At 37.9% G+C, this 288,358-nt stretch overlaps 1 long non-coding RNA gene across 2 annotated transcripts; it reads left to right on the top strand.

Annotated features, from left to right (window-relative positions):
• Positions 1 to 107,357: 107,357 nt before the first annotated feature.
• LOC122180351 lies at positions 107,358 to 220,321 on the top strand. 2 transcript variants are annotated; one of them, XR_006179021.1, is made up of 3 exons: positions 107,358 to 107,434; positions 130,509 to 130,574; positions 220,058 to 220,321. It is a non-coding gene; the product is annotated as an uncharacterized LOC122180351 (long non-coding RNA). The 2 variants fall into 2 exon arrangements; XR_006179020.1 differs by lacking the exon at positions 220,058 to 220,321 and adding an exon at positions 126,498 to 126,622 and having other exon boundaries at positions 107,365 to 107,434; positions 130,509 to 130,540.
• The last annotated feature ends 68,037 nt before the right edge of the window (positions 220,322 to 288,358 follow it).

Genomic DNA, 288,358 nt, shown 5'->3' with positions numbered 1-288,358 from the left:
AAGATTCTACAGTAGGTGAGGAAATAAATAGAACAAAGCAGAGAATCCATGAAGAAGACAGACAACTGAGCTGAGATGTAACAGAAAACTATTCAGAAGATATAAACTACTAAAAGAGAGCTGTGTGACAAATAGGCATAAAAGCCCTCAATACTTCCTGTCTGTGATCTGTTGGAGATCTCTGTCATGAGCATTCATCATTCATGTATGTATAATTCAGTGAAGATTAAAGAAAGATCCAAAAGTGGCATAAAATATTTGTTGACCAGATGAGTTTACAACAGTATAAGCTCTTCAGTGTGCTTGTCAGTACTACAGCTCCCTAAACTAGGGGAGCAAAAAGCAGGCCTGGGGCAATTTGTGACTGAATGATAGAGGCTCATTCCACTGATTGACAAGCAAGGCTAGCACAAGGCTGAAAACCCCCACCAAGAAAAAGATCACACAGCTAAAAACTAATAATGAATTCCAAGATGAGAAAAAAAAAAGAAAAAAAGAAAAAAAGAAAAACAAAAACTGAAGAGAGTACCTTTGGCATCCCTGTAACCATAGGTTCCACAAATGCAGAGTTTGGTGGGGATGAGTTTCTATGTAGCGTGGTTGCTGTTATGCAACTTGCCATTGTGAGCTGTGGTGATGCAGCTCTGCTCATCCTCAGCACAGGGAGCAGCAGATCTCTGTACTCTGAATCCCATCAAACAGCCTAACCTGTAATAAGAATTGGCCTGGCTTTCACACCTTAGTTTATGTACCGAAGACAAGCTGCCAGTGATGCAGAATTGCGCACAGGCTGTTCTATAAATGCGTATTAGAACAATCAATTATTTTGTATTGACACTCATTTAAATGTGGACCTCATGCCAGACCAGTATATTAGTCACTGGCATGGTGCGGTTGAAAAACGCACATAAGCACATATTAGATTACCATGTGTATTTACTGCCAAGTCAATGTAAGACAAATTGTTTGAGAAGTCATAGAAAGCCATTTTACTTTGTAGTGAATACCAAGCTATAAAGGTGAAAACAAGGCCACAGCTATCTACTTTTTCTTAAGTACTGTTGAAGAGCAATAACTGGCTAGTAGTAGTTGTCACAGATAACTTGCTTATTTCCTTACTGACCTGTTTAGAAGTTTAGAGTTCCACATTGGAAGATTCTGTCCCCTCATTAGCTGTGGCAACACAAAGGTGATTTGAAATTCAATACATATGTGGGAATGTAAACCCCCAGTGGAAAAATTAAAGGATTTAACACCTTTGGTTTTGGCAATTCAGTTACAATGTGCACTTATGAAGCACAATTAACAGCCCTAAATGATAATAAACTGTATCAATGGGAAACAGAAATACAGACAAGCAATTGGGCTCTCAAGTCCATCCCTCTTTGAAGCTGCAGATACTGAATCCTTAAGTGTCCTTCCTGGAAAGCTTTGCAGCTGGTAATGCAAGGGAAAAAGCAGTTTTCCTAAAACGGCTTCTAGGTTTCTTTCATGGTGTGCTTCAACTGCAGATTTCATTCAGCCCTTTCATGATGAGCTGAATGCTTAGAGGATGAAATGTTTAATGGTGAAAGAGCAGATTTTTTTTCCATAAGGACGAATGAAGCCACAAAGAAATCAAACGTCACTTATTGGAAATGTTACAGTGTTGCAGAAACATCAACATCCCCAGGAATGATTGTTCTTGGTGTTACTGAGAGCACCTTGCAAATCACCTATAGGCCAGGACCTGCCTGTGTGCCATTACCCAATACATGCAGGGAGAAGAAGCATATTATGGAACAGCAACAGAATTTATCTCTTAGGTCCTACTGCTTGGCCATGTCCCACTGTGCTCACTTGGCACAGATTTTGGGAATCTGAAAGTGGTATAAATGTTGCTAGCAGCAGGATGAAGGCAAAAGTCCCTAAATACATTTTTTTGTACTGTGGAACCCAGCATATTTAAGTGACATATAAAATGACCGCGCACTGCAGTAGCAGTGTAGCACCTCTGCAAAAGTACTCAGAGATCAATCCAAGGAAGACTTCACCAGACTAGAAACCAACGCAAGTAAGCAGGCAATGAGTGGCACTGCCTGGGGATATTGGAACCAGGTGCGTGAGGCACTCATCTACATTCCTGTACAATGCTTAAGGCAGAAACACAAATGCTGAATGTTTTCGGACTTCAGAGAGAAGCAGTTTCTATGCTTACTGCTACCAAAGAAAACCTGACAGATTTTGCACTTAGGTACACCAGGATCCTGCTCTTCTTTTTTTTTCTTTTTTTCTTTTTTTTCTTTTTTTTTTCTTTTTTTTCTAGGATTAGGCTCTTTCTTTTGCTCAGGACTATTTTTAAAATAGTTATGTTTAGCTGTTGATCATTAAAAGTTCATTTTTATCCTAGCAAAGAAAAATATTGCTATGTGTAAGAAATCTACACAGCTGAATTTTATTTTTTCAACTTTTTCAAAGTTTCTTCTGCTTCCCATTGCACTGGCAGCCAAGCACACATTGCCTAAGGTGCTGTCTCTAGTACTCAGCATATATCAAAACAGAGAAACAATAAAGCAAGCTTTTAACTCTGCCATCCTGAGAAATGGACAAGGAGCAGTACAGTGAAAAACATTATCTGTTCACCACCTCCATAAGGGCACACCTTTCCAAGGATGAAAAATGTCCTCCGTTGTGAAGATGAGTCCTATTTACTCTTTTCCCCTGTTGTGCACTCAGCCTTCAATGTTCTGCTATCAGTCTGTTCTTTTAATTTAAAGCATATGCATAAGTAAAGAACGCTCCTTCCTCCAGGTTTATTAAAGTCCCACAGTATTTGGCAAGCCCTGAAGCAAGGATTAGATGACAAATACGCTTTTGTATCTGAGTTCTCTTAATTCATAAATAAATCAAGCTGAACTGGCCTCCAAAATTCTCTCTCCCCCCTCAGGTCAAAGCTGAGCTATTAACAATAGTGAAAAAGTTAAAGAGCCTTATTTTAGTGCTGATGGTATCTTCAGGTTACCTAGATTGCCTTCAAATCATCCCTTTCTTTACATAAACACTGTACAAGTTACCCCTGCTTGATAATAAGAAGGACTGAAGGAAGTTCAAAGAACTGCCAATACACTAGCAGTATTTGATTTCTACTGAGAGTGCATAACTTTCATATTGTTTATTGTTATTAAACTTGATTGCTCACTTCTTCAAAACTAATAATACTCCTTAATGCTTAAGAGGTTCATTTCACTGAATTGCAGGGATTGGAAGGGACCTCAACAGATCATCGAGTCCAGAACCCCTCTAAAGTAGGTTTCCTACAATAGGTTGTACAGGTAGATATCCACATGGGCCTTCAATATCTCTACAGAAGCAGACTCCTCAGCCTCTCTGGGAAACCTGCTCCAGTGCTCCATCACCCTTACTATAAAGAAGTTTTTCCAAGTTTGTATGGAATTTCCTATATTCAAGTTTTAGGCTGTCACTCCTGATCTTATCACTACACACCCTTGAGAAGAGCCTGGTCTCAACCATTTTCTTCTTTTCCCCAGGCTGAACAGACCCAGGTTATTCAGCCTTTCCTCATACGGGAGATGCTCCAGGTCCTTTATCATCAGTCATCCTCTGCTAGACTCCTCCTAAGAAATCTCTGTCTTTTTTGAAATGGGGAACCCAGAACTGGACACTGTATCTTAAATTTGTCCTCGCCAGAGCAGAGTAGAGGGATAGAATCACCTCTCTTGACTTGCTAGCCACATCCTTTTTAACACAGCCCAGGATATCACTGCCCTTCTTGGCCACGAGGATGCACTGTTGGCTCATAGCCAAATTGCTGTCCACCAGGACACCCAAGTCCTTCTCTGCAGAGCTCAATTAATCAGTGTTTGTAGCTGAAAAAATGCATACAATCTGCAGCTTATAGTTGGTCAAAACACATTCAGGACTCCCCAGTTTCTTATCTTCTCAGCTGATAAAGCTCTGGTTTACACGTTTTGTAAGAGTTCTGCTAAAATCACTCAAAGCAGACTATGTACAAAAACAACAAAAAACAACTACCATCCACCCACATGCTTTGCTCACCCCTCTGTAGTTGAATCTACTGCACAGGTCTCGCTTTTCACACAGGTGCACAGTCATGCCAGTATAATTGAGAAACGCAGGATAAAGCGTTAAATCACATAGATGCCAGGGAAGAGCAAGATCTTCTGGTTTGTCCATTACAACACGCAATAGGTGTGCACAGGTAACTGTCAACATTTATATTCTGATTTCCTTCACAAACTTGCAGGTCAGCATGTTCCAGGAGCTTACTGCTCTAAAAATATTATCTAACAAAACTGATTCATCCGCCCTCAGGCAATCTCCCTTGACAGAATGGGAATAATTCAAGGACTTTAAAAGTGTGTGTTTAGTCACTCCTCTAGGACCTGGTCTGAACCCATCATCAGACATTTTCGAGTCATTTCATCACCAGTTTATTTGATTCAAAAAAGAACTGATATTGCCAATGGTTTTAATCTTTTCATTCCCAGGCTGTCTTTTTATAACTGTTAATATTCAGGAGGTGCATTGCCAAATACGTATTTAATTTAGATCTGACATAATCAACATGAGTGTGACAGTGCTTTATCTACAGCACTATTCCAAGTATATGCTAAACTTAAATTAGCTGAAAAATAGAATTCAGTAGAGCATAAATAAGGAATGTAGAAAATCAATAGTGCATCTGATCAAATGTAGTAACAGCAAATTAACCTTTTACCATTTTGAGAGCAGTAAGTTTATCAGAGGTCAGCAATAGGTATTTTTTTTACAGAATTCTGGGAGATTTAGCTCAGATTAAACATGATCCCAATTTTACTCAGCATAGTAATCTCATGAAGAGCCTTTTTTCCCATCTCAATCCTTAACGCTGATAAGGACATAAAGAGCAGACAGAAAAGTAAACGTAATACCTTATTAACTGTTATTCCAAGCATAATGTCTTGATACAAGAAAAACACTCTTTCAGAAGGTTATGAATTTTTTTTTAATCCCTTTTAGGAACTCATAGAAGGCAAACACATCCATACATCTTAAGATTTTAATCTGCACTGCCAGAAAAACAAGACTTCTTGAAGCTTGTTATCATAGAAACATTAAGGTTGGAAAAAAACATTAAGATCACAAAGTCCAACCCCAACCCATCAACACCATGCCCACATAACCACGTCCCTCAGTGTCACATTCATCCTTTTCTTGAACTTTTCCAGGGACAGTGACTTTACCAGTTCTCTGAACAGTCTGTCATTGCCTCATCACTCTTTCTGAGAAGAAATTCTTTCTAATATCCAACGTGAACCTCCCCAGCTCAACTTGAGGCCACTACCTGTCATCCTATTGCTGCTACCTGGGAGAAAAGGCCAGCCCTCACCTCATCACAACCTCCTTTCAGGCAGTTGTAGAGAGCAATGTCTCCCCTGAGATTCCTCTTCTCCAGACTGAACAATTCCAGTTCCCACAGCAGCCTGTCAGAGGACTTGTGTTCCAAACTCTTCACAGCCCTTCATTATGCCTTAGAAGACCCCCAAACAGTCAGCTTTTCACAAGTTTAATATCTGAAATGCCACACAGACTCTCAGATTTTACCTTCCTTGATGTGTAAGGAGATGTGCGCCTGCAAGGTTGTGGCTATAATAAGTTGTGGGAAAGAGTAATCTCAGACTCTTCCCTTTTAAGGAAGTAGTGCCTTTCTCAGGATTTTTTTTTTGATAGCAAGAAGAACCCCTGTGACAGACATTAAGCACTGCATACCAAGGGAGTAACACTAAGTGCCAAAAAAGGTTCATTTACAATATAAATTGCTTATTTGTAAGCAAACAAGGCACATTCGCAGTTTAAGCAACTGCTTTGGAATACAAACTAAAGCGATATCATAAAGTTGTCGGCACCCTGTAAAATAGAGCTCCGTAATGCCGTTGAGCTGTGAGCATAAACCATGTAGGAACTTCAGCCCTGGAATGCATTACATATGCATATGAGTATCTGCCTTAAGGTACAACAGGAATTTAATGGCAAAGGTGAGTAGACAGCTATATATTTTTTGAGAAAAAACACTGAAGGTCAAAATGAAACACAACTGGAACAAAAGTGGGAAGAAAACAAGGAGATCGCAGTAGCAGAAAACAGTAGGTTAGAAGACAGCCTTAGAACATCAGGAACACAATATCTGAATGCAAATGAACCCATGGTTTATGAACTTCAAATTACACATCGAAGAATGGGTTTGCAGTGATTTCAATCTCTAAAAGACTGTAATTCTTCTCCTGCAGGAAGGATACACCTTGAATTGCAAGGTTGGTAAAAGACTGCGCACAGAATTTGAAACAGAACAGCCAGTGTGTGTTATAATCTCCTGCCTTCTTATTTCTGGTAGAGAAATTAAAGAAGCTCATTGGCTTTGCATTGTCAGGGTCATGATGACATCCATTCGCCAAAAGGGAAGAAGGGAGAAGACAAATCCAACATAGACATTCCCATACCAAGTGCTGACTCCTTACTCAGGTCTGACATTCAGAACTTGTGAAGGTTTATGTTCATTCCAAAACATTAGTGGCATCTAAAGGAAAAATCCTTTCTTTTAGGATACCAAGATACTTTTGATCTACCATGGTGAGAGGCAAGCTTAAGCACAAGAATTGAAGACTGTAAATTATTTCTGCAAGTAGGGAATGTCAATTCAGACTGGGCATGTGTTTTCCATGTTATGCTTGTAGTAGCAGAAATACCTCCACAAAGTTTTCTACACCATTTTGTAAAAAGTGCTCCAGTTTGAAGACAAATTTTATTTGGTCCATTCATATCACCAGGATGCTCAGGAGAAGAGTGCCATACAACACACAACAATTTAAACTTGGAACAAGGCATTAGCTCTAGGGATATATGTGCTCAGGGGCAGTGTTAAGGAAAATTCTGAGCTGTGCAGTAATCACCATCAAAATTAGACTCAGGAGGGGAACTTTAGCTTTTCTACCTGCAGAATTAGTAACAGAGGACCAAAGATTGACTTGGAGCATGAAATCTTGTCTCCTAACATTCAGAACAAGTAACACCACTTAACTCCTTTCCAAAACTCTTCTACTTTCATATCAGATCTGTACCAGGCTCTGGCAGATCCTGCTTCCACTTCTTTCTAAATGGATTGAGAATGGCTCTGAGATCCAGGAGTCCTTCTTAAGAACAAGAGGAAAGTGTAGCTTTGAAGCTAGACCTTAGAAAATGCCAGCATACTGAAACTACACAGCTGCAACAGAAGACGGTCAGTATGCCACCTTTTACAAAACCCCTTTATTTAAAGTGGTTATAAGACTCTTAATTCATGCTTCTGAAATAAAAAGAAATCATAAAGAAGCTACTCAGGACAGAATTGAAGACAATGTAGGAAAAGTTTGAACAATCTTTTCTTCAAGGCAAGCCGCTGGATCTTCAGTTCAGTGGGTGCTGAAAACAACCACTGCTCTCCTTCTGCACCTGCTCATCCAACTGTTTCTCAGTAACGTAAAAATCTCCTGACTGTGATGTTCTTGTCCCTAATGCATTTAAGAAAGTTTAATATAATTTGGTGACTTGTTCCTCATATTTCTCTTTGCCCTTTCTGCTTCCATTCTGAAGTATTATTGCATTAGAAAAAAAACAAAACAAAAAAAACCACAACTGTGAGATCTTCACCACAGGATGAAAAAAAGAACAGGAAGATAAAATATTGCTCATTAAAGAGAACATCAGATGTTTCTGCAGAGAACCTAGCTGATGTATTTTTTCCTTCTCACATATTTTTTCCCTGTTCTTTTTTTCTTCTTCTTTTTAAAGCTCCACTACTCATGCCATAGGTTTTTTTTTCTTCTCTTAAGATCACCTTTTTCTCATTTCTGCTTCCTACACCAAACACAACTAAAGCAGTCTGAACAGTAACCTAACTGCTGAAGAGCAAGGGGATCAGCAAGGTGAGATTTATCTTTCCTTCTTCAAAGATTTTTTCTTCCGAATGTTGCAGCCCAGGGGCATGGCATGTTTCACAGCCACCCTGTGGACTGTGCTGCGCTCAAAGTATCACTCCTCTGCACGGTATTTTGAGAAGCTCACCTTTTCAGATATAAGAAGCCCTCATTTCACGTCTTGTTGTTGTCTCAACTAAGGCATTTCCTACCAAAGTCTTAATTCTATTGCCTGAAAAATGTCTTCATGCATTTCAACCAAGTGGGAGTTTTTATGACGCCTCTGAGAACTCTGAAGATGCTCTAACTACAATGTAATCTCCTTCCATTACTAAAGAGCTTTTTAATAAAGAAAACTATTCCCATCTCAGACTGGTATTTAAAATCCTACCCAGGAAGTTTCAGTTACTAGGCTGTCATATTCTCTACATTCCTGTGACTGCATGAAAAACTTTCAAGACTAATGTCCACAAATAGTGGAACATCAGTCATGCAACATCCCATCAATATCCAGTAAGTGCTGCCTATTTGTTGTGGATAGCGGCAAGTTTTCTACAAAATTATTTCTCCAGCAATCCCACAAGATATTAGTATCTAATTTCAAGAGCAAATGCTACACATCTGACATTTTGTTCCAAGATGGAAATTTAAGGATTTTTTTTCTTCCCTTTTTATACTTTTCAAGGGGGGTGATAGTCACTTAAGTTTAATCAGTTATTCTTCTAGCTCTTAATTGCATACAGCTTCAGTAGTTTTTCCAAGATCACATTCTCCATGAGGCTTATGATGGTCTTGTAGAACAGATAATGACAACACTAAAAGCAAAGCAACAACCATATATGAACCAAAACCTCTCGCTGTTAACTGGGCCGGAACAATGCACCAGGAGGTGGTAAAGGCACAAAGGTTACCAGTGACTGAATGGCATTTCTTGGTATGTGATTAGCTTTACTTTGTTGCATAGGACTACGAGAACATTTCACTCCTCAGGTCCATTGGGAAAGCAGAGGTCAAGTAAAGTGACTGAGGTGGAATGAGGAATGCTTTATAATATTTTGTGTAATAAAAACATGGAAAATCCATGCAGGATACTAGCCTACCTATTTCTACTGCAATTTCATATTCCAGAAAAGTTCTCATCTTCATAAATATTTATTTTAGATCGTACAAAATTCACTTTGGTACAGAAGACAATCACTGACTGTGTGTGATTCATAAATCCTATGCATCCAACCCTTGAAACACCTATCCTGCAGGCTATACAAGAGCAAACTCCCTGCACAGGAAGAAGCTACACAGACCGCTGCTAAGTGAAAGGATGGCATTTGCTATTCATCCTCTTCAATCTCTTCAGTAGATCAGGCAAACAAACAAAAAGTAAATGTTTCAGAGAACTTTTTAATTATTCAGATTGTTCAGATCTCCTTGGGTGATGACAAAGACAATGTAAGAAGAATATTCATATTCTTGGTAATGTTTTTAGAGTCTGATCCTGCTGAGGATCTTGCAGCAAATACAGTCCCCCAGCAGAGGCAGTAAGTGACTGGAAGCCTATTCTCTGTGACTTTGCATCAAGTATCCTCAGTTGTGTTTTTACATGTGCAGCTCAGCAGGTCTTTTTACAACCAGGTGTGCACAGCCTCTCACTTAGTGCCGTGTAAAAATGCCCTCATATATACATATATACCTGTACTCCAAAGAGGAAGGAAATCACAGTCTACATTCAGTCTACATTTGTGTCAAAAAGCAGTGATGTCACTAACAATATTTTATTTACAATTATGGCAAAGACAAGATAATCACACAGTTGGTTACCAAGGCCCAGTCAGCAAGAAGACACTTTCTAAGTGACCATAACTGCATTATGTTCCATTGAGAAATCATACCCATATTTTCAGGAAAGTAGTTGTAAGGGAGATGAAAAAGAATATTTGTAATGAACAAGCCAGCCTTTCCAGCTAGAGATCAAAGCTAACAGTGAATCAGCACTCATTTCATCAGGTCCCTGGAGCAGATTTCCCCCTGCCCTGTTCACAGCATACCAAAACCTTCCATGTGAGCTGAAGCCATTTCTCCTTTCACCAACATGATTAGCAATCCAGGGTAGAAGCAAAATGAGTTGGATTTTACTTAATGAAGAGGGAATCTCTGAGATTGTCAGAATACAGGAAATACCTATTTCAACATCCTAGCATCAACGTTTACCCGAGGTATCTGAAAAACCTTTCAATTAGGGGAGTCTCATTAGCATGACAACTTAATTCTGCTTCAGGTAGAAGCTTTCACAGCTGAATTAGAAAACCTACAACATTTTTACCTCAACACTGTATCTGAGGGCATTCACTCTTTCAATGACATGAGCAACAATTCTACCCACTGAGAAAGAAACAGCTACTTAGTCCATATCTGAACCTTCCAGTAACATAAGTAACTTGCAGACACATACATACTAACGCACATGTATGCATACAGACCTCTTAGCTTTAACTGTTGTTCAAACTACATATTACAGGTGTGCACTGTTGTGATCGTGACATGGTTAAACCTGTAATAAGCAGCCTCTTAGGAAGTGTGGACATACATTCCTTTGCCATCTCTAAATGGCATTACAAGCTCCCTTTTTCTTTAAACAATGAAGACTCGATAGTCAGGTAATAAGATGAGAAGACAATCAATGAGAATTTTCCAGTGTAAGTGTAAGTCTCATAATATTGATCTCAACTGTGCTTGTTTCTACAGGAAAAAAAAAGGTACTATCAAGTAGACAGCATAACAACATATGCAGAGAAGTTTACACAAGTGTACTTCCTTTCCACATAAAAATAAAAATGGGAGGGGAAGGGACAAGTGGAAAAAACATAAGAAAATTTACAGGAGACATGAAATGTTAAGATACAAATATTCTGTTAATGCTATGGTTTTAGACGCTAGTTCATCCTGTGTCTATGGACACTGCAGCTTACAGGCCATGTATCTCCACTCTTCTTATGTTCTCTCTGCAGATGCTTCTAAAAAGAAAGACCATATTGAGAGACGTAGGATAATCTTAAAAAAAAAGAGCCTCAGGAGAAATGGTGCAAACCATCTAAACCAAGAACATTCACAGAAGTCTCCACAGCAAAGCTTCCCAGAATTCAGATGTCCTATAAGAAATTAATGAAAACAGAACCTTTGTCCTATCCAGGGCAGAGGAAAGGGAACAAAAGGTCCTCTTAAATTTTATTTTGTGGTATAGACACATAGACAAGCACAAGGAAGGGCAAGGCTGGCTCAAATCTGTCATTCTGCCTCCAGCAGAGGCACAAGAGGTATCAAACAGTGGCATGAATACTGATCACCTAAACTGAAGTAAAAGAGAGGACAAAGGAATGAACAACTTGGAGTAAAGACAGGGATAACAAACTCTGAGGCAGATGGGCATGTAGCACTCTGTGAAGAAGCAGAGTAACACTCACTCACTGAGCCCAATTCTTCCTGCATTTTTCGCCTGAACCCCAATGCAGCAGCACAGACATGCCAAGAGCATCCCTTACTTGAAGCACTTAACAACAAATCAAATAAAAACTATCAGTTATCAGAGACTTGTAACCCTGTTGGCTGATGCTTCATTGTTGTTTTCTTTTCCTCAAGACTTTAATTATTTGCTAATTCCTCCCGGGAAATCTGTGTCCTAGTTTTCTAAAGAAACGTAGGACTTCATAATTACATAAAACTGACTACTTCACAGTTAAAGAAACAAACCTTGCAAAACAAAGTCTGTGAGCTGAAAATGGTAAACAAGTAGAAGCTAACGGCATAAAGATTAAAAAGACGGATTTATTATTCAGAGCATTAATAAAAATGAATGCAAAATAAAATGTAAAATGCATTTACATCATGTTAGGTTCACTGTAATTTTACTTTGATTTAGAAATGTGCTGTACTCCTTGGATCAGAAGACAGCACATTTCTCCACGATGTGGGTTTTCATTTAAGTTGGTCTGCTTTCATATGCCCTTCTCTGCAAACTTAAAAAAAAAAAAATCTGATGAAAAGTTTGAGAACTACAATGTTTGCAAACTGCTTTAAAATGCAAGAATCTGCCCTCTGTTACAGAAATGTCCCTTTCCATTGCCCACTTTATGGTTGAAGTAACAGAAGGACATACTGCAAGCTCAAGAACTTAGCACCCTTGTTCACTTGCTGGCCAAGAACTCTAATGAACAGCAAAGCACTGGTTAAACTTATCTTCCAAGCAAAGTCCCCAGTATTATATCTTGGCCTCTAGTACCACTTTGTTACTTCACCAAGAGCAGGTGGAGGGAGAAGAACTCTGTTCCTGACTGTTTTACTACTGCATTTATTTTTTGAGGGCATTCTTCAACCAACATTTGCTTCAGGTTTACTCCAGATTCCCTACCATTGCCTGAAACCTGTAATTTTAGTATGGGAAAGATGACTTAGGATGTCATTCATCTTTAACATATTTCCTTGTCATCTCACATGACTCAAAGACACATGAAGAGGCGTGCAGTTCCAAAATGCAAATCTTCTTCTGTCCTAAATCAGGAAGAGACAAAACACTGGGCTAAGGTGGCTGATACTCAATGGCCAGTTGTAGTGTGTGTATAAGGAATCAGCTTGGCAGACTCCTTGTAAAACCACTAATTGGGATAGGACTCAGTCCAATGTATTATTCATTAAATGTCTTTGTTTTTAAGAATAAGCACGTGCTTAATTTACCTCAGACTATGCAATAAGAACTCCCCAACATATTTTTGTGCTTCAGAACAGCTGCATGATATCTTCAGCAAGATCATTCCAAAATGCCTCCCTAGCATCTAGACAGGTGCATATGAAACCAGCTTTACTTACACAAGGTAACTTCTACAGTGTCACCATAAGAGGGACTGAAAGTAGAAAGAAATTTTAAGGAAATTCAATTTTGATAGTGCTCTCTTACTTAAAGTGATGGGGCAGCTATAAAAAAGAAAAAAACAGCACAAACAATTAAGAACTAACTATTCACAGAGTTGGTTTAAAGAATGAACTCAAAAATAATCATAAAAGTTCATGCTGAATAAGACAGAACTACTTATTATAAGGAGAGTTTCATGAAGCACCATTCACCTTTCAAGCAAGTAGTGATTATTCAAAGTCTAAAGAAGCATTTTTTTGGCCTCACAACATACAAATTTACTTTCTGACACTGTAAAATTAACAGCTCAGAAGAGGACAGGCTACAGAATGGGTCACAGCCGTACTTCAAGCAGAAAACCAGAGGAAGCCCTGTTAGATATCGATCCAAATTAGTTAAATTAAACCGTAAAACAAAACCATTACCTAATAAAAGTCCTTTAGACAGGCTGCAGCTGAGCTTTCAGATATGTAACCATTCTCAGCATTAGATAAGAGGCACCAAAATGACTCTTACTGCTCTTGGATAAGAGCCACTTCATCAAGGTAGGAGAAGACATATGAAGGTGGACAGGACTGAAGACAAGTGACATTAAAAGTGCTGTGATTGTACTGTAAAGAAAACCACCCCACAGCCCCCAAATGCACAACCCTGAGAGTAACCTGGATCACACCGCAGGTAGCTCCAGCTGTATGTTTTAAAATGCACAGCATGGGTAGGATACAAGTTTGACCTTAGGACTTCTCAAATACAGCAGAGTAAGGAGCAGGATAATTATGCTTGTGTTAGGGTATACATTTCCCTTCAGTTTGGCATGGTCAGATTTAAGCCAGTCCAAGCACAAGATGAATACAGATTTATACAAAATTAAAGTTACAGGCCATAGAATATACAAAAGCAGCCCACATCAACACTGTAGTCAGGTTTGTCTCAGGCATTTAGCATCCTACATGTGAGTAGCCTTATAGCAAAACTGCCAGAACAACAAGAAAATACTATCATTTTGAAGAAAAAATGTGCAATTTTCTGCTCAGTTTACATGGAAAGAGGTAAGACAACATCAGGGATGCCTTAGCCCATTTCTTTTTGCTTAACCAATCATATAGACAGGATAACATCAGTACCTGTGGTAGATGTGAGTAAAGTACAGGAAAAAAAAAAAAACAAAAACAACCATATTTGCTGATTCATAATAGCAAAACCTGTCTTTGCTCTGCATTAATGGATAAAAGCCTCACTCCTGTTTACTTCTGACCTTCAGATTTCCATTACAGAATGACACCTAAAAGATCCAAATTCTGCCTAGGAGTAGTAAAAGGTGGACAAAACGAAGAGAATGCAGTGTAATACTTCAAAAAGAAAAAGGCGAAAACACAAACCATGACATTTATAATTCAATATGTTGGTAACATTCATTTTTGCAAGAAATGACAATATTCCATTCTGTGTTCCTCTGTTCTTGAGCCAGAAGAGTGCACAGGAGACCAAAGACAATAAACACCAGCAATTTTGATTTCTGAATGTTTTCCATCTTCTAAGAAGAAACACTACCTTTCAAGGTTTAGTCTAAGCATTCTCCAGATCTACAAAGTTACTAAAAAAAATCCCATGACTTATAGAGCACAAGATACCCATTTTCTTCCTATTTCTCCCATTATGCTCTGGTATAGTTGTGTCTACAGAGGATGCAGGGTGTCTGGATTTTCAGACTTAGGGGAGAGGAACACAAAATTCAAAGTATGTTACTGACCATTCACCTAAAGCGTAGGCCTACCCAGTCCATGTGAACAAAATCCTTTTCCTCTTACTCCCCACATCCTTGATTCCTCACCCCTCCTCTGGAGCTGGTCCTGGCATCTTTGCAGCGCACACAGCTTGTGAGTTTGCACGTACACAACAACCTCTAGTGATCCAACAGGTAACTACAGATTATACAGGCAACAGTGAATTAATAGCCAGAACATGGCATCTCTTCCTCATTACGAAAAAACACTGGGATAACATCTGTGAGAAAATCCAAAGCATTCATAACATCTAGAATGGGCAACAAGTACTGGCAACACTCACAGAAAAACTTTTGCAAACTGAGCACTTAAAAAAATATATTTATTGAATAAGAGAACGAAAAGCACATGTATTTTATGTATAGGTAGACAATTAAATGCATGACATCCTGTTTCTCGTGAAGGAACAAGAGCTGAAAACTCACTGTCCCCACCTAAAGAGATTTTGCTTTCCCCCAGCAGGACAATAGCAGAAGAGTTGAAAAGCAGTAAGGCCAGGAAGCACTTTATTACTTCTTAGGAGGCAGAATAACATGTGCAGATTTCTAAATAAATCTTTCCTGGATGCAGGGAACAAACAAGAACCCCAGCTCACTTCATTAAGTGCCTAGTGAGAAAATACACTGTCCAGGGAGCATGATTCCAAAGTTCTATCAAAGGTGATGCTAAGAACTTGTGACAGAACTCTTATTAACTGTTTATTAACAGAATAATCTCCAGATTAATAGACAAACCTTATTGTCTGTATCTCAGCTTTTGTACCAATTATTCCAATCCATTTACACAGACTGTAAGAAAAACAGCAAGTAATATTCATACATTTTCATAAAGTGTTTTTAGCTTTATGGATGAGAAAGGACTTTTTAAATAAAAAGCATTACTTCTGAACATATATTTCAAACAGACTCTCCCATTTCACTAGAACAACTTCCAATTATTGGCACAAGGCTCCTGTCACTGAACCTTCCTGTGCTCCCTAGAAAAGCATGCTTTATGGCACACTCAGGAGGAATTGCACTCTGGAAGAAACTTTTACTAATTCATCAAGTACACAGGCAATGAAATGCACAGCATTTCAGCCAGCTAAGTTTTGGGTTTTTAAGTTTTTAAGTCTGTCCTAAGAAGCTTTTGGAAGGTTCTACAGCCATCCTTAAGCTCAGCTGACCAAGTTCTCATAACAAGGATTAAGCAAAATGAGCCCCTCTTGTGGCCCCCAAATCAGAGAGGGTAGATGTGGCCCCCTACCCTCAAGAATAAAGAGCCTCCAGCTATGATTTTTGCACATGCCAGTACAAAGCCAACAGACAAAATGATCCCTACTGCCCATCAAAACAAACCCCACCCTTAAAATATTACACAACTAAAAAAGCTGTCAAGATTCTCTCTCTGAAACAGCAAAGATGTAAAGTACAAGTTCCTGTAAGAAATCTTTCTGGATTTTGACACAGCTTACATCTAACAAATTCCTGGGGAATAAGACCTTTCTCTACTTTCTGCCCATGTGTGCCCACAACACTACACTCCCTAGACAGCTCTCCTATTCCTTCATTGACATCTTAAAGAAAGTTTTTCAAGTTTTGTTAACTGCTTTTTGGGGAGGACTTCTTTCACGCCAGAAAACTGTTCTTTACTGTCCAAGCTGCTCACTTCATGTCATAGCTTACATGGAAGAATATTACTACTATTGTAATCATTTCCTATTTAATAAGTCAGATGCATCACCATTGCAAAGATCACTTTTTTTTCTATCTCTTTTCCTTCATGCTTGTATATCATTAGACAGTAAGGAAAGTTTGTGTGGCTTTTAGGAAGCAAGTACATATTAATAAAGTGTGCTTTAATATGTGTACTTGTCAGGGTGCTGCAATAGTAAAGTGATTTATAAAATGAAAAATCAATATAAACAATATAAACTCTAGTGAATACACATGATAGATTTATCTGTAGAAATGGATCATGAAAGACTGTCTTTTTGCTGTTTCCAGTATCTACAGAGTACAGTTCTTTTAACTTGGAAACACCATTTTGATTATTTCAAATCTAATACCACTGAAATTCGAATTCTTGTATCCATCAGCCAAAAAAAAAAAAAAAATTGCCCTTCTTTGCAAATCCAACATTCCTGTGACTTCACAAGGAACAGGGCTGCTACCAAATGAGCATCATGCTGACAAATTATACTCAGTCATTTAACATCCAAAGGTAATCCTCTGAAGAACAGATTTCAGCCAGCAGGCATATTTATGTCCTTTCACTCAAAATACCTTTGGAGGTCAGTGTATTCAATACATTGAAAAGCAAAACGTTCATTTACAGGAATATTCAAATACTAAATATCCACAGTACTAAGGAAATGTCTGAATCTGGAGTTTAACTGTAGATAGACCTCTGCTTAGAAAACCATTACTCTGATAGAAGAAGAATTACTCGCCTCCATGAAAACAAGCAGTCTTGAGAAATGCATTTCAAAGAGCACAAGGACATAAATTATCAACATAAAACAGGCAAAAAGAAAAAAAGTTTCAAATGCCGAAGTCAGAACAGTCTTAGAAAAGCTGAGTTTTTTTTTAATGAGTTTCCTCTCTTTTCTATCTCTGCAGGTTACCATCCTTATTGCACCAAAAAGCAAAAATTGAAAATTCCAAGAAAAGAAAATAAACCACCATGCCTACTCTTAATTACAGCTTCTGTCAGTATAAACTACAATCTGTGCTGTGGATGAATTCAAATCAAGGGAGAAGAGGAGCCTTAGGATTGTCAGTAAAGAAAATTAGCTGTAACTCATCTCTTTTTTTAACAGGAACACACCTAATGATACTCTGCTAGCATTTGAGCTATAGGTCAGTTGATTCGCCTAACTTCGTAGCGTCTGTTAATTGTTAGTGATAATAGTGATTTCTTCAACCTGACTGCTGCAGGTTCTTAGTCTTCATTTCAAGCCATATAGCTTTTAAGTATGCCAGTTCACTAGACCAAGAATGCTGCTATACATGGAGAGAAACATCGCAGGAGAAGAGGGAAAGATAAGATTGTCATACTCTCAAGGTGATCAATTTAAAGTAAAAAATAAGCATATGACCACCTCACCTAGCACAGTATCTGTCACAACTTTCCAGGTGCATTAAGCAAATTAATAATGCAAACATGTTGCAAGGGCAAGGACAATAGAACTCCCTAACTCACAACCCTTAAGCAGAGTATATCCAGTGCCTCTTCATCTACCATGAAAAAAAAAGTCTTGAGCACAACCTTGAAGTTAAAAGACCTGACAGACATTCAAATTGGTTTCAGAGTTCTCCAGGGAGAGCAGTGCTTATGCGCTGCTTTGCGTTGTACGCTTATGCTTTGGTCTCTCAAAGCGTTAATAGCTTGTTTCCCAGTTGGTGTCAGTAGTGGCAGACGAACATGGCTATTGAGATGGTGACCTGGTTTTTCTCCTTGCTGTATTTTTTGCCTGCCTTAAAATTTGTTCTCTCTGTAGCACTGAGAGGCTCTAATGTCAAGCAAGATTTCTGGGTGTTATTTTAAGATAAACAAACAACAGCACATATGAGAAATACCAAAGGCAGCTACAAATCCAAAATATAATCCCTAACTTAATAGTTTGCATATTTCTGCAAAGCATCCATTTTGCACTCTGCAAGCTGGGGCTGTCCTTTTGTTTATGTGTAGATCTCCTCTTGCATATCATATTGAAAATGACAGTTATGTTGTAGTTTCTGACTACCAGCCTTTAGCGTGGGTTCCGCATAGTCTAACCAGAGAACAGAGGTACTGCATCCCCTTTTCTCACTCCTTCTGTAAAGGAACCACCTCTGCCTCCTAGCTCTTGCCTCTAAAATGAAATACCTTCCTCCATCTAATACACAGGGGGAAACGAGTAGGCTGCATCCAACCAGCATCAATACATGGATCCCACTGTCAGCTCTTTTGGCTATGGAACATGACATTAGTTTTCCCAGATGCTGTCAATGAGCAAATGGTTCCCAATTGTTTAAAAGTCATATGCGATTTGCATAGCAATGCTTTTCCCTGCTTCCTTAACAAGTACTGCTCTGTAAGCAAGTGTGAAAATGCCACACTGATATATTAACATTTGTATTAGCAATTAAATTGAAAGATTTCCCTATGTAAATACATTATAGAGACATTATCATCTCAATACATGGTGACTCTTTCTGTAGCACTTCGGTTTACAAAATAAGCTTCCTGTTTACAAAAACATTTTGAGGTATGTAACTCAAGGCCAAGATTAGACAGTACCACAACAAATCATTCAGGCTGTCTAGACCAGAAGAAATCACACACAAGTTCACACTTCGCATAACTACAGGTTTGTTTCTGGCAAATACAGGTAAAAAGTAGAAACTTTTTGAAAGTTTATTCTTCATGCAGTGCTTGGAAAAATAAACAGCTTAGTTCCTATTGAAAAACAAAGGAGAGGAAAATAAGCCCAACAGCAACATCAAAGTGAAAATAGCTTTTTACTGAAAATAGGAAAATCAGCGAGCTATGGCTTTGTGACACTTAAACTGTGTGAGAGAGACTAATTTTAAAGACAGAAACTCTGAAGATTATGAAGTTTATTCCTTATGCTATATCTGCTGGAAGAAGATGCAGTAACTAAAAACACTATACATTGTTACAGCAAGAACACTTCTGACAACATTTTATTCAAAAATCAGTTTCCCGCTCCTTTAAGCTTTCCATCTTAGCCATGAGCACCAGGTATAATACCTAACTGTGCCAATCATTCTCAAAGAACATCCATCAGTTGCACTTTTCCAAATGAGTGCAGGAGGGTGCGTCTACATCCTAAACCCATGTCTCTTTCTGGAATTAAAGAGCCAGCAGAACTATGAAGAGATAACCGAAGTGTTTTATGTGGCAGCAAGGAACACAAAGGTCAGTTGAAGGAATTTCTACATCCTGAATCTCCCACTTCTATTACTGGAATCCATGCTGACTGATTTGACTTCTCTGAGGAGTGTAAGGATTATAATTCCTCTGAGCTGCGTGTAAGCAGCAGCAAAGACAGAAATACACATACACTTACAGTGCAAGAACTCCTATGCAGGATGTGGTGTTCACAACAGAACAGTAATATTTCAGAAGCAAGAACTGACAGCTGACAAGATCTATAGCTGCTTGACAGGTACAATGAGATTTGCTTTTTGAAATCCCAGCAGAAAATGTTGTTCTGAGAGTCTAATAGTTGGGATGATGTAGAGCAAGACATTAATGTAGTCAGACAAAACAGCAAAAGGTAAATTATGCTCTCCAGTGCTGGGGAAAGCCAGAACTCCGAACTCCAAACTCAATACTGATTTTAAAACTGGATCCAATACTGAACTTAAAACAAAAATGTTCAGAGAAGAACTTGCCACAGCTTCATGAAGTTCAGTGCATTACTCCCAGAACACACTGAAATACACAAGAAATACACTGAAATTCTGGTAAGAATGAGTGAAAGAGAAAGATAATTGAGATAATAAGATTACTTCAAGGTGAAATTGCATCAGTCTAGGAAGGATGTATTTCATTTCCAAATCTTTATCTATATATAGATGTCACGGAGGCAAAACTAAGACTAACAAGACTTTCTTGCACGTTTTGATGTGCAGTACATAGCATAGGCACTGGCAACAAGGGACAAGTTATATGAATGCAATCAGCCTCCCCAGCCTGTAACACATGCATGATCACTTCAAACTTCATCTATTCAAGTAACTTCACTATTGTTTTACCATCTCTTGTGACATCACTATAGTTGTCATGATGATGTAAAAACATGCACTGCAACTATCAAGAAGGTGCTACGTAAGATTCTTGGTGTCTGTCAAAATGCAGAAGTTCAAGAACTGTTACCCCTAAGGGTGACAGAGAAAAGCTCAAACCATGACTGCAGATCATTAAAAAAACACCAGAAAACCCAAGAACAGATTAAAAAATATCCCTACAACAGTGAAAATGCTTTAACACTTTAGTAGAATTGTTTTAAATTAATCTATTTTGAGCAGGGAAAGCTCATACTTTCTAAGAATACCTGTTATTGAGGTTACTATGCCCAACACAATTTAAAGCACAACTCCTTGCTCTAGTCCAGGCATGCTTCCACCAATCATGAGAAGAAAGTATACCTGTTTTTCAAGAGAGTGGAGAGTCTGAGATTATTAGTTTTACAGTAGCTGGGCCTCCTTCATAAAGTGCTACTGCGAATGAATTAATATAGTTATGAACAAATGAGTCATTTTCTGACACAATAAATTAAAACAAGGTCCAGATTTATGAGCTGTGCAGTGGCAGTCAGGATGACATGCACCTTCAAAAACAATTTCTGCTTCTTTTTAATGGAAAATTACAGACCTGGCATAAGCCTCCAAACATTGAGAATTTAATATCTATACACTGCATACTCTGGGTCCTAAAAGGACTCGTTGGCTAGTTTGAAAATTTTGGAGGAGAAACATTTTTCTGAAAGGAACATGGGAGCACAATGAAGGCAAATACAAATGCATTTGCTACATTTCTATTCTGACTCCAGAGCAGTTCAATTCATAGACTCTATTTAACATTCCATGGACAGAGAAAAAAGAAAAAATGGCAATACATACAATTTTGCATAAATTTCATTTTTTTTTCCTCTATTAATTGCTGAAAGACTAAACAAATTTTCACACCCTAACAGATGCAAGCCTACCCAAATATTTTTGGATTTAGGACGCCCAACCAGCTTTCGCAAATAATCAGTTATTTACTTTGTTACTCACTTCTGCTAGTTGTTTCATATGCAATTCTTTTAATGTGTGGCTGATTGCCATGCAATCAGCATGACACAAGTGGAAATTTAACAAACTCAACTTCAAAGCAAACTCTTTTTGGAGAATATTTAAGCATAGCAACCTTAATATTTGATATTTACCAATACTGTAATTATGTCAGCATAATTCCACTTGCACATTTACAGAACATGATCATCAAAAAGACTTCACTTCAGATTTTAATTAAACATCTGTGAGCAAATGTACCTGCTAGTAAATGACATCTCCTGCTTCTCAGAAGAACACTGCAGAAGTGGCTGAAAATTAAATGTTGTCATATCTACGCTTCCTCCCCAAGAAAAAATGATGAAAGATGAATGGCGTGCATCTGTAAGAAGAGAAGAACCAGTGAGTCACTTTTTTTGTGTGTTACATAGGAAGTTCCTTAGTTCTATGTAGAGAGAATTTTCTTTTTTGTCATGGTGTCGTTTCATAGGCACTGTAACTATCAAGAAGGTGCCACATAAGATTCTCATCTTCCATCAAAACTCAGAAGTTCAAGAACTGCTACCCCTAAGGGTGACGGAAAAAAACTCGAACCATGATCACAGGTCATTAAAACCGTAACTCCAGATCAGCTTAGCATCCTATTTCAAAACACTCAATTCAGTTCAGAATAGAACACACACATAAATATGTTTAAGATGCTGGAAGACGTATACATGGTGACCAGAGACATTCTAAGGAAAATAGTTTGAAACGTAACATATTTTTATTTTAAAGCTAGGAACAGTTATTGTGGTATCTTTTCTTTCCTGAAATTACAAGGAAGAGAAAATGCAACAAGATCACCTTATTTATTTCTCTCTACCATTCAGTCCAAAGAAAAGGAAGTGCAATAAATGCATATTAGAGATTAAACATCCTGGTTTCATGGGATTGCATGACAAGTACAAAGATGACTAGCTGGATGACTAGCAGTCGCTGTGCTTTTTCTCTATGCTTAACTTGAGCAGCTCTTTAATGTCTAGCTGTGAAGAATGTGTTACAGATGGCAAGGATAACTGGGCAGTTGAACTCCACTTTGATGCTTATTCCCTTAAAGATAAGGTTGTCCTTTACAATATCATCAGAAAAAAAATTAGAATAGAAGCTACAGAACAGACACAGATGAGTTTCTGTTTTGGCAACAGAGTACACACGAATCCACAGACAGTGTGAATTCATGCCTGCCATGTCTTCTGAATTCTGTAACTGAGACTCCAAAACAACAACAACAAACCAAAAAAACAAAAACCACTATGAAAAGCAAATTATTTTGACATTTCAGAACAGGAAAACCTGGCTTATAATCAAAGTTTCCTACAATATCACTGAGTTTCTGATTTTCTTATACTTTCTGATGTCTGCAAGTGTTGATGAACTCAGAAATCAAGGCATCCTCAGCTAAAGGGTAAGATATAACATATGCTACTTTGCTGCTCTCTCCTGAAAAGTAAAAGCTAAATAACACAGTTGACACTGTAGAGACAAAGAAGAAAAGAGAATAAAATGCACTTAATTATGAAAACAATTTTGGAAGACCTTCAGAGTGATAGAAATAAGTTTGTGTCAGCTGGCACGGCTCCACTGAATGGTGTTTTACTTCTCTAAAAATCTAATCCTACAATTCAGGGGAGAGTAGCCTGGACTCCACCTCATAGAAACAACTGGATGACAGCCAACCACATTGCAACTGTGCTGAATTGAATTGTTTAAAACATTGATTTTTTTGCAAGCTTTCAAATTTCTCCAGAAAACCTTCGGGAAAACCGTGCTGTGTTTGCTCAGTTGCAAGTAAAGAAAATATAAACATAACTTCTTTTTATATCTGATATTAAAAACATCTGCGTACTGTGTTGATGTTATGCTTTCCTAAATGTCAGACAACCTGTAACAACACGAGGAGTTCTGACTTGCTCCATTGCTGTGGTTTAACCCCAGCAGGCAACTCAGCAACACCCAGTTGTTCATTCATTCTCCCCAGGTGAGACGGAGAGAGAATCAGAGAAGTGAAAGCACAAAAAAATCATGAATTGATGTAAAGACACTTTACTTGGTAAAGCAGAAGTTGCACATGTAAGCAAAGCAAAACGAAGAATTCATTTGCTGCTTTACGCGCAGGCAGATGTTCAGCCCCTTCCAGGAAGGCAACATGCTGATCACACACAGTGGTTTCTCAGGAAGATGAATGTATTGCTCCTGTTTTCCTCCTTCTTTCCCCCGGTTTTATTGCTCAGCACAGTGCCATATAAACCAGGATATCCCTTTGGCCAGTCTAGGTCGCCTGTCCTGGTTCTGAGCCCTTGCAGCTTTTAGCATCTCTCCCCCCACAGGTACTTGCTGGCAGGATAGCATGAGAATCTGAAACACCCTCGGCTCTATGCAGCACTGATCAGTACCAAAAACCCACCAAAATACACATCTTCCAGAGTGCCATAAACTGTAGGAATTTTTCTATATATTCCACAGCAACGTTACACTTTCTGAATATACATCTGCACACACTACATACTGAAAAACAAAAAGCTGCAGTCCTTAATAAAAATATTATTAAATTACATTTAATGTAGCACATTGAATAAGATTGCTCTTATTATTAGTCTAGTTAAAAGTTCTCCTCTCTAGTTATTTGAGTGTACTGAATAGTTTCCAGTTTACCTGGGACACTGAAGGCAAGTCTGAAGATAGACTGAGTCAGATATCTGATAGTCATCACCTTTCTGGCACTTGAATGGCTTAGATTTCTTAAGGTACCCATCTATCATTTAAGTGGATCAACAAGAAGCCTAGAGACAATATGCATGACTTGATCTCAACATCTAAAAATCTTTGTTTACTTAAGTAGATCTAGGCTTTTGAAGTACCTGTGCAGTGCATAGCTTCAACGTTTGAAGCCTAGCTATCTTATGAAAAATTGCCTGCTGTGTGTATCTCAGATTTTCACAGCTTTTTTTCCATATGCTTTCACGACTGCTCATATCTTCCTAGGTCCAGTTGCTTCCCTCACAGGTTGTTTGCGGTCCAGCAAACTTCTCTCTTTAAAAGTGTCCCCAGCAAATACTGTGAAATGAAGCACTCAAGCAGGGTTATAAATCACTACCTCTCCTTCCAATTCTGTAAAGAATCTGATACTCTCAGGCCTGGGCTTTAGATCTTTTGCACGCACTCTGACACTTTAATGTTTAGACCAACCCTCCCAATCAACATTCACATTTTGCCTGCTCTATGTAAATAAAGGAGTTACTCCCACTCTGGCAACAAAAGACTATCAGTTATTTCCCACAAAACTTCCAGACAGATAAAACTAATAAAGAAATATCAAATATTTCCAGCTAACCAATAGACTCACTCATTATTATGTTTCCATGACTGAAACTCACCCAGCAACATCAATATGATAATTTATGACTGAAAATGTCACTTCAACTTCATACAGCTCCCTAATAAAAATGCTGTGAACACTGGAATCCCATCCTGCTACCTGGCTAAATTCACACCCTTTTCATGGAACTCTGAAATATGGCCCTGAAGTATGATGATTCTTGTTGCAAATAACAAAATAATGATAAATTACCAAATCATCTCCCATTTGTTGCATGTTCTTTTCATGATACTGAAACTACAAGTGACATAGATGAGCCACTTAATTCAATGAAACTAGCTGTGCTCGGCAAATGAATGATTCATGACAATATGCGTCTTCATTTTACCTAGCAAAATAGCTCTGTAAGGTAACAGTGTTTTTCCCATGCTGGACACAGGCACATTTATCTCTAAATATTGTGATGCAGGGCTGACATTTCATTTAATCATGCTACCTTGAAGCACCCTGTAATGTGCCGTAACAGAAGGATGAACTGGAGTGACAAGCTGTCACCTCTAATAAAAGTATATAGAAATAGATGTGCCTTCATTTGAGGAGGCAAACTGTTAGTTCATCCAGAGGTGTACAAGCAGAAGGCAGTGCTGCCGACATACCCTACATCATAGATGGGGAATTTGAGACCATGAGAGATGCAATGATTTGCAAAAGTTCATTTACCTGCTCAATACAGAGCTTAAGTCCCAAGACAGATCTTCCTACCTTTCCTCAGACTGAACCATTTAATAGGTTCTATATCTAGTCATGACAAAAAAAAAAAAAAAACCTACACCAAAACCTACAGAATTAAGCTTTGCTTGTGAATTAACTGCAGTTTGCTCAACTGTTTTCTTACCAAAATTAATCCAATTATTCCCTTTACAATCTGCCTATAACACTGCAATCAGATTGAAAAGGGTCTCAAACAGGGAGAGCTACGCTAGCAAGGCTTGAAAGAGGGGTCAGCCTGTCAGAAAGAATCACAGTGAATAGTGTCTTCCAAGTGATTTTCATGGACTTTCTACTTACGAAAGGAAAAATTTATTTTAACAACCAGGGAAGTACAGTAATCTCGTGCTAGGAATCTCATGCCATGTCTAAACGTAAAACATGCTTCTTACAGGAAGAAATCATTTTCTGCTTATAATCATGAGAGGCACTGATGTGATGGTGCAGCAAGGTCATGGCACAGCAGAATTCCAGGAAATCAGTAGCACTGTAGCTACAAGAGCGTGATGATTGTCCACGTTTGTGTGGCATACTGAATTGCAGTTTGTTTCCATGTTCCTTGTATGACAAGAAATCAAGACAAATGCTTGACACCTAGACACTGCAGCAGTGTCTCCTCTGAAAGCACAAGGTATGTCAGATAGACTTACTGTAACAGCATGAGGAGAAAAAAAGGGATATCAAGAGGGCTTTTATTCTTCCCTTAATGCTTATTGCTGCTTTCCACCTCCTATAATCAAGCCTACATCTCTCTCCACCCATGTTTGCCGACATACATAATTCCACTTTCACACATATCCCTTCTTAGACTTCATTGTCAGTTACTGGTTCTTTTGACCTTTAACTGTGCAGGCCTTGAGATTCACAACAGTGAAAATTCTATTTCTTTATTTCATTACTCACATGCAGTTAGATGTTTTTTCCTATGCTGAATTTTCTATCAAAAAATGACAGTTCAAAAAAGGAAAGTGTTTTGTGAAAATTATTTTTGAAACAAATTGAGAAAAATGTTTAAATACGTAAAAACATTTCATTCTGATCTTTGTGGAACAAAACAATTTAATCCTCTATTTTGAAATTACTTTCCATTTCAGGATTTTCTCTACTTGATATTTATAAATTCATTTAAAGAGAAGCTTCCCCAAAGTGCAATATATTAGTTTTTCAACCTTAATGTAGTACTTGAGGGACAGCTGAGTTAACAGAGAACTTAAAGAAGAAAAGGCATTTCCAAATGACGAAACAGCTGAAGACATGGCCTCCTATGCAGTGTTTATGAAAAATGAAAAGACACAGCAGTAATATTTGGTGAAGTGTGCTATCATTCTCTTAGCTAAAAACTTAAGGGTATTTAATATTGAATTTTCTAAAGGCTACCACACAGCAAGATAACCGTACATCCTTTCAAACACATTAATAAAATTCCAACAAATGCTCACATGCTGAAGCATATGGTTATTTTATGAAATGCTCATCTTTCTCTAAGTTTTGAAATTTTTCCTCAAGTAAAACAGAAACTATAAAAAGGACCTGAGAGAAGTTCACTCACTTTCACCATGAATCAAATACCATCCATGCAAAAAATTAACCAAGCACCCTGATTTTGAGAACGAATTAGCTAGATAAATACTAATAGATAAAAGCTTATATAAAACACTAACATAATGTTTGTAAAACTCCTCATCTTGATACTACATTCAAGATGTTTGAGTCCAAACCATATTCGGGAAGCAGTGAACTATGCTGTGAAAACCAGAGGAAAAGAGTTATAAAGAAAGACTAAAAATGTGGGGCATGAAAACATGTCTTATATCTGAATACGCTGAAAACAAATATTGAGCAAGTGCAACCTCCTCTACTGCATTTGAGGTTGAGAATTCAGAATTTGGTTAACGCAGAATTACTACTGTTTTCAAAATTGGAAACATTCATACTTCATATTTCAAAGAGTAACACAAATTAATTTCTAAAGAAGAATAATTCTAAAGAAATGAACAAGTGCAGAAAAAAGTCCAGACTTCAGAATACAGAATGCAAGAAATTGATACTTCTGTTTAAGATGAGATGTTGCCATGTGCCAACTGGACACAAATATTGGAAAGGCAGGAATTCTCTGAATTTCTGAGCAATGAGTGAAATGCACAGGGTTTTATGCTTCTTGGATCCCTGTAACTGAGCGTTCACGATTTCACTGCAATTCAATTCTCCTTTTTTTTTTTTTTTTAAATCAAGTTGAAACCATCAGGAAACTAGGAAAAAAACTGGCAGAAGAGTGGCTCCTACTTCCATGGAAACCTGCACATTTTCCCTCTTCCTACTCACAGTTTTCTGCTTCATTCTTTCTCTTCTTTCACTCTTCACCTTTCTTCTTTCTTTAATTTTTCTCTTTCTCACTTAGTGCTTCTCACTACTTTGATTTTCTAACCCCTACCCTCTTATTCTCTTCTCTTTATTCTTTCAGGGAATTCAATAATTACGTAAGGTTGTGAAAAAGAAACTTTTTTGAGACTTTATTCCCTGAGCCAGCATTAAATAGACGCCTGTGAACTCCGCAATATGCTCATGTCCTAAAGGTAGACTCTTGCACCAGACCCAGGTCGAACACTCACAGTCAGAATGAAAGACCCAATAAGGCTGACAGCAAGACAAGTGTTTCACTTCACTCAAAGACCCTGCTAATACTTCTCCAGCAAAGAAGTGGTAGACTTTGGCACAAGCCTCCCAGAAGTAAATATGCTGATAGGACATCAAAGACAAAGCAGCTGATTTCTCACAAATATTGATGTATTTTGTCGTAGGACATCCTGTGATGTGCTGAGACCTAATTCAATTCCATTATCTTTGAGAGTTCATCTTATTCTAAATGTGAAATTCATAGGCAGAATAATGCCAAATATCTCCAATTAAATAGGAATTCTGATAAATATTCAGCACTGCCTAATTATCTGATGCAGAATTACAGCTGTGACTGATGATGCTCCACAGCAGGCAGCAGAGAGCCCATATTATTACAGAAGTCAGAAGCAGAAGCCTGGACAACACTGTTCATAATTCATAACCACAGCCTAATATTTAGGATAAACCTTTCCTCTCTAAAGAAAAGATAATGACAAGTGCATTTAGCCATGGAGAGGGAAGACAGACTGCATAAGGAGTCCTCTTGGTCCAATTTATTTTTAAGAAAGAGTAAGAGCTGCATTTTTTAAATCAATTATTAAAATGAAATTACCATGAGGGAAAGAAACAGAATGAAATTCTGGTCCAAGTGAAGCCAGCGACTGTTGTGATAAATGGGACCAAGATTGATCTCCATAACCTCAATTTCTGCTTATTTCAGAGAAAGCCAGCTCTCACCTAGCTAGGAACATCTAGCTATTCCAACCCTGCTGTTTATTATCATTGTATCACTCTCCTATCAGCAGATCAACTTTTTTTCACCTTGATAGGCCTCTGCCTGTACAGAGATCATTTCATTTCCTCCTGCAAGCTAATTTCCAGTTAGTGATTTGTGTAGGATTGACAGACCTGTAAAACAGCATTCTGCCAATCAGAAGTAGATCATGCTGTCATAAAACATCTTAGTGCATGCTTACCTACAAGAAAACTCAGATGCACTTCTTCAAAGACAACAGTGCTGAGTTTTGTTGTGTGAAAGAAAAGAGGAAAACGAACTAAGAGAACATCTAACAGTCAGCTCTGTGCTCTCAATTTGCTGGTTAAAGAGACAAGTGATCACTTTCTTTCCAACTGCTCATTAGAAATAAGGTGAGATTGCAAGGGCTGGTCTTAAAAGCCTGATCTTAAGTCTGGGATTGAGCCAACTGACTGCTGGACAAACGGCCTAGGAACACAACAAAAGAGAAAGAACTTAGCATTTTTCCGTATCCCACTTACTGCTCTTGCAGTAAAACCTGCTGTGCACTGGGCTAAAAAGCAGGATTTGTTGGTTGGTTGGTTGTTTTTTTTTTTTTTTACGTTTTCTTTTACCCTGTTGAACTTCCCCAAGTGTCTCATATTTCAAGAGCTGTCACCCATGGTAGCCTTGTCCAGCTTTCCCAGTATTTCCCTTGCCTTTTTTTTTTCCTCTATTCTTTTGGAAAGTGACTGACATGAAAAACAAATAGAACCCATCACTGCTAAGGGATGAAGTTTCAGCGTGCCAACGAAATTCTACGGAAAATTAGTTACAGTCCCAGAATTTAAAGGACTTTGCACAATTCTTTTTTGTGCATACAGTTCATCAGTGTTTTTGTTGCATGCTGATTTCCTATTTGTCTTTGAATAGATAAAGAGGTTATGGCAGTGCAGCCAAAACTTCATGTAGTCCTCAGTTCAGGGACCATGTACCTCTCTCTTAAATCTCATCTCTTTGGGTAGAAAGAGGATGTCCCTTCTGCCCTTGTTAGTCTACATCATGATTATGTTCTGAAAGGGAAAAATGAAGAGCATCTTTTATCAGGTCCCTCTAGTAAAAATTAGGGCACATAAATGCTCCTCAAAACTTTTCCTTTTTTAACCACCAACCCTCACCAGGCGGCAGTGACATTACATACAATTCAGTCACTAAAATTAACAATGAATCTTAATGTTCAAAACAAACAATCTTAATGTTTTGTACCCTTTAGAGCAGGAAAAACTGGCCATCAAGCATTTCAAAGCAACCTTTCTGCTTGTATCTGCTTATGATTTTCAAAGTGTTAGCATTTATTTTTTGCTTGAAGCTTACATTAATCTTCCTTCATTTCATTTATAGAAAAATCTATGGCACAGCATATTACAATCAACATTATAGAAATTTCCCTTTAAGCTTGCAATATATACTTTCTATTAATAATCCTTACCTATATACAGTTATTCAATATATAAAACTTCAAATGGAAGTGCAATATTGTGACTAACTTCAGTTTACACCTTGTACAGAATCAAAGCCTTTAAAAAAACCATCAAATCAGCTCTTTCAAAGTCCATTAAAAAAGTATTATTTAATAGAGAATCTTCATTTTATGCCTCAGCAGGGCAATACCAATTTTCTTTATCTTGAACTGTGGAACGACAAACCTGTAAAATACAACTCCTTTTTTTTTTTTCTTATTGTTTTTCACAATTAACGGCATACTTTGGTCTACACTGAAAATTCTTTCTACTATGACTGGACTGCAAGCCCTCCTTCTGTCGGTGCCATTTACAGTTTCAGAGCATGGCTTCCCATAAGGTTTGTTCTCTAGATCCTTCACCAGCCACTGGCTTTCTCTTGGACACTCCAGAACCTAAATGACTTTCTCATAGTGAGGGAACAAAACTCATCACAGGAGTCAATGTGCAGCCTTATCAGAGCTAAGTTTAAGGAGACAATCGCTTTCCAAGTGTTGCTGGCCATGATATTTCTGAAACAAGCCAGGATACTGTTGGCCTTCTTGTTCACTTGGGTACACTGCTGACTCGCATTAAACCAGCTGTAGACCAATACCTCCAGGTTCTTTTCCTACAGGCAGTTTTCCTGCAAGTCTTCCGCCAGCCTGTAGGGGTGGGGTTGTCATGACTGAAGTGCACTTGGCCTTTTTGAACCCCACACAGCTGGCCTCAGCTGAGCCTATCCAGATCCCTCTGCAGAACCTTCCTCCTCTCACACAGATCAACACTCCCACATAAATTGGTGCCGCCTGCAAACTGACTGAAGATGCACTCCATCTCCTCATCCTGATCACTGATGAAGACGTTAAAGAACTGGCCCCAGCATGGAGATCAGAGGGACGCTACTTGTGACTAAACTCCAACCAGATTTGATTCCATTCACCACCACTCTTTGGGTCCAGACACCCAGCCGTTTTTCAAAGGAAAGCATTTAAGAACAGAAGACTTTTTGTTTGTTTGGCTTTTAGCAATTGGAGGACAGCTGCTGCTCTTTCTAACGAAAATCAGAACATTTTAATCAAACAGCCCCCCCACAATCCACGTTGAAAGAGAAAGCCATTATTCATTAAAAATAACTTTTTGAGTCACTGAAACACAGCTTGTTTCCGAGATATTTGCTTAACATACCAAAAACATCTGCAGGCCAGCCATTATGTTCATGTAAATCTACACTTCTGGCTTCACTGGAATGAAGCTGGCTGATGCCACTTGAGAAACTGGGGAACTTTTATTTGCTGGCATCTGCACTGTTGTCCAACTTCACTGGCAAAAAAAGAAAGAGAGAACAGCAGAAAGCGAGTACATTTAGCTCAGCCTAACGTACCCTCGCCAACAGCCTCAGTCATCAAAACAGCATAACTTGTGGTAACGTGGGGAAATGCACTTCCATCACGTCATTACAGAAGCTAACAGTAATAATAATCTCAAACCCATTGGCATTTCAGAACTACCATTTCCAACTCAACAGACAATTGATGCAAACAAGACTTGCTCATTTTTTGTATCGACAATTTTTCAATCCAGGACACAACAATTTAGTCCCAGCACTTCTGCTCAGCAATGAAGTTTGTGACACTTCCTCTCTACCAGTAACAGCTTCAAAATATGCTCTTTACATACACACATATGTACAACCCGGTCTCTAACCCAAGTCATTCTATTCAGTTCTCATACGTTCTCTTCTAATCCCAAACCTGCACTTTATTCAGTGGATTGCCCAACATCTGAAATTACGCTTTATTTCTCCGGTAACACAGTGAAGGAAGAAGCCTAAGTAAAATCCTTGCTTCTCTGTCTAACTCAATCCATGGTCACAGACTACAGAAACAGGCACTTCTACAAGGGTTGCCCTTGTTTTGCAGCTGCGCAATAAACTATATCATCCCACAAGATACCATGTGCTTTTGATCATCAGCATGTTAGCCTGTTTTCCCACTTTTTCTTGAACCAATGTTGTTTGATGAAAATGGATTTGTTATCTGACATGCTCAGTGAAAAAGAAGAAAGTATTTTCAAGCAAAGAAACCTTTTTTCAGGCTTAGCTTATCTAGGAGTTTGAATTAGGTTTCAGCCCTGGTGTTCACAGTGAAGTGATGACAGTTGTAGTCTGACTTTACTAACAATCACTTCATAGTGGTTTGCATGAATTAAATTTGTATCTGAAATAGCAGTTAGTGAAGATCATTAAAATGGGTCTAGAAACAAGATCCAAAGAGCAATTCTGAAATGTTCCCATCTATTTCTTCATTCTCATTACAATACGGAAAGAAAAAAAAACACCATTAGCTCAATCTCCACCTCCTGACTTCCCATCATCAGTATGTCCTCCAAAAATCAAAATTTAGACATTGCCCATTTGACCCTGCAAATTGGGTTTTAAATAAGGCTTTTCTTTATCATTGCTTTCAGGATTTTGTGCCTTGAGGAAGCACTTAGATTAAGCTTTAAAAGCTTTCTCTTCAGAACAAAATTAAAATATTGCTTGATTTAAAAATCAAATAAAAATAAATGCCATTTGCAAGAAATCATCTGACCCTGTTTCTGGACTTCATGTCCATGTGGTAGGGGGAAATAACTTTTCAGCATAACACACATGCAAATTATGACCAGGCATCCCTAGGTCAGAAGAATAAGTTTTTTGTGGTAAGCAAGAGCCTATTCACAATTACAGAAAATATAACATCAGAGTACATAAAACGTCTCCAGCCTGTGATCGTTGAGATGGATGCTGTGCATTAACCTGTCCCGGGGCTCTCTGAAGCAATCTGATACAGAAGACCCTTGGCCATCATGTGCAGCAGGGAAGGACTGGTCTGAAGGCACTTGTGCAAAGGTTTCTATCAACATCCAGGGCTTAATTCAGAAGCTAATGCAAGATGTTTTATTTTGTCATGAAACTCTGTTTTTTGAGATTTTGGTTTCAAAAAGCATTTTTCAACTGTAGATAATTTGATTTATTTTGTTGAGGTACTGAAAACCTTTTTGTTCAGATCAAATGAAACTTTCCAGACCTATACACAATTTTGTTATCGTTGGTTTTTCACTTCATTCCAAGTCCCCCAAGAATGGCTGTTTCAGTTCCAGTATAACTCCTCCCTCCTAGTTTTTCATTCCTCTGGTTAGCTTGTTTGTTTTTAATAATTATTATTCTGACATTGAACAACAACAACAAGGCCATTATTCATTGAGCTTGTCTGCATTTTTGCACTTCCACTTTCTCTTCATACCCTCAAATTCATTTGCCATGTCATCCTGTCTCCCACACGCTCTCTACATCAGCTGTAGCATGTGAATGGTCTGAGTGTTCATCTTTTCCCCCAAGGTTAAGAGTAAGAGGTGGTTTGAAAGGCAGGTTTACAATGTTGTGTTTTGTGAAAAACATAGCCATTTAATCTCCCTAATAGCTGCTCTAATTAAGGATGCAAATATTCAATTAATCTGGAATACACAGTAGGTTTCACAATTGAATGAAATAATGTGAATGAAGTAATTGGCCTGGGACTACAATTTATCTTTATATTCTTCCCACAAAAGCATTGCTTTGCTAAGAGTTATGTTTTATTTGTACGCTTGGGTGCCAAAGCCCTGGGGATCTGGGATATTTAATTATACCATATCCACACCCCACTAGCACACAAAATGTTGACAGTTCATAGGATACATTTTTGGTATTCCCAGCACTGCTAGTGTACTATCTGCCCATTGCTGTCCTGGGAAAGAGGTGCATGGAAGGACCTGGTTTTAAAGATGTATATTTACAAAGTGCTTAGAAGCTTGTATCTCAAAGTCATCTTTTGCATGTGCAAGACTGACAACTTATCATTACTGTAACTACACTTCGTATTAAAGAATTTCAAGTGTGCTTATAAAGAAGTAAATCAAGGAGCAGCCTTGCAACAGTGAGACGACTTCCAGCACCATGCAAAAGTCTCAGACCTATTGGCTCAGGTGGTGTGAATTTATGCTCCATTTCTGCCCCAGATCTTGCGTGATTTCTTGGATGAATCTTCTGTGCATCCTGAAACACTGCAGCCATTAAGTGATGGATACAGCATTTCCTTTTCCCACTCTAGCTCCTTTATGATTATAATAGGCTTTCTGAGATAAATACTACTCATCATACGGAGGTTTCTCAGGGGCCAAGATGAAGACATTATTCCAGATGTAATCATAAAAAACAGCCTGTTAACCAGAATAATTCATTCAACTCAACTCTATCCTGGACCCTGTCATAGAGAAAGGCCTCAGCAAGTAAGTCACTCTAGCAGGAAGGGATGCAGGGATGAGCCTACTGTCCTAGAAGCCTTTTGCTCAAACATAGCAGGGAGGCAACTTAACTGGGATACCAGGCTGAATTCTTTGCTGCTTAGTGATACGAGTTAAAGGGATGTCGTTTTTCACAGCAGCGGCTCAGATGAGGCAGTCTTTTTCCAAACAAAGGAAGGAACCATCTGAGGTATTCTCAGCCAGACGAACATTCTGCTCGGCTGGAGAACAAAACCAAAAACCTGTCTATAAAGCTCAGGAACAAGCACATTAAAATGAATGGTAATTGCTAAATATTAAGTTCGAGGGGATCTATCTGCTACTTAATGCCTTTCCATTTCCAGCAAACTGCAAAGCCTTCATATTTATAAATGATAATGCTGCATGCAAGCAGTCAGGTGATGTGTGCCCTCATTTTCTCTTGACAAGACACATACTGCATGTCAAGTTCCGCATCAGAAATCAAATCCTGCCATTCTCATCAACTGTATGCCAGAGAGCATACTGGAAAGTACGAGCAAGCATGTAAACAGAGTAACAACCATGGAGAAATGCAGCACATGTTGGATCCAAACAAGACTGATCTTACGGAGCAAAATTCAGTTGTGAAGAACAGCACAAAGCCCATGAAACAACGTCAGTTAGTGTGAGAATTCAAAACCACTATGGATCTGCGTTGTTTATTTGAATAAAAAAATTACTCCTGCTCATTTCTCAAATAAGACAACAGTGTAATATATTCTTAGCTAGCAAAATCACAGATAGGAGGCTTTTTTCTTCCAAGCCATTCTCTGAAGGCACCTTTTTAAATGTGCAGGATAACATCAGATGATGAGAGAAGTCCTTTCCAGCAGAACTTTGTACTTAAATGAACAGACAATGCACAGTTTCCCTTCTGCGCTTCACCAAATCCAATGTGACCTTATCAACATGCAGCACTGTAGGATGTGGCCCCATTTGTTTAAATAAAAATCATGAATGTGAACCCACAGCTGCGGTCATGAATTTCAGATTCACAGGACATCTGAACTCAGCTATTACACGCTGTCCCTTGAGCTATGCTGTGAGCACCAAACATTCATTACAAATTTTGAAGTTTTAAAAATCAATCTTATAAGAAATTCCCATTCTTTCAACAATATCAATTTTATGGTTCTAATCAGGTGACTGAAAAAAAATCTGCCTTATTGTTCTTGAAGATGCATCTTTTAAATTAATTACCTTCTTCCTAACATTATGCTTACAGTTGGGCTTTTTTCCTGAAAAAATTGTTCTCCCTAACTACCAGGAGGAAGGTAGAAAATGGATATTCTTTTCCAGACAAATACGAGGGATCTATATGACACTGACTGGATCAGAAATAAATGAAGATGACAGTACTGTAAACACAGAACAATGTCCTACAGGAGAGACGTAATAAAAGAAGGTAGAGTCTTCCTGACTGGACAAACAGTACTCTTTCATAAAGCTTATTTTTAAAATATTTTGGATAAAAATGGATTTTTTTTCGCCTACATATATTTTCTTCTTTTTTTTTTTTTTTTCCTAAAACAAATGAATAGCAAAACCAAAATCCATTTCAAAACTACCTTAGCTGCAGAACTAAGTTCAACTTTTATAAAACTTATCATAGGATTAGTATTTACCTTAAAGAAAGGTCCACTCCTTACTTAAGTTCTCGAAGCTGGCCTATTGCTTGCAAATATTTATGCTGTAGTTCCTTACAGCATCCCAAACACATTAATAGTAACTCCTTTTTGTGCCATTAAAAAAAAAAATAAAGCCAGTGGCTTGGCACTTTTCAAGAAATACAATAATAACAATCGAATGCACATACAGAAAGCTGAAGAGAAAATCCATTTCAATAATAAAACACGCTTCATTTCCAAGTTCCTGAGATATTATTAAGTGGGACAAATAGGCAAGGAAACAAAAGATATCCTGACACAGTTCTAGTAAACACTCAGCACAACATTCAAAGTTAAGACTGTGCTATGTTATGGCTGTTGTAATTGCATCCACCAAGGATGCTCCAGACAGGTTTTCATTACATCTAAAAAGCTTAATATTATAATAATCTTCATTTAGCATGTGCTCTCTCTGGCTGTAATACTTAGAATGTGAAATCTTATACAGTTACTGTTCTCTTAGCACCGTCTCAAACAATTTAACAAACAATACAAAGACTCGAAAAAACATCAAACTTGCAAAATCACGCAGCTGCAAGGCAAAAGTACCATAATTTATAACAACCATCCTCCAATTCTCTTATGTATGAGGCTACAAAAAAATAAACCATTTGATCTCCAGAGCTTGCTTTCTGCTTTAACCATTCTGTAGCTCCAATTCTCCATCTAAAAGAAGATTTCACTCCAAACTAACGGGAATGCTCTTGGTGAGGCACAATCAACCTCTGCCATAGAATGATTTGGGTTGGAACAGACCTTAAAGATCATCTAGTTCCCACCCACCCCCTCCACCTCTGCCACCTACCAGCTCACGCTGCCCAGTGTCCATCCAACCTGGCCCTTAACACCTCCAGAGATGGGACATCCACAGCTTCTCTGGGCAGCCTGTGCCAAGGCCTCACCACCCTCTGAGAATTTCTTCCTCTGATCTAATCTACCTTTGTCCCATCAGTACACTCCCTGATAAAGTCCCTCTCCACCTTTCTCACAGGCCCCCTCCCTTCATGTACTGAAAGGATGGTATAAGGCCTTCTCTTCTTGCATCAAACCAGTATGTAAACTAGCTTGCTCAAGCAGCTAGTTTAAGGAAGCATTAGGAAATGCCAGTGAGGAAAACTGTGGAACTCACCAACACTCCTAGCTGCACAGTAGATACACAGTCTCTATACCATAATTCATCACTGCCTTAGCTGATTTTTGTAGGCGCCCTGCTTTCCCTGTGCATACTTGTATCTCTGCCTTAGAAGCACACTTAAATCTATCTCACTTAACCCGTCAGCTTAAGAGAGCAAGACATTCTCTTCACTCATGGTGAGTGTCCCGCTATGAAAGACGTGGAGGCTCCGACTAACTGTAGCTCACTACATTCTGTACTGCAAAAGAAGAGTTAAGTGAACACAGGCTTTTTATTTCAAGTAGTCTGAAGAGGGCTGTAGAGGCAACTCTTCGGCTATTTAATTATATTTGATTCTGAACATGTTTTTTCCCCCCTCTGTAATTGCTTGTTTACTTTTAGTATCAATAATTCTATACCAGCATGGAGTCTGTACTCTCTATATAAATCAGGAATACTTAAAGATGCAAACATCAGCAGTTTAACAAGCCAAATAAGGGACAGCAAGCTATTTCTGTATAGGATTTCTAGGTGAGCTATCCTCAATGGACCACATAATCATTAAAACAAAGAGGTCTAAAAATTGAAATTAATAATGCACTTCGTCTTGTCAAAGAACAGTCTTTCTTGGCATTATGTATTTCTCTTAGCTCAGATGCTCTTACTTTCCTATGATTGTAATCACTTGGCTGTTATTTATTATTTGTGTAGATGTCAGGTGGAAGAGGGCAATGAATCACTTATGCCTTGGTAATCACTTAAGGATTTTGCTTTTGTGTTTTGGAGTAGTAGGGACTCTCAGGTAAAGTGTAATAAAGGTCAGAAAACTCAAAGAAAAAAAGACAGGAACAGTCATACTGGCAAATGTCTAAATATAATCTATAATGCCAGGAAGTCCACCTTCTGTAACTGAAAGATTAGTGGATTTTGCAACTTCATTTACCATGAGTAAGAGATGTATTTGGGTGGAACAGTGAAAGACACCTAGGGGAATTAGATACTTAAATCCCATTAAAAAGTTAGGTGTTCTTTAAAACGCTGTCGTTCAAGCATAAAAGAAATGTTCGTACCTGATTTTCTCCCTACAAAGGAAAAAAAAAAAAAAAAAAAGAACAGATAATTACTTACATCTTCTGGAAAGGACAAAGAGGCCAACCACATTCTGGCATAAAACCATTACAAAACATCCAAAGGATACAAAGATGGTTTAGGATCTGAAGGGAAAAAAACAGTGGTGGCTGAGGTCCCTTGGGTTTTCAGCCCACAGCAGAGGAGGGTGAGGGGGGCTTCATGGTATCCTACTGCTCCTCACAAGGAGCAGAGGAAAAGTGCTGAGCTCTGCACTCTGGTGACAGCAAAAGGACCCAAAGGAACAGCGTGGAGCTGCATCAGGGGAGAGCTGAGGGGTGGGATTAAGAAAAGGTTTTCCACCAGAGGGTGGTGGGCATGGCACAGGATACCCAAGACAGTAGTCACAGCACTGAGCCGCCAGATTTCGAGAAGCACTTCGACAATGCACTCAGTCGTACGCTTTGATTTTAGGGCAGACCTGTGTGGGGCCAGAGGTTGGACTCAGTGGTCCTGTGGGTCCCCTACAAACTGGAACATTCTGCGATTCTAAGAGAGGAGTGTCACTTGCATGGAGCTCTCGGCCTTCTCTGCTCAGTACAACTGCAGGCTGTCCTTTTACAGGTGAGATGAGTTTGCTTTCCACACAAAATGTAAAAGCCAAACAATGAGGTGAACAAGCTGAGGTTTGAGGACACTTGTTTCTGAGCCTTGGCTTAGGAAAGGGTAAGCAAAATTCTTTAATTTCAAAATTAAAACAAGAACAACATTCATCACGATCATAAGCTGTTTAACGAAGGAAAGAACGAGATTCAAATGCACCACATCTTTCATTGATGTGGGTGGCAACCCTGCCCACAGCAGGAGCATTGGAACTCTATGATATTCAAGGTCCCTTTCTGCCTAGCCCTGCAATTGTTCACCCAGCTAGCTCTCATGTAGAGATTGGCATCCAATGAACATCCTTAAAAAAAGGTAGTCACACTTTACGACATTTAATGTACTATGTCCCTGTTTACTGCCAGTGGTGGAGATGGGGATATTTCTCATTAAATCTTTTTACATTTATTACCAGCTTCTCAACAGTTACGGATGGCACAGGCCTGACTGAAAAAAAAGGACTTTTACTCTCCCAGTCTTCCCTTCTTAACATACACCTATGCTTTTTTTCATTACATGACAAAATAAAGAACAAGTGAGATTTCATTGCATACTTAAGTTTTGACAACTTCAGTCTGGCTACATTTTGCTTTGCCTTCTAAGCATGTTATTTCCTGAAACTTTTCAGCATCCTTACTGCTGTCTTTCTTCCAACTATATTCATTCTTTTCCTGACGTTTTTCTGCAACATGAGCCACGTGTTCCTTAATAGGAATAGACTAAAACTAGATGCAGCAGTCCCATTCTGTCACAAATTCATGCTTTCAAAAAGCCTTTGTAAAACACCACCCATTCACAACAGTAAGGACTTGACTCATTTCTCATTTCCTAAGAGAGATGGGAAAGGCTCTCTTTACTATGATGTGTGGTGACAGAACAAGGTGTAACATTTTAAACTAAAAGAGAGTGATTCAGTTTGGAAGTTAGGAGAAAATTCTTCACTCAGAGAGTGGTGAGATCCTGGCACAGACTGCCCAGAGATGCAGCTGAGTAAGGATGGGTGAATGAGGCCTGGCATGGGAATACAGGGGCTTCCACACCTTTTGGTTCAGATTTAAGAGGTCAAAAATGTTCATTAGCTGAGCAGGTTGACAACCAAAGCCTAGAGAATATGCAGAGACAGTTTCTGGAGCAGACTGCAAGCTTCGCAAGTGTAGCATGGACCAAAGGGGATTCTGAAGCAAGTTTGCATCATTCTCAAACTCCATTAGCTTCTCTAAACTCAATGTAGGCTTCTCTTTCAGGTAATTAATAAGCTCTCCAAGTTACTATGCAACACTTTTTCTCTGCTTGCAATATCTACAATTCGCATTTTTTTCTGCAAATCACTCTTAAGAAACCTGTATGTGCGGTTTTTTTTCCTGGTCTTCTAATGATCTGCAAAGTCCTTAATTATTAGATCATAAATATATATTGTTCTTATTTGCTGGCTGGTGTCTACTTGTCTGTTTTTCTAAGGAATTTAGAGGGGTCAAAAAAACCCATTCTGCTGTCCTCTCCAGCCTCAGAGAACAAATTCTACTGATACTTTTCTTGTCTTTGATTTCCAGACTTAGGTAGCACTGTTGCAAAGTTGAGTTTCTCTGAAATGCCTGCAGAACTACAGGAGTCCCTACATTGCAGGATGAACCTGACAGCCTGTTTGTGCCATCTCCACAGGCAGGAAAAGGAAGAGGGATGAGCTCCTTACTGCTCCTGTTCTCAATGGGTTGGCAGACATTAGCCCCTGGCATCAGGCAGGCAGTAAGAGCATGCTTGCAACTGGCCTTGCTTACTCTTCTGATACAGCGGGTGCTGGGGCTGGGATGCCAGATGACGGCTGGCTGCTTGCTACTCATATCTTCTGCCATCTGCACCGTGTGGTGAGACTGCCTTGGAATAAGCAGCATCTACTCACACTGGGTGGTGTACAATTGATGAGTACAGCATGCTGCCTATGTGCCAACTCTTTGACCTAGGCATCCCTTGAATTATTTGGGCTGATAGAAGCAACTGAAGCAACATTGCTTCATACAATAAATTCTGAAGGCTCATCATGTCTACTGACCATAGAGAGTAAAATTTAGCCTTACACAGGGCAAGGCTTTCCTTTATAAATTGTTGGTTTTCTTATATGAAATAAAGCTTTTTTTTTTTTTTTTTTTTTGGAAGCTATGTAAATGCAACTGCTTTAAGGTCTCATCCATTAGAATGCTCTTCATGTTTACTGCCATCTTGCCTCTTCTGTGTTCACTTGTTTTTCATTATGTTCTTAATCACTTCCTTCATATTGATAACTTATGAATACATTCCTTCCAAGTTCACTTCCACTGCACTTTCCCTGAGGGAGTCACCTACAATTACGATAGCGAATCTAAATGAACACTCAACACAACTGCCTTGTGGTGATTCTAGACACTCCGACTCCTATTAAATCTTGCCTTCTACACACGAGTTAAGAATAACCTTCTGGCCTACAGACAAAAAAAAAAACCACAAAACTTTCAAAAAATATTCAAGCCAATTTATTTACATTGGTTTTCTTTTTTTCTTTTTTTTTCTTTTCTTTTTTTTTTTTTTCAATTCCAGTCCCTCCCCCATGTCACCAGGTTTGACCAAAGCCTACCTAGCCCTAATTAGCTCTTACTAGCTTTGAAATACTCTGTCATTAAAACAAACAAACAAAAAAATCAGTTGTGCAGGTGGAGTGAACATCCTTATTTTTGCTAGCTCTAAAATACAATCAACTTTGAATGCAAAGGTAAAAGGGGGGAAAAATAAAATTCTGGATAAATCTGAGTGCAATTACTGAGATTTCAACATGCACAGAGATGTTATTTAAGGATTTGGAGCAGCAAAAAAGGAATACCCTTTGGAGAAAGGAAGAAAGGAGAAAGTATTGCTGCCAAAGAAAATGAATACTATCTCTGGCAAACACCTTCCTAGACGCTAAGATGCTCTGCTAACTAAACAGGAGGAAAGGAGAGGCAGCCAAGAGTCTGGCTGACCACGTGGCAGAAGTGCTCAGCCATACCAAGGAGAGCTATCAACCAGCTCTGAGAAGTTCACTAGCTGCAAGGAATGCTCCTGGTGGCTTTTTGTAATCGGTTAAGCAGGGCACCACCATACAAAGCACAGTGTCAACAACACCAAAAGACAAAGACATGAGATTGCTTATTTCCCAAACTTAACATATTGGGTCTTGCTCAGAAAAGCTTTCTTGGCTGCCAGTGGCTTAAAGTAAGAGCCACAAACTGAATCCGATCCAGATGTTCTCCAGGGCAAAACCAACGTGATGCCAGAAGGGTGAAGATCACTATTTGCTGCAATGATTTTTCCAATGCCATTCTTCTAGTTTCTCATTATGACCACTGTGTAGAGAAACACTCATCCCATAAGAGTACCAAAGGAAATCTTGGTGAAAGAATCATCCATCACAATGAAAATTGTCTAAACAGGCCTCAGATTTTCTTTTTCTAATTCAGAGGTTTACAAGCTAAGATGGGGGCACCTAAGTCCCACTAACAAACTCCATCCCCGTTATGTGGCTGCAGCTGTATCTGTTATCATATTGTTATTGATTTATAAATTCATTTGTCTACAGTTTCCCAATAAATGCATAAATTACTAATTCTCCTCTAAATATTTTACCTCTAGTAGTCAATCATTACTAGCAAAGAGAAAGCAAAGATAAGCCACAAATATGGTAAAATAATTTCAAAACTTGCAAAATCCACTTAGCACTGCTGTTAAGGTTGTTTGAAGGATGTATATAAGATTGTCTTTGCAAGTAAGATTCAGATTCAACAAAACAGAGGTGATTTAAAATCACATTCAACATTAACATAGATGAATATGTATATAAAATTCTTCCTTATAGAGGAAGTATACAGCACTTCCAGAACATTAACAAACTGGATGAAAAACCAAGGACCTCATTTCACCAGGTGCACTCACATCACAAATGAAATGTGAAAGCAGCTCTATAAAATGGGGTGCTAGATAGAGAAAAAAAGCAGACCAATAAAGAGAAAAATATCAAATTAAACTTCACATGTTTCACCACTCTGTGTTCTCCTTTTATATATATACACACATGCACACACACATACACAGAAATATGTATCTACAAATATTTTTAAAGAATTATAACCAAATGAAAACATTTCTAAAAAGGGCAAACAGTCATAAATCAAGATGAAACCTTTTTGTGAAAAAAATTCTCTGAAGAATAACTCCTTGTTATTCATTTCATGTCTGCAAGAGCACATCCCTCAGATTATCAGGTTTGGCTCAGGTTGACATAAAGATGGCAAAAATCAAGTCCTGAGGCTTTCTGTGCACTAACCCTTTTACAATATCTGTAGAATTCAATGCAGCCACACAGGATTATTTGTCTAGGTTTCTCATAGGCTCAGCTCATTAATGTTTACCATGGTCTCCTTGAGCCTACTTAAAGTTGCAGTGTAACCACACAAGCCCTACACAGTAAAGAGCGCGGAACAAATATCAAAGCCAGATCCTTTATGAGACAGCACTGGAAAGTTCATTTTTACCAGCAGAGCACAACACTTCTTTACTATTTTTTCTTTCCTGTTGGCTCAAAACATAACAGAGAAAACATTTGTGATACTTAAGGTATGCTGAGTTGCTACTGAACTCTTACAGAATCATAGAATCACCAAGGTTGGAAAAGACCTAAAAGATCATCCAGTCCAACCGTTCACCTATTCCCAGTAGCTAACACTAAACCATGTCCCTCAACACAACATCCAGCCTTTCCTTGAACACCCCCAGGGTCGGTGACTCCACCACCTCCCTGGGCAGTCCATTCCAGTGCCTGACCACACTTCCTGAAAAGTAATACTTCCTCATGTCCAGCCTGAATCTCCCCTGCCGTAGCTTGAAACCATTCCCCCTGGTCCTATCACTAATGACACGAGAGAAGAGGCCGACCCCCAGCTCACTACAACCTCCCTTCAGGAAGTTATAGAGAGCAATAAGGTCTCCCCTGAGCCTCCTCTTCTCCAGGCTGAACATCCCCAGCTCCTTCAGCCTCTCCTCATATGGCCTGCGTTCCAGACCCCTCACCAGCTTTGCTGCCCTCCTTTGAACACGTTCCAGGGCCTCAATGTCTTTCTTGCAGCGAGGGGAGACATTATGTTCATAGAGATCAGAATCCACAAGTCTTCCAATCATAGGGTTGCTTTGTTAGGCAGCACTCATTTGCCCTGGTTAGGTCTGCTCCCTAAAGCGTGGGTCTTGAATTTACTTGTGGATGGTGTTTGCACATTACTGAAGGTCTCAGTTAGGAAAGAGGATGTGATCAGATAGATAACTCCTCTGTGCTTAGAGAAGCAGGACAGGCGAAAAAGTGCCCAGACTCAAGGAAGACAACTGCAGATGAATCTGAACTGGCTATGCATAAATAGGAAGGATTGTAATGACAGCAATAAATACGTCTATTCACTCTTCATCTTCTAAGGATGTCTGTGGTACAGAGGTAAATAATTGTGTTAATCGTATCCAAACACTCTGCTCAAAGCAGCTAGAGATAGTATACTTCCTGCAGAACTCAACAAGTTGTGAGATGTCACGCAACAACTTCCATCATAGCTCATCGGGAAAGAAAAGGGATAAGGTGGTTGACTTCTTCACACCATGACAACTAAAAGACAGATAAAAAACAGTAGAGAGCAGTAAGGATGACCAGAGAACTTGGCACTAGAAAAAGCTCTGTGTTGTTCACTGCACTGGGGCTGTCCAGACACAGAACACAGGAACCAGACTCAAAGCTATCCTAAAGATAGATATGCCCCAATACAGAAAGGATTAACAACAAGGAGAGAAACATGCTTTAAAATATTTTTCTATATGGGTAAGCATACATATTATCAAATCAATGATAACATAATTATCATAAACTCAGATTTTTGAAGTAACTGTGAAAACGCGCATCCCTAAATGCCACCAAAGCATGTCAAGTAAGTCTGGGTAAAATTAAGACAGATTGGACGTGTTTGCCCTGAAACAGCCTCAGGATATTCTGCACAAGAAGTGCAGGCATACTTTACATCTGCAGTTTTAATCTTCTGGCTTGCTTGCTACAGATCTAAGGCACAAAGTGACAGCACTGCTTATGCATTACTGTATTCATGAACCAGTGTATTTAGCCAAGCTGAAAAAACATTCTAGTGATAGGTGTTTTTAAGGCAAGAAACATGAGAGGGAAAAGCAGAAAGAAACAAGAGATGGAATCAATTTTCCAGTGCTGGAAAAATCAACAGCGTTGTTGCTTGTTACAGCAATGTTTTCAGCTTAGTATTTTTTTCTGTCAAAGTCCTATATAAGAAAAAAAAGAGATAGATCCTCACCTTCACTAGTGCTCCTGTGAGCAGTGAGTGATGCTTTGACTTAGACCAGACAGCACCTCAAAGCAGGAAACTGCTGGGAAATCTGTCCAGAACGTCTGAACAGGCAGGCAGGAGGTAGAGGGGTGAGCAGAGAAGGAATGCCTCACAGTACGGCCCCATGTCTGGGTTACCACATGCTGGATCAACAAGCAACAATTGATTAACATTTTGGTCTGCAACTTTCTACTACAACTTGAAATATGTATAAGTAAATACATGTTTTAGAAGTTGATCTCAAAATGCAATTTGGCAGGGGAAGCAAATTGGCATTAAAAAATATGTGATGTTGTATTTTACTGAAACTTTGAATTACAACAAAAAATCACTTCCTGATCAGCTTGAGAATTTATCTGTTAGTCAGTGCACCCTTCCATGTATTTGTGCAATCCTGAACACATCCCCTAGGAGGCAAAACTGATTTCTCATTTAGTTACTTTCTTCTCATGCACTACTAATGCCAAAGAGGTACTGCTCCCACCTTTCCATGCGAAATACGCCCCAAAATAAAGAAGTTTGAGACTCTTTATATACCCAAGCCTCTCTTCCTACTCTGATAGTACAGCTACACCTTAGTGTGGGCTAAAATATTTGTCATACTCTAAGGAACCCCAACAATGCTGAAGAAGTGTAAAATTGCTCAGTGTAAGTAAGGATCAGACCTTCATGTGTTCAATATCAGTTATCTCTTCTACTCTCCTCATTAAAGAGGAACTCCATTAAAGATCCATTAGAAAGTCTATTTTTTAATCAAGGCTCAAATTATAGTGCATGTTGCAATCAGAAGAACCATTGTGCAGTAGCACGAACTGCAAAAGCTGTATATAAAGCAGCAAAACACTGAAATAAAAATACATTATTATTCTAGGCACAGTGTTAGGAGATAAATTTGCATAATATTTGGGTACCAACCAGAGCTACAGGCACATAAACTTTATGCTGTTGATTATTCACCAGCTTACATAACACATTTGTTTAATCTTCCACAATTTTGTCTAGCTGCTCTTTTCCTGATATAATGAATCAGACTCCTCATATGCATTATAGCATCAGACATTTGTTTTAAATTTGTAGGCGTGTAGTCTCTTGATATAAATTTGTATTTCCCATTGCAATTAATAGGAGATGCACATGCACACATCATCTTTTGAAATGCTGTCTGTCAAACCATTTTTCCTCACCTCATGCAAATCCCCTGCCTACTCACATGCACATACTGCACTACTGCTTAACTTTTGGCATTTAAAAAAACTTTAAACATTTTTAATCCTATTGATTGCAGGAAACAAAATCACACAAAAGAAGCCCTCAAATTGCTAACCTGCAGGTGACAAAGTAAAAAACTACCTCTTCTTTGTACTCAACATTCAATATTTTTAAATCAATCCTGACTTGTCAGTTTTTCATTCTGTTCCCCACTCAGTTCCCTTGGGGCTGACTTCTCCAACTGATCTCACCATCCTGCTGCTTCCTTCACAAACTTAAGTGCCCTGCCTTCTTTGGACTCAGCCTCAGCAGCTCCTTCGTGTCTTCAGTTCAGTTGGAACATTTCTTTTCTCCTGCAGCTGGCCTGTGTTACAGCCCAATTTTAGTACTGAGATGACATACTGTGATATGCTTAGCTATAGGAAACAATGCAAAAATAAAACTAGACCAAAGATTTAATATGTAGAACTGAACAACCATTAAAATGTATTAATAAATCCAGAACATGTCCAGACAAATATATTGTGTTGCTCTTTTCTGATCTAACTGAAGTCTAAGCTACCAAGATTTCACTGCCTTTGACATTTCCTAAAAATCGAGAAATGCAATAATCTCTCCGTGCTTCACTGATAAGCAGAGCAACTATTCATTTGTTCCTTCAAAGCAAAAAAGCTGGCTTACAGATGCTCAACACCCTACACACCTTCTCGCACAATCACTTCTTGAACTCCAGACTAAAATCCCAATTACATTTCCTTATCAGAAACTCTGATCTTATCCCTACCTCATGTAGAGCAATGAGCTCACCCTCATTGCACATCTGCTGAGATGGTGCTGTGCCCACTCACAAGCCTGCCCTAGGGCTTAGGTGCCAAGGAACCATAGACAAGCAAGTGACACAAAGCAACAGCTTCATCACTTCTCCAAAAGCAGTGAAACATTTCCACAACACTTCTTGATATTCAGTTCCAAAGGGCTAGTTCATTGCTAACATTAGTGTCATTTCTCCTTGTTTTTCACACTCTTGCTATGGAGATATTTGCTTACATATAACACACCTGCCAAAAAAAAAAAAAAATTGCTTATATTTTTTTTTCCCCTTTTAATGTCATTAACTGCATCTGCGCCTTCACACTAATTCAAACCACCTCTTTTCAAGATGTATTGCAGCCAAGTAGACTGCATGGCAAGCACGGACACTTTCACTGGCTCATCACCAGATGACATAAAATATCCCAAAACAAAACCCCCAGACATATTCAAGTTCATAAACACTTGTTTCTATTTCCCTCAGCAGCACCCTGCCAGCAGTGTTTTGCATTGCTGTCACTGAGATACACCCTCTGATGCTAAATTCCCACTTGCACCTCAAGTATAAAATGAACATGGAGAATCTGAAGGGACTTTCAAGCTTCTCAGGGAAACCTTGCAGATGTTGGTGAGCTTATCAAAACAGCAAGGACCACCTCACATCATCATTTCACACTTTTTCCTCAGCAATTAGCATCTCAGCCTGATGCCTCCCCTCAGTTCCTCTGTTGTGAACTCTGTAACAAGTACTGTGCAAGAAGGTTGTCCATTGTTCTTCAGCTGCTATTGTTAGTTAATAGAGAATTCTGTGTGTCACTAGTGCTAGGGCAAACAGGAGCCAGCAGCTGGAAGGGCCCTAGGGAAGAAGGCTATTCTTGAGTCAGGAGTTGCTCACCAAAAGAACTTGCTCTAGCTCTGCCTGCACCTCTTCCTTAAGGGCTTGCAGGCAAAAGGAAATGGCTGGAGGCTAACGCAGGAAATAGGAAAGCTTAAGAGCAAATCCAAATCAGGAATGAAAATCATCCGACTGCCTCCTGCTGCATACAAAATAGTCCTTCATGAGCTTAGGTGGGGATTTGGGGAATTACATCTCTTAGGTACTTTGTGCATCAGGACAAAGCCATAGCGTTTGAAGATGCCAAAATACATCCACTGAAGAAGAAAAGCATAAAGAATAGATCAAAAAGCAAGCACCCTAGGAGCTTCACAAGAATCAGCCCTATATGTGGCTTTTTCAGTGCCTTCCTTCCATTTTCTAGAAACTTTGGGTGTATTATTTTCCACGTGGCAGTTAACAGTTATTTTGCACTCTCAGCAAGGTTAACCACAGTTTTTCTTGGGCCTGTTTTGATTGAAAAGGGATTAATGACACCAGCAAGTCCTCTTATCACCAGTGCAACTTAGGCCAGTAAAGTTTGTCTGTGTAACATGTGTTTCTATAAACCAAGGAAGCTTCATTGCCAGAACATGTTCTCATAAGGCAGTAATTACAGCATTTTTATTAAGCTGTAGTGAGTACATAAGTCTAATTTAAAATATCCTCATCCCCAACAGACTTTTACAGCGCTAAGTGTATCTAAGACAGACCTCATGGTGAGTCCCTTCCTCTGTCACCGAGAGATGGCACAGAGAAATCTCTCCCTTTCCACATCAGCTAGCATAAAAATCAGCCCCTCTAATGAGCAACATTTACACCTTCAAGGTTTGCCTTAATATAACACTAATATTTACAGGAAAAGAAAGCAAAATCTGTAACAGATCTGGGCCAAACTAGCAAAAATACATTGCAGCCAATTTGTGCAAGTTGAAGCAACTCTGGTATTTTGAGAATGCAAGAAGCAGAAGACACATGAGATGACAGAATGAGCTGGGAATTATGGCAAACCATTAAGAATCATGAGACTTAAAAATTAAATTCCCCTCCAGAGCTCAAATCCTTAGCAAGCTGTATTCAAGCACAAGGCCCAGATGGGTAGGCTACATCACCTATCTGCCTTTGCTAAACTTAGCTCATGTTCCCCACAAACAGTATGCAGAAATGATCTTGTATTGAAGGAGAGCAAGAAAAATTGAAGGTACTAAGAAAAGTAACAATAAATCAACCCACAAGCTAACAAAAAAAAAAAAACCCACACACAGGTCTCTACTTTAGTGCAGGACTGAAACTGACCAGATGCTCCTAAGTAGTCAATCACATCCAATACTGATGAGAAGGAAACAGCTCAGCAGCACTTGTCAACTTGACCCAGAGAAAAACTCTTAACTCTATCTACAGGTGCACAGCTTTTATCTAAAGAGGGCAGGCTGCAATCAACATCCATTTCTGTGGGAGGCTGATTAGTACAGCCAATTGCCTGCAAATCTAATTACATATTGAGAAATGAATGAACGGGGGAAGTACACCAATAACTGTACAATAAAATTGCAGATAACATTCCTTATAAAGTGAAACAAGAAAAAACAGTCCCATTGTAAGGGTACAAAATCAGCTTCTGAACTGACTGTTACTGCTTAGGTAACTGCAGGACAGCAACACCTAATTGCATAGAAATCTCAGTACGTCATTCAGGAGTGGTCAAATAAAAAAATGAACAATAAAACAAAGCAAAGGTTCAGAATAATTAGGAAAGTAATAAACAATACATTATGGAATTAAGACGATGCAGCATCTGCATTTTCAGTGCTGTACAGAGCTCTGATCTTTCCAGAAATGACATGATAGAACTGCAACAAGGAGCAGAAGATGGTGTCAAGGTGACCAAAAGCCTCAGCAAAAGTTTATGAGTGAGCTTCTTCAGCCTGGAAAAAAAAATATACATCCCCCCACATGCCACCTGTTTAGAAGTATATCAGTTCTGTACCATCAGAGAGAAGTATACATGAAAGAAGAACAGAGATAGTTGTTTAAACCTTTGCAAATCTGAGATTACTAAAAGCTTGACTCAGAGGTAGAATGTGGAAATTTTGGATCTTGAGGCTCTTTCAAGACAGAACACTCTTTGGGGCTTAAACTCTATATTCTGGATCAGATCACAAGCAGTCTAAATATAATGATATTTTTAAATAGAATACTCACACTAGTAAGATGAATGTGCTAATTAGGTTTTAAACTTTTCTTCTCAAGTCCCTTGAAGAAACAACCTTATGCATGTTTAAGCACCATGGCTGTTTACTCTGCTATATATCCAGTAACAATGCTTACAGTAAATGAGTTAAATTTTCTTCAGTACACACGCAATGCTTTCAAAAGCCTCAATTTAACTACACATAATTGTCTTGACAGGATATAGGATTTTTAAAAATGCTTTCAAAGGGCCGTGACAGCAAAGGCCAAACACGCTTTGTAAGCAACTGTTTGCTCAAAACAGTTACAGACAAGACATTCAGAAGACTGCCAAGTCCCTAATATCTTTTCTGTCCCACTGAGCCTCCCATTCACAGCACCATTACAGCACCTGGCGTGAAAATGCTGCGATTAACAGCAACATCAGATATCCTAGAGAAGGGTATGAGGGTGCAAGATGGAATGGAAAGAGCGGTGGCATGCTCAAGTGTATTGCTTTCATGGGGCTTAAGTTTCCTCAGAGCACGCTCTGCTGTGCCTACATCTAAAACAATGAGGCTTAAGAGAGAAAAGCAGGAGGGGAAGTTCAGCTACTGAGGCTGCAAGTACAGAAAACTTTGTAAAGCAGCGGCAACATTTTCAGGTTGTAAATCAACTCTTTGCTCAGCTTACATAGTGATAACAAATACAAAGTTTGCCCTAGATCTCTTTTTTACCCCGTAAAACAAATTATTCACAAACGTTAACTGAATATTTATTTTGTTCAAATTGAAGAAAATTATCAAATTACAACTGTAGAACAAATAAAGCAAAAATCTCAGCTTTTTTTTTTTTTAACCAGGCAGCATGCATATGAAAGATGTCCACCAATTAGCTTACTATGAAGGAAATCTATTCATTGCATATTTATTCTCGTTTCTTGGAAACAATAGATGTATTTCAAATCCCAGACTTTGAAAGAAATCATTAATTTTTCATTTGCTGTAAACTGTACAAAACTGTCCTAGAGTTCCCCTTCTTCACACTATATGATATAATACATGACTTCAGGCACGGTCATCAGTGCCTTCAGATAGAACTCGCTGGCTGTTGGCAGCTAGTTTTGCAGCCTGATTAGTATGGATGAAATAGGTAAAATATTTTTCACATTAAATTTAGTGAAAATTACACTTGTTTACTTTGGGAAAAACCAGAATATGCTCTTTAGCAATGCAATATCCACCACAACTACTCAGGATTTTTTCAGTACTGAAATGTCTTCTCCAAACCAGATAAGTACTGATACCTGCAGATTTGTGCAAGTATTTGCTGCATTTTTATGTGTTAAATTCTTGAAAGTTTTTGCTTTAAAAAAAAGTGCTGTCACATTTTAATTCTGCTTCAGCAAACACTGAGATAATGAAGTATTTTTTTCGTAACATATTGCTGTTATTCATGTAGCTTAGCCAGTATCCTTAGTGGAATACTAAGGAAGCCACTATCCTTAAGTGATAGAAGTCAAACAAAGAGTGAAATTGTTCTTTTCGTTTACTGAAGAACTGTCCAATTCCTCTTCACCAATGTATAGCCATGAAGCTTATTTGTAACTGGTTTCTTTTGGGCAACAACAGTATCACAGTCTATTCTTTCATTATTTTGCTAACAGTAAATTTCAATGCATCGTGAAAGGTGGAAGTACACTACAACCCAATTCTGTTATTCAGTATCATGTACAATAATCTAACACTTATGTAGGCACATGTATGTTTTTACAATGTCTAGTGATGCAAAGTACATTAACAAATTGCATATTTTCTTAATTAAGAACAAACAATAATTCTACATATAAGCGCTTAAATCTTGTGAGTGAAACAAGCATGCCTATCTGCTGTGAATTTAAAAGAATTTCCTCTGCCTGTGGAATAGCAGAACACATACGCTACTACTTATCAGCATACTGGAGAGGAAACCTGAAGGATTATGTATCTAGGGCAAGTTGTTCTACAATTGGTTACAGTTTCTGTAGCTTCACACCCATTAGTTACACTTCATAAATGCATTTAAATAATGCTTAACTGCACACAGCCTTTTGCCCTTCCCAGACCACAGGGAGCATTTTATCTGAAGATCTGAATGCTTGGACTGAGAGTTGTAGAAAGGGAAAAATCTCTTTTGAAGTTTTTTGTTTTTTGTTTTTTAAATAAAATAGCTACATCCTTGAAAATTACACCATTAATAAATGGCCAAAATAAATTCATATCTAGATAGGCTTGAAGCTGAAGAAATTAAAAGGCTGAGCAAACTACACCCATAAATCATTAGCCTGTCTAACTTTTCATTCAGGGAGTGAAGTCGGCTTTCACTAATTTGCATAACTAGTGATGTAGTAATTCAGCTTCCATGCTTCCATCAAGCTTGGAAGAAACTCATTGGAACTCTTTACACATGGTTCAACAAGTTGCTAAGTAATTGATGCAAATGTCAAAGACTGTTAAAGAGGGTATGTGGAGCTTCATTAAATCTCCACAGAACCACGAGGAAGTATGGATGACCCTTCATATTCCTCCAACTCTACCCATTTAATAGAGTGATACTGTGCTGACTTCTCCAGTCCTACAACTCTACTCTGCTGACTAGCCATATCAAAGCCTATCATAAAGTTGAATTCCTTTAATAGCCGCATACCTAGCTTGTGCCAGACTTCTCTCAGAAATTATGCATTGGTTTTGGGTTTTTTTTTTGAGCAGGACTGTATTACTGGTCAGTACTACTTCTGCACATGTGCTTTGAAGAGATTGATATGGGTTGTTGTTTTTTTCCTTTGACTCTTCAGTGTTTATTTACAAACATGTTTATTATTTACAAATACCTGCTTTCACACATACACATCATCCTTCCTTGCTTTGGCAAAACTTGACAAGAGAAGAAACTACTACTATTGAACAGCAATAGGCCTGGCTGGGATCATCTTCAGTGCAGCTGTTGCTCCACAGAGCACTCTCCAGACATGTAGGTGAAACTAGCAGTCAGACTTACCAAAATGCCATTAAAATTATTTGGAGAACTTATCTAATCCAAGGACATCTAAAATTGTTAAATCGTGATATGTAGTCTACTAGCTTCAGCCCATCTGTTCCAGGAAAGGAACATACAGGTAAACAGACAAGGTCATTTCTGCACAGATGAGACTCTGGCTCTATGACACAAACTCAGGACAAATCATGATCTGTCCTCACTGGTCAGTTCAGTTAGAGAGCAGCAGATATTGCTCTGTCAACTTGTCAAGGCAAATGGCACTTCAACTAACAATTCTGAGATAGACATGAACTTATTAAACCCAGAATTCAGTAGACAGAGGCAGATGAGTTCAACATCCAAAGCACATACCTCCTTATGAAAAGCCTTCTTGCCCAAAGGGAGTTTCTCCTCAACACATCACTGCAGGCTTTTGATTAGATCAGCAGTATGTGTATGTAAGGAGACAACGCAATTCAATACCTAAAATATCATACTTTGATGATGCGTCCAGCTCCTCTTATCCCTCAACAAAATAAAAAGCTGGAAGAAATAAAGCCACATTACTGGTTCTGTTCCTTCTTTCCCAGAAGGATATACTGAGGCAACTTCTTCCTTATCAGTCAACAATCCCAACCTCTTTTATATCTAACAGGCATAATTATACTCACCCTGCTACATTTGAACGTCTCTTTTACTTGCTTCTCTGCAGTATGGCACCAACCAAATACAACAACATAATGTGACTTGATGAAAGTCCTGGCTTTCTTGTGTGGCTGAGGAGGATTTGTTCAGCCAAGCTTAACATGTACCGTGTATCCTCACCTCTAACACAGCATCCTCATAAAGTATCTAGTGCCTTCAGGATTCTAGAATAACTTAAATATTTGTATAAGGGATTATCTTTACGTAGTTGGTTTGACAACATTACATTTGTTTAAGTTTCTGTTTATAAATTTCTAATAACGTATTGCCATTTTGGTAAACTGAAAGCTGCAAAGCCAATTCATAGGAGAGGCTTTGCATGCCCTTCGTTTGAATCAACAGAAACTTTCACATTCATTTTCCTCGGGTTAGATGAAAGATGTCAGTTCGCTTAATGGCACCATCTGAAGAGGCTCCTTGAGCTCTGAGACAGCCCAAATACATCAGAGCAGTTTTTTCTTCCTAACTCCAAATTATCTTGGCCAAGATTCTAGGTTCTGACTGAATTTAATTTATATCTTTGAGTTAATGCCTTTGCTTTGTAACTCTGAGACAAAAGTATTTAATGAAATTAATTCTGTCAAATAACATGCATGGTAATATCAGAGTATGTAAGTGCAGCCCCAGCCTGCCCTCCACTGTTAAGGTGCGTTTTTTTTTCCCCCAACTACTGAGGGCACCTCCTATTCTCAAAATAGGTATAGGGTCTTAGATAAAACATCCAGAAGAGCCTCCAATAAAACCACACGTCTATTAGAGGATTGTAAGCCTGAGCTAAGCGCATTTAAAGACAAGGAAGATTTAAAAATAAAAAAGAAAGGAGATGAAACAGATCTCAAACACAACTGTTGGACCATCCATACCAGCAGTTAGCTCCTGCTGTATTGCAGAAGGGATTTTACTTCTCCTTTTATGCTTGCAGTGTAAGTGACCATGTAACCTACCTCCTTTCTAGCTCTAAGAAGCTTACAAACAACACAGGTTATGTAGTGACACTAAACAAATCCCAAGGCCCATCAGCAAAAATTGAAAGAAGCCTCTAAATATGGGCTGGCAAATTACGGTTCTGTTATTACAGTCACATTTATGTCTCTTTAAGAAATCCTTCTGAAACAGAAACTGAACTTGGAAAGGTACTTTCAATCCACATACACAGCCTCTCATGTATATGAAACAACATACAACAAAGGATACTGCTTGGGGCTGAGACATGGGAGACTAGCAGAGATGTGTACACAAGAGAAACTGATGTTGACACCAGCAACATCAGTTGGAGGCCCTGATTTGCAGAGAGGAGTCGGGAGAGAAGGGAATAAAAACATCCATCCTGCACCAGTCCTGAAATAATTGTGTAAAATAATAAAATGTCTAAGGCAATAATAAACTTAGAGGGCTAGCCAATCACCAACCACATGAAGACTAATAAGATCAAGCACTGAATTCTATACTTTGGCAGGGAAAATCCTGGATCTTTGTACAGGTTGGAGTAGAGGAGAGCAGCCCTGTGAAAAGGAATCGAGGAGGTTCTGGTTGACAGCAAGTTGAACACAGCAGCACAAAGAACCAACATTACCCTGGGGTGCAATTGGTCCAGTACAATTTCACTTTGCTGTGAGCTGGCATAGCCTCACTTAGAGCACTGTGTGCAGTTCTGGGCACCTAAATGCGAGGACAAGATGTTAGAGAGTGTCCAAAAGAGAGGCTATGGAGATGGTAACAGGTCTGGAGGGCAAGACATGTACAATGGAGGTTGTATTAAAATACAACAATTTGGAGCTGTGCAGTTTCCGTAGAAGAATTTGCAAAGGTGAAGCTGATGTAAAGAAAGAAAAAGAAGTCTGTTCCTTTTAAGATTGTAAGGCCTTACAGAAAACTCAAAAATCAAGATCAAGATGCATACCAACCACTGCAAATCTAAGACTAATTTTGATGTGGCTGTTAGGAAGACAAGACACAATTAAGCTAGCTCTTCATGATTTACATACTTAATACACTATTGCTATTTATATATTTGCAGCAGTTATAATTAGTAATGCTATTAGTGATACCTCATCACAGCATTAAATATAGTGCTTTTACTCCACAGAAATTATAGCATTAAGGTTGGCAATAAATCAGTTTTCTTGTCATCTTGTAAACTTAATTGGGAATGCTTCTCACTAAGAAAAACAGGTTGATTAAAAAGGTGTCCCAGTTAGATGAAGAACCAGCACAGTCAGGTTCAGTGGAAGTACCGAGATTGCAGTTTCCTTAAAGGTTGGAAGATGCAGATCACCTTGACATGTTTCACTATTCCTAAAGCCAGCAATCTTCCTAAAGCCAGCAATCTCAAGGTACCGCACAAAGCCTGAGAAGGGAGCAGATGCTGGGCACCCAAACCCAGCAACAGCAGTACCTATGTGATTCCTTATAGATCCAGTCCTTCGAAAGACATCAGCCAACCATGCCAAACTATAAAAGCCTTCTCTACTTAATTTTTAGGACCTTTTCTTTGATTCTATAACAGAACTGTCTGGGCCTCAGCTCAGGACAGGATTATCCTCTGGAAAGAGAGCTCCATTAATTTCAAAGTTTATCAGAGGAATTCACACTTGGAAGTAAAAATAGGAAAAGAAGGGCCGGGTCACTTTTATATGTGCATCAAACCTGAGTCTTCAGCAGAACTACTCTTGACTACAGTGCTTACAGGGCAGGGCAATATTTAGCCTAGAGAACCAGCAGACCTTAAACAACAGTAGCATTCATCTCTCATACTCAATCTGATCAGATTTTTGCCTGGTTGAAGGAGGTAATGTTTACAAACAAAAACAAAAATGTACAGAGATAGATGCAGAAAATTCTTTTCATAAGGCAATGGCTAATTACAGGAAAGGGACTGAGTGCTGTGGCAACGTGCCATGCCACTGTACCATTCCAAAAGCCATGCAGAGTAACAGGATGGGACCTGGTCTGACCTCCTTCAACTCAAAGCTTCGCACTCTGTCTCTCACTGAAGTGAACCAAGAAGCCTGCAGGTTATGGCAGTGTCATGTTTTTATTTTTACTCTCAAGTATCTTCACTTCCATCAGAATAAATCTAACAAATGCAATCAGACTTCATAACTTTTCCAGTTGCTGTATTGTATCAATCAAGCATTCTATATCTGCTCTCAAAGAAATAAGAGGCCTAAGCAAATTACACCCATGAGATGGAGTAACATGCAGTCTTTCCATAACCATTGCTCCTGCAATTCTGGTCCTTCTTCCATTCCCAGGCACCACAACTTGAGCTCCCTCACTGTTCCCCAAGAGGAAGAGCTGTCTTGACACCAGCTGTTGGCATTCTGATGTTTTCACAAACCAGAGTAGTACACTGTTCTGCTTCACAAAAGCAACAGTTGCCAAGAGGACCTGACACCTCCTGCAAAGAGGCATCTCCAGCACCCTGGCTACTTTACAGCCCGGGTTGAGCTGAACAGGGAACAACTTACAATAACTGAATCAAATATAATAAGTTGCTGTAGCAGCAAATGTTGTCAAGTACTCTTTAATTACTTAGAGGTGCTGTGAAAAATAGTATGACCGATCCTATCCCATAAAGTAACGAGGCAACATTCAGAGCCAGGCCGAAAAGAAATGTAAGAAGGTTTTTCAGTAAAGAGTCTTAAAAACACAAAACTTACCTAAATTCATACTACTTGTACAAATGAAGCATGACAAAGAAGCCAGCAATTAGTCTGCACAAATTATAGCACCAAAACTCAGTAACTTTCCTCTCTAATGAAAGGAGTCAGATTCATTCAGAGTTCACACAGACATATGGGCACTTCCACTACAATCAACAACGGTTTGCAAAAAGAAATGTGAATCCTGTATTCTTTCCCTTTGCAGTGAATAGGCTTTGTAGTGAGCAGCACACACGCAACTACCTAAAGCAGAACAGAAAGTGGTTTACTTAGCTATATTTGTTAACTGACAGTACTCATGAAGAAGCTCATGATCTTCACTGTTGCAAACAACACAGACTGTCATCAGGGTCTCGTGATGTCAACTAGCTTTATTAGTGTCAACTAGACAGTGATCCAAATTAAAAGCCCTGAACGGTTTAGCTGTACTTATAGCTTACTTTTGACATGATACAGTGCATAAGCATTTCTCAGGAAAAAGGTCAGACTATTCTCTGAAGGACAGTGCTTATAATGACTTGCAAATTACATCTTTCTTATTAGACATTTTATACTGTGCCAGGGGCCAACATTTTATTTCACCTGTGTTTTAATACCATTTGTCCTCGATTTACACCAGCAAATGCATGTTATTTTTCAAGTTGCCTTTAGAAACATGGAGTTCAGACAATCCAGAAGAAAACGTTTGTATATCTGCACAACTCACAACAAGTCATCCATAAGAAAAAAAATAAACTCCTTGCTCTGCAACAGATCTGGGTGACATAGCAACCCAGGCTCAGGAAAGCTCCAGTGTTGGTGCTGCCTTCAGTGCTTAATATTACTCTTATGCCATGTGACAGCCAATAAGAATCTCAGATGCAAGTAATAAATTGAAATTGCACTGCAATCCTATCCAAAGCCTGAACTCCAACCTAAGACTCTGACATTTACTATAATTGATAGGTAATGTCACAATTTCTAATAAAAACAGATTTTAATCCTCTAAGGAGCTGTCATAAGGAAAAGAAACACAGCCAGTAATTATGTGAGGATCAAGCAAGCAAATACTTCATCTTTTATTAATTTTACTACATATTTAACAATTGAGCAAAGGACTCTAGCATCCATGCCTTCAGATGTTGTTCAGATTTTTATCTTTGAAAAAGGGTGATGCCTTAAAATCTTACTCTTGGAGAAGTAGTAAAAATAAAGCAAGGAACCTAAATATTGAACAACAAACTACTGAACAATTTAGACACTCGATGTTGAAGAGTTCAGAGAACACTGAGAAGCATTATTTGCTAACTTTAGAGTCAGTGTTTTGCTTGTAGAATAGGAATTGCAAATTTCTGATGAAATTGATGCAGCATCTTGTGAAACACTTCATATTACTTTGCTATGATTTTTTTCTACATTATTCCAACTTACAGAAGTGCAACAAATTCAAAAATACAAAATTCTCCTTCTAAAGTTCGATCAATCTTTATGAAAGCATTTATCTTTTAAATGAAAAGGGAGAAAGAGCAAACCTTGTCTTTAAATTACAGCCCTATCACACATGCAAATTTCAGGACAAGCTCATGAACAAGGTCATTACACACACTACACACAGAGTTACCACAACACGTTATTACTTATTGCAATACAACTGATTCAGCACTCACAGCCTGAGTCCCTGGTATGCCTCCAAAGCCTGCAATGAAGGTTCCTGTAGAAGTGAATCCCAACACAATCTAGTATGTGATTACAAACAGAAAAGGCTACTTTAAATAAAAACATGCTCAAATAATAAAAGTTCAACTGCAATTTACATTAGTCCATACTTAGAGCACGACCACAGAGCGAACTCTCAGCCAATTAACCTGCAATGCTGCCTTCTAGCTCTTTAGTTTTATGTACAAGTGACATCATTGACAACAGGCATGCAGAGCTGCCATCAGAGACAATACTGTACACACCTGAAATCATCATTTCAGTGCAGAAGGTTGGATGAAAATAAATTAACACTGACCATGGAGGTCAGAGTAATTGCTCTAATTGCTTTCCCACTGCAAGAATCACTTTATATATCTAGCCTGTCACTTCAACTCCTGTCTATTGGTACTGTATTTAGGTACTCATATTAATTTAAATTTAAACTTTGATTAGAATTCCACAGAAGCTTCTTCATGTATGCCTGAGATGACATGCCACAGGTTACATGCCTTTTTACCATTGTGAAGTAAAGCCACAGCCCCTCATTTAACCCTTTCTACAAGTATTTTTCAGACCTGATTAAAAAAGACAGTCCCATTCAAATCTGTCAGTTTTGAATTTCAGAAGAGATGAACTGTATGTACGATGGAAAGAAACAAAGATATTCATATTGTGCGTATCCATTTGGGAAGCCACGGGAGGATACAAAGGGGACTCCCCCACATTGTCATCTTTCTTACTACTGAAGAGGCAAGGATTAAGGAAACAAGCAATCCTAGAGAATTCTACAGAAGATTGTAACCAACACCTTACACCTCGCATGGAGGCCCAGGCACGGTCAGTTCTGCCACTGAACCTATGGACTTCTGAACACATTCCTTCCTTATCAAGAAACACACTGTTATTCACTTGGGCTCCATAATGCAGTCCCATGTAGAGCTCCTTGTCACCAGCTTATCTAATAGTAATAATCTAATAATAAGCACAAGCCACAGAAAGAAGAGCAGTTTGGTTGTTTTTAGGCATTCTAAACCTTGCCAATTTCCCAAAATACAATTGAAAATATCAGATACTAGACTCCACACATAGCAACCTGAACCAACCAGAATGATTTGCAACATTAGCTTGGAAAGCATTCCAGCACTTTACACAAAAATTCTATTCCATGGTTGCTGATGTTCTCATGCTTGAGATGCACTGGACTCTGTGGGACAGCAATTTGAAAGAGAGATGAGTTTAGCAATCCACTGCTGAGTTTTACTTTACACTTTAGATTTGATTAAATATGAACACTGAAGAAAGCCACTGTTGGATGGCATTGTTAGGAAGTTAATGAGATCATGCATGGCTGTTACTTTCCAAGTTGCAGAAGCACACAATGAGGTCAAATGAATTAAGGGTTTTTTCTCCAGAACATTTGATGACACCATCTCACCACATAAAATAAAGGGAAGATCTAAAAGGGGATTTACCCTGCATCACATAGGACTAGCAGAGCACAATTATACTGTGCTTATAAGCACTTGCAAACATAATTTCATACACTCTAACAAGGTATGACAAAGATCGTTATTTCCAGATTCAGAGATAAGGATAGGATATAGATATTTCTATAGCACACAGAATGTTCAGCAGGATCTGCTGCAATAGGACAAGGAGAAATGGTTTCAAACAAAAAGGGGAGAGATCTAAATTGGTGATAAGGAAGATTGTTGGTTTCTGTTTTGTTTTTTAAATACAATAAAGGTGGTGATGCACTGGCATTGCTGCCCAGAGAGGTGGTGGATGCCCCATCTCTGGAGGCACTCAAGGTCAGGCTGGACAGGGCTCTGAGCAACCTGATTGAGCTGCACATGTCCCTTCTCATGGCAGGGGAGTTGGACTAGATGACCTATTAAAATCCCTTCACACTCAAATGATCCTATGAACCTATGCTGTTTCTCTGACTGTTAGACCCAGATTCATCAGGACCCTGTCATTTGAAAGGACAAGCTGACAAACTACTACCACAGAAGTTCAGGATCTGGCCCAACTCTATGCAGTACATAAGGTACATCTTTCTGCAAAATTAAACAAATTGAATAATACTTGATAAAGCTCAACTTCTTAACCCTTTAGAGTGTATTTTTTATTATACATCCTCTCTCCCTCATGTAATACAACATCGTGAAGCTTTCAACAAGCAGGATTTAAATCCTGATTGCTGATGGTAAGTCTTTAGCAAATACAGTTTAGAAGAAATTCCCTCCAAAACTTGTCAATTCACTATGAGAGTCGTTATAGGACTAGATTACCAATAGATCCAAAAGAAGAGGAAACAAGGTTGCCTTTTATACCTCAGAAAAATAATAAATAGTTAAGAAGAAAAAAAAAAACAAAAAAAAAAACAAGGAAAAAGTTTCAAAGGTGTCTCTGGTCTTTCTCCTCTTAACAAGTTCATCAAAATTATTGAGAAATTAGCTTTTTAGTGAAAAAAATGCACACCATTGAAAAGCAACCATAAAATTCTACCACTGCAATAAATCTTCAGGGTTGAAATGAATCCTCAACTCATAAATGGAGCCTGGGGTAAAAATAAATTAGTCAAAGATCAATACGAGCTGCAGGATAACCAGGGATAGAGAAATGCATCGCGAAACACAGGTTCAGAAGCACCTGATTTGTCCGAGCAGCCAAAGGTTTGACACATAACCTTCAGCAAGGCGGGCAGGGAACCACACTAATCTCTGGGTTTCTGGCACTCCAGAGAGATGCGCCTGCTTTTTGGCAGTGGCTGGTTCCCTTCTATAGACACACACAAGAGGGGAAAAAATCCCAACAATTATCTCACCTCAACTCCAGGTTTAATCCAGTCTTCTTTCTCACACTATTCTACACTAAAAGAACATCCGCACAGCAGTCCAGCATAATATATATCTCAGAACCTTAAATAACATGCCATAATATTACTACTTATGTTAAATTTACATAACCTAATAAGAAGCTTGCAACAACTTATGAGTTATTTTTGCCAATATCACAGCATAAATTTCTTATTTGTCTAGACATACCACTCCACCATTTGTAAGGCAGATTTAACTGATGGCTTGATAGCATTTCTTTTAGGAGACACTGATATTTACGCGGGTAGGAATTGAGTTTCACTTCTACTTTACCAGCTCAGGAAGAGCTCTTACACCACTACTGTCTGTAATAAGTCAGCTGAATTCCAAAACAATACTTTAGGATATTTAGAGCAAACAGTCACTACAATTAAAACATACGTTGTTTAAATGCTTCACAGGAGTCCATTTAGCTTTTGCTGCCATGGGGTACCTGCCTGTTCCTTCTGAAACAATGGAGTATCTTTAACCACAGAACATTTGCTGACAACTCTGACTACCACAGAACCTGTAGGTTAACAAGTTCCTAATTGCTTTCAAGTAAAATAAATCAGCTGTTTCTGGCTCCAACCCCACAAACATACCTCCCACCAGACCATCTATTTTCTTGTTAGCTGGCACTCTAATTTGTTACTATCACCATGTGTACCCAAAAATCTCCCCATCCCTGTGAGGAGGCAGCAATCAATTCTAGCTCTCTTTTCGCTGCATGAAGGATTCAGACTAGCAATTCATAAACTGTAGCCCAATTCATAATTTCTCAGAGACAGTGATGAAACTTTTCCTTGAAAACTATTCTCAGAACTTCTCTACTGTTGCATTCTGAGGAGGCAAAAGACAGAATAAATCATAAAGTCTGTAGAACTTTCAGTTTGAGCATTCACTCCACAGTGACTGCTTTCCTGTATATGAGAAGCACTGTGAGCCACCTCCCATAGGAAAGTCTTCCAAAGCATTCAGAGTCTCTTAGCCTCAATGCCAGAAAAATCAACACAAAACAACAGTCTCTATTCCGGCAGCTTATTTGCTGGATATTAGGATGGTAACTGATCAACCTAAGAGGAAAAAAATAAAACCACAAAACACCACACTTGTAATCAGGATGCCAGGAAGTTTTCTTGAATAGCAAAACTGCTTGTAGCTATACTTGAATGTGACACTCCATGAAACAACTGAATTTCAGAAACATTCCAGTTGGGCCTCTTTTTCTTTATGCATAGAACTTGCCAGTAAATTCTGGTGCTTCTTGGAGTGTTTCAGCCTCTAGCTCCTGATTATAGAGCATCACATTACAACACAGGTTATTAACATCTTGCACTATTTGCTATGTGTCTTGCCCAAACGAGAATTGCATGCAACATCTCAAAACTCAACTTGTAACTACAGCCAGAAGTCCATCCTCTGCAGACAGTGACAGGAAGTACACTATAATCAACATTTTAAGATAGGCTTTAATTAGGTAAGCCTCAGGATACATTTGCCTTTATGGCTAGTAGCAATCACTATCTATGCTAGATTACAACAACCAATAATGAATTAAATCACAGTAGAAAAAGGCAATTCAAATATTTTTCATTTCAATGTTATGTGCTCCATTTGCACAGTTTTCTATTTACTTTCCTTGTAAAAAGCAATTGTACTGCTGTGTGACAAAACATATTGAATGGAAATATTGTTTATTGGAACAATCTTTAGTACATAGAATTTTAGCTTTGATGCCCTGGGGGGTTCAATACCCTCCTGATAACAAAAATGAGTATCTAACATTGAGCTGATTCAGAGAAATCCCTGAGTTTTTCTGAACTCTAAACTCTGCAGACATATTGCACTTCTAGAGCTCAGCCAAGTCTCTCCCAAGAACTCTCCAGCCAATGCGTGCTCTCCACACAGTTTAGCACACGCTATTTGCTGTTAGTCTCCAGAATTGTTTCAATCAAGGGGGTATAAATGCAAAACAACAGGAGTGTTGAAGTATGCCTTTTAAGGTATTCCCTGGTCATCTTGCAAAGCTGCTGACAGCAGCACGGCTTATCTCGAGCACTGTTTATGATCCCCTTTCTCCCAACAGACAGTTTTACCCAGTGTATGGACTCTGAGCACTGTCTCAGCACCCTTGCTGCCAGTCCCCACAAGCACACCTAAGTAGTTCTTGTATGTCTTTCACATTGTATGCACCTCACTGCACTGATGTAACAGACAGCAGCTCCTGTTTTTAAGTCATTGGACATCAATGATAAACGGTTGCCAACTTCATTTGTCATCTCAGAAGCTCAAACACTGTCCAACTTGACAATGCTTTATTAGTTTTCTTAAATAAAGGACAATTAGAAGCCATTTCTTTTTCTGCACTTCATTTAAAATAGGGGGCTTTCCAAGGCTTTAGGCAGCAGAGCAGTTCTCTACAATTTCAGCAAATGTTTTTTTTCTCTTTAAGAGCAGTTGGATTACACAGCACATTACACATTTTTGCCACAGCCTCCTGCCCTATTATGTTTAATTACAACAGCAGCCTTTCTCACCACTTAATAACTAACAGCATTTGAAGCCTCACTGCATAGGTTACTCACAGAGGATGGACCCACAAGCAAGCCCATCTGCCACTAAGTATACAGACATTTAATCCTGTTTTTTGTTTTTTGTTACTGAAATAAGCAATTGCCTTGCAGTCCCAGCATCTAGAGGCAGCAGTTCCCTGTTCTTCAGATCACTCTATCTTTTTTTCAGCTCCCATTATTTTGTTAAACACTATAAAAGACTCAAACAAGTGTTAATTAAATGTATAAAGATCCTCTCTCGATATTTCATGCGATACAGTAAACAGTACAACCAGGCTTAAGCTATAAGAATACTACCTTACACCTATACATTGCAATCCATAAAATATTTAACCTACAAAACTGGTGTTGTAAGCAAGACAAACTACAAACAGCACAAAATGCATGAAAACTTTGCAGTTCTCATGCAGTAGATGAACAATATGAAGAGATGCACAAGAACAAAGCTAGCAAACAGTACACAACTGGAGTTGGCAGAAACTGTTCACATAATTTAAGCCATTGCATATCGCGTATACATTTGCCAGATGAGCAGATTGACACATCAAAATCAAAATATGAGTGACATTTAACTGGAATAGATGCAAATACTGCAGATATTGTATTTATTCTCACAGTCCAGTAACATGGAAGTATGTTATGATAGCAGAGGATCCGGACCTGGAAATAATTACGTGTGTGTTTTATTTCATTCATTTCTTGTGGTCCCAGTGATACTGAGGTCAGTTCCATTTGCAGGTGATCCTCTCCAGAATCAAAGATTTCCTTCATTAACTTCCCATCAATATTGAAAATAAACAGAGTTCATCATCTTTTTATTGCACTACAGAGTTGATCTATGTTTCTTTATACAGTTATAAAGAACTTCAACAGAAATCCAAATCAATTACACACATGCTATCAAAATGCTCACATTTTTAATTCAGCACATGTTTAATATTTGATCCTATATGTGCAATAAATGTCTTTATCACATGCAGTAATTAATTTCTATTCACAGATATTTATGTGTGAAATTAAATATTTCATACATTCATTAATTTTATAATTTTAGAAGCTAGTCACTGTGAGGTGCACTAATCAACTTCTCCATTTTATGTGAAAGCTAATTCTTTAATGGGTAGTAATAATTTTCTCTGCATAATAAGTCACAAAACGTGTTCCGAATCCTGATCTCTTTAAATATAGACCCATCTTTATCAACCTCAGCAATATTGTCTTGCATTTTTATTCACTGAAATTGATTAATCCCTTCACCATCCTCCCCTTACTTCAATCTTTCTAGATTAATCAGGCCCTAAAATCGTTTTGTGCTAATAAGTTTCTTGGTTTTTTTATGCATCCATCCCAAAGTGCACCTGTCCATCCACACTGCAATGACATTTTTAAGCACTAGCAGAAGGTATCTCTCCATCAGGACAAGAGCAAGACTAATCTGAAACACCCAGCCAGGAGGTCTTCAGTAAAAGGATACTTCCTCTCCTCCTCTCATTTGACCTTCGGCAAAAAGCTTCAGTTTTGCTCAGCTCCTTTAACTTTATCCAACAACAAATCCATATAATCACAGCTTGCTTATTTTACTCTCAGATGTAAAACACTGACTAGAGTAACATGACTTTCCTCTGAAGCTCTATTTCACTGGCCAAGGTTTCTTGAGTGGAATGGTTTCAAATTAGTTATTTTCTATCCCATAAGACAAAGGGAACTGTCATACCACAAAAATACCTACCTGCACTGGCCTGAATTGGCCGGCCCTCCAGGCTACTCGCTTATTCCCACTCCTCAGTAAAAGGAGAGAAGAAAATAAAATGAAAAAATCTCACAGGTTGATAGAATGACAGGGAGATAATTTGCCACTACCACCACGGGCAAAACAGACTCAGTTTAGAGATAGTTTTATTTATTGTCAATTAATAATGGAGTAAAGCAGTGAGTACTTAAAGCAAACTTAAGGCCCATTACCCTCATGCCAATTCTCCCCAGCTTCTAATTCATTCTCAATTCTTCCATCTCTTGTCCATACCAAGTAGCACAGGGGGATGGGGAACTGGGCTTGCAGTCAGTTTATAACTCTTCATCTCTGCTGCTCCTTCACCCTCACACAGCAGTAGCTTTACTGGCACTAAACATTCTGTGCTGTGCAATTAGCAACCAATTCAAATCCAGGTTTGTTACTGTTCACTTCTTCATAGACGGAACTAATCCATACATGACCCAGAACTAAGATAAAGCAAAGTTTCCATACTTCAGCTGCAGAAGTTTGGGATGAACTGAGCATTGAAGTCAGTGAACATTATTAATCATGTACCCATCAGTTTTCCCTTTGTAGTTTTTACTCTGAGTTTCTTTTACTGAATCATCAATAAAAAATACACCAAATCCCATTTTCTCTACGATTCACTCCTCTACAATACATCAATGTAAAGCTCCTTAAAACCTCTAGCCTTCAGCACGTCTGAGGTTTCTCCTCCAATTAGAATCTGAATACTTCTCACAACCTGAAAAACATGCAAAAGCCTGATCCAGTTTGCCATGTTACAAGGATCTTAAAAACTGAATTCTCCGATCAATGTTTCTTCTGTGACAATGAAACTGAATAAAAAATATTTCTCAATAATTAATAAAGTGTTAGAACTCGAGACAGAGGAGAATATGCAGGAAATCAGTTCCAAGCACTACTTAAACTTAAAATACAGAGGCAGGTTTTGCCTGGAAGGAAGATCTCAAAACAATTACCCTATTAACAGTGAGCCTAGATAGTAATGTCATCTTCTGGAAAAGGAGGTAACTTTACCTACAAGATTAGGTCCAAAGACAGTTGCTCCCATTCCGCACCATGACTTCCTATTATCTCTTTAGCAACTCCAGAAAAATAACCCAAATGACAGGTGCCAATTGCAATTCTTCATTCCTCAGTTTCACTGAGACACCCGTTCAGTTCTGCTGGAAGCCCCACTTTTCTGTTCACCTCTTCTGTGCACTAAGTATAACCAAGCACACCACCAGGGTGTGTTTAGGTGGTGTGCTATACTGGTAAGCACATAAAATGCGGTGATGTAACAGAAACTGTACAGTACTGGAAACTAATGGTGATTTTTTATATAGTTCTTGAGTTGTTCTCACTACACATCATTAAGAGCAGCATAAGCAAGTTGTTCCAGTGGAAATGATTGGCCTGAGTTCTCCTTTCAGCAGGCTCCCTAGCAGCATGTTCACTCATGATGAGTTCCTAGACCTGTAAGAACCATCAACACACTGGACATACGTTTTTCTCTGGCTTCTGACAGCCATTCTTTTTAAGAGCAGGCTATCAGGGAGTTCTCTGGAGCTCTCATGTACATTAACACTGAAGTGAATATCCTGCTTTAACTGGCCCCTAATTCCACAGAAGCCTGACTTCAGCCAGGTTGCCAGTTGGATACCAGTTACAAAAACAGTGCCAAAGAGCAAACAGCTCAGCCTTTATATTGACTTTGAATCAGTGGATCCCACACAGTGGCTCAGTGGCTAGATTCAACCAATAAAGGTCATGTAACATCATGAACCTTCCTCCTGTGAACTGAAGATAGTTCTAAATGCCCACTGTGGAAAAAGGAGGTCCTTCCCCAGGCTTCATCTGCCAAAGCTCACAATCCAATGTGCAAAGAAAGGCCAGCACTGCTCTGTTCTGCTCCTGGTAGGGAATGAATGGCTCCAGAGCACACAGCAGCTACTTATGCCTGCCCTTAACTGCAGTTTCATAGCATTTTGTAACATTCCACTTGAAAGAAACACTCACTGTAAAAGGTGTTGATAACAATTGATAAATGAGATGAGTCTTTAATTAATAGACCCATATCTTTGTTTCCCTCCAATGTATCTCCACAAAACCTGCTCAGTGGAGTCAGCTGTGCCTACTGCAGGCAGAGCAGGTATCATCACTTACTGCAATTGCCTGATGTTTTAAAACTTAAACCCTACTATCTACTTATGCTTGCTAACTTGATTCTTACCCTGCTACGCACCAATTACATATTCACTTCAAAAATAAAATTAAAAAAAAAAAGCTTAGTTTACAACACAATGCAGTCACAGATTGGTGAAATCACAAACTACAGAGGTCCAGTTTTTCCATGACACACAGGCATCCAAACATGCAGTAGTCTCTGCTATGATAACATCCTCTAAAATCACAGAACAAGAAAGTTACTTGGTTTCTGACCCCATGCCTGGGTATGTACGCTTCCTACTAACGTACTTCATGTTTATTTTGTAGTTTTTCTCTACCTTTTTTAATATTTTTTTTTGTCATTTAAACCTATAGAAGATCAAAGAAAATTCACATTAAAAATTCAGAAAAGTAAACTGGATGGTGGATCTGAACAGACTATAAGAGAACAAAGACAAGAGAAAGACTGGCAGCGTTAATCCTAAAATCACTTCAGCACCCTGTCCCATCGTTATAAGTAAAGAGGGTAACACTTCAAATTACAGCTTCTATATTCAATCATCTTTCATTTAATTTAATGTTGTGGCATTTATTCTCCTCCAGTGCACTAAAATACACAGCGCAATATATTTCCTGTAGATTCTTTTCAGTATCAAATGTCAGGGTTTCACTCTGAACATCTCACAAGATTAATGTCTGGGAACATGCAGATCAAATATTCTTTATCATTTCAATTTCTCAACTGAGACACTTTTGAGACAGCATCTCTCTTTAGATATCTGCAAACCCAAACCAGCAAGAGCATGCTGAAGAGATTAGAACTCTCTCCTATGCTAAAGCTAAGCACAATATAGATGAAATATCTGAAGCATACATGGAGAGCAGCTCCATGTAGTGCTACTTTCCCAGCTACCTGCTGGATTTTCCAAGTAACTCCAATTACTCCTTTTAGAAAGGTAAGAAAATCCAGAAGATACCTCTCCTGAAAAGAAAACAAGTGCCATCCTTAACAATGTACAGACTGCATATCTTTCTTAGCCCTCCTACTCTCTACAAATCTTGAAAAACCAGGTGAACCAATAGAAATCACACTTATCTAGGGAATTGGGGAAATGTCTTGAAATGAAGGGGAGAAAAGAAAATGTTGTTTTCACCACATGCATGGACACTTACTGCTACCCTAGCCACAAAAATCTTCATTTCTCCGATTAAGAGTGGCTAAAAAAGAGTTAACATTAACCAGTTATGTGATAGTAGAACTTCGGGTAGTTCGTTATTTGTTTGTAGTTATTTGTTCCAGTAGCAATACCAGAGTTAAACTGGGTCAAGTTTTACAGTGCTTACATGCTAGGCAGAACTAAAAATCCTTGGTCTGTTTCAATACCACTGATACAAATCATAAGAGACTGATAAGCACATCAGCCATAAGAAGATACTTGTCATAATTATATTGCCATGGCTAAAGAACTGCAACAGGAAAAAAAATCATCTAAATTAGTGGCGTCACAATGTTTCCAGTCATTGACGTGTATAAATTAATCATTGTATGTCCTGCCTGAATGGTGTCACTTATCCACTTAAACAAAAAGAGTTTAAATTGCTAGTGTCAAAGTCATACACTAAATGAATTAGTTGCTGAGTTTACTAGAGTCAGACTGCTAATAAATAGGTTCTCTGGACAACATTTGTTAATTAAATGTGCCTAACAGTGCCAGTGATTAAGTTTGAGACTTGCTTTATGACTGAAAACAAAAGGAGAAAAATACAACATAGAAATAATGAAATAGTGTAAGGAAGCTCTCTAGGGTTCTTCTTATGATTACGGATGAAGATTTTCCATCCACCCCTGTTTAGATGCCTACTGCCAGAAGCACCTCATTTGCTGATATGAACATCTTCCTGTAGGACATCCTATGCCACGTTTTCAACAATTCTCAGCTCTGCATTAAACCTGGTCTCACCTCACACTGCTGGATCACTATTTCATTGTGATTCGATGTGGACGAAATCAGCAATAACACAGGAGTGAAAAAATAGGAAGTAACTAATCTGTTCTGCAGCTTTCACAAGTCCCAGTTTGTCACCTGGCACACTCCAGCTATTCAAAGAATAGAAGTTTTAAGCTCACATTTCTACAGCTTTAAATATATATTTATTTATTTATTTATTTTTCCCCAACAGCACTGCTTCTCTTGCTCATTAGAAGAAGATCGTAAAGTACTGCATCAACTAGCAGCAGGACACAGGGAAAACCAGAGAGCATCTGGCAATCCTAGCCAAACACAAACCAGCATGAGGTTTAGAAGCAAGTCAGTCAGGAATTTGATTCCCACTGGGCAAACATACACGACACCTCTGTTCACGTACCATCCCGGCAAGACCATGCTTTTCAGAGAGGTAATTCTTAGTACAAGGGAAAAGACCTCATCTCTTGACTCAGAAGCATGTAAGTATGTTGCCTTTCTTGTAGTGAGGGGCCCAAAACTGAACACAGTACACAAGGTGCAGCTTCACCAGAGCTGAATACAGAAGGATGATCACCTCCCCTGCTCCTGCTGACTGCAGTATTTCAGATACAAGTCAGGATGATGCCTGGCCTTCTTCAAGTGCCCTCTGCAGGACCTTCCTATCCCCAGGCAGACCAACACTTCCTTCCAATTTGGCGCCAATACCAAACTTAACAAGGATGCACTCAATCCCCTCATCCAAGCCATCAGTGAAGATATTAAACACAACAGGCCTCAGTACCCATCCCTAGGGAACACCACTCATAACCAGTCATCAGTTGGATTTAACTATATTCATCACCACTCCCTGGGCCTGGCCCTGCAGCCCGTTTTTTACCCAGCAGAGTGCACCTGTCAGCTGACTGGAAGCAAGAACAGTATCCAGTCACTGTAGCATCTTAACCCCTGTCCTGTCCTTTACACCTAAGCGCAACCCAATACAGCAACAGAAACAAATTCTGAGAAAGAAATACAATGTTGAAACTGTGTATCAACAAAGGCGATGAACAGCTCAACAGATTCATTCGAACCTGCAGCAAAATCATTCACTCAACCTCCGTTAAACACTAATAAATTAAAGCCCATTCTTCCTTCCTTGTTGCATATTTGCATTTTTAATATGGAGCACTGAGACACAATCAGGATGATATCAAATGACTTCGATCTACCTTTAAAATTATTCAGTGCTTACAATTAGACTATTATATCCTCTATCTAAATGAATACCAAAAGAATTCACTATGATTAATGTTTGTACAATCAATGAAGTGCAAGTAATTTGCTACTTGTTGCATAGTGTTGCCAAATTATCGCTCTATAATGTTTTTGATCATGTATATTTCCATTACATTCTGCATCATCAGTATAAATGGAGCGATAAAATCCAAGAGGCAAGAATGAACAAAGACAACTTCTCATTATTTTTTTTTTTTTTAATTAATTCAGTTCTTTAAAAACTCATTCCTTAAGCTATTTTCCTTAGATTTCTTTTTAAAGTGATGCCTTGTATTCAGCCTTCCTACTTACACACTCACTGATGGGGCAGGGATTTACAGGTGGACATATTCAGGACTCGCTCCCAGGACAGGCTGTTAAACACTAATTCCACAGAGGCACCTGAGGAATCATCCAACAAACAATTCTGCCCACAGCCTGGACCTACACCACACAAGCATGAGGAAGGCAAAAGGTCATTAGTTTCTTGCTCTCTTTTCTCCCTACCCCCTGCTGTCGAAAGAAGGAAAAATTTGCACACAAAGGTATCCAGGTATCATGGGACACCAGTGGAAGTAAGACATTTATCACCCATAATTGCTGTCCCATTCATGACACGAACAATCCTGCTGCTAGCACAACCTTCCTGAAAGGCAAAAAAAAAAAGGAGCAAGTCACAATCTGTAGTGTAAGAAACGTGGCTTTCTTTCACTTAATTTAGATGCCTTTCAGAGATGGAGAAGTGCACATGCAGGCAAAAGGCTTTGAAGCTAACACCAAGACACAAGTGGCCGAAGTAAAGAGAGGAAAGAAAGCTAACTCAACTAAAAGAGATTAGGAAAAGAGCATGAAAACAGGTCAAAACAAAACATATTGGGAGAATATGCCAGCAAAGGAATAAGTTTCATGCAAGCAGAGAGTTTCTGAGCCAAGCTTACATCCAAGACCACTGTGCAATGATCACCTGTGAACTGAATTCTCATTGCACTTCATGCATACTCTTTATCCTCTTTTCAATGCTCCCCCATCCTCGCCTCTTTTCTATCCCTTCTCTTCTGATGTCCAATGACACCTTGACTGGTTACATCGCCTACACATCTTTTATAGCACAGGTAAGAATCCATGAACGTATCTGGAGGCATGCCCTAACAGCTACCTGGAGCTCAGACCACAGGGTGAACAGGAAGACCTCCTGCAAACCTTTCCACCCGCAGCAACTCTTTAAGGAAAACAAAAAAACCCCACCATATAACACATTTGATTTTGCTGTGTTTTATTTTTCCTCCATCTTTTATTCTGCCACTAATGGCAGGCATTGGAACACTTCCAGGCCATCATTTCTTCCTTTCTTTCATAAAAAGTCCCTACATCTAAAGAGAAAGGGATTAAGTCAAAATAGAAAAATAATCAAAACAAAAAATATATTTGGTATTCCTAGTGTTTTAATATGTTTACCGCTCATATCAAGACAAGATTAAAAAGGTCTTAATGGAAGCTGTTAACTGCCAGCCAAACAACCATCAGCCTGTGCTGCTTTGTGCCCTTCCTTGCCTAATTACATAGACCAGCCTTTTCTTATTCCTACCTTTCAACGCAGCAGGGACCAGATTTCCAAAGGGCACAACTCCCATGCAGCAAATGAAAATGAAGCAGCCAAATGGCAGCATCAGATGTGCCACTTACTCTTAATAGGAGACGTTGGATGCTGAGACTTTCCAAGTCTCTAACAGGAGTAATTTTCATTTCAGTAAGTTTCCATAAGCCTTTGCCTGAGGGTTGCCAGAGGCAATGTGCCCTCTTGTTCAGGCTGCAGCAAGCAGCTTGACCATGCTGCTGAGCATTGACAAGCCAAAGTAGAAAACCCAGAAAGAGAGAAAACTAAGAAATTCAAGCATGTTATAATATATATGCATTTTGGAGTCTCAGGAAGAGAAAAGGTCACAGTCTTGAGATACTTCCATAGCATTAATATGAGACTTTAACCATCTGAATGCACTTCAAAAATATCAGCGCCACAGATTCTATTAAATATATATTGCAGACAGATTTTCACTTGAGCGTTGCTGCCAGAAGAGCAAATCAAGTGAGGAACCAGCTATGAAGCTCACTATGCCAAGATGGACAATATATTGAAAATACACGTTTATCACATTCTTCACGTGTTCTTATAAAAAATGACAGTGAAGATAGGTGCATGTGACTAATAACTCTGTGGCTCTGAAGAGGGATTTTTTCCAAAGTCCTTAACCAGTTCAAAAGCACAAGTCTCAAGGGTATTCCATTAACCACCTGATACCACACAGCTTTCTATGAGGAGGTTTTGTGCGTTGTACTCTAAATACTCTGCTACTGAATGCTGCCAGGCAGAGGATCAGAGCAACAGTGTGCTCCCAGTGATCATGTGGGTATGTGAAATGAAGATCTTTAAGGTCAGTGGAACAATCCTGCTGTCAGTGGGAGCTCTACAGCAAGAACATCAATCAGGTTCCAGATGCCCCATTAGGACATGTCCCAGGGGATGTAAAACCAGCATAATATAGTTCTGAAAAACCAAACAGCTAGATACCCCAGTGTTGCATTAGTGCTCTTCAGCTGCAGCTCAGCACCCATTTTGACACACAAGAGTTCAGAAAAGGAGTCCACATCCCCAAGTGAAACTCTTTCAAGCAAGCTAGGATTCAAGTTGAAGCAGGTGCACATTCATAAGCAGGCCCACAAACCTGCAGTTAATACAATATTAGCCACAACACTTCCACTTTGACAGGCAGTGCTGCTCAGCTTTCTAAATGGTGCTTAATGAGATCTAGTCCTGCCATAGATCAGAAAACATAGTAAGGACAGCTCTACTACCTCCTTCAGAGCCATGCAAAAGCACACGTCAAGAAATTCCTGTTATCAAACTGTTATAAATCATCATGTTGCTTAAGAGAACCCAGTCTCCCATTATCCTCAGCTATTTCACCAATGCACCCATTCAGTTGAGTAAAATAAGAGTAGTATCCCATTCGCCGGCACCAGATTTAGGGCTTCAGAACATCTTTTCCCAGCATGACTGAGAGAATTCTGTCATCATGCTGAATAGCTTATCCAGACATTTTCACTGTAATTATTTGCTAACCCTTCAGCACAGCTATATTCTGCATTTTACATAGTAATGATTTCAGAGCCTTCCAGTGAAAGGCAGTTATACAAAATGTTAACTCCTTCCATACACAAAAACATTTTGAAAAAGTCCTAGCAGCTGGAAAAGAAAAAAAATGAAAACATTCAATCAATTTGCCTACTTGTTAAAATTAACTTTGACATTAATAACTAATAGACATATTATTCAGACCTTTATATACATAATTAAGTAGGAAGTGATGGTAATATATTTTTAAAAAAGTAACATATATAATAAAATGCTGTCATTATAGAATAGCAATAAAGTTGCAAATATATAGCGCTGTCCTTAGTAGGAAGCCAGCTTTCCTGCTTTTTAAGGTTAGATTTGTTGGAGAGTTGACTAGTAGAAGAAAATCCTACCTCCGACCCATGAAAAACACAAGTTTTAATTCCAGGAAATGACTCGCTCGTCAGGAGTTTGTGTTCTTTTCATCAAATCGGTGAAGACTCACAGACAGCACAAAGGAGAGAACTTGGAACACATCAGCCATACCCCATAAGTAGGAGACATCAAATGATAACCCTTGCAAATAACTGGTGAAATTTCATCTTAGTATTTCCTGGGTTTCATAGAATCATAGAATGGTTTTGTTTGGAAGGGACTGTTAAGATCATCTAGTTCCAGCCTCCTGCTGTAGGCAGGGACACCTCCCTCTAGACCAGGTTACTCAAAGCCACATCCAGCCTGGCCTTGGATGCTTCCAGGGAGGGGCATCCACAGCTGCACTGGGCAACCTGTTCCAGTGTCTCACTACCCTCACAGTAAAGAATTTCTTCTTGCTACCTAGTCTAAACCCTTCCTCTTCCAGTTTAAAATCATTTCCCCTTATCCTCTCTCCAGTTGAAGATTTTTTTTTCTTTTTGACTGCTTGCTGTCCAGCGACAATCTTTGATCAATACACCCTATATCTACACAGATAAACTTTTGGCAGTTCTTGTCCCTTCCTTTAAAATTTCTCTTCACCCTTTTCCAGGTACTGCCTCACTCTCCATCTCTCATACTAAGAAGATAACCCAGAACACCTCTACTGTTGATATTCATGCCAGAGTTTGGGCTCTAACTCTTTACTTCCCTATTTCTATATTGATAATAAAATGTGATCCTGATAGCCCAGCTCTATTCCCAGGTTTTCTGGTCTGGAAAATCACCTGATCTTCATACCCTCATTGCATGAGCAAGGTAGCAAGTCAACCAAGTAACAGTAAGATGGGAGTGTGAACTCTCACAACCGCACTGTAAAAACAGAAGTTATAAAGCTTAATAGTCCCAAAAATACAGGCACTGAGACCTGCTGAGGAAGATGACTCCAGGAAGATATACTAAGCCCTAGCCTAAGAAAATGATTTCATCATCTGAAGTCTCAAATAAATGAGCTATTCTTGATGGCATATATATTGGAAAAGGGAACAAGTAGCATGCCTGCAATCAATCTCTCACATCTGCTAAGTCTGCCATATGGTTATCAGCTTAAAACTTACATGGATTTGTGAGACTTCCTTCGCCTGTGCTCAAGTGCAGTTGCTCTGCCATCACTACCTGGGCCTGTTCTGGGATAAGGGTCTGCTCTCAAACATCCTTAGCAAAAACCACCTGCACCAGCAGAGAGCCATGGGAGGAGGCTGCAACTCTGCTGTGATTTAAACGCAACTTGGAGTTCTGTCTGCCAGCAAACGTTGAACTAGAGCAGATTTATTTACTAACATGCAATAGTTGTTAATATATAGTGCACACACAGGCTTTGCAAAACAACTTGTAGACACTGTAAGTGGTTGTTTTACACAGCACCATCTGAATGGCCTATATAGCTCACTCAGTGGCAGAAACAAGCCATCTTCAGTCTTTCTATATGCTTTGTAGCATTCTACCTGTCTCCATCTGGTCCACAGTCTTGCTCAAGTTGCAGTATATATATAGATAGATAGATATGGATTTCCTTCCAGGAATAATTGCTAGAGGCTCTGGTCTCATCAGTGTTTATTAATATTAAAAGCATGGAAGGGGACAGACACTCTTCAGTGGCATGCAGCAACAGAACAAAGGGCAAGGGACACAAACCAGAGCACAGAAATTCCACACAATCATGAGAAGGAACTTTCCTGGGTGACAGAGCACTGAAACATCTGGAGAGGTTGTGAAGTCTCCTTCTCTGGACATACTAAGACCTATGTGGATGCTTTCCTGGGTGACCTGTTGCAGGGAACTGCTTTAGCAAAGAAGTGGACTGGGGGGGGGATCTCCAGATATACCTGTGTTCAGCTGAATTTATTCTTCCCAGGAAGCTGCTGTGTTGGACTGTGGAGGAAAGTCTCCTCCCCCTGGCACACAGGCAAGGGACAAGTTTATTTCACAATGCACATCTGAATTTTCTCTATTTCTTATTCCAATAAAGCATCTATAGGAAGTTCTTTGTGCACACTAACAAAAAGGTGCACAGTCTGGACAACTTTGGGCTCCAATAAAGGCAATGTCTGTTCTTTTTCATCTTCCAGGCCATGGCCCCTGCCATTTAATCCCTTAGAATTTCTAAATTCTTTTAACTCATTTCACCATTTTCATGGTCTGTACCATCTAAGACTTACTTTTACCTATATCTAAGCAGTGTCCTTGATACCTCATTTTAGGAAGAGCGAGATCAGTAAGATGAACATGTCTGCCCTCCTGCAACACAGGCCCTTGTTTTCAAGTCATAGATTCTTCTTCCTACAGCAATTCTATAATCAGGTGCAGCCAGCTACAGATGTTGGTTGAACCAAGGGCCCAGTACCCACTCTTTATCAAGAGGAAGAGTAAGAACAGTTTGGACAGTATTTGGAAAGAGATTATGACAAATTTCAGAGGAAGGGACAAGAACTGCTACAAATTTACCTGTGCAGATACAGGATATATTGGTCAAAGATTGTCTCTGAACAACAGGCATTTTTCTAATTTGACAACCCTGCCAGGCCCAGCTGCAGAACAAGTGTCATTAGGAAATATTATGCAAGGCTTTCAGTAAAGAAGATGCACAGCATGCAACGCACAGCAGCAGTGATACAGAAAGGGTAGAAGAGAACTTTCACCCAGATCTCTGTGGCTTCTGGCTATGTCATTATCCTCCTTTCCTTCAGCAAAATAATAAATCCGCTTTCCTTTCACTGTCCCCTTCATCTTGCATCTTTGTTCTCCTCAGGCTACAGCTGTGGCTCAGAATCCTAATGAGTGACAGGAAGACCCTTCCCAAGGCAGACAGATTTAAGTAATTAGAATGGCTGCTCCACATGTCCCTTTTACTTGCTGAGTACTGAGCATATCATATAACGTGCAGGCATTTCCTAGTTTCTGGGAGTTATTAAGTATTAAAAACAACAATTTAGGTCTAATTATTTCTTCATTCATTTCGGTGAGGTGGAGGGAGATACATGTATTTTTAATAATTCTTATTATTACTTGGGACTGAGAAAGACTACAACACGGTAATTATTTTGATTACTGGTTACAATCATTTTATTACACAAGTCTATTACATATCTTCGAAACTCAATCCTGAAACATCAGCTGAATTTCTCCTTGTACTCTTCCAAAAGACTGATCATCTCCCTCAGCACATACAAACCCTCCTGTTGTCAATTTACTACAGAACCCATTGTCATACTGATTGTGGAACTGGCTTGAATTATGAGAAGATATACTTTGCTTCCTCAACAGGCATTTCCCATACCTTTTCCATGCCCAAACGCATTACAAGAAGGAAAAAGAAGTGCAGGCCAATTTGCTATGCCTAACATAGCACGGTATACTGACAATTGCACTCAAGTTTCAAGCCATGCACTTCCTTGTTCTGTGAACACATTCCTGAGCTGACAAGAAGCAGTAATGCATTGAGCTACAGGCTTTGGATCCTGTAAAAAAGCCTTTGCAGTTCCTTTTCTGTTCTGATGTTTCTATGCCACTGAGAAAGATGCAAGTGTATTTGGCACCAGAGCACCTAGCTTTGAGGCCTCAGACACAGCCTTTATAAAGGACACAGTATGATGTTTCAAATAAGAAATATATTAGCAGGTTCTGGGTAACTCTCCATTTGAGCAGAAGGCAGTGAGAATGGAGGTCAAACTCATTCCTCACATGCCCTCACCTCTTTTTTAGTCCACAAGTCTGAAACTTTTCCTGAAGGCAGGCACTTCTACTCTCTGTCCTCAGCTGAGCAGAAAAAAAAAAAAGAAATCACTGAACTATTACAGAAAGAGTATACATCTTCTGGAAAATTAATTATCAGAAAACTGATTTGAGAAACACAAAGATTAATTTCTTTTCTCATCTTCTAGGAGGTCACCATACCACTACTTAGTTTGGATCTTTCTGCAGAAAAAGACAATTCCCATGGTCAAGGGAACCATACTAGGCACCTCCTTCAGCAAATATTTCACCCTTCTGAGAGGTGAATCCTTAAACTCTGGCTAGTTTTCCTTCAACTTTTGCACAAAGCAGTCTTTCTAGAAAACCAACCAAACTAGGACAAGAGCCACTGATTCACCCCTCTCAAACAAGAGACACATTACTGTGGTTAGGGGCAGACTAGGAAAGAAGAGGACATTTCATGTTTCATTGTTTCAATGCCCTTGCTTCATCTAGAACCTTGTCAGACCTATCAAGGTAAGCTGCGACTGCACACAGAAACCCATCCTTAGGCTCCTTGCCTCACAGCACACATAAGGTCACCTATATTTAAAAAAAAAAAATAAATCAGCATACTAAAACAATTATTGAGAACATTCATAAGCTGAAGGACCACGTATGCACCTGAAGTGCAGAGAGCAGAATGGTCTGTATTTTGCTTAAGAAGGTCATAACACCACCCTCATGATGCTCTGTTCCAACTTAAACATCCACAGTTACTAACCATAGATATTAGAAAGCACATCCAAACCAGCAGGTCAAAAACCCTACTAACTAAAAAAGAAGGTTGCACTATAATTGCTATGGAGTATCTTAAGAGTCTTGGTACATTCTGTGGGGGAAAACATTGCTTTGGTGTCACCCACCAGAAGTTACTGAGATCTGCATACAGTGAGATTAACACAGACTATCAGCTTCACACAAACCTTGTAGCAAGATGAGTGAGCATTTCATATCATACTGCACTAGTTTTTTCTCTCAGTTGCTATTTTAAATCCAACTTGGTACTTAAATAATTTCAGATCACAAGTGCATAAAATGTTATGAAAACTTCTGATACAGCTTCCCAGCAGCTTTTTGGAGCTTTCTGCTATGAAGCTTAGGTTGAGAGAATTCATATCAGAGAACTCCGCAAGACACTTCAGAAGAAAGGAGCTGTGACTGTAGAGCAGAACACCTAAGTCTCAAGAAATGTGTCCGCAAGTACTTGCTTCACAGAAGGATACCTCAAAGAGCTGGTTCTAGCTGGAAATTGGTTCCCCAGCCCACTGTAGGCTCCCCTTGATTATAATTTCCACAGCAGCCTGAGTACTGTTCCAAAGAGCTTGTAAGCTCAGAGCACTTGAGCAGCCTGAAGACTGATAGGAAAGTAGACGCCTTGGGAAATAAGTAAACCTTCTAAGCATCATACTTGGTATCCAAGTGCCATTTTCTTTTAGAATCCTTATTTTAAAACTTCCCAGATTTCTTTAAATATAGTTTTGTGTTGTTTTCTGTTGTTGATGTTGTTGTTTTAAATTAAGACTAATTTTCACAGCAAAACATTATGGTTCCTTCAAGCCTTTTCCTGTAATTCATCACAAAGGAAGACTTTCCTCTGACCAGTGCTAGGGCCTGACAACATAGCAATTTTAATAGAAACAGGATCTCTTTTATATAAGGATCTCTTTCTCAGCAATAGCTTGAGAACTCTGAGCAATTCTCTGAGCAATTCCAGAAAGAAAGGCCTCTTTGTTTTGTGAATTTCTAAGAATCCAGCTCATGATTTGGCAACCTTAAATGCGTTTCTGATAAAATGGCCATCAGACAGTCACAAACAAAATGCAAAACGCAGTTTGTGCACAACAACAAGAAAGGCTAAGAGGAATTGAATATATTGGTATTGACAGAACAGCTCACTCATCTTTGTTCTGAGGATGGAAGAACATTTTGTCTGTTTTTGACTCACTTATTTTCTAAAGCTGTTAAGCTTTTAATCCACATCCCTGTGGAATGCAAGTATCTGGCTCAAACCAAACACTCCCCCGCTTCAGCTACCTTCTTCAGCCAGAGCCTTTTAACACAGAAATAACTGCAAGGTATGCAAATAATATTTTCACAGCACTGCAAAAAGAATGACTTTCTTGTTTTTTCTTTGTTCAGCATGCAACAAACAGTGTTGCCTGAAAACACCTGAGCAACATGCCACAGCTGGGCTTTAAGAAGCCTAGCAAAGTCACAAAATTGTCTCCTCAAGGTAAAACGTGCATGGCCTCAGGTGAAATCTGAGTCCTGCCTTTCGCTTACCAGTTACAATTAGTTTGTATTAACTGCTGCTAACCTCTCTCGCACCTGAGTACCATGGAGACTGACACAAAGCAGCTCTGCTCAACTTCTCCTCTTGCCCCACTCTTTTCTAGAAGGCTCAATCTGTCATCTTGGAAAAAATTCCCATTGCTATTAACTCAGTCTATTATTATCAACTGCATGGCATACCATATTCTGATCTTCCAGTTTTTGCCAAGATGACCAATTTATAGACTTGACCAACTCTAACTCAAATTGGAATATGAAGTTGAGACTGATCTCATCATTTTTCAAAGAGCCCAAAAAGGTTCTCTATGTATCAGTGTTGCAGATCGCGTTATATCCAAACTTTCTGAGAGTACCTGTTAAAGCTCCCCAGCTATCCCACAGCTCTGTTCAGTCAGGCTTGCTTGTCTGCTTAGCCACAGGAGGCCAAAGAAAAAGCCAAGAGGTATGCTTCAAATATCTGTATAAACACCAAAATAACTGATCTCATTAAAAAAAAAAAAAATCCTGTTGATCCTTCAGAAGCTCTAGGGGTAAGTCTTGGCTTTGTTTGAGTCCTATAGGACTCTCACTTAGCCTGTGGATAGCTTAGTTTCTTTTAGAATAATAATATATTCTCTCCAATAGAGAACATGAAGTGGATTCTCCCAGGAAATCTTTGCTAGGTTTTTCACCCCTTCAGTGTGACTCAGTAGATATATAATAGCAGCCAAAACACAGCTGATTGGCAGTTCTTTGTTTAAGCTCAAAGTTGCTCATTCTTTTCTTTATTGCACAATTCAAATGGTATCAGAAACTAGTGGAGCTATTGAAATCTAGAGCCACAAAGAGTGAATCAGGCCATTTAATTAGAAAGAATACTGCTATTCATTAAGTAAGTACTGTCTGCATTGTGGGCTTAGTATTTTCAGCTCAGTCAAGCTGGATGAAGAGCCCCCCTCGATCTTTGGAGTCTATTTCCTTTGCTTCCCAACTGAAAAATAATGCATGTTGCTGTAACCACCTATCTTCCCCCCCTTTTTTTCAAAAGAGGGAAGGTAAATAAGTCAGCTCAAACACCAGATCAAATTCACCTATGAAGTGGTATATTTAACATTCAAGGCAGACTACATACACAGATATTAATCCCTATGATCTAGCACTTGTATGTCTTTAAACAAGCAGAGAATGCTACATAGCTAAACACAGCACAAGCCAACTGTTAAGTGAGGTTAATCTTCATGAGTTTGCAAAGTTCTGCTCTTCTACTTCCTTCCAGTTCAGGGTCCACTGGTTCACAATCTCATCAGGTGTAAGGATCATGCTTCTTCAAAGCAGTACCCATAGCTTGTGCCCTACAATGTTTGTTCCCCATGATTGTCTCCCACTTTAAGAGTCTCTCCCATCAGATAACCCCACCGGAAACAATATCCCCACACTCTCTAATTAGCATGACTGACCAGATTCTGTGCCCATCCATTGCCTCCCTTTCTTATTTTGGAAAAGGACCCTTGATCAAGTACCCCAAAGGAGCAGACACTCTCCTCATACACACCCTTTCACTAAACACCTCTGAATTTTTTTTTGGCCCTACATCCAATCCTAGCAAGAGATCATTTGTAGACCAGGATTTAGTAGTAGCTTTGTAAGTAGATTACAGAAAGTTACTGACTGAATAATGAACATTCTCTGTACAATCCCAAATACACCTCAACACACAAACATATGTTCTTGTACAGAAGTGTACCTCAGCCGATCCTAAAATGCTGCCAGAATCCTTCCTGTTCCTTCTAAAAACTGTAACCCCTCAAGCTAGTTCCTCAATTCTCATAAGGCTCTACCCCCACCTGGCTGATAGGATATATCAAGGCTGCCTCATGTATGGAGAAAGAGCAGTCTTACCAGCAGCAGCAGTACAGTGCATAACACAGGTTCAGTAATGTTAACACTCCTTGGTGAGGGGATTCCCAGGTGTGTTATGTGCTTTCCTCCAAGACTGTTTCTCTTTTGTGTGGTCCAAAAAAATAAATTAATGCGGGGAGTAAGAATAGTATTTGAATTCCATCCATCTCTAATCAACTAAGAAGTATGCTTCTGAAGCCTTTCAAGTTTCTTTTCATTTTGAGAGCTGTTTTTATTGAAAAAAAAATAAATAAATAAAAATCAGACACGTCTCCTAGGCAACACCAGCAAACAAAGGAGGAAATAGTAGCAATCAATACAAGTAATAAGAGATATAGTCAATAGGCAGCTCCCATACAAAAGTAGACACAGTGCATGTGCAGAAGACATTTAATTTGCCTTCATACACTACTTCCAGTTTATTGAATAGGATTTTAGCACAACTCTCACTTAAAACAGTAGAAAAGGCACGATTAAAACCTCAATATGTGATATTTCTCTAGTAATTTTTCAATAAAACACCATTCCAGTATGTTCAGAATCCTAAACTATTTAAGGCAATGAATAATTTATTTTTCTTGTCCATATCCAGTGAAGCAGAGCCTTGATGCTTCTAGTCACAATTATTTCTAATTATTACTCCTAGTAGCAAGAAATGGCCAGGAAAAAATGCATATATATACTAGCTAAGTAAAGTGAGTATTAGAAGTACATTTTTATTACTCAATTATCATCGTTTTTTACAACAGTTAACAGGTACATCAAATTAGCACAAAAACAAAATACTCTGTGATGCACTTTAAGACGCTAATCTACAGTTAGTAGTCCTCTCTTGAGGACAATGCAAACCTAACAGTAAGCTGTTACTGAGCACAACCATTGTGGCATTTTTCCCTCAGTCACTGTGTAATTAAATCATTCATTTACAAAGTGCTTCCAGAGTCCATCACGTGCATGGCAACACGTAGCACTAAATTTTATTCAGTACTATTAGAGTACTGAAGAGTACTTCCACTATGGCTATGTGGGAAGCACACAATTTATATGCACATATTTGAAATCACTTCTGACAGCCTTATACATTTCCTATACCTTCTGTATGCACAAATGTCCCAATACACTGATGTGTATCAGCTTCAAGTCTGGCTGGGTTTCTTAAGTTTCATTCAAGAGGAAGAACTCTGCTGTATAACAGACACTGAGCAGCCAAGTTGTGTCTGAACAGAGCTGCCTGCTGACTCAAGAGCACAATCGGGAAGTGGAAATTGTAGAAGTTGGGCAGATGGTCTTTTCCCACAGGGAAGACAAAAACAAACCAGAAAACCCCAACAACTTACGCTCACAAAGAAGTCATGTACATTCCCCTTTAACTACCCAGTGGTTCCTGAAGAAATATGAGGAATCAATCTGATTATCATTATTTTCTGCCTCCCTGTTCCACATTCTGCAAATCTTTCTTTGAAACATTTGTGTTTTGACAATGGAGGCATTTGCATGCAAGCAGTATGTTTGCAACTTACTAATTTGTCTGCTCCTGCTGTTCATTCCTAACCTGAAGATATAATATGCTCTCCTTAACATTATAATCACCTACACAGCAACCCATGCTGATGTCACAAACAAAGGCTTATGACTTCAGCTGAGAGATCAGTGGGAACAGAAGGGCTCACATAAAGTGAGATACTGTCTGCATGCAAATGCATCTATTTAACAGGAAAAAAAACCATGAGTCATTAATTACCAAGAGATATTTTAGCTGAATTACATTCTCATGGAATATTTTTCAGACTCTACAAAGCATTCAGTGGATCTTAAAATAATTTAAAAAAAACAAAACAAAACACAAACTGGTTCCAATTTGCCCGTTATCAATTGGTACAGATCACTGGATTCTAGCCCACCTGCAGTCTGCAACAAATTGAGGTTTGCCTTTTACTTACTGTACGAGGAGGCTGTTGATTCATTATACCTTTTTATCAGCCAATCTCAGTTTCACTTCTGTTCTTTATCTGAAATCCCTTGTGCTCAAAGGCTGCTATATGCCAGAGAGTTGCACTAGAGCTTGGCATCAACTGTTATTAAATAAAATAGTTGAACAGCACATGGGCATTAGAGACCCTGCTCAAACAGAAGGTGCCAGTTGTATTTCAGTGCCACTAAGAATGCAAACAATCCATAGAGAAGTTAGTGGTCAGGCTGCTACCCTCACTGGTTTCACTCACAGGCAAGGAGCACAGAAGAGTGCCTATCCACTGGGGGACACAACTCTCCCTCCTCAGCCAGGAGATTTTCTGCACTGGACTCTGGTCCACTTTGTCAGCTTGTACCTTAGGGCTATTTGGATAATCTTTGAACAATGGAAGCCACAATTTAATGGCAGTTCTGAGATAAAAAGGGATTACTTCATACTCTTCTCAAGACTTTCCAGTCTAGCAACTAGATGGGGGTCTACCGGGAAGCTGTTAATTAAAACCACTCGACTTAAAGCTGAAATAGGGCATTATTTCACTCATTGTTTTCTGAAGCCCTGCCCAAACAAAAAAACAAACAAGAAAACTGATATTGAGAACATACAAGAGCAACACAAACTAGATACTTGTGTCAGGAGTCTCTTGAAAAACCCAAAGACCAAGAAGGTACCTAAGGTGCAGACTTCCCTCAAGTAGCCTTCTGCAGCTCATTAAACAAGCTCATTCTCAACTCCCAATAAATTCACTTAAGAGAGTCTACCATAGGCAAAGACCAAACAGAAACAAAAATATCATGGTCTGCCTGTGTTTATCTCATTCCATTGAATGAAGAAGCTCTGAATGACTGGTCTTCTGGCTTCAGCGTCTCAGTTTAGTGAATAAGGTCAGGGGATAAATTGAGATCTAAGACTAAGACCAATTCTGCATAAATACATACTTTTTTTTTTTTTTTTTTTACACATAATACAAAAATGTCGTTTTCATTCTCCATTAAAGAACTCTGAAGCATAAGATCCCAGTTTATGTAAACATAACAAAATAATTGTTCTGAAGCGTGATATTTTTCTATATAAGATTTCCGTTATTACCTTTATGATTTCATTTTATATAGATGCCTGTTACCTAGACTTTCTCATCTGATACAGAACTGAAATGTCTAATTTTTTTAACAACTGAAAAACACCAGTAAAAAGTTATACTTAATATCCTACTTAAGGAATCATCACTAATAACTACAATTTTTTTTATTTTATTATTATTTTTTTTTAATATGAACATTTTCTTGAAATTCAGCATGGGAAAAAAAAAATCAGGGGGAATATTTTAAGTCAGCATGAAAGTCTTTCTCTTAGTACCAGATGCACCCAGGTTGATTACTGAATTGTCTTCCTCGCTGCATAAGTTCACTGACCAATTACTATGTACATTACAGATTAAGCTGTGAACTCCAAATCAGAGATTATTTTGAAAAGGTTGCTTGTTGATAAACTACTCAGAGTCTAATAATCCCAAACCTAAGACTGCTGAGAATGCCAGCATTTTTACAGCTTCCCACCTGGTGAAAACTCTCAATCTCTTTTCAAGTGATACCTAAAGAAATAATGGCTGGTAGGCAGTAGAGCTGATAATAATGCTGTCATACAGAAAACTTACCTTGACAAAAATCACCTTGCTACAATAATGGAAGTTCTCTAAAACTTCAGTCTTACTGTGGAACTAAAGGAAAGCACTAAGGTCTTGATGCCTCTCCTCTATATACAGGATTAAATGACAGTGTAAGTTAGACTACTAAAAGCTTTGCCACCAGAACAGTAGTTTAGAAAGCCATGGGAGGTGCCATGGCATCAACACCTTTTCCTGCTTTCACTAGCATAAATATTACATATCATTCCGATTTCCTTTTTTCTTTTGGATTCCTCTCAGTCTTAGGTTACAGTAATCACTACTTCCTCCTAAATCTACCCCGCTTATGTTGCCCTTTGTGAGGCAGTGAGAGGGATGAAGAGACAAAAATTAACCCAAAATTTCCTTGATAAACAAGTTGGAACACTTTGTTCAAGTGTGATAATTTTAAACTTAATTGCAGAAAAAAAAAAGGGATATGAAAATATATTATTTTTGGACCAAGCCTACGCGCTGTCCTTTAGTGAAAGTAATACTTCAGAATGTCTTTTTTCCTTAAGTCACCATTCAAGGATGGTAGAGGTGTGTTTGACTGCATCACCTTAAGGTTCTTCTATAATACACAGTCCTACACTTCATGGCCTTTCAAACAAAGGAAAAACTGAACAACTGATGGATATCTGACTTTTATCCCCTGGATAAACAGAAGAAACAGCCCCTCATCCTTCCCTACACCTGCGATACTAGGAAATAAGTGCAGCACATGTTTCAGCAATGGATTCAGACTGCCAAACACACACTGTTTTTTATGTATTTCATGTCCAGTCCTTATAAAAGCATTTTGACTACAGCCAGGTAGTTGTTTTTCCTCTTATTGACATTACAGTATCCACACTAGTAACTGGGATAAAACTTACCACAACACCCTAGTTCTTTATATTCCAATAGAAAATGTTTTTAGCTTTTGAATTCCACACTTAGTACCAAAATACAGCAGTATGTACCAGCAGCTTCAGCAAAGATTGATGGTTCAATGGAAACAATTGCTGACAGTTTCACTCACAGCAATTTACATTATTATAGGCAGTGATGAAGATGCACAGCAATAGAACAAGGTTGAACTAAGTGATACGATCTTCAAGCCTGTTGAAATGTGTTTGTAGTAAAGGGGTCAGAAGATTTTCCATGGCAAGCAATTAACCCTAAGCCTGATTTTACACCTAACTTAGAGGCAGAATCTGTAATACCCTGTAAATCGCTCAAGTCATAATTGAACTTCAGGTTGGATATTAGGAAGAATTTTTTCTCCAAAAGAGTGGTGAGGCACTGGAGCAGGCTGCCCAGGGAGGCGGTGCAGTCATCATCCCTGGAGATGTATAAGGCTAGATGTAGTACTTCAGAACATGCGTTAGCAGGCAATACTGGTGGTAGGTAGATGGTTGGACATTGTGATTTACAGGTCTTTTCCAACCTCAATGATTCCATGAAATACCATTTCTACTCTCCTGCACCTTTCTGATGCTTGCAATTAGCCTGAATTATAAGGAAGTGTGAAATTAAAGCACAGCACCTGTTGCTGAAGTAATCTGTTGAAAGCAAATTGCTTAAACCTCATTGAAGAGAAGTATTTCAGAGTTTCCATACACTTCTTCAGAAAGACTGAATGCCCGTAAAGCTAAGAGGGTGACTGCTTCTGTACTGCTTTCTCTAGTATGTTCTATTCCTTCTTCTTTAGGAAAATTCAGTATGGACAAAGCAGTAAAAGCTGTGAAATCATTCAGGTTATACATCCAGTCTTGGACACAAAGCATAACTACTTCCAATAAATATTAAAGAATCTGTTTTCTTCAAGGACATCAAACATGCAAATGCTTAGCATCTTTAGTTCTTCACACACACCTAATTTTATATTTACTATTTCAGAAAATCCATGAAATCCAAACTGCCTTTCCTTGTTAACTGAAGTAATCGATACGACTGTGGGCTCTGGCCAAGGTTCACCATCAGAGAACTGTATCTTCAGCACACCCTGAACCAACACCACTCTCAATTCAGGTCCTAAAAACATAGAACCAAGTGTGCAGCGTAGCTTAACTGTAAAGGCTCAGAAAATACTACACAAGCTATCCAGACATTCTTCTCCAAGGCATAACATCTACAGTTCCCCTTGCAGGTGGTCTGGTGATACAGTCCTAACAGCAGTGATAAGTAGCTCAGCTCCCTTTCTCACATCACAAGAAGCAGCCAGATGCAAATGATTAATTTCCCTAGTTCAGTGTCACCACTCTGCCTGTCAGCTGACCAAATATATACATGCTACTAATACACAGATAGCAAGACTGGTGACAGGGAACCTCAGTCTAAGCACAGAGAGAGATGTCATACTGCAATTCACATTTTCAGTTCCTGCACATTTGGGTTGCAAGTATTTCTGATCTTAACATCCCACAAATTATTTCTAGTGCAGTGCAACAGTATTGCTATTTCATTGCTTCATCCCAACTTCCATTGTTATATTCTCGCTTATCCTTTCAGCTACCTCTCACAAGAACTGACTTAGAGTAAGAAAAACATGCTGAAAAAGAATATATCACTGGAAGTAGAAAAAAAACACAGTCCAAATAGCAGTACTATATAGCACAACAGTAGAGAGAAATAAGATGCAATATCCAGCAGTGTGCTCTTGCAGCTTGAAAGGCCAATGGTATCCTGATCTCTAACAGAAGAAAGGTGGCCAGCAGAGACAGGGAGGCAATTGTATCTCTCTACTCTGTCCTCATGAGGACACAGCTGCATACTGCACCCAGATCTGCACCCCCCAAATACAGGAAAGATGTGGAGCTGCTGGAGAGGGTCCAGAGGAGGGCCATGAAGATGAACAGAGAGCTGAAGCACCTCCCATACAAAAACAGGTTGAGGGAGCTAGGCTTATTCCATCTGGAGAAGAGAAGGCTGCAAGGAAACTTCATTGCAGCCTTCCAGTATTTAAAAGGGGATTATAAACAGGAGGATAATCAACTTTTTACAGTAATGAAAGATAAGACAAAGGGGAATTATTTTAAGCTCAAGGAGGAAAGGTTTAGATTGGATGTCAGGGAGAAGTTCTTCACAGAGAGAGTGGTGATGTGCTGGAACAGGCTGCCTTGTGAGGTTGTGGATGCTCCATCCCCAGAGGTGTTGAAGGCCAGGTTGGATGGGGCCATGTGCTACATAGTCTAACATCAAATCTGGAGGTTGGTGGTCCTGCCTGTGGAAGGGGTGTTGGAATTTGATGATCCTTGGGTCCCTTCCAACCCAAGTCATTCTATGATTCTATGATCTACAAAGCTGTATTCTAAATGAAATACATTGAGACAGTAAACATTAATCTATGTAATGTACACACAGAGGCAGTGCCCACAAAAGTAAGGAGTAAGGAAACTGTATGTGCACAGAAGAAATGTTAGACATAAGGCATATGGTTAGAAAATTACATGCATTTCAGGGCTGATATGCAGTATGCAAGGAAAATGCCTCAAAGGGCATAAAAAGTTTCCCTTGTGGTACATTATCTGGAAACTATTTTTAAACTAAAGGTGCATTATTCAAACCACCTCATGAGTACTATGTTTTAAGGCTACGTATTTTTGTACTTTCTAAAAGCAATAAAGATGTCCCTTTGGATTATCTTCAGATCCATTTAGAAGATATTGTTTAAAGAAAAGGGAGGTCTTGTCATGGCACACAGTATGTAAACAATCGTGGAGAGCTGGCATGCTACTGTCATCACATCCTCAGGAGAGAGACAGGCAGTGGAAGACAACTGGACTCCACTACTCGCTGCCCCCATTCAGAGCAGTCACAATCTTTAGCCTTTGGGTCTACAGTCCTCACTCCAAAAATCCTGCATTTGAACCAAGTACAAAAGAAATAGGATTTTTTAAGATCGAACCCTTCTGAAGCCTGAATTGGCTTATGTGGTGCCTGCCTTCCTGAGTTTTATCAGTAAAGAAAACTATGTGAGGACATTCTATTGTCTTGCCATACTTATGCTTTCCAGTTTGTCATTCCAGATCATCATTCCAAATCCAAAAACTCTCAGAAAATGGTGGGAGTTGAAACTCAAATGCATTATCAAGAAAGTCAGTTATATTTCAAAATTTAAAAAAAAAAGTCAACAATATTAATGGAGCATTCAAGGAACAAAACAATGGAGTTTGCCAATAAGTAAAAGATGAAATCAAAGTAAAACCAAAGAATGACCCTAAGAACAAATACTGTGTGTGCATGGTGAAAGCCATCTAAATGCACACATTTAAGCACAGAGCTAAATCAAGTGTTGCAATTTGGATCGACTCACGACAACATGTAAGCAAACTGAAAGCTACACTAGGGATCTATAAGGACACTCTTCATAACATTGGGGGATGAACTTGCCAATCTTCTCCCTCACTGTGTCATTTGCCACCTGTGAAATCCTATGCAGGACCCCACACTTTACCTACCAGAGGAGATGTGAATAAGCAATGGTTTTCCAATAACTGTAATGAGTGAAGGACCAGAAAAACCCACACTCTCACACTCCATGCTACTGTGCTCCCCTACACTTAGCCAAGCTCCAAAGATATTAGAGGCAGCATCGTCAGATATTTTGCACAGCCAGTAACTAGTAAGCAAGCATCTTTGCTTCCACAAATTAACTGTGATACTACTGGAGATCACAACAGCTAGCAATGAACCACTTTCGTCTCCAGCACAATGTAGGGAATAATGTTAACATCAGCTGACACTGCATTTCTTCAAGTCTTATTTGTATCACTACAGTAACTGTCCTGGTAGATTCATTATATTAAATTACATCCAATGGAAAACATTACAGAAAATTAATCAATCTACTTTCATGGAGTAAATCTTAAAGTGCTTGCATTCAATTTTCCTGGAAGACCTGACAACATTTTCAAAAAAAAAAATAGACTGGCTCCAGCATATGCAAAATGGCCTCCAAAAGGTCTTTAGAGGCCTGTGCCTGAGTAGTTAAAAGCCTAAATTTACCAGGAGATTTCCGAGTGCAGAAATACTCAAGTTTGGATTCATGGTTATTCATGTCTCTGGTAGATGCTGTGAGAAAACGTACGGCTGTCTTTCTCTCATGAAGTTTTCACAAGGTTCTTTCTTGGCTACTTGGCTACTACCACCGAGCCTGGGGGTGTTCAAGGAGAGGCTGGATGTTGTGTTGAGGGACATGGTTTAGTGGGAGCTATTGGGAATAGGTGAACGGTTGGACTGGATGATCTTTTAGGTCTTTTCCAACCTTGGTGATTCTATGATTCTACTTAGGTTTTTTAATGAAAGCAGTCAAACACATTTTTGACTCTCCATTCTGTCAAATTTGATTGAAGTAGGTTGTTTTAAAAGCGAATTTTCAAAACGAAGATATACATTCATGCAGCTCTGCTCACTTCATGATTGTTTTGACCACGTTTCTTATTTCAGACAAACAAATCTGTCCTACTGGAAACAGCTTCAGATTTTCAAGTCACTTGGGCTACACCCTTAGCACCTGCAAACAATTTAAGTAGTGCATCCAAACATATGAATTCTGACTGAAATTAACAGCAGTATTTTTCATATCCAACTTCTAGTGCTTTTAAGAGGAATTGCCACTTCATCCACATGGAGTATCAGTGCAGTAAAAACTCAGCTAATACAGAGAGAAAACTGAACTCAAGCTTAATCTCACGTGCCTTTAAAAACCCATTGTTAAGAGCCATAATCTCCCTACCTTTTAGTGAAGTCTGCAATTTTAAAAGTACCTGGTTCAGAGCAAGTTACAATTTACTCTTAGTTTCCTTGATCAGTCACCTCACATGCACAAGCATTATTTCTGTTGCCTCATTTTAGGAATGAGAATTAGACATTTCCTTTTTGCTTTCATAGTATCATTTGTCTATGTTGATCATCAGCTTAAGGAGATGACAGAACAAGGTGCTTTTGCATGATTTGCACACGACATTTTCCAGAGATTTGCAGGAGGCAGGAAGCACAACTCTGGGTCAGTTTTTCATCTGTTGAAAGCTGAAAGAACTGTGCTGATATCAGTGAGCCTTGAGAATCTACCCAAGACTCCAGGCTTTACAGCAATGAAGTGGTATTTCAGCAGTTACATGCACTCACACCTGCACAAACATTATCACATATGATGGCAGGAGAGCTCATTTGTAAAAGCTGGGGTGGATGGCAAATGAAGCTGAGAAGACTATGATCATCAGACATGCAGAAGAATGACAGCACATCCCAAATGCAAAGATAACTGATTTAATGGGAGGAAATATATTTAATTTAGAGTGACATTGAGACAGGAAACAAAGCCAGAGGGAGGAATACAGACAGACATGGAAAAAAAATTCATGGAGGAGACTAAAGCATTCTGGGCTGCTCACATTATCTGAAGGATGAATATGTTTAGGCACTTACATCTTTCCAAAGACAGGTTGCCAATGACTTGAGATCTCAAATGTTTTCAGCATATTGCTTTGCGTTGAGACTGAGACACTATGGAGTAACTTGGGATGAAAGTGAACAGGCAGTCCTAGGCGTGTTTTCAGCAACGAAACAGCAGATAGAAAGACAACAATAGTTTGTATGGGATTTTCCAATCCTTTTTCATCCTTGAATAGTTTAATGTCCCTCCACTCCTGTAATTCATCAGAAAGACAGAGATTCTTTCACATTAGTTGTAACAAGGCACAGCCAAGTTCAGTCTCAGCCTGAGATGCAACCCATTGCTCAAAAAAAAAAAAAAAAAAACCCACAACCAAACCACTAGACTGAATGAGGTGCCTCAGAAGCAAAAGAGGTGAAAAAACATGCTTAAGGTTCTTGTAGCAGTTTGATTAGAGCCCAATGCAAGCATACGATTGGACAGACTAATTTCAGATCCATCCCCACAAACAATCCAAAATATTGCTCAAGCACATGGAGCATAATACAATACAGTCTCAAGTTAAATGGCAACATACAGATAATGAGTGAGGATGTGACATGTTTAGGAAAAGTAGCCTTAGCAGTTTGTATCATGAGTTTTTTGGTGGGTTTTTTTTTTTTTTGTTACTGGGACAATAGTGCAGAAGTAAGACGCAAGACCCAGAGTCGCCCCTATTGCTTTCCATTTTATTCTGGCCCAAACCATTCTGTTAGAAAATAGGAGAAAACGCACATGTATAGAATGAGGAAGTATTTTCCAGGGAAGAAAAAGCATTTTATAAGCTTTTTTCTAATTCAGTACACAAGTGAATCCTCACGGATAAAAGGAGATAGAAATTAAATGATCTGAATCTACTGACAGCACAGTAAGTTCAACTCTTGAACTTGTCACTGCCACTACATAAATACAAAAAGCATTTTCTGTAAAGACGTTGTAACTTGTGTTGAGTTTTGTTTGTTTTGCTGTCATTTTTTATTCCTAGTTGCTGTTGTTGTTTTGGGGTGTTTTTTTTTTTTTGCTTAAGCTATGACAACTCCATATTCTCTATATAACTCCTCCTCTCAATAATGACAGTAAAAATATAGTAGCAAGAAAATAGAAAACCTTATCTTAGCAAACTCATCATTTTTCAAGCATTTGAAATCTAAATTAGCTCCACTTCATTGATTAAAAATATTGCTTACAACAATTTACCAAAAAAAAAAAAAAAAGTGTTCTGAAATTTAAATTAGTTGAAGTATTTTGTAGCAGACTGCCATAATGATTTTCTAAAGTAATAAAATCAGTTATCAGAATTAATGATTCATAAAATTCATTTTATGATTTTACTTACATTACCTTACATCCCTCCCTCATCTGTTTTCAAATCAAGTTGCATAGCTTCATAAAGCACTTTTACACATACTGTGACCCTTCTTGAAGCCAAAAAGAAAACACCATTTGGTACAACCCTATTAAGACTGCCTTGGTCGTCCAGAACAAAAAATGACAAGAAAATACAAAAAAAAAAAAAAAAGAAAAATATACAGTCTTATAGAACAGTCTTAACAACAATTGAAAAAACAAAAATGTGGCAGAAATGTAATCAAACTATGTCCTTTAACGTCATAAAAATAGTAAAGGACAGAAGTCCTGGATTTCCCAGTTTTTAAGCAGAGTGAATTAAGTAGATGCTACTACTAAGATACACTCAATACATAGCAACTCATAGGTACAGTCTCCCAAGCTACAGCTAAAGTTTTTCCTTCATCAGGACACAACTACTTTCCTAGCTCTGCAGAAAGCTTCTCTTCTTGACAGCCCATACAGTGAAACAGCTTCTTTACTACTTGTCAGTCTTGCTCTTGTATTTTACTTGTAAGACAGAAGCAATGAAACTACATTGTTTCTACAGAACTACAGAACTTACCTTGCATGTACAAAGTGAGAAATGAGAGCATAGTGGCTCATGAGTAAAGCTACCACTGACAAAAAAAAAAAAAAAAAATCTAAGAAGTGCTTTCTATGCACACTTGGCATAGCAAAAGAGACGAGATGATTCACAGGCAGATGCAGCGAATTGTCATACTTCCTACAAGCAGCAATAAGCTGCTGTACTTTTGCTAGCCATATTTTTAGTCTATCATCTCTGTGTGATGAGACAGACCTTGTAGAGCTGGGAAGCATAAGAGCTATTTTCCACCACAAAACATAAATAAAAAGCAGCTCTATTTATGAGCTCTGGGTAACTACTTGCTCAAAACAGCAGAAAGCTCTACCCAAAGCCCAGTTATTGAGATATGAGATGCATGACTCTGGGAAATAAGTCTGAAAGAAGAAGCAACAATGAGACCAAATATGAACATAGTTAAAGAGTTAAATAGTTAAAGATATAGTTAAAGATGCCAAATAAGAGGCAGCTGCAAACAAAGGAGTTAACTTCCTGGTATTCAGCTTCTTGCATCTTCAAGGAAACAAAAATATATATATGAAAAATACTACTTTTAAAACCTACTTTTTACCTTCTATAATTTTTTAGATCTGGTTTTAGCTGTTTTAAATGATCTAAATTATCAGCATGTTCTGAGTGCACACTGTCCAGAAAATAGGATTCCTACAGAACTCTTAAAACCAGACACCCAGCATCACTAACAGTGATTTCCTATATTTCCAGTGCTACAGAGATGAGAATAACGAAATCCCGATGGCCGAGTTGCTTCCCACTGGAAAAGTTTAAATAGTAAACACACAAGTAGGATCTCTCATGGGAAAGCAACATGCATGGGGCAGGAGTAGAGAAGCCCTGTAGAATATTTTTATAGCAGAAGCATCCAGAAAGGTCAGTTCAACAGTTTACATTGAAAGTCAACTTAATTCCAAGTTCAGATTTCAAACGTACCTTGAAAAAATTCACCACCATGTATTTAATAATTAGAAAATCTTACCTTGAGCACTGCTAATAACTTGCACATCTTGATTTGCAAGATCACACGGCATATTAGTATAGGTAGTTCAAACCTTTAACTGTGAAAAGGCCACAGCAAATCACATTTCTATGGACCTGGCAGTATATTTTAGAGGACAACCTGCACATTTTTTACCTTCAGCAGATGTTGAGGATGATTGTCTCCAAACAATTTTTTGCGAGTAGGTGGTAGATGGCCTCCTCTGAGTTCATATTCAAATATGTGAAATAAAACCACTATGGTAAATTGCTTCACCATTCCAGAACAGTGGGACTGTGAACATTTGATCTGAGCCATGAACACAAATATAACAGCAAATAACAGGTGGGATTCATAACCACCTGAACTCCCTACACCTTCCCACCACTATAAATACTTCAAAAAGGCTTTGCAACAGGAGAGCTGACCTAAATTTTTTTGCAGGTTTGACAGATTTTTATTTTTTTTTTTTTAAGTTAAAAGCAAGATGAGGTTGATGTCACCCTGCTAGATAATCTACACTACTGATATGTCAATACAACCACTTCTGCAAAGTAACTGGTATGACAACAAGGCTACAGCCTTAATAAATCATACTGTGAAGATCATGGTATAAGAAAAATAATATTTTCTTGTGAAAGAGAACTAAAGGATTGGTCTGGATGAGATAAGCAGATACGGAATCTGCAGTTCTGGCTACTTGGGACTGCCTCAGGCAAGCAAGGATTTACACATGCATTTTATATGATCTCACAAAGGGCTCATTGAGTTTGGTTGGAGTCAAGGTACAGTAGATCAAAGCCTACTCGTCTTTCTGATCTAGTTCTGTTTCCAATCAGAATATTTTTGAGCCCTTCCATTTCTTCCAGCCCCTAATGCACTCACATTTTGAACTAATGCAGAGCAGAAAAATACCATACATCATCCAGGAAAAACACATCCTTTGTATTTTTGTATTCATTTCTCAAACTACCTCTATTTCTTTTCACAATGTGAAGGCTTAATGGCTTCACCATGAATGCTTGTCCATTCACATGCAGATTTGGTATGTAGATAAAATGTGACAGAAATTTCCATAAAAAAGAGATTATATTTTATGCTATGACATTTCTATTCTTTTCCTCCAGGGATGTTAGAAGCTTTTTAAAAGATAGAATAGATAAATATAATATGAAAACTCTTGTTTCAGAGGGGAAATGTGATTGCCTTTTTAAAAGTGAAGGGAAAATGCTATGATAAGTAAGAAAACAATTAATAACACTGTTTGTAAACTGGCTTTCATCCAAGTGTCTGAAAAGCACATTACAAACACCAGCTAGGACTCACAACAACCCGTGGTGATCAGACAGCACTCTTTCTACATCAGGTAATCTCTACCCAAGGAAAGGGAAGCGCACTTTCTACAGCAGAGGGAAGGCCAATACCCAGAAGGGGCAAATACCCATTTTGGGGCAAACATAAGAGGTGGACACAATAGAAAAACTCAAAACTCAAGAGCTTGGAAGCCAGGAAGTGCCAAGGGGATGGACATCTGTAACAAGACTTGAATGGTTGATGCTGCCTTAACGGTGAAACAGTCAGATAACAAGTAGTCAAGAACACACTTTCGGCTGAATCCTGCTATCCCTTTCTTGTTGGGTTCTGCGGCATTCACAGAAATATTGTCTTCTAATAAACTGCTTACCACGCTAGCTTGTAGAAAAGCAAACTTAAGATCAAGGAACAGCAAGATGGAAGCTGTAGTCTTTGATATTAATTTTTTCCTTCTCAAACCCAAAGGTCTTTGAGCTGGCAGTTATTTGAATAACTTCCTGAAGAAGTCAAATCTGACTGAAAGTCTTGAGAATGAGAGTACTAGGAGGAAAATGCCTGTCATGCTTCTGGTCTTTTTTTCCCCGAATTCTGGGATATTACTGCAAACCCACTTTTGTTGTCCTTTAAAGCAAGAATGCTGGACTGTGAAAAGGAATGCTAATTCTGCAGTTGTCACTACAGAGAAGGAAATATCTAGTAAATGCAGAGGACTGCAAAGTTTTAGTTGCTATTGTTGGTAGGCCCAGTAGAGGCTTTCTGTGAAGCACCAGAGAAAACATCAGAAGTTTTTAAAAAGGAATAACTGATTTGTAATTCGTTTCAGTCTCTGGCACTGGACTGTGCTATCTTTTGTACATTCTGTTACTGGAGATACTTTGCACTCTAGTAGTTCAAAGACTTAAAAGGCCTTTAATATCTTTGTGCACTTGACCCATCTGTCAAATTTGTCTGAGGTTAACAGATGCATACAGAGATTATTGACAATAGCTTAAGGAGAGGAACAACAAACACAGCATGGACAGCAGACTAGAAGTGAAGTTGCCTGATGTCCTCTATGAGGATCTGCAGTCCTGAAGTAACCACAAGAGACCAGAAAGGCACAGCAATGCCCTGAGTACATGGAAATACATACTAAATGGTTTTCTGTTCTTTGTGCACATCACTGAAAATATGCAGCTAATTAGACTTGGCGGGAAAACGAACACCGGTGTATTTCCCAGCCTGCTTGTAATTACATGCTGTTATTATGAATAGATACACAATTATAATGTGTCTAATTATGGTTCTGCTACAGGGACAAAATGTATTTTTTCCTCTTGCCTTATGAACTTTCAATATTTTACAGGTTACCAACTAGTTTGTTCCCATTAAGCAAAGGGTCCAATTAACAGGTCATTGCAAATAGAGCTAATGGATGACAGTACAACTCCACCTATCATAAGGATGAAGAGTTGGTTCCATGCTAAAGCACAGAGCTTCAGTTCAGCTGATTGCATTTATTAGAGCGACAGTCCTCTGCAGCTTTGATGAGATTAAGTTCCATTAGAGGAGTTAGTTTTAAATAATGAATCTCAAACCCGTCATTCAGATGGTTTCTTGCTAGCAATAAGGTACAGTAATTACTGACATCCAATTCTGATTCTCATAGAATGTGTGTACTGGTGCAGAAGAAACTGTGACCACCTAGAAATTCTGGAGAACATCAGAAGTTGTTTATATGCAGCATCTTAGATGGCCAGAAGTTAAGAACACTGGTAGAACAAGGCTAGTGAATGGCTAACATCTATGGCCACTGACGTCGTGGGGTTATTAAAAACATATAATGTTTAGATCTAGTCAACAGGTATGTATACACATATGACCATAAAAGGTCACTGAAAACCTACTTCAAGAGCACTCCCCAATTGCTCTGAGTACATTCCTTTTGGCTCTGTTGCTTGATTGTGTTTTCAATAAAGCGAGAAAGCTGAAAAATCATATCCTCAACCAAATAGCATGCATATTTCAACTGCCAAATGCAAACAGAAACAATGCTGAACTATCACACAAATTCTTCTCTGTTTACAAAAGGACAAAGACAAAAGAAAAATGCAGAAAAGCATTATACTCAAGCATGGAAAAGGTTGGTAGTTCTAAGATGCTCTGAAATACAAGCATCCTTTTAGGCAATAAATGACCTTCCATTGTCAGGGAAAGCTCTCCTCTGGCTTTTAAATAAATGTTGACTTCATAAATTTTTGGTAAATAAACCGAAGCATATACAAGGAACATATTAACATGAACTGTTCCCTCTGATAGAGAATACCTGCAAAGTCCTAAGTGATGCAGATGTGTTCACATCAGAAATGATAGTGTTACACATTATTATTTTGGTTAAAAATTTCTACTACATTTCTATGATTATAAGAAAGCTTGTTCCTACTCTCTAGACACTCTTTTGCTTGATACCAAACATCAACAATCGAGTGCACAAAAATTAGTTCCATGTCTTGCTTCACTAAATCAGGAAGTTTCCATTTTGGAGTACATCTTTCATTGCAAGTAAAAAGCAGAAACTGCAATCTAAGTTGTTACAGAGATGTTAACTAAACTCTGACATTAACATAGAAATGTGTTATCTTAGCTCCTTCAGTACTGGGATGAAAGTACAGTGTGCTCAGAGACAAAAGCTGCTGTACGCGCATTTCTCAGCTGCTGCTAACAGCACAGCCTTTCTATTGCTCTGTGACACCTCCCATGAAACGTAGCTGGCTGGAAGGTCACAGATCAGCTCACAGAATTAAGCTACATCTAAGAAAGGTTCGGCAAGGCCAGCATCCCAAATTTCTGGAATAACTGCAGACTCCACTCTCACAAGCAGCGCAGCAACTGCTGGAATCACTGCACACCCATGCATCTCTCCCTATTCCACAGTCATGTAGAATTCCCTGTTTAAGTGTCGTTGTTTGGATATCTAGTCAGGCCATTGAAGGCTAATTCTAAACAAACTGATTTATCACCACATTAGATATCACAAGAACAAATTTGTTAGTCTAGGGAGACTAGGGATCCAGCAATTTCCCAGAGCCAACAGGGCTTGAAGGACAAATCAATCAGGATACTTTGGAGATATTGTCAACCTGGCAAAAAAAATAAAAGGTCAATGAATCCTTATAATTTTATGAAAATTGCTAACCAATCATCATGAGGAGAAAGACTGGAAAAATCTGTAACTTCCCTATATAAATATAGTGCAGCTAGTTTCAAGCATGTGTGCTTGATCTGTGGGAAAGCACTGAGCACCTAGGCCTGCGCGTTCTTGAAATAAATAAGCAATCTCTCTCCCAAGTGTGTGATGATTGACTTACTGCACCTCAGTCAATCTTCCCAGCCAACAAGACATACTCTTATGCTCAAGTCCAAGATAGAAAAAAAATGTCCATTAGAGCTCAACAGGGCTAGAGAAGTTGTTTATGCTCAACATCACGCTCACTGTCCTGAACAGGAATAGGCCCTCTCTAACTGCGCCCACACTTATCAGTCGTTCCAGCTGTTAAAGATGGGGTGAAATAAACACAAAACTCTGAATGATGGAGGAAAAAAGTAATTTTCTTCCAGATATGCTAAACTAGGGCATATTGGAGGTGAACTTCTACCTCTGTGTAATTCAAAAAGCCTTCAAAAGAGATGCTTCTTGAATAGAGCAGGGTATAACACACAGGAAATATCATCCAAAGGACTTCTATTACTCAGAAATTCACATTAAAGTAGCTGTTTCCAAGAAAACAAGTTTCCAATTAGTACCATAAACCTGCAACCAGGTCTCAAATGGCACTGCGCAGCCCCATCAAGTAATAAAAATCTGAACACGAAAACCAGAATACTGACAGATGATGGCTGAGTAAATTTCTTAGTAAATTATCAAATAATGGGAAAAAGATGAAGTCCACTGAATTTTACTGGATTCGGAACCCAGTTCAGTTGGAGGTAGGCTGTGAAGGACACCGTACAGTGAGCTCAACAACCAGAAGGACTCATGCTTAACTCCGTCAGCACTTCATCACAGAAGCCTTTCTCCCTGATGAAAGTCACAGGCTTAAACATACCTCCAGGAGAGCTGGACTACTGAGACAGGATCACACTATAGTCCATGCAAAGCTGAGAACTCCTTCACCTAGGCTACAAGTACTCCAAGCCTACATTGGAGTGATGAAGTGCAAAATAACCACAGCTTTAAGATTTGTGCAGAAGTATCACACCTAAGCTTACAAAGAACGTAAGAGAAATATTTCATCAAGACAGCAGCAAGACTCCTGCAGCTTCTCTCATTCCAAGAGAAGATCATGATGTATAAATGCTAGCTATGCTGCAGCCATTTTTTTGGTTCATTTGCCTACCAACTCATGTTTACACAAAGTGCATGTTCAATGCCCAGGGGAACTTTCTGACCTACTTACTGAAAGCAGCACTAAATGTCTGATTTTCTTAAATTAAACTAGACAACATCTCAGGTTAAATGCTCCTTGTTTAGTCTTACAGATAAAAAGATGAGGCAGAAAGTAGACCATGACAGTGTTTTTTTTTCCTTTTAAGGCATGACAGTTCAGAAATGGTCAGCAACACAAAGCACTGCTTCCACAGATATGCAAGCAGCACATCTCCCTTGGGCAACCGTATTTATACAAGATGTTTGTGTTCTTCTCCCTCATCATGATCTTTATGTCATGACATATTCATACAGTGCTAGAGCACCCTGACAGTAGCCAATCAACACTGCCCAAATGGCTTAGATGCCATCATAAAACTAACCTGTCAAGGAGCAGGAGTCACCTTCCTTTCCCTCCTTCACAAGAGCTATCTGTTCTTTTCTGAAAAGTAATTTAAGTCACACCGTGTTTTTGATTTGTACTGTCAAAGGACAGGGCAGAAAGGTGTTGCACTGCACTCTTAAAACAGTTACAGAGGTACTCTAGCTCCATTGCACTTTTCTAAGTGAGAACTGGATTCATGCCTTACTCCCATTTGCTTGTTATAAGTAATCATATACTCAAAAATTTATGTTTCAAAAAATCAAGTGATTCTTTAGTAGCAGCATACTTTTCACGCATGTTTTAATACTACAGCACAGCTTTTCCCTATTCACTTGGGAGAGACTTTTTGGAGAGCAGGAATAGGGAAGATAATTACATGCACACAAAAGTGGGAAAAAAACTGAATAGGTATTTGTTCAGTATTTGAACAGATGAGTCTTTTCTGTAAGAGCCTCATGAGCTTTCCCTCCCCACCATGTTGTGTAAGCAAAACCGCTTCTGACAGGTTGATTTTTGGCAATACCATGCAAAGAATTCACAGGTAGGCCAGTAATCATACACAGAAAGAAGAGTTGAACTCACCCAATTGGTCAAGAGGAATCTCTGGCTATGCAACACTCCTCAAAAAGTAGCTTAAGTCCAAAAGACATCCTCTCTTGAGTGGCTGGCTCTTATATGAGCTCTACTCTGGGTCCACCCCTTCTAGATAATGCAGAGCACTAGAGCCAACAATTTTCATGTGTTCCAGAGGCCAGCCACAACCCTTCACCAGGTGCTCACTCACCAATTCAAGCTATGACTTAGCAGTTGCCTTACAACAGCCCCCTAATTAGGCAGACATAGCTGCATTAGGACAAAAATGCTAGGTATCACTTGGGGAGGGGGGGAGTGAACACTAGGTATCATGGGGCACCTCAAAACTCTGTTTCCTCTTGTACCTACCTCTTCTGAAAAGGCATACTGTAAACATCCCTACTCTGCCACAGGGCTGCTTGACCTTTAGGAAGCCACTAAGCTTGCCTGTGCTACCAGCATCTTGTCAACCCAGTGGAGATAAGCTTTCCTGTTTCACAGAGCTGCATAGCAAACTCTAAGAGATGTGCAGACAACCACAACAACAGTAAAGAGAATCCCAGTGAAACCAACTGATGATTGGATGATGATCTCCTAGGTACCAATATTCACAAGTATGTAAATAAGAATGTATACACAAGCCCGATGAGTGTCAGAACACCTTTGTGAGGTCACAAATAGCATCACAGTATTTCCTGCCTCCTCTTATGCTTACGCCACATGAAGAGGCACAGCAAATGCTCTGTTTTGAGGTAATTAGCAATATATATAGGTCAATCATCTCCTTTCAACCAGACTTAGTGCATCTAAGAGGAGCTCTCCACGTAACTACTGCAGTGCAGAAATTTTGGATCCAATCCAGTCCATCAAACTGAACTCCTTCCCAATACATTACTGCTGTATTTATCTTCCCTCATCTCCTATACTCATACTCTCATATCCCTCAAGTCACATGTTTCCAGACAGCGTACTTTCAAAGAACAAAGTACTAATGTTTTGAGCTAGATTAGGTAGCAGACATTTGTTTTCCAGCTGGTGATTTCTTCTTCCTTGAACACAAGTATGAAAAACACACTTAAAAAAGTGCATCTTCTTAGCTTTAACATTTCTCTTGGCACAAGAGCTTGTGTTTGCTATAGTGCCAGGAGTGCAGCCAAGATGGTCTACTTTTAAATGCTTTTGTTCCTCCAAAATCATCCAAGCATCTGCAGATTATTATCATTTTTTTAAATCACAACAGCAATTTCAGTTATACGGCATAAACATGTCAAAGAGTAAAACTCTGAGCAGCAAGGGACAACGAAGAAAGTGAAAAATAGTAGCAGAGGGAAGCAAAAAGCATAAGGAAGAAGTGCAGAGGGAAGGCAACCTGTATCGTGTTTATCTAACTAAAAAAAAACCCTTACAGAGTGATGGGTGAGCACCGGAGCCGCAGAATTGTGAGAATAGGAGAGAAGGACATATTTGTGTGCTCCAAAAGCTTGTATCTAGTAAACGATGAAGAAAAGAATGAAGTAGAGGGAATATGGATGAGCTACAGACAAAAGCATTTACTAACAAGATTAAACAACAAGAGAACTGTACTTTGCAACACCAAACTTTAGAAGAAAAAAGTTGCAAAACGCACTGGGGGAAGGTGAGAACTGCTAAGTAGAGAAGCTTAAGCTAAGGGTTGAGGATTGGCAGACTGATAAAGGAAATGTCTGAGAACAGGCTCAGCTGTTAGCCAGGACATGTTGGTCTAAAATATCATGGCCTCTAAACAGAGAACCTTCAATAGCCGAGGCAGCATCGAGGTGTGCAGACAGCAAACCAGACTAAACGCTTCTGGAAAAGTCAGATGTCTATATCCCAGGATTCCTGAGAGAAGACTAGAGTAAACCAGAGAAGCATATGCAGGAGATGCAGCATCTGAGTGGCAGTACTCTACTCTCAGAATATGGTGGAGGAAAAAAAAAGGATCGTTGCTGTTCTGTAGCTAGAAATGCTCTGAACTAAATAACCCTTAGTAACAGCAACTGAGCCTTTCAGCACGTGCTTGTGCCTCTCAATATACTACATATCTGTATGAAGCACTTTTTGCATCAGTTCTTGTACTTTTAACATGCAAGCCAAGCTTCAGCAAGTATGAAGCCTAACACTGCTGATCCCAGTATTATTCCAGCATTAAGTCCACAGTATTGCCCACTCACCAAGACATTGTGCGCACTTATCACCTATTCCCTTCTAGTCCCTCTGGTGCCCAGCAAGCCACTGATAGCTGACAGCAAATCAGGAATGGAAAATGGCATGTGCAGACTTAATATAGATGCCTGGAATAATATTAGAAGACTGCATCGATTTTGTTTTTTCCCCTCCCTCTTTGTATGTTTCCGTGCTTTGTACTCTGTTGCAAAGAGATAATGGGTTTTCAGGTTGATGTCAGAATTACATTCATATGCTTGGCCAAATGATAGCTGTGAGTCAACGAAGCAGAGAACCGTTCTGAGGCAGTCTCCTAGATGCTCAGAAATCCTGTAAACTCCAGTGAGAACAGCTGCATTTCAGAGTGGCTATTATCAGAGCTATAACAATTTATACCAAATACTGGGCTAAACTATTACACATTCTGAGTACGTCTGCGAATTGGACTGAGTCTGGTCTGAGGAATAATCCACATCAGGACCCTTCACTCCTTAGCGTGGGATCTGAGACTCAGAGCTTATGTATTTTGTGCTTACTGAACCGCTGACATTCTCTGAGGCTTACATTGCCAAGGCTTCACAACAATGAAAGCATTAATGAGCAAGAAAATACTTGTAACCTGTATTACCTCTAATTTTAAGCAATTCATATAAAACCAGAATGCCGTATTAGCTTAATGTTTAAACCCAACACAAAGCTCGAAACTTAACTAGATTCCATGTATGCTTCAGACAGTCATTAAGAAAAAAAACTTTCAGTTTTAGTTGAGCTTCAGAACTTTTGTTGACTACCAGTCAGTTCTATTTTCTCCAGGATTAAACTTCTTTAGCACCACTTAATGGAAGAACTTAACTTTCCTTACTGTTTCAGCATTGCAGGTCCCTTGGGAATCAGCCACAATACTGTACCAAAGAGATCCATTTCATTGGACTGTTCTTTGCTGTTGGGAGCAACAAAGGAAAAACATCCAAGCAATTTTTCCTGCCTAACCACAACTCAGCAGACATACGTTCTCATACCAGAAAGGATTTTTGTTTTATGACCCTGTTTGTAACCCTAGGAAGCATGATATGCTTCAAGGAGAAAGAACCTGTGGTAAAGCATTAATTTCATGCTTCCTCTATAGAAAAAATTGGGTCTGCATATGCAGGTACTCACACACACACATTATTGAAAATAGGAACATAGGCTTTGAGCTGAAATGCATATAGCATCAAAACTTTGTCTGCTATAGAACTGCCTCGTGTATTTGATACTTTTCTACAGGGCTCCTTGTGGAGCACGGCAAGAAGCTCTGCAGGTTCTAAAAACAACATTAGTTGCAGTTTGTAGTAGGCCCAAGTCTTTTTTCTTCTACATTTCCATAGAAAGGCAGTAAAGCAGGAGACATTTCAAAAACAAGGACATTAGACCTACCTTGACAGATGAGCTGCTCCGTTGGCCTTCACCTGGTGCTTCTGCAGGCAGACCCCTCCGAATGCTGGCCCGCTGCTCCCGCCCGGAAGCGGCCGCTCCCCGATGGAGCTCGCGCATCACGCAGCTGTTAGCACCTCGCAATTACCTCTCTGTAACTCTGCTACTGAGAAGAGCAGCAGCTGCTGCTGTTTTTGTAACCACGCCTCAATTTGGGCTCGTTAACCTCCCGCAGACAATGCAGTTATTTAGGTGGATCCATGGTCAGAGCTCTTGAAAGCTAGGCTTTGGAGCTCAGTTGTATGTGGGCCTTGCGTAGGGGAGTGAAACTGAAGAGAAACTACTGCAGAATTCTCTCAGAAGGTATGGAGCAAAATATTAGGGAAGTTTTGGTTGTGTCCTTTGTGTAGTGTAGGGGTTTAGTTCCTTAGTAAGCTCTTTTGTTAGGCGTGCTGTCTGATCTGAAGCCTGCTAGACATGTGGTCAGTTTTTGGTCGGGTAACTGTCTTCCTCAAGTTCCTACAGCAGACGAGACTGAAGTGAGTGGATGTTGTAGTGTTTGTACTTCGTTTCTATTGAGACGTAAATTGACTTTTAAAACCTGAAAGTACTTTTGTCATGCAGGCTGGTGCTGTTACGCAGCTCTGCGGTGTGCGCCATTTTATGTAATGCAGAAATCTCTCATCTTGGATTCAAAAATGAGTGTGGTATACTCAGTCGAAAGCAGGATGGACTTTGGCTAACAAATTAACAGCAGATAAGGTACCCTGTTTTCTTATGTCGGCAGGTGAGATATAGATGAGGCATACCAAGTAAATGAGAGAAATTTGGAAATAAAAACATCCAGATTTTTCTTAATGCTCACTATTGCTACACTTTACTATTAAAGAAGATAAGCTGTGAGTATGCTAACACAAATTTAGGATGGGTTAGGGTGAATACACAGGTTTGCAGCAAACTTGTTTGAAATACAATTTGAGTGTTCTTTCTTGCTCAAGATATTTAGGTTGGATGAGAGACCTTCTGGAGATCATTCAGACTATCCTCTGTTCAAAGCAGGGCTTTCATATTGGTTTTAATCAAATAACATTCAAATACTTGTTTTAAGTTGTAGTGACAAACAGTAGTATCTCACTGACTACAGTTTTACCTGTTTCGATAACTTAATGCTCTCGCTTTTCTGAACATTTTATTTGGAGTTTTTTTTTTGACCAATGACAATTGTAACGTGAACACTGAGGAAGTCGATATTTTAATTTTTTTGATTACAGGTTCAGTATTAACTCAATTGTGGAATAAAATGTAAGTTGTGAACTTGTTCTAGAATCAGAATTACACTGAATGCTCCTTACGTTTAGTTATGCTTATTTCACTTGTTTTATTTTTCCATAATGTGAGATTTTAGATTTTTATATATATGTGAAGAAAATAGGCATGCATATTCTTTATCTAAGTATTTTGCTATATTCCTGAAAGGAGCCTATTTCCCAGTTAGCTAAGATGCAGTCTAAATAATAGAAAGCATTCTACTCTTAGCAGAGAAATGGATATTTTAAGAGAAACTTAAGATATTAAAATTGAGCTCACATATATGTAAAGATCCCAGATTTGGGCTTGATTTGCCTAAGAGTAAAAACATCAGAAAGATTAAAGAAAAGCTGTGGATAACAGCATCTTTCCTGCCTGTCTTCAATTTGCAATGTTTTGGTAAAATGTCTTCTTTTAGGAAAGAGTTTTGGTTATCGTACTGTTTCTTATTTTCTTGGTCACAGTTAATGGAGCTAAAACATATCTAGTTACTGTGAAAAAGTAAATTAAATGGCTTAGAAAAGTTGGGTTTCTCTAATTTTTTCAGTGTGTGGTGACTCTCACTGAGGTGGTATTTGCTTTTCTATATGCACACCAGGACATGTCACGTGTTCTTGCAAAAGCTTTCAATTTCAAAGTAGCTATCAACCAGAGAAGTCACTTACCTGTACAACTTCTGTGTAAACAAGAAATATCCTGAAACCTGAAGTTGAGTGTAGATGGCTGCTAATAATTGAGGGTTGAAAGTGGAAAGCTTTAGAGTAACTGTGTCTGGTGACATTGTCACAATACTTCCTCTTTAATGTGCATTCCCTAATGAAGTTTTCTTGCAAAAATGCTTATCGCTGGAAGATGAGTTGTGTCATATTTCTGTCCAGGTCATGTCAGAAGACTTTGTGCTGATCTATGTGGGCCCATTCCAAAAGAATGAGAGTCAGCATGGCAATGACTCACTGAATTTACTATAGACACAAGATACTGGTGTGAAGTTGCACTCATTTTGGCTGAGATAGAGCTTATTTTCTGCGTAGCTTACTAGTACAAGTCTGTTAGTTGTTTGGTACGCTGAGTAATTGCCAGGGCTGTGGAGTGTTTTATGTTGAGGATCAAGCAAGTGTGACACAATTATTTTGTTATGACTTTGTGTTAGAAATAGAATAGTTCAGATGTGAAGAATCAGGTGTTAGCCTAGTAATTGCGTCACTGGCTTGCAGCAAGTACCAAAGATGCACAGTGTCTGTGGACTGAGCTGCTTTTGAGTATCTGTGAAATACCTAAATGAGGCATAGTTCTAGGGAAAAAAAAAGGCTGAATATGAAAGTGCTAGTTAAGTATGCTCTCCATGTACATTTATGCGTAAGATAGTATGGAAATACTTTTTATGTCATGAAACTGATTCTTTCTACTGTGTGGAAGAGGGATGTGGAGTGAGATAGTGAGGCTGTCACCTAGTAACTGTCATCATTTGCAGCCTGACTTATCACCAAATTAAGGCTTTAAAAAGATCTTTCTGTTGGATTCATGTGAAAGTGAGACTGTGATTTATTTGATCTTACTGCATGCTCACCAAACCTTGAAGGTGAGCAATAGTAGGAAAGTTGTATCAACTGCAGCAGCAGGTGCTAAACCTTGCTTAGAAGTCTAATTCACACATAAACCACTTATTTATAGCTTTTGATTTATTTATATGTGGCCCTCTTATAACATACCAGCAACAGCCAGGGTTTGTTAGGTTGCTTTGCTTTGTTATGCTCCAGTTCTTACAGAGCATAAAGATAGTTTGCATAGAAGTCTGCAATTTAGTATGACCCATGACTGTTGTTTTATTTTGTTACAAGATATTTTTATTAGTATTAATATTAGTAATATTAGTAAATAAATGAAGGGTAAAAACAGGCAGAGAACAAACTTCCCTTCCTCCACCTTATATTTAATTGCAGTGACATGGGAAGACTTCAAGTGAAATTTTCCTTTTGAATGGCACTGAAATTCTCTGGATTTAGAATACCTCTGAAAGAATGGCAAAGTCACTGTCTGAACAACATACATGGTGAAATTCCAATGAACCCTATTTCTTACTTCAGTGTTCATGTGTCCCAGAAATTTTCTTCTGTTATCTTAAAAGATGCTGGCTTTTTTTAATAATTAGCCCAAGTTTCCAGAACCTTCACTTTTATGGCTGAAAAACAAACCATGCAGCTATTTACCTAGATAAGAGAGTAGAGTTGTGCTTCTCTGCAATGTCCCTTAATGTCCAAACAGCAGAGTTGTTTGGCTGCAGTGATCACATAAGTGCCTAATACACATTCAGGTGTAACACAGCTTTGTGTCCAGCTACATGTTTAGGTTTGCTTTTGTACAGTAGATATTCAGCTGGAGAAATTATTAGTCTTCTCTAACCTCTAGTTTTGTTGTGTAAAACTTTCTCAGAAAGAGAAGATCGTAGTAAAAGTGTTCCTGGAACATGGCCTACTGCCTTCAAGTGAATTTGGAAGATAAAAAGACATGTAAATCAGAATCAGGGTGCAGAAGGAAGGCTTAAGCATCCCACTTGAGAAAATATCATGCCTTTAAGCCCAGCCTCTCCCAGATGTTCACTCATAATTCCTGATGAGGTTCTCTTTAGACCTGATGTAAGGATGGTTTCTACCTTCAGATATAGTGAGTTTTTGCTTGCAATCTCTTGCTTCTTCCAGTTGTAGGGCTTGTGAGAGCAAGCCAGGGATTAATCCAGGTTAATGATCCAAGGGTGCATTTAATTTTGATGTTATCTTTCACAATGTCTGTATTTTAGTATCTTTTCTCCCAACAGGAGTAGGTTTACAGGGTTGTGGAATATTTTATTGAGGAAATCGTGCATGTCTTTTGGCTTGTTTTCTATTTTGGTATAGTGTTCAATCTGTTTTATAAGCCTTATAGAAAAGGTCAGCAGCAAAAAAAAAAAAAAAGGAATGTAAATGTGCACGAGTGCTGCTGAGACTTGAAAAATTTGTCCTATGTGCCATAGTGCTGCTTTTCTGAACCAAATTCAGTCAGAGGAGAATGAGAGAAAGAAGAATTGCTTAGGTAATCATAAGCATTCTTTATGCTTCCTCTATGCTACTGAATAGCTATGCATAAGACTGCTTTACTTCTGGTGTTTGGAAATAATAGTATTGCCACAAAAATCAAAATCCTGAGTGTCTGTGCTTATTCATAGCATCTCCTGAGAAGCACTATGTGCCTGCATGATGCTGTCAACACAGTCCTTGCTTCCCCTTTTATTTCCAAGCAGAATTCAAGTAGTGCAGGGGAGAGGGATTTGTTTTACCTTAGAGGCAACTCCATTTGAATGCTAGTTGGGAGTTTTTGAGAAAACAACTTATCTTCCTGCTGGAAATGTAGTAGTGTCCTGAAGAACCTGAGTAAGCAATGTGTCAGTGCCTACACTTTGGGTGCAGGACAAAAAACCTTTTTTTCTGATATCTTTCTCCTAAGTTAAATTCCAGCAGATGTCTGATTTTTTCAGTTCTGTATCCTTTTATCAAAATTGCTTTGATCAAGTGTAACCTTACCTTTAAATCTGCTGCTCCCCTTCTGTGTTCAGATTTTCCCATCTCCCTCTTCAGTAGTCCCTCCCTGAATCAGATGCTGTTTTGAAGGTCATTGGGCTAGAAGCATTCTTTTTTTTTTTTCTTTGGGTTATTGGGATTATGAATAAAGGCAGACCTTCTTCTGTAAGTGGGAGTTACAGCTTGTCCTAAGAGGTAATTGTATAGAAATGTTACCATTTACATGAAGGTTTTTAACCCTGCAGAATACAAAGCATTTCACCTTCTTTAAAATGTTATGTTTTGTTCATAAAGCTGAAGGGCTCCTTCAGCTTAAAGTAGCAATCCTGAAGAATTCACCATTGCCCAACCAATAAGCTCAGTATCCAGACCTGGTGCAACTGTCCATTCTACTGAGTCAATGAGTCAGCCCACCTAAACTGTCTTCCACAGAGATTTGGAGAAGAGCTAAACCAATGCCATGATGGTAACGTGTAGTTTTCCTTGCTGGTATCTTCACCCCATTGAATGGGCTCAGAACTATCTTGTTACAGATTTGGAGGCTTACCACAGGGATGTTAAGAAGTTCGTTCTTCTTCAGATGTGTGTTTCACAGGAAGAATAAGAGGAAAAATTGTCACTGTTTGAGGTTGAGAGTTGAAAGACTTCACTCAGCAGTAGGAGCTCAAGGCTTACGAAGATGTGTATGCTTCATTTCTTTGCCCTGAATCCATTTCTAAACAAATGGGAGTACATACTTTATATTATCAAAAGGAACCTACAGCTTAATTTTTGGAAGCTCCATTGCCTTAAAGACTGGAATGAATAATATATTTAAGTTCACTCTGGACTTTACTTGAGACATCTTTGATCACCTTGTAAGAAATATCTCCTAAACTTTTTGTGCTGCCTAGTATCAGAAAGTAGTAACTGGAAGTATTAAAGTTTTGGAAAGCATAGCGTAAGTATTGTTAAAAGAAATTGAAGAAAGGTGCTACGTGAGAGTTAACAGCATGAGTAGTAAGGCATAGACAACAACACCAGAGTGATTGCTGCTTGGTGCAATGGAAAATACATAGAGCTATATATATCTTGTGCCCCAGATGTGGATGGGGTGGAGATAGGATGGCCAGTCAGAGGTAAACGTTTTATAAAGTCAGCATTTCATGCAGTGCTACATCATTTTTTTCCTGACATTTACCTAGTTAGTTTTAAGTCACAGAATCACAAAATTGCAGGGGTTGGAAGGGACCTCCAGAGATCATCGAGTCCAACCCCCCTGCCAAAGCAGGTTCCCTACAGCAGGTCGCACAGGTCGGCATCCAGGCAGGTCTTGAACATCTCCAGAGAAGGAGACTCCACCACCTCCCTGGGCAGCCTGTTCCAGTGCTCCGTCACCCTCACTGTAAAGAAGTTCTTGCACACATTTGTGCAGAACTTCCTATGCTGCAATTTCCAGCTGTTTCCCCTTGTCCTGTCTCCACTCACCACTGAAAAGAGTCCGGCCTCGCCATTCTGCCCCCCACACCTTAGATATTTATAGACCTGGATCAGGTCCCCTCTCAGTCTTCTTTTTTCGAGGCTGAACAGACCCAGTTCACTCAGCCTTTCCTCATGAGATGCTCCAGGCCCCTCACAAGTCATTAGTTCCAGTGTGCACTCTACATGGTTTTCAGCAGAGGTGCTTTACCTTGTTGGGGGTGAGAATTTCTCCAGCAGATAACTGTAAATGAATCAGAAATAGAAAACTGTAGTAAAAAAAAAAAAAAATGTACGTAACATCATATGGGAGAATGTGACAGTAAAAGAATCTTGATTTTTTCTTTCAAAAAAATGTTTTTGTAGAAAAATATATCTGGGATGCCAAGTACTATTGAATAATAACTTTGCAACTTACTGGAGCTGCTTCCCATTTCTATTATAGTTCCCTGCTGTTCACATGTACATATCCCAATGTGTCTGTTTGCCCATTCCTGTGCAACAGCACTGGTGATGAATTGAAATGATAGAAATTCTTGCTTTGTGAGCTTGCAAAATGCCAGTCTACATTCAGTGACAAGCAGGAAACATCTACCAGCCCTGCAAGGATAATGATTTACTGTGTTTTCATCCTATTTATGTTAATTGACAGTTGTGCAGTGTTTTTGTTGCGGTGGTTTTTCTTGTAGACAAGAGGCTTGTTAAGCAGATGGAGCACTGGGCATTAGAAACACGCATGTTAAATGACCTTTTATTGTACAACTAGTTCACGTCAGAAAAATATGAGGCCTCTGACAGAATTCTAGGCAAATACATAGTTCTTCAGTTGTGATGATCACTAATGTTCTCCCAGACACCTTTTTACTGTAACGCTTGTTCTCTAACAGTGTTTTCTTTTAGGACTCCTTTGGAACAGATCATGCAAATCATCTTAGTTTTGCTTTTTTCATTATATTTGTACTCCATTCACAGCTTTCCCCTCCTCAAAATAACAAAAGCTTAAACAATTGTACCATCTTTGTTTTTCTGCATTGGTCCCCACCTAATGGCTTTTAAAGTTGTTTAACAAGTCTCATAATATCAGAACTCAATTTACGTTGTACCAGGATTTGAGGGGGATAAAAATGGTTTCTCTAGCTACAGTCTGGTGTCCCCACTTACAGAATGACTTTGCCATGTGAAGTCCAATATTTGCTGTGCAAGGATCAGTAACTAAACCTCAGAACAGTCTTATATAAAAGCAGATTGCAGTAGGTAGCTGCTTATGGAACACAGTGGAAAACAAAGTTTTGCTTTTAACTACAGCTTTAAGAGGACTGTTTGGCTACCATCACTGTGGATGTTTGAGCACTGAACATTTACCAGTCTACCTGAGACTCTTAATGAGTAAAAAAAAAAAAAAAAAAGCTATTAGCTGACTGAGGCCAAGCCTAGGATGTATTTACTCACAAGTTCAGAATGTTGTTGTGCTTATGCTTGAGCCTTGTAGAGGTAAATCATAGATTTAAATTTTAGTCTGTGCCAATTCCTTTGCTGTTGTAGTTTTCCCCTCATATAGCAAATGTCTTTAAAGGTACTACTGGTTTGTATTGTATACAGAGGATAATAGTGGGCATATATAGCCAGGAAGGCTAAGGCAGGGCCTAGCTGAAACCACCAGGAAGAAGCAGATCCTGGAAGCCTGTGGTTTGCATCTGTTCCTGAATCTTTGCAGTCAGAAATCACTGAATATGTGACACTTCAGAATTCACACCTCCCTCCTTATCCTTTTTAAACCTCCCATTCCATCTCCCAGTTTTCCAGTAAGTCAGTAATCAGAGGTTCCCTTGGGGTTTTCAACTTGTGCTCATTTTCTGACAGGTACAATATTTTAATGCTGTGGAGCATTGTGAGATGGGCTTTTCTCAGTCACTCTCATTTGAATTCTCTTTCAGATATTAATTAGTGATTTCAGTAGGGATTAGGATGTAGATCTCCCTGGTGAGTTCTTTGTGCTGTAGACTTTGGGAGTCGATGGCTGATTAAACATGCTGTACAGTACAGAAAGTTCCTCAGAGACCTCCTCAACAATTTTGAAAGTGATAGCAGCCATGTCATTCATTTGGAATTTAAGAACTTTGAATTCAAATCCCACCATGTTGAGAAAGGATCTGAAATATGGACTGCCAGCTTTCTGTCTGCTGGGAAATATGTAGCAAGGTAAAAGCTGCCTTCACTTTTGCAGTGTTTTGTGTATCCCACGTTTTAGGAGTGTTTAAAACTATTATATTGGATGGGGTTTGGTCCTCTGTCTGGGAGAAATCCTGGCGCATGTGTTGCAGTGACAGTCACAGCGTTGCTTGGAAATTTAAGAGCAGTATGTAAGCACTTCTGGTCTTGCTTGGTAGGAGATACTCGTAGTGCCTCAGGAGTACCACTGGCACAAATAGAGTTGTTGCTTCTAAATCTCAGCATGAATGATTTCCTTCATGTCATAAAAAGGGACTCGGTGGCAGAGGAAGGAATTACCTCAATAGTCTTTAGAGCACATAAATTGTCCATCTCTCTTGTTTATTGTGAGCATTTTCTTTGTACCACCATGAATATTTTTCCTCCTATACTGCTACAATTGTTAGTTGGAAAGAAGCAGTTTCTTTGCCAGCTGAATGCTTCTTCACCTGTGCCTTCTTAACAAACAGTGGCAAGTTAGGATGGCATATTGCAGGGGAACTGTTAGGTCAGGGCTTAAACTGGTGATGGAGCAGCTGGTGAAAGGTATGGCTGGCATGGGGAGTACAGGCAAATTGCACATGTGCTCTTCATCTGACCACAAGGGAAGGACTAGGAGTAGAGCCACTCTGAGCTCATTTAAAGGCCAGCCACCAAAGGGAGGACATCTGTTGTACCTAGATTTCTTTCTGTGAAAAAGTGCAGTATGGTCAGAGATTCCCCTTCTTTTTGTTCCATTCCTTTTATATATGACTATTGGTTTACCTGTAAATAATTTATGTGGTATCACCAAGAGCCTGAAGTGATTTTGCTTCTTTGTAAGTGGAACAGATATCAAGGGATATTATCTCAACAAATAGGCAAATGATTGATTTTAATGCTTGCTTAAATCTGTACTAATTTGTAAATCAAACCCCAGAATTCAGTTACCAGCAGGAGTCATGGGGTGTGGGTCCTGATGTCAGTAGTTGGAGGGTCTTCTCTAGATCTAGGGCCTTTTGGGTGAGAATTGCCTGAGCAATGTATTTGGTGTGCTACCCCAGTTTGAACTGACTCAGCAAGGAAATAGCAAGTAAGAATATGTATAGCAAAGCTACTGATACTTGTTCCCAATCTAATTGTCACCTTTCAGAAAGATGTATTGCTTTTCTCTGAAGAATTGCAAAACTGAGTTGTTGTTTGGAGAACATGCCTACTGTAAAAACTAAAGAAATTGAATTGCTTTTCTGTCCAAGAGAAAGATAAGAGGTAACTCGATTATTGGCCTAAACAAGGCAATATGATGGAGATTTCTGATAATAGAAAGCTCTGTAATCTGAAAGAAAAAGCATAATGTGATCGTAGCCTGCTTTTGGTGTCCTGGTGCTTACTCTTCAAGGTCATAACTACTGCCATGTGGCAGTCAAGATCTCATAATAGCCTGAGCTGCCCTTTTTAGCAGTGTTCTTGAGAAACTATCCTTGGCAGAGTCTATGCAGTGCTTGGATGTCAGAATAACTTCATCCTAGGTCATATAGCTCTCTGTTATTGCTTTTGAAAATATTTCACCCTTATGTATAAGATATTATACTGTCTTTAATTGGTATGGAATAAGAGCATGATCTTGAACTGCCTCTGTCTTTTTAAATAATATATAAAGCTTCCTTTGGAAAGAAGAGGGAGTGAGACCCAGTGGTTTAGTGTCAGTCTGAAAATAGTCCCTCAGGTTGCTTTTTCCATACAACTGGAACAAAAGCACGTATTGGAGAGAGATGACTGTAGAAGTCCTACTTTTATTTCTCCCTGAAGGCATTTACTGGTCGCTTCAGAGAGAGGCTATGGAGCTACACCTACCCGAGTGTATTGTTTTGAATTAGGCTGTACAGAGGCTTGGCACTACTACATACGTAGAGAGTATGTCAAGATCAGGGTGGAGTAATTTGTTATTTATGCTGCTTTGATTGAACAACTGTCCCCCAGAAAGGCAAAGCAAACACTTTGCTTTGAGCTTGCATTCAGAGTTGGTTTAAAACACAGACAATTCTAGAAGCAAGAAACAATTACTTATTGAATTGGCTGTGATTTGTTATTAACCTCTGGTACTCTTGTGACATTATTCTGCTTAGTCATGTGTGCAACTGAAATTTTAATTTCATTTGTTTAATTTTGCGCTGTACACAGAAAGTATTCAGTAAATTTATTAGGATTCTTTTACTCTTTGCCCTCTTTATACTAAAACAAGTGATAGATTAATTAGTCATTTTGAAGAAGCAATTTGTCAAGGCTCTAAGCCATTTAAGACTAGGTACATAAATAATTTATCTACTGTAGTGGTAGAAATAATAGACATTTAGCAAATTGTAATTAAAAAAAATCAAGAGATGAATCATCTGATAAAGCTATTTATTAAATGGAATTAGTTCCCTTTAAGGTGTGTTTTAAATTTGGAGTACAAATGTATTTTTACCCAACACTTGATGAATTAGAGTTTTTTTCTTTTTTAATCAACAGCTTCATACAAGATTATGACAAATTAGTGGACAGAAAAATGTATTTTTAATACTTCATGTTTCTTGGGAAAGATCATTTAAGAGAAAAATTTTCGACAGAAATTACCAGCTTAATTTCTTGTACTGTGGGTAGGCTTCAAATTAAGACACATTTAATGAAACATTGTGCTTCTTAGTAAGTAACTTCATACAAAAATAAGTGTAGCATAACAGTTGAGCCAAGCTATTCATTACAAAATAGGATTAATCATTTGCCATGTGTACAAATATGCTAACGAAATAATTTTATTTGTATGCTTATAGACACACAATGTTAAACTCCAGAACACAATGAGCCAGATTCAGACCCAACATGACTTATGCAACATTATGCATTACTGAGAAAAGAGCTCCCTGTAACAGTAATCTGAAGGTGGATGATGAACTCAAATCTTGTAGTACTGCTCTTACATAAAGGTCTGTTGTGATCTTTGAAGGGCTGTAGAGCAATTTACCCACACCAAATATGTTACAGGATTATTTCTCTATTCTCTGTGCCTTGAACTGTACCTCTGTGACTGATCTTAATGGGAGAAGCATGGGAGGGAAGGGGAAAGAAGTTTTTGTACATACTGCCTGCTTGAAGGTAGGATGAACTAGTAGTAAAAAGGAAGCTCATTCAATAGCAAGCTTTAGTACTTCAGAAAAGTACTTGCAATGGTTGAAACATAACCACAGCCTGGTGTTCTGTGTTTGCTTTCAGGTAGCAATCACTTCTAATTACATTGTGGCAGTACCTGAAAGGGTTAAAATGTGCTACTAGAATGTTACTCTGCTCTGCTTATAAAGCAATACTCCATTCTGGTCACCACAGCATTTCCTACACTGATGGTCCAATCACAATGATGCAGCCACCTGCTATTTGGATATGGTTTCTTGTTTGTTGTTGTTTGCTGCAGTCAGCCCTGCAGACGTTTTCCTATGCAATCTGTCCAGATCTGTAGATGTCTATTTGATGTTCTCTTCAAATGTGAAGAGAGGTGAAGCAGGGGTAGTTATGTGGTTTTAGATTAAGGAGGAGACTAGATTAGTAACTTCTGTGACAGCTGGAATTGTAACAATATTTTCAGTTGTTTATGCATAGAAATAACTATAGAATTGACGTACTGGGTATATAGCATATGCAGCTTTTAGGCCATCTTGTGCTCTGTCCACATTTAAAAAATACTAGCTGATGCTTTTTGTCTGTGTGAGTGGAAACTGCATTCATGATGGTTTCTACAATTTTTAGGGAATATTGGTATGGCAAAGGAAGGTAGATGCTTGGGTTGAACTGCCTTCACAATGTATATATACAAGTTAAACTCTGGCAATGCTCTAACCCAAATGAAGAGAATGTAATGGATATGAACCACAGCAATCACTCTGGAATCTAAGAAACTGAGATGAGAACATTGCAAAACATGCAGCCACAATGATCTCTGAAGATTCTCTAGCCTAGAACAGCTTCATCTAGGCTAGGAAAGGTTCAGAAAAATACTCAAGTGGGTGAAGTTACCAATAAAGGAAGTAGATGAAAGATGCTAAAAAGAATGTTTGGAGAACTTGAGTTGTGACCTGCTTCTGATTATTCAAGCTGGATTGTGGATGAAGATCAGACAAATATACTGTTTTCATTAAAAAATGTTAAATCTTTTAACTACTTGGTTGAAAAGGTTTTTCTACTTTTAAATGAACTTTGATGTATAAAGACTTCAGCTCTGAGATGGAAATTGAGGTTGAGAGGGGATTTACTTAGCTAATGTTCAATAACTTGATTGTTAGAATGTTGGTCTACTGTATGGAAACCCTCTTAATCTTTGTTCTTCATTGATCTAAGCAGGCAATTCTGACTTTTTTGACTATTACAAGTGTACTGTGAAACTATGGAGATTGTCATGGGGTCAGAAATTATGTAATCTGTATCTCATGCTTTGTGATCTCTCTGGAAGGTTTTGGGTGCTAGTGGTCTTCCACAGCATATTTCTGCTGCCTGCTTATAAATAATAACATTAACTAATGTTTCACTTTGGTATGATATTTTTTTCAGTTAGAAACCTGAAGCAACTTTGTAGGAATGATGAAATACCCTTAATATTCCTGTGCTGTATTCTTTGGGGTTAAATTTGAATGGCAGATGATTGCACTTTGTTTCACTTTTTTTTTTCCTTAAAATCTTACAGTGAAAGTATGTACATTCAAAAAAAAAAAAATTGGAAAATTGTTATGGTTCATAGAGGGGTTTAGTCTTGTAGTTGGCTCATTTCAAAGATTGTAACTATTAGAGGTGAAGAAATAAAGCCGTGCAGGCTTAGGTGCAACAATACATATGTCAGTGACAGCTAAGAGTTGGAGCACTAGTTTTAAGTTGTATGTTTCATAAATACAGCCTTTTCAAAGAAAGACAGTTGCTAGAATTGCAATATCATTTTTTCATGAGGAGGATAAGTTATTCATGTTTGTCTTCTCTGGTGCTTTAACTACATTTCTGATAAGTTGGCAGGTACTTCATGTGTGCATGCTGTTATCTGTGAGATGGCCAGTTGTCTGTTTCTGCATCATTTTTCTTTCATTAAGCCTGAACTGACAAACAAGAGTATTAGATTATTTGATAGCGATCATGATGTTTACAGCAATTGAGTACTTGAGAGCCTCTTCCTCATAAGAAACAAGATGATAGTATCTTCATTTCCTCAGTTTTGAGAGCCTAGGTTGAGATGTTTTGAATTCCAGCCTCAGTGATTTTTGTCTCTGAAAACTTAAGTCCACATTACTTTCAGTTAGGTCTGTGTGAAGCAAAGCAGTAAGAATGGGAGGAGTCTAAGAACTACGTGTTACAGTCAGAAAGATTAGCACAGTGGAAAAGCAATACAGGAGTGGAATGGCAAAAGGGACAAATAGGAAAGGAACGCTCACCTGTCTCCAAAGATCTAGGAATCTAGGATCTCACAGGAAAAACTCCACAAGGGAGGGATCTCCAACCAGAGGTCCTTTCATAGTGGCAGTCAGCCCTTAAATGAGGTCAAAGAGAGGTGCAGACGCTCCACTCCTGGTTACACAGCTGAATTGCCTTCACCTGTGCTGCCAGAGCTGACTCTCTTTCCCCCAAGTGATCAACCAGTGGTTCAGGCTGTGACTCAACAGTACACATACACTAGAGCTGTATTTTCAGATAGGTTTATGACTGTGCAAACCAGGCACTCACTGAAGTATGATAAAACTCATCATTATCGCGTATTATGTAAATATTGTATGCTTATGAATAGCCCTTTATCATTCTGTGCAGTGTTTTGTCCTTTGTCAGAATGAGGATAACAGTGCTTGCCTTGAAAAGGATACATTAATTTATTCTCTCTTGCAGTTTCTTGGGTGAAAATCCCTGTAAGGTGTAATCCTGCACAATCTAAATAATAAAAAGATTGGGGACCCAGAGCCTTTACTTTCTATTCTTAGCGATCCTCTGGTGTTGAACTTTGTTCATAGAACTGTAGAATAGTTTGTGCTGAAAGGGACCTTAACAATCATCTAGTTCCAGCCCCCCAGCTGTGCGTGGCCTTGTGACTCACTTTGATCAGGTGTTGCCAATAGTTCGTTTCAGATCCACAGGTTAATTTCCATTGGAAAAAGCAAAGAAAAACAGGAAGAAAAAAAAATAAAAAGATGAAACCACACAGAATAACTTTCCATTGTACTATAACTGCTCATTTTTTTGTTAGGCTTTGAAGTTGAACTCTCCAGGTTTTGTTTATTTTTTATGCTCATTTTATTTGATTTACCTGTCTTGGCAACAATATTCTTGAAAATGTGAAGGCAGTAGTGAAGTATGACCTTTTCCTCTTCAGTCTTCTCTGTTGCTCAACCAATCATCTTTTCAGAAGTTCCACCTCCCAGTTTTTTTTCGTCCTGTAGTCTCCAAAGTAAAAAGTATTGTTTCACAAGTGAGCTGCTTAAGACTGTTACTCAGATATTTCTTGTGTACAAATTAGTTTTGAAACATGCAATTGCATATGCACCTATAGGTCTCACAGACTGTTAGGTTCTCCTTTAAGTATGTTCTCAAGCTTTTCTCACTTATGATTAGTTTGTATAAGCAGTGCTTTTCAGGCTAGGTTGAATTGCTGCAGCATGGTGGAAGTCAGCTTTTTTTGGCATGGGTGTCTTTTTGAATTGGCATGTTTAGCTCAAAATTGTTTAGGATTGAAGTATTTCAGAATCAGGTTAATGTTGACAAGGCTTTATTTCTGCTCATTTCACACAATTGCAATTAATTGGATCACTTCCATCTAGTCTTTGCTTTGAAGTTAGGGTTGTCCTAGGTTCGCTTGGTGGATTGATGCTGCTGCTTTTCTGGGAATTGTAACTGTGAGACCCACTTTAAGGCTGTTTTTATCACACTTATGTGGTCGAAATTATCTAACATAAGTTTCTAAACTTCAGGCATCACGTCCAGCGTTTATAAACTTGACTTATGGAACTTACTGCTGATTTCAGTAATAGCAGATCTGGTGTATGTGTGTGAAGGAGTCTTCCTTAAAGTGCATTTTTTTCTAAGAGCTAGAGAAAAAGATATGGCTTCTTTTAAAGTACAAACGGTGCGAGAAGGCGTTTTAAAGCCATACCTTATATGGCTAGTGAGACTTGTCCACCCCCCCTGAGACAGCTGCTGCCCCAGCTGAAGGCACTTAAGACTGCTATTAGTACTCCCAGATTGCAAGTTGCAACGTGTTCTCCGTTTCTGCACGACTGAGCTGCTGCTGCTATGGTTTAAGAGTGAGTAATCTTTTGAGGTGTTTTACTTAAGTTTAGGATATTGATGCAGTTCAGCGTTAATATTGCTGTATGTGAGACCCTGACCTCATGTTTTGCTATGGGTCCTTTTGAATTCTCAATGTATTTCTTGTTAACTGCCTGGGATCTACTTGTGTATTTCATAGAACATGGCTCTTCAGTCTCTTAGGTGGCTGAAGTTTGCTTCTTTGTGTGTAGGCAGGTTGCACAAATCTCTTTATAGTTTAGCACGAACTCTTTTTTTTTTTTTTTCCTCACATCTAGGGCTTTCTCAGTATTTAGCCGATAAGATTGTAAATCTTTCCTTTGAATCCTTGTGTTTTAAAGCTAATTACTCTTAATGAAAAGTACTGTTTTCTCCTAATGTTTCCTTACTATTCATGGATCTTCTAGATAACTTGATTTCAGTTAGCTATCACGGATAAACATGCTGCATTCAAAAGAGCAGTGTAGCTGATACAATTAAGCATTGTAAATTAAGGAAGATTGAATCCAAGGATTATGTGAGTGGCTTGATTGAAGGAACTGGAGTTAGAGCCTGCAGTAATGGTGTAATAAAAAGCTTTCCTCTGACACTTGATGAGACTGTAAAATGTATGTGGACTATCTGGTGATTACTGAATGGTTTTTAGCTGTGTATTTGAGGGCTTTGGTAACCTATGTTACTGAAGCACTTGTTCTTTGCAAAGTGGATCTTCTCCTTCATTTTGTCATCTTTCGTTAAATTTAATATCTGAAAGTTTGATGGAAGGTCTTGGTGACCATGACCATAATAACATGATAACTATTCTGCCTAGAAGTTACAAACCATTTTGCTTCTGTGCAGAGCTTGTAAATACTGGTACTTTCACAGGATGTACTAGAAGCCACAGACTGATTTTTATGATCAACTACACAGTCCTGTTTTGAGAACCTCTGCTCTGGAGAAGAGCAAGGTGTTGGGTAGTCAGAGGGATGAAGAGGACACAGACTTGACCTGCTGGATTTCAGGAAGTGTTTGGGGAATGTTCTTAGGCTTAAGATTCTATTTTTGAGTGGTCCTGTGTAGAAACATGAGTTGAATGTGATTCTTGCAGGGAATTTACAACTCAGGGTAATTTATGTTGTGCTCTTTCAAAGTGTAACCATCTTGGCTTTTACATGTGGGAGGAGAAACATGTTAATTAGTGGTGGAACCACTGGCAAGATGTGTTATAAACTGTGGAAGAAATGCTAAGTCATGGCCTGAAGCAGTGATTAAGCACCTGGGGGGAAGGCAGGGCCAACCCAGGAGGGCTCAGGTGTGTGCAATGAACCTGAATGACCAGGAGGGGTGATGCCAGGGTCCACCCCTTCCCAAATCTCATTTGAGGGTTGGCAGTGGAGGCAAGGGTGTCTTGCTGGAGATCTCTACCCACCGGGGGCCTTCCAAGGGTAAGCAGATTCTTTTCTTTGTTTCTGTGCCTGCTGTTACTGCATTTGAGCAAATCCTCACATACTGCGGTCTAGGACTTTGCTACTATACTGTTGCTGCTGCACTTTTCATTGTGTTACAGCATTGCGCTAACAAACAGGACAGATCACCAGATGCTGTTGCACTGTGTCTTCTGCTGAAGATGTGTCAACTTTTTTTATTATCTCCAAAAGAAATTGTGTGAAAAAATGATTTCAGTTATTTTTCTAAGGGAAAGACATCTTTCCAAAATAAGCTGAGTCACTAAGAAAATGTTCTCTATTTCTACAGAAGATGAAAGAACTTTGAATTTGTGAATTATTTAAGTCTTTTAAGGGAGATAAGGAGCAAATAGTTTAAGAGAATAATAAAATACTCTCTAGTTTTAATTTTACTGCAGTAGTACGTCACATTCTTAGAGTTAGATGCTTTCCTACGAAGACTGTAGTAGATATTTTTTAGCCAATTACTTATCCCTTTGTCCACTGGAAATGCTACTTTTTCCTTCTGAATGTTTATAAATAGTATGCATTAGTTCTGAAATGGGAACAGAAGTATGTTCACTTCTGAAATAGCTTAAGATCTTTGCTGTCTCTGAGAAAGCTTCTTGGCAGTATGTTTTACAGGTTTATGAAAACTAGTGAGAGTAATGATTGATTGTTGCTCTTGGCTCCTCTACTTCAGACCAGAAGGTAGAAATGTACCAAGAAACAGGTACTTACTAGTATTAAAGGCTGAGACCTTCAGAGCACTTGAAATGATGTCTGACAGGTTCTGTGAAGTTCATGTTCTCATCTTTTTGGGCTAGAATTTTCCAAGAGTTTGAGTTCTACTTATTACTTTGAAGGTGTTATTTTGCTTAGAGGGTTGTCTTTGGTATAGCTTCAAGAAGAAAGATATGATGACCAGAAGTCAGGAAGCAGTACTTGTAATTGTGTGTATTTCAGACAAGGCCTTCCTGAGCTGCTAGTTCCTATTAAGAGGTTGTCAGAACACCTTGGATGTTGTTTAAATGACTTTCAGCAGGTTTGTTTCAGCTGTTAAGACTTACTGAGTATGCCTTCATAGAAAACAACATAAATTTGTACTGATAAAGCATAAAACATGAAGGTGGAAGCTGAAATATATTCTCATAGTGTCTGTTGTCCAGCATATGGGTTTGCACGACATAACATTGTTATGACTAAATGACAAATGCAATATAGGGGTAAAAATAACATTGAAGGTGTTCCTAGCCTATACTTGTGAGGAGGAAAAAGGGGTTGCAGTGGATAGATGGTCTTAACACAAAATTGTATTAGTTGTGGAAGTTGGCTGTGCTTCTGACACTGACACATTTTCTGTGGTGAGGCCATATTACAGCCTCCGGTGGCCATGACAAGATAAGAAATGATACAGCAGTGGCTGTCCATTGAGTGCTCTCCTGGTTTTGTTGCATCTTCCTGAATTCTAGGATTTTAGTGTGACATCAGAATGTTTTGAAATACGTACTGTGTTTCCTGAAATAGAATTCAGGGAAGCTGTAGTATGCAAGAAGGCTACTTCCTGGCGCTGTCTGACAGATGCTGTCTGTGGTAACCTTTGTCATTGATGCTGGGCTCATTCAGGCCTTCCATTGCTCTAAATAACAGTGCTTAAGTTGAAGCTTGAACTTTTCCACATGACAATTTGGTTGGTATTTGATGTAGGGGAAGAAAAGAATATGCTAATTATTGATGTGGCAACTGGATAAATACTGGAAAAATAAATAAGGAAGCCTCCTGTATGAGTGCTCTAATGGGTAAATGGATTTTCTGGATTGAAGAAGACTGTGTTTGAGTTTGTCCCCAATACAAAGGGGAGGTAAGACAGGAAGGTTGTGTGCTGGGTTGTATACTCAAGGTGTGAGCTAGGAAAGGAGAAAGTGGAGAAGACATTTGATGTGGAAATAGAAAATGAGTCCTAATAGAAAATGTTACAGTTGTGGCAGAATTCTACCTAAGAAAAGTTACTAGGAAAGAACACTTCAGAGTACTGCTTTAGTAGAGGCAGTAATGTTTTTTTTCTTAAGTGGGAGCTTCCATCTGCCTCCAACAGATCCCCAGTGAAGGAACTGGTGTTAAAGTAGGATTTCTTTCCAGTAGTACACATCCATATACAGCATCTGAATGTTATCGCTCTGACAGTGTTGATAGGTGGATTTCTGCAGTACGAAAAAAGACATAGCACTGGGAGGAGTTCAGAGCTGAGTCTTGTAAGGCAGTACTCTGTTTTTGCACTTGAAGAATCCATGCAGGTGTTTTCAAAGGATGTTCCTCAGGTTGGGAAGCTTGCATTAAGTTGACTTCTGAAACCTCTTCCTATTGCATGTTGTGGTATACAAATAGTCTTTAGTGATTTGTTTGCTCTTTGAGTGATTAAGTGTTAATAATCAGAAGTCCTCCAAAACCTACTCTTAAAAATTCTAAAATGAAGAAGCAACTCTGTTGGTATGCTAAATGCTGTAAAAAGTACTTTTTGCATTGGAAAATAGTGTATGAAGTATGCTTGTGCTTTCTTAATTTAGTTATTCTTTGAAATTCAGATGTCTGTTTATTGGTTTCTTAAACCAAGATGACCATAGATCATGTTTTGCTATGTTTTTATCACACAGTTTTCATAATTCTATGGTTCTTTCTGTAGTCACATATTTAAGCAATGTCATATTCTAAATACAAGTTTATAATTGCTTCCATCATTAAAGAACAAGGAATTGATGTGCTGCAAATTGCTGAGGAAACACGTTCTGTCATTTTATCTGAATTTTCTTTGGACACATAGACTTCAGCCCTGCAAAATTATTGCTGATCCATAGTAGCTCTGGTCTTTCACCAGTGAGTTGTCAGACCACTCCCAAGGGCAGTGGCCACAGCACCAAGATGCTGGGGTTCAAGCAACACTTGGATTATGCTCTCAAACATAGGGATTGATTTTGGGTGGTCCTCTATGGAGCCAGGGGTTCAACTTGGTGATCTGTGTGGGTCTGTTTCAGTTTGAGATATTCTATGGTTTCGTGATTCTATCAACCCTCTGGCTCTAGTTTGCATTCATGATGTCTGCCTTCACATACCTTGCTGTTTATTGGTACTTATGTAGGGCCCTATTGTATTCTGACGACAAAAACTCTTGCAGGTATTCTGAACTTGGGGGTATTGCAAGTGGGGCAGTAAGGAGGAATAGGACAAGCAGTGGTGATGCTAAGGAGTTTGGTCCACTGCTGTGTTTACATTGTGTCTTTTTTTCCTAAGCAAATGTTGGTGAAAAGATGGAAATACTTTCTCCTGTTGTTTCAAATGTATGAACTCTGAAGCCTGTCATTAGGAAGGGTATTCTCAATCAACTTCAGAGTCAGCAATCAAGTCCCTAGCACAACAAATACCTACATCAATTAAGTATGTTTTCTATCTCAATTACAATCTTCTATAAACAGACATAAAATCACCCATAATTGCTACCAATGGAGGAGAGAAAATGCAAAGGGAAAGACAGTTTTCAATAGTTATCGTGAAAATGCAATCCTAAAATGAAGGACAGGGCCATTATATTCAGTATTTTTTCAAAGCTTTTCTACCTGTACACATTCAGTAATGAACAGTATATATTCAAACTGTAGTTGAGCATTGATTTGGTTCCTTTAAAGTGTCAGTGATTTACGATGACTGAGGATACAACCCCACATTCTTTCCAGTAGCTGTACTATAAGAGACTTGGCATGTCAACAAGATACAATTTTTGAAGAAATGTGTTTGTAGAATTGTTAACATTTATAACATGAAAACTAAAATTTGGTTGTTGTCTCGCATGGAGATTTGACTACAGGATAAATAATAATCCTACTTATAAAATGGTAAAAACTGGTAAAAAAAAAAAAGTTATCTAAATGCCTTAATTTAGCTGATCTGTCTCTGCTTAGGGTTGTGGCTTTGCAAAGCAGTTCAGAATGGTTTGATTTAGTAGGTACATTTTGACTGCTTTGCGTTTTTTGAAACAAAATAGTGTACTGCTTATTGTGTTATATCAATTAGCATTTTATCTTAAGAGTGAAATCTAATATATTTGGGGTGGAGAAGATCAGCAGAAGCCTTTCCTTTCTTATGTGTTGATTAAACCTTTTATGATACTTCAAAGTGGGTTTTTTGGACCCTCTTAAAAAGACATCTGTGGTGTCAAATGATGTACTGCTTTTAATATATTGTATCTGGAGCCAGAAAACCTTCTGTTTTCAGCAGGTGAATACCTGCTGAAAACAGAAGGTTTTCTGGCTCCAGATACACACAGATATTCACACAGATACTTTTCCACGTAGTAGCTCATTTCTAAACTGTTGCAAGATAATACACCAGTAAGTCAAAGCTCTCTGTCAGGGCAGTGCACTGCTGTATGCTGCACTGGCTGTATTCAAGCAGGTCAGGACATAATTCCTTGTAATTTTTTTGGGGGGGAGGGGGGGAAAGGAGTGAAAAGTTACATGCTGATTCATGTTTCTAGCTTTCTAGAGACCATTTGATTAACATTTTAGTTTATCTTAATTAACATGCTCTTGTCTTCAGATGAGTTTCCTTTTCTGCAGCTTTTAGCTGGTTTAACTTTAAGCTTGATGTATTCTATAATTATAGTAACTTGATGTTTTTGGATAATACAAACAATGTTTTTTCGAGTATTCATTCGAAACTATTTCAAGGTGTGTGGATGCTGTAAAGGTCTTAAAGCAACTTAGAGGTATATTCAAGCTTTCAGCACATCTAAACTCATCTCACTCCTCTGTACTCACTCATCTATACAGAGAAGAGCTGTTACGCCTTGATTGTTTGCCTTTGATAATACTGTTAGAAATTTAGACAAAAATTTAAAATGTTAACTAAATTGAAGTTAAATGTCAACCCAGTTTATCTTGTTTGACTTTTTTTTCCTTCCCTTAATCAAGAGTGTTGTTTCAGCTGTATTAATGTTAAAGACTTCAGCTTGGCTGCAAGGAAATTAAAACTGAAATAACTTGAGCACTTTGTCCTTCCTCATGGTACAATTGTGCTGAAATGTAAATACAACACATCTGAGCTGAATGGTGACTACAGCATCTCTGATGTGACTTGATGGTCTCTGGGTACTGGTCGCAGTCATCTTGTTGCATGATGTTGCATATTGTTCTTTTAGCACTTTTTTTTTTTTTTTAGAGCATTCTTGCTCAAGTGCTGTTGTGTGGTTCTAGTTAATGTCATTGGATTTTAAGTATGTTTAGGTTTTTCAGATTACCTGGAATTCACAGTGTTTTGGAGATTCAGTTCATCAGGTTTTTATAATTGTGTAGAAACACATTCTAGTCTGCTACATCTGTTTCCTGACTGAATTCAATCCTCCTGAATGTTACACGTTATACTGATAGGAGTTGCTTCAAAGCTCACAGTAAAACTGAAAAAATTGCCTGAGTGCCACCAAAAATTCCAAAGCTGAATAAACAGAAGATTAAAACATTAGTGGAAACATTGATTATTTTTCCCTTCAGTCATGGAGTTACTTAGATGACATTGCTGTACACACAGGTGTAGAACAGAATGAAGAAGAAAATGATCACCTGCCTAACACCTTTAAGCAAAACAAACAGATATATCCAACCTTTCTGTATTAGGTTGAAACTCGGAAAGAATGTTTTACTGTTATCTTGCTAGTTATGACAACAATTTCAGACTCTTTGTTTTGATAACTTGCAGATAGAGAGGATTTTTCAGATAGATAAAAACATCCAAGTGTTCATGAGCTTGACACCTTGTAATTTCTCCTCTTCTAGCAGTGAAGTTATTTGTGCAATCCTGGCACAAGAGCTTTGGAAGTCTAAGTAACACTGTCTGAATTAAGCTTAGATTCAGTGTAAAACTTGTTTTACTGATCTGCTTGCTCTTCAAAGATGGTAAACCACACTGCTCAGCATCTCAATCTCCCTATCTGCAAAACAAAGTATTGATGTTTAGATGGTAAGAAGAGATCTTTTGGATGTAGGTGAATTTAAGTAGTAAGGAGGGAATACTGATCTGTAATCTCACGCTTCATTTAGCTCAGCTTTATGTCAATGTGTAACTAGAGCATTCATTTCAAGATACAAAACTAAATCTAATAGTGCTAATGTTGCAAATATCTTGGTACCATAAAATAATATTTTATATTTTTTCTTCCAGAAGTGTTTCCATCACTCCTTGCTGCTGCTGCTCTGTGATCCAGTAAGTGATGAATACGTCCTAAAGGTAATAATAAGGATAATTCTTACTATTAATTGATTATATTATAGTAATAATGAGAATTATTCTAAGCAGTAGTGCTTGAAATGCATGTGCCTATTTTCTTAGATTTGAGCATGACAAACATTGTGAGAATAAGAAAAGTAACCTTTCCTTGCTTTCATATGATTCAGCGCAAATCAGGAGTGTCATTATTTTCTGCAGCTTTTTTTTTTCACAAAAAGTAATGCAGGAAGCAATTTTTTACAGTGTCTCAGTCACTGAAAATACATGATATCAGCTCCCTCCTGTTCACTGCTGTTTTCCTGTTTGTCAGGTGGATTCTGGCTGATTTAACTGAAGCACTGGAATGAGAATAGATGCTTTGACAATATTTTCAGAGGCAGTTTTACAGGAGGGAGTTTCCAACTTACTTACTATGTTGCTACATTTGTTTTATCTGAGCATGTATGAAACATCTACTGCATTACTGTGTCTTCTGCTGACAGTGTAGGAATGGCAGCCCTCAAGGGTAGTAATGCTGTCAGACTAAAAGGCTGACTTCAGTGGGTTAATTGGTTGTTTCCAGTGTATCTCCAATTATGACAGTATTTCCCATAGGATAAAAAAAGTAAAAATAGCTTTAGGAATTCCACTGAAATAATTTCTATGGAGTGCTCCTTTTTTATAACTAGTGAGCTGCACAGAATATAGAATTTGTCCCAGAGTAAATTTGTTTGCAGGTTGCCTGGTGGCAGTAAACATTTTTTTCTTAAATAATTTTTTTTATAGTGAACAAACTGCATATTACAGTCCTATTGAGAGTGCAAGGGATGAGGTGCTTGTGATTTAGATCTGCCATGAAAGGATTTGTTTGAGGATAAACAAAAAGGCATAAACTGTAGATCAGTTGTGCTGACACAAAGCATTGGCATATTGGGTATCAAGAGCACAATAATATTTATGTATGTATAGTTTCTTTTTATTCTGTTCTATTGCATAGGTTTTATTGTAATGGTATATTGTTGGCATTACAGCATAGTGTAGTGGTTTTGTGGTCTCTTCCTTCAGTGTGATCTGAATATACAAAAAAACTTCTGTATGCATCTGGATCTGTGCATTTCTCAATGGGTTTTCTGCATATAATAGGCAAGCTACACATTTTTTTTAATACATTGAGACTTTAATAATGTTCATTTCTTCCCTTAAGAACACTTACATCCACATTCCTATTAAGTCAATAGGAAACTTTGAGCACAATTTTTAATTAGGCTGAACCAAAATTATACACATTATCACTCTCTTTTTTTAGACAGCAGGTAAGTGAGAAGTATGAATATGAATGATGATGCAAAGAGAATTAAAAATAAAGAGAAAGCAAGCAAAGATTACATTGAACTTCAACACAATGATTTGGAATCATCATGAACTGAAAACTCAGTTGGCTGCGAACTCCAACTGTGCTGCACTGATTGTGTTTACAGAAGTGCTAGGGGATAGCACAATTAGTATATTCAGTGCAACTATTTTTCTCTCACACTGGCTGTATGTTGGTCTTCTAGTTTTGTTTCTTTCAGTATATAATCAAATTGCCTGCTACTAAGGTAAATATTTCATATTTTCATTTTTTTTATAATGATCTGGTAAGGGTAAGTCTTTTTGCTGTATTCCTGCTCTGCTGATGAGCTGACAAGCACAGCTGATGAGTACAACTGTGAAATAGTGTAGCTTAAATTCTGTAAATTTTGGTCAATAATCAAACTTTTTCAGTGACTGCACCCCTCGTCTGTTTCCTCATCTTCCATGAGCTGCTGCTCCTACTGGAGAATCCCCTTTCTTTTTCCTCGTTATGGGTATCTGTTACCATAAAGGTTGTTGGTGAAAATAATGCTCCTAATTATGGATGTGATATGTATCTTTTTACAGTACAGTCTTGCAAGGCTGGATTGCTTTATAGAGCCCTTATCCTTTTGTTACTTACGTTACTTCCACTATGAGGGTCTTTGAATGGGCTACAGAGTTCTGCCAATGTAGTTAAGCCAGTAAATTTATGTTGATGCAAAAACTAAGGAATTGGGCAATTCATATGAACTATTTCAGAGGTTGCAGTGCAATAGCTGAAATGTAAATGTTTTGCTGCCTTGTACTTTTTTTGTGGTGAATTGATTGCTGATGTCTTGTGGTTTCTTAATGCTTTTTTTTTTTGTAACCTTTTTCATTATTCCTTTAGTAAGAGAGGACGGGGGAATTGGCCAGTTTGAATTGCTGCCTGTACACTTTCTTGCTTTTCCACACTTAAGTATTTTGGGGTGATGGGTTATATGCTGTGCCTTAGGATATACCATGTATGGTAAATTAAGCCACTGTGAACATCTTAAACCAAGGAGTTTAAGAAATAATTTGATAATTCATGGTCTAATTCAGCATGAGTCCCTTCTGGTTTGGATCATAGACTGTGCTATTTTCTGTCTGCTGCTTGCCAATATCTAGAGATTACAGTTGAACTCAACTATCTGCACAGGAAGCAGGTGAGCAGACAGCAGTGCATGTAAATCACTGCATCTCAGGAAATTAAGATGTTGAAGTGGTAACAGAAAGATGTTTGTTCCAGTTCAGGTTGGTTGCTGTTGAGTATTGAAGGTTGAAGAGAAAAATGTTTGACAGTGCTTGTGATGCTTTGAAGCTTGTCACAAGCGGTCTATTGGGAAAAGTTAATGCAGTGTAAGGTTATGTTGGCTGGAAGCTTGACCAATGGGATGAGGTTAACGTAAGAAGAGAGCAGATCAGGATGGGAAGCTAGCCTGGTACTATAGTTTGGGAAGACAATCTGATGCCAGAGTAGCGAGTGTGCCACAGTGTGGGGGGGAGAGGGGGGAAGACTTTCGCTTCATTATTGCCTTTGTGTACTCATGTGAATGTGTATGCACATGTTCTAAGATGTAAAAGTGACTGCTTTTCTGAGCATGATGCTTTCCTGTTGTTTTCAGGACAGAATGTATCTACTTTGTTTATTCTGTTTTGTTTTTTTTACTACTTAAAATTATTTTCACAAAGATTGAAAAGAAAACAGTAAAATGAATGTACTTTCCTAGACAAATTTTTAACCAATTAAGCACCTATTTCAATTTCATGAGCAGAATGGACCTTATATTCAGAACAGGTATTTATTGTTTGTTTTAATTGGAAGAATTTTTTTCTGTGGAGAATACATAGCAAGAGTAGGTATATCTTCCCTCCTCCCTCCCCGCCCCCACTTGCTGCCTTAGTAAAAGATCTTTAAAGAATAATTTACAGTTTTTCACATTTGAGTTGGACATGGCTGTGGAGTTTAGAAATTATGCAAGCTAGTCAGCCTTGATAGTAGGATGTGACCTTCATGGGTGTTTTAGGCACTCTTCATACATTGCTTCAAGATCCTGGTTCTTAGTATGCTCCATTGTCTTTCTAGGCCATGTTTCAAATATTAGCTTGTTGCTTTACTAGATGAGTTTATAGTTCGTCTTAACTTGGAGTTAGACAAAAATTCAGATTCACCCTGGGAATACAGTTTCTTATAATCCTTAAAGTGTATTTGCTTTTGTTGTGTGGTAGTGCCTTAGGTGTGCGGGTGTCTGCCCTAGGTAATATGTCCCCATCATTGAACTAGTTAGGTACAAACTTCCTTGCAAATTAACTGGAAAAAAGCATTTGGACTTGAACAGTGTCAGGTAAGAGCATCTGATGCTTCAGTGTTAATTTATAAATGTATCAAATTGGGGTAGGAAAGCATGGTGAGCTTAATTTCCTTAATCTTTATATAGATGGAATTACTTTCCAGTGTGTAGCCCTCTTTACTGCTCTTGTGCAAAAAAAAAAAAAAAAAATCACACTTTGTCTTGTGAGTCCTTGCTTCTATGAAGTATAGGCCCAAAGTGCCTTACTAGAACCATTAGGGCATTTGTGTACCACTGTTGCATGATTTTAGCATACCAATCTGTTTTGGGAAACCAGTCTGAAGTTCATGGCCAGCTTTCTTAGAAACCTTACTCAGATATAAAATTTATTATAGTTACTGAGACTGAATCATATTAAATGTTTTAGGGTTTTAATATCAGCAGTTGGCAAGGAGAGGGGAAAAAAAAAAAGTGTAGTACTGTTAATGCATATTGTCATTTCCAGTTATATTCATACTTGCTAAATATGATTGGAAAAAAAGCTACACTAATTTGTCATAATAATTTGGGAAAGAAAAGTTTAGGAATGCATGCAGTTGTGGTAATCCAGGAGTATAAGCAAGGGGAAGTTCTGTTGGACAAGCATTATCTGATATAATTAACAAGAAAATAAGCAAACTTTTGAGCACAAAAAAGCTATAGTTGGTTTCTAGCATTTTGTTTCCAAGCCATCACTATAGAGAGCTGTATGTGAATTTGTAAATGAAAACTGCTTTCTTCTTCATGTTGTGGTTTGTCTTCAAGGGCAGAGTAATGGGCTGGGGAATAGCTTTTGTCCTAAAGTGGAAACCCTACTTTCCCATCACTTACTGCTGTGTTCTTGCTGTCAGTCTTGATCATTGTGGTTTTCATTTTGCTGGCAAACTGAATGCTTGCCCCATCGACATACAATAAATGCATGTGCAACAGTCACCCAGTAAAGCATGGTGTTTTGTGAGCTGTTAAATTAGCTTCTCCATCTGACCTGAGATGTGGACCATATTTGTAAACCTTAAATTCTGATTTAATTTCATAGAATGATTGCTATGAAGAAAATTGTCTCTTGATCTTGTTTTAAAATGTATTTATATTATGCTTAAGATATTTTGGCATCTACACTGATTTGTATACTTGAAATAATATTCCCTGGGGGTTTGTTATCGTATTGTATGGGAACTGCTGAATCATGGCCTGCATTTCTGATTGCTTGCCTCAGGTGAGCCATGAGTCAGCCATGGGAGCACAGGTGAAGGCAATTCACCTGTGCTGCAAGAAGGGATGGAGCCTGGCTCCACCTCTCCTGAACACATTAAGGGCTGACTGCCAGTGGGGAAGGATCTCTTCTGGGAGATCCACTCTGCTGGGGTTTCATAAGCGAGCCCAGGATATGGGTAAGCTATCTATTCTCTTTTTGTTATTATAATCTGCTTTGCCTAACTCTCTTATTTGCTTCATAATTACAACATCTTAACATTCATTGATTATACATGCATTAACAGGAAGTTTTCAAGAAATGTTGAATTATGCTTTTGTTGTAGAACTCTGTCCTTTCTTGTCTTGACGATGGATGTATTCAGCTGTGGGATAAGCATATGCAACAACCTTGAGTTGTACATGTTTAAGTCACTTAAGACTGGAAGGATTGATATCTTGAGGAAGGGACCCTGTATCTCTCAAACTGATACTTAAGAAAATAAATGAAGTAAAATCAACTTTTTTTTTACTTAGCTCAGTAGTGATTTTTACTTTTTCCCTTCTGTTTTCAAATACCTGAGTAGTGTTGCCAAAAGATTATCGGAAAGATATCTATCTTCCAAGCATGGTTTCCAAATTATAGAATTACTGAGTACACAAAGATAATTTTCAAGTTTAGACTAAGGGATATATGAGTAAAACTTGTTTGAGTGAGTTTATAGGAAATAGTTTGAAAAGGCAAACTTAGAACCTATATTCTTAACTGAGATACTCAGAATGGTGGACTGGGTAGAGGTAATGGTTTATTGCTCATAGCAGCTGTCATGGCCTCTTCTGTCTTTTACACAGGAGCTAACAGCTCATCCTCTCTGTCTGAGATTACCTACTACATTCCTCTTTAGCAGTACAGTTGATTTTTTTTCTTAATTAGATTATACTAAAAGTTGTAATCCTTAACCTGTACTTAAACAGAGTTGATCTGCTTTTAGTATAAATTATGAAAGAACAATAACTTGTCTGGTTTTGGCTACTATATCATTTGCTTTGTGCAGGATAACTACACTGCCCCCACTAATTAAAAATCTATAGCGTTGTCTGAAGTGTTTTCAGTAGTTTCTGTCTAGTTACCTTGGCAACAGAATTTTCTCAAATTGATGTGGTCTGTTAGAGAATGTGCTTTAACACTAAAATACAAACTCTATTTTTCCGAATTAAGTAGCACATTTTGAAGGTATCATCTGATATTTCAACTTCAGCGTATTTATGACACTAGGAAGTCTGCAAAATCCTTTCTTTAACAAGAAAATCAAATCCTTAAGACTGCAGTTCTCTCTTTGCTTCTCACCTGGAGCCTGTAGATAAATTTCACTAAAAACATTTGATTTAGATTCAGTCTTTCACTATGAAATGTTCCAACAGTGTTTGCTGTTATACTAAGAAATGAATGAAACCCATTGTGTTTTAACAGTTACTCTATAATTTGCAATATAAAGACTATTTCATAAGAACTTATGTTTCATTTTCTTAGGTAGTGGATTTGATTTGAGCTTCACTAGAGAATCAGCTCTCGTATAATTACGAAATAAATTTAATATTCTTTAGCAAATTTGGGTTAGGCTGGAACTTTTCTGGATTTTTCTTAAAAAGAAGTTTTAAAATGAATCACTTCTGATCCTGGGTGTGTGTTCTTTCTCAATTTAATTCTTTTCATTGTTGAAAGAAGAGTAGAATATCCTCTTTAAGTCTGGGAAGAGATTATATCTGATGCTTTTGATTTAGAGCCGCTGTCACTTCTTGTGTTGAAGTGAACTGAAGAAACTTAACTGTTTTGAAGAGTAGTAAATGCGTGTATTTAAGAAGATAGATTTTACTGGAAACTGAATAACAAGGAAGGCCTGCAGTATTGTAAAAACTGAGATAATTCAGTAAAGATATCTGTATACGCTTTCTTGCAAAAAGAAAGATTCCACTGAACTGACGAGTCTCAGTATAACGAACTGAAATGCCCATTTTGTTTGCTTAGTTTTTCATAGTTTTATCTACACCTGATAGTTCCTCAAGGAATATGTTTGAGTGAAAGATAGTGTATGCTATTCCTTTATAAGGGACTTTGCTGCGCATTGTATATCAATTTGTTATTTGAAGATACACATGCCCCGTGTGAATATATTTTTTGTCTTTAAACAAATAGCTGAAGTTAATGTGGAAACATTGTTTTTTGTGAACTATCCTTGTAGAAGTGTACAGAAATCAGTATGCTCAGAGTTAACAGAGCTTTTCCTGAAATTTGCACTGCTGAAGTAATTAAAGCTTTGGCTTGTTACAACACAAATAGGACCTCTTACTTTCTACTTAGAAACTTGTGTGAGCAATTGAGTGGAATGGATCGTGTGAGCAAAGCTCAGGAGAAGGAAAGAGGAGCTCGACAGTGATAAGTAAACTTCTTTCTCACCACCTGTTACTTACATTTATGATACCAAGTGCTGAAACTGCACATAATGGGAAAGTTGTGGCTATGTTTTCTGTATGATTGTTAGCTGTTTCTTTGACTGGAAATAATTTAAGTGAGTGTTGGTTGGAATCAGTTTGTTTCTGGTCTTTCCCATCCATATCTTGAGGAATGTGCTGCAAGCTTAGAATCAAATAGAAATATTCAGAGTAGAGACTTGGTGTGAACAAAGCAAGTTATTAATTCCACTAAATGCATGGTTTCAGTTCAATTTCCCCACGGTCATTCAAGAAACTAATTCATGTTTCCACAGATATTGCAGTGTCTTAATTGAGATGAGTTCTATAGAGCAATCTTATGAAATAATGTGTTATCTACTACATTTTTTTTCTAGAATAAGTTTGAATGTTGTGGGAACTAAACATGAGCGTACTGACAAAGGAGATTAGGGGGTATGTCTTCATAGTATAAGTGTGGTGTGACTGTGTAAGTTATCAAAATGGATGCACAAATGTAATTGCACTGATTGCAAGCTGCTGTATCTATTGAAAATTAAAAATGTAGCTGATATGTGAGAGTGTAATGGTTGATGCTCAAAAACCAACAAGAAAGTTAAATCAGACTTAAGTTCTTAGAATAGAACCCTGTCCTACTTCTCTCCCATGAGCAGCACTAGGGAGTGGGGACTGTTTCTTGGCCTAAAAGTAGTAATTTTAGCTTAAAAGTAGTTCACTCTCAGGGTACATGTTAATTTCTTTCAATAAGGAGCTTCTCAGAACAACTGCTGAAAATTGTGATGTTTAAGCATTGCTATAGCAGGTAGAAAGCTCTATTGTGGGCCAACCCATCTCTCTTTAAGTTGCTGAACAAGCATAGGAGGGGAGGAATCATGGAATTGTAGAATCCTTTGAGTTGGAAGGGGGACCTCTGAAGGCCATCTAGTCCAACTCCCCTGCAGTGAACAGGGACGCTACAGCCAGATGGGGCTGCCTGGGGCCTGATCCTTACCTTGAAATTCTCCAGGGATGGGGTATCAACTGCATCACTAGGCAACCTGTTCCAGTACCTTACCACCCTTACTGTAAAAGACCTTTTCCTTATACCTAATGTAATCTACCCTCTTTGAGCTTTTTTGAGATGTTTCCCCTTGTTCTGTCACCACAGACCCTGCTAAAAAGTCTGTCCCCTTTTCTGTAGCGCACCTGGAGATACTGAAAATACTATCAGGTCTCCCCAGAGCCGTCTGTTTTCTAGGCTGAAGAGAGCTTCTCAGCTTGTCCTCATAAGATAGGTGTTCCATTCCATGGATTGTTTTTGTGGCCCTTCTTTGGATACACTCCAACAGATCTATGTCTCAAGAAGAGAAGCTGATTTACAAGGGCCAAACAATTTGCAGGTATATTGTTTAATGTTTTCAGTGGTAAGCCTGAAACTTATCTCAGTGTGCCAACGTATGAAAGCATCGCAATCTTGTGTGTGTATACTTTTCTAATGCAGCCCATCATTGATGTTGGACGCTCAAAGGCTGCAGATTAAAACATATCTATTCATAGTGTAGTGTAACCCTCTGCTGTTTATCAATACGTACAGCATCTTTTAAACATTGAAGAAAGCTATTCAAGTGGTTGTGTGCCAGAGAAACAACTGAAAAGGAATTTAGGCACTCTTAACTACTTTGAAACAAGCAGAATATTTGAGGTTTTTTTGAGATATGCAGAGCAATTGTCAAATAAAGAAGCAGTAGTATTAATGAAAAATATTGCCTTACATAATGCTTTTAGTTTGAAGCATTCTGATTTGGTTTAAAACAGTAAAGCCCAAAATGGTGTTTTTGTATAAACTTAAACTTAAGGCTGTGCTTCAGGAGTGGAGCTAAGGAGCCTTCTTGCAGGCAGGTTGTAGGTTAGGACAAGGATAAAACCACAAAGAGTAATTCCTGATCAGGAGATCATTAGCTAGTTTTATCCTAAATTTCAACAAAACTTCGGTGAATAGCAATATGGTTAATGATGCAGGTTGTCTTTGAAAGAAAGCTTCTGCGGCAAAGATGTCCTTTAAGTATTCTCTGAAGTTTGAATTTCTAGGTCTTTCATGTTTTGAGATTCAATTAGAGCTAATGGAATATTTTTTTTTAACTCATTATTTAAAATCTCATCAGCCTAATGTGATTTGTGTATTTCTTACATGCATTTAATCTACGCTTTTGTTATCTGCCAAAGTGTAAACTACATAATGAAACAGGATGTTGTGTTCTTATGTCCCAGATAAATCATCATCATTTCAGTCCTCATCATGGTAATATTACTAATAGGTCTGTGGGAGATTGTTTTGACTTTGGTGCTAGAGAGATTTGGGCCTTGGAAATCAGCAGCAGATAAATTGAGGTTCTTAGCCTCATGATTGTGAAGAGAAAAAGGGCAGTTGAATATTTTGCTTTCTACTTTTTGTTAATTAGGTATTTTAGAGAATAACCTGGTAGTATTGCCAGGAGTGTGAGCAAACAGCAGTTCCAGTTGAAGTTGTTCCCTGCCTTGAGCTACTCTTTGCAAGATCTTTGGGAGAAGCAGCAGGAGGTTTGCTAGGTAGCTCATAAAACAACGAAGACTGCACAAACAGTTGAACTTGGAGTCTGTATTATCTGGACTTTAATCAGTCAAAATCGAATTTTTTTAACTTGTCAATTAAGTGGATGCTTGTAATAAACAGAATAAGTGCTTGAAATGCATGTTTTCAGTTGCTGCAGAATGGTTTATGCTGAACGGGACCTCTGGGGGCTATGTGGTCCAACACTCTTCGAGTCTTTACAGATACTGAAATAGCCCTGAGCTTTCTCTGCTACTGTCCATTCAGGCCCAGGTTTCTCAGCCTCTCCTTGTGGGAGAAGTAAACTCTAAAGAGGGTTTGATTTATACTTTTAAAACCATTACATAATGTTGGAAAACTTCAAGGAAGATCCCATAGATAGTAATTGCCTTTACAATTAAGGGCACTGACCACCATTAGAAAACCCCTGATGTAGCCATGTAACTTAAGAGTTCTGTTGACCATTGTAGCAGCTATTTTTGGGTCATATGTCTGTTAATCATTTTTAACAGAGTCAGCAGAACAAGGACCGCACCACCACCCTGCCATCTGAAAAGAGTAAAGGTATTTTTTGAGGGTGCTGATATTCCCATCCACACTTGAATTTTGAGTGTTGGAACGTTGAGAATGAAGACTGAAAATGTATGCTTTTCAGTACAAGGAAAAGCAGTATCTGTTGATTGAGTGAATTGATTTGAGCAACTGAAATCAGGGAAAAATATGTTGCTGATGAGCTAGGGAAGAGATTGAGAGAGACTGCAAAACTTAGTAATTGTATTTAACAGCCAACTGCCAAGGTATTATTTTAAGTGTGTAGAATCGTGAAGAAATCCTTAGTTGATGGCTCTGATTGTTTAGTGGGCTAGGAAGCCATTTATCCTTCAGAAATAGGAAGAAGTGTCAGTGCAATTAGGAGTCTTTGAAAACATTTTATTTAACATAATGTTATGTTAAATGAAGTCTTTGGTCTTTTTTGTTTGTATGTTTTGCTGCAAAGTAAAGCTTAGTATGGATGTTCATTTCTTTCCTGGATGCAAGTCAGCCTATTTCCTTTAAAATCTGACAACACACTTAAAATACAGGATTCTCTGTAGTGCGTTTACAGCACTTGTTTATCTATTGACTTAAACCAGCCAAGCTATTATATGCTTAAGGTTGTTTTTGGTTGTTTAAACACCAGCACTAGTAATTCAGCCCAGGGTCACTAATTACAGAACAGGTTCCTTAATCTGCTGGAACAACTGTTTAGCAATATTAACAATTCTTCTATTTATAAACTTAACAACAATGTATCTTTGTTAAATGCTGAGTTGTTTGGTGCATCCTGTCCTCAGACATATACTCTAGTAATGCTGTCTGCCATTGAGTTAGCTGTAAATCAGAACACAATTGTGCCTGTTTGATTATTTGCTACTAACAGTAATGTTTACATGGTAGTTTTGGCATTGCTCCTTCCTAATCTGGAGAATGTAAGTGAACAATTCTAGCACTGTTGCTTGAATATGCATTTATTCTGATTCCTGGTTTTTGTGCTTTCCTATTATGCTAAGAAATGGAAAATTTCATTCAAGTTTATTAGGCAAGTACACTTTTATTCACTGTTTCAAACTAAATTTGTATGGAAATTGGAACAATATTGTTTCAGGAACCCCTTCTATCAAGTAGTAGAAACCTTAACTTGTCAGGTGTTAGATCTCTAATGATAAAATAAGGAAAACCTAAAGACAGTTTTGTTTCAACTTACAGTTAAGGCCTTTCATGTGTCGTAATTATGGAAGCACTTCGTGGGGGAGTGTTTTAAGTAGATATCACTTTGATTAAGCTTCAGGCCTCAGGTTCTTAAATATGGATGTCTTTTTCGACGTACGCTGTCACTTTTTGTGATGGGAACTTGTGTCAGGCCGTGCACTTTGCAGTAATGTTTCAGAATCTGTAAGTCAGGTAGGATGTTACTGCTTGGGAAGCTTCATTTCTTATGTATGAAGTATTCTTTGGTTTGAATGCTTCTGGTTAAATGGGCTCTTCCTTGACAAGTATGAAGAGTATTGAATTGATTGAGATCCTCTATTTACAGCTAAATTTGCTGCTTTAATTTACATTCGTATACATCTAGCTTTGAATATATTTAGTCTTGCAAAACTTGTAACAAAAATAGTTATGCTTTGCTTATTTTGTTGTTGTCTGCCTGCTTTATTTACCTCTTCATAGGTAGAATCAAATAGTTCAGAGAGTGTTTTGTGAGAATTCAACCCAAGCTAGGAATTAGCTATTTAAGTGACACGTCAGTTTATACAATTACTAGTATTAAAATGTACCTTCCACTCAAAAATGTCAAACTCGAAATTTTTCCTTTGCAATAACAATTGATTGTTTTTGTTCAGACCATTTTCCAAGGTTAATTATTCTGAGTGATTGTGTCTTGCAAACTTTTTAAAACAATGTTTTCTCTGCAGTGCATTTTGTTTGAGTGACTGAACTATAGTTCAAGGCTTACTGCGCACACCTGGCATGGTTTTTAGACCTGTTGTGGAGGAAGTAAATTGCATACATGAATACTTAATGTCACCCTTCTCATACTTCATAGTTTGCAGTCAAGGTTCCCTGTTCAGTTTATGGCTTAGAAGCTGGTAGAGTCTGTACTTTCAGTATGGTATTTAATGGTTAATTTTATTTTTTTTTTGCATATATTCATGATTTTGCATGTGCATCTGTTCTTTCTGCAGCACTTTGCACTATTGGAGAAGCTGAGATTTAAATTAGCTTCAACTGTAATGATTACAAACACTTCTAAATTTACAGTTCATAAATACGAGAACATGAATATCGACTATTGGGGTGACAGAGCACTGAACATCTGCCCAGTGTGGTCATGAAGTCTCCTTCACTGAGATATTTGGGGCCCACCTGGACAATTTCCCCTGCGACCTGCTGTATCTGTTCATGTAGTAGCCATAGGGATTCATGGGTTGAAGGGCAGAAGTACTAAAAATCAGATCTTAGGTTCCTAGTGGTTGTTTTTGTGGTACTAGAAATTTGTCTTTTTTTCTAAGAACAGGAGGGGGAGGGATTTAGACATGATTACTTTTGCATGTATGTGCTCCCACACAAATGTTTATTTTCTTTCAGATGATACATAATACAAAAGCCTTGGACAAGGTCCTAATTTAATCCTATAAGTGTCTCTTAGGAAGCAAACAAGTGTGTGTGGTAGTGGGAGACAAATACATGCATTACACTAGTCCTCATTGTGATTAGAATAGGAAGAGCAATGGAAGCTGGCAATGTCACATGTAAAGAAATGAAGGATTCCTTCTTTCAGAATAGCATTTTTTATTAGGAATTTCCCCACTCTCCAATTCATTGCTATATTAATGGCTAGTAAAAAGATTTATTCTATTCTCTGTGAGTTGATAGCAAGGCAAGGATACAAATACTAGTTTTTAATTAAAAATAACATTTTTTGAAGACTACAGTGTGCTACGTTTCAAGTAATTTAACCATATTTGATCTTTGAAAAAGAGTAATGTTTGTCTGAAATCTAGTTGTTTTGATGTGGTTAACTAGAATACTTGCTGTTATCCAGATGCTCATGAGGTATTGGTCCACACATTTTCTAAAAGAAGTCAGCTTTTTTCCTTTCAGCTACTGCAATTCAGTAATAGCCAAAATGAAAAGGCAGATTTTGCAAAAGTTCTTTCTGAGTCTAGTAGGCATGCCAATGTCTCCTGCCTTTGATCATCTGGAACCTGTAAAGCAGTTGAACACTTAATAAGTATGTCCAATTGAGCAAAGTGCAAACTTAATTTTAAAAGTTGAATACAAAACTGTCATTGCTTGATGCAGTGGCAAGTATTTAATGAGGCAGTCTCATTCCAACAAGACCACACATTCATAAATGTAACTGGTTATTAAATAAGATTACCGCTATGAGATGTGAAATTTGCCTCAGGGAAAAAGGGTTAAAGGTGAACAAACAGAGAAGGAGAGCACAACTGTGGGCTGTTAATACTTTTAGTCAAAATGCACTCCAGGCCTTTTAAGTAGATTGGCATATTTTGTAGGAGTAAAAACCTACCCCTCCCCATAGCAAAGATGCTGGTAACAAGCATATTTACCAGCATTTTTGACACAATAATACCTTAGTGAAATCCACTGTGGCGTGTCTTGGTTTTCTGAGGCCAGTATGCTAAGCAAGCTTTGACAGGATTTATAATGTGAAATGGCTGGGATGTGAAAGCAAAATGTAACCTTTGTGATATGAATGGTGCAACACCCCCTGTTGTTAGTAATATCTTCATTTCCATGTACTTCAACACATAACGAGTCCAAACTGACCTTTTTTATTTTTTACTAATTTAGTAAAAAAAAAAAAAAAACACAAAACCCTTTCACAGATTAACGCTTTTGTGCTCATCAGGACTATATTTAAATTAGGAGAGGAAAAATAGGAGAAAAACAGCAGTAATTATTCCCTAGGTTTACTTGTATCATTCCTCTGCCTGTGGTATTGATATCAAAGGAAGTTAGTTAGCACTTGCCCTGCAACTGCGTGAGTTACTGCTTCAGCACAGTTTAAGAGAAAACATAGCAATTGAAATTTTATTTTTAAAGGTGTAAGCATGTTTGCCAGCTATCTATATGGAGGGATGGCAAGTGTCTGCAATCTTATTTGAGTTAAAGACAAGCAGATTCTTGGGTTCCCAAAACTCTTGTCACTAGATCTTTTATCCATGTAAGTGGAAGACATTAGCCCCGTGAGCTTGTGTATCTTCACCAACATCTTGTGTTCCTTGGATGGGGTGAAGTTTTCCAGAGCTCTGCATCTGGCTTCATGTTAGCTTCAGAAACGTGAAAATTTCCATACGTTTTTTCTGAAAACTCATCTATAACAACTGTGTGTGTGTGTATGCTCATACATATAGATCTACTTGCATTTATTTAAATTTTATTAACTTGCTGTTGCAGTGATTTGTGGTAGTACTTGACCCAACTGTCTGTGATCTTAACTTGTGTACTATATTGCTCTTGCTGAATACTAAGAAATATTAATTTGGCATTCACAACACCATGAGTTAACTGCAGTTTTATAAGAAGCTCACAGTGCTTGATTTATTGTTAAAGTTCTTAGAGACAGACCATTATCAGAGATGTTATTTAGATAATCCTTGTTTTACTTTAAAACAAAATCTGGTTTAAAACTGCCTTCCTCTTGAGGTGAAAAAGGCAAAAAAAAAAAAAAAAAAAAGCTTTTTGGAATGTGCTACATGTTAATCTTTGATAAGAGGTGATACAACAATTGTACCTGGTTTACATACAGTAATCCTTTGTGACTTCTTAGGGCCTGTTATTTCTGTCTCATATCTAGAGGCAGAAATTTGGGGATATTGCTTACATGAGTCTGAACAATCCTAACAGCCAAATTCCAATTGGGTCTGTTATACAACACCCAGTCGAGGAGGACAAAGTGTCTGTTCTTAACTGCCAGTGGCAAAATGCATGCAGGCTTTGATCCTGTTAGGTGACTTCAACCATGCATACATCTGCTGGAAATCTGGTGTGTTTAAGATAACTTCCTTGTGCAGTTGAGAGAGCCCAAACCAAGGAGAGGCATTGCTGGACCTGTTGCTCACCAATGCAAAAAAAAACTCAGAGGTGAAGATGGAAGATAGTCTGGGCTGCAGTGATCATGCCCTTGTAGAATTCTTCATCTCAAAGAGTATAGGATGGGTAAAAATCAGAAACAAGTCCCTAAATCAGAAAAGGGGAACTGAACTATCAGCTGCGTGGGGTTCTAGTGCATTTTCCCATTTCCCTTGGGAAAATGAGAGCTGAGTGACAGTTAAAGTCATTTTTCTTAGGGCACAAAGATTTTTAGTGCTGATATTCAAGAAGGTAGGCAGAGATCAAACTGAAGGAGAAAACCAAATTGGGGAGGCTTGTAATAGTGATACTCTTACAGGAAATATGTAGTCAGTTTTGAACTCTTAGGACTGGTGATATTGTATCATTAATTGAGCTTTCACTGTTACACATTTGAGTAATGTCCAGGCAGTCCTAGCTGCAGGGATGTAATTTCATTATTAAAATAATTTCAGAAAATATGTCAGTTGGACAATATGCTGGTGTGCTCACATGGGTTTCAAACATAGGGTTGTGGTTGATACAGAATGATCCAATCATGCTGAGGCTCTCTGTCTTTGGTTTTCCACAAGAGATTTTCTTCAGAATTTAAAATCAGCTGATGGTAACAGCTGCAGTGACTGTGCAAATCATCATCTGACCTTATTTCATATGTTAGGAACAAATCAAGTCTTCCAAACAAATATTCCAAATGTAATTTCTTAGACATACTCAGATTCAGTTTTTCATCAGTTCAAATTCTTTTCAATTTAATCTTTCGATTGGAGCATCTTTTTTTCTTTCTATTTTTAAAGAAAAAGATTAATGTGGAAGAGAAAAATCAACAGAAACCAAACTCTTTAGCGACAATTTTATGAACTGCGGAATTTGTATTCCTCAGGCATTTTCAGAGACTCAAATTAAGCATTGTTACATGTTGTTTGATCTGAATATGGTGTATTTTAACGTATACTTTGTGAAAATTTCCAAGTGTCCAAATGTATTTCCATGGTGGTACAATGTGGTACAAAATGTACGGTGTCTTCAAAAGTCATAAAGATCTGCTTACCAATTACAAATATTTCACAGACTTCTCTGTTGGCACTGTGAAGTACCAGCACCTGTGCAGCATAGAGCTCATCGGCTGAATAATGATAAACATCATTTCAACTCATTTTTCATTTCCAGTTTAATTTCTCCTTTTTTCCCTGTATGTCCATGTGGGTAAAACTTTATCAGGGCTACTGTCAGTGGTATTTGACGGCTAATGTATTGTGAACTTACTGTGGACAGGAAGGGTCTGTCTTGCAATTTGGTTATAGCTTTCTATGTACTTAGGGGATAGCTTCTGCTGTTTTATAGATTGAAATTGTTTTTTAACACATTAAAACTATCCAACTATTAATTTTCAGAGTTGTTGGTTTTGTTTATTAGCAATAGCAACATCAGCGAAGATTTCAGTATCTCCAGCAGAAGTCAAGTACTTTGGAGGACATCAAAAATAATATTTCTGAAAGCACTGGGTGCTCTTGGGCTGTCCTGGTTTCTAAAGTAGCAAAAAACTGGTTGAGTCTTACATATTGGTGATTTGATGTTTGATACAAGGTGCAATATCAACTTTAAAGCAGGGAAAATAGCCTCTTTATTGCTTGGAGACTTTGAGTCGATCGCTTCCTTTTTGACAGAAATATTAAAGCTATTATTTTCATGCAGACCTTAGTAGTAGATTATACTAGTGAGTATAATAATGCTTTTTTTGTGGGGCATCCTAGATTTCACGTAATTTGCCTAATGAATTGGTCCCTGAGATCTTTTGTATGGTGCATGACTTTGTTATTTGAAGTGGCATATAGCACTGTTGTCACTGGAGAATTACAGGGATAGCCCTTACTCTTTGGCACAAGATCTACTTTTCCTTTTTAAGGATTTCTTTAAAGCTGTTTTATAACTCTTGTTTTTAAATGAAGTTTTATTATGCTATTTGGAACCAATTGATTAAATTAACTTTTTAATACAGTTGACTGTTTTCTAAATGCCATGCAAGCAATAGCAAATGAAGGTGGGTTGATAAGTCTTTGCTAACAATGGGTTGATGATTCTCTGACTTTACTGAGATCCTTTCTATGATTACCGTTACAAAAAAAAAAAATCTTTATTTTTTCCATGCCTCCCCTTCCTCCCCCCACATGGTCACTTTGAGGCTGTGGCAATTCTTTTCAAGTGATAGGAATGGAAGAAAGAGCAGTCTTACCATGGAAAGCAGTGGGCAGCAAGCACTAACTTATTTAGCAATGAAATGAATGCTTGTGAAAATTTTTAGTGAAGAGTTTTTGGAGCTGAATTCTAAGTTGCTGGTTCACAGAGGTTTTTCTAGTGCTGTTATACAGAGTTGAGATCCAAAAGTGAGTCATAAGCAGAAGAAATATTGAAGTTGTCAAAGACTCATACCAAACACTTTAGAGGGAAGTATTAGATCCTCTAAGTTGAATGTGTATATCATACTATATTGAATAATAGCTCCTCAAGTGTATGATGGATTTAGCTTCTTAATACAAGGCTTAGTGTATTTTACAAATGTGTAAATGTCAGAATTCTGACAAAATAAAAAGCTACTGCATGGTGTTCTGTTTCAGATGTGTTTGTGTGTGTGATGACCAAGATGCTGCTCTTCACACACAGCTTGAAACAAGCTAATTCCATTACTAGCACCTGAAGAGTGTTTTCTTGTCACTGGGGCTAACAGTGTAAGGATGTGACCATGCTCTCTTTATTGTGGTTTCACCTGGGATCTGATTTCAACTTGTATTGTATCATTTCCAGGGCCAAGTGGGAGATATTTAATTCAGGCTGCCACTTTCCATTACCATTGGTAGTGATGGGTTTATGTTTAAGAGATGTAGAGAAGCTGACAGCGTGAGACTTTGCACTTTCATGTGCTATGTTTAATGTAATTTTCTTATGTTGAGAAAGAACAACAAACCTTATACACTTGAGGATTCACTTCTGGCTTTATTAAGGCTCAAATTTCACTTGTCACTAAAAAGAAGTCTATATTTGAATATTTATACTGCTACATAACAAATGGCTTGCAAAATGTCTTGGAACACCATTATTTGGTGGAGCGTGTTTCATAAAGATATCAGAAATTGCTTAAATAGTTTTTCATCTGATGGGAGAGACAGGCATGCATAAAGGGGAAATAGCTAGCACAAGAGGACATAAGAGAAAGTATCAAGGAAAATCTTGCTTTAGTTTATGTCTTATGTCTCTTGAATTGCTGCTTATGCTGTATGTGTTTAAATATTTTAAGAAACTTTTAGTTTAATCCAGTGGCCTTCTGTACACGTTCACTTTGAATATGATGCAGAATTTTATTCCTTCATTCATCTCAGAGGTATTTTGTCTTTTTTGTATGTTTTAAAGACCTTATTTTCAGTTATCAGCTTTTCTACAACTATCTGAGGGGATGAGTGGCACCCATGATACTCCTTAATTATTGAGAAGTTTTGCTGTTTGTGCTGAAAGTAGCTGAACAAACTGAGATTTAGTTTTCTGATAAATGGAGGAAAAAGATGGCAAGTAATTTCTCTCCTACCCTCATGAATTGAATCAGTTTGGTTAATAGTGATATTGTTCCAACTCTTTAAGGATTTCCTCTTCTAGAAGGAAATGCTGACAAAATTCACATGACTTTATAAACCAGCTTGTTTCTTTAAACAACATTACTCAAACAGTGGAGTTTGCAACCATAAGGCATATGTATGAATAGCACACAGGCTGCTCTTTCATCTGCATTCGTTAACAATACTACATTTTTTTCTTCTCCCAGAATTATAATGAATCCAGGTTGCTGCCATGTCTAAAATCTTAGCAGTGGAACCTGAAATAGATTAATTACATCAGCATAGTAACAGAATGTTCCTGATAAATGTAGCGTGTCAAAGGAGAAAATTATATAACTTTTGATTTAATGCAAATTTTAGTTTGTTTTCAAGATGCAAATAATTCTTTGTTAAGCTTGTATGATTTTGGAGAACTGTAAAGCTTTTACTGGCAGGCCTCAGCCATTAGTCTGAATTCAGTTGTGCTCCTGGTTTGATGTTTAGAGACTGCGTGCCTGAGCTCAGGTGGAAGTCACAGGTGATTATACTAAGAAAGTTATAATTCTTGTTAAAAAAGGCTCTCTGAATAGACAAATGCTCAGAAAAGTTGTTCAGATTGCAAGAGAACTTCTTGTCTAAGGAGATCAGAATTGGGATCACTCGTCTTCTAGCTTAGCTCTGCAATCAGGAGAGAGGAAAAGGCTGTCTTCTGTGGAAGACATCTGTATGGATGTTCTTGAAAATAATCAAGAATCTTTTAAGATAGTGTGAATGAGAAGAGAAAGGGCCATGTTATCTTGTGCACTTATCATCTTCAACTCATTTATGAATGCAAATAGCAATAATCTTTTTCCTTAAAGCAGAAGAGAGGCTTGAGACATAGCCTGAAAAGAAAAGCTGGGTCACTGATTGGGTGATCTTACTGGGTCACTTACAAGCAATCAGAGTTGCTATCAGAGAAATAGCAATTTCCAGTTTAGAAGTATTTTAGATATTTGTTGTCAGTATTGGGGCTTAATAAATGTTTTTACACGTGCAACTCCAGCTCTGATTGAAAGTGTTGGGGCAATACTGTATTAAAAATGAAGAACAGTGGTCAAGTGGGCTCAAATTAGATATTCAGCTGTTCCCTCAACATTAAGATAGCGTTGGAGAACCTAACAGACTCCAAGTATGTAGTGACACCAATACAATTTAGATAGCTTAACTACAATCGTAGTGAGAGAACATTTGGGCAGCATCTCCCCCTCTGCATCCCTGTTATCTCCCAGGTTGTAATGGAGAATTGACTTGTATACTGTTACAAAGAAAAAGAGGTGAGGAGGATGAAGGAAGTTTCAATGTTAACAGAGCCAGTAATCCATTTTTTTAGAATGATGAACTCCAGAAAATCGCTTTTGTGTTTACAAGACCAGATATCCAACATTGTTAACACCTTTAGTAGCTTGCTGACTGCCACAGCTATAAGAAGGAATCCAGTGGTGTATGTATGACAATATGGAGAGATGATGCATCCAATAGATTAGCTCAGAAATGGGATTTGGAAACTATCACAAACTGTTAGCCTTCAGTTGGGATGGATGTTTAGGGAAGATCAACTTGTTAGCTAGACCTCTCAAATGTGGTAAGCCTACTTGTTGTCAGATAGAAGACAAAGCTGGCAATTTAGGATGGTCTTCCAGCTTTTCACATTGTCTTTAATATGGTTAGAAGGTTGGGTTGCATTTGGTACCAGTTCCTATGGTATTCAAAGGCATAAAGCTTGCAAAAGAAGCCTTTTGTTTATGCTTTCAAACAGCTTTATGGAGTTCTAGCTTCTCATACAAAGAAATGTAATAATTCTTTTTTATTATTCTTCTAGAGCAGGTTTATTTTTATGGCTGGCATGTCTGCAAATGTAGGATTAAAGGTTAAGTTTTTTTTAACTGAGTATGAAAATTGGATAATTATATGTACTGACTTAGCTGCTACTTCCATTAAAAATATATATATCAATTACTTGAAATGAAACATAGTTTCTCAGTCAACATATATAACATCTGGCAGTAGTCTGTACCTCATTTTTGTTCTCATTATTTGTAAAATAAGGTGGAAGACTCAGTTTTCTCCTGATCTAAGATGCAGTGTTTAGATCTGGATGAGAAAATTAATTCCCACTAATTTTAAGGAAAATAAGCTGACTTAATTCTTTGGGGGGTGGAGGGGGAAGAGGAGGAGGGGACGAAATTTGCAGATCTGGAAGAATTGATTCCGTTATCAAGTTGGCAGTACTTAGGTACGTGACTGGGTGCAGAATTGAAAGCCAGCACCAAATGCATGGAATGCTGAATATCGGATACTGCAGAACCTTAAAAAGAGTGTGGTGGTAGTACCAAAATTATTACTTAAATCCCTCATCAGTATTCTGTATTTTTTGCTTGTTTGAATTTGTTTGCTTCCTATTTACGTTTTATTAGTGTTGATATTCTTTATAGGCTCTTCTAAACTGCAAGGAGTTTGGTGTAAACCTCAAGCCACAGTGCCTATTCTCCTTTGTATCTCGTAGAACCTGGACATAGACTTGTATGATGTAGATCTTGAGGAGAAAAGAGAGGGTGTGGACCCCTACCGCACAGAACTGAGGGTTCCATGAGAATTCTAAATACATAAACCACAAGTATGAGAGCCTGGACTTCCGTGCAGAAGAGTAAATTCTCACAAGTTAATGGCATGACTTTTAGTGAATAATTGTTAAATTGTTTGGTAGATAGGATCGCTTTTTCTTGTACTTTAGTGGTAGTTACCCTGTGATTCCATAAAGAACCAAATCTGATTTTGATGGTTTTTTTTGTTGTTTCTTATTTGCCCCACTTTCTTCTTCCCAACTGTTTTTATCTCCTCTACTCTGTTTTCCATCTATCAAAATTAATTGAGGTAAATAAAACAAAAATGTATGCTGAGTATAGTATGAGTGACAGAGGACAACTATGGCCAGAAGAGCAAATGCTGCATTAACATCTAGTGAAAGTCACATCCTTTAAAACTTTTTTTTTTTAAAAAAAAAAAACCTGAAAATTACACCGATACATCAAACACAGAAGAACAAAACACCCCAAACCAGAAACCATTTAAGTCACTGTCTCCAGTACCAACAGGAAAGGAATTCCAAAGAAAAGAACCTAAGCTTTTACAAATGACCACAGTTGTTGAATGCTGCAGTATCTTTATGTTTAGGTGCCTGCTCTCTGTGATAATGGGGGAAGAAGAGATCTAACCATGGTGATCGTGGAGTACATAGCTAATCTTTGAAATAGTGGGAAAAAAAAAATGGTGTGAAATTCCTTTATTGTCAGGAGTGCTGTATGAGCTAAGATGCCGAGATACACTGACATTATATATGGCAGAGTGCATCGTAGTCATAGTCCACTCACATCTATAGTCAAAAACAGGAACTACTAATTGATGAGAATTTTATTATGTATTGGGGTATCTTGGTGATTGCTTGAAGCAGAAAGTTGTCAGCTGGGTGTGGGCATCAGCTCTCAATTGGGATTCAAGCCAAATGGAAAGCTATCTACAAGATGACATGCAACAATAAGTAGAACAAAGAACTCTTGATCCTTGTGTGAAAGGCTTAATCTATTTTATCTGCAGTTTCCTATCAGTAAAATTGGGATAATTGTGTTCTACTGCCCTCAGGGGTGCTGTAAGGGTAAATACAGAGTATTCAGATGAATTGGCCAGGAGAGCCATAAAAATACTAGGGAAAGGAATAATTTTTACAGCAAATCTGTGAAACAAACCTTAAGTGAAGACAAGAGTGTGCTGGTCAGACTACTTGAAATTCTTTTCTCATATTACACTCAGATATGAGTGTACAACTAACAGTAAGTAACGTTTTGCTTAACTGATTTTTTTTTTTTATTCGATACTGCACTGACTGCTATAGATGATACTGATGTTTCCTTGCTTTGAAACCATCACTATTGTGCAGCAGCAGTGGAGAAGCAGTCCTGTACCTAAGCTCCCGAGAAGTCTGCTAATACACAAGAGTATTTCTTATTAGTACATTGAAGGTGTAATATGGGTCTTCAGTATAAATGTATCAGACACGATTGCATGAGGGTGAATTCCTAGTTGCTCTGATCAGGCTGGGACACCCAGTATGGGTTTTCTGTAACCCTTTATTTCCTTGAAAATGCATTACTGGATAATTAACATTGAAGCACCGTAATTATATGGAAACGCTTGCTTCTTTTGTTTTCTTTGTTACATAGTAAGCACTTTGAAAGTTTCAGAGCAAGGAAATTTCTTGTCTGCAGTGGTTTTTAAGGGAATTCATAGAAGATACATTGCCTCTAGCAAGTAGATGTCGGGTGACTGAAAATACAGGTTAGGGGATACTGAGAGAAGCCTTTCTCTTGTTTTCAGGGAATGTTATTGTAGGAGGCAAATGAAAGAAGATTATATTAGCCTTGGACAGAAAATTATGGCAGATTTTGCAACTGCTATTGTTTTCTGACCTCTAAAACTTTATTGGCAAGTGTTTTGGAAAAGACTAGTTACAGCTTCACTGAGAGTGTAAAAACAAAAAAAACTTGTCACTACTGTGAGAGGTACAGCCTCATATTTTTGCTTTTGACAGCAGCTTGGAAGCCACAGTATCTAATACATGCAAATGATATTGTTAATTTAATTAAACAAGCCACATGAAATTAGAAAAATTACAGTCAGGAGTTGTATTTATTTATTTATTGGATTACATCAATAGCTAGCTGAAAAATAATATATAATTGCTTCTGGTTACATAAAAGAAAGTATATAATGTCAGTAGACCTATTTCATGACTTTCATTAGGGCAGAATCTGAATACTTAATGAACTTTCATGTGTTGATTTTTTTTTTTTTCTGAGAACATCCAGTGACAGAGGAATGGAATAGTTCAGTTGGAAGGGACCTTCAAAGAAAATTTGCACAACTGTTTGACCTCTTTAGGGCTAACCAAAAGTTAAAGCTTATTGTTGAAAGTATTGTCCAAGTGCCTCAGCACTAGCAGGTATGGAGCATCAATGCACTTATTTGGAAGTCTGTTCCAGTGTTTGATCACCCTAACAATAATGCCTTTTTTGTAATGTTCAGTCTGAATCTTTTCTAGTGTAGCTTTGTGCCACTTCAGAGTATCCTGTCTTGATGAACCCTCAATTGACTATGCCTCATAACATGTATGTTTTTTAACTGACTATCCCCCAGGTTAATATTCTCTAACTCTTTCACTGTCTGAGGTTAAACGAACAGGTCTGTAGTTGCATATGTCTTTTCTTATGCCTGTTGTAGATGTTTATAAAACTGTTAGCAGAAACTTTCTCAGATGCACAAGGCCTTTGGTAAATTCTTACATTCCATTGTAACATCTGCTAAGTTCTTCAGCGGTCTGTGTTCGATCTCATCTGACTCTATGGACTTTTGAATGTTTAACTGATATAGAAGTTCCCTTACAATTTCAAAGACTACAAAAGAAAATTACTGTTCTCCAAATCATGGCTCTCCAACTCAAAGGGTTGAGCAGCCCCAGATCTGTCAGTACTTTAAATACCGAGGCAAGAAAGTCATTAAATGCCTTAGCCTTTTTTCTGTCCTTACTTGTTAGGGGATCACCTATATCAAGTATTACTCCTGTGTTTTCCTTGGACCTCTTTTTGCTGTTGACATTCTTGAAAAAGCTGTTGCTGTCTCACACCTAAGTGGCCAGTATAAACTCCAGCTGGGATTTGGCTTTTCTTATTTTCTTCCTGCAGACATGGCTATCCTACGTGCAGTCTGCATTCTTGAAGATATTCTTCTCTCCCACTGATCCTGGTTTGAGGCTCTCTCAATCAGTCTCACCAGGTTACAGGCCAAGAAACATTTTCTTCAAGACATGAGTCCTATCAGGCTTCAGCAGACCTCATCTTGAATACTCTTCCATTATTATACTGAAATTCTGGAGCTAGGTGTTGATGACCTGAGTTTGCTTGTTTCTTTCACCATCTCTCCCTACTGCTGGGATGATTAAAGAAATTATATGTTTGCATTATGCATTTCAGGGCCTTAAAATATCTTCTTAGATAGGCCTTAGACTTCCTGTAGCTGCATCATTGCTACCCACATGAAAGATGAAAGGTAAGTAATAGTCCCAAGGCTGTACTATGTGCAAAAGCTTACAGTCCCTGATTCTATCCCAGAAAGACAACTAAATTTTCTGGTCTGCAGATAAGAGTCTGTGTTCCTTTTTTAGGGAATCACCTATGACCACTTGTTGCCATTACTTCATGGCACTGGTTTTGATGTTGCACTTGTTGTGAGGCCTAGTTTGATACAGTTTTGAAGGGGAACTTGTCCAAATGCCTCTTCCATTATTTCATGTCCCTCAACTGCCATACCCAGAGGTTTGTATTTATTCAGAACTGAAGGTGAGCTGGCAGACTGGCTCCTTTTCTATCCCCTTGCAAAAACTTTCTTTCACTCCTCAATGTTCTTCAAGTTGCAACCTTTATGCAAAACCTCTAGTTGATTAAGAAGGGCATAGACTTATCGAAGTGTGTCTAGAAGAGACCGTGAGGGTGATCAGAGGGCTGAAACACATTTCCTTTGGAGGCAGGCTGGGAGAGTTGCGATTGTTTAGCTGGAGAAGAGAAGGCTCGAGGGAGTCCTCATTGCAGTCTTCTGGTATTTAAAATATGCATATGGGAAAGCTACGGAGGAGCTCTTCATCAAGGTGTATAGTGCTAGGGCAAGAGGTAGTGACTATAATGCAAAAGAGAGTGGATTTAGATTAGATATTAGGAAGAAAATCTTTATGGTGAGGGTGGTGAGGCCCTGGCAAAGACTACTCAGTGAAAATGTGTATGTGCCATCCCTGGAGATGTTGAAGGCCAGGTTGGATGGGGGCCTGGGCAGCCTGATCTCTCAGCAAGTGTCTGCCCATGGTGAGGGCTTAGAACTGAATAGTCTTCGAAGTTCCTTCCAACATAATTGTGATTGCACTCTCATATAAACCAAATGAGTTTACTTGAGGGTGGCAGCACCTCACCAAGGAGGGAGAAACCCTTGCTGGGGTGTATTTAAAAAGCTGATGCTGCTAGCCTTGTAACTAAGTTGCCTTTATAGTCTGGAAACTGAGATGACTTTGTAAAGCATAGCATTTCCAAGTGACAAAATACCAAACACGTTTTAAAATATTATTTAAAACTGCTTACTGAAAGACAAGGAAAGCTATTAACAGTGCTGCAGTTTAATAGCAGTTATTTTGATCTTTATTTTTATAACCTACTGCAGGCAGATTCCCACAGATGCATCTGATTACTAGACTTGATATGTAAAAATAGTTGCTTGGGGTTTGGAGAGAAATGTTGGATTGTTTTCACCGTGCTGCTTTTTACATATGTTTGTTTTCAGGAATGATTTTCAAAGAGAAGCAAATCTTACTGTAAGGTAGAAGCCACATGTAAAGAGTCACAGAACTCTGATTTTATTGTGAGGTATTTTAACTGATTTGTATGCATGTATGCATTCAAATATTGTAAGCAGGTATCTATTATATGGAAAACATTAAACTCTGTGACATGAAACAATGGAGAATTCACCAGAATGCCACAGGTGAAATCTAATTATGTGCTTGATATTGAGAACATAGAATACACGATTCAGAGTTTTTAGATGTTCTTTCAAACATGCTTAACATAAATTGATATTTAAATTCTATTAATCTAATGGGAATTGAGTGTCCATATCTGTAAATGATGCAAAGTTAGTAGGTAGTAGTTAGTAGGTAGGTTGATTGCTTTGTGCTGATAACGATACTCTGTTCCTTGCTTGAGTGGAAAGCATTTGTAAGAAGTGAGTATAATTATTTTTCCAATTGCCAACATTAAATACTGGTAGCTTTGGAGCTAGATAAAGACTGGAAGTTTTTAATAGCAATGGAAATATTTGATTTCATAATTTTTAAATAAAATTGAATGAAGATAGAAAACAGAACTTGTTACTGAGCTGACACACTGGAAGGTTGTTTTTTTTCTGTTGTGCTTCTGTCTTTTTCCCCAACTATGTGCCCTTGCCGTAAACAGTATAAAAGGGGGAACCACAAAAACTAGAAGTTCAGAAAGCCATGTAGTGTATGCAATTTGATCTGATCTGAGTGGGGGTGTTCAAGAGTTCTCAAAAGGTAAGATAGTGAACATTTTTCACTATGAAAGCATTGCTATTCTTGAAAAGTCCTTTCTTTAAAAATAATAATTAAAAGCAAAACAAAACAGCAGAGCAACAAACAAGTAGTCATCCCTAGAATTTTTGAAAGCGAGAAAAGAGTGTGCAGGCCTTATTGTCTATGTATCTTTTTATCAGTTTAAAACACTATTGTGTGTTTGTTGGGATGTCATTGAGATATAGTCTAAGTATAGCTGTGGCTTCAAATGACAGTATTGCAGGCGCAATTCAACAACTTGTGCAAGCACACATTTGAAAGTTTAAAGGTAGATGTTCAAAGCTTTTTAGTGATGGAAATGTGAACTTCATTTTAGCATGAGTGCTGGTTTTTATTGAATCTGCGTTGTGCTTCATGCTGCTGTGTTCTGACTTCTTTAGAAATGACATCGTCGGCTATTCAAGCAGTTGTAGCAACATGTAGAAGTAACATCACAATGCAAGCAGAGGGTAGCTTTCAACTTTCTAGAACTCTAGGCTGTTCTCATTCTCTTTTTTTCCTCTTCCTGCTGTTTGACCTTTCTGTCTTGCTTGTAAAGCCATGTGGCGTGCTTTTACAGTAAATCTGTTGAAGTCATCTTTTCAAATGTATCAACAGTACTTCTGAAGTAAGAAGAGCATTCACCATAGACTGAAGAAAATGCCTCCTTCTACAAGTCAGCAACTGTTGCTTTTTCAGTAGTTGTATTTACCTGTCACATCTTTGAAATCTTCATCGATACTTTTTCCTATTCCTTTACAATAGGGTGTCTCATCCCCTTAAGTTAGAAATTCATCCTTTTGTCTTGTGTCCTCTTGATGTTGTTTTAGACAGTCTTTCCATTTCTTGTGTCATGTGTATGGTTGCATGTCCTGAGTTGGAAGGGACCCAGAGGATCCCTGAGTCCAGCTCATGATTCCATGTGTTCCTTCTCTGGTTCTGCTCCTGAAACCATATTTTGTTATCTGCATACCTCTACTACGCAGTTGTTCCTGTTACTGATGATATCACATATTGCTTTCTCATCCTCTAAGGTTTAATATAAGGTTAAAGCCAGAGTGAACATCCCAAGGAACTCAAAGATGATCTTCCTGTTTTATTTATGGGTAAATATAAATAATATGTTATATTGATGATTCTGTATAAAAGACAATTTCCCTCCTGTGACTTAATTAGCTAATGCAGAGCTGAAGGTTGTCCAGCAGACTCACAAAAAGATGCATCATCCTTCTTGAAATTAAAGAGCTATGGGGGCAGGTAAACTGAAATTTGTTTACAATAAGTAATTACTCTTATAATAATACATCAGTTGTGAAGTTGTCAGTCTCTAGAAAATAGCTGAGGTCATTTCAAAGTTAGCAGTTAATTTCTTTCATATTAATTGATGAGTTGGTGGCTATGGATTGCTAACTGGATAGCACTTTTACTATTTATTTTCAGTCTTTCTACTCAAATTTATTTAAATTCCTCATTGCAGGTTTTGGAATGCCTGTGCAATTTATCTGCATGCTGGAGGCAGAATCCTCATCAAAAAGCCAACTGTGGCCTGGTTATATGAAGATCCTCAAGCAGTCACACAGTTGTATATGCATTTATACTGGCCATTGCTGCCAACCTAGGGCACTTATCACCTTACAAGGCATCGTATGGCAGAATTGCTAACATAGTTTGTAGCAGAAGTCATGAAAGATACTATTTTAAGGTGGTGCTGTCCCTGTAAGGGAGAGCTTTCGTTGTTATTTGCTCTAAGATGCAGTAACCAGAAACTGCCTGAAAATGGATCTGTTGTGTCCCCTTGTCATTGACACGAACTCCCATTCATATGCGGCATAAGAAATATGGTGAAGTCTCTCACAAGGTGTGTAAGACTCCATGTGATATGTATATACTTTGCACCAAGGCCTAAGCACCTCCAGAACAGAGCCCCATCATTGTTCTTTGCTTTGCTAACAGGATGTGCTTGCAGGCTATATCCTCATATCCTTGCTCACTTAATGTAAAAATTCAGACTCAAAGAAATCCACTGAAATATATAAAATGTTGGGGTTTTTTTTCAACCTCCTGTACCTAATATCTGCAATGAACAGGGGCAAATCAATGGAACATAGTGCACAAAATGATCTCTGAAATCCGTTTCTCCCGGAGAGATGGGAAGAGCCAGGTAATGCTCAGATTTTAGGCCTACTGAGGTAATATGGTGCATAAATGGTGTTGGTGTGTTGAGTAATAGAATAAAGCTCTAAGACAGACACAGAAGATAATTAAAAGTGGCAGAAGTGGTCCCTTAAGAGTTCATTGTTTAATCATCAGCTTCCTATCGTTATCATCTCATCTTAGGGCTTGCCAGCAATCTTGCCTAAAGCTCTTTTTATTGGGTAGTGTGATGGTGTGCTTGTTGAAATGCCAGTGATGGATTTATGTAGCTAATTAGGAAGCTGAGTTCCTTGCAGGACTTTCTTGTTTTGTTTTGCTTCTGTGCCTTCTTTCAGCTCACCTGCAAATCAGAATTGCTTATAAAATAAACTCAAACTTGAATAGGTGGCCTTTCTGGAATTAAAACTCATGAAGAAATAAACATACAAATCAAAATAGTAAATATGCAAGAACCCTGATTAATCTGCAGGTAGAATTGTCAAGAAATAAGTGATTATGTGGGACTTCGTCACTGATGGGTTTGTTGAAGATGGATGGATGTTTCTTTCCATATGTTTTCTTACATATTGCTCTGTTTAGTTTTCATTCTGAAGTAAACAGGCATAACAGTTCTATTAGAAAATATCTTGGAGGCCAAGATGAAGTATCAATAACACTTAACAAAAATTGATGAATATATGATACTCAAATGCAACACCCAGTAGCAACAACAAATGTTATCTGTTAACATAACAAAAGTGAGACAATGTTTCTATTTGAATAATTCTCTCCCAATGAGTTTCTGCTATGTATTCCAGCTGATCAAGTTTTGGTTTTGCAATGTGTTTTTTTTCTTTGTGAGACTGAAAATAGGATCATAAATGTGGACAAGGTATTTTTTCTCGAAATCTCTTGTTGGAAGTAGATGACAGAACTTTTATCTCACCTACGCATTGTAATCTCCAAAGAACAATAGGTTTAAGTATATGGTGAATGTGATAAAGTTTAGTGAGATTTGTATATTACTTTCGATGTTACATCTATAACAGCAAGCATTTTGCCACCCTGACTCTTCACAAGTCACACACTTCCCCAGGAGGCCTTCAGGTAGCAAAACAAAGCAAGAAAAAAAACATCCACCATCTATTTATACATTTGAATAAGCAGGTAAATTTTCAAAAGTGCCAAGTATTTCCTGGTCGATTTAACTATCTGTCTAGATAGGAGAGCAGATCTTTTAAAGAGCCTAGTGCTTGCATCCCCAGTGGAGAATGAGAGAGAAAGACCATTTATTTTAGCAAGGCTTTTTGAAAGCTTGTTGTCTTTGTTTTGTTGGATGAGTTGAGCTCCTCTGGAAGTCTATCTAATGCAAGTTTTAAACACTTTGAACAGAACTGATTTCTCCTAAGTTGTATTCAATTTCTGGGAAATCAGACTAGTTGTTCTTTCTTTTGTTCATCAAACTTAAAGTAGAATTCTCAGGTATAGGTGCATTTTTTTCTTCTTGCTATTTAATGAAGGAGTAACAGATTAAAGGACTTTGCAGTACACGAGTACTTAATCCGTTGCCATTGAGTGACACTAATTCTCAAATTTGCATGTAAATCAATGATATCCATCCTTACAGGAGTGAGTGACTGCATTTCCAGGTCAAATAGGTAGGCTGCAGGCGCACTGCATGCTTTGTGCTGATATTGAGATATAATGTTGATTGCTATCTCAGAGGGAAAAAAATAGCCTGTCTTTTAGGAGGATTTGAGGTTTCTTTTTTGAGGATAAGCATTCCCCTTCGTGGGAAGATCATTTTTGCCATGGCATAGTGTCTATGCATTCCAGTTAGCAGATTCCCAAAATTTTACCTTTACTCCATGCCTATCCCATTAGCACAGTCACCTTGTCATTTGTATCCCTGTAATGATCACTTCTGAAACATTGACACCCTGTGTTTGGCTGGCTGGTTGCTGCTTACTCAGTGGCAAGATTATTGATTGCAGGCTCTTATTAAGAGAATACGAAGCAATAAACCATGAGGGCTGTTGGTAATTCAAGAGGTGAAGCTGGCAATTACGTAGGGATCAAGGGGATTATTATATACAGGACCTGGGTAAATATGACTGGTTGCTGTGGCAGTGCTGTCATGACTGTTTGAATTAAAATGTATCATTATTGATTTTTTTGTTGTTTTTATCACATTCTAAATCTACATTTTTTTAATGCAAACAGCCCATTTTACCCTGGAGGCAGAATATGCTGCTGTAGTTTACTGATTTATGAATATCTCTCTGTACAATATTTTCATCTCTTGGTACAGGCTTTTATTATTTTTCACTCTATTGCTGCTTTTTGAATGAGATTAAAAATCACATACCTGATCTTGAATTCTACCTCCTCCTCTGTTGCTGCTGCTATACTGTCTTTAAGAAGTTTTCTTCTAATTATGAAAATACAATGAAGAGTGTGAAGAAATAGGATTTGTTTTTTATTTTTTGTTTCCTTTCTTGTTTGACTTCTAGATCTCTCATGAATTGAGCATCTTTTGAAAAGAGCAAAACATACAAACAAAAGAATTCTTCACTATCAAATTACTTTAATTTTTAATCAGGTTTTTTTCAAGTTGCTTTCTGACAGTTGTTTGAGCTTTTATTAGGCGTTATCTGCAAGTATTAAATATGTTGCCTTATTTTCTGCTGTGGATAATGCCACTCTGTGACCTGAAGAAGCTCTCTGAAGAAGAAGCCAAAAACTGCATAGGTAATAAAAAGGAGCTAACCATGCACCTGCTTGTACTTAATTTTGAGGATAACAGTGAATTGTGGATTTAGGCTTAAAATCAGTGATTACTTTGGATGAATTTGGTTCTTTGAGATCAGCTATGTAGCAAGGCTGGCAGAAAGAAAGCATCTAATGTAGGTTGTTCTATGTCTGATGCTGTGATGTGTGGGCACAAGTACACTGGAACTAGTAGAAATATAGTAGTGTAATGTGAGCAGAGAATTAGTATGTTTTAAATTGGGATCTGCGTAAAGAGATGAAAGCTATTTGAAGGAGCTGAAACATTCTCCCTCATATTCACCTTTGGAACATTATATGAGTGAAATCTGTCACCTCTTTCAGAACTCATTTTCTGCAGGGCTTGCTTATGTCTTGAATAAAGGATGTTTCTTTGAGCATCCACTTAATCCTTCTATCTAGTTTCTGCCCCTGGCCAAGTAAGCGCTGATTCTGCACAAATTAGGTAATAGAGGAGAAGCCCGTGCGTCTGTTAGCATGTGCAGAAATGTAACTTAGCTCTGTCCTGTGGAGGCAATATCTCATTCTAAAGTTGTGCTTGTGCTCCTCACATCTTGGCATGACCTCGAGCAGGTCTTTGCTACCTGTTACCTCACCATATGCATTGCGCTTGTTTCTAATCCAGTTGCTTCTAGTAACAAAAATGCAGGTCTCTATAGTTTCTGCTTAAGCCTGACAATTCTCTGCAACAGGTTTTGGGAAGCTGTGGCATTTTACTGAGAAGATATCCTGATCCTTTACCATGGAATGAAGCTAGGTTGGAAGAGGCCCTGGGCAGCCTCATCTGGTTGGTGGCACTGCCCATGGCAGGGTGTTAGAACTGGATGGCTTTTAAGATGCTCCAGATTATTTAAGATTTCCTGCCTCTCTTTCACTATTGCTTCCTAATCTTTTTTAGTTCTCATGAGTATTCTTTGTATATTTTGCAGTTCTTCCTGCATTTTCTGATAACATCAACTTTTGAATACATGCAGTTTAAAGAGTAAAAAAATCTTCTTTTAGCAGAAGTAGATCATGATGGCAAATTGAGTATAGTGAGATGGCAGTGTTTGTCATAATCCTAAACTTGCTGAAATAAGGTTGGATGCCTTTGTGATATTTTTTTCTTATATTTTTGTGTCAGCTTAAGTGTGTCAATTTTGACGTTTTATTTCTCAGATTCACTGTATTGGAGAAAATAGAGACTTTGTGGTAAAATCATAGGAGCTACTGTTTTCTATATTCAGAGGAAGTTGGCCTTCTATTAAGGTTGCTGACCTCATGACTGCATTTTTCTACAGGCAGATATGCTTTCTCTGCCCATAGTTACAATCTTGAGGTGGCCAAGCCTTCTTTCAGAAATTTTACCGGTTTACTGAGTAAAATGTGCCTGCACCAGTTGTCTGCATGTCTTCTGGACTGGAATTGCCAACTACTAAGCCAGCTTGAATTTCAGACAAGGAAAGCTTCTTTTGACTTTAAAGCACTGTGTAGGCATTCTACCAAAGTGTGTTGTTACTTTCTCAAGAAAAAAAAAAATTGAAAAAGCCAACTTAAAGACTACAAAGATTTAGACAAAAGTATAACTGTGAGAAATATGCCAGTAGTGATAATCCTCTTCCTGATTCTTGACTTCAGGGTAGGATTTGGGGATGAAGGTAAGAGGAGGCAGGAGTTCAGTGATTTATCCACTTCGCTAAGTTTTGAGAAACTCCTACTTCAGATTTTTATTTTTTTCTTCTTTCTCCCTACCAGATTATAGATTTGGTCTTCAGGGCATTGTCTTACAAAAATGTTACATGAAAGAAAAATGATTTCAAAACAGCCTAATTTAATAACTACTTTTGGAAAGTCTGTCTTTAGAAACAAGTTGATGTTGATTCAGTGTAAGATAATGATATGCCTGGAAGTGGCTACTGATTACAGCTACTGTAGGAGAAGTAGGTTACTACTCCTAAGTTATTTGCCTGTAAATTCTTTGGTTAGTTGTATTGTTTCAGTAGAGGTGCCAGGTGTGGAAAAAATCTTTTATGAAAGCAGCAGCTTGTTTCCTTAAAGCTTTTCTTTGCTGTAAGAAGTGTAGTTATGATCTTGTTGCCAGCATGTTCCCTCATCCCCAACCCCACTGGGCAGCAGTAGGTGTGTTGTGCTGAAAACAAAGTGCACTGGCTTTACTGGTCAGATTTGAATGTGAACTGAGCAAGATGTGGATGAAAAGAGTGGCAAGGCACTTGCAGTTGAAGCTTTAGGAAGTTTTTGTTTTCTTTAAAATGGAGGAAGGCTTATGTGTGAAATCTAGAAGTTGAGAGCAGGCTGCTGCAATTAAAATGTCAAATCATAACTCAAGTGTTTTAGTTGATAAGAAACTTGAGTCTTGATCTCACAGCTTACATCAAGTCACCCTGTCACGTGAACAACTCCAGTTAGGTTTAAAGAATGCAGTTTATTTGTGTATATGGCTCTGGATGTTATGGAAGCCTCTAGCATCCTTAAAGACCAAGAGCTGAATGATCAGGAGGGATTGTAGTTCTGATCATAGCTGTATTGAACCTATAACATTATATATAACCTAGGCCAGACTAACTCTGAAATTTAGCCAGTACTTTGAAAGGGTGTTATAAAAGCAGGCAAAATGTCTCAGCTCCTCCCATTTATAACAGAATACTTCAGTTTTCAATGGTGATGAGGTGATGCAAATTATCAGGCCATCACCCAAAACTTAAAACAAACTTTGTTTTCTTTGGATTGGGACTGGGGCAGCCAGACTGAGAACTGTTAGGAATATACTTCCCTAATTTGAATTAGCAATTCTGCTCTTATACCACTCTGAAAATCCAAGAGGGATAAAGAAAAACCTATGGTTAATTGCCCAGCACAGTTAGCAGACATCGGATGTCTTTATAGCTGTATCTGTTTGTGTTTCTTTTTCCAACTTCTTAAATGGCTTGTTGGCCATTCTCATAATTCTGTAGGTGTTTAACTCTGTATTGTCTTGAATCAGCTGCTGTGGATTTAACACTGGCTGAAGCTGAAACCTGTATTTTTCATAAGAGGGGTGAAGTTTGAGACATGGTCTTGTTTTCTTAATAGTCACTCCAGTTTGTATGGGGTGAACTCCTGCTACTCTGGACGCTTTGTTCAAATCTTCAGTCTCCACTCAAGCTCCATGCTTTTTTTCCACATCTTCCAAATGCTTGCTTTTTGGCAGGCAGGCAAGTAGCTTGCTTGTGCTGGAGCCCTGGGCGAGTTGCTGCAGGAGGTTGTTGCAATGTGGTGGTAAGCAGGGAGGGTCTTGTGTCCTTTGGTAAGCTGTTTTTCTTGTCCCCTTATTCATGAGAAGAACACAGCCAGCTTATGGGTGGCAAAACTGAATTCAGTCTGCATTGCAGAGGAATCTTGCCTGATTCACAGTCTCTTTCTCTGCAATGGAAATGTGCCTTGTCAGTCGTGGGAAATTGTCTTTGTTTCACATAACCAGTGCTTGCTTTTATCTAGCTCTTTCTCTTTCCATTTTTTCCATAGATAGATATTTTATGAGGTTACTTAGTATAGTGTGCTCTTCTTTCCTTCTTCACACCCCTCAGAATTGAATCATATGACTGGATCTGTGGTATTTCTTACCTGGACCTTGGGGATTTCCTTTGATAGTCAAAACATGAGTTTTGACATCCTGCTTTAGCATTTGGTTCTCTGGATCATTATAATTAGTATATGGATTCCATAGTAATATTGTTCTAAAAGATTTATTGTTGCTAAATTGAAGGCCTGCACTCCTTTTTGCAAATCCATATCCACATTTTCCTCCTCAGGAACACCTGATCTACATAGTGAGGGCAGCCAATAAATATACAAGATGAGCACTGGAAAAATTGAAAGTGCTATGAATCAGTGAACACCTTCTCCCTTTCAGCTCTGCAGGAACAGATGGACTGGAGAATACAAGGCATCAGTAATTTATGAATGGCTGGGACAGCGTTTCACTTAAATAAAACAACACATAGCATGAAAGTCAGTGTTTGAGCCTTGTTCCCAAGCCTCCAATACTGAATTCTTCCGTGGAGTGTATAAAGGAGTCACTTCTGAGTCTGTGCTTCTAGACTCTGATGAATAATATATTTAAGTGTTTTAAGTGTCATTGCTACAAATATGTTCTGGATAGGGAGATAACGTATAAGGGACAGATTTCTTTTGCCAAATTAATTTCAGTATGCTGGAAGAGTGTATAATGTTTTGAGTGCTACCACACATTGTAGTTTGAATATTTCAGGAAATTGGATTTTGAGCACTAACTTTGACCAAAGGTAATTTGGTATATGCTTACTTCTGATATATTTTGATCTGGATACAGCATAATACATACTTTTATACTTTATTCAGGTATATTGGCATTGTATTTGTTGCAATGCAACCTTTTTGCTGCAATGTGAGTGCTCCAGTTGAATGTATTTCTAAGTAGTTTCCTGGATTGAGGTTTTCAGCACTAATGTTGTCTTTCATCTTTTTACTCTGTTTTGTTGTTTTTTTAATTCTGAACAGTGTTGTGCAAATTAGACACAGGTGTAATTAAAAATTGAGGCTTAGAAATCATTTTGAGTTTCACACTGAATTATTTGAGAGTTTGTGTTCTGACTTTACAGTTTTTTTTAATATTTCCTACATGCATCTTGCTTAAGAATGTCAGCAACATATAAATTCATAAATAACACATTGAGAGATTATTGCTGAAAATTCATTGATACACTGAAGGAACAATACAAGTAGCATTCTAGTCAATGAAAAACTGAGCTCTGCATTGCATCTTTAGGAAAGTGGCTTAGAGATTTAGGTGGCATTGTCCCATTGGGAACCAATGTATCAAAACTAGCACCCATCTGAATTGGCTTTCACATTTTTCTGGAAACATTTTCCAAAACCAGTAAATAAAAGTGTCAAATGTCAGTGAGATGCAATGTGTGAGTTGGGGCCTGGGGTTGCTTTGAAATTTTTGTCAATGTCTGTGTGACTGATAGTCTTGCCAGTGATTGTAGCATTATGCTGCTCATCATCTGCTTGCAGTTAATATGCTGTATTGGTAGTAGTTGCTTGTTCTTAATGTGCGCGCTAGCGAGTGGAAGAGTTTAGCAAACATTAAAAATCCCGATTTCCTCACATCCAAGTGAAATTAAATGTTAGAAGTCACCCGTTGCTGTCACTTCATTTACCCTGAAGAATTAGAGATTTGTTTCTAATAAGCAGTGTAAAGTCACTTAATTATTTACATTTGCTAAAGAGGCAATGCTTATAGTTGCACGGCACTCATAGTACTGAGCAGCATTTTCCTAAGACCTGTTCTCCTTATTGTGCTGTTCCTGCTCTCTGGATCACTGCTGGGCAAAACGCCTTTCTGAGATGTGCAGAATGAAGCTCTCCTAAATGTTAGTTTCCCATGTGCATTTTCAAAACAAACAAGAGCTCTAATTCCAAAAAGCTGCTGACAGTGACCAAAATAATACATCTGATGCAGACACTTAGCGGGGTGTTGGTAGGCACCAGCAGTGGTTTATGGAGAGAGTAGATAAAATGTTGGAAACTATTTTGATTCTATAAAGTTGGAGTTGAATATAAATATTGAATTGCACTTAATTGTAAAAAAAAAAACAGCACAGAAGTGATAGTGAGGCTGGCAGGTACAAAAGAGGAGTTCTTTAAAAAGCTGAATCTGCAGTTTCGCATTTGTCTTAATCTACAGAGGTGCAGGCCCTTGCTGAAAGTAATGGGGTCTTACTGCCTGCTCTCCGGTTTCCTTTCTTGTCTTTTTTTTTTTTTATCTGATTTGTGCATCTCTTTTGTGATCCCAAGGATAGATCTAACTGGGAATCCATTCCTGGCAGTTTATGCTGTGGACAGGTAAGTGCATGTTGCTGAGGTCACAAGCATGAGTAGTCTTTTTTTTTATATATAGCCTGCTCTTTAATCTGGAGTGAGTGGCTGTAGAACCATCTCTTCAGTCACTGATAACAATATTATACCTGAAAAAAATAATTTATTGTCAGTTGACTAATGGAGACAAAATACCTTCAGGCACTATATTATATTTTTCTCCTATGTGAATGAGTTACTACAAACAGTTATTTTTGACAAATAGAAGTGATAGAGGATTATGATCTTAGGTAGTCTGTGTGTTCCCATATCTTTTGTGAATGACAATGGATTTACATGTATTTAAGTTGTTCTACTTGTATATTCTTTTCTCTGAAGGATGTCTGTCTGGCTTAGGTGAAGTGGATGAAGTTTTTTTTTTTTTTACTCTGTGTTATATACCAATTAACAGTAAGGTGTTTGATCATGCATGTCTTATTATCCAAGAACAGATACAATTGTCAGAAAATAGAAATTTTGTTGATACGGAATAAATTATTGGGACTTATGCACTTTGAAATAATACGTGTATATATATAAAATACATATGAAATCATCAGTTTCTAAATTTTGTGTATTGGTATTAAAAAAAAAAAAGCCAGTGCTAAGGGTTGGGTATCCTTTGTGCTCTTAGAAAGTCCAAACAATCATACAGTTTTCTCTGTAAGCAAAATCCCAAATTCTCAGGTGTTCCCTCCAGGGAAGTGTTGCCAATATACCTTCCATGCAAAGTCTGTATTCTGGTAGTTTTTACTCTTCAACATTTGCCTACTGGGCAAGATTTTCACCTCCAGTGTGGTTATGTTAATGGTGGAGGGAAACGGGGTGAATATCATGGAAAATTTTATGAAGTTATTACATGAGTAGTAGGACAAGAGGTAATGGCTTTAAGTTGCACCAGAAGAGGTTTGGGTTGAATATTAAGAAACATTACTTCTCAGAAAGAGTGGTGATACAGTGGCACAGGATGCCTGGGGAGGTGATGGAGTCACTATCCCTGGGGGTGTTTAAAGAACTGTGGAGATGTGGCACTGAGGGATGTAGTTGGTGGGCACGGTGGGGATCGCAGTTGCTGACAACAGGGTTGTGGGTTGGACAGGATGATCTTACAAGCCTTTTCCAACCTTAATGATTCCACGATTCTTTTCTATCATTCTATGACTTATTCTGTGTAATGCTTATGTTCTGGAAACTGTGAGTTATTTGAAACAAAAGATACCATACTCACTGGAATGTTTTGCATGCAGGATCTGCTCCTATTTTCTCTGAAAACATCTATTCAGTTATTTGGGTAGAGTTGAGTTTTGCTTCTTCTTAGTCAGATCCAGACTGAGCCCCACAAGCCAGAGGCCTAATCAATACCATACTAACTGCTCCATTAATCCTCTTTTGCTGATATTTCTCTCCCATCTATCCGGGAGACTGTTGTTACCTCAGAGCAGATAATTGATTTTTTCTAGGTAATAACTGTAGCGGCTTATCAGTGATATTTCCCACATACCCCTGTACTGCAGGTCCCTATTATGGTCTGGCAGATCAGAGCTGCTTTCTGATTACTCTGAAGCAGTGACTGTATGAACTGCAGCCTGATGTGAAAAGCCACAGCCAGTGCAACTACTAGATATGCCTAGATTAGCTCATTGAACTCAGGTTTACATTCAGTCTGTACTGATACATTATAGGGTAAAAAGAATTACAGGTGAGTTGTTCATGGTAGCAATGAAACAAAGGGGGAAAATAGGTACTTGTTGTCGCTTAGCTCCACAGGCAGAGGATTAATTTCCAGGTGTACTCAGAGCTCTGAGCAAAGGAGATCAGCTTCTAGAGAACAGTTTCTTTTTCTAAGTTGGCCTAGAAGTTGCTTGAATTTCAAGGACTTTCTTGAATGTATAACGTAATCTGTAACTACTATTGCCTAGTGTCTGACCCAGTAATTTTTAATGTCAGGGTCTTAAAAAAGGAAAAAAAAAAAAAAAAAAAGCAACAAATCCAAAGGCTTGAATCTCTTGTTAGGTTTCATTGCATGCTGGTTTGTTTTATCACAACAAAGAAGTATAGTGTCTATTAAGGCAAAAAAAAAAAAAGAAAAAAAAACCACCTCATTGTACATGCTCCATTAAGTTTATTACAATACTAAACTAAGGTTTGTCTGGATGCAGTGTGTAAACATCTAAGGACATGGGAAAGGATAATTAATGCTTAATCTTTTCTCATCAGTAGGCCCAAGCAAATTGCACTGGTGGAAGAAAACTGAAGGGCTTTATTCCTTAATCTTTTTTTTTTTATTATTTTTGCTAGGAAATTCTTTTCTAGAAAAATGTGACCCTGTGCAGCAAAATACAGATCTCTGCCTGAATTTGTGACTAGCATGTAATAAGGATTTACAGCTCCTATACACAGCTGTAACTTGTTAATGTGAATGATATATATATATATATATATATATATCATATATATATATGTATATGGCCCTTGCGCTAAGGAGGGTGGTAGAGAGGTCCTTCTATTAGTCTGCAGTTGCTGGTAGAGGACTTGATGGTCACTGTACTGGCTGCTACTTGTTGTGTGAGTATCTTTCCATTAAATTGATGAATGTTAACTAACTTTTCTGTGACTGGCAAACTTTACACTCAGCTGGTGCTTGATTTGCTTTGTCACCTAGGTGCTCCTTATCTCTTAACAAAACAAAAAGCCTTAGTCCTATGGATGCTCAGTGAATGTATTGTATAAGAGCAAGGCTGAACAACATTGTTTTTCCTAGCTAGAAACAGCGGAAACCTTGACATAATCAAGGCTTGTGGCATGTCTGCTACATTACTAAGGTTGCCTGTGCTTTGTGAGGGAGACTGTAGTCAATGTGATGGCTGTTCGATAACTTGTTTTGTTGTGTTTTTATTTGAAAAGGGAAACATGATGGTGTGAAGGATAGGGTAAAATGTGGTCTTCTCATTCCTTTCCTCATTGAAAAGAGATTGTATGTTATACAGTAAAGGTCTACCTTGTCTTTGAAGTCAAGATGTTGATGTGGTCGTTGTGGAACTGTAGCAGAACTGCAACTGCCAAGTGTGAGGCAATCAAGTGAGAAACCACTGCAGAGAGTAGCTGATAAGGTCTGTAGCCAGGAGAGCCATATGGATAGAGTACCAGCTTTCTGTGCAGCCAACTGGTCTGCAGCTTCCTAGGATGATGTCTGGGAAGCTAAAGAAGCCAGGTTGAGCTTCACTTTTCCATCCATAGGTCATGGATCTTGCTCTTTGTAGTGCCCATGAGAAGCAAATCACATGACAGATGTGGAACTGCTCAAGTCTCCTTTAGATTAAGGCTAAAGGTACTGTTTTGTTTTGTAGAGTGGATTAAAAATAGAACTTTGTACAGTAAATGCAGATGTCCCTCTGAAGAGTCATGACTGAGTCAAAGAACCTAGAGTTAAAAACACAATTCTTTTTTCAGTTATTAACTCACTGCATAAATGAGAGAGAGATCTTGGTTTAGTATATGTATTTGAATGCATAATAACACCTAAATTAAATACTGAAATGACAAGAGTAGAGAGACTTAGGATGTGGTATGATACAGTTTATACGCATAGCCTCAAGCGGCTCGCTGTGATTTGTATGTTATGAGGTGCTGTAATCAGAAGAAAAGAAGAATAAGTATTTAGAAAGAGATAATTGTTTTCCTATAGGCCTCTGACTCCTTACACAGAGTGCTCTTAATTGAGGGTGCTGAAGCACAGCTGGTTATTTCCATCAGAAAGCCTGGCCTGTCTTTAACTGGGGCAAGTCAGCGCAGAGTGTCAGAGGCAGAAATACAGATGAAGAATGCCATGTAGCATTTGGGGCTCTTCTACTTTTTCCTAGGAGGGGTTTTGTTATTAAGCAAGAAAATTTCATGAATGGGACCCTCCTTTTCTTTTCACATTTCCAGTTAGTAAGCATGGTGTCTGCTTTTCAGAGACTCTGAATGCTTACTTCTCACTATTTTACGTGGATCTCTGCTTTGTATGTGTGTGAAGAGCTGTATGATGTTAAGTGTCATTAAAGTCTGGCAGTGATTTAGGAATCTATGGATTTTGCATCCTTTTAAACTAGACTCTATCTGCACTATGCCTTACTAAGATAGGAAGTACCACTTGCAAACTTCTTAGAAGTCTCATAAAGGAAAAAAACAGTTAATATCTGATAGGTTTGCAAATACTACAGTGATGACAGCAGGGAAGAATCCTAGAGGGCATTATTAATTTTTCCGTAAGAGCAAGGTTTAGTCTGTGCTTAGTAGATAAGTGTTGGTCTTCTCATTGAGTGTATGGAGATGGCTGCTTTTTCAGTGAGTCCTATTGTAAGAAACCTGGATTTGTTTTCAGTCAATGGATTAAGCTTTGAAGACTATCTTGAGGTGGTACATCTCCATTTAGGGAAGACAGAATCCACTCAGGTAAAATGAACAAAATGCAGAAATATGAGGTAACTTGAGTTGCAAGTAAACTTGCATCTGGCATCTCCGAATAAGAACAAGAGAAAGAATAAAGGAATACAGAATAAAGGGCTCAGATTCAAGTCTGTTTGTTATTTTTGTAGCCTGATCTGCTCATGCAGCTTTCCAGATTTTTCTCTTGGGGCTGACAATAATTACTGTTCTATAGTAATCACAAGAAAAATGCATTTGTCTGTTTCCATTACGGAGTACTTAGATTGTTGGTGTGCATGAAGCTTTTTCTACTATTGAAATCTGTTCATTTGGAAGAAGTGTGTGAGGTGATAGGAAGCTAGAAAGGCTGTAGGAAGTTACAAGTTGCACTTGTTTCTTCAAGTGTTGTTGAAAGATACTGTAATTGCTGTGCTGTCAAATCAAAGAATAATGACTTCTTCAATTCATACCCATGCCCCTATTAAGTAATTAACATTACAGGAAATATTGCTTCACACTGGTATGTGATAGTGACTGTTCCCTCCTGAAATATTTTATGTATAGGAAACTGCCAAACTTTTCCTTTTTAAAAATTTTAAACTTGAATCTCAGTAAGAACTAATTGCTTTCCCCTATTCTTTTAGGAAAGTCTTGTTGCTTTATATCAGGTGAATTTATCTCCAGAGAGACTTCTACCTAAGAATTGTTCTTTTGGAATGAATGTGCTAATGAAAATAAGGAAAATCACGAACTTTTACCTTATCACAGATTTGAGCAAATCCTGTTTCTCAAAATAATTATTGCAAGAAGTGAAGGTATTTTAAGCAAGTGATAGTGTGTGTGCTGGATATTCAATTGTCTGACCTGGGTAAAAAGAGTTTGGAAGGCACAGACGTCTGAAGAGCTGGATTTGAAGCAGAGTTGATCTACTTTACAGCCTTAAAAAAAAAAAAAAAAAAAAAAAAAAAAAATACTAGCACTCCATTACTGTTTTAAGTATTCCTTTGAAAGTGTTTTCAGGTAGCCCTTCTCAAAATATTTTGCATCAATGATCTATCCAGTTGGGCAAGATTGGGTCTCCCTGGCAGTGCTCTTTGCTTCAAACTAGGGCCATGTTTGACCCTTTTTTAACTTCTACTGCTTTAGCTCAGGAAGTTGCTCTTTTATGTAAACAATCTCCCTTCTCCATTAGTGGTGGTGTTATTATTCTGTAATTCCTCAGTACTTTCACAGTGGATGGCAACTCTAGAAGAAATAATAGGATTTTTGCATTGGAGATTGGAGAACAATTTCGTTTTATTTATTTAGCTTTTTTTTTTTTAAGGCTTTGATTATTACTAAACATTAATGTAAGGACTAGAAAGCATTTGCTTAATGGGAGCATTAATGTTTAATGGGAGCAGTTACTGTGTAAAATTTACAAACTCAAGCTACCAGATTGGATCAGACTTGAGGATCACGTTTTTGCCTTGCTTTCCTGTGGCCTGTTCCAAATGCCTGGTGGAGTGGTGAAGCCCAAGAGTTACTATCCTATTCTCACAGAGTAGGTCTTTTTCTACTTGTCAGGGCTGTCACCTTCTAGTGTTTTACCTGTTGTAAGAATTCTAACAACTATAGTAAATCTGGACATTTTTGCTATCCATAGAAACATCCCAATGTGAAAACCTCTTATCTTCAAGGACTTTTCTGTGGCAAAGTTTTATCCTCTACTGACGTGGTGCAAGAAAAAATGTTTTTTCTTCTCTGCTCTTGTCAGGCTTTTGGTATCAGAGGAAATTTTCAAGTCTTTTTTTTTTTTTTTTTTGAGCTGTTCAGTTGTGCGTCTTCTGAATATCTCTATTTTCATATATATCATGTCCTTAGTCATCCCTGCTTTTAAAGTAAGAAATCTAATTGTGTTCTTCCTGTCTCTTCCACCCTAATTTAGGGCAGTTTGCTGACATGTAGTTAGATTCTTCGGATGTTCTTCACACATAGTAAGACCAAAGCCTGTATCACTGCAGAATGATCTTTTAGGCATTGGCTGTAGGGCAAGCTAAATCTAGGATGCTGTTTCTGTGCGAGCACCTGAAATGGCAGTATTTAGTGTTGGCTATCACAGCTTTCATGTCTAAGATACTAATTTCAGTTTTGGCAAGTATCTGATACATTGTGAAGAGTTTAAGTGCCTTTAAAATGACAGCCATTTTTTTTTCTGCAAGATTGAATCAGATATGAGGTCAAAGATCAGAAGATTAATTCTGCAGCCTGGAAGCATCCTTCTAAGCTGGGCAGTGTGGCTTTTATGACTTGGGCTGCCTTTTCCTTTGAATAACAAGGACGATGTAGCTGTGCCAAGGACAATCCAAAATACAAACAGTAACGATGCTGCAATTCATCTTAAGGGCTCATTAAAACGCTGCAAGTAGGACTCTTTGATGTAGCTGGGTGCATTATTGACTTTAAAACAAAGCTGTGGCCTATGGGAAGTATAAAATCCTGACCCAGTATAACTGAAATAATCAAAAGAACAATGAAGAGCACACTTAAGCTCACTGAAAGTATTCCCACACTGCCCCTTGGAGAACTTAGAGAGTAATGCAATCTTTGGTAATGTGGCCTGTCTACATTTAAAATAATCCCTTAAAAATAATTCTTGTTCTAGCATTCTGTTTGCATAAGAAATAAAGTAACAGAAGCAAGTAGATATATCCATAAGCCAAAAATATCAGGCATCAAATCAAAACGCAAAGTTATGCCAATATTTATGCTTTGGGACAATATTACTAAACCATAATTCTTCACAAAATCCAAAGTAAATACGTTTACAAATAAATGAGTTGAAACTTTATATCAGCTGCTGATCTGAAACCAGAGCTATCGATGCTGTGAAGGAATTGGGCTGGAGGCCTGCGTTGTTTACATTGCGTTGTTCAAACTAGCAGTGTTCAGACTGCTTTGCAGATTTTTCAAATAGGCCTCCCAGGGTTGTGCAACCAACTTTTCTTAAAGAAATATATAATGATAGTAGTAAAATACAGTACAATAGAATCGGAATGCATTCAGTTGCACCACTCTGAATGAAAAGATACAAAAAATAATTGTTAAAAGCTTGAACAAAGGTAAAGTTTCTTGCTTTAAACAGTGCTTTTCAGCAGAGAGGACCAAACATTTGAAGCTGTGCTAAAGGTTGTTTTAAAACAACCACAGAAAACAAAACCCCAAAAGAAAAGAACAGCTCTTCATATGGATTTGTAATTTGGAGCAAGCAAGCTCCAAGCTCTAATCCTTATGACAGGATAGGGGCAAGAAAGAGCTTACATATTACTTCACTGGTTTTAAGCTCCCACACACGAAACGACTTTTTAAATGGTGTGTGAAGCAGTATTCTTCTGTTTTATCTGGAAAACTTTAGTGGCCTTGTATTCACATAAGAACATTTCCCTCAAGAGCCTGAAAATACCTCACTGACTTTCACCCAGAAGGTGAAGAATGGTATTGAGGTCTTAAAAGCTTAATGCACATAACCAAGAATCCTCTTGTTATTTTCCCCTTCTGTGCATCTAAACAGATTTCTGGGAAAATCTTATCTCTTTCTCTGCCTTTTTTCTCCAGATGGAGAATCTCTTCCAGTCACAGCTGCAGGTCAGGCTGGCTTGTGCCCTCCGGAGTATAAAATGCATGTTTCTGTCACTGAGGTTTAACCATTAGGACTTATGCTGGACCAAGTGTTTGCTGTTGAACTACCCCTTGATAGAGCTGAAATAGTTGCTCTACTCCGTTTTGTCAATTAAGATTCTGTATGCGCTCTTATATCTATTACTTTTGGACATTGCCTTTTTTGGTTTTGTTACCTGCTTGGTCTTGTAGTAGACATGATCTCCATTAGATTTAGGAGCACAAAGCCGGACTCGTGCTTTGTGCAATGCAATGCAGTCCTTTGGCATTGTACCAAGTAGTGACAAAATTTACTATTTAAAAAAAGATAACATTTATCATATATGATATGCAATACACAGCTCTGTATCATTGATACTTGTAGATCAGTTGTGCATGCAATTTAAAATGAACGGCAAAATATTAAGCAATAACATTACAAAATGCTGTATTGACCTAGAATGATCCTGACTGAGGAAAAAGCACTTGAATGTGCTTGCATTCTACTAATTGTTTGCAAACTAAGTTCTGTGATTAAGAGACTTAATTCAATGTGATCTTAATTAATGAGTAAAGCCTTGAAAAATTGCTCTGGTAAAAATAACCTGGTTATGATCCACTTGTCTGTAACAAGGAGAACCTCAGGTCTTTGGAGAAACCATCCTTCTATATGGGGTACAGAGTAGCAGAAATAGCAGAGTAGATTTGAGGTGGAAAACAGAAGTGTATATAATGCACTGTTAAGGGAAAGAGATCTAAATATTAGAAGATGAAGAAAACAAGAGAAGGAAGCAAAAGATATAGTAAGATAAGTAGGAGATAGAAAATAAAGACTGTCAAAAAGAGATGTGAAGAAGAGAGAATCAATCTCAGAATGTGTTTTGCTCAACCGTACCCAGGTGAGAAAGGAGGGAGGACTGGGAGGACAATAGTAATGAGTTGATGTAAGTTAAGAATTCTTAATTTTCTCTAAGTCCAAAAGGGGCTTAACCCTCTGGCTCAAATGAAATTACAAGATGTGTGAATAAAGGTAGGCACAGTGAATTCAATCCTTTGATGCCCTGTCCTCTAAGGTATTGTCAATACCTCATTAAATATGTAATCTGGCAGAAGAATATTTCAAAAACAGTGGGTCAAAAATAGAATTGAAACAGCATGATAAAAACAGTGATAGCCATTTTTCAAGCATGTTTTCTGGTGCCAAAGAAATCTGCATGAACTCCTGCTAGTTTTTGAGAAGTCTGGTGTAATGTGCTCAGAAGATGGAAGAAGGTTAAATGATTAATTCAAATCTATGTAATGTGCTGTTTCTATACAGTTATTGCTTGTGCTGTGCGTTTATACCTAGCAAAGCTAATTACAAAAACGCCAGTAATTATCTTTTGTTTTAAAGCAGAAGACAATTTTTTTTTTTTTCTTTGCTTCTTGGAAAGAAATTCTGATAGAAGTTTTTCTTGTTTTAAGGACTCACCAAAGTCTTAACGTTGTATAGACAGCCTCATGCTTCTCTCTGGAGTTTTTGCATTGGTAGAGTAGTGCTAGGAAATGAAAGATTGTCACAGGAGGCATGTTCTGAATACTTCAGCGCAGATGGAAGTTAATTCCTGTCTCCTTTTTTCATATGGAGATTAATATTACTGAATGAATTGTTTAGTCTTACTACAAAAAAAAAAATGATTATAGTTCCGTTTGGTAAATATGATATTGCTGAAGTATGTGATATGCAGTAGAACATAGGAAAAAAAGTGTAGTTCTTTCACTAACAGTATTAGAAGTCCTTGTGTAGCAGCAAGAAATGTTTTCAGTGCTGTCCAAGTGTCATTAAGGCACTCCTGTTCCGTAAAAGACTTGCAGCATCAATTTGTTTTGTTTATGAGGATTTTCCTCCATAGTGTCAAAAGTCTTTTTTTTTTTTTTTTTTTTTTTTTCCTTTTTTTTAAATTTTTTTTTTTTTTTTTTTTTTTTTTTTTACTTTGTATTCTGTTGTATGCTTTGTTACTTGAAGTTAAAGGGAAATGTTATGGAAAGATTTGATATTCAGGTCTGTCTGCCTGAATAAGTAGATTTCTTTTGAATTTGTTTAATTTGTATTAAAAATGGGGACACAGTAGGTCTTCTATTAGCTACTTTATTAAAATTGGTTCTTTTTTGACTAACACAGTGAGTTCTGTCTATATATATCTACTGGTGGTGAACGGACTTAAACCTTTCAGAAGATCATTTTGTCAAAATGGTTCTGACTTTTAAGATACGCCTAACTTTAGCAAAATGAGTTGGATACAAACTATTTGACTGAAGAAAAAAAAAAAGTATGGGTTGTGGTTTTAATGCCAGGCTTACTGTTTGTCCTGTTACCTTACCTGTAGTGGAGCATCTTTCATGGCATAGCAGAGGTGTAAGCATAATGCACCCGTTAGGTTTGTGGGTAGCCAATTGCTACTATGAGCTGGTCCTTAGAATCATCTCTGTTGCCTTAAACTTTGCTCAGTAAAACATGTATTTTGACCTACAGATTCTTGTCAGATTCTAGTCAGCAAGTGTAATGCACCCTTAGAAATTATCCTCAAATCAGGTGCTGAGCAGGTGAAAAATGTTTTATTTTCCCTTCAATTCCTTTTTGTTTTTGTTAGAGTAGATAGAACTGTATATGTTGGAAGGTGATATTAAATTTACAATACTTTATCTTTAATTGAGAAAAATTTGCAGGTAAAAATGATCATAAATTTGAAAGCACTACAAAAGCATTGGTATATCAAGTTATCTGAGAAATAATTATTGATGTCTTGAATTAGCCAGGATGTTGCAAAGTGGCAGTCAAGCACAGCACTACACAATTATAAATAAGTAAATTCTAAACTAACTTTACTCCTATCCACTGTAGTGCGCTCAGCAAATCATGTATGTCTATATCAGGCAACTTAGATATAACTAATCACCTGATGAGCTGGCAAGTTTCTGATCTAAAAAGTTTCTAACTGCCAGGGTTACTGTTAGTGAAGGAAATGCAATCAATGAATAATAGTCAATGTATTCACAGTAATGGCTCAGAAATGCCCTTATAATTGCCTCCCTATAAGATCAGGAACTGATTTGTGTTCTACGGTGATATTACTCTGCAAAGATGTGGTCGTTCTCCACAGTGTGCCAAGCTACCCCATTCCCAAGATATATTTATCTACACAACAGAACACATGTAGTGATCCTTCAGTAAATCTGCTAGTCAGCAAATGCTTCAATCATTTGTCAAGCTACGTAGTGATTAGATTTTTTTCAGCTAGCTTTAACTGTAATTAAACCACAAAACATTAATATGAAAGAAACTGCAGAGCTCTGTTGCTTTTGTAGACATAGTAGCTAATGCATTGATGTTGAAATCTTTTTTTTTTTTTTAATTAAAAAAGTAGTTGGAGACACAGTGAAGTTCTTCCTCATTCTTAAACTGAAACACAGAAAAAATCTAAATATATGAAACTAGTATCCTTGGTATTGGGAAATAATTCATCAGAACCCAAGAATGATGGTTTTTAAAATCTTACTTTCAAATCACATTTCAAAACAATTTTTTCCATTTGGAATTGGCATTTCAAATTACTATTTGAAACAAATTTCACTTCAGAGCTGCTGTTCTCAATATGCCTTTTGTCTTAAATCTATAAGAAATCTTTACTTTGGCAGGGTGGGGAGCAGAGGAGGACCAAACTTTATTTTTCAGTGTTTTTAGAGATCTTGAAGATTCACGTCCTTCGTTTAAAATAAATTAACTAAAACATTCTATCTCAAGATAATTTGCTTTCAAGCACTTGTTAGGTTCTACTTCCTCATTTTTAAATAGTGCTTTGGAGAAACAGATCATGCTTTTTCTATGCATTTTAACCAGAATAATTTCAGTAACTTAGTAGCAGCCAAGTGAATTTAATGAAAAATGCCTTATTTCTATAGAACATAAGGAGTCTTCTAGACTTGCACATCAGTTCGATAATTATTTTGGCACATGTTCAGAAAGACTTTTGTTCTATCCTCATGTGCCTCTTCTGAGTGTTGAGGATATACAAGCCTTATGACTTTAAGATGGAATTCTTCCATCAAATAAATCAGATTTTGATGGAGAGGAATAACATCTCTGAAAATATGGAGCTATATATAATCTGCATATATGAATAGTGGATTCTTAGAGTTCAGAAACATTTAAGACATTTTAAAACTGTTTTGAGGCAATAGCAGATCACTAGCAAGGTTATTGTGAATATGTCACTGAGCGTTATGGCCTTCTAGAATGGGATTTCTAACCTGTCACTGGTTAAATCTAGTTTTTAAGGAAATGGAAGTTAATGATGACAGCTGGAAGCTGAGTGATGCCAGCAATGAGCAGTTCTGAGCAGTGCACTCTGCAATGAGTGGTATGGCATCTCTCACCTTCCATTCATCTTTGTGACACTTCTTTCAATTCAAACATGTTTTCAGTGGTTCTGAGAGCAGGTACTTCTATGTTACAAGACCATACCAGAATTAAATTACTTCAAAGATTTCTCTCCATCCAAGTTGTCTTTTGTTTCTTCCCTATCTTGATTCATGTTTGCATCTGGAAAGGAGAAAGGTCCAAGTTATCAATCTGTCAAGAAAAAAAATATAGCTGGATTATAAATTGTAGGTTACAGCTCAAGGCAGCCAATGCTGGAACAAGGATTATGATACTATGTTCTAGAAGGATTTAAATTTGTGGTAGACTAAAGAAGTATTGAGAACTTCAGTCTTTTGAAGTAGAATTTCTGCTAAGGCGTAATTTTATTTCTGTTTTTTTAAAATGATTCTTAACAATGCACACTACAGAAAAGAAAAAGCAAAAAGCCACGGAAAGTTGGATATGAATTCAACGTTTAATAATAGAAACTTCTTTAAGGATTTCTTGGTATAATATTTAATTTTTAACCAGCAGAAAAGTTTTTGGCAGCACAGAAATCTAAGATTTAACTGCAGAGGATGAGGAAACTTTATTAATTTTGTCTCAAGAAATCAATGATTTGAGTTTCAATCTTTTTTTTTTTTTTTTTTTTAGAGGCATCTTTATTCTTTATCTCCCAGTCTGGCCTCAGAAATAAATGTCCCTTGTACTCTGTCATATGATTTACAGGTTGTTGGTTTGAGATTCAGGGACAGTAAGTCAATATTCTCTTTGGAAATCCTGCTGAGAGTTAAGACTATCAAGCATGAGATGGGTAATCAGAGTCAATCTGCTGTTGGGAAGCTATATTCTCTACTTTGTATGGGAACACCCACCAAAATAATTTCCCAAGAGTTTTGTGAAAGCTTGTCACTGAAATTCTTAAGAGGATTTAGGTGGAATCCTGGAAAGCTGTCAAGTGTAAGTGTATGTCCTTGGTAAATCTTCGTTTTTATTTTCATTGCAGGGGCTAATCAAGTTGAGTTTGTATGTTCAATACTACAATATTTACTGTGAACAGCAACTTCTAATTAAAAAAAATGCTATTCCAATTGAAAACAGAAGCTTAATGCTGGCAACATGTTTAAGATTTTGGTTTAAAAACAAAACAAAACAAAAACAAAAACAAAAAACAGCAAAACCCAGAATCTTTTGTCTTACTTTCACTTGGTTGACTATACCATTACTGACAGCAAATTATTTAACCTTACTGTATTTTTAATGAGATTTTCTTTGGGCTAGCTTGAAAGTAAAACTCATGGAATATGGAGCAGAGGGAAATTTCAATAGTTTCTTGTTCGTTCTTTTTTTTTTTTTTGACTGGGGGAAGGGGGTTGGAGATCAACCTGGAGCACTTGGAATGAAGTGAAAAGCTTCATCCTTCTTGGGAATACAGTTAAATCACTTAAATTGATTTGCCATGAGTTGGAGACAGATATCAAGTAACTTCAGAATTTGAAGAGCTTTTTTTTTTTTTTTTTGTTTCGGTATGTTTTAGTTTTTGAAAGATTTCAGTACAGGAAACTAAATGATTAAAAGGAGCTAATTCATTATTCTTTTTGTGAAAAAGATACTTCTCTATAGAATAGAATCATCTACAATATTTTAAATGCGGAGAGGCTGTTGTGGTCATGTAAAGAGTTTTGGTTTAGAAAAAGTGTCGCCTGGCCTTAGAAAAATGAGTACTGAAACACGTGATGACTGCTGATTATATTGATTTGTTTCTGTGGGAAAAATAGCTGTTTTTTTTTTTTTTTTGCTGTTGTTTTTGTTTAAATACAATTGTGTAGAGCTTCCAAAATTTTTCTGTAGTTTTGCAGAAGATGGTGTGTCAGGAGGAGCGATGGAGAACTCACGAGCTCGTGACACCAGCAGCACAAACTGTGCTGTGTCTTTTATTTCTTGTCAAAGAGTCTCAATGTTTCCAAGGAAGTAATTTCTCCTCCTGCTAAGGAAGTAAAAAACACCCCCCCCCCCCCCAAAAAAAAAAGCCTAACAGTGGAAGTTACTGATGTAAGAAAAGTCTTGAGTTAAGCCAATATATATAATGATATAAATGATAATATTACTATATGATGATTCTTGTTAATTTGAGGCTTCTGTCCACAGTGGAAAATTTATAAGTAATTGAAGTAGGACACCTAAAATTCCTTGTCTGTGATTTTGTTGATTAGGGGACTTTGGAGTCACAGGTGGTTCCATATTGCTGAGGACCTTAATCATCTTTCCCAACTGGAAATCTTTGCATGAGCTGTCTGAAACAAAATTTAATCACTAAGCTTCTCAGTGCACTTTTGAAGAAGTTTATTATTAAAAATATATATATATAATTTATGGATTTGATCCCTTTGATTAAAATGCATAGTCTTTCGGAGATCCTTCTATGGTGTTACTGGCAGAAACTTGGAAAGTTAGCTCAATGCACTGGTGTAGTAGGAGATAGTAATAAGCAGCTGTTTCTTTTCATTTTGCTTTATAGCATGCAATGTAAGGCTTTTTTCAAGTAATTTCAGTAGCCCTGTGCCTAATCTATAATTACAGGTCTGATCTGATTGTATTTTAGTGGATTGACTGCTCCTCCTAACAACTGAATTAGGCAAAATAAAGATTAAAAAGCTCTTCATATTTTCAAATATACTTTAAAAAGTTTTATGGAGTGAGCCTAATTCTTAGAGGGATTTAGTAAAACTACAGCAGGCATTCGTCTGAGCACAAGCTGTTCTGCCAGACTCATCAATGGAAGCTGCTGAAGGTAAATCTAGCCCTCATAGATCAGAAGCGGTGATGGGTCCTGTGACATTTTTCTCTGAATTGCAGCCTGTGATTAATCTCCCTGCTTTGATATTAGTGAGCTAGCAAAGAGTTTGAACCCTTGTAATCAATGATCCTACTGGCAGCTACTGAGGTGAGCAGTGCTGGCTTCAGTTCCTGCGCCAAATGGGAGTTCATGCTGTCATTTATTTACCATTTGCTGAAGGGAACGTTTTAATCAATCACTTTGGTGGGGCTTTGATATTTCATTTCTTCATAATAGTTATCTTAGTTTTTGGGTTTAAATTTCTTTTGTTTTAACCGTTGTATTAGCTAAACTAATTAATTTGAGTAATTTAAATAAACAAGTGTGGTCTACATAAACACAGCAAAGTCTTAGCTCTAGATTTCTGATGTGTATTTTTTCAGAGTTGATGTTCAGGCTTGTTTTAACATAAGGAGATGGGCAACTCTGGAGAGTGCATACAGAAATAGGATTAAAATTGATACAGCCATGCTATCTTTAGAAAGGCAGAATGGTTGAAAAGTCTTGCAGTATTTCTTCTTCTTCACAGCCTCATGAGCAAAACCATAATTGGTGACTACTGGGGAAACCAGAAAATACTGCCCAAACTTGCAAATCAAGTCAGCTTTGGAGAATACATCTTCTTGTTTCAAGTCCAGCATACAAGGTTGTTACTCCTGTCCTTCAAGCTCAGAGAAAGCCAAAGGTCAGGAGCTACCTAGTTAAACCAGTTTGTCTGTGTCTCTAGGAGAGGTTCACCTGACAAAATGTTAGCTATGTTGCAGTGAAGTTATTATGTGTGTTTCTAGAAAAGAAGCATCTGTTTTGTTATACTCTCTTATGCTATGGTTTAACAGAATCAATTCTTTATTTAGGTCTTCTTAGCTGCTTTGCCTTTTAAATTAATTGCCCTGTGGAATTCTTTACACGATAATGTTGAGTAGAGCTTCTCATCTTACAAAATATCAGAGGGCTTATCTGGAGAAAAGGGAGTGATATGAAGCATGAAACCGTTCTTTAAAAATTGCCTTCTTTATGCCTCGAAATCTTGACATGCGTGCTTCATTTGAATCTGTGAGCTAGTTTGTGACCCTTAGCTCTTACTGGGAGTCAGAAGCGTACATAGCCTTCCTGAACTGCTCAATCTGTGTTTGGATCTCCAAGTTTGCTAACAGATGTGCAAAATCTCAGTGGTCAGATGATTCCCTGGTAGCACACAACTGATAATAGTGAAAAGCTGAAGCTATTCAAGTAAGTGTTGGTGCTTATTTATACTTGGAGCTTTCCCTCTGGATGTAGGTCTTTAGAGATTGTAGTAAATTTTTTTGTGCTTGTGGGGATTTTGCCTTGGCACTTTTCGAAATGATAGCATCCAGGAGAATGAGGTTTTTCATGTAGCTAATATTGGAAGAAGCAAGCAAAAAATGTTCTTGGGTAGGTGTGACTTTATTACCGGATGATACAATCAAAATTACAAGACCTGACTTTTATTCTCGATCTCTTTAAAAGGAAAACCTGGTTTTCTTTCTTATGTTCTTCATTTTTTGGATCTGAGTAAAAGATTCCCTGTTGTAAATTAAGAATAGCAAATGCAATGGTGGCAGCAGGAGCAGTTTGCTTTCCTTCTATTACTACACAAAACCAAAGAGAATATTTTCCTTTCCAAAGCAGAAATACTTCAGATTTTTTTTATTTTGTTTCATTCATGTCTTCCAGCATTCCCTATGAATTCTCAAAACAGGATCTAAAGTTTTGTGCAGTTAAGGATCAAATTTGTGTTGAGGTCATCTTAAGCTTAAGATCTTCTAGGTTGTCTTTAGATAGTCCTGCTCTAAAAAGGTCCATGATCTAGTTTTATTTCCCAGTAATAAAAGACACAGAGTGGACTTGATGGAGCAACTTGAAGAAAATTATGGTTATTGTACGTATTTATTCAGTTCACAACTGAACACCTTCCAAATTTGTAACGTAGACCATTTGCTCTTCTAGCAAGCTCATTCAAAAATGGTGTTACCTGGCACTTTAGTCCCTTTTCCCCTGCTCCTGTGGCTGCATCTTGAAAATGAGTATGAGAAGATATTTAAATAAGAGAAATCCATTTCATAATAACATTCCATAATAATCAGGTCATGATTTAAAACTTGAGAGTAGTTTTCAGATATATGGAAACAACAACAAAACAACCCATAAATCAATTTAAAACACTATTGGAAGGAAATTAAAGGCCAAAGGAAAATAGTTTTTCATGTGAGATGGACTTTAATTACATGCATTTCTCTGAAAGGAAGGAAAAATATTTTAGCTTTTTTGTGTGTGTGAATAGAAATAAGCACTGCTATCTGTTGCATATATAGCTTTTATCAGAAAGCTTTGATCTTCAAGGTTTATGCTTATGTACATATGGCATGCGTGCATCTAAATTGGTGCTTTACTCAAGTCTCTACTTGATGATGTGAACTGTTTTATATCAGTGACTCATTTACTTCTGTGCTTCTGCACTTGAGGTAAAGGAGGGCATCACACATGCTCAAGGAAACAGGCTTCCTCTGCTCAGCGAGACCACATTCATTGACCAGCTGTTTCTCCCCATACTGACAGATTATGGAATTTATTTTCACTAATAACAGCTTTCCAGAAGCTATATTTTGAAAAGCATAACTTTTTAATTGGTTTGTGGAAACTTCAGCATATTGAATCATTTGACATGCTGACATTGCTCCATTGTAATATCCAGTGTATGCTGTGTCAAGTGCTTATGTTGTGTCAAGTTATTTTGTTGTACAGAGGGCAGAAATCATTTTACCCAAAATGGATTGTGGAATCGTACAGTATTTTAAATCACCCAAAGCTTCTGTGATTTTGCGTGAAGATGCACATTACCTGGTTGGTTTTGTGTCCATAGGCAGCTACATAATACATCATAGCAAGTAAATAGTCTTAATCTCTTTTCTTTTTTTCAATGGCCAAGGCATCTGCTAAATCTGCATTCATTGTGTGGAGTTGCTGAAGCACTGACACAGGACTGGAGCAGTACCTGCTGAGTGGTATTTTAAAGTGTGAATATGCTTTGGCATCTTTCACTACAGTTAGTTCTTTGATTTATAAAGGTCAAATAGTGACTACATAGATCAAAATTTGATTTGTTTTCAATAAGGGTCTAACTTAATCAGTAGGCTACCATGTTTTTTTTTTCTGTTTAAATCATGTTCTAAGCATTTTTTCTGCTTTGTAGAACCTAAGTGCTCTTGTCCTCTGCTCCTGGCTTTGCAACTGAGTGCCTTCATCACCTTCTGAGACCACATCAGCTTTCTTTTATGTGGTTGAAATGGAGTTATATGACTCTAGAAAATGAATAAGTACTATTCAAACTCTTTTCTTTGAAACTTCTAGGAATGATTGTTTCTTTGAACTGGAGAAAGCTATGAATGTAGTGTTGAAAACTATAAAGTATATATTTTATACTGCCTGTTTACTCACCTAGTTATTCTGCCAAATACACTTACTCTTTCTAAAAGTGATCAGTACAGAGAATGAAATAATGCAATCTGAATTGATTTCCATGTAGTTTTATATTACGAATACATTTTCCCAACCAGCTTTTGCCTTACCTAATAGATCTTACAGGTATAGTTTTTTGACTTTAGTCAAAAGCTGTAGTGAATCCAGGAAAACGGTCTTAACAAGATGAATATGAAATCCCAAGTTTATGCTTCCCTCTAGTTGAGTTTGACGTAGTTAATAGGAACACACATGCACACACAAAAAAGAAGAATGAAACACAATAGTTTCAGTTTTTGGCAGCTGACTGATTTTTCTAGTCATCATTTCCAATTGCAGTGCTTTTGAGGAGGATGATCTTTAGATCACTAGTTTGTGAACTGTTTATGGAAGATGAGCTAGAAGCCTGCCTGTAGCCAAATGGCAGAATCGTAGGACAGTTAGGGTTCAAAGTGACCTTGAAACTCATCCAGTCCAACTCCTCTGCCATGGGCAGGGACATCTTTCTCTTGGTCTGGTTGCCTAAAGTCTTGGCCTATCTGACATTGAACACTCACAGGGATCGGATTGCCTGATTTCTTACACATGAGAATCAAGAGCTCTTTTATGTAAACTGTCCTTAAAGAGCTGTCTGCTCTGATCAGTTCCTTTATCCCGTAGGACAGTGTCCTAGGGCGATGCTATCCACTCATAGGACCAGAAGGCCCGTATCTCTCAAGATCATGAACTCACATCTGATTATTGTTTGGGACAGATGCATGTATCCTAAGTGCTGATTTTGTGGAAATGCTACCAAACTAAGGCCACTAAAGGAATATGGGAATGAATAAATATATCAGTAAAGCACTGCTTCCAAGACAGACTGTCAAATTCATTGGACTGAGGTGCTGCATGTCAAGTGTTTTAAACTCGAACTTTCAGTGGGATTTTTAACCTGCATTTTTATTGGTCAGCATTTAAAAGCTCAGATTGAGGGATGCAGTTCACAAGAGATAAAACTTAGTCCTCTAAAGCTCAGAAGTGCTTCCTGGGAATGTGATATTTAACGTAAGAGGCTCTAGCCCTTAAATCTGCTGTTTTGTGCAGAATTGTTTTTGAGTGGGAGTGTTAATAAATGCTATTCAAGGAATATACTGAATGTGTATCTGGTATGTGTGGTTCTGGGGAAAAGAGGAGATTGGTGCTGTATAATTGCCAGTTACTAAGTGAGAGAACAGGAGACTTGTCACTTCTTTATGTTCTGATAACAATTGGGATAGTCAATTTTCTTCATAGTGGCTGGTATGGTGCAATGTTATAAATTTAGGAATAAAATAATTTTGATGAAATTGATGTTTGAGTAGTTGAACACTGACACGAAGTCAAGGACTTTTCAGCTTCTCACACTGACCTGTCAGAGAGATAGCTCTTCACTTGTGGGGGAGTAAACAAATGGCTGTGTAGTGTTTAGCTACTTGCAGGGTTAAATTCCAGCATTTCATTTCATCTTGTTTTTTTCCTTAGAAAATTCCTGCCTGATCACCTCTTGCAATGTTATTTGGATTACTGAGTATTAGCTGATTTAGACTTGGTGTGCCTTGAAAAACTTGAGTATGTGCTATCAACTTGCCTTTGTAAATATTGCTGGGGAGGATTAATTTTTGACTATTATTTTAGATATAAATATTCTGAAGCGAGCAGATTTTTACTCTGAATAAGACTGGTGTTAGTGGATGTAGTATTGTATATTTTTGTTTCTGTTCTTGTATTTGTTTAAAAGATTTTGTTTTCAATCAGTGCCTTGAAAGATCATGTTTAATGTTGCATCAAATCTCTTTCACAGGCATTTGTTTTTGTTCTGGCACTGGTGATGTTAAGCAAATATCCAGGGTTCTGATCGTTTTCTTTAGTTTATTCTCTGTTTAAACATTACATATTATGGTACTTTGATCTTATTTAACAGCTTTATATTTTAAGGGGCAATTTCAGTTCTTTTGTTAGGGAGAAAAGCATCCTACTGATCTGAAAAGGCTTCAGCCATAGGTGTGAAGTATTCATGCTGTAATAATAGCCCCAGGAATTGAGCATGGATTTCCACAAGTGTTGATAAATTCTATAGTTTGCTTATTTTTAACTTGTAGTGAGAATTAGTGAGTAGATTTTTGAGACCTCTGAAAGTCCTAGATTTGAATGACCTCTTTGCCTAGCTATTCTCCCCCAGAAACTGGAGCAACTTAGTTTTCAAATCCTGTGGCTTTGGTATTTATTTTAAGTAACACTAAGTAATGCTATTGCTCTTTGGTTCTTTGGTCTTATTCCATTGAATAAACAGGATAAACTGGAAGTGCCATGAGTTTATTCATGTCTGTTTATTATCACCTGTCCAGTCAGGACAGTGACACAGATGAGATGTTCTATAGGTGTGAGAAATCTTGGGATTAGTTGCCCTAGTGCTTTCGGGAGACTTAAGCTTCCCAGACATACGCTGAGAATATCATATTGCTGCAACACGCAAGTCTGAGAAATTTCTAAAGGGCTTTGAAGACAACTTCCAGTCACAAGTACTGAGCAAACCAGCTGGGAAAGGTGATCTCCTGGATCTATTATTTGAGTAAAGGGATGGCTTTTTGCAAATGGTGATGGCTGATGCCTGTCTTGGCCATAGTGTTCATGAAATAGTTGAGTTCAGTGTTTTGGTGTAAGAAGAAAAGACCAATAGAGTTGCCACCATAGTCTTAAAGAAATCAAACTTGAAGATTCTTATAGATGAGGTTATCAGTGTTCCCTGGATCTACACAGGTGATGTCCTTTCATATACCATCCCTAGCAACAGGTTGTCTGGTAATAGAGACAAGATCCTGAGCAAATTAGAGCTCTGCCATTTATCAGCCTAGTTCTCCTTTTATTCTAAAAGCTTAATTAAATGATTAGGAAGTACAAAAACAGTGCTTTGACACGTCGTGGCTGCTGTGGGCACGTTAAATTTTATTGCCGACAATGTTCTGAAAATTTAAGTACTTCTGCATCGTGTTGCTTTGTCTCAGGACTGCCAAGTCTCCAGATATGAAAGCCTCCACTCCTGGGCAGATCCAACTATCCTGGCGTGCTTTTTATTTCATGGGAGCTATTTGTAACGCACAGAATGAGTTGGAGCGAGGATCCTAATAAGCATGTGAACATCATGTATTTGGATTTTCAAAAAGCCTTTCACAAGCTTCCAAGCCAAAGCTTTTTTAAAAAACAGCACTGCCGTGGGGGTGAAGGAAATTTTCATTTATAGAGTGAAGGCTGATTTAAGAGCTGGGAAGCAGAGTTCACTGATGACTTGGTGGTTTGCAGTGGTTATTGTGGTATTTGAAAATACGTTTGAGAAATTGTTGTTCCAGGTTTGCAGTCAGTCCTGCCACTTCCAGTCTCTCTGGGATTCTTAGGGAAGATGAGGGTAAGCGCAGCACAGCAATATTGCCTTATTTAGAAAAACCCTAAGTTGTTCCTTGTTTTTTTCTTCCCAACCCAGCCCGAGGAGCAAGCGGGTATTCACAGATAAATTCATGTTGATCTAATGCAGTGATGTAAGTAGGCTTTGCTTGTTTACACAGGCTGTCAGGGAGCTGAGTTCTATCATTATTTGTTTGTATTTTTTACACAGGGAACAGCATTCCTGGTACATGTGATATGTATGTTTTCCCACTGCATAGAATAAAAGAAATTTCTGGAGTCTTCAGCCTCAGTCTGCAGTATAACATAAAAGCTGTGCTTTTAATTCATGCTGCTTCAATTTTAGACATTAAGTGGTAGTAAATAATTCTCAGAATGGCGAGAATATTGTTCTTTCTTGAGATTATCCAGTGCACCAAAAAAAAAATCAATTCTGGTTTGTCTTCTTTCCTAAAGCACTTCACTAGGAAATATTGCAAATATTCAGAAGGGCTATCATTTTAAACTCCAAACTAATTTGTTCGCAAATGCATACAGGGCATTAGAAATCTCGCTAAAGACATTACTTTCAGTATCTTCCTTTGCTAACGTTATATTGAAATTTTTAATTTTGGAACCCAGCTTTTACTCACTTGAACTTGGAAAAAAATGTTACTCTTTGGTCTAAAATTTCCCTTTCTGGTTATTTGCCCAAAGATTGAATGATTTGATGACTGGGAATACGTTGAGGCAAAATACATGCATAAGAGTTGTTCAAGCAAGTTTACAGATTTGTCACTGAGGAAATGTAGTTTAGGGAAAAATTGTTTGCAGTAATATATTTTCATGAATTCTGCCTATGATATTTATTCATACCCTCTCAAGGTATAAAAGAACATGCAATAAAAAATCATGCGACTACAACTGCATGAGGGACCTGGAGTAAAACTAACTGAACTACATTATTTTGTTGTTTTCAATTTGTGAAGTTACTTGGCCTCACTACGTTAAAAAGAAATCAGGACTTAAAAAATAAAATATTTCTGTGTAATGGTGAAGAAAGCAGTCTGACCTGGGTATTCAGTTCAAATTGTGAAGTACAAAACTTAGAAGTAGAATAGTGAAACTCCATAGGAGCTCAATTCCTGTGACCAATATCCAGAGTCATCCAATTTTTAAGCTCATTTGGGCTTTCATCTTCAAAAACTTTTCTTTCTCTTTGCATAAAGTCATTTTGAAGAGTCTGAATCACAAAACAGTACTCTTTTTATTTGCTGGGACTTCCTATTTAGGATTAGATGGCAGTGTTTCCATACAGCTTAGCATGTTTTCATAGTTTAAGAATTTGAGCGTAGGTGTGCTGCATCTAGAATAATAACAAATCAGATTCCAAAGCAGGATGTACTCAGGAAATCAGTCTCTATGAAGTATGTTGATGCCATCATAGGCAAATTAGAATATTTTTATTTAGTCAAAGCAGTAAAATGTCTGAAGAAAGCTCTTGGCACTCCAGGTATGTACTTTTTCAATTAGAAGGTAATAAAACTTTGGGATTGTCTGCATGGTAGGATTTTTTAGGTCAGGATATCAAGGTTATTCTAAAAACAAACTCATACTATACTGAGAGAATGAGGTATTTCAAGAGGTTGCCCAGTTTACACCAAATAGCCCTTCTTTTTCCTACATTTCTCATGCCTTTTATTATGCTCAACAAAAGCACTGTTCAGCTGCATCTTGCCGGACAGTTAAGATATATAAAATGCCCATTTAGTTCAAATGAATGACAGTAACCTTTATTCTGAACAAATAGCTAGTGCAGCAAGGGAAATGCAGCACTGTCTCTATAGTTCTTCTGTGCTCACTCTTCATCCATTATGGCTAAATAACAGTCATATTTCCCTCCTTTCCATTTTGCCAGCTCTAGTTCCAGTCTTTGTAAGTGATCACTGTATGGTTCGTTAAGTTCTTGTACATATAAACTGGTGGTTTGGGAGTTGTTGAGATCTGCAGTTGGTGGGATCTGGCCATGTTTCCTCAAATCATTTTTCTCTGTGGCAGTGTTGTGTGGAAGGACACTATATTGGATGTTCTAGATGGGGAGAATATTAAAACAAAAAGTAACTTTTTTTGGAGTTCTTAAAATTATGCAGAATTGTAGCAGCAGGTATTGAAAATTGTGACAAGTGTTTTAGATATATTTCTGACTTTCCCAAACTGTGTGAGAACTTTCATCATGTGTATGCCACAGCATACATGACTTAAGTGGATAAAACTAGAATAATTTTATTGTTTTCAGTTGAACTACAGTTCAAAGTAAGACAAATTTATAGGCAGAAAAATAGGGCAGTAGGGAATATGTAACTAGAAGTCATAGCTAATATGTACCCATGAATGTTTGTCATGTGATTAAGCTTAAGCATACAAATGGACCTCTTGCTTTTATTGTGAGCCTCTACCTAAATATTTAGAGAACAAAGATGTAGGACTAAGTTATTGAAGAGTACTTTATTGAAGAATATTATATTACCCTTTATGATAAAGAACACCAACACAAACTTCTACAAGTTTCTGTGATGTAGTGCTAAAACTTGCACTTAAGAGGAATCAAGACTTTCACATGCAACACGACACATTACTGTCATGTAATGTGGTGGTTCTCTGTTTAATGGATTTAGGCTGACAGAGTTGCTTTTGGCAAATTACTGTATGGTCCTGGACTACAGCAACTGAGGGAAGGACTTTTTTCTTTTAAGACTTGTAATACCTATGGAGGCAGGAATATGCCCAAATGTGTTTTTTTCTACATTTTAGGTACGGACAATGAATGTGAGTGGGAAATTAGGACAGAGTTCTTGATGCTTACCAGCCCAGCTGAGGGAATTCTTGAACTTTTGTCCTTTGTTCTGTTTGTTAACAGAGCTAGGAGTGAAGGCAAACTGATACTGATGAATCTGAATATTTTGCGTAGTCTGAAAATTTCATTGATGATAATCCAGACCCTGTCTGTGTATGATCAGTAACTGCATAAAAATATTTTCTCATATGCAGTAACTTCATAAGCAAAAAAATATATCTTTGATCTTTAATCATTTGAATAGTTACTTACAGACTATTGTTTCAAGTACTGGGAGTGCATGAGGCAGTTTGCTCTCCTACGGATGGAGCTCATGAAGCTAATTAATAAGACATATGATTAAAATAGTCATTTAGAATAAAATCTAGCACAGATAAAATAGCCTGAGTTTTCAGACCTTCTAATTGTTTAATTTTGCCCTGAAATAGTTAATGTGTAAATACCTGTAATGCTGCTTTTATAATTAGAGCATGACGATAAGTGGGGGTTCCTTAAGTGAAGAAGAAAAAGGTTAATGTTGCACGAAACTAATCTGTTTCCAATGCTAGAAGATGTTAATACTGTGGGCAGAGTGTAAGAGATTCGTTTACATCAATGTCTCAAAGCTTGCTCTGGGGACACTGATGGACAAGTCCAAGCAAGTCCTGGGCAAGTGTTGTGAAATCCTTTGTCTGGAGAACACTGATGGACAAGATGCAAGGGCTGCGAAATCGGAAAGTTGGAGAGGAAAATGTAGAGGGTACCTCTCTGGAGCTCACTATCTTCCGCTTCATCAGAGTCCTAATTCCTAAGGAAAGATAACGCGTTTTCCTTAGTATGCTTGATTGGAAGCCAGAATGGTCTTTCTGTGTAGCCACCCTAGATAATTTTAATAATCCCATGAGAAATGCTCTCTCTCTGTGTTATTCTGCTACAGTGAGATCTGTATATGTAAGTACAAAATGAATGCATCTCATGTGATGCCCTGTGTTTCTGCAAGTAGACATAAATTGATTCATCTTCACTTACATTTGTTTTCAAAATCTGAATCGGGATATGATCTGCTTGAGACTCCTGAGCAGTGTTCTCTGGAGTGTAAAACAATATGAAATAGGTACGATCTTTATCCTAGAAATTTGGGATATAATGGGAACTGACATCATTTCTTCTGTAGCTGTAAAGCATTGTATATTATAATGCATGAGGCTGGCTGGTGTAACGCTTCTATTGTAAAGACTTCTTGCAGAGAGGTGAGGACTAGCACTTAGTAATAAAACTGAGCCATTGTATAACTGGAGTTAATAGCCTTCATAGTCTAAAAGTGAATGTTCATCCGCTTTTCCTGGATTCTGAAGAGCCCAGTTTGAAAATAGTGCCAAAACTCTTGGTTTGGACAGATGCAGAGAAATGCTATCTGTGTTATTCTGCTGCAGTGAGACCTGTATATGTAAGTGCAAAATGAATGTGTCTCATGTGATGCCCTGCGTTTCTGCAAGTAGAAACACTTCTAGCTTCTCTTCCCTTCTTCTCCTGAAGGGATTCAGGCTTAATCATTTAAATTTTTGAATGCAACATCTTTGCTCAGGTCTCTCCCTGGGGTGCTTGATGTGCACAGATAAAGGAAGGACCTGCTTCTCAGCACCACAGCCTTTTGGACATGGTTTGCTAAGCAAAGACTATGTGTTCTGGTTCAAACTGACTCTGGTTTTGTGGTGGCAGGGAGAAGGAATACTGGTGCAGCAAGACTGTTATGTAGCTGAGGACTGTGAGCTGTGGAGAACTGAACTGTGTTTCTAGCAACAGATTGCTTGGCTGTGGGCTGAGAGATTCCACACGGTGTTCTGGATTGCTGGCCTCTGCATTTCTTCTCTCACCTGTTGTGCTCCATGTGTAGCTGGTACTGTCTACAAGTGTCTGTTGTTGTGTTAAAGGAGATTACCAGCAGATATCATGGTAAGACTTAAAGGGACTTCAGTACTTGGTGAGGCAGCCTCACAGAGATGATGGTTTCTCCCCTCAGAAGTGTGTAGTCAGATGTGATGTCCTCTGCTGTAAATTCTCCTGGCCCTGAAGAATTAAGTTATCCAGGCATTTTTTTTTAGCAACCAGAGTGATTTCAATTACGGGACTTAAGCAAGTCACCCTGAGTTCCTATTTGGAATCTGAGCATAGAATACAGCCAGAAAGCTGTTGTACAGCAAAGAACAGGTCAAATATAAAGCAGTATTTAATTGATTTTTGTGGATTTAGGGCCAAATGAATTGCCTTGGCTCTGCTCTGCTGTACTTTCTGTGTCTTATTTAGCTAGGTATTCTGTTGTTGTTTTTTTTTTAATCTATACGTTTTGCTGTATTTTCCCCTCCATCTCTTCTTTGCCCTGTCTATTCATATTACTCCAAAAATGGAATAAACCAAGCTTCTATTCCCAATGGTGTGGTAGAAGGCAGTTGTGTGCAATGGGGATGCTGGCAGTTACACTTTTGAGTATGCCAGTCTAAGGAATAGCCTGCTTTCCTAATAAAACTATTTCACTTTTGCATGTCTCATCAGCGTTGTAAATACAGAACACTTCTCTGCAACTTAACCTACCATCTGGGGCTGAATTCTAGTAACAACCTACCATACGGAGTAAGTAAAGAATAAATGTGAGTCAGCTCTGTTGTAAAGAAGTACAGCTTTGCATGCTCCTGCCATAAATTTTAGAGAATTGTTCGTCTCTTCTGAATTAGAAATCTGCCAAATTATCATGAAGCAATTTGGATAGTCTGCAAATAGTTATTTCCTAGATAGCATAATGAAAATTCTAATAATTGAGAGCCCTTCTGTCTATAGAAACTTTTGCTTGTTTATTTATTTCAACATTATGGGAGGCCGGAGATGAGAGCACAAGCTGTCATTAGAGCTGTGCAGATACTAAAATGGCCTCTAAATGCCTGAAGACCAGCATACAGAAGTACTTCCACAATAATCACAACAACAACGTGTTGCTCTTACCAAGGCATTTCTCAATTGCAAAATATTTCAAGAGTGCTAACCACTAGGCTGTTTCATAATCTGCAATTAGTGTCTGAGAAGGCTAGGACTGATTCCTTAATGGTGAAATCAGCATGATTCTTTCCACTACCTGAGCCACATGCATAGGTGCAATGTGGCTCAGAATCAATTGCATAAGTAACTTGCCATATTGCTTTAATTTTTTAAATCTCTTTTGCATTAATATGTCTTAAGATACATAAGGCTGATAGGAATATGGATAGACCTAATAGAGATTTTACTGTGAATTTGGCTGTGTTATGAAGGGCTAAATGCAGCTATGAGTGGGGAAGGGAGAAAGGAATTACCAGAGGTGCAGCCATCTAGTATGAGTGGGAGAACATGCTGCCACAAATGGTATCAAGGGGTGGCACTACCATTTGGATATCTCTAAGTTTGTTCTCATGTATGGCATTAAAACACATTATCTGTGTTTGATTTCTGATCAGGGAAAATGGCATTTTGCAAACTTTTGAAACACTATATTAGAGGAAGCTTGTGATCTATACAGTGCAGTGCTTCCCACATTTCTACATGTATGCTGCACGTGTGGCAAAATCTCTATGGTTTTACATGCAGACAGGAGAGGAGTGCAAGAGAAACTCGTTGATTTGCATGGAGTTGTTCAGAGCTCAAGAACTATTGCTGCTCAGGCAGAAATGGTGCTGTGGCTCGCTGCTCAACAACAAGATTGCAAATAACACTCTTGGATTGTACTTCCTTCCTTTTCCCATTCAGAAAGCACTGGAACTATTGCCAGTTACTAACTTAGTAGGAGAACCAAGGCCACTAACTGTATTCCACAGAGGCTATGCAATATCCAGTAACTGGAGCAGTTTTGTTTGGTACCTGATATGATTTAGTTCCAACTAATTTAAGACATGTAATTCTTTATTTAATTTTTAACTATAGCTTCAGAACAGCTATGTTTGCTGTATCTGTTAGCTGTGTAGGAATGAACTTTCAGTACTCCTAAGGTACCGTGCACGGGCTGTTTCAGACACACGAACAAAGACAACACACAACATTCACTTTGTATTAAATATCAGTTGTTTTAATATGAGTGTGTAATCTGCAAGAGACTGTTCTTTTGACTAACTGGTAGAATTGTGCAACAGATTTCTACCGTGCTGAGAGAAGAGACGATTTTTTTTTTCTGTGAAGAGATGCAACTCATTACTTTGACATCATCCTAGCCTTGAGATTTCTAACCGCATCTTTGTATTGCTGAAAAAGGTGACTAGTTTTCATGTGCTGATGTCAATGAAAAGTGGAAAATCTCACTGCTATGTGAATTCTCGGAATTATCTTACGGATTAAAAAAAAAAGTTTGTATTTCCCTTGTCTAATATGTGCTAAAAGTAGTGTGTTCTTCCTTTGAGAATTTGCCAGTTTGATGTTTTGCTTTACTTTATTATTTTGTTATAGATTTCCTTATTTTCTGTAGATGGTGATCTGCCAATGGTCATCACTGTGAGCTTTAATTCATACAAAACTGTTTCAGGCTCTCTTATTCATGCAGCAAAACTGGCTAAACCCTACCCAGAGGAACATAAAACAGCCATCATCATTCCATCCATGAAGGTAGCTCAGGCCTCTCGAAATGAATCACTGTGTTCTAGTGGGACCTTTAACCAGAGACAACTTAGGATCTATTCTGTAATTATATCAAAGTAGGCCTCACACCTCCAGAGAAACTGGGTCCGCTTGAGTGCTGCAGGACTATACTCCTAAAACAACTTGCCATTACAATATTTTCTGAAGAGCATGCTCTCACTAGAATAGCAGAGGAATATCAAAACGTATGTTTACTGTTTTGATGGATGGCAGCATATTTCAAAGTTGTATATGAAAATTATATGCCCTTCTGAAAATCCAAATATTTTGGAGCAGGTCTTGTGACTGTTCTGTCCCCATTTATTCAGGCATTTGGATCAGGAAGGGTAGTGGGTACAAATGAGAGATCAGGTTTTATTGCCCAGATGTAAAATCTTAATGGTTTCTACTAAAAATAATTAAGGGACGGACTGCTCTTTGCTTCAGATGGCTTGTGGGATTTGAGCTCTTTGGATAAGCCAGTTCAGAGCAGCTACTTATGCAGCATGTTGTCTTATATAACATATGTTGTATTCTACTTGTTTTTTACCATTTTCTAAACTGACTGCAGTGACAACTACAAACAAGTCTTCAGAAACCTCTCACTTTAGGTAGAGTTTGCCATCTAATCTCAAATTATAGCAGAGCAGGAGTCTGTTTCTGTGGAATTTATTGAGACGTTTCATTTTTAATCAATGAAAAGAAACAAGAAAAGCATGTTGACTCATCTAGCCTAATTGGTATGTCTTTTGTAAGTAAAACTGAAAGATATTTCTCCCTACTGGAAGATGGTGCAAGTATTAGGTGTGCATACTGTACAGGTCTTCAGATGAATTCTTCTTTTGTAAGACCTCATAAAACTCATTCGTTTGCTCTTTAACCTTTAGCAAATATGTGATTTCCTGAAGTTTTACTGCAGATATCTTTAACTGCTGTTTTAATGTTATGTGTAATTATTCGGTACATTACCAGTATTAGTGACATTGTCCAGCAGAAATCTCTTTCAGTGGATGGAGCTCTAGATGAGCATTTTCTTCCTAGATTTCTCCCTGGCCCATTGTGGGCCTCTTGCTTCCACTGTTTCTGTTTCAAAAAGTGAGAAGAATAAAATCGTACCTGCCTCCATTTAGGCTACCTGCAGTCTATGAATTATTATTAATTTTTTGTTATATTCTGAACTGGGCTTCTTCAGGATTTTTGTTTAATTTTGGACTTAGCATATAGGGAATTGATTTGGGATCGTTATACTTGTCAGGATACCAGAATTCTTGGTTATAGGGAAGAAAATATGATAGTTGTTTTAGTCTTCTCTGGCATTTCTTTGCTCGTTTGAATTATCAAAAGTCAGCAGGAAATCTGAAGCTAGTTATTTTCCAGCAGCACAGATATCTTATAGTGATCTCAATCATGCCAGCTTATGACAGTCTACCAGGTAAAAAGAAAGTTGGTGTTCCCCTGTTGTAACTGAGGTTGTAGAAGACTTACAGAGAGAAAATCTTTCTCCATGCATGCTCTGTACAATACTCTTTAGAATTTATGCCCTTCCAAACAGTGCTCTTCTGTAACTGCATTGGGCTCTGTATTGAGGAAAAAATGGGAATTATCATGGGCTTAGGAATATCAGAGCATCATTTAATCAATTTACTTCCTTCTTAGTCAAAGGGAGGCATAAGAAGGGAGGAATTTGCAGAATCTCAATTTTTTCTGATGTTCTTGCTTCTATTCACTAATACCAAGCTACTGGTTTTGTATGAGAAGTGTGAGTCATTTAGATAAGGTAAGCAGCTTAAACATTATCATTCCAAGTAATTTCATTTGTAATGTAACATGAAAATAAATGTTTGTGCTACTTTTCATGAATTCTGTTTCATATTTGAATATGAATTCAAACCTAAAATAACCAAAGCAGTAAAACCAAATCAAATACCAACTAAGGTGAAACATTTTGACATTTTAAAAACAAACCAATATTGTCTAATTAAAACTTTTGTTGGTTTCGACTAGATTTTAGTACATTTTAGTTTTTATTTGACAGCATGTTTTCAACTGTTTAGGCATCTTTTCTGATTCAGATCAGGAATTCTGACCTGTTCTAGTAGCATCTTCTCTGCTCCTATTGCTGCTCGGGGTTCTGATCAATGAAGCAATTTGGTTCTGGTGACAGTGGTGTCACAGAAGTCAAATGTAGCATGGCAATTAAGACAGTTCCTATTATTTAGAGATAATTCAATTATTCCTGCTGAGTGCTAAAAGATTTCCAGCCTTTCATTAATTTTCATTCTACTTTGTTCTGGGCAAAAAAGAAGGTTATAGACAGCTTCTTCCTGTGTTTTTATGTGTTATGAAAGTCTTGCAACCCAACTTCTTAGATGTAGAAATTATCTGGTAGACAAACATGCAATCTTGTGATCTGGAGAGAAAAGCTTAGAGACAAATGATGGGATTCCCTTCCCTGTGAGATTATCAGTTGGGTATTGAACCACAACCTGTGCTGCAGAGTACGTTGTAAGGGATGTTATAGATTGGCTAGCATTAAATGCATGGTAGTCTCGCTGTTTAAGAATGCTGAACATCCCTGGGCTACGTGTACTGTTGTGGAGCACGTGAGGTCTCTTCCAGCTGATTTAATAGTGGAACAAGGAGAGCAGATCTGGGAAGTACTTGTAACCTGAGTCCAAAGAGCTGAAAGCCAGAGACAGTAGTAGACTTGCCAAGACGATAGTTAGTCTGTGGCTGTCCCACGCTGAATTTAGAGAGCCAGGCTATCACCATTAATCAGACCATCTGGGGGGGGGAAAATGTTGGGTTTTTTTTTGTATTTTTCACCTGAAAAGCTAAAAATTAGGTGAATAGAAGTATGTATTAGAAGTATAAAACTTAAATAAATATGTTAATGTCTAGACTAATTTTCATAAACTGTAACCTAGGCTCTCATTGTCATTTACATTTCTGCTCCTTGCTAAACCCATAGCCACATCCACTTGTGTGCATTCGTGCTATCTGACCCATTGCTGGTTGAACAGGCACGTTTTTTCTGGTCACTGCGGATTCAGAACAACTGAACTTTATTGTTTTCACGCGTAGAACTGTTTCTACTTTGGGGACAAAAACCTTGTTTTGCCAATGTTATTTAACCTTTTCAAGACTGAGATAACTATGGCCATATCAACAGAGCAGGGAAACAAATTGAATCACTGGGGAACTGTATTTGAGAGGTGTCATCCAAAGCTTGAGAGGTGTCTCTGTTAAAGACAAGACCTATATGTGAGAAAATATCTTGACAGTGCTAACTCCGTTTTAATCTTGAGATTTTTCTCTCCTTTCTTTATTTGCAGTCCCACTGTTTTGTAACCATATTCATTGCCCTACCTGCAAAGCATCAAATGTTTTAAGTTCTGACTAAAAAGCTTTGTAATCCATTTTCATCCAATTTTACTGAATCTTATATTCAGTATTTCATTCATGTCTTCAGTCATGTCTTTTACCTCTTAACATCTTTCAACATACTAAGTTCACAGTGTAACAGTCACCTGAAGGTAGTTTATTGCTTCTTTGATACACCACAAATGCAATGTGTTCACTGTATTTCAAATGTGAAAGCATCCTTTGTCATAAACTGATGCAAAGAATCAGTTTTGAGTCCTTTGAATTTTGCAGTGCCCACAAAAAGAACAATGGCTTCAGTGTCAGACTATCTCACTGCTTCTCTTTGGGGCCAAATATTTAGGAGCATGGAATGGGTGAGGCTTCTCCACTTACATCCTATGTCTTCCCACAGTCTGTGGCTTGGGAAACTCATTTAACAAACGTTGCTTCCAGCATGTGGTTTTTATTAGTTCTTAGTAATATTTTTCCTTAATTTTTATTGAATTGTTCTTTGTTGAATCTCATCAACATCCTGTGACAGGCTGTTTCTTGTTTTAACCATTTTCCTTGCAAATTTGAATTGCTTCCTATTCAAAGACATGATTGTGCCCAGTTCATCTTCCTCACGTAGATTATAATTTTAGGTACCACTGTTACATACCTGTTCAATTGCTTTCCAAAGTGCAATGCTCTGTCTATTAAATTTTTCCTCAGAGAGGAGGTGCTCCACGTATTAGATGATATTTTTTTCTTTGCAAATAAGAGTTAGGAGAACAAATATTAATTATGCTAGATATATAAAAAGATAAGTTAACTGAAGCAGAAAAAAAATACTGCTATATATATTTATATAGACTATGACTTAGTAGCTTGGGGGTAGCCCAAAACAAGAGGTCAGCAAAGTACATGTCAGCACATGTACAAATGTAAGATGAACGAATGAAATGTTTGTGAATTCAACTGCTGAAAAAGAGTGTGTAAGTGGTAATTAAACAGTTAATTTGGCCTTTGTTTAGTCCTGATGTCAACAGGAGCAGTGGCAGGCTGGTGTTATGGGTACTGGTGAGAAAACCTTTTCCAAGAACACTGGTACACTTTGTACTTCTCTGACTGGCTTATTCTGGGTGTTGATTACAACAAATAAAACAGAAAATGTTTGCTCAGTAGTATCAAACTTCTAGTTTGATAAGTTTTGCATACCAAAATAACATACTTTCGAGATTATCGTTATAAAACTAAATACACAATCATGCTGATGTGAAGAATGTAGATCTGAAGGAGAATTCTGTGGTAAAATATTTGATTAGAGTGCAGATATCTGAACTTTGAAAACCTTCTTTAAGCCCGGGCCACCCTTAGCTTTTGCTCTGGGCAATAAACACAATATTTATTTTCCCTCCTTCCCATCTATGTAGTCATTAATATTTTCTAAAAGTTAGAAGCTTAGAGGCCATAGAAGCTGAAGATCTGCTTGAAAGAGCTCAAGAGGATAAGAGGACTGACTGTAACGGAGTACTGTTTTATAATGTTACAATTTTTCTACAAAACTGGATATGTTCAAAGTGGATCAGAACTGCATTATTTTTGTCTGGACTGAGTATATCTTCTGAACAGCTGTTGAAATTGATTTTATTTAAACCAGCTCTGAGTAGGTGGGTAAAGTGTGAAGTTGTATTTTTGTTGTTTTTCTCAACAGAAGATCTCAGCCCCTACTCTTAATATATGCTGTTTGAATTGTCTGCGGAGTTCTAAACCAAAAATCCTAAGGATTGACTGCATGAAATTGAGTCAAAGAAGCACCCTATATAATGTTCTAACATTATAAGGCTATGAGCAGCTTGATTTCAGCCTACAGCAGCTCAGGGGCTGCTGAGGTGTTTGGTAACACGAAAGTTCCCAGTAACCAAATTATTTTTATACAATGCTTCATGAAAGGTCCTCAATCTACATCTGACTAAAATTCAGGGGGTTTTTTGGTAACTTTTTTTTAGTTTTGTCTTTAGAGAGAGATATAATGCCTTCCCACACGTACTTTTCTTTCTTTCATTTGACATTGTTTCTGTCTTTTGTCTCTTCTGCTTTCTCCCTCACCTAGTAAACAATGAGAATGACAGACAAAAATCAGTGAAAGGGAATTTGTGAATGATGGGGAAATGAAGTCAGAACTCTTAGAATATTTTGTGTATCTTGCTCAAATTCCTCAAGCACAAATAACATTGAAATGATTTTGTGTGTCACTCAACTGTTTATTTTTTTTAAAAGAAGGACTGTTGACTAGTCCTGACTTCGGTCTGAGTGTCCCACTTTGAGGGAGCCAAAATTGCTGTGGGGCAGAGGAATCTGACCCAGAAAAGATAAATTAAAAAGGAGATGGTGAGCAGTAAATGACAGCCACAGCTAAAAAGGGACATAAAAAGGGACTGGTCTTACAACAATGACAGGAAAAAACTTGACGGAAGATGGATCTGCCAATACGTGAGAAATAGCGTAGCTTTGGAAATATTACATCTGAAATGAGTTTATGGAAATACCTACTAAAGCAGCCTCCATAAAGACATTTCTTGCATTACAAATGTGTATGTTTCTATTTTACTGTATGACTTCATAGCAAAAAAGAAACAACAAACAAACATAGCAACAGTATGCAGTGTCAGTTGGTGCTTGCAGGGTGGAAAATGGATAATATTTGTCCTTTTGATTGAGTTGCCCTCAGTTAGCTATGAAATTGCTCCAGATCCCGTGCTTTTGACACTTAGCCTTGGTGTAACGAAGCAAGTGGTTCTATCCCAGGTAAGCTCCCTTTAAGTGCATCCTGGACTGGTGTTTAGTGTTAACTGGGATTTGGGGAGATGTCACTGCAGGGCTTGTAGTAATGATGCTTTTCACAGGTGGCTGCAGACTCCAAAGCCATAACAATAATGACATATTAATTGGTTTCAGGACAACACACATTTAACTCCCTGGAATCTGTAGCTTATGAAAGTTTTTTTTAATACTGAACAAAACTAGAAGAAAGTACTCCTTGGGGGAGAAATCTTGTACTTCTAGGGAGGCTGGAATTCAGCTGTTTGGCTCAGGGTTTCACTTCTGTTTTTGTAATATAAGCAGAAATATTTGTTATGCAAATCCCCCATAAAGGCAAGTGGATGTTCTGCTTTCCTCAACCAACAAAGCCTGGCATAATCTTGCAAGCACCATAAAACCTATTTTACTCAAGCATTTGATGTATTTGTTTCTCCATGTACTAAGCTGACATGTTGTAAGGCTGGACTTAGTGTTCAACATGCAACAGAAAAAAAAAAAAAAGAAAAAAGTGTGCATTGCTTTAATTAAGCCTTTATGTAGCACTTCAATAAGGTCATTGCCTGGTTCTGTACTGTCTGATACCATTGGCTTATTTTCAGCCCTGTTGTGGTTTCCCTTTAGCTGTGACTAGACTCACCAAGCAAATAATCTTCTCGCACACTGAATTAATTACTTCTGTCCATACCATACACTCTGGGGAAAAACTGTTACAAATTTGGTAAATTCTTTTCTTTCTCATCAACTGTTCTAAAGAGTAGAGTTAGCTTTGCTCCCTTGATCCCTCCCCTCTGTAGCCCTGTCATTTCTTTGGGCAGCCCATTATCTTTGTTTTATTTCTTGCTGTTAGTTGAGGCTATGTGTGTAGATGCTGTCAAGAGATGGTTTTTCAATTCTCTGAAAAAATTAGGGATTAATAATAAAATCAAATCCTAAATCAGGATGAAAGGTTGAGACTGTGACTTGAACGGGTCCAGAGCAGGAAGAAAAAAACAACCCACATAGCTGAAGGTCCAAAACTATCTTGTCAATTATTGTGGCTTTCACAGAATAGTTGAAGTTGGAAAAACATCTGTCCTCTTTGGTAGAAATTCCCTATTAATTGTGTCTACACACATAAAAATAACAAGGGACCTGGAGTGATGGAATCTCTACAGTGTAATTCAAATGAAATAACGATGCACCAAGGTTCTTTCAAAAACAACTGCCTTATGCTCAAAATTTTGTCTCCCGTATATATCTGATGTCAAAAATAAACTTGCAGGTTGGCATAGTTCTAATGAAAGAAAAAGCATTTTGCCCAGACTATTGATTACTTTACCAGATCTATAAAGTAAAAATAACTTCTCTGGAAAATAAAAGGAAGATTTTGTTTATAGCAAGAGTTACAGAAGGAGCATAATGACATCTTCCTGGGCATGCAGATAATAATAGCCTAAGAACAGAGGACATAAGTAAAGGCAACAGAAGGGTGATTAATTATTATTGAAGAAAGCCCAATGGGTATCCAGGAATATAATTGTGATTTGTCACAAGCTGTGACTGGAAAACAATAAAAATCTGGAACAAAGAGGTGCATTACATGCACTGTATGGAATATAAGACACTTTTTTTTTTTTCTTGCTACATCTTTATTTCTCCTGTAAAAGCTAGTGCAGATTTAAAATAATAATAATAATTGTGATGCTTGTATAAAATAGGTAAGTCATCCTATAATGTCAAAGCAATGTTCCAAAAAAAAAAATTGTTATTTTTGTGTCTTCGCTCTGTAGATTTTTTTTGCCAAAAGTGTAATCAGAAAAAAATAAGCTTTGGTTTATAGGGGTGTCCTGATATGATGAAAGGTTTCTTATTTTGTTGCTTTTGTGTATCTGTTACGAACAGCAAAAACTTGCACATGCCTCACGCTCCAGACATGTTCTGTCTCTAAAAAGGGTTATCAAGAGATTCCTTTATCTATTGTTTGAAATCTTTCTCAAAGAGGTCAGCTCCCTGGATAATTGATATTACGAATTTGTTCAGAAGCACAGCTAAATGTTCTAGTCTTGTAGTTTTGCAATATTTTGGACTAAATTAGTCTGAAATAAAAGTGTTTGAGTTGATCTTTCTATTTGAGACACTGTCATTTACAAAAGGACTCGCAGGCAATTGCACCCACTTTGTTCAGCACACTGGTCTAGAAAGTTTCTCTTTGTGTGCAAGGATGCACCTCCTGCTTTTGCAGGAATTATGAATTTCTCTTTTGTCAGTTGAAGTTAAAGTCGACATATTTTTTTTAAGAGCTTGTTAGTTAGTCCCCTCTGGCAGCTGGCATCTTCTGAGCATACTTGCATTTGCTATCACATCTGACACTCTGCAGGGAGTCCTTGTCATCATGTGATGGCTGTGTGCTGCCTTAATACCGCTACATTAATCAAACGGAGAACTTACTGCTTTATAGAACGTTACAAAAATATGTTTATAGTCCTTTTATCTGGGACAGCGTGAAAGCTGCAGAGGAAGAGGCAGGTATGCAAAAATAAATAAATAAAGGCTTTTCTGGCAAAGCAATTATCTCCCCACCAGAGATATATGGTTTGAGTAACACTGACAGGACTGTACTGAAGTAGGAGTGCCAAGGATATTCACATACCCCTTGTAAAACCTTTACATTTTTTTGTGTTTTTGACAGTGCTGCTACAACTCAGTCTGGCATTCTGTGCTGTGTGCAAAATATTGCTAGGTCAGGTGCTCCAGCCTTTGCGATAATCTGAAATCTGTGAACATTTGCAAGAGAAGAATATTGTTCCAGGCCCTGGGGGGCAGGAATGGCCTGAATGTGTTATTAATTCATTGCTGAATTTCTCCACTTCTGTGCTTTGCTGTATCTTCAGTACTTAAGCAGCAATGGATGCCAGTCTCTTCCAGACTCTTAGTTCATACAGTGCAGTTTGTTGGAACTTCCTGGGATTCTTTTTCAGTCTAAAAGCTTAAACAGTACTAAGTATTCTGGAGTCTCTTTCCAGAAAGAAAAGCTGATTTCTATTTTATACATCTAAAGATCATAGAACCTGCCTAGATGCATTCCTGTGTGACTTAGTATGGGTTTTCCTGCTCCAGCAGGGGTATTGGACTAGATGATCTTTCAAGGTCCTTTCTAGTCCATGACAGTCTGTGTTTTAGACTGGAAAAAGTCCTCATATGTCCTATATAAGTGCACCAGGAAGGTGGGGATCATCCTTGAGGGGAGTCGCCTACTGCATAGATCAGGAAATTGTTGCCCAGTCTTTAGTAAATCTCTGTGCTTGGCCAAGTGAAGAAAGGGCAGGGAAGCCTCCATATCACAAGTACTGCCTACCTATTGGACCTATCTTGGGGGGTCTTAGCACAGGAACCCCTCTCTGCATACCATTATCAGTTGCAGAACACCCTGGAGTTGAACGCCTCACCAATGGGTTGGTCAGTAGGTGACATCACAGACATACATAGGAAGAGACGGCAACTCATAAAAAGCCATGAAGTGTTCCAGTTTTTAGGCAGCATTATTGGACAAGAGAGGCAGCTGTCAATTGAGGAGAGTGGTATGCTTTGCATTTTGCAAATGTGGCAATTGGGGACATGGTTTAAAGGACATGGTAGTTACAGGTTGATGGTTGGACTAGATGATGTTAGAGGTCTTTTCAAACCCTAATGATTCCATTCTGTAAATCAAAAAGTAACATGTCTGTTAAATGTTTTAAAAAAAAAAAAAAAAAACTAATGCATTTCTGGGCTTCCATGCTGTATGCAGTTCAGGGCATGTAGAAAGCAATGTATAGCACCTGTTTGTTGTTTGATTAGTCAAGGCACGTGCACGAAAATGTTAGTGTGTGGTTATTGCCTGATGATATAAAATATGAGACGAAGCTGTGGTTTTATTTTTTAAGAGTTGACATTGTGGTCTTCTACTTCCACCTCTCTCCTCCTACACCTGATGCATTCTGGTTTCTCAGCAGCTGCAGGAGCTCTTCATATCTCCTAAGTGCCAAGAGCAGCTCCAATTGGGATGCTTGTTTTCTTTGCTGCAGGGGAAAAAAATAATCTTAAAGCTGCTTGAATATTTTTTTTTTCCTTGTATAAGGTGCCGAATAACTCAAAAGCACATTAATTCCCACAGCTTTGCAGTTTGGAGATGTATCTATTTCAGGGAAAATACTAGTTATTAAATAAGTGAGGATGCTATTCTAGGATGTCTGTTATCGATTTAGTATCTGATCCTTTAAAGGCTGAAAGGCACATAGCTCTCATTGGCTATTTGTAAGTGTAACGATAGTTAGGTCTTCTCTAAAAATTTTCAGTCTGCAGATCTAAGCTGTAAATATTTACAGTATTTCAAGAGAGCATGGACTGAGAAACCTACTTTCCGTACTTTTCAAGGCTATCTAGCCTCAGGGACTGAAGTTTCTTTAAAGAATTGTCTGCAGATGCAAGCACTGAATGCATTTAAAGGCATAATAAAAGGCATAATGGTTCATAATTCTCTCATTTAAAATATATTTATGAGCAGTGAATGTGGTAATCACATCCTTAACATTTTATACATTAAACTGTTAATCTACTTGTATTGATTGCAGCCTCCTTTAATCAGGGTGCAAGAAACAGATCCTATAAAAATGACTGTATAAATGGTCAAATTGAAAATGGCTCATTCACATAGGAGATCACTATTCAGACAGTCTCTTGGTAAAAAATTCTGCTGTTACAGAAGAAGGCTGTTTATATCGATGTTGTTCAGGCAAAAAGTACATCTAGTTAAATAATTTACTGCAGGGAGTATTAGCTGTGAATTTATTTCTATTTTCTATTGGCAAATCATTCATGAAATGAGCTGATTCTTTCTGTGAATGAAAAATACTGGTCTATGGGTTATTTTATCCAGAGCTTTGCATGATACCTTCGTGCAGGAATAGCATAAATTTTCTAAGGTCTAGTCTCAATTTGTTATGTATAATTTTGAATGAATATGCAGCATTCATTTTTCACCTATGTCTAGTGAGAAGTCATTTGTCAAGTGGAAATTACTCTAAAAGAGAACTGTGAAATACGGTTTAGAGAAATCTTTGTCTAAGTGTGCACTCATGCAAATGAGTTGGTATTTCATTGTTAACTTATGAATATTGGAATAGAGCAAAGCAATGGGAAAAAGTGTCAATCTGGGGGCCAGAACCTCTTTGCTAGAAGTAACATATGACACTCCGCACTTAAGGCATCGAAGATATTTAGGAACTGAATTCAGTTCTAAGTACATCATACATTTCGAGCACTAAGCTTTAGTTAACATAAGTCTCTATAAATGCAGAGGGAATTAAGATTCCTAAGTTTTAAGCCTCAACTAGAAGCTTATGTGCTATCATAGATGAGTTGAGAGCAAAAAAAGTGCGTGAAGGAGGGAATATTTCTTCTGTTTCAAAGTTTTTGTGTAGGAAAAGTAGTTTAGAAAAAAAATCTGTTTTGAAATGCTGTCTTATCTGAGCATTGAATGGTCCTGACACAGAACGGAATTGCTTTGCTTTATAGAAACCCATGAATAATTGTTGGGTTTAATTGTTTTGCTTGTTCTTTTTTTCTTAGAATCTGGTTATCTGCAGCAATATTAACAGCAGATTCAATTGTCTCTAAAGTATGCTAAGCTGAGAAGCATCTAAATTATGCTAAAACTGAAACATTATATGTGAATAATTCTGAGTACAATCTTAATACTGTATAACAATTTACATGGTGCTCTACGTTCCGAAGTTCTTAGGAAGATCTCTACAGATATTTTGCCTTAAACTGTAAAGCAAATGTTTTCCTGCTAGTAATTGTCATTTCTGTGTCATAACAGGAGTCCCTGAAGTTGCTTTTGCCTCTCTGAAATTATTCAAGTTAGAGGACTGATAATAAACCTATAATGCATGGTGAATTTCAGTACTGTGTGATTAACATTGCAGCTTAAAACGTAATTATATTTTGCCTTTGAAGACAGTGGATTTCCACGCAATTTAACGGTTTGCTTGTTTGGGGGCTCTTTGGTTCCACTGGGCTATTTTCTCTATGGCTCTTCTGAAAATAACTTTCCATACCAAGACAGCAAGAAGAGGCTGATACAAGATATTACTAAGGTTTCATATGAGAAGAGATAGGCGGGGAGAATTTTAAAAAGGGTGTATGGAGTACCTGAGTGCACATAGTACCACTGCACTGCAGGATTGTTGAAATAGTAATACAACCTTTTGACTGCAGTAGAAATAGATCAAAAGGCATCAGATCCAAAACTCTTACCGATGAAGTAAACTCCAGTTCTTCTTTAAGCAGGTTTCAGTTCAGATCTGGTTATAAGTGCACGTATTAAATTAGAAATGCATTAATGGAATCATCCTGATGGATTCTATGTGTTTGTAAGGGGTAGTAATGCACAGACCCTGGCAGCTGGTTGGCCAGTTTTTGTTCTTAATTATGAACTCCTAGTAAGACATGAAATACTCAAGTAATGCTTTCTCACTCTTGTGATTAACACTATATGTTTCTTGTTTAAAATGGCAAGTTTTGTTCTATCTGGGGTGTGCTAGATGTCATATGTGCTGTTTTCAATGAATTTCCTGATTTAAGATAACTGCATTCTTTCAGGTAGTAAGCATAGTTATTTAAAAGAGAAAGCACTGCAGATAAGCATCTAGCGCGTAAATTCCACTTCCTAGGATTTTTCACACTGGTGTAGCTGGAAACTTATTAATTAGACCAGTGATGTTGCACCAACTTAGACTTGGGGAATTTATCCACCTTTGAGAATCCCGTGAAATGGCACTTAAGAATATACTTTTGTTCATTCAGATATCTAGAATAGGTTTTGGTCACCTTCATAATTATGACGTTATAGCATTATTCCGTGTTACCTCCTACTAAAATTGGCAGAGTAAGAAAATAACTGCAAGACTTGTGTAGTCATTACAATGATGTATTTATTATACTGAACCTCAGTTGTCTTTTGCAACTGTGAAGAATGCTTTCTGTGTGCACCATATGAAAAGGTTACTTGTAGAAACCATGTTATAGGTAGATGTCAGCTTCAGAAGTGAAACAGAGACCTCGTGCAGATAGGAATGGAGAAATTCAGAGGCCAGTAGTGCGAATCCCATTATCCCAGTCTATCCCAAAGGAGAATTAGAACTGTTGTGTAAAATACTCATACCTTTCCCCTCAACCTGTTAACGTGATCATTGGGCTTGTGCTAAGACAGAAGACTGTGATCATTTCTTTCTTAAGAAAGAGACCGTGAATCATTAAATGGGGAAGCACAAGTGGGTAAATGAGATAAGGACTAAGTTCTTCTTCAGCATTTCCCTAAAAAGTTTTGATTCCAGGTATTTTTATTTGTGATAGAATAACTTCATAGACTTTAAACTTTCTATTAGCTAGAAGGCATATACAGCTCAAATTATAGACCTGTTCTCCAATCTCAAGGAGCATGATTTTTTAAGGAATATTTGATGGGTTTGCCAAGGCATGTCAAAAAGTCATTGAGTTGTTAATCAGTAGCACTGGGAACAGGTTGTTTTTTGCTGCCTGGGAGTGCGAAGAACAGACAACAGAATATGTGTTCTCAAATAAACTTGTAAATTGGGAAGAAAAAGGAACGGAGAAAACCGGGAATTGCAACTATTTATTGAAAGTGGCAAATCAAAACCTGCTGGTTATATTAAATACAAACTGACCACCAATTCATAAGAGATCTGCTTTTTTCCTATGTGGGAAGTGTATTTAGACTGTTGTGTCTGGGCAAAATCATACAACAGTCTTCAGGAAATGGAAGCAGGAAGAGAATGATACTTCAGACTGGAGATGGTATCTATGACATGCTGTTTGTCATCTCTGACACACTGCCTAAAGAGTGCGGTAGTAATGAAGATGTGCTTTACAAAAGCTTATGACACTACTTATTCTATGGTATGACAATTATAGGGAGTTTGCAAATGGCAATGCTGAATGCGTGGTGAAAGTACAGTTTGCTTTGTTTTCATGTGCTTTTTTCCCTTACAAACTTTTTGTCTATTCATAAGTTGTCTAAAGCATTTTACTGCTTTCTCTGTAGCATTCTTGTGGCCAGAGATCTGGAACTGGCCACATTAGGGATTTGGATCTAGAGAAATTACATCTGTCTGCAGCTGTGTGTAAGAACTGATTTACAAAACCTATAAAATATGTTGCTTGTTGCTTCCAACTTCAGACTAAATTTCACTATCCAGGAATGTCCTGGTCAGGCACAAAGTTGAGCTGTTGGCAGCATTAAATATTCACACCACAGAGCATTGATATAAAATGCTTTTCTCTAGCTGCCCGCTTGGCATAAGTTTGAATTACTCTGCAAATTTGGTGTCTAAATCACTGACTTGCTCTGCATGGGGAAACGACCCATATTCATCATTGTAATGATGCCAGGGATGTTCTCTGTTCCTGTCCTCATTCCTTCTGTTATTGTTTAATATTTCATGTATTTATAGGTGCAAAACCAACTTGTCACTTTTATGATCTTATAATCAGATTTTCAGCATCTGGTTCCTGCATATTCACCTAAAGATTTGCTGGTTAGGAATGGGGCTCCAAAGTACAAAACCCCCAGACAAACATCACATAAAACCTTCACCCTGAGGAACACAGGATGGATCAAAAACGGAAAGGCAGAAAGAGCTCGGGGGAGATAAATGCACTGAAGTCACACATTTTTCTATGCGTTTATGTTCTCTTTTTTTCCCCCCTGAATGTTTACCAAAACAACACTTCCTCACCTCCTGTTTAGTCTTATACACCTTGGTAAAATCTGCCAATATTCTTTGTGCTGAAGTGAGCATGTCAGTTTGGAGCAGTGTTTTATGAATGTGTGTATGTTTGTAGCTGCATTTTTTTTTTTTAATTGGTTTAAATACTATCACCTTGGGAGACACAGTTGAGTGGGAATCATGCTTCTAGAAGTAATGTCACTTTGTTGAGAGAAGATGTCTTATTTCTTTTACATTCATTTTGAAAAGCTGCAGGAAAAAGGGTTGTGTGTGTTGTTCTTTATCTGCTTCTGCTGCTGCTCCTGTTGCTCTGCCTCTTCGCGTTGAGGTAGAAATACAGGTTGCTGTTTGAACTGTCCCAGAAATGTGTGCCCAACTGCACAAGCTCTCCATGCTTGGGGTCTATCCAAGTTTTTTTGTCAAAAAGAAGTTAATGCTGAATTGAGTATTCTCCTTGAAATGGGAGAAAACATGCTCTGCTTTGGGCTGTAGCTCAGGAATAGTCATGGAAACACAGAAGCCTTAAAATATTTTCTTTAATTCTCTTCCTTTCCTGCAGATGTCAGGAGGAAATTCTGTGATTTTGGTTTACAATCCTGGTGACTTAAATATCGAGTTCTAGACTCAAGACCTAGTGAGAGACACATTGTGCTAGATATACTTAGCAATGGCATTGGAGACTGTTGTTGAAAGAATGAGTTGACCTGTTCTGTGTGGCTTTCATCTAGACTAAAAACTTTCAATTTTTATGAAGTAATCCTTCAAAAAAAAGAGTCCTGATTTTTAAAGTAATTTACCAGAAAGACATTAGAAAAAAAAAAATGCTACAGAGGAAGGAACTCAAACATAGTGGAGACCACAGGGCCTTAACATGTTCCGTTCTCCCAACACATAAGGAAAAGGTTTTTCATGGGGTTTTTATACCAATGTAAATGCATCAAAAGACCACTGAATTTCAAACTGTGAGGCTTTCAAGGAAAACAAAGATGAAGAATCTAAGTTTTCTGAAATTAAAATGTTAAAGCAACTAGATCTTTTACTGAATATTATCCGGAACACCTGTGACCCTGTAGGACTCGTTCCAATGTTTTAAATCAACTTGGAGTTGTAATCTTCAATGCTGCAGCAATGTGTCAGGCTTCAGAGCATGATATCGTGAACTTAGCTGTCATGCTTTGTAGGTTTCCCCAGCAGAAAAACTGCTTGTGCTGAACCATATTGGAATTGTGTAAAATGTAAAGCAGAAGCAGAATGCAGAGAAAGCAATAATGGGGGGGGGGGGGGGGGCAAAGGGAAGAGGAGATGAAAAGCAACAAAGTAATAAACTGGAAGAAATCCTTACCACATAATAACTAGATCTAATCAGCTCAGGAAGGGGATTGCTCTTCTTTTTCATCAGCAGGATTTTGATCCAAAGCCACCACGTTAACAGATGAAGACCAGCAATGTTCTCTGGAGACTCTGTTGCTGTTTTGCAGTGCTGCTTAGAAATAAAGGAACAAGCATTCAGGTAGTTCTGTCACTGCTGCTCATGAATACAAAGATGGTGTGATTAAAAATGAGTTTAAAGGCACTGATCTGATTTTCTAGCAAGTCTTCGAGTAGTCTCTCTCTGCCACATCAAGTTATTATTTCCTATGTGTTGTGGGCAGAGTGGACAGGCTTGGTGGCAGAACCAGGTAGTTCTGCTGATCAGTATGAATGACCTATGGTGGGTAATGTGTAGCTGGGAGGAAAAAAGCAGATCCAAAAGAGAGCGAACTTTAATATTAATTAAATTATTCAGCTCAATATACATCTACAAAAAAAAAAAAAAAAAGAAAAGCAAACCCAACCAAAAAACAAAAACCACAAAAGCCAATAAAGTGCATGAGCACTGTAGAAAAGCAAACTTGCTTTCTTGCAATAAAGTGAAATTAAATGATATCGTGAATCACTTGTACTTTGGTGAATATGTAAAGACTTTCAATTTAGACTGTTACTCTTACTGGAATGCTTAGTCTTGTGTAAGAGTCTCATTGGTTGCTCACTGCAAGTCTCTAAAATGCCCCAGTGCAATTTGTGATCATTAATCTGCTATTGGAATGATGTGATTTTTTTTATATCTGTTTTCCAAATATTAAAAAAAATATATATCATGATTAATTTTTCCTGAGATTATTGCTTTGTTGTTGCTGTGACTAACAGCACACAGTCTTCCTTATATAATCAGACAGATGTTTCTTTTCCATCTGGGCACTCATTCTTTTGAAGATCTTAATTTATTTTTCCCTTTCCCAAATGCATTGCAGTCTTGTTTCACTGTTGCAGTCAGTCTTGTCCTCATTCTCATAAAACTCCACTGCTTATGCTGCTCATTTTGTTCCGGGAATTATTCCCTTCTCTTTCTCCCTATTAAGATTGGGTGTATTGTTAAGAGGGTATCTTTATGCCTTGTGTTGATAAAATAAAAGAAAAACCCACAACCACTAGTTGCAAGCACAAAACAATTTATCTCAAGCCCATCTTTTCTTTTAAAATCTGGTTGATTTAAGTATCTCATAAAAAAACAGACTTCCTTTGATTATGACTTTGTGTATAGTTATTCTCCGGTCTGTTAGATCTTTTTTTTTTTTTTTTTTCCTATTCAGTATACTGATGACTACCTGCATTTGAGAGTATGCCTAGAATATACTTTCAGTGGGCACCAAAGTTCAGCCTCATGTTTGCCTTTGGGAGAAACAAGCAACAAGTGTTTGTTGTCAAAGTCTGTGCAAAGTAGAAAGAAGTACCATGAGGAGCTTTCTGTCAGTCAAAAGAAAAGATGACCTACAGTTGCATACATAAGTTCCCATGGCCTGATCATTGTCTTCTGATGGTTGTGTTTTTTTTTCCCTGCATCCTTTCCAGTTCCATTCATTAATACAGGGACTGAGATTTTTGTGAAGAAATCAGTTCCCACTGAGATACCTGAAAGTTTAGTCAGACTTACAGCGTAACCAAAATGAACCAGCCTCTGTTTAAAGTTACAGTGATGGGAGTGTTTAACCTCTGGTAGGAGTGTAGCCTGTGTGTGCTCATAGTCTGATCCCAAGAGCCCAGGTGTTAAGGTAACAGCCTATTCCTGGCAACAGGGAAGCTTGGTTTTAACTCGCATTTCATTGTAGATGTCCTAATCTTCAGTAGGTTCTAATTCAGTGCTGAGACTTTTGAAGTTTTGCAGTGCATATTGAATTTAATAGTAAAATGAGAGATGAACATCCAGCTTCAGTACTCAGGATAGTCTGAAATGGTCATGTTTTCAGGCAGTTAGGTGGAAGATAGGTAGAGATGAAGCTATGTATTTCTCAGTCAGCCAGCGTTGTGAAAAATTAATGTTCTAGTTTCTTCTTCATGTACTGGAAATGTTTTTAGAAGTCTTCGTACAGGAACTTGTATAAGAAATATTGTTGCATTATACCTTGATATGCTGTTTCTTCTTGCCTAATGCAACTCACTCAACCTGCATACTTTCCTGGATTCCCATCTCAGGCTCTAATGGGTTGCCTCTAGGTGGAGGATGCAGCGTAGCAGCGGGATGGCCAGGAGCTGAGTGCTGAATTTATTAATTTGCTTGCTTGTTACTCTCCTCTTGATCATGCTTGGTTTACTGAATGAATAGCTATGACTTCATTTCTCTTTTAGCCGCTCATCACACACTTGCTGGGTCTCATTTTCATGTACTTTTGTATTTAGGTCATATTCATCACTTAGCACAATAACAGAGGCAGTGAAAATGCACAGATAACCAAAGTTGTGTTTCAACTTTACAGGTACTGTTAAATATGTGTACCTTTTTTGTAAAGGTACTTGTCTATCTTAATGCATAAGTTTAGATTAGATATAGCGTTTACTCTTGGAGTAATATCTAATAACATTGGATTCCTGCTATTCCTGCTTTGTTCTGCATGGAGCCTGAGGGCATACTTCTGAGTTTCGAGTCATGCCTTAAAGACTATAAGCTCTTGTCTTTCTATAACCATCTGTAGCACAGGCTGGTGACATTCTCTTTGGTGCCTCTAGCTCTGAAATGATCCCTCTTCATTTCAAAGTTACTTTTAGATCTAGAGTGTAAGAAGCTGATGGAGCTGTAACGTGCTTTCTCCCATATGCCACTTACTCCATAATGTGTTCTGTCCTGCTTTGCCCTTTTACTGTCTGTAACTTTGTGTCCCTGGGTTACCTACCAGGGATTCAACATTAGGCAATGCTGAAGAAGTTTGCTGGCATGGTTGATGTTTGTTGTTTAACAGATTCCCCAGATGTTCCTTACTTGGACCTCAGCAAATTTTTGGATTGTCTTGAAACACTCCCAGGTATTTTAAGGGGACTTTTACTGAAAATGAGTGGATTTAGGTAACATGGAGCCCTTCCAACAGAATGAGTTTCCCTTCATATTATACGTGTAAACTTAGCCTGAAGTAAATTTCTTTTGCATACAGGCTGTTAGATCTTGCAGTAGACTTATGACCTCTAGCACGGTAACTTTTAAAATGATCACTTTTATATTCTCTAATAGTTATTTGTAAGGATAACAACTCCTAGGTCCTGCTTTGCACTTTATTCTGGGATGTGCTGGCTTGAATTTACTGTGTGCACCGGAGCTAAGTTTGCTTGTATTTTAAGGATTTAAGCTCATGCAACTTAAGCTTAGTTGTAGTCTGAGACAGACAATGATACTGTTGTTATTTTTTTTTAATTTCTGTTCACTCATGCTATCCTAGAACTTTAGTATCATACTTCTAGTTTAGGGCCTGAGTAACTTGGAAATAAATTCACTCTCATAAGACTCCCAAAGGGAAAGAAGCAGATTCAGGTTCTCTCAGTTATTCCTTCCTCCTTCCTGCCAATCACTGTATAGAAGGTAATTTAGATGCATTTGTATGAAGAACTTGTTTTAAAAAGAAACTGGAAAAGTGAAACTGTCAATTTCTTCTCTACTGGCATAACCACGTATAAGTTTTTTTTTTTTTTTCCCCCATACCTTGCCTGGGCCTCTGTAGAGAGAAGCATTATGTTTAACCTGAATAAATTCATGGGTGTAGTTCACAGTATAGTCTTGGGAAACGATTGTGCCAGCAGTCTGGAGGAGATACGCTATTCTGTAGCTGGGAGCAGAAAACAGCTTGGAATGAGCGGAAAGGAACTGTTTCAGCTGGCTTCACTGCTGCAGTTCCTGAACTGTTCCACTGCCTTGAGGGTCTCTGTCTCTCAGCAGCTATTAAAACCTTTCCTTGTATCATTGGTAATCTTGACATTAGGATGCAGTGATTTTTAGAGGAGCTGTGCCTCTTTAGGCACAGAATTCTCCATGACTTGCATCACTTGGAAAAGGCATGATAACTTATGTTATCATGAAGCGTGTTTCTGATTATTCTATGGAAAATTGCAACTACTACTGTGAATAGGAAAAGAGAGGAAAGAAAACCTTATTTTGAAGACAGATGCTGTGATCGTTCTACAAGCGAAGTCCATTCAGAATTTGAAGTTTCGTTAGCATTTTAATCTGCTACTAACAGAGATCTTCTGAATGCTCATTTTGTCTTGTGCTTTATTTCTAATATAGGCTTTAACTTAATTAGACTGACAGTAGTTAACTGAGGCTTTAGGTTTTTCAAAAAACTACAGAGTTTCACTGCCAGTTTGCTATGACTGCTCAACTACATTTGGTACAAAGACAGGTCTATTATTAAATTAAAAACTATCATCTGAACAGGCATAAAATATGACATGTTACAGGTAACAGGGGAACGAATACAATGACAAATAGAACAGGTGTAAAAGATAAAAGAATGTTTTATCAAATGGTGCAAACATCCCTCAGTAGAAAGTCCTTCAAAACAGGCATTGATTACTGTAAGATGACTGCAAATGACAAATTAAGTGATGCTCTTGCAACAAATGTAAAATCTGACATTAAGGTTTGATACAAAGCATAATGAAAGCAAGACAGCAGCACAATAGAGGAGAAAATTTAAAATGCATCAAAGGTAGCTGATGGTTAAGGCTTTTTGATCCCAGTAACCATTAGATGTTTTTACTTTTTTGAATTGTTTTGGTGGTGCTTTTCAAGTGTTTGGTTAGCATATGCAACAATGGTGGAAAACAAAAAGAGGCAGAAATGCTTGCCTTAAAAGGAATCTTAAGGTGATGAGATTTGCTCACAGAAATTTTATTCTTAGTCAAATTAATAATGAATTAATCAAAACAGTACGATAAACTATTGAAATTCGGTGTGTTGGATGCACTGAATTTCTTCAAGCTTCAGCTGGAGAGTTACACAGAGTGAATGTGTCAGTAAAATTCCAAACCTGTATTTAACCCCTTGCAGACAAGCTATTCTTCTGGAAGTTTAAAGCTTCAGATAGAAGAGGAGGTAACTAGTCTTTCAGGAGTTAAAACTAAACAGAGGATAGCACACATGGAAGCATCACTGCACCTAATGTATTTCTGAGCAGCACACACATTGGAGGGAATTAGAAAAATTGTGGGAGAGGTGTTCAAAAATTACTATTATTAGAAGTTAACGTTTTGTTACACTGATAAGAAAAATCCTGAGCTCAACTGCTATTTCCTAATGTTATTTGGGATATAGACTCCGCACTCCCAAAAATCCTCATGCTCAGCTTCAAATCAGTGAGTCCCACTGAAAGGGAGTAAACTTTGTGTGTGTTCATGGAGGAACAGGTCTGCTCCATCTTCTATGGGGATATTCCAGAAGCATTTGCAGGCCAGGTAATTTTTCCTTGTAAAGGTATTAGCTGAAGATATCTAAGTAAAAGGGTTTTTTTTTTTTTATAGGATAAACTTTCACATTAAAGAGGATTTTTCTCCATATGAATTTCAACACAGGCAGAAAATTATCTGGAAGATGCTATTTAGCTGTTGGCTATATATTATTAGTAGAAACATACAGTGACCTTTGCTTTCTTCAGTGACCTGGTTGGTCAGCTCAAAAACTTGTGTGGTAAGGCCCTGAAGCCAGGAGATGTCTTTCATTATCTGTGTAGTGTATTCTTAGCCTAATGTGGCTCTTTTTCTCTCTTTTTTTCTTCTGTTTGTTAAAATTTCAAGTTTTTTTTTTTTAATATGTTGAAAATAAGATTTAAAATAAGAATGGAAAAGTGTTTTTACAGGTTTTCTACTGTGAATAATTTGTAATTGAAATATATCTGAATATCTGCTTTTTCTAGATATGATAAAACTGTCTTTCTGGTTATTTTTTTAATAAAAAGGGAGAACTTGAGAATGCACATGTATGTGTGTGTATACTTTTATACTTGCAAACTAAAACAATAAGAAAATTGAAGTTCTGTGAGTGCAGACCTTGTTCTCTACTGAAACCTTAGAGCGTTCTCAAATGAAAGAGCCCCCAAGGTTATTTTTGCTTTTTAAGTGAATACTTCACTTCCACTATTAGCTTGCATGTAGTCCAAGCTTTTGACTACCTTGAGAATCAGCTTGGCAGATTACTGGACCTAGCCATACAGCCTTCCCTGGAGTGTTAAGATTCTTCTCCATTATGCATATACAGTAGGGGATCTAGAGAACCTGGCTTCAGTGGCTCACTATGGAGTTTCCTTAGCCCGCAGACTGGTGAGCTGTACAGTTCATTACTAGGCTGGCTTAAGATATCCAACTCCTGAGAAGGCTGTGAATGACAAGTAGAGATTTACCATAATCCTGCTGCTTTCAACCACAAGCTCAAAGCGGTTGGCAAAGATAAATGACAATTAATAAGGACCATATTGGGGGAAAAAAAGTCATGGGAGGCACGTTGACATGGCCTGCAGTAAATACTGCAGGAAGACAGGCATGTAACTGGAGTCAGCCATCAACAGCTGTTTTATCTTATGGACAAGTAGAGTAATGCAGTATGTTGCAGGAAGACATAGCAGCCTGCAAGGAGCATATGTATCTTCACAGTTGTTTCCTGGAAAGATACCTTAGCTGTAATGGAGCACTGGTTAATATATGATGAAACCATAACATTAATCCTTTAATGTCTTTAATAATTCTAGCAAGAGATGTATGGAGGTTGATATTCTTTTCTGGCACTAGACTCAGAGCCAAGATAAACACTAGAATAAAACATAACAGCCACTTGGTAAATCAAATTTAGGTATTGGTAAGGGATAAAGTATTGTGTTATAATGCAACATCGATGATTTTATATCTCTACCATAAGAAAAGGGCATATGTTTTGTTTTTTCTTTCAGCAAGAACTGTTTAGTCTGGCTCCACCATGATATGGTTAATTCTTGATTAATATTCCACTTCTGAATGCCAGCAAAGAAAACTGTCAGAGCTTTACTTCTTAATTAGCTCCTTGCTTTCCATTTGCAAAAATTATAAGACATACAATGTGCTGAGATTTGTCTCACCAGAGAATTCAAACATTTAGAAACAGAACATACTTTTCATAGGCTGGTGTAATTGATTCTAGGACAATCTATACTGTAACAGAGCCAAAACTTTATTAAAGAGGGGGAAAAAAGCTATTCTGGTTTAAAAAAAAATAAAAAATATTATACGTATGTAAAACATGAGAACTTGTGTATAAAGTTCATCGTGTGAAGCAAATCAGTAAGGTAGAGCGTATGGAATACGAGAAAGAGAAGAGTTATTCTGAAGTCTTAAAGTGAAGGAATGCAGCAGGAGCTGACAAAAGACTTTTTTTTTTATTTGCGAAAGTTAAGATAAATGATGAGACAAAATACAAAGCTTAATATTTGGCATTGTAATAGGAATATCGTAACATAGGGTTCTGCATTAGGACAACTGTTACTTAACATCTTTGCTGGCAGTAAGCACAGAGGGAGCAAGTGCACACTCAGTTACCAGCAAAGAACAAACAAAAGTTGAGAGCTAAATTGTGCTGACTTCACAATATGAGGCACTGTAACAGATCATATCAAAAGGGGAAGAAACCAAGTGAGATAATCTTGTCTAACAAAAATGAAGCATTTCTTGTAGAACACGTTGATTGGATTGAACCAGTGCTTTCTAACAAAATTATTCTCTGGGGAGAAATTTTAGGCAGATCTATCTGTGGCTACTGTTCTAAGTAGTCTAAATATTTATTTATTATTATTTGTGTCATCCAGTTGATTTTTCCATCGTAAGATGTTTTGACCAAATATTTGAAAATACTTTCATTGAAGAAGAATATATATTTCAAATAATTATTTGCAGGCGGTAGACCTAGAAGGAAAATGATTTCTTTGTTCTTAATCACTTGAGAGGACAGTGAGATGCATTCTGGAAGCAGTAGAAAATGTTGTAACAAGCAAAATAAATATAGTTAGGCAATGCACTCAGTATTTCAGGTCTAGGATATGAGTGGAATAAGCATTTTGCTCAAAATCACGTTGTGCTTCAGAAACATGATTAGTAGAACAGCTGCTGATTTTTAGGAATTATCTTAACCCTTGGCTCTCTTCCCAACAGAGGTCTTGGAAATTTCACCACTGACAAAATCTTGAATTTTCTTTTCCTTCCTTTATCTTTTATGTCTGTTTATGGCTGAGAATTTTATAAGGATTTCTCTTTGGTCTTACTTTTGTGAAATCTACAGTCGCGTCTTAATTCTTTCTTGTCTTCATCCATCTCTGTAATTCTCTCTTTTACAGCCGCCTTGTATTCCAGGGTTGAAAATCTGCCCCTTGGAATTCTATTGGAGTTTTGGCTTTGGAATCAGTGTACGTGTGACTCTACTTTTTTTTTTTTCTTCCTGTAAATTAGGCCTGGGTCTTTGTATGAAACGCAATCATTATGTATTTCCTGCTGTTCCTTGCATGTTAAATTCTAGCAATGGGATGTTAAAATATTGCATAATTTTCACTCAGATGATAGGCTTCTCATTTGAGTTAATTTGGCAGGATTTGTTTACACTCAGGAAGAAACCAAGAAGTATCCTGAAGAAGGTGAGACAGCTGGGAAGGACTTGTAGGAGGGGCACACAGAGGTCATTTTTCACCTGGGAGCAGTATGAAGGCTAACTCATACATGTGGCTAAAATACTCTGTGTAGTATGAATGGTCACTAACTATTTCATGTTGTCTATCGCCTTTTAATCCCTGCATAAATTTGACTTTGAGGATTTATTTACCAGTCAGCATCTATGATCTTCAGTATTGATACCTCAGATAAAATGTAGATTCTTTTTCAGGGCGGGGAGGGGGAAATCTTGCATATTATTGGCCTGAAAACAATAGCTTAAGTATCAAATGAGTATTTTCTAGAAAACATTTTTTTTTTTTTTTTTACTTTTTTGGTGGCTGCTGACTACCCAGATAGCCTCACTGGTCTCTGGTGCTGGTTGCCTTCAAGAAGGCCACTTGCGTGTAAAGAATGATTTATCAACTTAATCTTGTCTAACAGCATTGTTCTTTTGTTAGCAAAGAAAATGCATCTTTCCAGTATCTTTGTCAGTAAGCATCCCTGAACATCTGGCTAATTTGCCTGCAGCATGTTTCTGTACTCTACTCAACTTCCGAAGTAATTTTTAATGGAATAATTATTTAATGTGGGGAATGTTCCTTTTATGGCTTCTCTTATACTAGATGAGTTAATCCAAATATTACAAAAAGCAGAAGTTAACATCTAGAAGAATTGGCCGGTATTATCTCTTATGGTATATAATGTAGCAAGTACATAAAATGAGCAGGTCAGTAGGACATTATTGAGATTGTGTTTTCAGGCTTTCTTAAGAGATCTTTCCTTGATGCCTGTGACTGTGCCCTCATCCCAAAATCTGGGCACACCTCTTTGATTGTAGATCCAGTGCCTCCAGAGATGGTTTTTCACTTTGCTCTGGGAGCTACTGGAGTTGTGATGGAACAGGAAGGCATTGCTGTGGTTTGTTTAAGAAGTTGAACATGTTCTTCCTGTTTTATTGAATACAGTCGAGTGTACCTTTTCAGTTCATGTGCTTGTTTATATCAGTACTGTGCAAAGGGAACAGTGGAAGATAAAAAAAAAATCGTCAACTGCTTTATTTCATTGTAGTCCTTTTTTTAAATTGAATAATTAAAAGACGCTTGTTTTACATCCACCTATAACTGTTTTGTTTGTTTTTTTTTTTTTTCAAGTACATTTAAAGACAGTGTATTTGTTCATGTTAAGCAGTTTGCTCGACTGACTTGAAACAGAAAATGAATTGAAAATAGTAGTAACTGAAGTCAATATATGCTTGCATATAGATTTTATTCCCAAGTTTTGAGGCATATACCAAACTGTGATCAGAAATATTTGTTTTGAGACACTGATGGGAGCAAAAGGCCCCCTGTTGCTAATACTGTACGAGTATGAATGCTAATAATGAGTTTCTTCTGCAGTGTGCCCCCTATAAAGTGGGAGATTGTAACCAGCACAGTGTTTCCTCTGTAGGAAAGATCTTAGAGTGTGCTGTGGGGAAGAGGAGCAAAGAAAGAAGGGGTGACAGGATGTCTATTAAATGTACCAGTATAAAGGAAAGAAGAAATAGCCTTGTGTTAATTAAAAAGATTTACCCACACTAAGAGCCTTCCTCCATTGAATTGGTTAACAAATTAGTAAGTTCAAAAAATAGATTGTTTTTCTTTTAAAAACTTAATGCAACCAACCTGTTCAAACTAGCAGCATCAGGACACTCCCTGCTTTGATTAGATAGAATACCAGATGTTTAGTATACATGAGTGTGAGCGTTTTATCAGCTTGCTATTTATAAAACCGTAAGATTCACTAATTAAACAGTAAAGGCTGAGTCCCAGTGGAAGGGAAAACAAAAACCAACACAAAAACAACCTTGTAACAAGTTTAGATTTTAAGAAAGCATGCGCCTATTTCAAATCTGCAAGCAAGTAAACAAGTATGAAATACTCGTACTAACAGTATAGATGGTTTTTATCTTGTCTTGTGGAGCTCTTTGTTGTAAAGTTCAGTTTGCTACAAGGAACACATTGTCCTGTTTTCTAATCAGCAGTGTAATTATAACAGCCTGCAAGAACTATGCAGAGAACTTCCCTGCAGTGTTTTTACTTTTTAAGGACGTATCTAGTTTTGAATAACAAAAATGTTTTAAGAAAGTTATTTTAATTATAAGCACATTACAAGAAGGGTTTTTTGCTTTTGCTGTTTGAACACCCTGCTTAGAACACCTGGATCTAAGGCAAAGTTTAATGAAATCAATCAGTACATTTCATTTGGCTTTAAAATAGTTGTTTGGGGGTACATGCAATCTGTGAAAATTGTTCCTTCCTCGTATTATGGTCTTGGTTTGACCCAGTGTGTTCTGTAGCATTCTCTATTTGCTTTTCATTTTAAGAGTGCTTTTCCTCTCCAGGTTGAAAAGATTTAATAGAATACCACAAATGAATAAGATCTTTGTAAACCTGCTGTTTTTTTTCCAAATAATTATATGAGATTGAGAAGCTGAAATAATGAAGTAAGGTTTCTGTCAACGTAAAAGAGAGATCATGTTCTATAAATATTTCATTTGGTCTCCTAATACAAGCGTATGATTCAGTTATTCAAATAGGTGCTTATCTTCAAATAATAGCTCAGGGAATATTGCAATGATAACCCATATGGCGTGACGATGTTTCAGAGGTTCTTATTCTTCTGTGAATTCCTGTTGTTTCTGAATTTCTTCTACTTATCAAAAACTATCCTCAGACATCTGTCTACAGTTTGGTATTAGGGATCAGGAGTATTGTATGCATCAGCTTCTTAGAGCCATTGTAGTGGGATTGGCTCCTCCAAACTCAAAGGATAACTTGCTGCCTCAGCATGTTTCCCTAGGAAAGTTTTGTTTCTTCTGCCCTACACCAGTCTCCCAGAGATAGAAAGGAAGCAGCACCTGAGCCCTTACTTGCAAACCCCAGGAGTCTTCCCTTTGCACATTCCACTCTCTTCTTTCTCTCCAGAAATAGTCTCTTTGTGCTATGTGGAAATGAATATTTCATTCTAGGTGTTAAACACAAAAATACTAAGTGCAGTGTCATTTCAAGTGTGAAGTAGATGCATGTACATTTATTTTCATCTAATTTTATGTTTAAAACAAATTATCTTAATAGAATAGAATGTTTTAATTTCTTAGAATCTCTTGATTATCAAAAGAGTCTCAAGGTACTCAATATTCTGAAGTATGATCTAAAATGAAGATGTTACTTTGGCATAATAACTTCCATCAGCTAGTAATAGCAATTGGTTATGCTAGCTTTTAGTTTTTTGTAATTTGGAAGTAAAACATTCATTTAGACATCTCTGAAGATGACTTCAGAAAATGACAGAATCACAAAACTGCAGAGGTTGGAGGGGACCTCTAGAGATGGAGTCCAACCTCCTGCAAAGCAGGCCGTCTGCAGCAAGCTGCAAAAGAAGACAAGTGTGTATTTCAGATGGTCTAAAATACATATATTTAATCTTGCATCAGATCAATCAGCCATAGTAACTTACCTGCTTTGGAAGATCACTACTCATCATTTCTGGGATAGCACTGAAGCTTTTTAAAATAAAAGCTTAGCAGTTGTATGAATGAGCTAAGGAAACAGCTTTGCTTCTGATTACATAGAGATAAAAATATTTAGTAAAAAAAAAAAAGCTACATGCCTTTAGGATTGCTCCTCCATTACAGAATTGTGCCCAGCAGTAGTGTACGCTAAGTCTTAGATTTGTACAACCTACAGTATTTCCTTAAACAAAATTCTGTTGTTTGTGTGCTTAAATTTTCTCGTGGTCAGATTTATTGCTGTTTGAAATCAAAATAGCCAAACTGACATGGAAGTTTTCACCTTTGTGCTCTGCGCTGATTTATACCAGCACTAAATTATAGTGCTTTAACATACAGACAACTCTGGACAGCCTCTTGCAGACAGTGAATTGTGGTGAAATATTTCCTTTCTGATTGGGTCATTGCAAACCAAAGTACTACAAAGAATGTTTTGTTACAGTTCATACTACAGGGTGTAGATTACAGGTAGGCATCATACAGTGAGGAACTCAGTCTTCCTGTCTCCCTTGTACCATGCATCCTTTTCTTTGCTGTCTGATATGTTTGATACTTGGCAAGGTTAGGAACCGTTTCCAATTAGTTATCAGGTGGTGCTGACAGGAGAGATGTCTTTTTACTTGTGGAAGAAGAGAAAATAGAGACTGATTTTTCCATGTGTGCTTTTCCACAGATTGATAGTGTGCATGAGTAAACGGCTTTTCCAGTCCTTCCTCTTTGCTTTCTGTATAACCTTTTTTTTCTGTATCAGTACCGGGAAGATAGAGCCTGCAAAAATGAATGGAAGTGAACTCAAAACCTTCTTTTTCCCAGATCTGTGTTTGTTGCCATTGTGTTTTAAGTTGTGGATGCTCTTTAAAAAAAAAAAAAAATTTAAAAAAAAAAAAACAACAAACAAAAAAAAGCAAAATAACAGAAGGGTGTTTCCTTAACCCATTCATATCTTCAGTATGCTGAGTATTCTCAGAAACAGGATTGTAGGAAAGAAAGTCTGCTTTTAATGTTGTTTCCTCTTACAGATGTTTCATATGTGTTGGAAAAAAATCTTACTGTTAGGAAAGGCTTTACTGGATGTCTTTGCAAAAATCACAAACCCCAAATTAACTGTCTAATGCTTTGAAAGAAAAGTGCATTCTAATAATACTCTGAAAGCTCAATATCTAATCACTGGAGCAGTGGGGAAGCTGAAGGATCTATTAATGAAAGCTTCTATTTTACATTAGTTTGATCAAAACAAACCATTTAAACTGACAGCTGATGTTTCACAAAGTGGACGGGGGCTGCTCAGTTACAGCATAAAACGTGAGCTGCTTATACTTAGAGATCAATAAACAGTCAAAAATCTCTGCTTGGGTGGACACAAAGCAGCTTAGCACAATGCGGGAGATGGGAGTTTTAACACTGTACTTGCTGTAAATTGGCCTGGTTCTGATTGTAGGACCTTCATGGCTGCTGTGTTGGATGGCATCATTTTTAGGGATGCAAAGAAAATTTTTCAGGTCAGATGCAGAGCAGGCTGGGGATTAGGAAAATCTTCCTCACCTTTTCCTAGGTGGTGGTTCACCGGAGCAGGCTGCCCGGGGCAATGGTCTCAGTCCCAAGTCTGCCAAGTGCAAGGAGTCTTTGGACAACACTCTCAGACACAGGGTTTGAATTTTGGGTGGTGCTATGTGGAGCCAGAATGTTCCTTAATGATTCTGGGGTATCTGTTCCAACTCAGGATGTTCTGCTTAGTTCTAGTAATTAAAGGCATTATATATCTATAAATGTATCCCTTCAAATGTGGGACTTGGCAGTAACAAAACTGGATCATGTCTTAAAGTAACCCTGTGGCAGCAACAGTTTAATTTTAACTCTGAGATTGCTCCTAGATATCAAGCCACTGCAGAGTGTAAGAAACAAATACCAGCCTGTTAGAATATGCCTGATTTATTTATGAGATTGAGATGGTCCTTTTAAGTGCTAGGTGAAGTTACCCATCTGCACCGAGTGTTGCCAGAGAGGTGCTGCTGAGCAGGGTTAGCCAACTGCTAAATAATGCATAGGACAACGTGTGTTTACAAAATGCCTTCTGATAAATTTCCATTTTTGTAGACAATCCAAGAAGTTATTACATCCATCCTGCTTTGCATTAGTAGCAGCAAGCTTCTAGCTGATGTCATGCCTACCTGAGCAGTCTTGGTACTTATGACATGGGAGTGTGAACACACAGTAATGGGCTGTTCTCCAGTCCTGTTTTATATCAAAGTGGTAGTAATCATAAAGGAAGTAAATTTAGCTAGTTGTCTGATTTTTGACTACAGATTGTTCAGTGATTCTAATTATTGTTAGCATTCTTTTGTTATAGATATTTTAGACTCATATGATCATAGAATCAGCCCCAAACCCCTGCTGTGGGCTGGTTGTTTCCCACCAGATCAGGCTGCCCAGGGCCCCGTCTAGCCTGGCCTTGAGCACCTCCAGTGATGGGAACACTCACAGCTTCTTGTTGAGTATCTGCTTTGCATTTCTCTCCATTATTAAGGCAAAAGCTAAAACAACTGCTTGAACATGGAATAAGACTCAGTTCTTTGAGATCTTCAAAAATCATTTGGTCCATCTTGGAGTGTCCCTGCTTGAGCAAGGATTCGAGAAGATGTCCTGAATCCATGTCATGGTCCTTCTCGTGCCAGCCTCTGTGAGGCTGGCTAGCAGATTAAAAATAAATTCTTTGAAGATTTCCAGTGTCTAATGACCACTGAAATAAATTGTAATATCTCCGTCAATTTTGATTTGTGTTAGAGAACCATGATGTGATGATTTTATTTTATTTTTTTTACTAGAAGTTTCTCCCTTCAGATTTTATCAATGAGTTCAAACTACAGTGTTGTAGGACTTATTTTATTTTTATACAGTCTTGTGGCTACATGCAAGTGCTTCCTTTTGCTGCACTGGGCTTTGTAACAAATTTGTTTCCAAATTTTAAATGTCAAGCGTGAAATACATGTGGGGTCACGTTCTCTGAATGAGCTGCAAACTGGAACACAGTTTGCGTACTGTCAGATGAAGGACTTCAAATGGGGTTATGCAGGCACAGGGGGAGCAGTTGCCTTTTTGCATATTCAGAACAAGTGCATGCTCTTCTGAGGTCATCAGAGAAACAAGGTTATTTTACCAATATAAATCATGGAAATGGTCTTGTCTATATAGCTGTTTTTAAACTTCTCAAATATGCATCTGCTTGTTTAGATTAATGGTCATTGTTTAAATTAAAAAAAAAAATCAAGAATGGGGGACTAAGTCCCTGATGCTAGGATTCTAATAGAGCAGTTCAGCAGATGGCTGACTAAGATACTGAAATAACATACAGATTTGGTATATATAGAAATAAAGTAGTGGGTATTTGGATGAGGACATGTTTTCTAACAGGCACAAGCAAGAAAGATCTGTTATTTTCTCTGCTCTTCTCCGTGATCTTCTGTGCCATTCTTTTAAATTTCAGGTAATGATGAAGAAGCAGATTTTTATAGGTAGTAATAAGACTGATTCAAAAGAAGAGCTACCGTACGTTTGCAGTTCAGCAAACTAATACGTAGTAATAGTAATGGGTTGGGTGGGAAGACTTCTTAGTCCCTGCAGTAGGGTTTCATTTTCTTTCTTTAGGCCTTTATTTTGCGTATGATATACTGCTTTCTTCCTAACCTATGATCTGTATAAGCCCCTGATTCCTGCAAAATGTAAGTCTTTATGACCTGTGGAGCTTTAACTGTTCTGGAATCCTTCTACATATTCTATGGCTTAGAGTGCAACCCTGTGTATAATATATTTCTGCTTAGACAACAGTGCTTTTTAAACACTGCTCAGTGCAGAGATGGCTGGCTAGATCTGGATGGGTCAGGATTCAATGTCAAAGAACCGCTTCAGTTCAGGTGAAAATCTGATGAAAATAAACAAAGGGTAATTTAGGTAAAGTTTTTTAGGTAGTATTATGCAGGTCATCAAGTTAGATAATCCACTCGATCTTAATTTCTGTGTGTGTGGTAAATCCAGGTTGAGGAAAAAAGGCAAGATAATTCTTTATTATCCATGTTTCGTTGTGAGAGTGATCTGTTTTACAGTTAGTCTTCCTTAAGGCTCCAGCATCCTAGCTGGGGTACAGGGATGAATAATTTATGATGTTTCTTTAGTATTCCTTTCTCTTCTGTTTTGAAGGAGACCCTAATCGGCATTCAGGAAAGTTGACTACCTGAAACAAAATGATGGGTGTGTTGGTCACACCTCTGCATTCTGTACAGAAGCAGGGAGAAAAAGATTGCTTTATATGTTTACTATTAAAAGGAATGAGGTTCTATAAACCGTAGCCTGTGCTTCAGGATGAGAAGTGGTGGTTTATAACATAATTTTATGTGTGTGTGTAGATTATAATGAATCCATTAGATTACTCTTATGTTCTTGTTATTAATGGCTTATCTGCTTTCCTCAGCAGTTTAAACTCACGGAATAGATTCAGTTCCTTGAACAGGGCAGATAGTAATTCCTGAGGAAGGAGGAATCAATACTTTGCCTTTCATTTAATTGAAAATAGAACAAAAGCTTGCAGATCATAACTTTGTGAGTACCCTTGTAAAATCCTGAAGCAAATTTGTCTTCATTTAGAGCTTTTCTGTCCAGGAAGCTACTGTGCAAATATTTCAGTGAATGTACAGTGTTTGTTGCTCCCTACAGACTTCCTCTTGGGACAGCCTTGGGGCATAATGTGATAACTTCAGTGGTCAAGGTAACACAGGTAGTGTGCAAGCAATTCTCGCTGTTTCACTGTCCCTAATGAACGAGCATTAGCTGTGAATCTCTTTCAGTAAAGTTTCTATAAATTATCCATTTGTGCTTGATTTTGCATATGCAGGAGAATACTTGCTAAAAATTATCTTGACTATTTTTTCATAAAGTTGTGATGTTTGCTTCTGCAACACTTCATATTCTTCAAACAGAGCCAGTTGAGATCAGTGATATAACAGAGAACAGCTGATCACTTTATTAAAGATTCTTAAGCTCTTTGTGCTCATTCCACCATTGCATCATCCTCATGCTCCCATTGAAATATGACATCTCTTGCTGCCTCCCGGTTGTTCTGTCTTTTTGGCTGAGCTGAGGATAAAAGCTAGTGTCTCATAACCCTTGGGACTGCAGGACAGGAGATGGAGCTCACTGTTTACAGATAATGACATCAGAGGCATTCATACTGGTAGAGAGAAACAGTTTTTGAACCCTGTTGATCTGATGATTTCTTTTAGATGTGTATTTTGAGATAGAATGCATGTCACCCTGAAACCACTTGTTCCTCTGTATTTGTAAGAGGAAGGTGTAAACAAGCTATTTCAGGTATAGACATGCATATATAACAGGCATTTCACATTAGGCAGGGGGAACCTGACCAAAGCTTTGTGCTGTGATGCTGAGGTCTGGTCGAGGAGGAACACTGAATTCATTTGACTTCAGAGCCGGAATGAATTGCCAAAGGTTAAACCATCTCAGTCAGGTTTGAATGCCAGAGCAAGTACTGCAAAAAGTGGAGTTAACAGCAGTGCAGCTACTTACACAGGCTTCTAGAGAGATAATGAAACACATACCACAAAAATATGTGGTCTCTGAAAAAAATTGATTACCTGGAAAATTGCCACAGGAGGTCATGTTTGAAAGCTGTTAACATTTCTGCATTCTCTGAGGGCAGTTTTAATACATCTCCTTCACCCTCTGCTCTCTTTTCTGGCTGGAAGGGACAGTTTCTCTCCCCTTAACACTTTGATGACCGCAAGAATCGGACACTTCCTGATAGCCCAGCCAGAAAGTAAGGGAGAACAAAGTCAGCACTGTTAAAATGATTGCTGGTAAGCAATTGCACTGTGCATCAAGTTTGTATTTTCTTTCATTTTTCTTTCCTCCTTTCTTATTTAACTGCCTTTATCTCAACCCACAAGTTTTCTAAATTTTTGCCTGAAAATTCTCCTCCTCCTATCTGGCTTTGGTTGAGGGGAGTGAGCTAGCAGTTTTGTGGTGTGCTACCAGTGTCACACCTCAATACCCTGCAAGTTCCATGGTAATCAATCCAGGAACTTATCAGTCTGATAAGAGAGAAGGAAGATGCTGACTTCATGTAAAGTTTTCCAATACCAGATTGGATCTTGTTCCATTTTGTTTTGTTTTCTAATTTCAGATTTGTCTGTTATTACTATTAAAAAGAGCTAGTACTTTTGGTTTAGGCACTTCCACCCTAAAGCATCTTCCTATGGGAGTAGTGTGTGAAGCTCCTGTGCTTGATCATAACCAGTACATCCGGCAGGACAGCGTTATTATTTTGTCCTGTGCTTGTTTATGTGGTATCAGTTCAGTGGGTTTGATTCAGTGTGAGGCTTCTCTGAAAATATTAGGCAATTTAGCCTCTATTATCCATAATATGTTCCTGAGGTCTCCTCCTGGAGGTTTCTGTTTGCACCTTCTCCTTAGCTTTTGGAGATAACTTAAAAATTGGTGTTGCTTTTTTGTTTTCCTTTAAGTAAGGATGTACTTACAGTTAACTCAGACACACAATCTTAGAAGTCCAAGAACAGAGACCTCAGGTTAGGAAACATAACAACAACAAAAGATTCAGAAGTGTTTTAAAAATGTATGTCAAGTATCTCTTATAATGCTTCTCTGATGCAGATGCCAAAATATTCCTGAATGAAGGACTAGCTTTAACATGTCAGCTCATGAACTGAGCAAATGGTAGTAGAAGCCTGCTTTAGCCTGTGCAGTGTACCATGGAGTTCATTTGCTTTTGTTAAGTAAAAACTTCATTAACTGCTTGCTTTCTTCACTGGCGTTATTTTTTTTTAGTTGTAGAACACCATTAAGCCTGGGCATCACAAAAGTCATATGAAGTAATAAAAAGCTGGAGCCTGATCTCTGCTTAATACACACACTCAACCAGTATCAGATAGATATCAGAAAATAATCTTTTCTCATTTATAAGTCATTGCTATAAAGGATTTAATACCTATTGCTTCAGTGGGATTGGTTATGTGATGGCTGCCTTCCTGCAAAAGGAGCTCATGTATTAAGTAAAATGAAAATAGATATAATCTCTTCAGGTGTAAAATCGTTTAAAATCAATGAAAACAAGGTATAGCAATATCATACATGGCAAAGAGGTGGGGGAGGAATTTCTATTCCTTTATGTTTAGGGCACAGCATCCTAAATTTTAACTACTCCCAGAATAGTACTACAAAAGGCTTACTGGCAGTCCTATGTAATTGCTGTATAAATTATGTCTAAAAGACAAATGGATCCCACTAAGACTTAGTTAATAGGTGTATTGCTGGAGAGTTTAAATGTTAATATATGGGAATTAAAAAAATACGTATTTTTTTTATGGGTTTTATTTGATATTAACTCCTACCATCTGTCTCCTGCTCCTGAGCATATGACTAGATTGATGTTGAAATCTCAGTAGCGTGATCTTAAATAATCCTCCTCTCTTCTGCACGTCTCTTCTTTCAATACTTAACGCTGTCATGTTTGCTATTAGCAGGCACTTTAAACAAGGAAAAACCAAAGATCTAACAAGGATTTACAGATATGCTGGGTGACTGATAATGCATAATATAACACAGCATGTACAGTTTTTACTTGTGCCAGATTTTTACAGTGAAGGAGGAAAACAAGATTAACAGTTCTAGTAAGATTTGTCTAATTTGTTCCTATGATTTTGCCATTTTACTATTGTGTCTCATACCATTTTAAGTTCCTGCCTTTGACTTATTTGACCAACTTCACTTCAGTTTTTCTCCTGGTATCTGCTGAAAGGGACCTTCTTGTTTTTCATTTCTTGTTTTTTTTCTTTTAATTCTTAGCTATGATGGCCAGCAGGATTCTTACAGCAACAGGGAATTGTCACATTCAATACATTGGGTTTTATTTTGATCATATTTATGGAGATGTGAAAAATGAGATTATACCTATCAGGGAACAGGAGATCAGCATCTCTCCTGTGAGTCAGCCAGCTGTAGAATATAGGAAATACTGATGTTTATAAGTGACAAAAAACAACTGTAAGCATATTACTATGTTACGTTTCTACTGTGTTGATAGCAAAGCTGATGGTCTTAGTATACAGTAAAGCTTTGCAAAGAACAGGGAATTTAAACTCAATTCCCTACATTGCTACATCATCTCAAAAAGCATCATTTTGAAAAGAAATGTTAAATAACATGCTTTCTAAACCACGTGTAAATGCTGAAATAAGTACAGCAAATATCCACCTCATCATTTTATTAACAATAATAATTTCATTTTGGATTATTCCATTTTGGAATACTGGTCCCTTAACCAAAGCAGAGAATGTGTAAAAAACAGACTGGGTACTGGCCATTTTCATAGCAAGCATCTTTTATTTTCTTTCCATGAAGCAGCAATCCTGCTCATCATCATTGGAAGGGTTCACTTGAGAAAGCCTCAGATGTGCTTCTCTTTTTCAATTATTTGCTGCAAATGCTGCTTTTAACATTAATGTTCCATCTTAGCAATGAATTTGTTGAGACATTAAAAAAAAAAAATCTTAGAACAAAGTTTTAAAGTATACTTTAGGATTTAAATATCTCTTTAGAGATTGAAAGATTGCAGATGTCCAGATGTGTCTCCTCCAAGCCTGGTCTTTAAGGGGTCTAGGGCATGTGTTTCTATGGCCTTTGTCAAAGTTCACTTTCTCAGGTATTGAGAGCTTTGAAAATCCTGCTCCTAGCTTTCATACTGATTCAGTAGAGCTTTTTTCCACAGAAGTGAACATGTCAATCAGCTTCTATGTGTAGATACTACTATTAAGCATGCACAACACTGAAAGCAGCAGCTCTGCCTGCCTCTGTGCCCTGGGCATTCCCCCCAGCTCCCTGTGTCAGCATTGATGATGGTTAGCATGCGGCTAGACTGACTTCTATAGCCCTGACGTAAGCCCAGGGGCAGGGAGGAGTAGCTGTGGTAGGGAAGCAGAAGGTACCTAGCAAGGTACCTAGGTTCAGCAAAAGTGTGGACTTCTGCTGGGTTTAAGTAACCATTTAAATAGCCGAAAAAATTGCAGTGCTCTGACAAAGATAAACCTCCTTCCCAATTTTCATACTTAAACAGGGAATTTTCTGGGTCTTGTATCACTTCTACATTATTATTGCAAGAATTGCCTCTACTCTTTAACTTTTGAGAAGTGAACAGAGTTAGAGATGGAAAGCAATCATTTGAGCCTGGGAATTAATTTTGAAACGGTAAATTAATCTTCAGTTTAATATTCCCAGTCATCTGACCTGCAAACTAACCAGAATAATCAAGATATACAGCAAGAGAGACTTTAAAGGATATGTCAGCTGTTTCTTGACATATGGTGCGAGAGACTTACTGTACAAGAATGTCAGCAGTACTTGAAAGGTTAATGGAAGTGGGATTTGCAGAGACATGACTGATTCGCCTGGAACAGGAAGGGAAAAAAGCTGATTTGGACAAAGACCTTTAAAGGCCTTTTGCGTTTGCATCCTTCCATCTGAAGGGAAGAAAAGCACTAGTCTCTTTTAACTTAGATCACTCTAATCTCTTGAAAGGATCCAAAACTTGTCAAAGAAAACATTTTCAAACTAGGAATGAGCCATCAGAGTGGGTGAAATACTCAGTGCAAAGCTTATGAAAATGTATCTACTGTAGCATAGCAGAGTGCCTGATAATATCAAGTGAAGGTTAAATGCATTGTTTTGCTGTGTGTTACCCTTTGTATCTCACACACACTTTTCTGACTTATCTTTGCATCCATTTGAAATGTAGCCAGGTCCTTTCTTCTTTTTCTTTTATTTTTTTTATCTATAATTTAATAGCATGAATTAATATGCTTTTATTCTAGTACTGATTATATAGCAATGCATCAGTAAGAACGATTCTGTTACTGGTTGCCTTTGGTTTAAACTCTTTACTTAGATTAAAACAAAAATAAATAAAGCTCCTGTTGTATAGTAAATGTGTTCTCATTGCAAGAAATAAGTGAATTCACACTAAGCCAACAATTATATTAAAAGATAGTAATACAGTCAGTAATTTTGCTAGCCAACAGCAAGGCTGCAAAAACTGGAATTATTAGTATATCTTGCCCCTCAGAAAATCCGTAGGCAAGCAGTTGCTCATAAATCCTTTCTTTCCTAATCTGTTAATTATGCATCTTGAATGTAGTTGCATATCTACTATTTATTTATTTGCCATTGGGTTTATGTATGTAAAGTCAGATCTGGCATGGAGGATTGGTTTAAAAAAAAAAAAAAAATTGTAATTCCTCCATGTAGGTCACAGAGCAATAGAGCAACATGTAACCATGTGGAAAATGAACATTGTATTGGGTATCTTTGGTCTTCAAAATGAAAAATAGCAAAAAATACAGCTGTAAAATGTTTACAGTGGGCTGAGTAGAAGGGTGCCACTGACACTGAGAATTAGGGAAATCTGGGAGTGGGTTGCATTTGTCAAAGAAGAGAGAAAAAGGAAGAAGGGGCAGTTGCCATCAGGAGGCAGCTCTGTATGCATCCCAAAAACAAGGTGTCAGTCTCTGCTATCCTTAGATCAACCAGCCTGCATTGGGTAAAGAACTGCGGTATAGCGGGTAAAAATTATGGGACTTTCAGAGGAGCTGTGAGCTTTAAAAAGCCAACCAGAAAGTGAGATAAGTCAAGCATTTATCAAAATAAAGGTTACAGATAGCCTGGAAGATGAAAGTATTAAAACTTAAATTCAGCATGGAACTGACACATTTATTAGCAGTGACAATATCTCATCACTCGAACAATGTGTCCAGGATTGTGATAGTTCCCTCTAACAATAGTTTCAGTTTCAACACAACTGGTTTGGAAATGCTGTTTTTTCTGGGTCACAACATGGATCATAACAATCCCAGTGTTTTATTCGAGACTTTGCAGTGCATGAATTTAGCCTTTTTCCTTAGTAGGCTCTGGCTTTCTATTGAAGAGTATAGTATCTGTCGTCCCTATGATGACCTACGGGGTATTATCTATGGAATCTTTAAATGAATATTGCTCTCCCCTAAGCTAAGATGTTCCTGTGCACTTTTTCCCCCATTTAGGCTATGGTTTGTAGAACATGAAGTAAAATGAATACAAATAAAAGGAATTTAACGAACACTAATCAGATAATAGTAATTCTAAAACTGGCCTATTGTCTTTCCTATATGTCATGTTATTCACTTACAAGATTCATGAATATCTTCATACTGGAAGTTAAAAGTGTTTTGGTGTTTGTTGATTTTTTTTTTTTTATTTTTTTTTTTTAATTTGTAAGTCCTAAAAATAACATGAATCTTTGTTATCCTCGACATTAATTTGTCTGCCAGAGGAGGACGGCATCCCATAATGTGATTTGATGCCTGACAAAATAATGCAATTTGACAGAATGTGCTGCTCAGGGGATTGATGGACTGATCTTGGTTGACGTAACTGTTGGGCAGGCAGCCTGAATTTTGATAGAATATTTGATGAGATAAAAGATTGACTAAAAGAGGGCAAGTATAATTGCATGAAAGTCACATCTCTACGTTGTCCAGTAATATTTCAGTTCTAAACATGGAGTGAAGTGTTCATATGGCTTCGTGTGCCTTTCTGATTATTTTATTTTGCTGTGATTTTAAGCATATTTTATGTCCACAGTCTCAGTTTGGTGTAGTATCTACTTTATCTGGTTGTCATAACTTAAAATAAATAATAAAAAAAAATAATTCTGATACAGTTTTTCTCAGAAGCTTAACCTCTCACAGTTTCCTGTTCTCTCAGCTTCATACCACTGTAGATATTCACTAGCCAGAGAGAAGTTTGGATTTCTGATTGGAACTGCTTTATGTATGGTGTAAGTAGAAGTGGTGAAGGTGATACACATGCGCATACATCCTGTGTAAAAGGAGCACAACTTTCTCGTCTGTGCCACAATTTTTTTTATTTTTATTTTTTGTAAACCCCTTAGAAAAATATTTTGGTTAAACAAATTTAACATAGCTTTCATTCATCTTCCTAAACACACTGGCTTCTGTTAGGAAAACATGATGCCCAGATTTTTCTTTCTGTTTTCACATGTCAGAGTAAGTCAGTTGATATTTTCTCTCAATTTTTCATCTCTGCATTCATAGTGATGCTCCTTCATTTATTCTGTTTTCAGGTCTAATCCAAACAGTGTTTCAGTGATTCTTTGGATTGTCAGTTTTGCGTTGGGCTTTAAACTAAACTGTATTGTGGTTGAGTTGAACTTTGTTTATTTCGATTTGAATTATAGTTTTGAGAACCTTAATAATTATTTGAAATGTGGCATTCTTAGTACTAAGAGATGTAGCTAGGAGCAGGAGTAGAGCCACTGTCTAAGAAATCTTTTCCTGCTGCCAGTAGCAGAAGGGAGGCAACTGGCACAGATACGAAGCTTTAACCCTCAGTGAACCAAAATTAATTCAGATGAAGCTTACCTCTGTTGTCTCTTGATCCCTCCTGAAAAAGTGAAAACCAAATAGCAGAGCAGGGCTCATTGTGCTTGTTTCTGATCTGCTATAGAAAAAAAAATGGTGCACTTGTTCCAGGGAAAAAGGGAAACAGCAGAATGGTAGCACTTACTAAGAGAAGATGGGTAAGCCCCTGATTAAAAAAAAAAAAAAAAAAAAAAAAAAAAAAGTACTTAATCTCTTCTGACTAACATAATGGCAATGATTTCTGGGTGGAAAAAAGGAGGAAAGTTTAGGGGTCTCCAAATGTATGTTGTGGCTTTTCTGGCAGCTAAAACTGGAAGGAAAAAAAAGCAGCAGCACTTTGCAGTCTTCATACTGGGACTTGCAGTAACACTATCTGTAATAGCTATAAACAAGGTGTGCCTTGTGCCTGCATTTAAAGAATAGGTATCAGAAATTTAATTTTATGGAAAGCACAGATAATGACATGTTTATACTGCATGGTCATTGAAGTGCTGTGCAGGTCATCCCTAAAGGAGAAAAATAATATATCTAGAGATTGAGGGGGGGCTTTAAGCAGGAAAGATAGCTGTTCTGTTTTGTTCATTTTTTTTTTTTTTTTTTAATTTTTATTTTTTATTATTGGGTCTATGCTTCACCTGCACTCTGACCCACTAAGCAGTAATTTTGCTGCTAGCAGTATTGGCTAGTAGCTCTCTCCTGCCTGCTGCCTCTCTGGAGTAAGCTGGCATTGTTCCCTACAGCCCTGATTCTTCAGCTCGGACTACAGCAGTTTATGTTCTTAGAACAGAAAGTATCTGTTTGATCCCATGTGTGTTGGCTACTGTGGCATCACATCAGGCAGTTAGCTTGCATGTCTGCTCTCTCCCAGGGTCAAGTCCTGTTTTTTCTGGCCAAGGTTACAAGTGTAAACCTACATCTAGTTTGTCTCAAGGACAGCAAGGTGCTCTCAACTTCATTGTTCCCTGTTATGTTAGAAGCCACAGGAGGGTACTCTTGCAAAGGAATCTTTGTGAGAAAATTCTTGCAGAGGTTTTCTCCTGTTGTCTGAGAGGTGATTCACAGCCCAGTTCCCTGCCCATGTCTGTCCTCTACCTAGACAACTGTCAGTTTGAAGTGTGGCTGTTTTTATCTCCATTCTTACTCAGTGCCTTTGTGAAGAAAATAATGGCTGTCACTGGCAACTCTGCAGGCTGCTATCATCCATGCTGCTGTAACCAACACAGGAGAAGAAGGAGCATTGCAGCAGTGTCTGGATAGGCTGAATCAATGGGCTGCCTTCAGTTACAAGGCATTCAGAAAAACTGGAGTCTGGGTCCTGCACTCTGGTTGCAAGGACTCTATGCTGCAGTCTGGGAAAAGAATAGCTGGAAAGCTGCCTGGCAGAAAAAGACCTGGGGGGTGTGCTGCTTGTCAACTGTCATCTAAATGTGAGCCAGCAGTGTGCCCATGTGGCCAAAGAGACCAATGGTTCCACTCTGCATCAGAAATATGCGGACAGCAGTACTAGGGAGGGATTGTCCCCTTATACTGGTGAGGCCACACCTTAAGCACTGTGCTTGGTTTTGGACCACTTACTATAAAGATTTCAAGTTGTTCAAGTACATGCAAAGAACAACAAAGTCAGTGAAGAGACTAGAAAACAAGATATCTGATGGGTGACTGAGGGAACTGGGGCTGTTCAGTTTGGAGAAAACTAGGCTGAGGGGAGGGCTCATCATTCCTTGTAACTGCCTGAAAGAAGGTTGCTGCAAGGAGGACTTTGATCTCTTTTCCCAGATGACAAGTTGAAGGACATTGAGGCACTTGCCAGCTTGTCTCAGGAGAGCTTTAGATTCGATATTAGAAAACAAATATTTGCATGAAGTTTGTATGGACATTGGAAGAAGCTACCCAGGAGAATACAGAGTTTCCATCCCTAGAGATACTTCAGAGACAAGTGGATGTGGTGCATATGGCCATGATTTAGCAGTGGACGCATAGTGTTAGGTGGGTGGTTTGAGTTAATGACATTAAAGGTTTTTTCCAACCTAATTAATTGTACAATTCTTTAATCTTTTTTCCTTGGCAGGACTTGGTACAGATGCAAATTTTTCTACGTACTTATTCATGTATATTCCTTATAGAATGTAGGTGCACACAGTGCGACTTATTTTGTCAGCTGCTCATAATCAGCAGGAATGTGAAATTTTCTGGGATAACTAGGAATATTCTTTATTATTTGTATTTTTCTGCAGTTAACCATATAGCCGTTGGCTTCAGATACCATTCAGCCACTGTGACTTAAGAAGTTGTCCAGGGTTATTTGACTAACCTTCATAACTATCCACATGTGTGTTCTCAGACTGCTGCAAATAAAAGATACTACACTGAAGGGTAGATAAAATATTGTTTTTTCTTTCTTTCTTTTTTTTTTTTTTTTTGAGAACAAAGTGTGTACACAGAGTCAGTTTACACCATGTTCTTTGGGAGCTGGATTTGAATCCTTCATTTCACATCACTGTTCTTTCACATTTCACTGCACAAACACATCTCTGAATACGTGTTTGGGTACACATAGATTTGCTGTGTATGTATGTATAACATTAATGCAGAATGGCTATTTAGGTTTAGGCTATTTAGCTGTGTGTATCCAAAGAGGCAAGACTCTTAAAAGGATGAGCTATGTTCTTGCAACAGAATGTGAAGGGCAAGGTACATTCATAACATACCAACATTCAATACATTAAAATAGTGATGTGCGGCCTTGAGGCTTTTTTTTTTCTTAACATTCACCTGTGATTGGTCTTGACTGCTTTGTAAATCTGATGGCCATTGTAATGGTAGGTGATGCTTCCTGAATGACCTTTCTTGTTTCAGAAGTGGTAAATCTCTTGACAGTGTGCATTCACTGTCTCTCAGTCACTGAATCCATGTGCTATACATGCAATAATACCTGCAGATATTGCTTTTCATCTTCTGTGTTAATTCTTCTGTGTGTATAGTAAGAAGAGAAAGCTGCTCCGAAATGATATCTTTATTGGTAATTAAAGCTGTGCATTGTGCACGTAAAAAACTTCAGTCTGTCCTGTTGAGCATGCTTTTATGGCTTAACCAATTGGAGGTAGCTACCTGTGCTGGAAGTTTTAAGGAAGGTGTGCTAATTTAATTAAATTGATTTAATAGTCAAATTGTTTAGGCCAGTATGAGTTCCAGCCTAGGTGCATTTTATCCTTTCATATTTCCTTCCTATTAGTTAAACTAATAATTTATCTAATGGTCTTAATGAAACTGCACCAACTTCTGAACACCTCTCAAGGTCAAGCTTATTGTCTCTTTGGCCTGAATTTATCAGAAGAGTATAGACGTGAACATAAATTAGAGGGGCTAACACCATGGGATACATGCACCCATTCCTATGGAATGGTAGATATTGTCTCCCACTTATGCAGCCCTTAAAGTGAACCCTTGCTCGTTCTCTGGAAGCATCTAAATGGCAAAACTCTTTGATGCTAATTTGAATTAACATGAACCAGATAACTTAGTAAGAATTTTTCCATTCTCCTTAGACTGGCATTATTTTAAAGACCTTTATGAGATGAGAAGACGCTGAGGAAACACTTCTGTTAATATAAATTCTGGAGCAAAGAAGAAATGAACGAATGTGAATGTAATATTAAGACTTAACAGAAAAGCCCTGTTCTGTTTACAGATGGCATAGTTACTTCGTTAATATGGTGCTGAGGTTCTTCCCTCTTTTCCTCAAATGATGTGGTATAGCTGGAAAAAAATGTGTAAGAAGTGTGATGAAAATACTGGAAAAGTCATTGTGATCTGCCATATAGACTATGGAACTATGGTCTGTATTCAGATAGCCTTAGACAGATCAATCATACTTGTATGAGATGGGGTAGGACTGGGAAGAATGGAACTCATCTTTAACTAGTGTAGGGTAGTAGCTGGGATTTTACGTTAGTCCTCTGTAGGATTGAAAGAAAGGTGCTTCATTAACAATAAGACTTTTTGCTAACTGGTGGAGCTTTCATGGGGAAATGACAATAAGGATTCAAAATATTGAAAGACAAGATCTTTTAGACAAAGCAACTTTTTTTTAAAGAAGTCATTAGTTTAAAACTTTAGGTTTGCTACTGTACAAAGTATAAAAGTCATAAATCTTACCAAGAAAAGAGTAACTTTTTTTTCTTTTTTTTTTTTTTCTGAATTTAAACATTTAGATTTTTTTTCTTTTAAAAAAGCAAACAACAGTAAAAGCATGCTTTAAAAAAGAGTGGAAACACACACAGTTTATTAGGAAAACAAACTAGCTCTACTTAGCATATCACCATTTGTTGTTTCCTAATGCTAACTTAGAAACTCAGGCTTAATTTAGCAGATGGAATGCATGTTTTGTGTGTTGTGTAATTTGTGCTTTCCATTTCTTTGTTAACATTTTGATAAATTCCTGTAGATTTTCAGTGGCCTCTGAAGTAGCCATTTCACACATTGCCAAGCTTACAGAGGCATTTTTCTGGGTTGTGTTTTGATTTTATTATTTTTCCTGAAGAGATTCATGAGTGAAAGAACACAGATGCATCAAGATCATTTTTCACATTAGGTGGTGACACATCAAAAAATGTTGGCATGGCCCAAGGGAGCTACCTAACACATTGGCAAATCTGACAGTATTTCTGTCTCTTGTTAGAGACAGTTAAAAGGGTCGTGATTACTGAGATGATTACAGAGTGCCTTCAGAAGGGATGTTACAGCTGTCCCAACTGTGCATAGTGGCAACAGTTTAGACATCCATTACAGAGAAGTAGGGATTCATTCTCTAAATGCAGATTGTCTCATAATTTTGAAACAGCTCTTGTATGCTGAGGCATCTCCCACTGTATGACAGTGTTATGTCCATAGGAGAGCAGAGGAATACTGGAAAATGGTATTCTTTGTTCTTAGCAGAGAAGGGGCAAAGGAAACTGGATGGCTGGAGGACACAGATATCATAATGACTGTAATATGAGGAGATAAAAACTGGTTCAAGGATTAAGGAAATAAGCTCTCTTTTTATTTGCCAAAATTTGCCGTGAGGTCCCTTACCTACGAGGGGCTAAGTATGAAGTCATATGCAAGAGAAGCAGGGAATTTCCATCAACGAGGCTCTATAAGATCAGGCCAAGCAAACATCTTCTGGAATTGCATAGGTATAGCTGATCTTTCCCTTGGATGCAGTAATTGCCTAGCTGACCTCTTGGTATCTTTTCCAACTCTATGGCTAACAGTTGGGTGAAGACTGATGAGTCACACAGATGCATCACATGTCAAAATTGTTTTGTGCATCTTGGAAAAGTTAATCCAGTTTTTCACGTAATTCATGGAGACTGAGGGATGTAGAAACTTGGGTTTTTGCATCCTGTGTGGCGAATTCCTTTTGTATAGGTAGTGTGCTTCATGCTTTTAGAAGTGTGGAAAGGGATTTGTATTAGTTTTTATTTGAGGAGCAAACTTCAGGGTTCACTGCAGGTTGTGCTTTTATTTTATTTATTTATTTTAAGAAATGCCCTTTTCTGTGCTTGTACTTAAGGCTATGAGGCTTAGTTGTGTCTCATCTTCCGAATGTCTTGGTGATCATGAGAGGTGCCTGAAGACTGGAGCATAGCCACTGTCACTCCAGTCTTCAAAATGGCAACAAGGTGAATCTTGAAAGCTACAGACCAGTCAGCCTAACCTTTATCCCTGGAAAGGTGATGAAACAACCTTGTCCTGTGTCATCTCCAAGTAATCAGAAGAGAGGAAGGTTATCAGGTGTAGTTAACATGGATTTACCAGGGGGAAATAAATCATGCTTGACCAAGCTGGTAGCTTTTCATGATATCATCATTGGTTGGGTAGATAGGAGGAGAGCAGTGGACGCTGTATACCTTGATTTCAGCGAGGTATTTGACAACATCCTTGTTACAAAACTTAGAAAGTGTGGGATAGATGAGTGGACGGTGAGGTGAATTGAGAACAGGCTAATTGGCAGAGTTCGTAAAGTTGTCTTCAGTGGCACATAGTCTAGTTGGAGGCCTGTAAGTAGCAATATTCCCCGGAGGTTGGTGCTGGGTCTGGTCATCAATGACCTGAATGAAGGGAATAGTGTCCATCCTCAGCAAGTTTGCTGATGATACTAAGCTGGAAGGAGTGATTGACACACTGGAAGGCTGCGTTGCCATTCAGCAAGACCTGGACAGGCTAAGAATTGGACAGAGAGAGGAACCTGATGAGCTTTAACAAGGGCATGTACTGCAGCTGGGGAGAAATAATGACATGTGTCAGTAGAGGTTAGGGGATGACCTGCTGGAGATGAGCTCTGCAGTGAATGACCTTTAATGTTCTGGTGGACAACAGATAGGCCGTGAGCCAGCAGTGTACCCTTGTGGCCAAGAAGGGCAGTGGTATCCTGGAGTATGTTAAAAAGAGAGAGGTCAGCAGGTTGAGGGAGGTGATCCTCCCCCTCTACTCTGTCCTGATGAGCCCACATTTAGAATACTATGTCCAGTTCTGGGCTCCCTTAGTAAGAGACAGAGATCTCCTAGAAGGAGTCCTGTGGAGGGCTAAGGAGATGATAAAGGGCCTGGAGCATCTTCCATATGAAAAGAGGCTGAGTAATATGGGTCTGTTCAAGCCTGGGGAAAAGAATACTGAGGGGGGATCTGATAAATATTTATAAATATCTAAAGGGAGATGGGAAGTAAATGGATGAGACCAGGCTCTTCTCAGTGTTGCGTAGTGATAGGACAGGAGCAATTGCCGAAGCATGAATGTATGAAGTTCCATGGAAACGTGTGGAAGAACTTCTTTACTGTAATGGTGAGGGAGAGCACAAGAAAAGATTACCCTGAGAGATTGTGGAGTCTCCTTCTGGGAAGATATTCAAGACCCATCTGGATGCTTACCTGTGCAATCTATTGTCGTGAACATGCTTTAGCAGGGATGTTGGACTCAGTGGTGTCTTGAGGTCCTTTCCAATGTCTGTAATTCTGTGGTCCTCCCATGTCCACTTAATTGTAAGTTTTCAGATATGTTACTCATGCTGTGCCTTCTTTAACACTGGAATTACAGTAGAAACAGAAGTAAGGTTGAGGCTAAAAGAAGTTTTCTACTTTTGAACAGCAGAGTGAAGTCTGTAGTAATCTATGTTTATTTAATTCTTTTTTTTACTTTTTTTTCCCCTGTGCGGGTCTGCAAGAAGTCTATAACAAAGATTTTTATGGAATGTGGATGTGAAAGATACTGTGTCAGTGGCGAGATTCCAGGAGTCTCTGAAAGGTAACGGATAACACAGTTTATTTCTCAGTCTTTATTAAAGAATTTTTGGTCTATGAATTGTTCATTGATTAAGTGATGGGGTTGCCTTGATTAAAAGAAACAGCTTGTTGGAGAAAGCAAAAAGATGATACTGTAAAGGTCTATTTCTTTGCCAAGTCCTTGAGATCTACTGGTCCTAGAAATGAATAGATGCAATACCTGTGAGTTTTAATAAGCTACCAGCTGCTAGTCTTGCAAGGCCTGAAGGCAGCAAGAGATAGGAGAGAATAAGCAGATGGCTTGAAGGAAACTATTTGTAGGAGCTAATTATTGTCTGAGCATGCCCTGTAAGGAAGTTGCAGAGGCTAGAAGTAACATGTTGGAAAGACACCAGAACAAAATACTAAAAAATAAAAATAATAAAGAGCAAAACCAGAAGTACAGAATAAAAACAAAAGAGGATAAGAACATTAGCAAATAACTGGAAAAGTGTCCCACATTACTACCTGGGTTGGATTTGGCTCTGGTGCATTCTAGTGCTAGAAGCAATCTGATGTAGCATAAACATATGAGGAGGAGGTGAAAGTGAGCATATAAGCTGTCTTGGGTATATTGAACAAATTGTTCTAACAAACCAAGTGAGTCTGTCATGTTTGTGTTCTCTGCTGTTTGGGATTCAAGTACAAAGATGTTTGTCAGAGCTCTGTGGGTAGAGGGAGTCCCACAAAGTAAGATATTATTAAATGGCCCTCACACCCCAGTGAGAAATTTCTTGTTCACTCTTAGTATTCTTGCTTGCTTATGCACAGTATCCAAAATGAATGAATGAATGAATTTTATCTTTTGATTCCCATCCTGTTTCATTCTGCGGTTGTGTTGTTTCTTAGTTGTTTGGTGGGCAAATGATCATGCAAGAAACTTAGTCTTCAATAGAGTGTGAAATCATGGCTGTCCTGTTATACTGCTAATTGACATAAAGGATCGCTGCATTCTTTAACCTGTATTCCTTGTGCTGTTTTCTGAAGATATAACATGGCTGTCCTGATAAGATGCAGTAGGCATAAGAATAACTGTGTGTGTTTAGTAAGTATTTATTTTAGTTTGAAAATAAGCTTTCACATTGATTTCTGCCAGTACTGTAGTATATTCATGTTAGAATAGTTTCAAATTTGCAAAGTAAAGTCTCTTGGAAGCTTAACTAGCAAGATTTTCAACTAGCAGGTTTGAAATTGCCAGTTTGAGGTTTGAGAAGTTGAATCTTAGTTTTTTTAAAAAAGAATCCCCCCTCTATCACTTCATTTCACAGAATCACACAGAATCACAGAATGGCCAGGGTTGGAAGGGACCTCAAGGATTGTGAATCTCCAACCCTCCTGCCACATACAGGGCCACCAACCTCCACATTTAATACTAGACCAGGCTGCCCAGGGCCCCATCAACCTGACCTTGACACCTCCAGGGATGGGGCATCCACAACCTCTCTGGGCAAACTTAATGGTTGTTTCCACTAATATAGCCTCAAAGTCTGCCCTTTTAAAATCAATTTTAACCTATTTTTATCTTTCGGTATTCAATTTTAATTAAATTTTCATACCAGTTTTACTGTGCAAGAGTTGATGTCAGGGTATGAGTGATTTTTAAATACAGCATTTTTTCACTCCAAAAGTCCTCATTCCTTGTCAGATTTATTCTTCTATTGCTATTTTGTTGTCTTTCTTACGTATGCAAGGTAGCAAGAGACTTTGATATTTATAGAATTTTCTTTATTTCGTATCTTTATAATGGAACACAAGCACTCAAGCTCTAATGAATGTACATTTAAGGAGTTCACAGTACCTGAAATAAACACTGGGAAGAAACTTTAGACTTTCTGATTACAAAAAAAAAAAAAAAAAGTTAAGCTCTTTCAAATGAAATGCCAAAAATAGGATACATGATCTGGATGAAACTCATACCTGCTGAGGAAGCCCTTAGCAGGCATAACTGTCCCACAGGTTGTGAGTAAGTGCTTCTTTGGCTGTAAAAGTTCAGCACATGAGGATGATATCATATGTTGTCCTTGGATCCACTTGCCTTGAATGTCTTTCTGTCCTTGAAAACTCAGCTTAATAGAGTGACTGGACCACATACTGGTTAACTTAGATGCTGACAGCTTTCAATGCCTCAGGAAATCTCTTAGGTCTACCATGAGGGACATCATGGGTTTAGATACAGAGGTCTGAAGGACTCTGCAATAGTAAAGGGCTGGTGTCACAGATCAACTGGCAGTGTATTACCTATATAAACCCCAGGCTGGATTTGTGTTGTGTTTTTGTGGGTTTTTTTTTGTTGTTTTTTTTTTTTTTTTTTTGGTTGTTGTTGTTGTTTGGTTGGTTACCTCTTTTTTGGAAAGGTTCCTGCTTGGAGGAAGAAAGAAAAAAGGCATCTTGTGAAATGAGCTGCTGTTCTGTAGTGTCTGTGCTGTTAGGGGTTAGAGAAGAAAGGTGTTCTATTCTAAGAATAATAAAGCCAAATTCTTTTCTCTTGTATAATTTCTCTAAAGCAAATTGTGTTTTTGAGTACATCCTGTGGAATGAATTGAGAAGACATTAAACAAAACTGCAGCACTCTGCCTTTTATTTACATATAAAAATAAAGCAGTATTCAAATTCTCATTTTATTTCATTTCCTTGGTCCTTGTTTTATTAAAAAAAATAAATAAATGCTGAGCTTGAAAAGAACACCATTCCCTACTCAGTGCCTCTAACTTGCATTCTTATAATTTCTCCACTCCTAGCATCCTATCTGAAAGGCCTATGAGGCTCAGTACCGATTGATTCTGTCAAATACTACATTGTTTGTAAAGCAAACAAACAAAAATTGTTTTGGAGAATGTGTATATATATTTTTTTTCTTATTCATGTATCTATTCAAAATCTAAAAATGTTACAGGAGAAGCCTTAGCAATAGTAGTGCCAGAAATAGCTGGTAGTGTTTGTTGTACATCTTGTATCTCTTATTCCAAATGCTGAAGATTCTGCAGCAAAAGTACTTTTATTTCATTCTGACACTTTGGCAGTCAAATCTTTGCTTCTCTTAAACATTTTAAGTGTCAAAGCCCCAGCTGCAGGTATTTTGGCTAAATCTAACAGATAGACAGTCATGAATATGTGCTAAGTATCTTGAAAGACAGAAGATGCTATGGCCTTTTTAATGTTTTGGCAGCACTGACCAGGTGAAAGGATATCCTGAATGGGTAACCACTGTAAAAAGCCTGTTTAACTGAACTGCAGGGTGGCTTAGTACTTATATTCTGCAGAAAATGTAGCAGTAAAGTTGTGCTAGTTTTACTGGCTTTTAGGTGACTTATTTAAATATTTATTCAGTAAACAAGTAGCCGTGCAAAATTAAAAGATGTTAAAGAGTTGCTTTTAGTGGGGGGAGAGGGAAGCACAAGTTATGAAGGATCATAAACATAGATCGTATGTCAAGAAACGGTTCCTCAGTGCACAGCGTGCAGCAAAGTTTACTAGACTTGCTTCTGGAGAAATTAATTAGGTAATGTATTTAATGTGTCTAGAGTGCTTTGAAAAATATGAAGTGCTTTATAACTGCTAGGAATTTTATTTCTTAATTTGTTAATTGCATATTTATTTATTTCAAAAGCAGTAGGTTTTTTTGTTGTTGTTGTTGTTTTGTTTTTTTGTTTTTTGTTTTAATGTGGAAATTCTTGGCAATGACTCTTGAGCTTTTTTGGTACCTGGGAGACATCAAAGATGTTATGCTGTCGGTTGATTTCCCAGCTAACAAAATCTTGGAGCATTTTATGCCTCATGGGAATGTGGGCAATATGAAGAAGGAAAGAACAAATCATGATTTAATCTACTTCTTTATAAATTTACTTGGAGTTATTCTAGGATTGCACTGAGACAAGACTGAAATGCATGTAGTATGGAGAATTTTATGGACCCCACTTTGGAATGGCTGGAATTCCCATTGAGAGGTTATAACCTTGCTTTAATTTGAGAAATTACATATTTGGTTTATATAAGATGTAGTGCAGTAGTGTTGCCATCAGTCTTAGGAATTGCTAAACATCACCATAAATGGAAATAAAGATAGTCCAGTATAAGTGCTTTTGCAAAGTTTGCATGTAGAAAGAGGCTTACGCAGTAGACTGCGAATTACAAGAGAGTTATTGTCTGTTCTAGTTAAAGATCTAGAAACTTGACAAATCCATCAATCCCTGTAAGGCCAAACATAATGTGGCAAAAAATTCAATACGTGCTGTGGAGTCTCCTGTTACCCCTGTTACTATGTGCTTCTCTCTGCCAGAGATTTTTTTTTAACTTTTCAGCCAGTTTGAAAACAAACCTAAATTGATCATTGCTTAATAAAAAAAGTAGTAAATAAACTTACTTGAAGTGGAGTAAGAATGCATAAAATCAGAGGCCTGAATAGGGTTCTTCATATCTCTTTAGACTTTAATTGTCTAACTCATGCTGACTTAGTAAGAGATTAGGTTTGTAAGTAGGATAGCTGGCAGATTTGGGATAAGTTAAGGACCAAGCCTTCATTCTTGTAAGACATTTCATGGTGTGTTATAGTGAAAAGAGATAGAGAAAAGTTGTTGGAACTTAGGAGTAAAGTGCTATTTCTTAGTATGTATTCAGAAATACATGTGTGGGGAAGGACATGACGCCATCCACCATTTGAGTATGGTGTCAGTCTGCCGTCGGCCTTGTGGCCTCACCAAATATGAATAAGATATAGATACACATTCAGGTTGAAGCGTTCCACAGCACTAGTAACATTTTTGCCTCTATTTTTGTAGAGATCCTGTTTACAGCACTGTGATTTCCTTTCTTCACTTCTTACATTTGTTCTGCTGTTAAAATCTGACACTGTTATGTTAGAGTGAAGCTGCTGCTATGTGGGAAATTATTTTACTCTGCTTCCTAGGTTTGCCCTAGTACTGATATGAGCCCTGGAACCTTATTTTCCAGCTTTTCTGGTAAAGTTGTTACATTCTTTGTGGAAAAAAAAAAAAAAAAAAAAAAAAAAAGACAAATTCTGTGGGGAAAGGATATTTTCTTGGAATTCAAGTTGTGAGACAAGTGAGAAAGAAACAAAAATGTTAGTGCTTCATTATTAGCCTTAAAATAGAACTGGGAAGCATGGAAGAACTCCCTCTTCTGTATACATACAAGAAAATAGCAAATTTATATACATCTAAATGTTCATTGCTCCCGGAAATCTGTAGCAGAATATTCATCTTTTCTGTCCAGTTTGCTTTCCTTGATTTCTCTTGAATAAGAGTCATAGTGCTAGGGAGGCCAGATGCTGCTTGTACACTTACCAAATCACATGCCCACAGCGATGAAGAGAACAGAAATATAGAGAACCTCAGTGACTTTTTCAAAGATTTCAGATTATTTCAGAATGTTAAAAAAATATTTGGCCTTTTTATTTGCAATGATTTTCATCTCTGTAGCTTTACGCAAATTAAAATATTTCTGTTCTTAAAGAGTTTCTGCTTCTGTTGTAAAGAATTAATGAAGGACTGATCCAGAAAATGCGAAACAGTTGTAGGGGTAGAACTACAGAAACTCCCATGCCAAAACAGCCCATACAGAAAACTATTTAGTTTTCTGTACCATCCAGTGGAGATCCATATAGGTTGCACTAAAGTTATCGGGGGAACAGTAGAATGCAGTCTCCTTCTTTCAGGCAAGTAATTACCCTGCCTATTGCTTTATAAATCCATTCACTCATTCGTTTTCTGACATTCTAATTCCCATTCACTCATTCTTTCATTTTCTTTCTCTGTAAGCATTCACCATATATACAAGATATGCAGAGAGAGGAAAGACTTTAATTTTGTAGGTGAGTACAACAGTAGAGGATATATGTGCTGTTCCGGGCATTGTTTCATGTTAGAGGCCGGTTCCCTCTCTGACACTGTGAATCATATGAATGGTTTTTGGAAAATTGAATTCTCATGAAATGTTTTGGGCTGTAGGGTAATTTCAGTTAGCAGTACAATTTCATTTTTGAGGGACCAAATGTAACTTTTGTGCACGCAGTCCTTATTGTTTTGAACCTCTTTGTTTATTGTGCTAATTATCTGTCCGTTTTCAGTAACCTATGCAAGTTAATCTAGGTTATGATTCATTTACAATAAAAAAGCTGCTCATAAATATTGCCTAAAGTTACTTTCGATCTCAAAATTCATGATTTCTGCTTTTTTGTGAAAAGCTGCAAATTTCTAGTGGAAAGCAACTTTCCCTACTGCAGTTTATCTGTGTCGTTTTTCTTTGCCCCTCTTCATTCCTCTCTCTGAGTTGCATATTTGCTTCTTCCCACATCACTGTGGTGCTTTTTTTTCAATCCTCATCAAAACCAGCTGTATGACAAGCTCTTATCCACCACAGAACTGATATTGGCAAGCTGCTGATGATAGGACATGTAGTCTGGGAATTAGTTAATGAATTTTGTTCATTTATTTTAAATTTTCTTATGGTAATGAGGCTGAAAATATGCAGATTTCTTGCATGTTATCTGGTGTTTCCCTTTATGTGACCCTTTTCCACCTCCATTCTGTTCCCTTCGCCTTCCATCTCATTTGTGTGCTGCTGGTTTATAGTCTTGCAGTATATACAGCAGACAGCACAAAGAGGCACAGATCTGGGCCAGAATGTGTTTTGCCATCATGCCAATGAAAGATTACCAGTGTATTTACTGTTTTCTCTGAAGCTTTTGTGTGCAGCTTACAGTGATGCAGTAGAATCTGGCTTGAAGAAGCAGAGGCTGTTGCATTCAAGCAGTCTTTGGAATTTGGAGGAGAGAAGGAGAAAGGCAAAGGGAGATTTTCAGAGTCAATCCCCATAAGGCATGTCTATGATGTTATTTTTTTAAGTACACAGATGTTGAAGGGGTGTATACAAAATGCATGCTTTATGCCAATATCAAATCTGTTTGCACCATTTGTTACCATACAACTGTCAGTACAGCAAATGAAACGGATTACACAAATAAATAATAGGCTTTGGCTAGCTAGCATATCACTGCAGGTAAACAGGGCTGCGTACAAGCACTCACATCAAAAATTGATACATTTTTTCTTATGTAACTTTGCACCTGTTCTTGTGCTTTTATCAGCATTTTTAAACAATGTTCACTCTGTCTGTCCTTGCTCCAACAGCTTTGTTGTAGTAGATTAGGAAGTAGCAATGATACACATGTGACTTTGTCAAGTTAACTAATGGAGACTGAAAAAGGGGTAGCGTTTTGCAGTGATTCTTGTGAGCCAGTGCTGTCTTCATCAGCTAAAGAATATTTTGATGAAATGCTGGGGTTCGCACATACATGTTACACACATGTTATTATTGCAGAATTATAGAATCATAGATTATTGTGTGTGGGAAGGGATCCATAAGGATCATCCTGGCTTGTATCAGGAATGTTGTGGTGAGCAGGACTAGGGAAGTAATTCTCCCTCTGAACTGTGAAGTGGTGAGGCTCCACCTCAAATACTGTGTCCAGTTTTGGGCACCTCAATACAGACAGGGCACTGAGGTGCTGGAGCAGGTCCATGGATGGGCAACAAGTCTTATGAAGGGCCTGGAAAATATGCCCTATGAGGAGAAACTGGAGGAACTGGCTCTGCATAGTCTGGGGAAGAGGAGGCTGAGGGGAAACCTTTTGCTCTCTTCAAATATGTCAAGGGTGATTGCAGCGAGAGCAGGGCTGGTCTCACTGGTGACAGGTGACAGGATGAAGGAGAAATGGCCTCAAGTTGCTTCAGGAGAGGCTTAGGTTGGATATCAGGGAAAATTTCGTTACAGAAAGGGTTGTTAATCACTGGAATAGGCTCACCAGGGAGGTGGTTGAGTCACCATCCCTAAATGTGTTTAAAAACTGTTTGGATGTGGTGCTCAGGGACATGATTTAGAAGTAGGCTGTCAGACATAGGGTAGTGTGGTTAGGCTGTGGTTGGACTTGATGGTCTTCAAGGTCTTTTCTTACCTGAGCAATTCTAGGATTGTAAGTACAACACCTGGCTCCACACAAGACCACTCAAAATTCAACCTCTGTGTTTGAGAGCATTGTTCAAACGCTGTTTGCACTCTAGCAGGTTGGTGCCATGGCCAGTGCCCTGGGCAGCCTGTTCCATGCCCACCACTTCACTCTCTGGTGAAGAACCTTTCCCTAGCACCCAGCCTGACCCTCCCTGATGCAACTCTGTGCTATTCCCTCAGGCCCTGTGTCACTGTCTCAGAATGCAGCATTGCTCCTCTGCTCCCTGTGAGGAGCTGTAAGTGCCATGAAGCCTCCCTTCAGCTTCCTCTGCTCTGGGCTGAGCAAACCCAGGGACGTGAGCCACTCCTCATGTCTTGTTCTTCAAACCCTTCCCCAGCTTCATAGCCCTCCTTTTGGATGCTCTCCAATAGCTCTTGTATCTTTCTTATACACGTGACTGGAGGTCACATCAGACATGGCATCAGTTTAATAGATATCTCTGATGTGACCTTCAGTGGTAAGTTCCATAGATGGAACTGGCTCTCAGTCGCTACATCACATGACTGTTTACATCTCTGGTCTGAGCACAGTGGAGGTGAGACCCCTCTCAGGGGCTGTCTTGATCATCGCGGACTTAACTTGAACGAGGCTGGGAGCTGTTAGCCATGTAAGCTGTTACCCTGTGTTGTAGTTAGACCCATGGAGGAATGTTTTGGTTTTTATTCTTCCGAGGTGAAGAGACAAATAGTCAGCTCTGTGCAAAAGCTAGCTGGTATCTTATTCCATTCTTTAACTAAGCAAAATCCTATCTTTCCTTCTCCTTGTACTTCCAGCCTGTTTAGGGCAAATACCAGAGAGCTGTTACTATCATTTTAGAAAGAGATGCAGCTAAAATACTATCCTACTCAAATATCAGCTGTGTAGTGCATTCCTTCCTCATATTGCACAAGCAGATGTGGTTTAGTTCATGTGCCACAGTGATTGAAGACACTCTTTAATGCTGTCACTCACTCCAGAAGGGTTTGAAAAGGACTTATGCCTTTTCTGTGCACAAATAATCAGAAAGAATGAATATTATGTAACTGCCAGTACTATGCTTTATTGTGTTATACATTTACTTTTCAAGCAACTTCTCCATCACTAAATTTGGAGGCTATCTGTGTAAGGGATTTGCTTGTTTCTCATTCTGGGAGACTGCATGAGATCACAGATACTCTGGGTCAGTGTTGCCTTCATCTCGAATTCAGTTTCTTCCTCACTGCTGGAGGGAGGAACTGCTTTACAGCACTGAGGTTAACAATCAGTCAGAAAAGTTACCTCAAGTCTGACAACGTAGCTTCGTAGTGTCTTTCTCTCTCTCTTTTTTTCTTTTTAACTTAAAGTGCAAGTGCCTGCATATGATAATGAGGGCTTCTATAATGCTGGCTTGTTTATTTTTGTTATTCTCTCTACAAACCAAAATGAAATTATTTTAGCCTCTGTTGTACTGTACTTGAAAAGACCTGTGTTGTGATGGAGATACTTGCTGTCCACTGGGACTAGCTCAAAAGAATTTTACAGAAAAATGTAGGCATGTTATATTTTAAATCCTGATTCTGTCATGCAAATGCATCTTATTTTTGTATTTCTTGCATCATGCTTTTTTTAATAAAGCCCCTCTTGTTGATATCTTTATACATCAAACCAAAAGGAGACATTTTAGAGGATCTGAATAAAACAAGAAGCAGTATCAGTGAAAATTTCAGTAGAATTGACTCGAAGCCTGTATAGGAATTTCAAATTGTGTTTTCTTGTTTGCAGATCAGTCTGCATATGTTTGTGTGTTTGCTTCTAGGTGGTGGATAGAAATGGATGGGCAACGGGGAAAAAACTGCACTCAGTGTTTATTACATACCCAACCCCAGGTTTTTTCTATGTCTTGAGATCCTACTTCTGTTTGGTGCCACAGTGGATGCTTGAATCAGGAGGAGTCCTTACATTCTTGTCTAAAGCCTGTTCTTAATAGGAAGCAGTGCTTCTTTTCACACATTATTCCCTGCACCCGTGTCACCTAGTGTTTAATTGCCTGTTTCTGGCTACAGAGATATCTCTTCTGGTCTGTGTGCTTAGCTACCGCTAAGTGTTTATTTTTTTTACTTAATATACCATGCCAAAAAGTCAGAAATCTGTAGTTAAAATTCAGAGGCCTTGACTCCTTAGACATACTCAGAGCTAATCTGATAAGCACTCTGGCCATACAGATATGTTAGTGTCATTGATGCAAGCATCAGGCACTACTATGCAAACCTGGGGTTGTGTTATCAGCCTGTATCACTTGGATTAATAGCTCTTTCTTCAGTGTCTGAGCTTCACCTTAGTTCCTGTATGTGCAATGTTTGTAAAATATGGATCATTAAAATAGGATTAACTCGCTTGTAAAACAAACCTTTACTAACAAGCAGCTGATCTTAATTGATTCATTTCTTAATTTTACACTGACTTAAAGATTTCATACTCGTTTACTGTTTTCATTGCCTGTTTTAAATTCCTCTGCTGACTGGAATTTCTTGGTAATAGACTGTTTATTTAATTGAAAAGTAAGGACATATTTCATGGAGATGGATCACTTTTGAGAAAATTCTAAGTTTTAGAAAGATTGAAAAGCATTTAGAGATTGATCAAGCATCATTTGTTGGAATTTTCTAAATAAAAACAGAAATCTTGGAATTTTCTACTGATTTTCCTCCCTTGGTACTCAGTCATTTTTGTTTCAAAAAATAGTGAAGTTCAAAATAAAGTGTCTTGAAGTTATCAGAATTAAATGTTTTGTAAGAGTGAAGGTGCAACTTAAATGTTTCACTTAGTTTATAACAAACAAACAAAAACCTCAGTTTTCCCTTTTGAGGGAAATTCTGAGGATAGAAAATATTTTCTAATCTGAAAAATGTTTCTACTCTGGGCAAATTTTTCACCAAGTTTGTTAAAATTCCATATTTACTATTACCCAAATCTATCATATGTGCCTCCTTTTCAAAGTAGGTAGAAAATGACATGAAATTATCTTGTAGAAAATGTATCTCATAATGGAATATCACGATTTTTCCTGGTTTCCCTTGACTACATAATTTCCATGCATGCTGCTCTGAAAAATTAAAACAAATACTTCCATTTTCAGATGCTTTCTCATGCAGACTACAAGATATTTATGGTTCACTGACTTCACTCAGTCTCCTCTTTATTCTGGTCACTTTTGATTAGGAAACTCCTCACTTCTAATAACTAAATAAAGCTGATATGCTCTAATTGTTCAGTTTACTAGATTCTATTGCATTCTAATGGGAGGTACCATACTCTGGTTTATTGGTTTGCCTATCACATGGATAGTGGGTCCTAGATATGTCCTGATTATTATACGATATGCGAGCCCATTTCTACTGTTAGGAATTGCAGTAGGTTGGCAAGTCTGAGTGCCAAATGAAGCAATATGAGGGGAAGGGAGGAGAATCAAATAAAATGCTTTTAGTTTTCCAGTGACAAGAAGAAAGGATTACCCTTGTGCTACTTATACTGAAAAGCAATTATTCTGTAATGAGGATAAAAAATAATCATCCTAACAATGAAACCTTTTTGTGGCTTTAAATACTTTTATTACATGTGTTTGGCAAATTATTGACAGTCATTACTTTTGTTGATGTTACAGGACATCCTTGAAGTTTTGTGAAATAATAAAATGATTCAAAACTGTGACACTAATGGATGATAGAAATTATCGTGGCTTTAAGGAACAAACGTACAAAAGGAAGAGATTTACCTAAAACTTCTAGAAAGTGAGGAGTGTATTTCAGGACAGGTCATGCCTTTGTTTCTGTTAGGAAGAAGGGAAGATGTATCAAAGTGGTAAAAGGTTTAAATATGCTTGATTTAAAGGATACTTGAAGACAAATTTGTGCTCCTGAAATTTCATTTGGTCATTGTAAAACTGTAGCATAGTTCTGTGACAAAAGGACCTCTGCTATGGCTCTGCCATACGTCCAAAAGACCTGCACCAGCAACTTTTTTCTGTGTTAGTAGTGCTGCTTCATTGCCTTACCAGTAAGATCAGAAAGCCAAATAAGTTGTGTGGAGCCCTTACATAGACAGTGGGGGCAGTGGTTGCAGTGTGCTGCCATCATCAGTAAGTTGAATAGATGTCGTGGTATTTGGCGTTGCTAAGAGACCTGCAGTGCAGAAGGCAGTTTGTTTTATGGTAGCTTTCCACTGAGTAACTTTGAAACTCGTGTACAGGGGAGAACTTAATCAGAGGGATGGCACTAGTTCTGGTCTGAAGCAAGACTTAATGAATTGCCTACGTTCTGGGTCCCAGTTGGGGCTTTAGTGCCAATGGTATCCATATACTGATCTGTCTATGCTGGGCCTCCTTACTTGCTGGTGTAAACACAGTCTGATTTAACAGGACCATGAGGTCGCTGTCTCATTTAGGAGTGCAATAAATATAAATTTGCATAATCAAATACAAATCAGCCCCAATCGCTTTGTGAGTAAGACGCTACTCAGGATACTGACTGTTAACACAACGATAAACTAAACATTATTAAGGGGGATTCTTATTTCATTGATGCAAGTTTCTTGATGTGTAGCAGGAATAGGAATAGGGATTGTACTATGGCCTCTTCCTGGCTGATTGAACCACCATGGGGATGTATGTCCCAGCCCTTCTTTTTGGCTTCTTTCTGGAGGCACAGACCTCATTGCATATCTTGGCTGTGTTCAGATTTTGGAAGCAAAGGAAGGTGATCTGTGCCTTATTTCTGGAGTTACTTTTGATGAAATTCTGTCTCATTGAGATAACTCCACCAGGGTTTCACCTTCTCTTTCAAGTAATTTCTCTCATCTTTAGAGCATCAGAGTTCTGACCTCAGTTCATGGAATTCAGCCATTCAAAGGATTCAAGTCCAGATTTCTTTTCTGTAATGAACTCTGCCTACAAGCATATCGTTATAAATAGAAACTGTTCTTCAGAGATAAAATCCAGTGGGAGTAGAGGAAAAAAAAAGGATAAAAATTTTGGTGCTTCAGACTTTGGCCTGAAGTTGTTTATCTTTGTCAAACATCCTTTAAAATATTTTTTCCTCAAGCTTTGATGTCATTGGAACTTTTGCAATTCATTTAAAATAGATACTTAATAATATCACATCATAAGTAATCTAATATGAGTAAGACAAGGAAAATGTATCAGTAAGGAAATACAGGAAAGGTAATAAGAACACTTTACTTACTCTCTTCACAATGTTTTTAAGAAGTTCCACTCTGTTATCTCTGCAAGGTTCAAATAAGGAAACCTTTTGCCTTTCTTTGGCATTCTTATAGTTCTTGCTGCCAAAATGGGCAACTAAATTTAGAAGTTTCAGTGGAAGGTTTTGATCTTGCTAAATAGTTTCTAGTAGAAGAGCGTGTGTTAGAAAAATGTTGATCTATTTTTGTCCCGAGTATCAAAAGGAAGTCTGCCAGGCTGCAGAAGCGTTGGCATAACTGGCCAATCACGTTAAAGCTGTTATTTACAAGTCATTCCTGCCCCATCTTCCTTTTGCTTGAACAAGACAGTAAAGGAAAACACTAGATGACAGATCTCATTACTCTGAGAATCTTAAAGGATCTCGCAGACTAATTTTCACTAGACAGGTTTGACTTTTGTAACTACTTAAATTGCATTACTATTGAGTCTGTAATCGTTGTGGTAGTACACCACATGTTGTTCATTCTAACTAGGTAGTTAATAACTTTGGGAAGTGCTAACATTGTACGTTCATCTGTGCCTTGTGCCTATATGGTGATATTCATATAAAAATGATTTAGCACTCTGTCTTGAAAAAAGTGAAATTATAATGATTTTTACTACCTTTCAGTAATAGCAAGAGCTGCCTAGGGGCCAACTCTGGCAATTTTCATTAGCCTACCATGTGCCTGATTTCACACAGCATTTCTGAAAAACAGCTAGCCGCAATAAGTAAATAATATAACAAGGTAGCAATACTCAATATAAAATGCTCATCTTTTTTCCCCAAGTCCTGGCTATGGAGAACCTTATGTGGGGTGGCTGTGAAAGACCCCATTTCCCATGAGCTTGCCTGGGAGCTACAGGAGCACAGCACCATTCAGGATCAGCAAGACTGGGCCATTTGCCTTTGTCATCTGCTGCTTTTCTGCTGAACAGAGAATTTCTCTTACCAGTGCCTTCCTTGGTGACAGTAGAGCAAGACATCAGATGCATCCTGGGAGCAAAAGACATGTGCGTTATCTTCTTTCTTCCATTCATCATCTTTTCTGTAAGCACTAGGTGTGCTAGAGAAGCAGTAAGCTGTGCCTCTACAGCCTCTCTTAGATGAATTCAGAGGCAGCCCTACTCTGCAGAGACATCAGGGCAGCGTGAAGAGGGTGAGCAATAGAATTTGCAGGCTGGTAGCATAGGCAGAGTGTTAAGTGAAGGCCATATTTCATTTAAAAAAATAGTATCTGAAGATATTTAAAAGTCTAATCTCTGAAAAAAAAACCCACTTCTGTAATCTTAAGGGTGCTTGAAATAATATTTTTTATAAAAATACCAACAAGATTATTTGATTTATGAATTGATTTATGTAGCACCAGTTACATTTTGTCATGCTACTGGAAAACAATGAGCTTCATGGCAGAGAAACAGTCCCTGCCAATCTCTCTGATAGTTTAACCAGTACTACATCATTTTTATAGCTCATTTATTCAGATACAGAAACTAAGAGTTGTTACAATTTCTCCTGTTGGAATGGTAGGACTCTGTCATACACTCAATGGCAGTATGGCATGATGCTGTTACTATGATACATGGAAATATGATGTGATCTATATGGATGGTATGACATGCTTATAAAATAATGCAAAACTATATGATATATAGTAACAGTTGGAGACACTAATTACTGTACTGTCTGTATGCCCATCTCTTGCTCTTTCTGTCCTTTCTTCTCTTGTGCACACAGTCTGCCTGCACAGTGCCTCTGCTCCTCTCAGAAAGGAAGTGTCACATACAGCCTCTCCAATATGATGGGAGAGTACCAGACTGGAGTTGGTCCTTTTAGAAGATGAGACAGCCCTCTACTCTTAGCTATAGTCCTCCAAAGCCGTCTAAGTGCACTCAAAGCTTGAGAGTATGACTGTGAGATATTCTTAACACATTAGAGAGTTTTCATGGTTGGAGAAATACAACTCTGCCAAGGAAAATCCAAGCAATTTTGCTCAGCTGTGCTTATCCATACACTCACATTCACCATCACTACAAATCCTATAATTAAAATCACAGATTAAAATAAAAAATTGCTCAAGGAGCCAGAAAGACAAATGAATCCTGATTCCTGCAGGCTTGTTACCTCCTGAATGCCTGCACTAAAACTACCATGGTGTCCTTCTGCATGCTACAGTTTCTCACAGTAGGCATAGTGTTGGTTGGTGCTGCTGCCGTCAAAGTACAACAGGCTGTCTTCATGCTTTCCCCTCACTATGTTGTTTTCACAGTCTTTTTTTCTCTGCCTGACCATGAGGTATATTCATAACTTAATTAAAAACTGCAACATCCTTCTTCAAATTTCACAAAAAATGATAAATTAAAGAATATTATATCCTTGTGGGGCTAGACAATTCCAATGTTTACCCGTTTAGCATTTCAGAAGATAGAAAAGAAGCCAAAGGTCTGTTGAAATTCAGGAACAGTCTCATGGAGTTTGGTATAAATAAAGGCTAATTTTCATGCTATAATACTGCTTCAATATGTGCCAAGGTATCTCATGCAATTCTAATGAAGGCTCTTGTTGTCACAAGTTGCAGAAAACTCTGCGCTATCTTGTGCCTTCAGGCTTTAAGCAGAGAAAGTATCTAGTCCACACAGATTTTTGCAAAAACAATATTAACATTAGAGTGGAAGTTTGACAGTTTGTGGATAATTTAAAAATAAGAAAAAAGTTATGAAGTTCTCAGGAACATACATGATTCCACTCTAATGTAGATTGTATTGCATGATGTATTGCTGCATTTACTGTGATTTCTCTAATTACACAGATCTGAATGTGAGTCTTCCTTACACATAGCTTTTCAAATCTTGGCTTTTATTTCTTGGCCTCAGTGGTTTTTTTCCAGAATGAATTCCTAAAATGAATTTGAATTCTCAATTCACTGCTTTGAAGTTCGTTGCCTTCAAATGTTTGGAATATCACTATTTTGAAAATATGAGTTGATCACTATGGTATCTGTGTGTTTGCATCCCTGTTTTGATATATGTATATGTGGGAGTTGTTGGGTCACTGGAAGGTCAGATAGCTGCAGATGGCTTGTTAGTGATATAGTTTAAAGAATTAATGAAAAACTCCAGAGTAGAGATTGATTAATACTTGCTGGTTAGATGAGGAATTATGCAAGCCTGCCTTCCATCATATTTGCAAGTAATGTCTGCTATAGCAGGAAGTACAGTGCTAACTGCTCTTCTCTTCAATTATACAGAGGCATGTGGATACCTCCTTGGACACCAACATTTCTTGTTACAGTGTTCAAAGTCATAGGCAAATAATTGTACTGCTTTTTAATCTGTTATCATACGGTAGCAGCAAAATGTTTTATCTCACTGTTTACTATTTTCTCTGCTAATATTTTTCGTGCTGCTGCATCATATGCTGTTCCCTTTGAAAGGAAGCTCATGTGAGCTAACCGGACAAAACTCTCACTGGAGGCTTTGTGTGAACAGAGAAATCAGGAGCGATGCCAACATTTTCCAATCTCAGAGTCCTTTTTAAGAAAAGAGAAGTGTGGCTCACTGTAATCCTAGATGGAGGGCAGCTCTGAAAATGATACATTCCAATAAATTGACAAAAATCCAACAAGTGGAACAGCTTGATGGTTGAAATCTTTCTTAGCTCTTTTTCCATTTACATACATTATTTTATTTTTTAGATATCTTTGTTCAGTTCTTACTGTTTTGACAATTCTGCTTGGACTTCTTCTTAAATTATTATTGAATTCTGTAAGCAATAGGATAGGATGTAGGCACTCTTCAGGTAAATATGTTACTTCTTAGCTTTTCCTAGTTTATTTAATGTGCTGAGAAATTCCTTGAAAATTTGTTCCTTTAAGTGAAGCCTTTTGTTAGCTTGCACTCTTATTAGTCCTTTCTCTGTATCTAACATAGGGTATTTATTTTTCCACTTCTCAGATTTAATAAGTTTTATGTTACAGTAATGTGACAGAGTAGCTTTTCCTAAAAATATTCAGAGACAGTGTCTAATCTAATGCTGCTCTTTGTGATCTAATGAATAAATGGTCACAAAAAAAAAAAAAAAAAAAAAAAAAAAAAAAAGTGAACAAAATGCTTTTAGTATAAGATTTCAATTATAAACATTCAGTGTTCATATAGAAAAGCTCTGTACACGACTGGTGGGGCGAAGGAGTGAGAGGGGGAACGTGGTTGCTTTTAAGGACTGTTACAGAGAGATAAAACTTAAGATTTTAGAAGAGTCTTACTGTATTGGCATCTGGCCGTATTCATATGCTTTGTTACAATTTCTCTGTAGTTGCTTAGACCAGTGCAAGAGGAAGTAAAATAGAAGCACCATCAAATCCAAGAAGGGGTGAAAGTTTGCTTGGTTTTGGTGGAAATTACTATACAGTACGCAAATTGTTTCACAGAGGCTTTTGATTGTTAATGAGGGAGGGGGAAGGGAAGGCTGTGTCCCAGACCTTACCTGCTCAATTCCTGTAACAAAATCATGACTGCTGTTACATTTATGAGAAAGTTCTGTGAACTCATCAAAAGGTAAGATTTGTTGTGGAACAGTTTGACTGCAGCTGATCCAAATGCCTAATTCATTACTTCAGATGTTTTAATGCTGGGAGAGACTGTTCTTCATCAACAAATCTGACCTGTGTAGTCAAGACTTCAGACTATCTCTGGCATCCTTTCAGCTTCTAGAAAATGGAAGCTGTTTTCAGGCTGGGTTTACCAGCTTTTGTGATGGCTAACTCGCCGCCTGGTTTTCTACTGCAACAATCATCAGTGTTAATTCTGCGTAGCAGCTAGAATTGAAAGAAAAGCTCTAGACAGAGACACACTTACACATATAATTAATTGCACTGGTGTTGGATGGTCAGGCTGATAGTTACACTGTGTTTTACTGGCTCCAATTTGTTACCAGTGCGTTTGACACAAGCAGTTAACAGTATATCCAAAAGTGATGACATCCTAGGATGTGCAACTGCTAGTTAGTTGCATTCCAGCATCAATAGTCATATTGTTAACAGGAAACTTCTGAATGGCTTTGCTAAATATCTCGCCTTGAATAGCTAAGCCCTGTAAGCATTTTTATTTAAATAAAAATGAGCATAATAAGTTAAGTGAAAAATCAAAGAACCTGAATAGTTCAAGTAGATGTATAAAAACGGTGTGGCAGAAAATCAAACTATGACTTCCTCCCTTTGCTTTCATATTGATTTCAAGGAGAAGCAACAGCAGTTTGTTTTCCTAGTCTCCTTGCTCATAAATTCTCAATTTTCCTTAGTGTTTAAAACCCTTGCTCCCCTGCAAACAGGGTTGTTTTATGCATGGCAAATTTAAACTAGCAGAGATAAACGGGCAGTTCTTCCCAGCAATTACATTTTATTCGGGAGCTTGCATTTCCTGTGTTAGCATAACTGATCCAAAGATTTCTGCCAGAGAATCACTTGCTCTGATGGACAGGAGATGTGTACTTTTCCCCTGCAGTGCCTACATCAAAGATGATATTTACCAAGTATAGCATAAAGCTGAAAGGACTCACCTATGAATGTCTTGGCTTTCTGTCCACAGTTAGTAGATGCAGTTGGTCTTGAGGTGCAAGAGAGCAGAGAGTGTTTCTTTTCTTTCTGGTAGGAAGAAAGATATCATCCAAATGGTTTGCATGGAAAGGAGCAAATGTCCAGGCAATCTTAGTTGTCCAAGGAACTGGAATTGCACCCAGAAATATACATGCAATTAACTCCCCTTCTATTCTGGCACAGTACTTCATCTCTGAATGCTTTGTTGGCTCATTTACAATGGTGACAGACAGCTTTAATTAAGACATTAAACATGAAGTGGTTCTAATTATTGGTTTCTAATTACTGGATTTTTCCCTGGTTCCTTCCTTTTTTTTTTTTTCTTTTTTTTTTTTTTTAAATTTGTATTCGCTTGTTTCCTACAATGTGTTCTAATAACACATCCCCGCTATAAAATCAGTGTTAGCTGGCTAAGTAAATTTTCTTTTAATTGGTGCTTAGTGATTGTCCTACAGGCTTGCTCTTTCTTCAGCAATTGCATCAACTTCTCTGACATTAGTACATTAATTGTAATGACCGAGGGTTCTCCCTCACACGGATTAGGAAGAATTTTTAGGGTATTTACTGTTTCTCTGTTCATAAAGGCCTACAATTTTTTTTTTTCCCTGCAATCTCTGCTACTCCTACTGTGACTGTTTTTATTACATCTCTGTCATTATGGATAAGAAGTGTCAAAAATAAGCACAAAATCCCATTTTTCCATACCTATATAACAAATGACAGCAGGAAACAGTATAAAAACAGCTTTCAAATAATATTTATAATATTTGGCATAATTGTGCAGCAACTGACTGAGAAACTGAAGGCAGTTCTTAACAGGGCAACCATATTGCAGCCTGTTCAGTAGCTGAAAGGCCTTTAGCAACTCGTTACATGGTATTTTTTTTCCATACGTTTCCACATCACGGGTGCAAATGCTGTGTGCACAGACCATTCATTAGCAGTGATTATACCACAGAGTAGGCATCAATGTAAGTTGCATGAGTATCTGTAGACTTGTTATCTATATCGTATGCATGAGAGTCCTAAGCGAAAGGTCCCTTGAGCCCTCAAAGAACTGCAATAGGTTGGGATTCTTGATGTCTCCAGGCACTGGGAGCTTGTCAGGGCAGGCTTCTACAGTTTCACTGCTGTTAGATGTCAAGGAAGAGGAGCCTCTTTTAGGATAGATTCTGTTGTCTGCTGAGAGGCAATGAAAGGGAGGGTGAGTAATTCACTAGAAAAGAATGTCCTTCGGCATGCAAACGAGCTTAGCAACATCCCCTTTCATGTGAACCTTGCCATTCTCAGACCTTGGACTAAGACACTGTTTAAATCAGTCAGCGCTTTCCACTCTGTAAGTTTCTTCCTCCAAAACTGTTCACCTTATTGGTTTTCATTGTATGTCTTACTATTCTGGTTACTACGAACAGTTGTGTGAATAAAGTTCTTCCTTCCTCCTAGTGAGACTTTTCTGCTTAAGCATCAGTCTTTCTTTTCCTTCTGAAATAGTTATATTTGGCTCATGATGTTTCAGTGTGGAGTAGTTCATGCGATTATGAAGATCATAGCATTTTGTTTTCTGGAGGGGCTAGATGAACTGTCCAACTGATTATGTCTTCATAATAGAGTCCAAAAGCAATAAGGAAGCAAGCAAAACAACAACTGAGAAGTGTAGAAAGGAGAAACTTCCATAAGCTTTTTCTGTGAACAAATTATAAAAAAGTTTTCCAGAGGCATCAGTGAACTTCATGAAAGGCTGTTGTTTGGTATTTACAAGTAAAATGCTGAATCTCCACTGTTAGATTGATAGATCTTCTCTTTCTTTAAATGTCTTGTAAGTGATGTTAATATGAATTTAACGCCCAAAACTATGATCAAGACTTTAAAAATCAGTACCATGTAAGCCTATGCTGAAACTCTGTTTGATTCTCAAAATGACTGCTTGGCACTTTCTCTCCTGGCAATCCTCGTATTTACCCACTGCAGAAGCATTTCAAAATGATTGCTTGAAATCTGGAGCAATGCCACACATTTCACGTGAAACAGTTTTCCCTTACCACTCAGGAAATTTCATTTGGACTTTTTTATTTTTATTTTTATTTTTTTTTTAATAAAAGGCTGTATTATAACTGAGACTTTTTATAGTTGATCTCTTATAATGAGATTTTGAATGAGGTGTATAATTCATGCTAATTCAGTGTGGTCTGTGTCATGAACTGGTGATGTGTCTATATAACAGACATCAGTGTTGGTCTATAACTTCTTGTTCACGTCTTGAATGCAGGTATTACCCTATCTATGGTTGATGGTCAAGCACAATCTGAATGTAATCTTTAGAAAACATTTCAAATATCTTTAATCTCAAGTGTAAAGAGCCAGTGCTGTGTAAGCATTCAGGCCTTTAGAGACCACTCTCACTACGGCCCAATAATCATGTCTACATCCTTGCACAGTGCTAATTTTCCCCATTTGGATTGCAGACTTCGTAACAAATTTGAATTACAAACAAAGCAGAAGGCTCATGAAAAGTACATAAGCTAGAAATACAGAAACAGAATGTGATCTGTTTAAATTATGGACTGCAAGTGCTTTCCAAATTATAAGTCAATATGTAAACATAATAAGTTGAAAAAAAATTTATTCAATGTGACATGAAAAATTCTATATAGCTACTGTTTAAAATCCTTTCTTTCTGGTTGTTTCACCTGGAATCAGGATATGAAGTTGGAGACCCTTACTGAGGAACTGAACACCTGATATATAGCTTGATATTTATTCTTACTTGGTTTAGGACTGTCAATTCTTGTGTGAAAATCAAGAACTTACATGTTATCCCTCACTCCATTCTGCTAAATTTTTTAACAGCTGAATTACTAACAAGGCTTTTTTTTAAAAGTGCTTCTAATGAAATCTCTTCATAACCATTGAGGGACCTCTCCTCCAGAAGTGTTTGTGATCTCCCATTTGCTAATGTGCGAACTTGTTTCTGGACATCTGTCCACACAGCCTTGGGCACTGCATACAAAATTGAATTCTTTTTGCACTTTATTTTGTGGAGACAAGATTCACTAGAGCTCCAGGTAGTGGATGATATGTCACTATCATGTCATATTAGAACCACATCTGTTCAGGATCGTAGCAAGATGTTTAACCTCTCCTGTTCATCCTTGAGCATGTATGTGTTCACTGGTTCATCATCAAGCTACTGTTTTGATCCTACAGTCCTAGATCCTGTTGGGACATCAGTACATCTTTTCATTTCCCCATCTGATCTTTCTCTGGCTCTTGTGAAGTTGTATCTTGTTTTATTTGGAACATGAAGTTTATGCTAGCAAGAATGGTGACAGACAATGCTGCCAGGCACTCAGGCAGAGGAGGAAAGTGAATGTGGAATGGTCACTTTGAGTACTTGAGAAGATTTTCTGTATATACCTGTAGTTGAACAAGTCAGGCTATATAAAGAAATGGTAACATTTTTGAAAGCTGTTTCCTTTCGAAGGCATAAAGCAAAATCAGAAATTCCATTTCATATTATTAGTAATTCTTTTTGGCACACCAGAATGTCCCATGTTACAGTAAACAGAATTGTTTGGTTACTACCTAAAAAAGAAAAAATGTAAATGTGTGAAGCACAGTGATAGAAACTCCCAATTATAAATTTGACCAGGCTTATTAAGAATTAACCTGATATTCATAACAAATATTATAGACCCAAAATTTTATGATATCTTCATAGCTCCACACTGCTTTTATTTCTGTTAAGTGATCTGATCCAAACCCCATTCAAACCAATGGGCAGATTCTCTCCAACTCATATGGATTTGGTTTCAGGAACAGAGAGCTGTTAACAGAGCAGTACCGTGGAACAAAATAATATATGAAAAAAGAATGATGTTTTACTTCCACTTCTAGAATAAATATAGCTGCACAAAAGCTACAGCAGCAATTTTTTGTTGTCCTAATGTATTAAGAAGCCATAGGTCTGCACCTTGGCTTAGAAATATTGACTTTCTTCACAGGTAGTTATTTTTATTAGCATTTGGAATAATAAAGAGAATTAAAATAGTCAGATTTGTGTAGCTGCAGGAGATTGATGGTGTTACACCAGAGTACAAAGAATCACACAGAGGAAGGACTTCCTTAATAAATTTGTTCTAAAAAAATCACTGTTGTACCATGTCTCTTATGGTAAGTGGTATCAGAGTGCTGCCTATTCTGATCATTCTGCAGGCATAGAGATTGGCCTGCCAGTAAAATCTGTGCTTTTCAAGAGTCTGTGGGCAAAAGCAGTCCCTACCTCCCTACAGAATGAATTTAACTTATCCCTGTGTAGTCTGTAGGAGGCTGCCTTTCCAAAGTGTATATTCTCCAGCCACTGTTGTGAAGAGCCAGAAACTGAATCCTCCCCCAGCCCCAGAGTTTAGGGACTGACTGTCAAAATTGCAGATTGTTGAAGGTGACAAAGAATCAGAGGTGCTGGCAAGTAGAGGGATGATTTAGAGCAGCACTCCCATGGCCACTGTCACTGGAGCAGGAGGGGGATGGTTGTTACCTTCTCAATAAGTACACGTAGGGCACAGGAGTTGCTTTCATTGGAATTGCATGTCTTCAACAGCAAAGCTTAAGGCACAAAGGAGAAACTTCTGAAGGTCAGCTGTGAAGAGCCTCGTTACTGGCTGAGGTTTTCAGATTATTGATTTAGCCACCTGTGAGTCTTCAAGGTGGAGGAAGAAAATATACTTATGGGCCCAAATGATATTTTTTGGAATATTGCAGGTTGTGCCAGTACTGGGGATAAATGGCTGCTCAGTTGCAGACAGTGTACAATTTAAAATTAACATAGTGGTACTACCAAAGGTCCTTAGCAGAATAGGTATTGTATACTATAAGGTAATCTGAATGGCTGTGGTAGGTCACATTGAAGCTTCTATAGCTCTATCTCCTGTTTCTGATAGGGTCTGAGAGGAAATATCTGGAGAACAAGGTAACTATTAATAGTATTTCCCTGGCTGATCTGTCACATTTTAACATTTTGGCTCCTATCCACACTAGACAGGAAGAATTCTGTATGATGATCATTTCTCCTGCCCGCACAAGATTAAAAGTTCGAAGTTGCTTTCTGTTGAAGTTTGATCGTGTCCTACTTATTTATTTTTCATATTGAAATCTACGTGGAAAGTATTCTGGTTAGCACGAGACTTCCTTGTGTTGGTATGGCTTCAACATAAAGCTAAGCAAGGTCTTCATCTAAAATACACGTGTTTATAACATACACCTTTGGAAGAAAAGTCATGTACAGAATATGCGTGGGGCAGACATGATTGAATATCTAGGATGTGGTATCTACAGAGATGTATGATTATGTTTAGGTGAGGGGCAGACACTTTGGGGAAATGGGATTCAACAAGGACTAAAAGCAGAATGCATATTGTAGTAAATTGCAATGAAGCTGGTGCTGCTAAATCACAAAGGATCAATGTTTACACAGTTACAGATAGTTGCTTTTCAATATCTTCTTTTATTTTCCTGTCAATTACAAAATTTCTTGAATGTAGAAGTACAGTGATCATTTTATAATAATCAATTTGCTTTAAATTTCTGAACAGGTTTTAAAAACTGAATGTAATCCAAGCATTTTAAAGCTTTTTCCATTTGACCATGCCATCATGAAAATATTCTCTATGGAATCTGCTTTTATAAGGTAAATTATAGAGGCTATTAACAATTTGGCATTTTCCAGTTTTGATCAAATTTTTCTCCATACAGAATTGGTAGGAAGAATTTATAGTTATTATGTAATATCCTTCTTCAGCAAACTGTTTTTTGATCAAATGGTTTAGGTATGAAGTTGGGTAGAAAGTAACTGTTCTCAAGTAAAGAGGTTTGGCTCTTAAAGATTCTCTAGTGTTCATACAATAAAATACTTACTGTGTACTTTCTAATTACGTCAAAAGCAACAGAGTAGAAGTGAGCAAAGAGTTTGTTCAGATGCATGAAGAGAAAAACTGCTCACGTTTTTTCTTTTCTTTAAACATCTCCATTGCATATTATGAGGTCATATGCACTGAAAGCAAAATGGCCTCTACTCTTTTCTGAGAATTTTACTGTTTTTTTTTTCCCCCCCACTTAATAATCTTTTCCACTCAGATCTCTTTCTCTAACCATCTGCTGAAATGTTTGCTACTTGACCTCGTAGAAATGTGTCTAGAATTTCCATCCCCTTGATAACTTGAAATTTGGTCAAAATCGGGAGCATTTCCTTATTAACGTTTCTCATGGTCAAATTTAGCGCACCAAACCCTATATCCTATGGAAGACAAAGAGCATACAGATTTGAGTAGAAATTTTCATTTGTTGTTGAACAAAACGTGAGATTTTCCCTCTTCATAGTACGGTAGAACAGGCTCTTAGGTTCATGTATGAACATAAATGTTCATTACGTATGAATATCAGAAATATAGTAAAAAATGTTTTCTGGTTTTGTGATATAACCAAATTAGGTAGAGGTGAAACATATGTTTATCAAATCACATAACCTTTGGCAATTCTATTTCACAAATAAGCTTTTCATAGGGTGTGATAGAAAGTGAATTACATAATGGTGGGTTTAGCCTTCTAACCCCGACTTCTGGATACAGTGAAACATGAATGTGGTGTCATTTTATTTTTTATTATCAGGTTGCCAAGATAAAAAGTATCATTCCTACAACCTCTGAAGTTAGCTGGTGTTTTATGATAAACTGTTAAGAAACTTTTTTTTGTAGAGTTCAGCATATAGCTGTTATTTTCATTCTTTCTTGCTTTTCTTAGAAGACATCAGAGCAAATATTAATAAAAATATTAATTAAATAATGAATTAATAATTAATTAATAATAAAAATTGCTATCCAATAAATACATTTTATTTATATAAAATATATACAGTATTTTATTTTATATAATTTACCTACTTCCACCTTGAAAAGGAAACCCTTTCAGGTTCATGTCAAGTTAAGTGTACAGAACCATGTGGGAGGTACAGAGCAGGATTTTCTTAACCACTTGTGAATATGAGGTAGCTGCAGGAGTTGCAAATGAACCCCAAGGAATAGGAATCCTGATTACATGCAAATGCTACAGTTAATAAGAAATGAAGATTAAAAACTCAGAGAATCTATAATTTATATGAAAGGTATCAAAATAAAATGTCAGCAACTCTATAGTACTTAATGCCTCCATGTGTGAGTAACTGAGTATTACATGTGGCTATGTGTATTTTTAATGCCTGTAACACAAGAATTGATCTTTCTGATCACATCAGTGTGCTTTAGTTTAATTTGTTGAGACAGGCACAAAACATGTTTGATTGCAAATAAAGCTTTGAAGACTCAATAATTGACTATTAAGTCTAGGATTAACCAAAAGGAGATCATAAAACAGCATGCTACAATACTCTAAGTGATTGCAGGGATGTTTGAGGAGCTAACTTTTAAATGACTTTGATATCTCTCTGGGCCAATTCTACCATTCTTAGTCATGCTGAAGAGTGTTTTATTCCACTAATAGCCTCTATCTGATCAGTGGGACTCTACCAAAAAAAGTCACAACTCAGTGTGAACCAACATGGACAAAATGGGCCTATGCTTTACTGTGTTTCTATCTTTTATTAAGCAATAAGGAGTTATTTGGGGAAATAATTTGTTGGTACTGACTTCTAAATGGCAAAAATACAAATTTAACCGAAGTGTGAACTTCTCTCTTCCACTGGGACATCTCTGCATCGTGGACAATAGGAGAGCAGTCTGACTAGACACCTGCATGATCTTCTTCAGTCTGGTGTATGAGGACTTAATAAGTACAAAAGAAAGAAGGGATAGACAAGAAACTAAAACATACAGTAGATGAAAGACCTGAAGAATAAAAGAACTTGAGGTAAAGGGAAAGGCGAAAGGCTCATGTCCTAAACATAAAGAGGAGGCAATTTTCTTTTGAATTATTGTCAGTTTTTTATTGTCTTCCTCTATGTTGCAGATGAAATAGATTGAGATGCTTATTCATTGGGCTTGAAATTTTTATTTTTGAGTCTGCAGCCACAGTCTAGCTCATTTTTATTAGTCTTCATTAACTGCCATCTTTATAAAACACAAACTTCTGGTTTTCTGAGTTCATTGTTAGTGAAGACTTTGCTATAAGATCTATGAATTTGTAAGTGACTTTGATTTCTCTATTGCTTTTTATTCTGTAAACTAAAGGATGATAGTCTAATATTCTCTCAATTGAGCTTTGCACGTAGGCCATATTATCAGAGAGACGTTTTCTTAATAAATGTACTTAGAGTTTTTTGATCAAAAGGTGCATTTGAATCACAGGATCACAGAATAGCTGAGATTTGAAGGGGCCTCTGGAGATTGTCTGATCAACCCCTCCTGCTCAAGCAGAGAAACCTTGTGCAGATTGCCCAGGGCAAGGCTCAGACAGTTTCTGAAGTGTAAGGCTCCACAACCTCTCTGGACAACCTGTGCCAGTGCTTTATAACCCACGCAATAACAAACTATTTCCTGCTGTTTACACAGAACCTCCTTTACCTCCAGTCTGTGCCCATTAAGCCCTGTCCTAGCACAACATGACTGAAAATATCATGTCTTCACCCTCCCTTCAAGTATACTGGTCTATGAGATCTCTTCTGAGCCTGCTTCTACATACTGAGCAGTCCCAGATCTCTCAGCTTCTCCTCACAGAAGAGGTGCTCCAGTTCCTTCCTCATTTTGATGGCCTCCTCTGAACTCTTTCCAGTATATCCAGGTCTCTTCAGTACTGAGGAGACCAGAACTAGATGCTATATTTGAGATGCAACTCACCAGCACTGAGTAGAGGGGGAGGATCATCTCTCTTGACCTGGCCATTCAGACAGTTTTCAATCCACCTCTGCATCCATAAATGCTCATCCAGCCCATACTTCAACAGCTTTTCTGTGAGCATATTACGGGGGACAATGTGAAAGGTCTTACTGAAGTCCAGGAAGGTGAATATCCACTGCTCCCCTGTCATCCATATGCTGATGATTTCATTATTGGAGCTTATCACATTGGTCAGGCATGCAGACCTCCTTCTTTATAGATTTTGTGGTTTAGACCAGCAGGTGAAGATACTTAAAACAGTATTGAAGCATCAAGTTGTGGTTACTCACTGTGTGTACAAAATATATATAAAAGCATGCATGCAATTATATGACACATATACACGTGTAAAGAGCCCTTATTGTGTGCCTAGTATAAGCTGTACCCTGTATGTTCTGGTATGAACTGTATATTCATTAGATATTTTTAATCAATGGTATTGATTATAAATCCCACAACACTGGCTGGTATGTATAGAAATCTTTGTATTTTCTTAGAGTGTAATGGGCTGAAGTTACAGATTTAGGACTGTTTTTCCTTTTAACTTAGAAGCAGATGACAATGCAGCCCTACTGTCAGCCCCCTCCATCTGCTATCTTTTGAACCCGTTGACCTCTGGAATTCATTCATTGATGGCGCTGTGTGCTAAAACACTCTTCTCTCTTAAAACAGCTTGTTATCTCTCAGGAGCCTAGCATGTGAAGTACCTGCTAATACACTGGTTAAGTGCTCTCTGTCTGACCTTATCATACTTACCTTTCTGATAGATCTCAAATATCATACACATAAATAATATGAACACCCTTCTGAGCTGTCCACAAGCAAGTTAGCTTTCCGGACAAACTTCATGCCCAGAAGTGACTTTATAAAATGGGCTGATACATTCCAATGAGGTTGTGACTTTTATTGCCTATAAACTATGGTGTGAGAGTTAGAGCAGCTGAGCTGAGTTTTTGATAGAAAACTGAAAAATATGGTGTGAAAATTTCATAATGGAGAAATATTTGAGCTGTGAAGGTTGGAACAGCTTCTCTTGCATTGTGGGTTTTACCACTGCAGCTGAAAAATGTAGGATTCATCTTCTCTTGTTTTTGCTGTTACACTGTTTATGGATGTTACACTCCTAAGTCTCTAATCTAAAGTAGCCATTTACAACTTCTAGGGTCCTCTTATCTCTCCTTTGTACAGAGGAGTTATCATTGAGGTTGGAACTGCACATTAGCACAGCTCCAGAACTGAATCACTCTCTGTATCAGCTCTGTTTGTTACGAGTGACAGAAACACGGTCCCTTTTTCTAATCTTGTGTTACCTTTGGACTTACAGGCCAGTGTGGAGAAACAGACCTTTTGCAGACTTCTCAGTTTTCTCCCCTTCTGTTAGCAGAAAATTATCTGTGAACACAACCCATTGTTAGATGGGGTGAGTGGGCTACTGCTCTATAAGAGGAATGAGACATGGATGAAAATGCGATCAGTTTAAGCAGCAAGATCATGATTAGGTTACAGATATTTATTGCATATGAACTGAGTTTTCTTCCTGAGTGATCACAAATAGTTGCCTTCGATTATAAATAAAGTCAAAGGAAAAAGTGGTGTACTGCATGCTCTGAATACTGGGCACATGCTGTTCCAGCTTTGGGTTCTGGCCCCCATCTCACAGCACTGGAGCAGGACCGTGTTCCTCAGAGCAAGATCTGGGCTGTAGTGAGCACAGCGTGACACCTGACTGTCTGCTTCAAAACACTGAGCTCAGGGATATGTTCAAAATCTTACTCTTCTCTGAGGCTATCATTCAAAGTAATGCAAATGATGGCAATGGGAGGGAGCCATGGAAGAAATGCAGATATATAGTTTGTATTAAGAGAATAAGCTTGTAAAACTACAGTTTATTTTTCCTATAGCCAAGAGTTTCAACTCCAGTTACCAGGCAGAATTTGTGCTGTTTTGTGAGCACAGAGAAGAAACCATTCAGCTCTGTAAGCACAGACATCTGCTCCCATTTTGGATTCTCTATATGATCCTGCATGCTATCCAGCAGTCCTTTCAGAGACTGTAGTTGTCCCTGAAGTTTTCATCATAAATGCTGCCTTGTGAAGACATTCTGATGACCAAAGAGATGACAAAAAGAAGTCATAACTCGCATGTTTAGTCACTCTCAAAATACTTTGACTGTACTGTGTAAGCCCCAGCTATTTTTCATTCCTCAAATACCTCTCTCCCCTCTCAAAGTCATCTATGTCCAAATTATTTCTGTGACACCTTTTGTAAAAGACTTGAGTCATCTGTCAGGAGAGGGACCAACACAGCGTGATTTCTCATCATGTGAGCAGGGCTGCAGCTGCTGAGCGAACACCTTGCCAAAGAGGACTGTTCGCAAGCTGTATGAAGGCCAGTGTTTATTAGACAATTCAGAATAATGTACAAACCCATGCAAGCTCTGATTCACTCCTAAATAATTTGCATGGAGGATAGATGTTTAGCTTGATTAATAGAAAGTGACTGGCTTCCATGCTAAGCTTGATAACGCAGCTAATTCCCTGTCAATGTTTTGACTGGTGCTATTGTGAAGTATTGCTGAGATTTTCTCTGGGCTAATACGTACCCACAGGAGAGATGTCATGTAGATATTTCAAATCACCTGCATTTATTACAGAAGATCTTGAGCACAGTTTACTGACAGTGCCCTGCCATCCAATTGAACAATGGGTGCCAGCTGAAGCCAGCTATTTAAAATGAAGGTCAGTCCTGAAAAGGCATAATTAACCTGCTGAGCTATAAGTGTGTCACCATGGCCCATGCCCCCTCTCTGCTGTGTAGAGAAATGAGACCTGCAAAAGATCTTTAAGCATCATTAAGTCCAATTAAATTCTAAGTAGGACAGATTGTTAAAAGGCACTCTTACTCAAGCTTTTTACCCCTTAGCTCATCCGCATGAGAATGTGTTACATCCCATTTCTCCAGGTCCCTAGCAGGATGTTTTGGTACATGGGAAGAAAAGCAAAGTTTTTTTCTGAATTATACATGGTCGTGTCAATATTATTAATACTTAAAATGGCATTTACATTAGTAAACAAGTGGAATAATTTAAAAAAATGCAAATTGAAGCTCCTTCGAAGCAGTAGTTTTGCATGTAGTTTTGCATGTAAGTATTGTGAGGATTTTCATTCTTTATTTATTAAGTGGTAGTAACCAAAACAGCAAAATTTAGTTACAGAGTATAAGAGGTGGCCTACAGTCGTTTTATTTGAAGACAGAACATGGTAAACTAGCTCTGTACAAATTTAGGTTTTATAAACAATCCCTGTCACTAATAGCCCATGCAAATGTAGGTAGAGATATTACTTGTAATGGGCTGAAATGTGTATGATATCTGTTAACACCAGGGTATGTAAGCATGCTCTTACATTTATGAGGCTTCAAACTTCAGTATGGGTATCCTGGTTTGGGCTAAAGTACAGTTAATTTTCTTCCTAGTAAACAATATAATGCTGTATTTGGGATTTAGGATGAGAATAACGTTGATAACGCACAAGTGTTTTACCTATTGGTGAGCAGCACTCACACCACATCAAGGACATTTCAGCTTCTTATGCTGTCCTGCCTGCAAGGAGCTGCAGGTGCACATGGGGCTGCCAGGGGACAGAACCAGGACAGCTGACCCAGACTGGCCAAGGGACATCCAGCACACCCCTCCCCCAACCTCTTTTTTTCTTACTTATTTAACTGTCCTTATCTCAGCCCACTTGTTCTTGCACTTTTCTTTTTAATGTTCTCTTCCATCTCACTATGAATGGCTGTGTGGTGCTGAGCTGCTCGGTGGGTTAAAATACAGCAGTTCTTTTGGTACCCAACATAAGGCTCAAAGGGTTGAGAAAAAGACAGATCTAACTCCAGAGAGTGTTAGAACAAACCTTTTATGATCATTATATTAGTGAACTTAATATGATATTCATACTCAGTATTGCCCTTATTCTTGTACTTAGGAACTTTTGCATGCTTTCAGCAATAGTACAGTGATTTCAATTTCTTTTTTTTTTTTTTTTTTTTTTTTTTTTAAGTAAAACTTTTCTTGTCTTGGAATCTTGTGGCTTTGCAAGCAGGGAAGAAATACCTGTAGAGAGTTGGTGGAGACTTATTTTATATCTCTCAGAGCTGAAATCAAATTGCTCCTGAATATGACTTTGAGCTATTCTTTTCCATTTTTCCTCAAGGACACTTAGGTATTTTGAATCTCTCAGTGGTTGCTGCCATCAAGACATGCTGGTGAAGCTCTACGTAAACAAGTATATTGCCATGTTGTGCAAGTTAGTGTCTGTATAATACTTGTAGTTCTGTGGATGATGGGACTGGTGTGACGCCGAAGTATAATTATTATTTTCTTTATAGAGGGCTTTACTCTCTCACAGTTTTTGATGACTGGTCTGACTCTTCTGGAGTTGTATTTCTCTCTCTTTTTCTATTTAGCCTAGACCCTGAATTGACCAATAATTTACAATAATTTACAAGTAAGAGCTTTACTTCATCCCTAACTACATGGTGCATATCATTGGATAGCTTCAGTAGCAGAGCAGCACTACCTCACAATAATGGCAAAACGGTACTTCTGTTTCAATAAATCAGCCCTTAGATCACCCAGGAAGAAAAATGGCATCTGGAATTTATCATCTGTGAGCACTCTTAAGACTGAGAAAGCAAATGGCAGGAACATAGAAGGATAAGTAGGAGAGCCAGTATGAGTAAGTGAATCCAACAACTAAGTTACTGTTCCTGAGAAATAGCCCTAAAAATATGATTTCAAAGGAAATTTGACTTCTGAGGAGAACTCTTTGTCCATTAAAGAGATGTTCCTGCTAATCTTCACTGCCTGTGCATGCCATGTTACCAGCTTGATGCTACGTATCATAAGTGACCAAATGCTGTAGTGAAGTTTCCACTTTTATCTGAAGTTATATCCTCAGTAGTGGCTGTTGTACTCCATTGAAGTCTTGCCCAAATCAGTAGATGGTGGGAGGGTTAGGGTACCCTTTGTGTACTTGAATACATGCATCGTTTTTATTATGGTGAGCAAAACAGTGATCTTAATCTGATAAAAAATGAAAAATAATGTTTTCTATTTGACAAGTTGGTTTCAAAGCAGAAGCTAATTTTAGAGTTAGTTTGGGAAAGCAAGTAATTCTGGCGTATGGGTATGACAAACTCTAATGAGCATTTGTGAGGAATTAGAGGAGATTTGCAGAATAGTGGTTCGCACATTGTTCGTACTTTAAATAACAATTTGATCTGAACGTAATTATAAATAAGCTTTTGCTTCTCATTAATTTTCTACTTGATTACTAAAGCCATTGTTCAAGCACAGAGCAGAAGGAAACCATTAGAAACCATTTATGCTCAGCAAATGTGAGCAGAAATTAGAAGGGGAATATGTGTTAATGTATAAAAGAACATTGATTCATGTGCAAAAAAAAAAAAATTGTACCTGAATGAGATGAAATTGTGCTGATATTCATGCGTAGCTAGGAATATACTACGGAACCAGTGAGCATCTGATGATGCATTTATAAATAATTGTTTCCATTTCTCTTATCTGGATATTGTTTTTCTCCTGTAATACTTACTAAAATACATTATTTGCAAATCTCTCCCTTAGGCTTGATAATTGCAAATTGTGTAAAACTACTTAATTTATAATTGTTAAACTTCTTACATAAAAGAATTTTCCATGCTCTCAATCCAAAGAAGAGAGTTTTGTTTTGTCTTGCAGACTTTGAAGATAAGCGTTTAAAGTAGTTCATGAATCATGAAACTTTTTATTCTCATGGCACAAGTGAACCCAGTCCCAACTGGCTGTTCTTTCTATGTGATTAAAGCTGCATCTTTATATATTACCTGAAGCAGTAAGAGTTGGGCAGATGTAAAAATTCCTTTCTGTTCTGTTGTAGACTATCAGGTGAAGCTAATCAAGCAAAAGAATCACCTTCCCTTTCCTTTCTTTATAACGAGGAGTTATATTTTTTGTATTCTTTGTAAGGACAACATATTTTATTAAGACCTTGTGCTCTTTTTAACCATAACACTGGTTAACCTACACGTGGGTGCTGCTTTTTAGGTACTACATGCATAAAATACAGTCTCCTGGGTTGGAGTTTTTTTCCTGCCTAATTCCTCTATCGTTTTTTACAGTTCATGATATTAATCCTATAGTTTAATGATTTGCAAACGCACTCATCAAATCACATAGACAAAGAATGTAGCACGGTTTGTTGCTTTCCAATTAGATTATTTCGCCCTTGAAATCCTGATTTCCCTTTGACTTTTCATGACAGAAGAAGCTCTGTCAGGAAGACACAGAGTTCTCTGATGTTGCTGGAAGCAGAACTGCATCATTTTACATTGATGCTTTTGAGGTAAATAGAGGTGTGCTACACCAGGGAATGACGAACACGCTTGAATCTTCAGTGTTGTAACTACAGCAGGAGGGGAAAAAAAACAACAACACAACAAACAAACAGAAACCAACCCTCAACAAACAAAATAAAAACAGTCCCACTTATTTTAGTCTAGAATATTTCATAATACGGAAATGGTTCAATTAAAGTATCTTTCCAAGATGGCTGAAAATCAGTTCATGGATAGAAATTGCCATTCTCTTGCCACACAGCTCCACGTTCAGTTGAAATACCACTTGAACTCTAAGTCAGCGGAAGGGAGGAGAGAGGGTGAAAAGCTAAACGTGCAGAAAAAGGGGTAAAGGGGATAGAGGAAATAGATTGACCAAAAAAAAAAAAAAAAAAAAAAAAAAAGACAAAGAAATAGGCTTTTTGCATCTGAAATTGCAGCATTGTTTTTTGATTCCAGCCTTATCTAAACATTTTTTACTATAATTTCCAATTAATCAAGCAGTCAGTGCTCATCAGTTCCCAGCAAGCTTTCATTTTAAGCGTGAACGAACTTCTTTAGGAATGATTAAGTGGTGATCTTAGTCAACTCTTGTGAGTATTCTCCCTTTCCCTCTGAATGAGGAAATCATTCTGAGTAGTACTAGATGCCCATGGGGATATGAGGAGAGAATCATTCTTGTATTTCCAAGGAGGATTTGAATTATATACTTCAATTTACTTTTTACATATTTTCTAATTATTTTTAGTCATTGTAGCTGTTTTTATTTCCTTTGTTGCATACAGTTGATTTTAATCTTATGTTTTGTATGTTTAAAGAAAGTGCAGCAGAGTGTAATCATTTGTTTCTCTTTTATCTTTTGGTAGAAACAAGCAAACAGCAACAAAACCAAATACACACACACACACACACACACAAAAAAAAAAAAAAAAAGAAAAACCCAAACAAACATGAAAAACAACGGTGTTACAGAATATTTCAGAAGAAAGAAAACAGTGCTTTAACTGTGAAGAGGCAGTATTGCTTATGCACCCACTTAGCTGGGTTTACTTTGCTGTGATGAGTTTTGTAGTCATACAGTTATCTTTCTAATGTCCCTTATCTCTACATTTCATTGTCTTTGAGTGCTTTGAACACTTACTCTCCTATTTAGATAGGCTACCCTGCCCACTTCAGACAGAAATGTTTAAAGGTTTTACCCTTAACAGATACATCGACAGATTAATGTGTATGCCAGCAGAGCTTTTTGTAAGAGTGCTTCTTTTTAAGGTCAAAACTACCCACTTGAATACCTCAGACACTTCACTTTTGTTTCTGGCCCTTTGTTGCTGCCATAGCAGCCTGTTTCCCCTCTTTCCCCTCAGGCCTTTCCTTCTCTTTTCCTTCTCTACCTGCTGACCTGTTCTCCATCCTGAAGTTCCTTATCAGCCCCTCATACTTCCTCACCCTGTCATCCCTGCTTTATCTCACACCTTCTTACTGCAGTACTTTCATTGCTGTCACTGCTGCATATATGGAGATAGCTGTAGAAATGACTGGTTATCACATTTTATTGCTGGATGTTGCTGTTGACTGCCAGTAGAACTAGACTGAATCAGTGTTACATTTGCATAGTCTCCAAGCTCTCTACAGTGTTGACTGTCCTTTCTGGATATAGTCCTTCTGGAATACAAATTGATTTTAGTAGCTGGAAACAGGTACACGGGATTAGGTATGCAGAATCCAAACAACTTGCTCAGTGTAAAGCCTCAATATCATTCGTAGCCACTAGTCCTTGGAATCACTTACCAACTCATACATATGTCATTTCTAATAGACAATATTAGAATATGAAGAGTGATCAATGGCAAATTAGGAATTTGCCCAGGAGTCTGTCCACAGCTTGAAGTCTTGTTTTAAGCTCATTCTGGAGCTTAAAACAAGTTGGACAGTTCTATTCCTCCAGTCATTTTACTGACTGTCTATACTTTCAGTTTTCCCTTGAGAAGTTCTCCTTCAGTGTTCAATATTCTTTGAGCTTCCAGTTCAGGCCATTAATCAGAAAAGAATTCGAAAAGTGCAGACTTTATTCTAACGCTTATAACAGGTTTTAAGACTTGCAGAAAGCTTTAAATTTTATAGAAACAACAGTATGATGCAAGTTTTCCTTGGTCATAATTATTTTGTCATATTACAAGGTCTTTTGTCAAAATACAATAATCATTTTTTCATCTAAAATACTGCTAAAATACTGATTAACACTCTTGCAGTAGGGTTTGATTCTCCCTTCCCTTATAACAGAAGGATTTAATTTTGATGTGTGCCCATCCTGTAAATGAAGGGTGATTAAATCAGTAACACTTTTAGTAAAAAAATTCTATTGTTATGAATCACTGAGAAATGTGCTGTTACATTTTCTATCATTTATAAAATGGCTGACTGACTTAAAATCAGCAATCTGGTTTTGATCTGTGGAATCCACGTTCTTTTTCTGTTATGCCTGGTAATTTAGGGACTTCTGAATGAGTTTAGTATAGATAGGTCCTTTAAAAGCCATCACCTGGCGATTCTTATCATGTTTAGACCATTTATTTTCTTTTCACTTATTCTTTTGAAAGGCTTGTATTTCTTTTAATTTGAAAATCAAATTCATTATTCTTTTGATGAAATATTCAGCATAGATAGTACAGAAAATCAGTGGTGATCACAACAACTTTGGCACAATTCAAGAAGGGAAAAAAGAATATATTAAAACAGAATTCAACTGCAACAGTGACGGTAATGTTTCTTAGCTAGAAATTGTTTAGTGAAGGGCTTCAGGAGACATTATCAAGTTTACAACGTAAAAGTGGTGTTACAGTTGAATTCATGTACTGAAAAGTTTTGTGAAACTCAGGGATGTGGCTGGAATGCTCTGCTAGCTGGTAGCCTGGTATAATGTTTTTATTAAGATGTTATTAATAACATAGCTCAGGTAATGTATTATGTGAACTTTTGGGAGTTGCTGCCAATATTATCTTCATTGGAAATACAAATAATCCAGAATTTTGGATGAAACACCAAGATAATTTGTATGTTGGATGCACTGTTTTGTAGGGGCTTGAGTGCCTAGTGCTTATGTTTTTCTGTGATTACTCACATAGAATTTTCAGGGAATGGTCTTTCTATGATATATATAGATCAGGAGATACCAGAGATCTGTGTTAAATATCTGCTTTTGTAGAGGCAGTTTCTGGAAATAACTAATTTGGAAGAATGCTGCTTGCATTTGAGCCAGTGGACCCATCTCTTTTTGCTGTCGGATCCAATGTCCACTTGTGGAGTTTGGGTCTGAAAAGTGCACATCTTAATGAATAATAAGTATAGAAGTTTTACCTTATATTTGTTTGTTTTGTCCTTGGGTCTTCAAGACCAGGCTGGTATTTGTTGACAAAATCATAAAGCCACTCTCTGTTGTCCTGAAGCCTTGTGACACACCTGACTGCTGTTCAGGGGTTATGGATAGTGTAAACTTCAAGTCCAACATTACCATCTCATATTTATCAAATGCCATCAAAATATGTGAAGTATGTCTGGTCCAATTAAAAAAAATAAAGCCACATGATTCTGAGGGTTAAATCAGTCCATATCTGGTCCTTTAAAATGGCTACTACGCTGAATACAAGTTACATTCTCATGGGGATAAAATGTAGGAGGTCATTTTAGCATGTGAGACATTTTATCTTGCTATTTATTTTTAACTCAGTACAAAAAGCTTGACAAGCTTGACAGCCCACTATTCTGTGATAGCATTCTTCTGTTGCATCCCATAGATAACCCCACTTCAGGTGTGACAACTGTCTAATGCTTGATAAGGAGGTTAGCACTGGAGGAGCCATCTTTCACTGAGGTTTGGGATGAAATGAAGATCTGTCAGGCATTCCACTGATGTAGGTGTGCATCAAAGGAAATGATTTCTTTCTTTTGTACCAAAGAGCAAGAGGGCAGTCATTTCAATGCAGCTTTACAATAATACACAACTCAAAAAAAAATTAGAGAAGTGCTTGATGTATATACTCTGTGTGCTATTTGCACAGATAAGCAGCATAGCCAAATACAGAAAAAAGAAAAAAAGAAATAAATTTGTGTCTTTGTGTCATCAGACCCAAACCCTACCTTGCTGATTTGACTGGCTAGTCAGGAAAAGTGAAGATCCTGAACAACTACTTCTGGCATGTAATACTCAATATATTTTATATAGTGCATTCCTTAAAAGATTGGAGCAATCTGTCTTGAATATCTTCAAACGGGCTCAGTGCCTGCAGAAGTTTACCAGTCCTTCAAATTCCGTTTCCATAATGTAGGGGTCTGTATAAATGTATGGTGAAGTTTTTAGCAGTTCTTAAAAGATGATGAATCTGAAGTCACACTGATTCTGAGAAAGATACAAATATATAAATGCCAAACTCATTATGAAAAAAGAACTTGCATTACTAAATCACTCGAAGACATTTTGAAAATTTCATCCTTGGATGCATCAGGGCAGTGGGATTGCTTTCTCCAATGCTTCTCACCTTGATTAGTGTGTTCTCTATTGTATCTTATCTGACAATATCTATCTGAATTGTTACTGTCATGCTCAGAATTTATATGATAAGTAGCTTTGAATTGTCTCTGTTTCTAAAAGAAGGAACAGAAACAGCAGTACTTATACACCTCCCCAACAAAATGCCACTATCTATCTGCATAAAATATCTTGGGGAAAAAAGAAAAATGAAAGAGCATAATTACAGCAAAATTATAACAAGCTGAAATGTCTTGTCACTGTGAACACATTCTTCTAAGGGTTGCATTGGGAAGCATTAATATTTAAAGATAATCTCCAGGACATTTCCAAGCAGCTCAATGTGAAACATCTTTGTCCACTTAACACATAAATATTTTATGATGTCAATATTTTGCACACATATAAAAACATTGTAAGTCACTGCAGGGAAATCAAGGGTAAATGTCTTTCCACACTCAGAGCACTTCCAAACTGTTGAAGTTCTAGGAAATATTTCAGGCATGGGAGAATTCACAGCAGTTGTATCTAATTTCATTTCAAGTTCTAACATAACCTTGACTTCTAGAAAGTAAGAATGTGCAAGCCCAGATCAGAATTAACAAACCAAGGAGGAAAAGTGCTAAACTGAAGCTAAAGAAAGTGAAATGGTCAAAAACCACTTGGGGGATTTTATGTGGTCATTTTGCTTATTTGGGAATTTGTTTATTTTAAGGAAGAGTTAGTGACTTTGCTGGTGCAGGCAGTTTGTGGCCTCTTGGGACACAAAGCATCAAGTTCTGAAATCAAAATGTGTTATCCTACATTGCCCTTCATGAGGCCCTATTGTATCGGAGGAAATGAATGGATGTTCCATCCATTTGGCAGTCTGATCTATGTACTTGCTCTGTGAATTTATTCCTACCAGTCTCTTTAAAATAGTTATTACAATACCTGGAACACAGACAACATATATCTATGAAGCTACTGTTTATGTCACTGCTTATAAAATGCCTCATATCCAGTTGTGAAATTTCATGCAGTCTTCAATAACATTTTAATTAGTGGGGTATGTTTATGTTATTTGATATTAGAGAACCGATCTTATTATGTTTTCACGTGGATAACAATATTAGGTTGTATTTGCCTGTATTTTGTGTATATATCTTCCACTGTAATAATAACCAACAATGAAATACAGGAGATGTATTCCTACCTTCTGGGAAGGATGTGGTACTTCAGTGAGTCACAAGATGAACACAAATCAATGATGTCTTGCTTTTGGATGAGATGGGGGAAATAGCAAATGTCATCTAGGGAGGTGGGATTGGAATAATGATGCTGACAACATGGAGGAACTTGACTAGAGCTTTGTACGCTTACAGTCATCACAGTTGGAGAAAGATTTGGACTGGTTGCTATGAGAGCAAAAATGGGAACGGTGACCTAGAAAATATGGCCCAAAAGGGGAGCTTGGAAATATTGGTGTTGTCTGATCTAGACCAGAGAGAAAAATGGAAGTGGATATTGGCCTTTAGGTTAAAAATTGCTTAGGAAAGCAAGCAAATTTAATCCTAATCAATGTTCGTTCTGCAGAGTACAAGCAGTAGGTAGCTCAAGTTACAACACAAGAAGAGAGTGGGCATTAGGAAAACATTTTCAGCTCTGAAACAGATTGCCTGTTCAGTGTGTGATGCTTTCTGAGTTTTGCAATTTAAAGGTTTAAAAATAGTGTGAGAAAGGTGTCCTTTAATATAGATTGAGGCAGCCTTGGGAAAAAGAGTGGTTTATGTGACAACTAGACAGCCTGCCCAGCCCGTTATTTCCTGTGGTTTCATTGCCTGAAAATTCAGAAGTAAAATTGAGTCTTTTTTCCTTTTTTAAACCTCTTTGCATTGTTAAAGCTCTTCGGGTGCTGTGCTCAGTGATTTGAAATGCACTGCATTTGGTCAGGAAAAAGCCCTTGTAGTATTCAGCTTCCATTTGCTCAGAACCAGCAAATAAATTTTTGCATAAGACTGGGTTGGATTTTTCAATATTTAGTTCCTCAGAATGCCTGGAGGATTTCCTCAGGACAGAAATAACATTTAGCAGATTTAGTGGAATTTCTCTGGAATAAGGGTAAATATTTGACATCTTCCCATAGGTAATGGCACTGATCCTGACAAGCTGTTTACTACCAGTTCTCCAGATAATTTTGCTTCAGCTGAGGATGGAAGTTTAGAAAAGCAAATTTTAATCCCTTAATTAAAAAAAAAAAAAAAAAAAAAAGTATTCTTTATATTTCTCAAATGTATCTACTAATTTTTGAGCTCACTTTATTTATTTTTTTTTTACCTGAAAGACAAACACCTACATCACTTTAATCCTATCTGAGAAATTTGTTGTGGATTTTGCTACTGAAAGGTTATGTAAATAATTAACCACAGCAGTACCATAATGTTCTTGCAACTAAGAACAGATAAAGCCATGGAAAGTAATGGACACATCTAATTGAAAATATAGAATAGTTCAGAAAGTTCAGTTGAAAGGGACCTTCAGTGATCACAGGTCTGAACAAAAGTTAAAGGATATTACTGAGGGCATTGTCCAAAAGCCTCTTGAACAGTGACATGCAGGGAGAATCAACCACCTCTCTAAGAAGCCTGTTCCAGTGTCTGATCGCACTCACAGCAAAGACATTTTTCCTGATGTCCACTCCACCCCTCCCATGGCACAGCTTGTGCTGTTCCCATCCAGTTTCTAGGAGTAGAGCCAGGTAACTCTCTCTCCATTCCCCTCCCCAGGGAGATGCAGAGAGGTCACCTCTTGGCCTCCCCTTCTCCAGACTGGACAGCCCAAGCGTCCTCAGTCTCTCCTCAGCACATGCCTTCCAACCCTGTTACCAGCTTTGTTGCTCTCCTTTGGATGCTTTTGAGACCTTACCATCCTTTTTGTATTGTGGAGCCCAGAACTGCACACAGCACTCAGGGTGAGACCACACCATTGCTAGAGGTATGGCGGGATAATCAGCTCTTCTGGCCAGCTGGCCATGCTATGTTTATTGCACCTCCAAGGGAGGTTTACCCATTTGGCTGCCAGGGCACACTGCTGGCTCACGCTGAGCCTGCTGTCACCAGCACCCCCAGGAACCTTCCTGCTGAGCTGCTCTCCAGCCACTCCTTTCCCAACTGTGCCTGTGTCTGACATTGCTCTGTCCCAGGAGTAAAACTCAGCATATTTCCTTCATTGAACTTCACGCCATTGATAAATGCC

This window comes from Lagopus leucura, unplaced genomic scaffold (genome assembly GCF_019238085.1).
Source record: "Lagopus leucura isolate 7727_CA_CO unplaced genomic scaffold, USGS_WTPT01 Super-Scaffold_100004, whole genome shotgun sequence".
NCBI classification, from domain to species: Eukaryota; Metazoa; Chordata; class Aves; order Galliformes; family Phasianidae; genus Lagopus; species Lagopus leucura.
Note: the sequence above shows the minus strand (reverse complement) of the source record. Positions and strands in the feature narration are given on the sequence as shown.